At 39.6% G+C, this 242,500-nt stretch overlaps 6 protein-coding genes across 15 annotated transcripts in view; 4 read left to right on the forward strand and 2 right to left on the reverse strand.

Annotated features, from left to right (window-relative positions):
- Positions 1 to 20,176: 20,176 nt before the first annotated feature.
- Positions 20,177 to 23,885, forward strand: tlx1 (T cell leukemia homeobox 1). Its single transcript, XM_053621380.1, has 3 exons — positions 20,177 to 21,145; positions 22,279 to 22,480; positions 23,659 to 23,885. The coding sequence occupies exons 1-3, from the start codon at positions 20,674 to 20,676 to the stop codon at positions 23,867 to 23,869; spliced, it is 885 nt and encodes a 294-aa protein (XP_053477355.1). The 5' UTR covers positions 20,177 to 20,673; the 3' UTR covers positions 23,870 to 23,885.
- An 8,838-nt stretch (positions 23,886 to 32,723) lies between these two features.
- On the forward strand, positions 32,724 to 158,549 carry smap1 (small ArfGAP 1). Of its 5 annotated transcripts, none has more exons than XM_053621382.1 (11): positions 32,724 to 33,305; positions 70,647 to 70,780; positions 74,436 to 74,521; positions 80,482 to 80,557; positions 90,540 to 90,611; positions 98,826 to 98,903; positions 128,431 to 128,509; positions 131,359 to 131,486; positions 152,949 to 153,171; positions 155,161 to 155,492; positions 157,393 to 158,549. In XM_053621382.1, exons 1-11 carry the CDS (start codon positions 33,188 to 33,190, stop codon positions 157,519 to 157,521), a joined length of 1,455 nt encoding a protein of 484 aa, XP_053477357.1. In that variant the 5' UTR covers positions 32,724 to 33,187; the 3' UTR covers positions 157,522 to 158,549. The 5 variants fall into 5 exon arrangements, with proteins under 5 accessions (XP_053477357.1, XP_053477356.1, XP_053477359.1 ...); XM_053621381.1 differs by having other exon boundaries at positions 32,727 to 33,305; positions 98,823 to 98,903; XM_053621384.1 differs by lacking the exon at positions 90,540 to 90,611 and having other exon boundaries at positions 32,728 to 33,305.
- Positions 158,550 to 159,250: 701 nt separating this feature from the next.
- On the reverse strand, positions 159,251 to 174,334 carry b3gat2 (beta-1,3-glucuronyltransferase 2 (glucuronosyltransferase S)). The gene is made up of 4 exons (XM_053621387.1): positions 173,204 to 174,334; positions 168,121 to 168,265; positions 162,992 to 163,140; positions 159,251 to 159,493 (listed from the first exon to the last, which is right to left on the reverse strand). The coding sequence occupies exons 1-4, from the start codon at positions 173,741 to 173,743 to the stop codon at positions 159,407 to 159,409; spliced, it is 921 nt and encodes a 306-aa protein (XP_053477362.1). The 5' UTR covers positions 173,744 to 174,334; the 3' UTR covers positions 159,251 to 159,406.
- A 15,443-nt stretch (positions 174,335 to 189,777) lies between these two features.
- ogfrl1 (opioid growth factor receptor-like 1) lies at positions 189,778 to 200,035 on the forward strand. The gene is made up of 7 exons (XM_053621388.1): positions 189,778 to 190,180; positions 191,665 to 191,751; positions 192,156 to 192,234; positions 194,089 to 194,167; positions 195,440 to 195,506; positions 195,667 to 195,812; positions 197,963 to 200,035. Exons 1-7 carry the CDS (start codon positions 190,010 to 190,012, stop codon positions 198,441 to 198,443), a joined length of 1,110 nt encoding a protein of 369 aa, XP_053477363.1. The 5' UTR covers positions 189,778 to 190,009; the 3' UTR covers positions 198,444 to 200,035.
- A 23,906-nt stretch (positions 200,036 to 223,941) lies between these two features.
- Positions 223,942 to 237,190, reverse strand: asrgl1 (asparaginase and isoaspartyl peptidase 1). 6 transcript variants are annotated; one of them, XM_053621391.1, is made up of 9 exons: positions 237,055 to 237,144; positions 234,597 to 234,637; positions 233,001 to 233,071; positions 232,577 to 232,778; positions 231,756 to 231,898; positions 228,027 to 228,181; positions 227,101 to 227,222; positions 225,667 to 225,777; positions 223,942 to 225,000 (listed from the first exon to the last, which is right to left on the reverse strand). In XM_053621391.1, the coding sequence occupies exons 4-9, from the start codon at positions 232,761 to 232,763 to the stop codon at positions 224,798 to 224,800; spliced, it is 921 nt and encodes a 306-aa protein (XP_053477366.1). In that variant the 5' UTR covers positions 232,764 to 232,778; positions 233,001 to 233,071; positions 234,597 to 234,637; positions 237,055 to 237,144; the 3' UTR covers positions 223,942 to 224,797. The 6 variants fall into 6 exon arrangements, with proteins under 6 accessions (XP_053477366.1, XP_053477369.1, XP_053477365.1 ...); XM_053621394.1 differs by lacking the exons at positions 233,001 to 233,071; positions 234,597 to 234,637 and adding an exon at positions 225,533 to 225,584 and having other exon boundaries at positions 237,055 to 237,190; XM_053621390.1 differs by lacking the exon at positions 233,001 to 233,071 and having other exon boundaries at positions 237,055 to 237,157.
- Positions 237,191 to 237,649: 459 nt separating this feature from the next.
- Positions 237,650 to 242,500, forward strand: part of LOC128605700 (regulating synaptic membrane exocytosis protein 1-like) — an 82,382-nt gene continuing 77,531 nt past the window's right edge. Inside the window, exons 1-2 of the mRNA XM_053621395.1 lie at positions 237,650 to 237,951; positions 239,554 to 239,628. Coding sequence (XP_053477370.1) covers positions 237,782 to 237,951; positions 239,554 to 239,628 — 245 coding nt within the window. The 5' untranslated portion in view covers positions 237,650 to 237,781. The remainder of the gene's footprint in view (positions 237,952 to 239,553; positions 239,629 to 242,500) is intronic.

Raw genomic sequence — 242,500 nt, forward strand, 5'->3', positions numbered from 1 at the left:
TTCATGGGTTATTCTATGAGACTGAATTCAGAGAGAAACAAAAACAGTTTTTATTTGTTCTGAAATGGAGATAATAGCGCATGTCTTGAAGCACATTGAAGTGAAACATAGATACTGCCTCTAAATTCTGTTTTCTTGACTTTTGCACATACACCACAGGGGGCGCTAGCTATCCTGAGAAATATCCTGCTGTAGCAATCCTTCTTGAATTCAGTCCCTATGTTAATATGAATGCAAAAAAAATAATAGCATTCCCTAGTAAGAGTCTAATCAACCTTACACCAATAATAATCCAATTAGCAGTCTAAACAACTACCCAAAGGACACTTTTTGTCCTACTGGCGATGTCGCATTCCTAACTTTAAGACATCAGACACTGTCCATTAACCATCTCAATGTCTATGTTCCATTACAGCTGCATAAACAAACACAACACTTTCATTACGTTATTAGTTCTGCCATAAGTAAACTATGTGACATAATTGTAATAGTTATAGTACAAGCCACACATCATGTTGCACTCACAATATAAAACATGAATCTCTCTTTTTATTTTCCTAGCCACTTCTGTTTTGTCTCGTGTTATGGAAAAGCACAATTTTACCTTCTTAAATTACATGCTTCTAATTGAGATCACTTTGAATTTTCTACTACAATACTGAGAGATCGCTGTTACAATAATGACATGTATCATTCTTTATGTATTTTATGTCTGGAGAGTAGAAATGAGATAAGATGAGCCTTATGCTTCCTTACATGCAGATCAAATTCAGGCAGGATTGAATAGCATTTGCAGATGCTTTACTCATTGTTGCCTTGTAGCACAGAGTGGCAGAATGAGATCAGAGTGATTTCAGGAGAAGCACTCGACAAAGACCAAAGGAAAAGGATAAGGGTTGCAGCCACTACTACCAGGCCTATGGATTTGAATTTGTACTTCTTAATGTTAAACAGTGCTTTCTCACATGTAGTTCACTATCTTGTTTTGAAATAGAAGACAATGAAGTTCTAAATAACAGTGACTGGTTAACAAATAATAATTGTCACACGTTCTTTATCATAGGTTAAAAATACAATGGAAAACATTTCAGCCTAAATTTAGCATGACAGTTGCTTATAGTGGATTCATGTGAAAGCAAACAGGGAAAAAAACTAGCCCTAGAGAATGTCCTGGGTATGTTTAGGCCATGTCCACAAATGCAAACTACTGTACTAATTGGCATTAATGTATAGTCAATACTGTTACACATCTACTTTATTCAGTACTACTGTTACTGGTTTCAGTCTATCTGTACTACTGCAACATTTGCACATACTCTTCTGCTAATTTTGTACTCAGTATAAATGTACACTTCTAGCACCTTTTTTGTCTTGCGCTTGTTTATTGTGCATTGTTAATTGTTGAGCTTTACCAAATTCAATTGCCACCAACACAAGTGTGTGGCAGTAAGATAAGTCTGAATCTTGAATGTCAGAATGGTAAATGGATTTGAACATAGCTATTGATATACACACAGAGATGCTTGACTTTGTGCTGCACTGCTAGTTAGATGTGTAAACAAATGATACAGTCCAATAATGAATTACGTGAATTAATCAGGACAATCAGCATAATGTTAGTTTCCCAAATGATATTAGCTTGTGCTCTAGACTGAGGGACACATAAAGATAGGAGTGTAGAGTTTCAGGTCAGACAAATGTCGAGGTTGCCACCTTGTGGAGGATATTTCTGTCTGCTTTTGGAGTGCTCTCACTTTCAGTCAGGGCAGCACTGTGCCCAGTGATCATGGGCTTCCATCGCCATCTAGTGGAGGATTCAATCAAATGCATCTGAAAATACACGTACTACAGTAAACCAGTGGTCTTCAATCTTATCCACAAAGGGCCGGTGTGGCTGCAGGCTTTCATTACAGCCACATTGGAAGCACACTTGATAGGTGATTGGAGACCAAATCCGATTTTATACTATACGATTCCAGCGGTCTTTTACGATTATTAGGCATACTTGCCACACTGTACGAGATGATCCCAGTAAGAATTCTGTAAGAGACTGCAATAACGTGTACTTCATGTCAGATTTAACGACGAAGATATGTTACTGTGTCGCGCCATACCGAGTGCACAGCAACGCAGCACAGGTTTGTAGCTCTGGAAGGCTCTGGAAAGCAAAATAAAATAGTTTCATAATAGTAAATAAACTAAAAAACAAAAATGAACAGAGCATTTGTGTGCTAACTAGCTAGCCACACCCCTGGAAGCTGTAATTCATCCTCTATTTCTTTTCTTTTTGTCTTATAATGTTAAGATGAGACTTTCAACAACATGCTCTTGTTTTTAATCTTATATGTATTTGTTTACGTTTCGCCATTGCCACTACCATGTTTGTTCGTCCGTGAGGTTACTGTTGTTGTTGTTAGTAGTAGTAATAGTAATAGTAGTAGTATACAATAGTAGTATACCCACAACCCTATAATATTACTACTTAAAAATATAGCATACGCCTACTGTTTAACATGATATGTACTGTATAATTCCATGGACCCCACCCCCTGGTGGATGTAGAATGAATGCAAGTCGGTTGTTCAATTCTAGTCAATCAAAGAGAAGTAAGTAAGTGGATTCGCTGGAATTGCCCTTCGCCTAGGGGGCGTGGTTAGAGGATGGCTGTTACAACCCATCAAACATCACAGAGGATGCCTGTCCAATTGACTACACCCATCAGCCATACCACCTGCCTAATATTGTGTAGGTCCCACTTGAACTACGAAAACAGCTCTGCCCCCTCGAGGCATGAACTCCACTAGACCTCTGAAGGTGTGCTGTGGTATCTAGACGTTAATATCAGATCCTGTAAATTGTGACTTGGGCCTCCATGGAGTGGATTAGTTTGTCCAGCACATCCCACAGATGTTCGATCGGATTGAGATCTGGGGAATTTGGAGGCCAAGTCAACACCTTAATCTCTTTGTCATGTTCCTCATACCATTCCTGAGCAATTTTTGCAGTGTGGCAGGGTGAATTATCCTGCTGAATATCTGCAACAATGTTTAGGTAGGTGGTACATGTCAAAGTAACATCCCCATGAAAGCCAGGACACAAGGTTTCCCAGAAGAACATTGCCCAGAGCATCACACTACCGCCGCCAGATTGCCTTCCTCCCATAGTGCATCCTGGTGTCATCTCTTCCCCAGGTAAGTGATGCACATGCACCCAGCCTTCCACAAGGTGTAAAAGAAAACATGATTCATCAGACCAGGCCACCTTCTTCCATTGTTCCATGGTCCAGTTCTGATGTTTAGGTGCCCATTGTAGGTGCTTTTGTTGGTAGACAGGGGTCAGCATGGGCACTCTGACCAGTCTATTCAATTCAATTTCAATTCAATTTTATTTGTATAGCGCTTTTTACAATAGACATTGTCTCAAAGCAGCTTTACAGAAATATCAACATGGTATACAGATATTAAAGGTGTGAATTTATCCCAACTGAGCAAGCCACTGAGTGGCGACGGTGGCAAGGAAAAACTCCCTAAGATGTTTAAAGAGGAAGAAACCTTGAGAGGAACCCGACTCAGAAGGGAACCCATCCTCATCTGGGTAACCACAGATAGTGTGAAAAAGTTCATTATGGATTTATATGAAGTCTGTATGGCCTTAGGAGCAGCCGTAGTCCCAGCAGTCTGGAATTAGAGAAGATTTGAGCTCCATCCAGAGGCAGAAAGGATCTGGATCTCTAGTATCTCCATAAATTCGTGTGGGGCTCGGCGAAAGGAGAGAGGGAGAAAAAAGATTAGACAGTCTGCATCTATGCAGCCCCATACGCAGCAAGCTGCCATGCACTGTATGTTCTGACACCTTTCTATCATTGTCAGCATTAACATTTTCAGCAATTTATGCTACAGTAGCTCTTCTGTGGTATGGGACCAGACAGGCTAGCCTTCACTCCCCACGCATATCAGTGAGCCTTGAGTGCCCATGACCCTATGACCGGTTCCCCAGTTGTCTTTCCTTGGAGCACTTTTGGTAGGTAATAACCACTGCATAACAGGAACATCCCACAAGACCTGCTGTTTTGGAGATGCTCTGACCCAGTTGTCTAGCCAACACAATTTGGCCTTTGTCGAAATCCCTCAGATCCTTACACTTGCCCATTTTTCCTGCTTACAACACATCAATTTAGAGATCTGACTGTTCACTTGCTGCCTAATATATCCTACCACTTGACAGGTGCCATTGTAATGAGATAATCAACGTTATTCACGTCACCTGTTAGTGGTTTTAATGTTATGACTGATTGGTGTATAAACTATCTCATCTGTGTTTAATGGTCAAGCAGTTCAGCTTCAACCTTCAAAAAAGCCTAAGTAAACCTACTACAAAAAAATCAGGCTGAATAATGAACTGAAAGATGTCTAGATACATTAAATTATGTGATTCCATGACTGAGTGCCATTTGTGTCCCACTGATGCTACATTTACAAATATGTATGTAAAGTAAAAGGCATTTTACATTTACATTAACATTTTATGGCATTTGGCAGATGCCAGATCCCAATATTATCATTTTATAATTATATAATATTACAGCATGCATATGCATATATATATATATAGAGAGAGAGACAGAGAGAGAGAGAGAGAGAGAGAGAGAGAGAGAGAGAGAGAAATTATTGCACCCAAAACCCAATAATGGCTCCCAAATCATGAAATCGCCTAAATATGATGATGATGATGATGATGATTATTATTATTATTATTATTATTATTGACTGTAGGCTTTTACTACATTAGTTAGCTTGCTATATTTTCTATATGTGCTATATTTTAGCTTGCTTGTTCATATTGGTTTTACCCATAGGCTACAGTGCTGTGTTTTGTACACTTTCATGTATTTCATGCACATAAATCAACAGTCTGAAATCAACAGTCAAATTAACAGTCTACACATATTAATGTAAAGAAGTCAAATTTACAGCTAAAAAGCAGGGCCAAAATACAACTTCAACCACAACACAAACGAGAATATTCTGTGTTCACTGTATGTTTGTTTGGAAATTATCTGGACACACTGGTGAATGGCTTTTTTGCTTGCCTTTTATTTACGGGTTAAGAGTCTCAAATTATCACTTATAGCCTTATGAGTATTTCACAGAGTAAACATTGTAGAGTTAAACATTAAAGTGTACTTAATTTACATATAGGCTATATTCCATTAAAAAACAAAATAAACAGTTTCTAATAAAAAGAGATTGTAATACAAATGCTTTTAAGAAAAGAAAAAAGAAAACCTATTTGCTATTTACCACAGAGTATAAGATATATATTTAGACATTACACTGTTGTAATGCAATAGATCATAAAATAAAGTAAGGACATTTTTTATATTAATATATGTTAAATTGACACCTAGGTACTATGTTTTCTGCATACACACACACACACACACACACACATACACACACACACACATACCGATCACCCATAACATTTAAATCACTGACATGTGAAGTGAATAACATTGATTATCTCATTACAGTGGCATCTGTCAAGGGGTGGGATATATTAGGCAGCAAGTGAAGAGTCAGTTCTCGAAGTTGATGTGTTGGAAGCAGGAAAAATGGACAAGTGTAAGGATCTGAGCAACTTTGACAAGGGCCAAATTGTGATGGGTAGATGACAGGCCTTGTGGTGTGGCAGGTCTTGTGCAGTGTTCCCGGTATGTAGTGGTTAGTATCTACCAAAAGTGGTCCCAGGAAGAACAACCAGTGAACCGGTGACAGGGTCATGGGTGCCCAAGGCTCACTGATGCATGTGGGGAGCAATTTTTAACCCATCTGGTCTGATCTCACAGAGGAGCTACTGTAGCACAAATTGCTGAAAAATTTAATGTTGGCTATGATAGAACGGTGTCAGAACACACAGTGCATGGCAGCTTGCTGTGTATGGGGCTGCGTAGCCACAGACAGGCCAGTGTTCCCATGCTGACCCCTGTTTACCACTGAAAGCACCTACAATGGGCACCTGAGCATCAGATCTGGAGCAATGGAAGAAGGTGGCCTGGTCTGATGAATCACATTTTCTTTTACATCATGTGGACGGCTGGGTGCGTGTGTGTTGCTTACCTGGGGAAGAGATGGCACCAGGATACACTATGGGAGGAAAGCAATCTGGTGGAGGCAGTGTGATACTCTGGGTAATGTTCTGCTGGGAAAAATTGGGTCCTGGCATTCATGTGGATGTTACTTTGACACGTAGCAGCTACCTAAACATTGTTGCACATAAAAAATTCAAAAAACAACTAAAATGGTCTAGGAACATCTCTACACCTTAACCTTGCACAGTTCTATGTGTAGCCACATGAATATTTAAACTGAAAACATCCTCATATTCTCCTGCTATCACAATCCCACCCCACAGTACAGTAGTTTGCTATTACTGTACAACTTCAGGTAACATTCAGTCATAGTTTGTTAATTGATAACCTAGCTCATTTGTCACAGGTGGGTTGGGAGGGTTACTTTAATAATGTATTCTGTTACAGTTACAAATTACTTCATAAAAAATGTCATCAGTAACGTCATCCAAGTATCACAATATGAAAGTAATGTAATCTAATTCATTTTGGATTACTTCAAGGTCACATATGTAAATAAAGTCAAGAGAAAAGCAATATAATCTAAAATATTTTCATTTAGAGCTTACTTTAGAGCTTAAAACATGTTCAGTGTTTGGATTTGTTTTAAGAAAATAAATAAATAAAGGATCCCTGTCCCTGAGGTGGATAACGTTACATCACAAACATTAGGGTGACCATATTCTGGATTTCCAAAAAGGGGACACCTTTTTTTCGTGTCTTAATAGTGTTCAAAGCAGTGTTACTGAATGCAGACTTTGATACTCTGAAAAAGACACACTATTAGAATCACATAAATATATATAAATTACATTCTTTTGAATGGAATAAAATAAAATATTAGATGCCACCTTCTGCCATCATTTACACATTTGAATGGCCGTGTAATACGAAGCGATGTGATAACATGAAATTAAAAATGACTTTATGTGGCCATGGGCAGTGTTTCGACTCAGGAAACCTTCATTTGCTGCTATTGTCCAGTAAGTGTTTGACGTTGTACACAACAGCGCTTCACCTTCACGCATTCGCTGAGAGTAGGCTAATGGTTGAGAGGCAGAATTTGGCCAATAGTTGCTGCAAGCCTTTTATAATCGACCAATTTGTGTGCGAGAAGGCGGGAATTACAGAGAGGGGTTTAAGCAATGCAAATATGCACACACATGATGCAGATTAGACCATAAGCACATCATAATGAAACTAAAGCTGAATCCCAGAAATTTTCTCAAATTTAGAAATCTTGTCCTTTTTTTATGGTCCGAAAAAGAGGATCTGTCCGGGAAAAAGAGCATGTATGGTCACCCTAACAAAAGCATTTCAGAGAACAATTTGTGTTAATTTCTTCCAAATTAACTTTGCGCAAAATTTATTTGCGCATACAGCAGGAGGTTGCTCATGTGAGCCAAGACTGGCAAGAGAGAACCAGAACTATAATCAAGCAGCTCTGTTATGTTGTGTATTCTGTCAAAAGATTCATTTCTTTGGTTTTAAATGAAAAAAAAAATGTAATCCTGATAGTATTCCTGTTTTTGACAAAATGTAACTGTAATCTGATTACTTTTTTTTTACTAAGTTTTTTACTAAGTATTTACTGTTTTTTGATGTAACAGATTACAGTTTATTGTATCCTGATTACGTAACACTGTTACATGTATTCCGTTACCTCCCAAGCCTGTTTATAGATATAAATGGGATGTCAATATTGAGGTTTCACTCTGCATGTACAGTAGCCATACATGTCAAAATATTCTATAAAGCCATCATTTTATTAATTAATAAGATTAGCTAAATTAGTAACATGATGTCCTGTAATAATTTGCTTATCAGACCATTGAGCCTATTGTGTGAAATCAGCTTATATGCAACACTTTCTGTTTTCAATGGAAAAATATTTGAGTCTGTGATCCAAATATCAATTTACATTGATATATAACAATCAGCCATCTAAAAAAACTGACTATTTATTTCATCCACTGTGTGTGAGATGTGGAATGAAATGAATGAATGACCTACCACTTTCATAAAAGAAGGTATCATCTAGCACCCTAAAAGGTTCATTGGTTAGTTGCACTGCAGGAAACCTTCAGGGATTTGATGTAGAGCCCTACAGTAAAGTGTTTCCAATTCAGAAATGGTTCCAAGTACAACCGATTTAGAAAGCTAAATACTTTGACAATCCACAAAACTAATGATGAGTGCTTACAGATGTGCACCTTGAAGGGAATCATCTGTCCAGCGGTTATTGTATAGTTACTCAGTATAGTAGATCTACATTTGCCTCATGTTTGTATATGGAGGAAGTATACACACTATAACTGAATTATAATCTAAACAGCCTTCATAAATAAAATGCTGAAGATCATTTGTGTGGAAGAACACATTTTATATAGGCTATAATATCCTCCATTAGAAATGAGAAGGCCTTTAGAATACAGTCTCTCTCCACTCCAAGTATAGTTCAGATTACACTTAGAATTGGACTCTTTGTAACCATATCCTCAGTGTGTAAAAATATGTGCTTCAAGTTTTGACTAAGGAGTGTGTAAGCAGTGAGAGTGGAGACGACTGAACTGCTCTCTGGCAGTTGACTGAGTGTAAAGAGATCCTGTATGGTGTGTGACCTCTGACCCTGTGTTATCATTGCTGACTGACCCCGGGCTGTGTGGAAGTGCTGCTCAGCGCCCACTGGGACAGGCCTGCACACTGTCTCAACCTGCTGAGAGCCACACACACACACACACACACACACACACACACACACACACACACACACACACACACACACACAGAGCACCAAACTGAGCTGCACTTGCAGGTGCTGAGAGAATGAGACAGAGACTGAGAGATATATTATCCATAACCATATATATGTTCAGTGAACACAGCCTAGGCCTGTTATTCCCATCCTGCTCTGTTTTTTCCTACTCTACACACCCGTCATTACTTATCAGCTAATCATCAAACTGTTCATGAGCTGAATTGTGATTTAGAGCAGAGAAAATTGCAAAGCTCTTCTAAACCTCGGGTTTTCCAGGACTGGGAATTGGAAACCATGGGTCTAATAAGAGAACAGAGCAGCTCTAAAAATCACTGGTTGTCGAAAAGTAGAGAGATAGAATAATAATATAAGAATTGGGAGCCTGAAATATGCTTTTTCTCTTTTACTCTGGAAAACATAGCAACACTAAAAAATCGGGTTTAATCCAGATTTTTTCATTTACTTTAATAACATTACCTTTGTTTGTTTTGTTTTTTACATTGGGATCAGTTGTTTTGGTGTCATTTGTGTAATGTTCGAGTAACACACATTGTGATGAGTAGAACTGGGGAGGTTGCACAAGATCTGCCATTAAACTTGGAGAGATGAGTAGGAGAAGTGGATTTTGGAAGAAAAGCGCAGTACACATTTTGCCAGGAAATGGGAAGTTGAGGCACTGCGAGTGAGAGAAACAGAGAGCAGGGGCCAAAAGCCACACAGGCACAGTACTTAAGTTGTCAACATTGAGGATCCGTGGCATGGCAGTGCTAACTGCATGGTTTTATGCTGAAACACACACACACACACACACAAACACACACACACTTTCTTGCTCTTTGCCTTTCTTTCTCTGAGGCTGTGTCAACAGCAGCACTTATCAGGGTGAGTTATGGGCCTGTCTGCAGTAATGGTCTGTCAGACACCGTGACTGTCGGCCTATCCCTTTCGCTCTTCTCCTGCTTTCTCATACCAGACCAGCACTGCTGTTGCTGACCATTGTCAAAATAACACAGAGATTGAGAAAAAGAGTCAAATAGAGCATTGTTTCAGTCAGCGTGTGTTCGTGTGTGCATGCATGTGTATTTTTTTTTCTGGTCGTTTAAATGGTGTTCTGTTTTGGAAATGATGCATTATACTCCACCTGCTGAATTCACTGGCCTGTTCTTACAGTTCTGATTTTTTAGTCTTTCAGCAGTATGAACGTTTGCCAATTTCACATCCTCAGCCACTAGAGGGCAGAGCTGGAATTATGGAAACTTGACTGAGCTAACTGATTTGCATTGAGCAATAGCTCATACTCAAGAACAGAAACCCAAACTAATACATTATAAAATCTAATAGAAATGAATAAGGCTATTGATTCATATCCCTATTTAAATGCAAATGTTTTTTTGTATTTTTTTTTTTTGCAATGCTATACATTTCATTTTGTTGTGACTTCATTAGTCTTTATACATTTTCCTATTCATCTTATCAATTATTTACACGTAAAGTTCTCTGAGCTTTCCGTTGTATTAGGTAGGCAAATATGAGCCATGAATATATGCAGTAACTCTGTGACATTATTGTTGGGTACTTTTAGTGGGAAAATATTATATAAAAATAAATAAATAAATAAATAAAACCCATACCGATGTCAGAGGATGATGTCTGAATAAAATCATCACTCTCACTAATATAATATGGACATTCTGAGCTTTGTCGCCTGTCACAAAAGAATGAATAAATCTGAGAATGTGACCACAACATTGTTTGTTATTAAATGTACTGAACTTGCGCCTTAGCACACAAAGTGATGCAACATATGAATGTTCTCTGAATAGCAATAGGTGTAAAATTGTAGTGTGCTGTGAATTCTGAACCTTTTATTTATTTATTAGAGTCTTAGATATTTGTATATTATTCCAGTCCCTGTAGCAGTGCAGTAGTGATACCATCAACAGGAAAAATAATCAGCATTAGAATAGTCTTCAACTTATTGAAATTGAGTGAACGTGAATTTCCGAGTTCCCATTTAATGATTAACAAAATTCTTTATGTGTTGCATAATAACAAGCATGAAAGCTAAAATGCATGCAGACTGATTATAACCGAATCAGTTTATGTGCTATTCTAGTAATTTTGTAATTCCAGAGTACCTTAAAAGCAGCCTAAAAGCAATTTCATTCTAAAACAAATATATTATGACTTAAACAATTTTAAGTGGTATTTATACAGAATAGTATCTTTTTGTATTTAATTATTCAGTTCTATTTGTAATGTGATTGTTTCTTCTTCACAATAAATAAAACATGTCTACATCTCTGGTTGAATTCTACAAAACTGCTTCCAGTTGGGGGTAGTTGGGGAGTGTTTTTATTGTGTGTAGTGTGAATAGTGTATGTCCCAATACCTGTACTCTATCTCCATTTGTCAACTGCCTTGACAGTGAAATCTATCTTTCTTTCTTAGACTGCACCAGGCAACAAGAGACAATAATTAAACCTTCTTTTGGACAGAGTTTGGCACAAGCCTGTCTGTCTGTGTGCATGTTTTTGCATGTATGTTTGTGTGAGAGAGAAAGTGTGTGTGCACAAGTCTGACACTTTTATTGTTAGCACAGATGCAATATCCTGTTTGAGTCTCTTGATGGTAGGTCCTATTTTATCTGGAAGCAAGAGGCGTGCGCATATAAACACACCACTGATATTTACAATACCAAAATTCAGGTGAAATGTTTGAATCATTTAATCATTAGTGTTTATATTGTGCTAATTTATACAAATTTTTTAAAAATCCATGGCTAAAGTGATATAATTGTATTTGTTAGCAATGAAATGTACTTTCAGTGAACATCTCTGAAATATTTACTATACATTAAGAAATATATATATATATATATATATATATATATATATATATATATATATATATATATATACACACACACACACACACACACACACACACACACACACACACGGAACATGTGTTTAATTTCTGTAAAATTTATGATAGACAGTAGTATTTTACTAAACACTTTGCTCTGTTGTGCTTAATGTACATTATATGTGAATAATAATGCCATTCCAGCAGTTATTCTTGTTCAGCTAAAAAATGCACTGCAAACATTAGCCTTATTTTTTTTTTATTCTTTTGTTCATGCATATTAAAGTATATCACATCATTATCTACTAGTTTGTATGTTTTGTTGTAGTTTTTACCTTTGCTTAAGTGATAAATTTGATAAAAATAGAATCTTTCTTATAAATATTTTTTTATGTTTAAGATAACTGTTCTCCGACTCTTCATTCCATAGTAGGATAAAAATAACTTTTCATGGTCACTAACTTTTTGCTCCAGTTCTGTGCTTTTTCTGGGTCTGAGCTGCACTGGATCCCTCACTCTCTCTGTTACGCTGTCTGAGAGATCCAATGCCAGAGACCAGCTTGGAGAGGGTAATCCATCTCCATCACTTAAATGATTATCCCCATTAATCTGGTGTAAACTAATAAAGTCAACAATGCCAGTGCTTGCCTGAACTTCATTAAGTCTTTAGTACGTTTAATATGGCTTAATGTCCTCAGCTCGGTGGCTGCTGCTGTCTCACCTGGCTCGCTGCTCCCGAGAGAACTAGCAGAGCGATTGAGGCCATTTATGTCGTGTTTTATTGCCTTTTTCCCCCAGACTTCTTTTCTGAGAAAGACAGTATCTATTGGTATGATATGCGCAGAGAGGTGGAGGAGAATGAACAGTAGAGAACGACAGCAGTGCTGGAGATTTAATTTGCCCAGCCAGGCCTCAGATGGGCCCCCACAGTCAAGGGTTTAATTTGGCTTATCGCATTATAAAGACGACCCGGGCTGGGTAATCAATCATCAGCCTGTCAGAGGGACAGGCAGTTGTCGTAAGCAGGCACGACTTCCCAACGTGAGGCCATTTTAATTGCCAGCAAATTGACTGCTTTATTGTTTTTGTGAATGTCTTACTCAAGTTTGCTAAATTAAAGCCAATAAAAGATGTCGACTGCCAGCGCATCCTGCTCACCCCCCACTCTCTCTGTGTCCTCAGTGGGGGAAGGCTTATCGGTGGCTGTTACGGTGCCATCATGGGTCGTGTTGACACTTGACTGCTGAGTGTGTTTCCCCTGTAAGCAAGTGGAGGGGCGTCTGTGCAGTGTTAGGAAGTGACACTGTTTACTAGGCTGAGTGATGCCGTGCTGACTCCAGCTAAACAGAATATAACTCTCCCTCTCGCCCACTGTAAAATCCTCCATTGACAAAATAAGTGCTCCAAAAAACAAAAAGAACAAGACAAATGTATATGCTTCAAAGATAGATATTCATATGCCTTAGTGAATCATGACAACATAATTGTCATGTGAAAGGATTAAGTATGCTGGGAGAAAAAGTTTTTTTTCTATTTTAGGTGTTTTGCTCATTTCCATTTTCGACATATCTCAGACAGCTTCTCGGATTTTGCGCTGGACGAGAAAGAAATGATTTTCCAGAATCCCACGAGACTTATGGCAGCTCATGACTCCAGCTTCCTGTCCTGGCTTAACTTTTGCTGTCAATATGACTCTCACTGGTTGCCTGATGTATATTTATGGCCCTGGTGCAGTGAGGTTAATCCCCTGCTTCTGTTTGGCCAGTTTCCGAGTGGCGGCTGTCTCCTCTCTACTTTCTTTATCTACAGAATCTTATTCTTATAATATTGTCTTGTCTGGAAAAGAAAAATGAACTTAACCACTTTATGTTAAGCTGACCAAGAAGACACCAATATTGTACGATTTCTTCAATAAATGCATAGTTGAACCTGTAATGGTTTAGGGATGCAGTAAAGATAATGACTCATGATCCATTACTCCATGAGCTTTTGTTAAAGGCTTAATCCCTTGTGTATGATTCTTCTCCATTGCTATCAGATCAACCAACCAAAAATGTTTTCTGTTCCATTAATCCAACTTGCGATAACCTTCGACCTCTCAGTGAGCTGAGATTCTGGCCATGCTATAGTGCTTAAGGTGTAAAAAATTTCAGTCTTGTTTTTAAAGCAGAGCACATGCATTGAACTTACTTCATTGAACTTATTGTGATTAAGGTTGCAGCACAGAAAAGTAATGGACACTTGTGTTTGTGTTATAAATGCATATTTTAAAGCCTGGTTCAGAATGGTGTATAAGCTGAACCTTTATACCTTGGTGCTGGAATGGATTTGGCTTGTCAGAGTAGACACTAAGCCCTGGCCCACAGCCTCTGTCCATCAGAGCAGATCATTAAGTGTGAGCTGAGGTCCCTGAGGCCAGTGAAGGCACCAGCCAGTCTGTGCTGGTGTTTCTGTGTTGTACGTTTGGGCTAGAGTATCTGTTTGTTATGGTGTAGTAGACTGCATAATTGGGACGAGGGCAGGGGGAACAAGGCCAAACGAAAAAAAACACACACACACACACACACACAAAAAAAAAGCCTCCTACCTGTTGAAGGCACTGTGTGATGACAGATTGTACTGTCTCCTGTTGCTCAGCACATAGTCAGGACCTACGAACAGGAAGTGATGATTTGATTCAGCTGTAGTCTTTGAAGTTACTGGTTTGTAGTCAGGAGTTTAATGAGAAATAATCTGCTCTGTTTGCAGCAATGCCATTACAAATATAGTGTCAGTGGAAAACTGTTTAAACATTTAGTAGTGATGGTACTTTATTAGAAATATGGCCGTGGGGGATTTAAACAAAAAGAATAATTAGGTTGAAATTAATGCATAGTGTAGTTCTGATTAATATCACCCTCTTTGTTTTCACCAAAGATGTTCATATACTGTAACTTGAAGAAGCTGATACACAGAATTCTAAATACCACACACATTTTTACCAAGGCAGTCTTTCAGTGTCTAGCTAATCCTCTCTTGCAAACGTCTGTACAGAGAGGCTGATCATAATCATTGGAAGAATACTCAAAATGCGAACTAGCATTCCCTACATGTGCATGCAAATAAGCTGTATAAAAGTATACAGGATACTATAGTTTCTGACAGTAAAAAAACCCCAAAAAAACAATAAAATCAACATTCTGTGTACTGTCTTTTATTCAGGCACAGCAGATAAACGCAGCAGGAAGAAGGAGAAAGTCAATGCGCAGTGACAGTGATGGCGATGTGAAGGCCCGAGTCAATGACACCCAGGGGAATGGAAGGGGTGCTTGCATGTAATGACCAGTAGCTGGTGGGATGAATTGGCTGAATCCATCTATCTCTAAGAAGTAAACAGGTCCCAGCTGGGGTACAGCGCTCAGGATGGGAAAGGGAAGTGGGACTGGCCATCGAGCCTCCCCCAAATAAACCAGGCGACAGGATGCGCCTGCACTTGAGAGCACGGACACACCATCAGCAGCGGGGAGGACCAGCTTCCGCTGTGATGGGTGTCAAGTCCCCTATCAGGCCAGGAGTAAGTCCACATGGTGCTGGGAGGAAAAGATGAGACTTCCCATGTGTTCGTGCGAGATGGGAGTTGGACTTCAGGCAATAAATATGTGCTTTAATTCATCTAGTGAGTCATCTGTCTCTCATATGCATTACAAACATGACACACAACCTCTGGAAATGCATATCCTTCAAAGAGGGACTGCGAAGGGAGTTGACGCTTTTAGCTATGTGGAAACGGTGCTACAAAGCAATGTAAAAGGAAAGCGAACTTATTGATAACAGTTTGGTAATCAGGAAACTCTCCTTACCACATCTGTCATTCCTGCCACACTCCATGTCAAAATATTGCAGAGATCCAGTTCTGAACAGGTCAATTCTTCAAGCACACGTGACCTGCTCACAGATGAGAATCAGCATCAATACCCTGAGCTGAACAGTCTAGACTTAAACAGCATCTGTAGCAAATGAAATAGTTTAACTGTAACAATTCAGGGTTATATTTTGAGAAAAAAAATTCCTGAATATGCTGGTAAACATTTTGGTGACAGACCTATATGTTTGAAATTGTAAGCTTGAATTGTTTTTTATTTGAACCTTGCTCTCATTTTTGTCTAAAATTGCAGTCATTATGTTGTAATATTCTGTGTAGCAGTATTGTCTTTACGTGCTGCCTCACTTAACAGATACCACATATTAATGAATTACATTTAAAAACCTATACAGCCCAGACCAAAAAAATCTATTTTTCATGTGTTAGAGATATTGTACATTCATTACCAAATCTGAAAATCTGACATATAATATTATAAAATAAAAATTTATCATTCATTATATTTACTATACAGTATATTCATAAGGGTAGACCTACAGAAGTAGGTTATGTCTTGGTCTACAAGGATACCAGAGGAAATCTCCATTTACAAAGTTTTCGATTTACATTGAAATTCTGTTAACACATAGCACAAGACCTCTGGCTAGAGATTTTTATATGCTCAGGAATTGTTCTGTCTTTCCATTTGTAAAATACTAGAAACAACCAAACAGTCTTTTCTCATTTAACTTACATTTAACCAGCATTAATGTATACCAAACATGTATCTATCATATCCAAAATAATGGTATCTATCAGCATATCAAGCAATAAAATCTAATTTGATAATGACATTGTCATACCAGCTATATTTTGACTGACATGTTGTCAAGTAAAAGACTCATTTGAAAGAAAGACACAACTAGTTAATGGAGAATGTGTCACTCAGCACTCAACTAATCACAACACTTAACTATGAGCAATTGTCTAATTCTTTTGGTCTTTTTTGCTCAGTTACAGATTTATTTTTGTTTGCTGCTAGACTAATGAGTTATCACTGGTTCATATTTGATCAATCAGGTCTGTAAATGTGTTTAAAATAATTAAAACATACTTGTACAAACATTCTACAATTTTTTATCAAGCAGCCTTTCAAAGAAATTACTGTACAGCAAGATCCAAATGTACAGGTTAATCCATTCTTTAATAAAATTGTAATGTGAATTATATTACTATATGTTTCTTAGTCATTTTCTCCAGTAGAAGGAATTTTAATTATGTAATTTCAGGCCCAAACTGCGCTGGTTTACTGTGCAGGAGTGGAGATGGAAATACCTGGTCTCTTCCACTCTGACCTGCATAATTAAGACTCTGTACTTTCTAATTTATTACTTAGTGTGAATATGGGACTCTTGGTTCCATTTACAGTCAATCCAAAGAGATGGCTTATTCTGTGTATCAACCCCATCACTAAATAGCACAAGCTGTTGGAGTATTTTAAACAAGATTATATGGCATATCTAAATCTACCAATTTAGACATTCCAGTTTTCAAATATATATACCTTAAGGACAATTTATTAATTATTTAATGTGCACACTCTATATTTACATTGGAATACTAACAAGGTAACACAGCTGCACTGTAGTGTAAAATCCAACATTTGGCAAATTTAAAGTGCATGATTGGGTTTGAGGTTTATACTCTAAATCGAGTACATGCGGTGGGGGAAAAAAGACAAAAGACTATGTGTTAAATATATATATATATATATATATATATATATATATATATATATATATATATATATATATATATATATACAAACCTACAAACCTGAAGTTGCACTCAGAGCTCTGTATATATGAATGTAAAATATATAGGCAGTATATCTCCAAACCCTTATAAGATTGGTTTATTATTCCAAAAACACTTAGCTATCTAATTTGTGGCTTTGTTGAGATTCATTCATTCTTTCATTTATATTCAGTAGCAACTTCATCCTTTTCAGGGTCATGGTGGATCCAGAACCTATCAAGGAAATACTGGGCATGAAGCAGGAGAATGTCACACTAGTCCATCACAGGGTAAAGAGGTGAGGCTATTCACTATTATAGGCTATCATAACAAATCATTAAGTATTATTGTATTTAGAATCTTATTATGTCCCCACCAAACGGCTCCTAACCTTTTCCATGCTAATTAAACTTATAGATCTATATACCTCCCTCACACACACACACACACACACACACACAGTAAGATCCAGATCAGCCCTTTGGACTAACTTTTTGCCGCTGCTGTTTTGGAAAGAGCACGTTTTTAATGTAGTCTTCTTTGAACTTAAGACACATTACTTTACAACCGCATCTACACATTTACACAAGTCTATCCTATAATAAATAATACACTTTAACTTTATTAATACTACTCACAGGAAGAAGATCTTCCATGAAGAATCCACAGTGCTTAGTTAGTCTACCAAATTGTACACACAAGGTTTAAGACATAGTTTAAATGATGAATTTCACATAAATTATGTAAAAATGACAAATTGTGGTTTTATCAGAACGCAGATAACCTATAAAGAGTCACTAATCGCCAAGTTGCAAAAAATCTACCTATATTTTTCAACCCCCAGTCCATTTCTCATTATAACAGAGATGAAACAATACTAAGAATCAATAGCAGTCAGCGCATATAAGGACTTCTGAACAGACACGCAAACTAAGCCACAAGAAGCAATTTATTACACATAACTTTTAGACTAGAAAGTCTAAATATGAGAGTATTTTTATGTTGTTTGTGAACGTTGTTTTATTTCCTTGACCAAACCAAAACTTCTCCACAGGACTTCGACTTTAATCGGAAGAACGTATTTGCAGTAAGCGCCTTTAAGCGGCTGAACTGAAGTTCAGGAAGGAAATAGACGCTGATATACCTGAATAACCGCGTCATCACCTCGGCCGCGTGTCTTCCAAGTTTCTCGTCAGCAGAGCGTGCACGCGCACTGGAGACCTGAAGCGGGTGGAAGCGGCGGCGGCGGCGCGCCCAGACACCTCAGAGCTGGAAACGCTTTAAATAAAAGTAGAGAACCAACATAGAAATAGAGAACGGTTCCTCAGCAGGTACAGAAATGTTCGAATAAATCTTAAAACGACATCGAAAGAAAATCCCACAATTTGTTTCCTGACGAGGATCCTAATATTCTGTTGGGCTTCATTTCAGGTTTAGGGCAGCACCCATTCAGCTCATTAATAACTGGGATTGATTAGATGCCCCTGTCCCTTTTTAAGTGGTTTTTAGTGCGCATAATTATAATAATGATCATAATTAAACTTATAAACAACTAATCAGTTTTTCATTATTTGTACCAATTTTCACCAAAGGCAAATTAATCCTACTACTGTTGTTTTAAAGCTCATTTGAGAGTGTAGATACACTTATAGTAAAATAACCCATGTGATGAATGTTTCGTTGGTTAATTGGACAGTCTGAATCGAGAGACTCATCTAATATGAATCGGCTACTCTAATGAACCTCGTGTTAAAATAATAATCTTCTCTAAAGCTTTATCCATAGGCTAGGGCAGCAAGCTAGAGGTTATTCTTCACAATTCAAAATGTATTAAAAATGTATTTAGTGTATGCATCGTTTATGCAAGGTTATTCTTCCCACTTTAAATATGTATTTAGGCTAGTTGATATCCGCTTTCTAAATAGTTTATTTATAATGGTTATAATAATCTATTAATATTACAATTAATAGGCTTAATATTTCATTGGATTTGACGGCTCCATGTATCCTCTTTTGAGGAAAGCATCGTCTTTTAATATAAAGTCATTGTAAAATTGGTGATTAAGATTACGACTTTGCTAAAATAGTAGGCTAATCTATATCACTCATAGCTTGATGTCTATACTGGCTTGAACTGCACTGTGTAAAAACAAATCATAACTTTACTCGTAGCTTAACGCATAGCCAAGGTGTTTTAACGTTTGTTTAACTCGATTTAAAACATCTAGATTAACAGGGGCGGAAAACAGAGTATTTTCCTATCTGTATGGTTCTATATGCTTGGGAGCAAATTAGAAAGAAAAGTTATGCTAACCAAAATATGAGTATGATATGATATGATAACATGCATTTTAACAAGAGGATGTTATTTAGATACTAAACTGCTGTTACTGCATTACTTCATTGCACACATCAATATGACCTGATATATAGCCTTTGCACTAGTCGAGTCAGACTTTCATCCACAGTCAGATGCTGAAAGGGTGAACAGCAAAAGTTACAATAAAATGAAATTCGTGCAAAGTTGTTGCAGTGATCTTATAGGCTATCGAAGCACTGGATTGCCGTAAAATCATATGAAAGTCGAAAATGTGGGCTTCTTTGGTATGTTTAGTAAATTTTAATTATGAAAAATCTACTTTAGGTTTTTAACATTTAATTCTTTCACATTCGAGGCAACGAAAAAAAGCAGAAAAGTAGAATTTAGAAGAATCCTATCCAAATTCTCTAAAACGTAAAGTAAAGCTTAGGCTTCATCTGAGGAACTACTTGATACTAAATTACTGCTGTTATTCATACTTTTAATATTAGTATATGGACTTATTTGATAACGTGTCATATTTCAGTGTTTTATTTATTGATTATTGGTGATGCCAGAGAATGCGGCTATATTGTATTGCTTATAAAATAGGTTACAAATGCGCTATGTAGCCGCCTCAGTGAGAGAGAGAGGGGATTAGTGGCCTTTGTTATGTCTTCTGTATAATGGAATCGTCGTTATTTCTTTAGCCAATTGGGTGCCGAAGCCTGAAAGCTCTGGTTTAAGCTTACCCGGCCTATTTGGCATTTTGATTGATGCTCCTGTGGCTCCCTCCATCCGGCAAGCCAAAAAGGAGGAAGGGGGAAAACGACAAACGGCTGAAGTTCAGTGTTTCTCACACATGCTCACGCACTCGTGGTTCTGAGACAGCGAGGATCCGAGCATTAAGCCGCGCTCCTGTAGCTGCGTGATCAGGCGCGGCGCGAAGGAGCTCTGGGAGCGCGCGCCTCTTCGGGACCATGGATCATAACATAGGAGCACATCTCCACCACACACACGTAGACTCCATCAGCTTCGGCATCGATCAGATTCTCAACAATGCAGAGCAAGGGAGCTGTATGATCTCTAACCCCAGGATGCAGGATTTGGACTACGGGCTGGGGAGCATTGTGAGCAATGCCTACAACACCATGACGGGCAACTTCAACGGCAATAACACCGGCGGATACAACAGCAACGCGTGCAGCGCTGCACCACTCGGTGGCTCCTACAACATGAACATTGGCATGAACGGGAACGGAAACGGCCTGAACGCGTCCGGGGTGATCCGTGTACCCGCACACCGGCCACTCAACAGCATGCACTCCTCCATTCAAACAAGCGGGGCCACGGTGCACAACATGGCAGCCATGGGCACTCTGAACAACCTCACCGGATTAACATTTCCGTGGATGGAGAGTAACAGGAGGTATACCAAAGACAGGTTTACAGGTAATATGACACAACACCTGGTTCATATTCTAACATAATATATACTGTATTATTATTATTATTATTATTATTATTATTAACTAATATACTATAAGTATATAATAAGAATATAATACACGCATATTCTAATGTAGATATTGTGTAAAGCATAATTAATCTGTTGTCTTTATGTTTAAAATATCGAAAATTCGTTTAATATGATAGTCTGTTATCATTTCTATTTTTATTTTCTATTTTTAATACTGATGATGTGTACTGAAACGACAAAACTGTTATGGACCTTTTAACGTCATAATTCCTAGGACATTTATATTTTATTTTTTAAAGCATTTTATGTTGTTGTTTTACTGCATTTGAACCGTTTTTTATAGGCCTACGTTATTTTAAATTTTATGCCAAACCAAACAAAACAAACCCAAAAGCCAAATTTCCTAGCCAGATAATAGGACATATTTGTTCAGTTGGCCTGTAAACTACACAACTTGGTAACAGTAGCTAGTTAACATTGCCCTACTAATGCTCCAGTAAAACTTAAATAAACATACATACTCGAACTACATTTATTTCCTTATCACTAAACAACCCACGTTAAATATAAATATCTTTTAATAGTTTTTTTTGTATTGAGGTAGCAAATATAGAGCAGATTTTCTAAAGCGATAAATTCACCGTTGTGATAAATTATTAAGAAGATATGGGATTATTATTAAGATAAGGGATTATTATTAAAATATGGGATTATTGTGACGCCTGTTGGAAACTAGGCCTATGTGAATGAACGTTGTAGACTAATCAGAAGATCATCGACCAGCCTTAAAATGTGCTTTTACAGACTTCATTTAGGATTCATCCTTTAAGAATCCTACAAAAATATATATTTCAATTTATGGTCTACATACAAATACCGCTTTGTGCTTAGCCTAATGTAACCCTGATGCTATGGCTATTTGTTGCATTGTGTTTATTTTTCTTGTCACCTTAATGCTGCTATCATGTGCTACATGCTGTAGTTCGAAATCCCGCTCTCTTCACTGCTTCGCTTTGTCATGTTGCTGATTTTTCCTTGCCTGCTTTCGCCCTATTTTTCCCCAATCCAGTGGCCCTCTCACCCTTCACTGTAACACGCCGTATAGGTCACCCGTACCAGAACCGCACACCACCGAAGAAGAAGAAGCCGAGGACGTCGTTCACGCGCCTGCAGATCTGCGAGCTGGAGAAGCGCTTTCACCGCCAGAAGTACCTGGCTTCAGCAGAGAGAGCCGCTCTGGCAAAAGCACTTAAAATGACTGATGCACAAGTCAAAACATGGTTCCAGAACAGAAGAACAAAATGGAGGTGAGCTTTAATGCCCTGCATTTTCTGTCTTTAAAGTCAACATGTGCATTCATAAAGAGACTGTAAGCACTGATTTGTCTTGACCCTGTTGGTTCGGTTCCTTTGCAACAAAACGATCATTTGACATTCATGTAGGAAGCTCTAGAAATATATCTGTAACTGGGTCAATGCTTGAATGCAGTATTTTCACCTTTGCAAACTTTATTTGACAGAAAACGCATAGATCTAATCCAGCTACTTAAATACAGCGGCTTTGTATTTAATAAACAGTTTATATAAAAAGATGGAACCATAAATGTTTCAGGATTTAAAAAAAGTATTAAGTATATTGTATTTATAATGATATACTTTATTAAAAGACAAACATTATGTTTACATAAAAATGGAAGTTTCTACAGAAGGCACAAGATATTAAACTTAAACAGTAAAAAACAGACAAATTAATGCATTTGTCTTAAGATGAAAGTCGCTCTTATCTGTCTAGCCATCTAGCTATTGACGTTTTGGACCATTAATCACTGAATACATGTTTATATAACAACAGTTTACATAAATTTAACGTTAAATAAATAACGTTAAATAGGCTAAATTGGTAGGCTAGTAAAGTAACGTTAAATAAATTAGATAATAAAGCAATAATGTTCTCTGAATTTTCGAATCGAGGAGAAACCCATTCTTTAAGCAGATACATGGTTTATCATTTATTTATTTATTTAGGCTATTTAGGCTATTCGTGTGTTTGTGGGTTTTTCATTGATCTATCTATCTATCTATCTATCTATCTATCTATCTCTTATTGCACAACTCATCACTGAATAATTATTTAAATACTTAAATAGGTTAAACCTACTTTCTATCATTTATTTATTTATTCATTCATTTATCTATTTATTTATTTTATTTTCTATTTGAGTATTATACTTTTATTTTTTTCTGAGTTATTACATAGTAAGTCACTGAATAAATGTTTGCATAATTAAATAGGTTGAATACATGGCGCCAGGGTTATTATTAAAAACTTTCCAATCTGGGACTTCTGATCCCCTGGCATTATTGTTCCTCCTCCTCCTCCTCCTCCTCCACCTTCTTCTTCTTCTTCTTCTTCTTCTGTTGCTGATTATTATTATTATTATTATTATTATTATTATTATTATTATTATTATCTGCTGTGTGTCCAGGAGGCAGACGGCGGAGGAAAGAGAGGCCGAACGGCAGCAGGCAAACCGCTTATTAATGCAGCTACAACAAGAAGCTTTTCAAAAGACTCTAAACCAGCCTGTAACTCCGGACCCGATCTGCCTGCACAACAGCTCCCTGTTCGCCCTGCACAACCTGCAGCCATGGACTGATAATACCAACAAGATCAGCAGCGTCTCCACCTGCGACTAGCAACACCAACTCTTCTCTTTTGTAGGCTCATCTATGTAGATCTAGCTCTATATTATTTAATAATCCCGGCGTCACTTTTCCACCAACTGTTACTCTTATTGTGTGTTAGCCTGCAGGAGAACAGATTTTTATTTCTTTACGGCTTCTTCTTGTCTCCAGTCTGAACGAAAACTGTACGAATTATTCTAAATACCAGGTGTTTGTAAGATAAGGGTTTTATTGGCGTACTCACACGTGTAGTAGGCTATATTTTTATATATACAGCATTTTTGCACTTTTACTCTCCACTGCATTTTAGATTAAATTACACAAAGTCCTGGGGTTAAGTTGCAACAACATTAAAAAATAAATAATAATAATAAAAAAAATAATAAAAAAAAGGTAAACAGAAAATGGACTTCAAGAAGGTTTCAAGAAGGTTTCAAGCACTTATTCTGGAGGTACTTCCTACCAAACAAATCCGGTAATTCTGTATAGTTTTGATAGAACATGGTCTTAATGTTATGGTTTTAATTTTTTATATACATTGACAAAGCAAGCTACAACAGCAATCACGTACTTTAAATTTATTTAGCACGCTACGCTTAATTACATACTTTCCTCAACATAGGTTTCATATGAAATAAATCAGAGATAGTTATCTGAAACCAACCCTATTTTAATACCAAGAGTCTTCTCTTCGTTGTTCTTCACGTTAATTACAGCTGGATATATTATTTTGCAGTAAAACAGCTGTATATTATTGTGTCAAATACATTTTTCATTCAACTACTTTGTTCAGATAAAGTTTTAAACACTGAACTCAACTTTTATTCCTTTTTTTTTTACTCAAAGAAACATCTTTTTATACTGACACACTGTAGCAACACAAATTTTAGATAGATATTGGATTTCATTTCAGAGTGAATGACTGTTTTGGTTGCATGATAAATGTATGTTCTCCTCGTTGTATGGGGACTGTAACAGTGTGTTTGTAATATTAAATATATGCAGATGTGAGAGTGTGTCTGAAACTTTCCATGGCCATACTAGAGGAGTATCGTGTTAAGGTCCATCAGCACATTCCAAATGGTCCAGTGCATTAAATGTATCCTTTAAAAATGACAAAATATTAAGACATGGGAAACGAGGAAAACCAACAGCAACCCGTAGTCATGGTGAGATGTCCATAAATAAGCAAACAAAGACTGGTTCAACCCTATTTTATAGACTTTAATTTAGTGAAGAGTTCAATATTCCAGCATAACTGGTTTATGTCTGCTTTAATAAATATTTAACATTTCAGCTCTCCATTTTTCCACAAGGGTAAGCTGTAATGCAGTTATACAGGAAACAAGCATTACAAATAGCTGCATTCCAACTTTCCATGAAACTATGGATGATGTACATAGGTAGTAACAATTACAACATGCACCAAGTTTTCAGACAAACAGGACGTTTTGGACAAAAGTCCTTCATCGGCTGTGCAAAAAAATAAAAATAAAAAAAATAAATAAAGAACAAAAAGCCTCTGAAGCTGTAAGGGTTAAAACCAGTTGATATTTTTGATTTGTTTTCAGTGGAAACGTAATGTACTATTATACAATGTTTATTACCTCTACATTTTCTTTAAGTACACTGCAGTACAGTATATGGTGGTCAGAGATCATGACATATGTGAATAAAATACTTGAACACTGAACAAAATGAGTAGTAGGCTATATATTCCCTTTACATAAAAGTTCATAGTGATACTGTTTCACCCAAACAAATTAAGCATATTGTGGCATATTCTTCAAAGAATACTGTAATTTTGTCTATTAACAGTTATTAATAGAATTTCCTATTTCCTATTGTAAAGAGGCTGTGGTAAATATTATTGCTTAGTAATTATCCTCATCTGTAATTCTGAGGAAAAACAAGATGGGACCCATAAAAACCATGTGACAAATATCTAAGAAAAAAAAGAACACTCTAAGGCTTCTTCAGGAGTTATTTAGATATTAGATTCATAAAATACTTGGAAAGCTTTCTGAAACACTCAATTGTAAGGTTCTTCTTTTTTGAAAATCTTCTACACTGTAAAACCGGATAAGTTCATTTAAGTTCATTTTGAGGAAACTAATTACCTCAAAATTTTTAAGTTTATAAATCAATTTCTTTAAGCCAAATACACTTAAATATAACAAAAAATAATTTTAAATTACAAGGTTTGAGTTAAATTTTTGTTATATTTAAGTGTATTTGGCTTAAAGAAATTGATTTTTCAACTTAAGAATTTTGAGGTAATTAGTTTCCTCAATTTTTTTTCTGAGTTAAATGAACTATCCAGTTTTACAGCGTACAGAGTTCCCCTGAGGGTCAACATGGACCACTATTAAAATTTTAAATTATTCTGAGCGTGTACTCAAATGGGCATATAGCTCTTTTGCATTTATGTTTTCATGCAGGTCAAAAAAAAAATCTGTTTGGTCAAAAAAATGTTCTCTCTTAAGTTATACTGCAGGAGGCTAATTGTTGTTGGACATTTAATTACATAAAAGTGTGAAAATAATGTGTTACAATATTCACAACTAATAAACATGCATATTGTTTGTTTGGTCATTTCCATAACCTAATTTATTATATAATGCTTTTGGTTTTAAATAAGTTATTTGTTTTTACTGGAATAGACTACTGATATTGTCCCCAAATTACTATGCACTCGCAGCAAAAGAGATACTTAACATAAAATTGTCTCTGTTGTGGTATCATTAAGGGTACACCTTTCAAATAGAAATGTGAATATAGTGTATCTTGATTCAAAATGATTTGTGGCATATTATTGGGCCATAAATATCATTACTGTACTTCTAATTAGCGTTAAATAAATGATTTAAAGGTGAGCTACATGCACATATTTAGGTGTTAAAAATACAATAAAAGGTACAAAACAATCACTACATGCATAAAGTGGTTACTGAAAATAAAACAGTGACTAAATGAGAGAAAACTGAGGTACTGCCAAATGAAACACATCAGTAGCTAGTACTGCTAAAACACACACTAATTTAAAATTTATATAATGGCGTCATTTAACCATTAAAATCGTTAGCTCAAAAATGGTTAATGGAAACCATTAGGACAGCTCTTACTGTAGCTATTTTTATCACAAAGTGGACGGCCTCTGCATTTGCATAAAGTGTCTAATATCTCATTACATTTCCTGTCAGTTTAAATATAGTTAAAATCCAGAAACTGATAAATTAACCGAGTTAAACAGACTCATTCTGCCCCCTGCGCATATTACGCCTGCGCATAAATTGCGCTGCTTTACCACCCTTGAATACATTGCTGGTCTTTAGTTGATGGCGAACAATTACGTCATTTTAGTGCGCCAAAACATTGGGGCAGTTGTGTAATGTGCTGAATGTCAGTGTTTCACCTGAGCATAATGTCCCTTTTACGTTTCTGTTCTTTTAACAACAAATGTTTGATAAAAAATGGATTATTATTAGAGTCGATGATTACAGGTAACTGAAGCATCCATCTTGACTTAGCTATATTTCCGGAGATGTTTGCACCAGTTACTTAGCTAGCTCTAGTTAACGTTAACACCTGAACTAGTGTAACTGGACTAGCGTCTATGCGTTTTGTCCTTTCTGTGTTGCAGCTTGCTCAAGGACAGCAGGCTACACAACCAAAGAGGATAAGAAGCCCCTCCGCAAGGCAAAGACGCCTCTGGGGAAGTTCGACACGGATGATAAGGACACAAAAACTACAGACGCCTTTAAAAGTAGGCCACTGATGCACCATTATAAGTTTCTAGATGCATTTACCATCAATCTAGCTGCATGCCATGAGAGTGATTAGACCAGGGCTGCGCGATATGATTACGTAATATCATTATTGTGATAAACTCATGAGATATTGAAAAATTAGATGGCAATAGATGGAAATGCATTTTCATCAGGATTTTGACCCCCCCCCCCCCCCCAGTGTTGAGCTAATTATCTGAGCATACACCGTGTCTAATCATGAAACCATGACACTGTAACAATCCTATACAAGAGATTCCACAGGGTTTAGGGTGTAAGGTTTTTTTTTCTTCCTTAAGTCATAGAATAAATTTGTCAGTATACACTATCAGAGATTTCTGTATCATAAATGGCAAAAGACTGGATTAATTCAGTGTGAACGCTATTTGAAAAGATGCTGTCAGCTGGCTTTACATGCCTCTGAGGACTCGCATGAAGCCAGCTGACAGTATCTTTTCGAACTGCTGCTCATGCAACATCTGGGGGCACATTTGGAAATCACTATCTTCCCACTTCCACATGCATGAGCTCACAGATGCCCATGACTGGCTAGTGTCGCTGTGATCGATAGGGGAGGGAGAGCACAGTGGAATTCACAACATATCATTATCAAAGTTAATACATATATTGAGTTAAGTAGTTATCATTCTGTTTGACTGGTCACCTGAATGGATTTAATCAAAACCTCAGTAAATCAATGCTAATGTAAATGTGTTCTGGGAGTGGAAAGTATACAAACAAAAAGCTCTATGGTGCCAATAAATTGCCCAAAGCTTTTGAATATATTTTAAGAAGTTGGATTAAATAGTCTGATTATGTTCATAAAATAAATCTGTATTGAGGGGGTCAGTGAGAATAATTTTCCAGGCTGCAAAACATTTATGAATTAACACATATAAAAGAGGCTGTTTGACTGACTCGGCAGATGACCATACGTAGACCTTCTCCCATAGACGTTGAACATACACGATTACTTAACTCTAAGTACTACACGCACTGATATCTGTGAATTTATTATTTTTTTAAAAGTCCAGTGACTTCTTGCAGAGAGCCAGACAGATTCTACTCTTCAATATCCTACGTTTTCTGGCCAGAAAAGTGTACAAGACATATCAGGTGTACTACATCACATGGTTGTTGCGTATATGAGGCTGAGATTATTTCAGACCTGACACAGCACTGATTTTGAATTACTATTACAGGATTGTCAGGCGGACTCACAAGCAGCTCAGAGTCAGCGTTATAGAGTATGCTTGACTATTGTATATATTTTTTTAAAAATCCTGCACATTGTAGCTCTAAATGAAAGGTTATTGTTATCTTGTTTTTAATGGCCACGTCACTTTGTTGCTGACACTTTGTTAGTAAACCTGCACTGCATTTAGAATGTTTTCAACCACTTTCACCTTTTTCTCATTTTGTTATATTACAGCCTTACTCTAAATCATAAGCGTAATCAGGTTTTCACAAACCCTGCAATATTGCACAAGTATTCAGACCCTTTATTCAGTACTTAGTTGAAGCAGAGTGACAGCCTTGAGGGTTTTTTTTGGGGGGGGGGGGGGGGGGGGTTGGGGGTGTGAAGCTCGGCACACCTGGATTTGTGGATCTTTTCCCAATCCTATCCATAGAACCTCTTAAGCACTGGATAGGTAAAGTCGATGTACTGCTGTTTTATTTTGTGCAATCACTGCTCTGTGGTCTTGGCTGCATGTTTTGCCCCATTTGTATTTTCGAAGCTGAACTTTTGCCCCACTCTTCCTAAAAATGTCTCTACTTTGACCAGTTCATTTTTCCCTTGATTCTGACAAGCCTTCCGTTCGTCACTGCTGAAAAGCACAGCACATTACCTTAGGAATGGGATTGACCTTGTAATGAGCAGTGCATAGTTTCCTCCAGATGTAATTGTCTTGTCTCTCATGCACTGAGAGTCCTTCAGGCATTTTTTTTTTTGTCAAACTGATCTGTGTGCCTTTTACTGAGGAATGGATTCCATCTTGGCCGCTCTATGTTAAAAGTCTGATTGGTGGAGTGATGTGGAGAAAAACGTTTGCTAGCTCTATTGTTTGATCCTTTTGGCTGGACAGTTAGCTCTAAGAAGAATTGCAGTGGTTCTGAACATCTAGTCCCTCCAGGATATTTGCGATCACAGAAATGACCGCAAAATCAATCAAAACTCTGCAATATTCGGAGGAGTTTACAATCATTCAGAATTACCGCGGGTTTTCCGCAGATTTGAGCCACACATCATGCGACATCATCACAACATGGATTCAGTCAAAGCCCTCTTCGATTCATGTGCATTGAATATGAGTAAAGCTAAAAGGTCTCATTTACCAATAAACATCACTGTGAAAGACTACCAACTCAAGTAGTTTTCCACAAAATAGCAAAGAAATCTATTAAAGTTGAATCGCAAGTTTTGACAAAAGCCGCAGCAAAATCAAAAGTTTTTGGCCTCAACAATAACAAAAAATGCAGAGAAATCCAGTACTGACTGAACATCTGCCGTTTCAGAGTAATGGAAATCGCTGTACTTTTTTTTTTTTTTTTTTTTTTTTTTTAGGACCTGCAAAGCTGCAGAAAATGTTTGTTTCTCTTCCCCATAAATAATCTGTCTCAGAGTTCTGCGAGTTCCTGTGAACTCGTTTGTGGCCTGTGGCTTGGTTTTTTTTTTTTTTGCTGATTTTCACTGTCAGCTTCCAGGCGTCATGTTGACAGAGATTTCAAGATTAGGTTCAATCAGCTGAATTTATTAAATGTGAACTTTGATCAAGTTTCAGAAACTTCTCACATATGATCAGTGCAAATGGGATGTATCTAAGCTCAATTTTCAAGCATCTCAGCATAGTGTCTGGACACACATGCCAGTGTGCTAGTTACTTTTTTATTGTTTATGCATTTACAAAATTATTATTTTTTTAATTTATGCATTATATTTGCAAGACTAATAAGAAAGAAATTTATTGAATTCACCTTAGAATAAAGCAAAATCAGAGAAAACGGAAGAGGCCTGAACACTTCCTGAATGCACTGTAGTGTATCATGTAACATGAGATAACTAAGTATGCTGAAGACATCTTTTCCCAGCCCTAGGCAAAATAAAGTGTAGAAACCTTTTGTGTAACAGCGATAAAGAGTGCAAAGACTGAAAGATATAAATAATAACATACATTATGTGAAATCTTAGTCTGTTTGTTTACCTTACAGAATTTCCAGATGATGTGAATCCATACACAAAAGAAAAAGGTGGCCCGACAGGTCCTGAGCCAACACGATATGGAGACTGGGAGAGAAAGGGTCGCTGTATTGACTTTTAGTTGAATGTTAACATGTATGCATCCCACAAGTGTATTGATATCATTGGATGCGTGTTGTTATGTAGACGAACCATGTAATACATTTTTGGGAAAGTGACCGAATTTATTTATTATGGTAGATGCTGCATTTACTGGTGTAACTTGTGTTCTAGCACTTGAATTACTGTTGGTTAATTTGTGTTCAAAAAAGTATTTTTGCTTAAAAAGTGTGTGGACAAACCTATTGCATCAGTGTAAAACATGAATGTTGAAAATATACCTGAATAAAGCTGAATGGCTTTTGACTTTCTTTGTCTATAATATTTGTAAATGTTCTAACTTCAAAAAAAATATTTATATGTTAATTCCTTTACTTTTGCATGATTCTCTGTGATGGACTGATATCCCAGCTATGGGACAGGACATAAGGATAGGCTCTGGGTTAACTACTATTCTGACCAAGATAAAAAAGCATTTTCTGAAGATGAATGAATGGATTGTTGTCCTTGCTGAATTGCAAAGAATTAAAAACTTCCTCATTGATCTCAATTAATCCAAATATACAGTACAATATACAAAAGAACAAACAAAAATGCCAACATGACATTTGGCATTGACACAGAATTCTTCATGAGCTGATTCAATAACACACAAGGTAACTATAAATAAGTATAATTGTCTCAGAGTCCCTGTATTTATACTAAGGTGCCTGTAGTGGACCTCATTCATCACCTATATTGCTGAAAGCAAATTTCCAGTACTTTTCTACTAACCAAAAACTTTTTTTTTTATTATTATTTTTTTTATTATTATTATTATTTTTTTTATATACATGCTTTGTTGGCAAAATATTTGATGTTTAATGTTTCTCTCTGAATCAAATAAGTTCCTGTTCTCTTTACCTATTGCACAATGACAGTGAGTACACTATACGTACAGCATAGTATCACTATCAGGAGATGAAATTGTCACGTAAGTAAGCAGATGTTGTCTCAAAATTACATTTTACCATTTTGTTCTTGTCAGAATCTCAAAATTTATCATGATAATTCACCAGTCCTCCTTACCTCCTTTTTTCCCCATAATATTATACAACCCCAATTCCAGAAAAGTTGGGAACTGTGTAAAATGTAAATAAAAACAGAATGCAATGATTTGAAAATCTAATAAATCCATATGTTATTCACAATAGAACATAGAATACATATCAAATGTTTAAACTAAGTAAATGTACCATTTTAAGAAAAAAAAAGATGTAATTTTGAACTTGATGGCCGCAACACATCTCAAAAAATTTGCAACGTGGGCAACAAAATGCTGGATAAGTAAGTGTTACTGAAAAGAAACAGCTGGAGGTTAATTGGCAGCAGGTCAGTAACATGATTGGGTATAAAAAGGAGCGTCTTAGAGAGGCAGAGTCTTTGCCTCAAAATTACCTTTTTTTACATAGTAATTTCCAGGAGAAATGTTTATAAATGGGTTTAAAAGATTTTATTTATTTGTTTATTTGTGATTAAATATTTGAGGTAATTTCCCAATTTTAATCCACATCAGTCTATCAACACAGTCATTTCAAAAAGTTGCACTAGCAGGCCTAGAGACAATATCCCTTTGAAAAAGAGCCTGAATACACGGATTATTCTTATTAATGAGAAAAGTAATAAATTCAACCAACTAAACTTTTTCAAAACCATTTTCATCCCACCACATTCTTTAGGAATCACCATCACCATCCTTACTAGTTTCTTTACGTCAGAACGAACTACCAATCACTGAGAAGCATACATGATGACGTAAAACAATTTTAATATTTCTTGTAGTTATTATGTAATCAAGCCTCGTTACATATTTAGGTAAAATCTCTTCGTGAAACACAAGACAAACGCGATACACAAACAACAAACCGAATTGTTTAGAACGAGTTCTACGCTGTAAAAACAAAAAACAAAACCAAAAAAAAAACCCTGACATTCATTCATAGGACGAACATTTCCGCTTCCGGGTTGTCGATTCCATCTGCCATATTCCACTGATTCTAGACACCCCGCGCTTCACAGCTGGAAATTGGGTCTGTTTAAACGTGGTTCATTTTTTTTTTTCCTCTCTCTCTCTCTCTCTCTCTCTCTTTCTCTCTCCAGGGGATGGTCTTCAATTTAGTGTCGATAAATTAGACTGAGAGAGAGAGATCCTGGGGAAAGGTTGCGGATTGTGAAACGAAACGTCAGGAAGAAAGCAGGGAGAAAATGACGACGCGCTCGGAGAGAGAGAAGGCTCAGAAACTGAATGAGCAGCATCAGGCCATCCTGTCCAAAATGCTCCGGGAGGATGACAACAAATACTGCGCCGACTGCGAGGCTAAAGGTGAGTGCTGCTGGTGGGGAAAGCACCGAGATCTTCCCCAACATCCACACGGACATCTTTCCGCATTTCTAGGAATGACTCTCGAGTTTATTCCGAGGCGATATTAGTCACTGACTAGGTTTAAACCTCTATACTAAATCATGCTTCATACTGTTCACATAGTAGCAGGAGAGTATGCGGCTTTGAGCCATACACAGCCGTGTCTGTGTATAATATAATAGCGACGCTACACTTGTAGCTGTCATTGATCCAGCGTTGTTCCGGCTAACTGCGGAGAGCTAACACTATCTCGCCGGGGCTGGAATGGAGAGGAGCCGCTGGTGCACCCTACAACAAACAGCTTTTATTATTTTAGCATGACGTGTCTGTAAGTAATTGTTTCTCTTTCATCCCAGGTAAATTATCTGGGTGTGGATTTAAAGTTTAAAAGAAAAATAAATAATTAAAATCCCTGAAGTAATGCGTCATCATTGCGTAAGCGAGGTTTACCACGTCATCTCGTCTCACTTATGAACTGATGGGTGAATAAGAGCTGAAGAAAAGTGTAGAAACTGTTAATGTGTGTGGAAAATCAGCAGTGGTCTGATATCAGTGTTTGGGATCTTCTGTGCACTGCTGGGTTATTTAAAGGGAGAGTAAGATGAGCCTGTGATGCGCCTTTACGCCTGAGCTTCAGCTCAGAGATCTTGATGGATCTTGGGTATCATGGGATTTCATGAATATTTCAATACGGAACACAGATTAGTTGGGGTTTTATTGTGTGGGTGTGGGGGTGTGTGTTTATAAAAAAAAAAAAAAAAAAAGTATACTCGTTTCTGTATTTCATTCCGTGGTGTGTGTTTGTTGTCAGTTGTGGGACACCAAGGAGCGAGAGCTAGTGCTTATTATTATTATTATTATTATTATTATTATTATTATTAATAATAATAATAATAATAATAATAATAATAATAGTAACACCTCCTCATGTGTGTTTGCATACCGTGCACGAAAAAGGCAGATAGCCTCAAACTTAACAAGGAAATCCACCCTGAACGACACACATTTAGCATTATGATCTTCAATGACCTCCAAGATGTTATTTTCTAGATTTAACATCCATTTTCACTTGAAGTCCCCATGAAATCTAAACGGAAGTTTTGTAGCTTTTAGCATTAATAATGATTAGCCTCCAGGTTCTCTATAAGCGAGTGTGCTCCAAAAACAGTGATCAAATTCGCATTTAGAAGATGTATGCATTCAAGACATACAGACTCTCTCTCTCTCTCTCTCTCTCTCTCTCTCTCTCTCTCTCTACCGCCGTTACGGGTGAACAATTTTGCTGACATCATTCTGCACTTCAGCTTGTCATCAAAGTTTCTGTCCGGTCAAATGCTCTCTAGAATCGGAAATGTCTCTCGCGCAATGTTATAAACGTCGCCTTGCTAAAGTTGGCGTTGTTGAGGAATCTCATCAGAAAAACATGGGTCTTTGACTGTTCGAGCACATGCGTTTTTATTGAGTTTCCCTATCTGTAAGTCGGTTAAGAATGTAATGGCTTGAATTCATTCACTTTATCGTTCTGGCTTGCATCCATTGTACTAACAGTCAAGCACGGCTTAGCTGTTTAAAAATTGGGAAGAGCCACTTGATATGTCCCGCCCTGACTTCCTGTTTCAATAGAAATTACTTCAAAACATCGAAGAACGCTGCTCGTTTCAAGGCACTTCACAGGGAATTTTAACTGATTCCTACGTGTGCCGTTTTGATAGTGGTGTAGCGGTTGCTTCGTGTCTGTCTAAAGAGAATGGTGCAGCACAGCTTTAGTCCTTTAGTCTGTACACTCTGCTCAAATACATCAGCATCCAACTTTAATGCTAATACTCTGAGTCCAGTGTTTATCTCCACTACTTCTATATTGTATTTCTTATTAATATGACGGTGAGAAAAGAAGCTCTTGCTCTTTTGTTTAAGCAAAATCTGACTGTTATCCATGGCGTCAAATCTTATTTTCTCCTATTTAACCCCGTTGTCCTCCTGTGACAGAGAATTAGACCATTGCTAACTTCTAACGAAGACACCGCACCAGCACATCACAGACATTTCAGTATAAACATATTTAACGTGTTCCTGGACGGAGTTTTACTTCAAGTTCCATGGATGCACTGAAGTCTTTAACTGACATGTTGTCATATACGTTCAGAGTCTGAGACAATGAAAAGGACACAGTCACTTCCTTACTTCCTAATACTTCCTCTTAATGTGTTGTCCATTTTCATATCATAACATCTGTCAGTTGTTGTGAGGAGTTATCTGTTAATTCACACTCTCAGACTGCAGAGTCTGGATATTGTGTACAGGTTCCTCTGTAAAAGCTCTTTCGGTGTTTCGGGTGAATAGCCGGGCCAATAGTGTTGCGGTGGCACGGTCGTTATAACTCCCGTAATCTCTTTAAGGATTGAGAACATTCTTGGCTGATAATTCTTAATGCGACCGTTCAGATATCTCACTTTTCCACACGTTCCACAATCATCAGGAACAGTTTTTGAGAACACTCTCAAGTTCATTGAAGAACCTGGAAAATTCGGTTTAGTCAGCTACAATAACATCAAACATAGTGTAAACATTGTTGTGCGTTAGACGTTGATGTGCGTCTATTGTTGCAACGGTTGTTGGTGTTTACTAGAGATGCACCGATGTATCGGCCAATAAAGGTAATTTATCACTCTATGGGCCATCAGCCGATAGTTTCGAAACATCCGATGATCAGAGCAGATTATATCCTGTCAATCAAAAGAGGGCGGGAAAACACGTCGTTTTCATGCTGTGTAAAGATGTCTCTTGTGTGGAATGACGACAAAACTGCAAGTTGTAAACTCTGTAATCTCTGCCCTGCTAAAATTTTACACCGGACGCTGCAACAGTGAAGCGGGAGTTTCGGCGTCGGGTCTAAATTTTTTATTTTTTTTGCCGAGCTGCTCGTGCTGAATTAAAGCGCCAGTATACATTGAAAGATTTAAATGAAGATGAGTTGACAACAAAGTATATATTGCACAGAAAACTATATATATTTGTAGAGTAGTATATTTCATATCCAGTTAATGTTTAATATATAAAAAAATTTATATTATATATTACCAGTTTGATGTCAGTGATGAAGTGGAAATGATTTTGTTTGTGGTGAGTGAATGTGAGACTAACAGGAGGATTTTTAGAATTCAGTCAATTAATTCTGTTAATATGAATTAATAACATACAATAAGTTAATTAAACTTAATTTAATCTTCAGAATTTAGTTCATGTGTTAATGTTAATTTGAGTCACTTGATTTGTTTGAGACCAGTTACTGTGAAACAACTTGTTGAAATGGAGAGAATAAAGTTCGAATATCGGCCGATATCAATTTAGTATCCGTGCATCTCTAGTGTTTACTCTTAATATTAGGGTCATGTTTTAAATTGCTCCAGAGAACTACTTCCTATTTTCACAGGTAATTTCCAGTGCGAATTATTTTCGCACATGAAAATAGTAAAGTCTGACTAGTAACTAGTTTTACTTATATTTTCATCAGTGTTCTCACATAGCATTACATCCTTATATTGAAAATATTTCAGCTTTGGTGCATGCTGTTTAATCTGCGTTATGTTTAATTATTCATACTAATGTTCGATAAGAAGTATGCTTTATTTTCATTCTCTGGTTGTTGAACTAGGTAACTATGAATAAAAATTGAATAACCCAGACATAAAACGTGCTTGTTCTGAGTGCCCGGGTCAGTGGCTGGTGTCGTACTGCGACAAACATAAAAAATGTTGTGTTTAAAATAGAGAAAGACTGCAGTCTCAATCCTGTGCCATTTCGAACACGTGTTTGGCTTTTTGTTCTTTGGTGTGTTCTTGTATTGTGTTTTTATTTGTTGGTGGAGTGAGAGGTTTCCTCAGTTTACCCACTCTGTCCCTACCTTCTAGCTCTGGTTTCTGTCTCACCCAGTTTCCATCTTGACACAAATGAGCTCTCGGGTATCTGTAGCACAGACATGCCTCACTGCTTATATTGTCTCGTTCTGTCCTTCCTGTATATGTTCTGAATTGTGTAATAGTGCTCCGTGGCTGCACTGTATCAGTGACATTAGAAGTTCTGTGTGCTTTTTAGACCTGAAGGAGTAATTACAGTATTTTCAGTCCTGAAATGTTTGGTGGGTAGGCATTAATATCTCTCTCTCTCTCTCTCTCTCTCTAGTAGTTAGCATATCATGTGGGAACAGCTGAGATGGGGCTGTCTGTGTGCTGTGCTGATTACTGCTGTTTAATATGAAGGACAGGATGATGCGTTGCTGTCTGCCAGATAAAGGATAAAGGAAGGGGCGTACTGTGTTGGGTGGAGTGCATGCCATGTGTATTTCATATTTGCAAACTAACACAATGTTCAGCAGGATATAACCGAGCATTGACGATCTACAGGGTTTCTACCTAGCCAGCATTCTTGCACTCTTGCCCCTGGCTCCTCCCTTTTGTACACACTTGTTTGCTCTGGGTTTTGCTTTGTCCTTTTGGGTGCTGGAGGTGGTTTTGAAGGTGTGTGTATGCGCCTGTACCAAGTTACATCATCGATGATCATTGCTTTAGGCTTACATTCCTCACGCAATTCCTGTTGCCTAGCAATTAGCATAAACCCCGTGGTACTGCAGGGCAGATGCGTTCATGCTGTAAGGTGCTGACTGATTTCACCTTAGAAAGAACCAACTCACTGAACACCACCAGTCTATATGCTGCTTAGTGCCACTGCTAGCCAGGGTTCAGTAATGAATTGTAGCTTATCCATGGGGATGATTTTTGTATTCTTTAGTTAAAGAAACATAATTGTTTGTGCGTTATTGGTGATCTTGTTTGTTTTTCACCATTGTGAAGTGACGTCACTGACGGGGTTTTCCTTAGTGATGCCACAGACCCAACTAATCCATAATGAAATTCGTCATCGATTATTTTAATTATCGATTTTGTCGTTGGTTGTTGCAACCCTAGTTAATCCATAATTCAAATCTGCAAAATGGACCAAATTTTACAGAACTATGTGGTTCTAGATGAAACCAGGCAAACCAAATTTTCCTCTGAATACTTTTATTAATGAGAATGAATAACAAGCTGTTGGAAAAACTCAAGAATAATCATGTAATCGGCAAGCAGCTAATTCAGTGTCACATATTTCATCTATTGTTTCCTAGAGCAATGAAATCACTGCAAATGTAAATTGTCCTCGGAGTTCTACTGTTAGAATGAGCACAACGTTAGGAATAAATAACTGAATTTGGAAATGAACTCGGAAAAAAAACATGAAATTGGGAACGTTACCTTGCTTACTAGCAAACACGGCTAATTTTAATATTTACAAACAGCGGTTTGCAAAGCGTTCGTTCGCTTACCAGCAAACACAGCTAATATTAGTATTTACACAGTGGTTAGAGTAACGTTAGTTCGCTTACTAGCGCATACGGCTAGTTTCATTATTTACACACAGCAGTTAGCGTAACGTTAGTTCGCTTATTAGCAAACAGGAAATCTTTAAAGATTAAGGTCTAGAATTTAGGAGTTATGATTATCGTCTGTTTCTAAGCCTAATGAGTACATTTTGGAGAGTAAATGGTAAAAACTACTTTTTAGACCGAGTGTGTTGGACAGGCGTGTGTTGATTGGTAAATTGAATTCTATCTGTGTTTTACATATCAGATTTTTATCTAGTTACTTTTATGATAATTCAGTGAAAGTTAAAATATCAATATAGGGTTCTAAAGTAGATTTTTTTTTTTTTCCACGTAAATGATATGAGTTTCAGTGTAACCATGAGTATGTTCAAATCCACATACTGCTATGTGTCAAAATAGTACAACAGTACAGTAGTATGTGGCGGTACTATTTTAGCATTCTACTTTGGTGAGGAAGTATGTGGATGAGGATGTAGCCAGTGATCATGTCTAATTTACATGTGCCCTTTTGAGAATTTATGCATAGCATTACTTGATGAAAACAAAGATTTGCTTGCTCGTTTTTATAGGGAAACCTGAAGGGTTTTTTTCTTTTGTTTTTTTAAAACACTGTGAGACCTGAATTCACTGCATGTGGGTCTTTGAATACATTCACCCTTTTTGACATTGACCGAGATTGCATTCAGAGTATGTACTCGACCTGAAAATGCCTGGCATTCCTTCATCCTCTTTGCTATAGAGCACTTCTACCATTCCTGTACACTGTGCACACACTGGTAGTGATTAGTCAACAGGTTCTAACCTTAAGTGGATGGAACAGAGAGCAGACACGCCTGCTCAGCCTGAAGGACTTCTCTGAATAGCTGAACATTGACAGCTTTCTCATTTCTAGCCGCACTTTTTTTTTTTTTAGATCAGTGTAAGCAGCTCTTTGTTGTTTTGATTAATAACACTAAGCAAATATGACAAGTTTGCTAGGGATTTTTTTTTTAATTTAAAAAAGGTGTTTTTCTGCTGTTTGTGATTGCTGAACACGCTCACATTTTTGTCAGTCTGAATACATTCATTACAATTGGCAATTCTGAGTGAACTGTTGACAGAGCTGCTAACATCTACAGTTTATCTGTTTATCATGAGACACTGGACAACTTTCTGTTTTTAAAGTTAAAGCAGTGAATAAACTTTACCCCAGTGGTGGAAAAGCCAGTTCACTGGAGGGAAGTGCATTTTGCTCCAATTAGTGATTATTTTGCTTCATGTGACTTCATCCAGGTGAACTTTGCCCTGTTAATTCATAAATCTCAGTTTTGTGCACCAATAGAAAACAAAACAGCGAGATCATGGTCTCTGGTTGGTAAAAACGCAGGGTAGAATATCAATCCATTCATTTTCTGTAACGATTATCTTACACAGGGTTGCGGGGAGCCTGGGGCCTATCTAAAGCTTAACCAAATATATGTGTATGGTTAACAGGATGCTGTGTCCATGATCCCAGAATAATGAGGAGCGTGCGAGTCCTCTCGGAGACCCTGTTTACACTCGTGTATATATCCAGATATGGATTATCCATATAACAATGCAGACATATAGGCACCCAAGACTTTAGTACAGTCCCTTCAGGAAGTCAGATGTATTTTGTTATAGACTGACAAAACTCCTCCCAAAACATTACATCAAGCGTGGGTGGGGTGTGTAAAGTGATTCAAATGCCGGTTAACCATTCGAATACAGAAAGCATGATTTATTATGCACCTTTTGCACCATGTCTTGGATGATTCTGTATCGTCTCCATATACAGGTGCATCTCAAAAATTTCTAGATTAGTTACACAAAGTGAAATAGTTCAAGCCTTTTATTGTTTTAATCTTAATGCTTACGGCTTACAGCTCATAGAAATCAAAACCCAGTATCTCAAAATATTAGAATAAAGAGTTTATAATACAGAAATGTCGACCTTCTGAAAAGTGTGTCCATTTATGCACTCAATACTACTGTAGGTCGGGGCTCCTTTTGCACGAATTACTGCATCAATGCAGTGTGGCATAGAAGAGTCCAAATCTTTCTCTGTTCAGATTTTGTTTAATGAATCAAATCGAATCATGACCAGAGTATATCGTTACACCCCTAATGTTTAATAACTAGGGATGAGTATTCAGTCCACAGCTCTTCATCACAGAATTAAACATGCGCCTATGTATCCCTACAATTGAGGAGAAAATCACAGGTTAATAACACGTACACTGCGTATCAGTGAATGAGTACGGGAACATTTTTTCAAGGTTCTGAGTAGGACATGTATTTCTGTAGTGCTGTGGTTATAACTAGAGTCATTTCTTCATAATTTTGAGCAAGCATTAGTGGGTTTAAGCCTCAACCTGGTGTGGGTGTGTGGGAGGGTAGCAGTGTATGCACTTCTCGGTTGTTAAATAACAGTATAAGAGTTGATGTGCATCGTGTTCTACTGCCTGCCTATAATCATCTTCCATCAGCAAAGAAACATACACACACACACACACACACACACACCAGGTGCAGATGGGGAAATGGATTATAAAGGAGTTAAAAATGTCACTGTGTGTGTGTGTGTGTGTGTGTGTGTGTGTGTGTGGTTTTTTGCTGTGATCATTGTGTATGCTGACATGGCTAAAGTCAAGCCTCTTTTTCACTGTAGGGCCCAATGCTTCTGCGGAAGCAGAGTTTTTTCACATTACAGTTAAGCACGTGATGCTGTGCACATTTTATTTTTGCTATGGTTTTAATACTGAGCAGGACAAATCTATGCAGGTTAGATGGCCAGGGGCGTTAGCTGGACTGTTAATCATCCAGTGCTGATCCCAGATCCTTCTCCATCAAAAACCCTTTTTAAAAATAGTTCAAATAGACGGTTTCCATGTATTTTGGGAATGTGGGTGCTAATTGTTTAAAAATGTGAATAATAGTTGGATTTATCATAATACTTGCCTCAGGTGTTATCACTGTGTGCAGGACTACCAGACGGATAAAATATAAAACTTTTTGGCTAGCTAACGCGAGACTAGGCTAGTTTGGTGTCGCTAGCCAATGAGAGGCAAAACTAAGCTATTACTGTATGGGTTTAGCTGCTACAGTGCCATGCAGAGTATGTTAGCTGTCCTTATGCTCTGCTCTTATCATGTTCACATAACTTCTAACTCGTATAGACATTTACACACCTAGTTTTCCTGCCCCAGAGTAAGAGGATGTTAGTCTTTCAATTTCAACCCTTTTACTGGTACAAAAAATAGTGTATATCCATTTTCCCCCCTCACACTGTGTGAGCTAGTGTTTTGCAGAATGGAGACCTGTTAGCCAATAAGACACGAGTATTTCCACGTATTTTCCTGTAAATACTGGGGCAGTGGTAGCTCAGTGGTTAAGACGTTGGGCTACTGATCAGAAAGTCGTGAGTTCAAATCCCTGCCACTGTTGGGCCGTTGAGCAAGGCCGTTAACCCTTAACTGCTCAGTTGTGTAAATGAGATAAATGTACTTTGCTCTGGATAAGGGTGTCTGCCAAATGCCATAAATGTAAATGTAAAATGGTGTCTGATTGGTCTTGCCTCTGTTTTCTGTGGATAAAATAGAATGCTCCGTTCAGTGAAGATACAAAATGACAACACCACCGTCTTCTTTTACTGACGTTCGATGATCTAGTGACAAACCGCTCCAAGTGGAGAATTATTCAGGGCTAAGGAAAAAAAAATCTTCGGGCCTACACCCCCCAATGCCCAAGCCAGGTTACGCCCCTGTGGATGGCTTGATGTAGGTGTTCACCCTTTCTCTTTCTGCATGTTGTGAAAATGGAGGCACTTAATGCTAATTAATGTAACATAAAATTCAAGTGCAATTAGAAGAAAAAAGATGAAAAACTGACACTGTATTCTTTGCAGTAAATCATTTAGTTTTCACTGTGAACGGTGACACGGATCATTTAGCCATTCAAATGAATACTGCTTCAAAATGAAGCCCACATTTTGCCAGACCTTTAAAGTGAACCGTGCTAATTGCCTTACGAATAGTCAGGAACAGGACAAGTACACGACAACGTGCTGTTTTATCTTTATGGTAGTTTGGTACATGGTAAAATTCATAAAATGACTAAACAAATCCGATGAACATTACTGCCTAAGTAAACATGATCACTGTGCTTTCAGCTGAAGCGTAAAATCATGCACTGCACCTGAGCTCACATTGGTTGGTAAAAGTTAGTGAATATGCAGTCATCTGCATACAGCACAGTACATCCTGTCCTTCAGTTTAAAAAGATGCAATGCAATGTGGCAAAATAAAGAAAAAACTAACACTGTGTCGTAGTAAGGTGTTGGGCCCCCACAAGCTGTCAGAAAATGTCTCTGTATGTAGGAAATGTACTGGAGGGATGAGCACCATTCCTCCAAAAATATATTCCCTTGGTTTGATGATGGTGGTGAAGAGTGCTGTCTAACACGTTACTCCAGAACCTCCAATAGTGCTCAATTCAGTTGAGATCTGGTGCTGCAAAAGTTCTACCATGTGATTTACATCATTTACATGCTCCAACCATTCAGTGTGTCCTCACACCCTGTGGCTGGGGGCGGGGTCACCTGGAGGAGACCATTCCCATCAGGATAGAAATGTTTCATCATAGATTTGGAGTTATTTGGAGTTATCCTACCTTCTCAGGAGACAAGTGGATCTAAACCTTGCAGAATACTTCTCCCTCAGTTCGGTGCACTCGTTGCATCACATTAAATTTGTGGCATTTGGCATACGCCCTTATCTAGAACGATTTATGTTCATCTCATTTTATATAACTGAGCAGTTGAGGGTTAAGGGCCTTACTCAAGGGCCTAGCATTGGGATTTGAGCTCAAGAACGTCCGATCAGAAGTCCAACATCTTAACTGAGCCGTCGCCACTGCCTCCACTGAGCCGTCGCCACTGCCTCCACTGAGCCGCCACTGCTACCACTGAGCCACCAATGAGCTACCACTGAGTCGCTACTACACGTAGATGAGAAGAAAAATTAGAACAGTCAGTAGTCAGAACATACAGGTTTGAGAAATGAGTCTGAGGGAACCAAAATTCTCACACTCCGCTATACGGTGCTGGACATGAAAGAACACACAGAGTAGGGATTTACATGAGTGGTAGCTCATTGGCGGTTAATAGCTTAAAATCACGCAGCCTTTGTAGCCGCTGCTTCAGTGTGTCTGATGAAAGTGATTCTTTTCAAGGTAATTAGCTGCCCTGGCAAAGAAGCTTGAAATGTTTCGCAGCTTTAGCATCATGCCTTTTAATGTAAACCCTACTCTCTGTGTGTCCTTTCATGTCCAGCGCGGTATAGCGGTGTGTGAGAATATTGGTTCCCTCGGACTCATTTCTCAAACCTGTATGTTCTGAGTACTGACACTTCTAATTTTTCTTCTCGTCTATTTCCAAAGGCTTCCTCTCGTCCTTCATTATTATGGAGTGAGTGAAAAGATGTTTTCAGTAAACATGCTTATATTGGAGTGTACGGATCTTCACGCTCAGTCAGTTGTGATCTCATTAGACTGGTGGATGTTTTTTGGTTTAGATGTGTTGCAAGTGACATCTTTTTAATGTAAAATAAATGAGATACAATGTGGATGAAATGCTATAATGTGGTTTCCTGCTGATATTGAAGTGTGACGGTGTGCAGTATGGGAATACATTATATTAGATCTGCGTGCAACTTGTATACGATTGCACAACCATCCACAAAGTTATAAACGTATGTTAGACTGGATGTGTGCCTAGATTTCATTAGAAACCTTTGCCAGTGGTATTTAAAAAAAACAAGAACCTGGTTGTAAATAAAATATTTCATGTCATGTCAGAGCCCTGCTGTTTCAGCACATTCGGTTCATGGTTTTCTTGACAAAACAGATGGTTAAATGCTTTCAGTTTTGCTTTCAAAACTAAAACCTTTGTGTTTGCCTCTGCAGTTTCCTTTACTCCTTCCGCGTATAAGCTATTCAATGTGAAGTCAGCACATAATGAGATCACATACTGTTTCAGCTACTAAAGCCAGTGTTGTTTTGCTGCGACTCTATCGTGGCACTGTGTTGGAAGCTTGTTTGGTATTATTGAGAACCAGCTCAATTAGGATCGGTGCAGATTTGTCTGTCACTCACTCGCATGGTTTTGTGGTTTAGGCTGCACATTTACTGACTGACTTTTCAATGCCACTTCGGAGGCCAATAACGTGCCAACAATGGAGCCAATATTGCTCTGCTTATTGTGTCTGTGGAAGAACATTCACATTGCCAGGTTATTTTTGGTTACACGGGTTGTACTCTTGTTTAGAGAAATGTGGAACTCGGGAAATGAATGATGTCAGCTGACAGAATGTGACTGCTCCATGAACGTTCACTCAGGTCTGAGCAATGATGTACAGAACGTACACATCACTGTTACAGGTAAGTTTATTCAGATTAATTTGCCATTAATATTGGAACAACACAGTCCTTGGGATACAACCGTGCTGTCGTTCAGCATAATATTAAGCAGTCCTTCCACGATTTAGATTTTTGCGATCGCAGAAATGTACGCAAAACCAAGGAAACGTCGCGATATTCGGAGGAGCTTGCAATTTTTTTAAATTACTGCAGATGTTTGGGTCAAGACGCGTCCTGTGAAGTCATCACAACGCGGTCAGTCCTTGAAGGTCTCTTCGATTCACGTGCGTCGAACATGAGTACAGCTATAAGGTCATTTACCAACAAACATCACTGTGAAAGACCGTGCAAAACAATCTCGTGCCGTTGCAATTTTGACAATTTATGTTGTTTTCTGAAGGGGGAAAAAAGCTGAAAAAATTGTTTCGCAAATTTTGAAAAAAGCAAAATCAAGCATTTTTGGCCGCTACGATCACAAACCAACTGTGAAATTCTGTATGGACGGAGTAGAAAGTAATTTGGCAACAATTTTTAAAAAAAATAAATAAAATAAATTAAAAAAAAAAAAAAGGATTAGACTGTTTATTGTAGCAGCCTCCATAACTATTGCCATCCTTGGTAAAAGATAAAAATGAGCTTGAGTTTGCACTGAGAAATGACGAATTTTGGCTCTTACATGAAGCAAAATGTTAGATAACTGAAAAGAAGGAAAATCACAGTGCTCACAAAACATAGTAATACTTTTAATGACTAAAAATGATATCGGTGGAACTTTTGCACAGATAAACACTACTAACGCTTCACGCAAAATCTTTCCTGAAAATGTAGAGATCGTGGGCATTGCTTGTGGATTATTCTCTACAGTCTAAAGTAGGGTGGAGGTCATGGTGGAGGTCATTCTGATGAACAGCGAATCGGTTTTAAAAATATTTTATATTTGTCCTTCTGGATTCACTGTTGATCCAGTCTTAGCATCATGACAGGCAGTCAGATTTAGAGGTAAACTTCTTTTTATTTATTTATTTATTTATTTATTTATTTATTTTTCTGGCTGTATGATTGAGTTTCTGACGCCATGTAGCCTGACAGGATTCCCACAGCTTTTTTTTGGGGGGGGGGCTCTAAATCTGCCACCATACTTCACATTAAGGAGTTGGTTCTTTTTGCTTGATCTTGACTCAGTGTTGCATAAAAGCTCCGTTTGTGTCGTCTCTGATGATTAAAAACTGCCTCCAATCAAAATTCCAGTGATGTTTAGCAAACTCCAGAAGCTGCCGTTGGTGTTTTGAGAACAACACGCAGGCTTTCTTTCGGCACACCCTCTGAATAGACAGTTGGCCTGGGGGTGGCTAACAGCTATTTTAATCAAAAACGTTTTGTCTCCGTTACTGAATGTGTACTCTGATCTTCTCCATGTTGATGATTAAGGCTGTTTGGCCTGATGTGTCCTCTTGTATTTATATCCCACTGAAACAGGAAGTTCTTAACAACTACTCAAGCTGCTAAAGTCTCAGATGTGCTGGAGAAATGTTAAATTTTAATGTGGATCGCTCCATTTTATAATGGCTTAAAAATGTGATTTTGCACAAGGGCTTGATTTTTTTTTTTTTTTTTTTTTTTCCCCCCCTTTTCTTTTTCCTTCTTTTTATCTATTAAAAAATAATTGTACACCTCCCAAGAGGTTAATTTGTCTCATTGATGGTGCAACATCATGCTGATTTTTCCCTTTCTCATCTTTACCAAGGGTACCACTTGTTCTGGAGGGCCCTGTGTATGTACACTTCCTAATAATATAATGTACTTATATTAGCTGTTAGAAACTTTCACACGGTGTCTACCAAGTGAGCTTTTATCAGTGCCACGCTGCTTTTGATTGTTTGCCAGCTTTAGACCAACCTCAATAAATTTCCAGACAGCCCTGCTATTATTAGACTGATCAATATCAGCAAACAGGGGTGATTTGGAGATTCTTGTAGCAGAAAGCTGAAGCCAGTTGCCAACAAGACGAACAAACTCACTGTAGATTTCAACGCGACGGCTGAAAGACAGACCTGTTTATTGTTAATGACATTATCCAGCCATCAGCATCAGGTTCCTTGCCTGCAGATCTCTGACCTGTCGAGCTTCACGACACTGTAGCCGTACTGAACGCAGAAAAGACGTCTGCACTTTCTGCATGTGTCTGTGGTATCTGGCTCTGTCCATTGTACCGTGTCAGTGCTAAGAAGTAGTCAAGTACGCACACCTCGGTTCGGTGCTGTTTCTGCATTTGGACGCAGCAGAAATGCGCCATCATGATGTCTGCTAGCGTTTAGAAATACTGTATAATCTCCCTGAGGAGAACGAGAATGGATGTGGGAGCAGTTTCTGGGGAGGAGAACGGAACAGAGTGCTAAAATGTTTCTCACCAGGCCCCCACCCCCCCTTTATAAAATGCATTAACCTTTAAGCAGTTCAGCTCTTATTGATGTAACAGTCGCAAGAATATTAGGAAAGACCAAATGTTTATGAATGTTATTCTGTTTCAGAGTATTTCCTCACAAAAATCTGTTCACTGGATCCCATAGCTTTCCTGTTGGCGTCACCACTAGGAGGCAGCAGAGGACTGCCACAGTTAAAGACCGGTACAGTGACCCTGGTATTGTTTAACGTGTCTTTTGTTGCGTTGCCCTGGCAATTGTCATCTGAGGGGTCTTCCTGACACTGTCAGGAGTGTTTACAATATCAGCTCCAGTGTATCTTGTTAAATGGGCCCTTGAAAGACATAGGGGTCGAGTAAATATCTCTCTAGATTTCATGAGCAGCAGGCAATGCAGTTAATGTAAATGTCTTTAAAAGGCCATCGTCCTTCTTTGGAGCACTTTTTGTAGGTACTAACCACTGCATATGGGGAACATCGCACAAGACCTGCTGTTTTGGAGATGCTCTGACCCACTGTCTAGCAAACACAATTTGGCCCATGTCAAAGTCACTCAGATCCTTACGCGTGCCCATTTTTCCTGCTTCGAACACATCAACTTCGAGAACTGACTGTTCACTTGCTGCCTAATTTAACCTACCCCTTCACAGGTTGACAGGTGCCGTTGTAAGGAGATAATCAATGTCAATCACTTCACCTGTCAGTGGTTTTAATGCACAGGCTGATCTGCCTGTGTGTGTCTGTACGTGTATGTCACTCATGCTTTATTAACAAGTTACCAAGTGCATGTTTCTTTACCACCAGCTGCTCTCTAGCTTGGGTTAATGGTAGTGTGGTGTTGTTTTTTTGTGTAGTGCCGGAAGAAACGGATATTGATTAATCTAATGACTTTAATCTAATGATTAATCTAAATAACTGTTCACTGGAAAACTAAATGCTTCTAGTGTGTTTGCTATCAAGGGCAAGTGTGTTTCTATAAACTCAAATCTCTTTTCTGCAAGTAGCTACTCGTGGGAAGTAGGTGATGGGTCGTCATGATAGGGATGTAGATGCGTGCATGGTGAAAACCGTAATGACGGAAATAGGCATGAATTGGAATAACAGGGGCAGTCCTCCAGCTCCCAGTTTCCCAGTCTCTCCCTCCTGCCCTTTTGCTTCAGCTTATCAGTAAGTGCCGTATGGGTCTGAGGCTGTTTTCTGTCTGAGGCTGAGAAGGACACAGGATCACATCTCTCTGCTGCATAATTTGCTTTTATTGACCTGTCTTTCTGAGTGAGCTGCCTCAGGCTAAACTCTTTACCTCCTCCCTTCCCTCTGTCTGCTCAAAGTTCTCTGTATAATAGGATCAGTCTGATGTATATGCCATTTGCTTTTTATTGCATCGTCACTCATCGGTGCAGTGTTTTTTTTTTTTTCTTTTTTTCCCTTAATATTTAGCGTGCCAGTTTGGGCCTACTGTTCCATTAGAAACGTTCTTTTATATCCAAGTCTCATTTAAATGTGAAATTCTGTTCCTGTTAAAACATCCTTGCAGTGCATCTGTGCTTTCACATATTCTGTTAGTTAACTTTAGCCCAATAAAACTATTTACAGGGAATTTTTTGGTGAAGGTTTAATTAAAAAAATCAAATACTGGGTGTAGTTACGAGTCCATTCCGAACACTTTCTTAACACTGTCAAATTGCATTTAGCAAAATGCAATTTTAAGAGAAGACTTTCTACAATCGCTTTTTAAATCTGAATTTTAAGCATTTAAATGGGCAAAAAAAAAAAATCTGATTTCGGTTATCCAGAATAAATGCATAATAATAGACGTTGAACATTAGGAAGCTCATTGCCAGTAAAATACAGTAATAATTATTTTTATGTAGGCCACAAGGTGGCAGCACGGACAGTGACCGGTTACATGAGATCAGTCCGGGAGCTAGCCATCTCTTTTTGTCTGTCTTTTTCTCCCTGTCTTTCCCTCTCTGGCTCTAATTTCATGCTCGGCTAGTCCTCTCTCTGTGGCGCTCAACACTGCTGTCTCTCACTTGGACACCACTGCCATCTTTTTCACTCACTGAGCGTGAGGGAGGAGTTTTATCAGCACGGCTTTCCTTCTTTGTTTTGGGTTCATTCTCTCAGGGTCATTTTGGAGTTTACTTTTTAATTAGAGACTTGATTTGATGGCTTTATCCTATATAGAGCCATATCTCCCTGCAGTTCATGCCTGGTTTCCCACTGAAGCTAAGCAGGGTTGAGCCCCCCCAGTACCTGGATGGGAGACCTCCTGAGGAAAACTAAGGTTGCTGCTGGAAGTGTTATTATACTGGAAGTGGAGGCCAGTAGGCGGTGCTTACCCTGTGGTGTGTGTGGGGCCTAATGCCCCAGTATAGTGACAGATACACTATACTGTAAAAACAGCAACGTCTTTTGGATAAGACATTAAAACGAGGTCCTGACTCTGTGTGATCATTAAAAATCCCAGGACACGTATCGTGAAAGAGTAGTGGTATACCCCGGTGTCCTGGTGAAATTCCCCCATTGGACCTAATCTATCATGGCCCCCTATTAATCCCCATCTCTGAATTGGCTACATCACTCTCTCCTCTCCACTATTATGTAAAGCGCTTTGAGTGTCTAGAAAAATGCTATATAATTGTAACTGTAACTGCCTTGGCAATAATAATCCCCTTATGTGTTTTAAAATAAAAATTACAGGTTGGAACTAAAAGTCAGTCTGGACAGGATTTCACAGAATTATTTTTTGTGAATGTTGTAATCAAGCAAAAATGCTTGATTACGACTTTTGCTGTTTTTTTTTTTTTTTTTTTTTTGCGGAAAACTACTTGAATTGGCAATCTTTCACACTAATGTTTGTTGGTAAATGAGACTTTTTATTTTTTAAAATTATTTTTTAGCTGTACTCCTGTTCGACGCACTTGACTCAAAGAGGGCTTTGACTGAGTGCACATTGTGATGTCACATGTCACATGCAATAAATCTGCAGTAATTTAAAAAGATGTGCGAGTTCCTTCGTATACTGTGGCGTTTACTTGATTTTTGCGTTCATTTCTGCGGTCGCAAAATCAGGGATGGACTGAAAAGTTGTGACCGCATCACATTCGAGTCAGTCTTTTATTTTAGATTTGTCACGTCACCATGTCATATCTAGGCTAATTTGCATAGAACTGAGAAAAATGTAGGGTAAGCACTTCTTGGTTACACTTAGTGAAGAAAAGTACCAAACACAATCTAGTGAAAGCTAAAAGCCTGGCTCACAAAAACAAAAAGAAACAAACAAAAAAAAAGTGTTTGCTATAGAGACAGGTCCACTTTGTGTAGTAGGCGTGTGTGTTTCTCCTGAACCCATTTGCGTAGATGAAACTGAATCCATTTGCGTCATTATAGTTTAATGCTTCATCAATATGATCACACTGTTTTATGATGGAGGCTTGTTTAGTTATGCAAGAAGAGGGAAAAATATCCAGCCTTGAAATGTCAGAAGTGTCAGGAGCCAAAGCTTTGCAACTATTTATTATTAGAATATCGTAGGAGGGGAAATATTGTACTAGTTAAATAAGTTTAGAAACAAAATGCATGTTTGTTTTGAGCAAATGGCAGAATAGGGAGACTCTGGAGAAGGGCATTGAGCTGCATCATATTTCAACCACCTTCCCACTGGACTGTTTTTCTTATGTAGGTTGCTATACATTGCTGTGTATTGATTCATACTGCATGTCTTCTTCATCCACAATACAATGAGAATCATTAGGCATGGAAATATATAGCTGTGCTGTTAATTACAGTGGGTAGAGAGTAATCTATCAGCTTCTGCATGATGCTATTGGAAGGTTTTTCTGTATTTATTATACTGCTCTTTCATTTTTATGAGTCACTCAACATGATGTGTTCATAACGATTGACGAAGCTACTACAAAAAAAAGTGTTAATAGGGAATAAACTTGTAGATGATGAAATATGCTGTTTGGATGTCCTGAAATAGCCGGATCTCCAGTTTTTTATGTCTTTCTATTACAGAGCATAGGGCAGACATGAAAATATTGTTAATAGCTCGCTCACTGTGTGTTATTCAATAATCACAGGGATGCACTAATATGAAAATGATGGGATGGTGAAAATGCTTCATTAATTGTTCATTACAGGGTTTACCCCCCACCTGCCCCCCCCCCCTTTTTTCCATGAATGGCGTTATTCCGGTTGACGTTTAGTGCTCGCATTTGTGTTCTGCTTCTAATTGACCTGGGTATTTTGTAGTCACGTGGCGTTTTGTAGTATAAACAGCGTATATAGAGGCAGCGTTGAGTACCACTGCAGGTCTGTTTGTGGCCTTTAGAGCGGAGCTGCTCCTGTGTTCTTGCTGCTGTCTGCTTAACTCTGACTCATATCCCCCAGCATGGCATGCAGTGGGCGGCTCGAGGTGGCGGCTGCTTTTACTGGCCCTGTGCTGGGGCCTCTGCTGAAAACAGCTAATCAATAAGCGCTGGCAGAATGCACTTTAAAGCCGGGTTTCAGTGCGGGCCTCAGCAGAAGGAGAGACAGACGGCTGCCCCAGGGAGAGCGATTTATGACTGAGCTATTCAGAGAACATTGAGACCTTCCTCCATGTCTCACATCTGAGGTGTGGAAGGAGTCTTAACAGTGTGGCCAGGGCAGACAGAAATATGAGAACGCAAGAGACATGGGAGTGTTCAAGCTCTGCTGTTTTTAATTGCGGCAAACAATCTAGATTCAGCCACAACTAGAATTGGCTAACCCCCCCCACCTTCACATATGCAATTTATGTTCGGCTCATTAGTTTGTTTGCCCGTTCTGCTTAGTGGTTAACACGTTTGTTTGCGTGTGTAGAGTTTGCATGTTCTCCCCCGTGCTTTGGAGGTTTCCTCCACCAGTCCAAAGACGTGTCTAAAGGCTGATTGTCATCTCGAAATCGTCTGTATTTAGTGTGTGAGCAATGGTGTCCTGCGATGTGTTTGCACCCTGTCCAGGGTGTCCCCCCGCCTTGTGCCCCAAACCCCCTGGGATAGGCTCGAGGCTCATCACGACCATGTGTAGGATAAGCGGTACAGAAAATGGATGGATGGCTGGATGGAAAATATCAGATGTTATCAGTTGTTCAGATAGGTATCATGGATGCATGATGCACGCTCCCGTGCGTCGGGTCTTTTCTGATCGAGTGCTATCCAAAATGTGCAACACTTTATCATCACTTAAAGCTACTGTCAGTTTGACAGTTGATGTATGGAGCGCTGATACGAGTCCAGTGTTGATGCTCAATTGAGTTGCTGCTCATTAGATTGATGTTGACTTTGACAGTGGGGTATGAGCACCCAAAGAAAAATGAGTGCGTAGGAGTACACAGTAGTGCTATCTATAATACATTAGTTATCTATGACTTTTCTTTTCTAAGTTAAGCAATGTCACATGAGCAGGAGTGCTGGTATAGGGAATATCGCTACAGCTGTAAATGAAGTAAATGACTGAACTGTTGAGAGTCTTTTCCTTAATCGTGTAATATTAGATGTCTGATAATTTGGCTTTTGCATCCGTTTTGATCAGTCCTACATGTCATGTTCGTGTTTGCATCGAGGAAATTTCTGCTTACGTTGTGCACTCACAAAATGATAACTCTTGCTACTTTTTTCCTTAGCATCTTCACTGCGAGCTAGGGCTGAGCAACGCATCTCATAGAATATCAGTGTCACGGTAAATGATTACGTGATACACTTTTCATACTACTGCACGCCCATTAGATAGAAAATGCGACTCGGAGTCAAAACAAAAGTCGATCCTGCAATCTGATCTTAATGCCCTACAACATTAAGAGATACAGGTAGCATGCGTAATCTACTCGAAAGTCTCACCTTCCTGCTTCAGTGGATAATCGTATCAAGAGACCATAACGTGTGTCTACAGCAGCAGTTCTTAGGAGGTGCACGTCTAATCATAAAACATGTCCTGAGCTCACAGTGTGCTTAAACGGAACATTCCTTATCCTTGCAACACATTTAATACCATCAGTCTTTTCTCTCTATGAATGTCTAGTGGAATGATTTATAATCCCTCTCTCTCGTATCACCAAGCGGAGGATGGCTTCCCTTTGGTTTTTTTCCTTATTACATCTCAATGTGGTGGTTTTTTTTTTTTTGTTTTTGTTTTTTTTACCCCCCCCTCGCCACTGTCGCCTCTGGCTTGCTCATTAAAGGTCCACGTCTACATCTGAATTTCTGCAAAGCTTCTTTGTGATGATGTAGAGCTGTAAAAAATTAAATTGAATGAATATGAATGCAGGAATGAGGACACGCATTGCAAATATTTCATTACTGATGTCCCTTTGAGAAACAAATAACATCCCGATAGTGCTTTAAGTCCATTTAGAAGAAGGGACTATGGCAAAACTGTTAGTCTGTTCTGTTACTTTGTAAAGCTACTTAATTTAATATGTTCTCGTGAGTGGCGAAGGCATTTCTATAGAATTTGCAGAATTGAGAAATGATTTTCTCAGTAATTTCTCGCATCTCAGAAGTACAATATCTACTTTTTCCATTTTAAGAGATCAGACAGCACACAGTAAAATGTTCCGTGATTTGTAGGAAAGCTCATTAGCTGATTGAAGCCTTCTACATTATTCACATTGCGAGGACCAATATTGCAGTATTGACTAACAGATATAGCACACAGACTTGCTTGCAGGCTGGAGATGGGCAGCCCTGCCGTATGCACATCTTTATCTGCCCCAAGGTGGTGCTGTTAGAATCTGTGAGTGAACAATGTGTATGTTCTGAAACCTCCCCAAGCATATGGGGCATGCGCACTAGATATTACTCACTCCACATGCAGTATCCTTCACCACAATTTTCAGATGGAAAAAAAAAAAAAGCGAAAAGACATAAAAAGCTTGAATAGAAATTAGTGCGTCAAGAAGAGAAAAATAATAAAACCAAAACACAATAAGATTTGACACAATAATGACAGACAATAAGATAATATGGTAGATGTGAACGGAGCCTAATTTCATTACAGTGTTGAGCAAGTATAGTAGGGCTTGAGTTTCTGTTTTTCAGGAAGAGAATTCTTTATTATGCCAAGCTGATTATTTTATTTACAGTGTGTAACTGTATTTCACTCTCTATGTCTGAAAGGAAAACCGCAGAGCTGACGGGATGGATATTCTGGGTCGTATAAAGTGTCACTTAGGAAAGTAGGCTTTATTGTCATTCCACTTCACAGACAGGTGCATCATTAGGAACCCAATATAGTTCCTCCGTAGTCACAGTGCTGTGTTTAACATAAGATCGTGACAAACGAGGATTAGTAACACGGTAACAGAGACGGTGCGAAGTCAGTAATTACAATTGGATATCAACAAGAACACAATGAACACTATATGCTAGCCATGTCACGAACACGCTGACACATTCTGTGCATGGCATTTTTGAAGATGCTCTTTTTCAGTTGTGCCTTTCCAGCAGCATTGCACTGATTATCATATGGTGCCACATGGGATCTGAAGGCAAAATACAGACTCGCATTAAATAGAACCATGGTCTTTACTGTTTTTATGCAAAAAAAAAAAACAAAAACGCTGAGGCACACACAACTTGGCACATATATATATATATATATATATATATATATATATATATATATATATATATATATATATATATATATGAGTGCCCTCCACTAATATTGGCACCCTTGGTAAATAGCAAAGAGGCTGTGAAAAATTGTCTTTATTGTTTAACCTTTTGATCTTTTGTTAAAAAAAAATCACAAAAATACTCTGCTCTCATGAATATCAAACAATTGCAAATACAGCACAAGTTTATCCAAAAATATATCTTTGTTAAATACAGATGTGCAACAATTTTTGGCACCCCCTATGAATTCATATGAGAAATATATTTGAAGTAAATTCCCATTGATACCCCCCCCATTATTTATTTATTTATTTACGTACACCTGGGTGACTAGGAACAGGAAATTGGAAATTGTTCAACCATGTATTCCTGTTTCACATGGGTATAAATATGAGGTAACAGACAGGCCAAATTCCCTTAGTCCTTCATAACAATGGGTAAGACCAAGAAATACAGCTGTGATGTGCAGCAAAAGGTTGTTGAGCTTCACAAAATGGGAAGCGGCTATAAGAAAATAGCACAATAATTAAGAAGTTCCAGTCAACTGGAAATGTTATGAATCAACCTCGAATCGGACATGCGTCTATATTGTCTCAATGCACTGTGAAGAGGATGGGTCGAGTAGCCATATGGAGAAGTACCTCATGTCCACTGTTAAATATGGTGGTGGCTCTTTTAATGTTTTATACATTAATGTTTAATGCGTACATGCATGCATACATACTAGGGATGTCACGATACCAAAAATCTAGTAGTCGGTACCGATACCACCAAAAGTACACGATACTCGATACCAAAGTCTATACCACGGTGTGGTATAAAAATAATTTTTTTTTTAAATTAAATTAAAAACTCTCCTGGAGGACATCCTCCTCTGGCTGATACTGGCAGAGAGAGAGAGAGATTTTAGTTATCAAACACTGTCTGACAATGAGTGGAGGTGCAGCACTCCTAGACGTGTACGCACGCACGCACACACACCCCTTATACTCTGAATGCAAGCATTAGTTTAAATTCACTGATATGGTGGCAGACCAAAAAGATTTATTAAAAGCATGAACATTTGAATAATTATTAGTGACATTGGGCTACATTTAGCTGACAGGACATGGGCTGAATGGCGATGTATGGTGGCCCATTAGGAGGTAGTTTATAACATTGCAGTGTGTTAGCGTCTTTAACAAATAACTGTCTATCACTAACATTACATGGAGCATAAGGTTAGCTGGTTTCACGACCACAATGCCAGCTGCCTCAAACAAACATAATATGGGGACAGTCTTTCAGGTGCTTCGCCAAATTCCAGGTGTTTCCTCACTTTGTTTGAAATGAACGATAGCATCGGCTGCACACCGGCTTCAGAGCATCAATTATATGTTTGTTGTCATCCGCTTCGATTGCGAAGTATTTGCATATTCCATACCACATTTCCTCTCAACGAGTCGGGGCGGAGCTAAACTTGTTAAACTAGGCTAATCTTCTGTAGTTTTTTCCGTGTGATTGTAGGCGTTCCTCTTCTTCTTTACCACTTGTGGGCCGACTAAAACACTTGCACGTATTTGCTGCCCCCTACATTTCCGGAAGAATTGCAACCCCGGTACCTCCATTAGAAACGGTTCCAATGCTATTCCAGAAAAACAAGTACAGTCACGTTTTAAGAATGTTGGTACCAACTTGGTACCGAAGTATTGGTTCTCGTGATATCCCTAATACACACACTGCAGTGTCACTTCTGGTGGAGAAAATTGTTCTGCAAACTGCAGTATCTTGTGTCCATTTTAGTTGGAGTTATAATGGAGTCGTACTGAACATTTGTTCCACAGCCTTCAGATTTGACTGCCTGCTCCAGCCTCCATAAGAGTAAAAACAGCTCACTACGGAAATGTTTTTTAATCCCGATGCACACATCAAACTTGTACACAATGGCAATGTTGCTGTCTGGATCATAATATTTCCAGAAGTGACCCCCCCCAAATATTTTGTTATTGCCTGGATGTGGATATGGGGCATAATGAACATGTGAACAGAGATTTCCACCACTCAGACACTGGCACCTCAAAGAGTTAAAGTCCCCATGAAATCAGTTGTATGAATATGTTAGTCTTAAGGTTATCTATAATCTAGTGTGCTCCAAAATAATGACAATTCACATTTAGTGGCTATATGCATTCAAAATTTACAATCTCTCTCTGCCACCGTTACGAATCAACAATTTTGATGACCTCATTCCGCACTTTGGCTTCTCCTCAGATTTCCTGCCCCCAACATTATAAAAATCCATGGCACTAACTGTCAAGCACAGCTTAGCCCAGGCTTGAGTTAAACTAAGTGCTACTGGCTATTTAAAAAGCGGGAGGAGCCACTAGATGCACCTCGCCCTGACTTCCCGTTTCAGTGGAAATTAGTCGGCACATCGAATAACGCTGCACGTTTCAAGGCACTTCACAGGGACTTTAACCATGTTTGAACAAACTTACACATCCCTAGTGACTCAACAACTCTACAGTGTCAAATGTGAAATGCCATTTAGCTGTATTAATGCTCTGGCCGCGCTTATGCTTTCTCATGCACGTTCCACCCTTTCTGAAGAACAGCATATTGAACTTCACAGTGATTTGCTCCTAAAGCTTGGCCTTGTGCTCTTCCTGTGATATACCAGAAGACCTGTGCCACAATCCTTTTCTCTCTCTGTCAAACACTTTTGCAGCATTGGCACTGATACTAACTGAGCATTTGATCAGCCGAAAATGGACATATTAAGGCAAGTGCATGCGCACAAACTTTTTTTTTTTTTTTTTTTTTTTTTAAACCCTCATAATCTGGAAAACAAACAGAAGCTTTAAGGAAATGCAGCACTTGAAAATGAAATACTCAGTTGGTGAACAGATGCTGTGTGTGTGTGCACGCGTATATACCTGTACTTTCAGTACTGTATTGGTCCCGCTGACTGTTTCGACAATGCAAGTTAAGGCCACATCAGAAAGCTCTTCTGCCTCTCTTCCTGTTCACGGCCACATTGGGGGTTCCAAATGTGCTCTCAAATGAACAGTACTAGCAAGACTTGAATTGATCGAGACAGACATGCTTCCTTCTTTTGTCTCCTTCTTCCATGGAGGCATAACAACGTATAGATATTTTGTTCTATATTTCATTTATACTGATATTTCCTGCTAAGTAACCATGCGTTATATCACAGGAATGATTGCGCGCAGATTGATAATAGCCAAGCAGGGCTGGAATTTTACTGCAGTAAAATTGGTATTATGGTGCTAGTAAAGGCTGCAGCGATTTGCTTTCAACACGGTTGTGCTCCAGGCGCATCAAGCTTAGTTCCACGCATTTTCTAGGCTGTGCTGAAAGCTAACCAATTTCACATGTTTCCATAATCCCTATGAGTGTTCACCAAGGACAAATTAGACACTCATGCACCCTGACAAATCTGTAATTAGAACTGTCCAGTTCATGCCATTTTAACACATCACATAGAATTATCCTATACACATTTTCAATCATTTCATATTTGACGTAATGTTTTTGCAGCAACGCTGCGTAATCGTAAGGTCTATTCTCCTTCTCGGCAAATAGCTATATAATATATCGGGATTTGCATTCACAACACAGGAAGAAATAAGCCTACAGACCACATTATCATGTCTGTTCCTAAGCTCTCCTAATTGCCCTTTCTAAGCAGACATATCCAGTCCTCAGTATGAGTTATTGCACTACTTGACTCTGTCCGTAAGTTTCACATTGAACGATGTGGCAGCAGCACAGTGTGTAAAATCATGCTGATACAAATCAGGATCTTCAATTAATGTTCACATCAAACATCAGAATGGGGGGAAAAAATGTGATTTTTGTGATGTCTATAGTTGAAGATTGGAAAAACAGTACGTGGGTTTTTTTCTTTCTTTCATTTTTCTTTTTTTTCTCTGATCTTCAACTGTCTAGTTTTAATGAGTCTGTGCCCACTGTATCCTCAGATCTTCTTGGCTGACGGGAGTGGATCCCAGTGTGGTCTTCAGCTCAAGGATCGACGTGTTTAGTTCAGAGATGCTTTTCTATTCACCACGGTTGTAAAACGTGATTGTGTTACCATAGTCCTCCTGTCAGCTTGAACCAACGTTCTCATCTGACCTCTCTGATCTACAAGGTGTTTCTACCTGCATAACTGCTACTCACACCATAGTTTTGTTGTACCGTTCTGTGTAAACTGTACAGACCGTGTGGAAAAAGTTTCTGAAACACTCAAACCTGGCTCCAACAACCATGCCACAATCAACATCACTGAGATCACATCCCCCCCCCCCACTTCTGATGTTTGTTGTGAACATTAACTGAAGCACTTGACCTGTATTTTCTTGATGTTGTGGCAGGTCGGATAATCTCTGAAATGGTGACCAATGACTTGACATCTTGAAACAGAAGTTGTGTCCCAAATAACATGGTATGCACTATGTACTCTGCCATCTAGTGTATGGATTCTTAGAAGGGAAAAATCGTCTCAAATGGAACACTGTTTTTTTTTTTTTTCTTTTGTTTTGTTTTTTAAACTAACCGGAAGTATTAGTCGTTTCCCAGTCGATGGAAAACGAAGACTAACGCACATAATGCGATGCCGCTAGCTTTAGCAGAATACCCAGGGTCAACAAAAATGAATTATTTACAGATGTCTTGTCCACTGGAGTGTCGTCGGCCATCTCGAAATTTTTTATCGTCCAGCGTCGGCACCTGATAGCCCCTCCCCTCCTCCGCTACGTAAGCAATGCTGCAAGCATTGAGTACATGAAGTGTTCAACATTCCACACTACATTTTTGCATTTCAATAAGTGCATCATCCGGGTACTCGGATGCTACACTTTATGCTACAAAATGGCGTAGAAACAGTGCATAAGTATGCGATTTGGGACGCACCTAGACTTCCTCCTAGCATAAACAATGTAATGTCCATTGGCGACTACTGGAGATTCCTATTAGCCTCAATTATTAGTCATTTATCTCAAGCCTATTATCTCATGGTCTGTTTAGTTCAGCTTGTCGATTTCAGTCTGAGGTACCCGTTAATTCTCTCATATAGAAAAACAGCCCAAAAGAAAAATACAGAATAACAGTTCCTCAAACATTCATTCACACCTCATACATTCTCATGACACATTACACACACACACACACACACACACACACACACACACACACACACACACACACACACCTGCATTCTCATTACACATTACCTGAGGCCCAGATCTCCAACACGTCTTGACAGGCACAAATTATCTTTAGCGCACTGTTCTCTTGGTTTTTAATATTTATCGTCTCTCTTTAAAAAAAAAAAAAAATCACATTTTTTTTGTTCTGCTTTTGTTGTTGTGTGATTGCATGATTATGCATAGTGTAATCAGCTTAAACCTTGTACCGCCATGAATTATTGATGAACTGAGCTTGTTTGTGAGTTTCACATTTACATGTGCAGATGGTGAGAGCAAGAAAAGAGGAGAGAAGGGGAGTGGAAACATACAATACGTATGGGCTCTTTTCTGCTGTGCTGTGATTAGGAGTTTGGGTCCTTAATCAGTTTTTAGTATAGTGTCACGTGGTGAGGAGGGAAGCTGGAAGTTGTATTGGCAGCCTTCCAGTGAACTTCGAACAGCCTGGCAGAATCGGGGGGGGGGACAAACAAACCCTGCAATACCATTCTATACATGTCAACTTTACTGAGGTCTTTTCTGGATTTTTTTTTCCCTCTCTGTCCCTCTGTCCTTTGCAGTCTCCAGCCTTCACTCTACCTCATTTGAACCTTTTTTTTATGATTGATGATCTCTATTTCTCTTTTTCTGTCTTCTCTCTCTTTATATATATTATCTCCTTTGCTGCAGGGTGTAGGGTAGTAGAGGGGAAAAAAAAGAGCTGCTGTCCCTGAATAGCATGGCTTCAGAAATTTGAGCGATGGAGTAGATAAGGCAACTGTTGCTTATGTTGACAAATGCATTCTGGTAGCCTTGGGGTGACATTGACAAAACGGTGCGGGCGTCTCATTTTTGTACATGTAAAAACAGAGGGGTGTGTGTTGAGTTTGTGTAGCCGGTAGTCAGCAGGATGAATATTTGTTCACAGCAGTTATTAGACATGTATTGTATGTGGTTATTTGGATATGCAAATTCTTGAATGGTCCAAATTGGTTACTCAGTTAAAGCATATCCAGTTTGGAATACGAAATGAAATTTTATTTTAATATATATATGCTAACAAACTGCTGCATTTGACAAAACCTATTTGTCTAGAGAAACAAATGATGCTTTAAAAAATTGTGAAAAACTAAAAATAAAACTTGTCACATTATTGATATTACCCTGACTTATTGCCCAGTCCTGTGCTATAAATGGAAATACATTGTGTAGTTCATGAACTTATCTTATGCCAGACCAAGAGGACATGCTTGTACTTGTAAATAGTGTAGTATTAAACAGAGTTTTGCAACACTGTGGAAGAAGTGAGGCTACTATTTTGGTGTTTTGACTATTTGCCATTAATGTGTGTGTAGAGCGTGTCTGTTGTGAGTCATGGAAAGGGTCATGGAGAATGAGCTGGTAAGGAGTGAGTGTCTGCACTTGTGTGTACTGTGTCTGCTCTCTGTGTTGCAGTGGGAGGGGGAATCTGAGCAAGAACAATGCTTCATGGAACTGAAAATGGAGATAAGAATGTGTCTGGTTGTCTGTATGAACATTACATTGAGTTTCTATTTATTGTTTTTTGTTCATGCTGAAACAAGTGCTGAAAAGTACCATTTTTAGCTAAAATGAAGTGCAACACTGTTCTTTTGGACAAAAACAAGTCTTCCTCCAGTGTCCTCATTTGTTATAAACAAGTTCTTTGTACTTGCAAGGCATAAAGTAAAACAAAATATACCAATGATTTTTTTTTTGTTTATTTGTAGCAATGAAAAATACTTTACTAATTGACCACTGCAAGCAGGTATATGGTGGAAATCAAAATTATTCAACCCCCATTGCAAATCAGGTTTATTGTCAAAACACTTTCAGCTGTTTGCAATGAACAAATCAAACAAATGCAATTGAAGTAGTTCAACAAAACGAATGCTTCAAGTGGTTTCCCCAAATTCAACTGAAAATGCAACTTATAATGATTTCTCCAGTTTCAAAATTATTCAACCCCTTCATGGCAACATCTTTAGTACTTAGTAGAGCACTCTTTTGCAGTTATGACCTGCTGCAAATAACATGCATAGCCAGACACCATGCTTGACTGTGGACAGAGTATTATTTCTTCGTTCTTCTTCCTTCAGACAGACCGCTGATCCATCGTGCCGAAAAGTTCCAGTTTTGTTTCATCGCTCCACAGAACAGAATCCCAAACCTTGTGTAGCTTATTTATATGATTATGAGCCGACTTTTCTTGTGCTGTTGGGTCAGTAGAAGTGTACGTCTTGGATATCTAGCATGGAAACCTTCTGCGTTTAGTACACGCCTTACTGTGCTCACTGAAACCTCAGTGCCTGTTGCCACCAAGTCTTGCTGCAGGTCTTTTGCAGTCACTCGAGGGTTTTTCACAACCTGCCTTCTCAGAAATCTGGTTACCAGCCATTGATAGCTTCCTTTTTCTGCCCCGTCCAGGTATTTCATACATTTTCTACCCCTAGCCAGTTCAGGTTGATTAGTTGCATCAAGCGTGCTTGAGACCACACCTGTTTTGCAAACTGGAGAAATCATTATAAGTTGTGTTTTCAGTTGAATTTGGGGAAACCACTTGAAGCATTCGTTGTGTTGAACTATTTCAATTGCTTTTGTTTGATTTGTTCATTGCAAACACCTCTAAGTCTGTACATTTTGACATTAAACCTGATTTGCAGTAGGGGTTGAATCATTTTGATTGTGACTGTACTAGCTCCTGGCTTAAGGATTAAGTATGCACAGAGGCCAGAGTGGTGTAGAACCAGCTGCAAACCTTGTTTACACACACTCTTTGCCTCATACACACAGAGAACCGTGGACCATGCCAGTGCAATCGGGCTAAATTTAAAAACAGTGAAGAATTAGTTTAGGTTGCCTTTTTAATTGCATTTTAAGGTAGCACCACCCAGCTCAGGGACTTGGCTATAATCCAGGTACTGCAGACTCTCCCAGATGTTCATAATGTTATCTCCCTTTCCAGCTGTTCATTACAGCCTTGTGGGCTTTCTTAATGCCTCAGTGTAGCAGGGCTCAGGCATTCCAAAATGATTTCATATACCCTGCCTTTCTTTTCACCTCTCTCTCTCTCTGTCTGTCTGTCTGTCTGTCTGTCTGTCTGTCTGTGTCTGTATTTGTGGGTGTGTGTATAAAGGGGTTGAGGTTCTATGCTAGCTCAGACTCTGTACTTGTAGTGTATGCAGGCATCATGTTCATCTATGAATTGTTCCCATGTAGTTAGACAGTCCTTGCTAGTGCAGAGCGATTGCAGCATTGGCCTCTGTCTCTCTGGATCTGCTGCAGCCAGCTGTGCAGAAGATAGTAAGAACAAGAACAACAACAACAACAGAAAAACACAGTAAGAAACTGTACGTGCATGTCCTGTCTGAAAGCAGCAATCTCCTCGCCAGACAATTGAGGCTGGCTTTGGTCCAGAGAGGCAGTCACAAATAGGACAGGCTTAGTTAAGCTTGTCTTAGCTTTGAGCCCCTGCTCTCCTCTGCTCTGCTGCTCTCAGCTCACCTAGTTCAGAAAGTCTGAAAGTGAAAGAGGAGGAGAGACTGGCAGACAGATAAGGGCTGAAACAAGAACGACTAAAGATCTAGGCTGCCTTGTATTATAGGAAGTAAAGAGGGACCTTTCTTCACATTGGCCTCTAGGGTGGAGGTCCAAGACTCGCTCATGCCTTCTTGAAGATTTACAAAGAAGTTATGACTTCCAACTTTGGCTTGTTTTTATAGTGATTTGTGCCATGGACACAATTGTTTGTTCCAGTTTGGTGGAGTGTGTTTCAGGCTGATAAGTGTGTTTAATGCAGGTACTGTATATGTGGGTGGATGTCATAAGGGAGTGGTGAAAAAGCGAAGCCAAAATGTCTATGATGCCCTCTAGTGGCTGGCTGCACTGCAGTTTTTAACCCTGCCTGTTCCCATGTAAGGTGGTTTGCACACTGGGTATGTTTGCTGCAGTCCGAATCTGAGTGCGATTATTCCCGGCGCCCCGGCACTGTTGGTCTGGTTTCAGAACGCTTGTTTGCGTTCATCTTACATCATCACTAACATGCATGGAGAACACAACGAGACTCACCATATTTTTTTGTTTGGAAAAAAAAATTATTTTGGTGCTGTTATGCACACAATTGGACCTCTTCTGTATCCCACAAAATCCCCTGCCACTCATGGTACACATGTGTTGTGGAAACTTATGGTGTCGTCATCGGCTAAAGCACATGTGCAGGTTATTTTACTTCCCGAACAAGTGCAGGCCCGAGTACGAGTTGTGTTCACATTCATGGGAGTTTTCCAGTGCAACTGAAGTCAGACCACCGCCTACAGGTAGTCTCGGGTTCGATACCACGGTGTGCTTCCCGGTCCACATGACAGCTTTCATATTACCGATATCATAAAACTGTTTTGGACTAAACTGCCAGTGTGAAAGCCCCTTAGTGAATGAAGGCTGACAGACAAAGTTCCATTTTAGGTTATAGCTCCACAAATTATTTTCAGGAATAGTGTTCCGTCACGTTGTCAAGTTCAGTTGTCCTTGATATCTCCAATATTTGTCCATATGATAAATGTCTTTTATTTGAGGTATTTATGATAAATAAAAGGGCGTGGTTGATGAAGTAACTGACCGCTTTGGACAGGACAGTTGATCCTCATGAGCACGTGCTTTCCAAGACACACCTGAAACTCTTGACAGATCTATAGCAAAGCCACATCTTTTTCAGCTGTAAGCTGTTCAAACAGACCCTCAGCAGAAAGTTTTCTTTGAAGTTTTTCCAGTATGTCGCTCATTTCGATGTCTAAGCCAGCTTGTTATACTGATATTAGTTTGCTAGTTATAATATGAGTGAACGAAGCGATGGCACAAACCAAGGCAAGCTAAATTTCATACCAAATTATTGTGTGTATGACCATAGGTAACACTCGAAAGAGCTTGGTAAGGTTTGCCAATCACTCCTTTTTAAACAATCTCCACCGACAGAATGAGCTGGGTATTAAAGAGTGCACTTCTCCATTCAGATGGGTAACTTACTGTAGGTATGAGAGCTGGATGAAAATCAAGATGAACAAGGAGCTTGTGTTCCATGTAAAAGTTGACAGCTGTTCCAGTTTATTTTTCAGTTGGTAAATTACATTATACTTAAGCTGTACTTTCATTACTTTGATTAAAATGATGGCTTGGCCAATTTCAGCTAGATTGCTAATGGTAGCTCAGTCAGTCATGACTCAGAGCTCTAAAAATCTTTTTCTCTCAGCGGTAAAAACAATATACTTGTGAAAATTACACAGCTATATTTCAGCATTTTTCATATTAATTAATTACCCTGTACTTTCCACTTAGAGTTAACCGATGTGACATCTTAAGTTACACTTCAGGTAAGATCGCACAGCGTGAGCACTACAGATATGAACAAGTAAAATGTCCATCACCAATATTGGTGGGACTCTGAGCTCTGGCTCCAAAGTCTCTACCGCACAGACAATGGATCCAATTTTTTTTTTTAAAGAATCTGAATACTAGGGATGGGCGATATGGACTTAAAACTATATCACGATGTTTTCTGGTATCTCTTGCGATAACAATATCAGTGACTATTTAAATATAGTACCATTCACCACTGTTTTTGGCTACAAGTGACAGCTGTATGCAGTCTTGAGAGCCTCAGAAACACGAACATTGATCTAAAAGTAAAACTGATAATCTGTAACCAAACCAGATCCATATTGTAGAGGAAGCTCGTCATTTAGCGATAAACCCATCCTCAGCTTCCTTTCCGCCGTACTTGTTTTCGCTCTGCACGTGAGCTGTGAATGGGTCGCACACAGAAATACGTCATCAACCAGGCTTTATCGTTATTGTCACGGGAAGACTAATTCTTTTTGTGGGGAGAATTTCTACCGGTATATCGCAAGCGATAAGATCTCGCCCATCCCTACTGACTACACAATGGAAGTACATACCACCATGTTGTCCACTCATCCGTCATTGGTTTAATGTGTTGTTTCGTGTTCTATAACATTGTGTGGGTTCGGGTTAGGCTTATGTTATCCTGCAGTCACAGAACTACCCTCAGCTGCCCTATGTGCATTGTACAATAGCTAACCCTAACTTCTGAACTCCAGCTTCGTTCAAGATAGGCTTGGGAGGATTGGCGATAGCATTGGGAATCGGCAGTAAATTCCAGCTATCGCGATAGCTGTCAAGTTGGACGCTTTAAACGTCTGTAGGAAAGTTTGATGTCTGCAGCTTTAAGATTGACACATATGATGAGATACAACACACTTTATCTTTGTTTCCTTTTAGCTTCTTTTGTATCCTATACAAACCTTAATAACCTGCCGTCTACCTTTGGAGCAGAGCAAATCCTCTTTCTCTGATGCTTCTTGGCTTCCCCTACAGAATCATGAACAGAGATTTAAATGAAGAGATTTTCACACTTTGAAATTGAAAGTGTGTTGTTTATCAGGGCTACTCTGCTATACAAAAATTCAAGAATAAGTATCTCCGCCACTGTTCAACACAGTACGTGTAGTGTATACACCATTTTATTTTTATTTTATAATGAGCTTATTTACAGCTAATAACTCATTAGGTTTGTGTACAGCCACGACTTCAGTCTTGCAAACATTCCTCCGATTGTAAAAAGCCCAATTAAAGGTTACAATAAGCCACTCGGGCCGGTTTGAAACCATTAGATCTAGCCAGAAATTTGTATGTAGTAGCTCTCAAGTATGTTGTGACTTTCAGCTCGCCACCGCACGGTTCCAACTCTGCTCTGTGACTAATGAAACACATTTAATGGTGGGTGAGTTACGTAGTGTCTGCTGCTCAGGGGTGAGACACAATCTCCCAGCCCTTTATTGGATTAATAAATGTGCGTGGGTGGCAGCGGGAACGTGTGCATTGAGCTGGATAATAGTTAGGGTGGGGGAGAGATAAGAGACTGTTCGCTCATTACTGTGTCTCCACCCGAGTTTACGCTGCATCGGGAGTCATCAGCGTGTTCGCTCCATGTACACCTCTTTTGTTCAATGGGTGGAGAAAAGTCCTGAGACACAGTCATTAATATCCTGTGTGATCATGTAGTGCCATGCTTATGAGCATGCTGAAAAAAAATGAACCCTTACCGCACTATTTGTTATGCAAATAAGTCTTCGTGTATGCATATGCATGTGTGGATACTATGAGTCACTCTACCAGGAGGCCGGTAAGGAGTGGTAACAGTGCCAGGGACGTTGGGACCTTCCTTCCTGTTGTCCAGTGGGCATGATGGCTAATGCCAAGCACTCTAAAGGAAGTCTGAATCACATGCACAGTGTGTTTCTGTACAAGAGAGTGGGAGCAGGCTTTGTTGAGGCCTACAATGTGTGAAGGGAGTCACAAAAATGTCATTTTAGAGCAAGGGTTGTTATTTATCACCCATCATATTTGGCACCCTGTTCAACCTGATATCTGCATACACATGCAGTGCTTGTATATATCGTGTATCTCTTCCAGTTTTGGACTGTTCAGAGTTGCTCGTTTTACTAGACTGAGCAGGGACTGTTTCTTGAACTAGTCCTTATGGCAAAATTAACTGCATTATATATTTTTTGTATCCATTAGTCATTTGAACCTGACCTACATAAGATTTCAATATAGGCCTTTTTCCACCACAGAAGTAGATACCCAATACCAGAATTTGGTAGTCCCCAGTTTTGTTTTGTTATTTTGTTGTTTTTTTTTGTTTAGTTTTGCTGTGAACCCCCCGCGACACTATTAATTGCTGATTTGTTATAAATACCATACTTTCTCATGGCTGATCTTTTAAGGTACTTTCACATTTGCAGCATTTAGTCCATTTTGAGGGGGCACGGTGGCTTAATGGTTAACACATTGGCCTCGCACCTCCGGGGTTGGGGGTTCAAATCCTGGCGTTTCCACGGTCTCCCTATGATTCGGGGATTTCCTCTGGGTACTCCGGTTTTCTCCCCCATGATTGCCATTTGCAAATTGTCTTTAGTTTGTGAATGGGTATGCTATTGTGCCCTGCAATGGTTTGGCACCCCATCCCCTGCCTTGTGCTCAGAGTTCCCGTGACCCTGTGTAGGATAAGTGGTATGGAAAATGGATGGATGACTAGTCCATTTGAATTAAACCCTTGATTTGTTGAGAACACACTATTCACACGGATCAAATCTTTCACTCTGAAGGCATCGGAGTCAGGTCGTCTTGTCCTGGTGATATTGTACTAGTTCCACTCCAACACTAGCACAATTTCATTGCAGTGGAAAAAATGGTTTGGTCACTGAATCAGCCCAACTGCAGTAAGTGAACCCAACATGCAAACATGTACTGTAGATGTGAACTGTTCAACAGAGCCTCAAGGTGCAAACTCAGCAGAGCACAGTACTGTTGTAGGACTGCAAAAATGTAATGCATTGTGGATGTTCGGACCAATAAAAAAAAAATGCTGAATGCGATACATAAACTATTTGAAACTAGTTATTTATATAATTGTGTAGTCATTTGTTGAGACGTACTGTGTCACACAACAGATTGCTCCATAGGCATGTCCACGCACAGAATTTCCAAACACACAAGCACACACAATGGTCTGGTTTGTTGCTGCTGACTGTCTGTCAAAAGGAATATTCAACTATTTTATTCCTTCAGGGTATGATAAGTGCAAACACAGCACAAGCAAAAAAATATTTCTGTATTCTGATCATAGTGGTTGTGAGTTTTAGTGCATTGATAACGTTCCTGCATTGAGCTGCTTTCTTCAAAATATAGCAGATTTAAATGAAAATGGTACAGATTTTTTTTTTTTTTGGTTTGTGTGCCAGTAATCCTCATTAGACAAATGATTTAACAGACAAATAAATAGTAGTTATTCAAGCACTTCTCCATGTCATCCGCACTCCAATATGATACAAGGTTTCCATGGATCCTTAAAAAGTCTTAAATTCCTTAATGTAAAAATGAGGCCTTAATTAGCATTAAAATGTCTTAAATTCACGTTTCAAAGGTCTTAAAAATACAACCGAACCGACACGGTCAATTTAGATTAGATGAGATTTAGATTTTATTTTGGCTCGTTGCTGTTTGAGATGTTAAAGCCGTGTGACTGTGTTGGACTCTGTGTGTTAAACTGAGGTCTTCCTGCGGTTTTCCGCCAAAATAAAAGCCACAAGGTCTAATGCGTAAAAGTGAATTACATCAGAAATGTATTACTATTGTTCTATGACTATTTGTACCCCAAATAAAAATTTCTTTTTATTATTAAGTATTGTTCAGTGCAGTAGTAACATGACAAAAAGCAAAGTTTGTTTTTTTTAATTAATATATTATGTTTTTTTTTTTTGTTCTATACAAATATGTATGTATATTTATAGCACTACTTATTACATTACCCTTGAATTAAATGACAAAACACTAGTGAACACTGCCGCGAGGGGGTTTCTAATACAGCTGCTGAGGGAGTGATGGCAAATTTGACATCTTTTTCTCTTCTGACTGCCGTAATCCATCTCTCTATACGTTTTTTCCTCTCTTGGAAAGTCATGGGAAGAAAATACTGGGGTTTTTTTCTTTCATCGTTGGAGCAAATGGTAATGCAAAAAGGATATTTGCGCTGGTCTCCCATATCCCTCTATAGAAGTTTACCCTGCTATAGTTTACTTAAACCCAGAAATGGATGTATATGCACGAACACAATTCATTACAGCTGATGTATCCTGTCGCATCTATTGAAGTGACGTCTTAAAATATTTTGGAAATGTCTTGAATATGGTATTAAAAAGTATTAAATTGGAAGTGCTGATACCTGCTGATACCCTGTGATAACACATCCCCGTTACTGTTCTCATTGAGCCTCCTACAGTGATCTCTCTCTATTTGGTCAAAAATAAACTAGAAATACATCCCAGAATTAAATTCTTGTGTGGTCCGGTGGATGGTATTATGGCTGCAGTGCTGTGTAGTGTGTTTGCTGAAGTACATTATCACCTGTAGGTTAAGGACTATGTATTTCAAGGTCAGTAGCAGTGATTGTGTGAGAGAATTTGTCAGCAGCAGCTTTCTGACAAACACAAACTCCGCTTTTGCTATTTGTTTGTACGTTCTCATTACATTCAATGTGCAAACCTAAGATAACAATGGAAAGGCAGGGCGTAGATGGACATTAAGAGATTTGTGTTCTAAGAGATGCTTCTTCTCTTCATGCAGGACCTCGATGGGCTTCCTGGAACCTGGGTGTGTTTATCTGTATCAGGTGTGCTGGAATCCACCGGAACCTGGGAGTGCACATATCCCGTGTCAAATCAGTCAACCTGGACCAATGGACTCCCGAGCAGATCCAGGTAAAGTGAATAAGTAATGCTTAGATTGACACTTTAATATTGTCACTGTCTGCTCTTTGTGGAGCTTTTTCTACTCTGGGTTTAATTTTAAAATCCATTATAATATTTATATTCAACACTTAGAAAGAATGCTACAGGTATGAGTGTCTAAAGTGACACTGCAATTTTATGATTAAAAAAAAAAAGTTATCCAAACCTATCACCCATGTGAAAAACTAATTGCACCATTGAAATTAAAATCTGGTTGAGCCACCTTTAACAGCAATAACTGGAACCAAATGCTTACGATGACTGGAGATCAGTCTTTCACTTACTTCTAGGACTTACTCCTATACTTCGGATGATTGTCTTGCTGCATAATCCAGTTGTGCTTGAGTTTCAACTTACGGACTTACAACCTGAAGACTGGACTGAAGACCAGACATTCTCCTTTAGGATTTTCTGGTAGAAAGCAGAATTCATTTTTCCCTCAATTATTGCAAGTTGCCCAGGCCCTAAGGCAGCAAAGCATCCCCACACCATCACACTTCCACCACCATGCTTGACTGTAGGTATGATGATCTTTTTGGAATTCTGTGTTTGGTTTACGCTAGATGTAACGGGACCCTGTCTTCCAAACAGTTCCACTTTCAACTCGTCCATCCACATAACAGTCTCCCAAAAAGGTTTGAGGATCATCAAAGTGTTTTGGCAAAATTTGGTTTTTGCCCAGCGTCTTTCTGATAGAGGAGTCATGAAAAGTGACCTTTATTGATGCATGAGAGTCCTGTAGGTCCTTTGATGTTGTCCTTGACACTTTTGTGACTTCCTGGATGAGTAGTTGCTGTGCTCCTTGGAGGAAATTTGGAAGGTCGGCCTCTTCTGGGAAGGTCCCCTACTGTGCTCTGTTTTTCCATTTGGAGATAATGTCTCTCACTGTGGTTCTTTTCAGTCCAAGAGCCTTTGAAATAGCTTTGTAACCCTTCCCAGACTGATGCATGTATATGTATACATCACCTTCTTCCTCATCATTTCTGGAATTTCTTTCAATTTCGGCATAGTGTGTTACTGGGCAAGACCTTTTAACCAACTTCATGCTGTTGAAAAAGTTCTATTTCAGTGTTGATTTGATTGAACAGGGTTTGCAGTAATCAGGCCTGGTTGCGTCTAGTCCAGCTGAACCCCATTATGAAAGTAGTTTCATCAATTTGGGGAATTAGTAACTACGGGGGCAAATACATTTTCCCAGTTGGTATTTGATAACATTTTTGCTTCAATAAATAACATTATCATTTAAAAACTGTATTTTGTGTTTACTCAGGTTGCCTGTGTTTGATTAATTTCTGAAACAATTTAGTATGAGATGAGACAAAAACAGAAGAAATCAGGATGGGGGCAAAAACTTTTTCGCAGCACCGTGCCATGAGAGATACATGGAATTACTATGGATGGTACCATTTTAGAAACCCACATAAGGTTAAAGGATAGTTGTGCTCAAATGCGTGCCCTCAGGTGTGTGAAGCAAGAAAATGTTGAAAATCCAAGGCAGAGGCAATCTGCACACTGAAGGAAAACCAGACTACAGAGGTCTACTAAAATATATATTTATTATTTTAAACTTGCATAGTGAAAAAAGAGCAAAGATCAGTGAGAAGAAGTTTCAGCCCAAAGCTTTAGTGCTCGCCTAACAAACAACAGTTCATCTCTTTTAAAGACAAATAATTGAAGCTTGAGACCAGCTGAGCTGACCACTTAGAAACCATGAAGCTTTGGACTGCAATTGAGACCAACAGTTTTGCACTCAAGCCTCCATCAGTGAAAAGTTGATAACGTCAACAAAATAGATCTCATGTGAAAACTGTAATGAATTTCCTCTATATATAATTGCCCTTTTTGACCGTGTAGTACACAGTTACAGAAGGGAGTTATTTATATATTAATTTATATTGCACCCAGATGATAATGGGTTCCCTGTTGAGTCTGGTTCCTCATATCGTCTTGGAGAGTTTTTCCTTGTCACGTCACCTCTGGTTTGCTCATTAGGGATCAATTTATGAATTTAAAATGTATATCCTGAATAATTAATATATTTCTATAAAGCCGCTTTGGGACAACGTCCCTTGTTAAAAGCGCTATTCAAATTGAATTGAATCATACCAAACTACAAAGAATTAGCTAACTGCTCATTGTCCCTAGCCACGGAAACCAAATTGACTTCTATCTGCTCACTGCAGTCTTTTTGTGCCTGGGCGTGAACGAAACAGCATTTAGTTTAGTTAATTTAGCATAATTGTTTGTGTGTTAATGGCGAGGAGTTTCAGCATTTCAGTGTGAGAATTAGATTAGCTGCGCTATGATTGAGATCATCATAATCTACACCTAGTCCTGTAAAATGGTAGACAACATGTATTTTCACTCTAATTAATTATTTTTTTTAAACAATTCTCATTGTTAATAACACATTGTTAATAATGATCTTCAGTTAATCTGATCTTACTGGCAATGCTCAGTTCTAAACGGTTAATAAAACCCTTGCCACTGTTATATTAGGCAGTTAAATGAGAGGGACTGTAAAGCTCGATTGAATCCATTTTATTAAACAACACGCGTGCTGCTTCTGCGTTTTGCAGTGCCATGCTCTGAAAGCTGTAGCCGTTTAAACTAGCCAAAAGTGAGGAAGTAATAGTGAAGACCAACTGCTATTTTACATTGTTGTTTGTTTGTTTGTTTTTTTCCACGAGAACTTTGCTGCTAGAAATATGTACGATATACACCAACACACCACTCAATGTCTATGACTCATGTAAAAACAAAAGCGCTGTGGAAGCTGCGCTCCTCTTAGCTGCAGTTCTAGCACTAGCACTGTTCAGGAGGTGTTTGCATTGCTGGGAAGATCTCAATTACATTTATGGCATTTGGTAGAAGCCCCTTATCCAGAGCGACTTACATTTCTCTAGTTTATACAATTGAGCATTTGAGGCTCAAGGGCTTGCCAGTGCTGGGATTTGAACTCACGATCAGAAGTCCAACGTCTTAACCACTGAGCTACCACTGACCCACCACTGAAGATGCTACTGCCAGTCAGTATGTGCTCTGACATGCTCTAAAAAATTATTTATTATTATTTCCCAAATGTACCATACGGTAAATGCTTATTAAGTGACAGACCTTTAGTGTGTCAAACTATTTTTTTTTCCTTTTTTTTTTTTTTTAACATTCAAAACCATGTGTCCAGGGGTTTGAACTCTCACAGGGCTTTCCACTACTGATTTGTTCACATAATGAGCTCCAGACGCTCAAAACTCTAGCTTTGTATTTCAAATGAAATATTTTAGGCTCATTACCAGGTCATGAACCAATGTTTTAAAGCCAGTGCCCTACACAGCCGTTATTAAAAACAGCATGAATGATTTATTCTCCTTCTGTCAAAATGAGCAGCACAAAGAGAGCATCTCCTCTCTGAATACTAACTGGAGCTTTAATGGTTGATTAATTCTTGATGAGTAATTGCGTGACATTTTTTTTCCCCTCCTCACTCGCTCTTCGATGAGCTCCATCAAACCCATAGTAATTTGCCTCTCACAAAATTAAGAATGTGCATTGCTTACGTTTAGTCGTTCATCATCAGTGATTATCTATCTGTTCCCATCTCTTCTCTCCTTGTGTCTGTTTGCAGAGTGTGCAGAGCATGGGCAACACCAAGGCCAGACAGCTGTATGAAGCCCATCTGCCAGATAACTTCAGACGGCCACAAACTGACCAGTATCTTTTTGTGTTTGTGTGTGTGTGTGTGTGTGTGTGTGTGTGTGTGTGTGTGTGTTGTATATCTGGTATGGTGCAAGAAGCCTTTGTAATGTGTGTTTTAAGATGCCATGGATGTTCAGCTACAGTCCTGTATATCCAGAGTCCAGCATGGTTATGTGATTCATTGCTTGAACATTTCTGCTGAACCCAGTAATATACCTATGAGCTAATTCAGGTGTACTTGAGCAGTATCACTATTAGATTTAAATGCAAATTTTTGCCTTTAGATATTCAGTGAAATGTGTTGTTTTTTACATATACAAGTTCATCATAACATGACATCATTTTAGCACGATGACCTTGTTACTTGATTTAAAACAATGGGAAGAATAAACTGCATACCTTATTTGTGCATGTTTATAGATATTTGGTAAATTGTTCGTATCAATGTCCCACAGACACGTATGACAATAGTGTCCTATTTTCTAGGTTTTAACATTGCAATATAGACAAAAGTATGTGGACATCTGACCATCAAACCCATATGTGCTTTTTGAACATCCCACTCCAAATGTAGTTCCTTCCCTTTGCTGTTATAATAACCTCCACTCTTTTTGAAAAGGCTTTTCGCTAGATTTTGGAATGAGGCTGTGGGAATTTTTGACCTTTCAGCGATTAGAGCATTAGTAAAATCAGGCACTCAAGTTAGGTGAGGAGCTCTGGGGCACGATCGCCATTCCAGTTCATCCTAAAGGTGTTCAGTGGGGTTGAGGTCAGGGCTCTCAATTCTGTATGGACCTCACGATGTGCACAGGGGACACGGTCATGCTGGAAAAGGTTTGGGCCGCTTCGTTTCCAGTGAAATTGTAATGCTACAGCATATAAAGACGTCCTATACAATTGTGCGCTTCCAAATTTTTGGTAACTGTTTGAGGAAAACCTACTTTTGGCCACAATGATCCATCCATCCATTTCCCATACTGCTTATTCTACACAGGGTCGCGGGGAGCCTGAAGCCTATCCCAGAGAACTCTGGGCACAAGGTGGTGGACACCCTGGACGGTGTCTCACACACACATCCATTCACACACTATGGACAATATAGAGATGCCAGTCAGCCTACAATGCATGCCTTTGGACTGGTGGCGAAAAACGGGGTACCTGGAGGAAGCCCCCCGAAGCACGGGGAGAACATGCAAACTCCACGCACACAGGACGGAGGTGGGAATCAAACCCCCAACTCTTGTGGTTAATATGTATATATAATAGTAGTCAAATTAGTTAAAATTCAAGTGCAAACATGAGCATTCCATGTCTTACCAAAATCATGTGCGACACCAAAAGCATACCGCGAATCAGTGTAAATAGTAACAAGTATTAAAGGACATTGACTGCCATATTGCTGTCCATTTAATTTTAGGTTCATTACTGCTTTATAAATATATAATCAGATTGCTTTGGCTGTATCATTACAATGCAATCGTTCCAGTAATGTTCTGAGCTCAGAGTCCAGTATCCACACTGTACTTTTTTTTTTTTTTTTTTTTTTAAATAATGTACAGGAGAACTTCAGTGCCCTTGGGTATGCACTAGAGTCTCTAGTGACTCCCCACTCCTCACTTAGATTTAGTGCTCGGATACAAAGGCCTTACACGGGATTTTACAGTATTTTAATGCATCGCGACATACAGCTTTCACAGCTAACACGCACACCTTGAGTTGGACCTGCATACTATTAGGGAAGGTGAAACACACACACACGCCTGGAATAGCAACAACTCTTCCCTTTGTTTGTTTCTTTTGTCTCTTCTTGGCTATTGCTTTTCCCTCCTGCAGCCTGTCACACACAGCTGGTCTAATTGGGTGTGTATGGCAGTCCAGCTAATTCCATATTCTCCTCTTTGGAGCCTTTGCACACTTTAATTGAATTTCCTTGGCAGGCACCCTGCTTATCTGCGCTCTAGTGGTTGGTGTGGGTGTGGAAATCGTTTCATTTCTATGCTGACCGCTGCAGTACAATATTCTTAACTGTCGAAATGGATTAATCTGGATAGGAAAGGTGAAGCTTCTTCCAGGAAAAAAAAGCCTTTGATAGAACTCGCTTCATTCGGAGGCAGAGATTTTCTGAATGGAGATTTGCATCTGGTGTCGTAGACCTTTTTCTCTCTGCCAGATGTTGTCACGCTCTGTGCCTCTGCTCCTTGTCTCATGTTTTTAATGAGCCCGCTAATAGACGACTTGCCCCATTTATGTAAGCGTTACGAATGGTCAAGAAAAGATATGCAATGAAAAGCAGCCTTTCTGTCAGAATCACTCTGCAGCACTCTTCAGCATTTTCTCTTCCTCTCTGCTATTCGTTTTTCCCTAGGTTCCTCCTTCCAGTTTGGTCTCTTTTCTCATTCCTTTTTTCCTTTATCTGTGTTATTTTAGTCTGTCTCTTGGGCTCACTCTCTCACTCCCACCCTGTTTTATGCAGTTCTTGGCCTTTGACTCTTCATTTAAATTGTATCAGAAAAATAGATGTGCTCACTATGGAAAGCAGGAGACTAATGAATAAAATTGAAGATCAGTCTACCTCTATCCCACTGTTCTTCTCTCTCGATTTCTCGCTCTCTCTATCTCTATCGCTCTGTCGCTTTCCGTTTATTGTGAACTGCTGACAAAATAATTATACTATCCTTTTTTGAAGGTATAGCTTAGATTAGCTTCAGTATTAGAATTCAATTAAATAAAAAAATAATGTAATATAATAAACGATTTGGGGCGGTTTTCAGACTTAAAATCCCCATGAAATCAAAATAGAAGTTTTGTGACTTTTGGTATGAATATGTTCGTCTTAAGGTTATCTATAAGCTAGTGTGCTCCAAAACAATGACAAAAAAAAAAACCAACAATTTTGATGACATCATTCTGCACTTCAGGTTTTCATCAGAGTTTCTGTCTGTTCAAATGCTCTCTAGAATCTAGAAAGTGTCCCGCCCACAACATTATAAAAATGGGTCATAAATGGGTGTTTGGCTGTTCGAAGGCGTGCGTTTTATTCAGTTTCCCAACTGTAAGTTGGTTAAGAATGTAATTTATTGATTTCGTTCACTTTATCGCTCTGGCTTGCATCCATGGTATTAACCGTCAAGCACGTGAGGTAAGCTAAATGCTGTTGGCTGTTTAAAAATTGGGAGGAGCCGCTCAATATGTCCCGCCCTGACTTCCTGTTTCAGTGGAAATGACATCGAATAACGCTGCTCGTTTCAAGGCACTTCACAGGGACTTTAAGCTCAAAAGTTACATCAATATTTATGCTAATATTCTCCGTCTTCTCAGCAGCCCTTATGTCAAATTTCTGGGCAGACTGTTCGGATTAATAAAATTAATATTAGCATGTTGTTCACACTAATGCCTTAATTTGCGTTATTTTTTTCTTAAGTAGTCTGAGATGGTTTTATAAAATAACATAAAAACACCACCTTCTCACTAAAGAAACCGCTCACTAATAGGTGACATGTAATAGTAGAGGAGTATATTGCCAATATTTTGTTTCATGTATAGTCCTAATTGTAATTATCACATGCATTAAACTTAAATTTGGTTTATTTTAACAGTCCTAGAGATAAATAATTTCTTTTAAATACGTCCTCTGCCTGGGAAAAACTCGTGGACTTTAAATCAGTTGAATTTAAAAAAATAAAAATTGAATTAAATTCAAGTCCAGAATCATGCATGTCTGTTTTCAGCAAACTCTCTGAGAATATAATGGCACAGAACACGCAATTTTTTTTTTCTCCACTCAATTAATTCAGTGCAATATCGAAATTTTGTATTAAGGTAGTTTTTAGATAATTGCAGTCATAGTAAAGGGATTGCTACTTGTTTGATGACTCACTATCTCTCCGTTTACAGTGTTAAGGCTAAGCAGCTTGGAGCTCCTAATTTCTTTTGTCCTCCCTCCATTACAAAGAGTAGTAATTTTCTGCCAATCTTTTTCAGGAATGTCGGGTGCTTTACATTTCCCTATTTTGCAGTTTTATTCTTTCCTTTTTTCCACTGTTTCTGGAAAAAAAAAAACTAAAAAATTAAAAACTCCTCTGGCTGATACTGGCATAGAGAGCGAGGGGGGGATATTTTAGTTATCAAACACTGTCTGACAATGACTAATAAAACAGTGGAGGCTACTAGTGCTAAGATGCACTCCTAAAAACTCCTAAGCACACACACACACCCCTTATACTCTGAATGCAAGCATTATTTTAAATTCACTGATATGGTGGCAGGCCAAAAAGATTTATTAAAAGCATGAACATTTGAATAATTATTAGTGACATTAGGCTACATTTAGCTGACAGGACATGGGCTGAATGGAAATGTAGGGTGGCCCATTAGGAGGTAGTTTATAACACTGCAATTGATTAGCATCGTTAACAAATAACTGGCTATCGCAAACATTACATGGAGCATAAGGTTAGCTGGTTTCACGACCACAATGCCAGCTGCCTCAAACAAACATAATATAGGACCATCTTTCAGGTGCTTCGCCAAATTCCAGGTGTTTCCTCGCTTTGTTTGAAATGAACACTAGCATCGGTTGCACACCGGCTTCAGAGCATCAATTATATGTTTGTTGTCATCCGCCTCGATTGCGAAGTATTTCCATATTTGACTCCTACCACCTTTCCTCTCGGCGAGTCAGGGCAGAGCTAAACTTGTTGCCGTTTTCTGTAGTTTTCCCCGTGTGCTTGTAGGCGTTGTTCTTATTCTTTACCACTTGTGGACCGACTAAAACACTTGCGTGTATTTGATGCCCCCTTCAGTTCTGGAAGAATTACAACTAGGTACTTTCATTACTAACGGTACCCACGTTACTGCAGAAAAACAAGTACCGTCACGTTTCTCGTGACATCCCCACTTCCTGTACTTTTTTGTTTCTTTGTTTCTTACTTTTGTTTCTTTCTCGTCTTACTTGACTTCCTTTTCATTCTCCCGGGTCCTCTGTCACTGTGATGACCCCGATCCATTATTTTTTATCAGATGTACAATTGTGTCATAATCAAAGATTCATGAACGTGCAAATCCAATAATGCCAAAGGAGCTTTTGCCCTTAACACTTTGTTTGCTGCCAAGCTGCATGATGGCAGTGCTGCTTTTTGGCGTGTGTGTGTGTGTGTGTGTGTGTGTGTGTGTGTGTGTGAGAGTGTGTGTATTGTATGATCAGTGTGCCTGTCTATTTGTTTTGCGATCTCTCAGCAGTGTCAGGGATCAGTGAGGCATCAGAGACCCGCAGCATTTTCTGCCTTTATACTCCATATATAATATAAAATTTCTTCTATAATTGAGTACATCTTAGTATAGAATCTTTCTTCTACCCATCTCTTTGTTCTTCCCGTTACTGTTTTTTTTTTCTCTCTCTCACTCCCTCTCTCATGGAGACCAGTAGCAGCATTAGAAGTCTTGACTTTGGTGCAGCTGATGATGTGAAGAAAGAGCAAAGACTCAGAAGAGAGGCCAGACCTGCAGGAGCTTACATACTAACAAGTGTAAGATGCCAATTAAAGCTTGCTAGCAGCAGCAAGTATACTACCCAAAGACAAAATGGACCTTTAAACTAAGATTTTAATCAGCTTTGATACATGGAGGTGAGGATGAGAGGCTTTGAGGCAGCTGCTAACTGTTCATGGAGAATGAGAGAGAGAGTATAATGGTTAGGTGATGGTGTGCTAACTGACCGTCTCACAGGCATGGTTATACACTTCTACTATATGGATGCATGAGGAATCGGAATTTACCATGATACCATTTCAGCATTATAATATAGATCAGTGCTGCATTTTTAATAGGCCAACTGTATGTAGTATTTCGCTAGTATTAGTTAGTGATGTAGTATTTCGCCTGTAGGGGGGATGGGGATGGGGGGAGCACATGTTTTAACTTTGTATGCATTGCAGGCGAGTTGTCCCCAGAGTTTTCTTCCTTAACAACCTTCTCAGAGCTGTAGAGTTCTTCATCAGGGACAAATATGAGAAGAAGAAGTACTATGACAAAAACGCAGTCACTGACTCTTTTGTAAGTACGGCCTGATCATCTACGCATCACTTTTGGCAAGCTGCAGTAATGTCCTTCAGTGCATTGTTGTGAATATGTTTTGTTTTACTGATGAATCGTTTTAAATGCATTATTAATGTAAAAGATTCACATAGGTTCTTATGAAAATGTCCGGTGTGTCCTATTTTACTAGTCAAATGATGGTGCTGTGTCTAATATGAATTTCAGTGAGGTGTTTGCTCAAGGCAAAACATAAGTAGGTAATATGTATGCTGCTCAGGCTGTAGATCACTAGAGGCCTCAGACATCATACAGCTGTTCAGAGTTCTGGGCAGAAGGTCACACCAAGGTGTCTGTTTCTAGTATGTGCTAGAAAAACTGGAGCTTAGCAAATGTTGTTAAATTGTCATGCATGCTAATTAGTTGGTTTAAAAAAAATAAAAAGTCGTCCTACATACATATCCCTCAGTGGTCACACTGAGCAGAAGATGGCAGAAGAAAGTGGTTTTCCTTCAGTTTTTCCATCAATAAAACTATAATAAATGGAGTATTTTTCTAGTACAAAATAAACATGCAATGCCTTAAAGGAGCAGTAGTCATTTAAAAAAAAAAAAATCTTACTGGTATAAAAAGTAGAATAGGATTAAAATAAATAAATAAATAAATGTTTAAGCAGTTGCATCAGCACACGTATATTATTTGACTGAGAAAACCCATTCAAACCCAAACTGTATTATGGGCTGGAATGCTTGGCTGTGTTTACCTGAGCCTCCTGTCAGTCTTTTTATAGACACTCCCCATCTCCCCTTCACTCCACCCTAACTCAGTCTGTTCAGGAAGAAAAGCATGGTAGAATACAGTAAGTATTCAGTGCCACAAGATACTTTTATAGTGAAAATACACCAAACTTGCAAAAAAAAAAAAAAAAAACCTTAATGACAAGATACATGCAAAAAGTGGAATAAACATGTAACGCTTTTCCAAGATGTATAAAATTATTACTGGCAAAGGGCCTTGAAGTTTGACCTGAAATTAGCAACGCTGCCATGTAAGGTAATTCTTTGGATGAACCACCTCCATTGAATATTTGTAAAGCTAGCGAGCGCCTTTGCAGCTAGAAATGCTAACTAACTAACACCGGTAGTAACTATCAGCTGAAAAGCTCATAAGAGCAAAGAAAACCAGGACTGTGTAGACCCTCTTGACCATTCTATGAGCTCTCATGTTAACACCTGAAGACACAGGAGTTTGATACCTGCTCTGGCAAAAGCATTAACTAAACCAGTAGACACCTAATCTGGACTAATTTTGTCTAATCTTGATTAGCATACCAGGAGCAATACTCGAGATATCAGTATGTGAAGAGTTTTATTCCAGAATTCAGTAGATCCAATTAAACATTTGGAATTTTCACTACAGGGCACCCACAAGTATGTTAAATGGAAAAATACTCTTCAATTAAAAAGAATCTTTTTATATACAGAATAGTCAACAGTAGCAATGCTGTTAGAATATTAAACAAACAAATGGATGAAAAGGTGCCCTTAGTGCATAGGTTATGAGGCCTTCACAGCTCACTGAACTCCTCTTGAGAGCAGAAAACCATGGAAAGGCGAGATCCGTGGCTACGTTCAATAGTTCATGCAGCCTTGGCCTGCACCAGGAACAGACCTTAGCTGCCCCTTGATGGAAGAGTTTTAAAAAGAGTAAATAAGTGTATAATAAGTAAATAAGAGTAATTGTGTGTTCCTCAGTAGGACTGGAGTGCTGCCTTTAGTCAGTGTGATTTCAAGTCTGCCTCATGCACCTATGCTGCAGCGTCTTTTCTATGCAAATGAATTGCTTTAAACGTCTCTGTGTCGGTTAAAGGGGCTTTACACTGTGGTTGATATGGAAAAGAGAGCGAGAGAGAACTGGGAAGGATGAAAAGCAGAACGTAAGTGACGGGGCTGCATCTGTTCGAAATGGGTGATCATTGACTCTAAACATCTGTGGGCTTTCTCATTTGAAACGTCGTTGAAGTGTTTGACGCGTGCAAGTGACATTTTCATGGTTTTTTTTAATGACTCTTACGCCTGTTTATTCATGGAGATGAATTAGGTGTTTAATTTGATTATTTTCGTTTATGACATTAAAAAAAGACTGGCGAAGATTGCATTTTAAGAAAGAACTGGAAACTTTTTGCATCGTTCAGTTCTTCTTATTATTATTATTACTATTATTATTACAAACAACTTGTGCTGTCAAGTGGTGCAACAGAAAATCGTTCAAATACCAACAATGCCACAGCCATCTCTCTCTCTATCTATCTCTCACTCTCTCTCACTCACTCACTCACTCTCTCACTCTCACTCTCTCCTGTTAATCACAGTGATTCTCGCTAATCATGAGTGTCTATGAGCTCATGTATGCAGAAGAAAACAGTTACTGTAGCGTTTTTTTTTCCCCCTCAAAGTGTTACGCTGTCCTGTGACACAACACGAGCAGCAGTTTGAAAAGATGCGGCTGGCTGGCTCTGGGTGTTTTGGAGGAAGTACTCGTTAACCTTCCTCTTCCTGGTTGGTAGTTGTCGTATGATTGGGATGGCTTGCCGGTGGGTGGAAATTGGCAGGTGGCCAGAATTGGGGGGAAGGGGGGGGTATATCTTATTTATGCTTTATGAATAATTTTGGAGATTTAGAGTTTAGAGTGTAAATTCAATTCAGTTAATTTTTTATTTGTGTAGTGCTTTTAACAATGGACACTGACGCAGAGCAGCTTTACAGAAATATATAAATCCAGGATATAAATTTTACATTAGTAAGTTTATCCCTAATGAACAAGCCAGAGGTGACAGTGGCAAGGATAAACTCCCTGAGATGATATGAGGAAGAAATCTTGAAAGGTTCAAAATGGAACCCATCCTCATCTGGGCAGGATTATAAATAATTCTCTTCTGTAACTGTGTACTACATGGTCAAAACATGCAGGTGTGTAACCAGGAAATTCATTATAGTTTTCACATGAAGTCTATTTTGTTAAAGATATCAACAGTTCACTGATGGAGACTTGAGTGCAAAACTGTTCGTGACAGTTGAAGTCCTAAAGCTATCATAGCAATTGTAGTTCTGTGCCAAAATAGTTTGAATCTTTGTTGGATTACAGAAAGTCTGTATGAAGGACCTTGTTCAGCTGTTGGTGATGGTTTATAGTTAATCTTGTGTAGAGATGCACCGATGTACCGGCCAATAATCTGTATCGGCCTATAGTTTAAAAACATCCAATGATCACGGCTGATTTATATCCTGTCAATAAAAAGAGGGCGGGAAAATCCGTGCTTTGTGTATAGATGATGTCTCTTGTGTGGAATGGCGACAAAACTACAGTTTTTAAGCTCTGCACTGCTAAAATTTTACACCGCGTGCTGCAGCAGAGCAGAAGCAGTGCATATTTATTTCGGCGTGCATGTTAACAAACTGTGCTTTTACACCGGATGCTGCAGCAGTGAAACGGGAGTTTCGGCGTCGACTCTATGTATTGCCACAATGTTCGTGCTGAATTAAAGTGCCAGTACACTGTCGAAAGATTTAAATGAAGATGAGTTGACAAAAAAAGTAGTATATATTGCACAGAAAAATATATTTGTAGAGTAGTATATTTCATATCCAGTTAATATTAATATATAAAAAAGTTGATGATATATATTACCAGTGTGATGTCAGTGATGAAGTAGAAATGCTTTTGTTTGTGGTGAGTGAATGTGAGACTAACAGGAGGTTTTTTTTAGAATTCAGTCAATGTTAATATGAATTAATAACATTCAATAAGTTAAGCAATCTTACTTTAATCTTCAGTATTTAGTTCATGTATTAATGTTAATTAGAGTAAAGTGTTTTCTGTTTATGAGACCAGTTACTATGAAACAACTTGTTGAAATGGAGAGAATAAAGTTTTTATTATTTCTTTCAGAATTGTGGAATCAATTATTAATAATTTAAAAGAAGGCAGATTATAATATTATTAGTAGCAATTTAAAAGGTATAAAAGGCAGAACCACCAAATTATCTTTATCGGTATCTGCCAATATCACTCTGAATAAAAATTTTGTATCGGTGCATCTCTAATCTTATGTGAATTCATTCAGCCGTATCAGTCTGTATCTGTCCTCTGTATCAGTCCTAAACACCTTTACACACACTCGTTACCGATCTTAAGCTTCACAGCTTGTTTGGTAGAGAGTAGTTGGCTTCTGGTCGTTAGTTGGTTGCACCCCAAGCTCTCTCTTAGTTCCCTCTATCATGTTGCAGTGCTGTTGTGATTAGAACAAGAAAACCAGGCGTGAAATGAAGTCTCAGGTGAGGCAGCCTCTGTTTTTTGGGGCAGAAAAACAAAACCCCTGCTCAGTGTTGTCCTGAATGTCCGCGTCTTACAAGAGATGGAGCGCAGTCATGCAGCACTGCCAGGAGCTCTTACTTTACTGTCCCAGTCTCTGTTCTGTTCACCTCCATTTAAACCCACTCCATCCTCCAGTATGCCAATATCAGTAGGAAATAAATATCGAGCTTTGTAGAGGAATAACTAGCATTTTATATTAAAAGCCACTGCAATGATGTTATGTTCTTGCCATTCTGGTTCGCTGAAATTAAATGATTGTGTGTACAGCCCACGAGTAAAGCCTTGGAAAATAAATGTACCAGGATATTAACCATCATCCCCCTTCCTTGTTTTCATAACATGGCTTTTACTTTTTATCTTTTGCTTCCTTTTGTAGTAGGTATTTTTTCATTACTTTGATCGAATTGAACATCACAAAATAATGAGTCTCAGGAGGTTATTTGTCATACTGATACGAAACCTTTTGTTAATCTAGCTTGAGCTTTACAAAACAGGAGTTTCAAAAAGAAGAAGCTTCCAGACCTTGTGAAGGAAACTTCCGCATTCCTCGTACTAGAGCTGGACGATGTTCATGATAATTTGAATTAATTTGAAGGATTTTTTTTTTTACATGCTTTTCAAATGTTGTAATCGAGATTATACACGTGCGCATGTTTAAATTTTTTTTAAAAACATCTGTACATGCAACCAGCATCTTCTTAACTTGATAAATGCCTCCTACAGCCTGCACTACTCCCTGCGTGCTTAGATTTAAAAAAAAATTTTTTAAAAACCCCACAATAATATAAACAGTCAGCTCTTTGCCGAAGACTGAGCTTGTAGCAAAGAGAGGTGCAAATATCATTTCAGAGATATGGAAAATATCATGTGAAATATAATGCTGCATTACATCCTAAATGGTAATTTGCCAGTTTTAATTGTGCCATTCTCGACCTCGGCACATTCGACATACAAAGTTTTCTTTCTCAAACAGCGAACTGTAGTCAGTATTTTAGATTTAACAAACAAATATGTCTGTAAGTTGATTAAATTAAAGCTAATACTAAAGTGCACCTATTGTGGTTTTGAAACCTGCCAAATTTAGTTTTAAAGCTCTCATACAATAGATTTCCATGCATCCAAGGTTAGAAAACACTTTAATGTGCTCATAATTTAAATTACAGCATTAACCCCCCCGTCCCAGCCCCAGAGTCAAAGGATTTGTTCAACGATCCGTTATAAAGGATTCATTCTAACCTCCTGACCAATCAGAGCAGAGGCAGAATATGCTCTCTGAAAGGAGATGTCCCAGTCTGTTGTGATTGGTCAAGGCTGTCAGCGTGTTTCAAAAAGGAAACGGCCACTACCATAACGAGTTTCAGCTCCGTCTGTTCGTGAACAGCCAATGAAGACCAGAGGTTTTTTGTTACAGACCTACATAGGTTTGTACAGGAAGTAAATCTGGAGTTTCTAACGACTTGTTTCAGCTGTTCAGAATCGGTTCCTTCTTCTGGGAGTCAATAACTCCGTTTGTCTTGCGTTTATTTTTTTTTTAATTTTGCAGACTTTTTTGCATTCGAAAAACGGCTCTGTAACGCACTACATGAGAGGTAATATTTGAAAATCCATAATAATTGCACTTTAAAGGTAAGATGTTTTATTTCTGATGCTGTGCACATCCAAGTTGATTTGACATCGCTCTTTAAACTGGGAAGTAACTCGAATTTGAGAAGAATACCCCAAGGACATTTCAGCTGCGGTGGCATTTCATCTCACAAAGTTTACTCTGTTAAGAAAGAAGGGTTCACGAAGTTGTGCAAAAATGGTAATGGCACCATCTATAGCAAATAGTGCAAACAATGTTTTTATTTATTTCCATCCATCCATCTTCTATACCGCTTGTCCTTCTTCAGGGTCATGGGGGAACCTGGAGCCTATTCCAGGGAGCATCGGGCACAAGGCGGGGAACACCCTGGACAGGGTGCCAATCCATCGCAGGGCACACTCACATAGACATTCACCCACCCATTCATATACTACGGACACTTTGGACATGCCAATCAGCCTACCATGCATGTCTTTGGACTGGGGGAGGAAACCCCCGCAGCACAGGGAGTACATGCAAACTCCACACACACAGGGCCATGTTTGGAATCGAACCCCGACCCTGTAGGTGTAAGGTGAACGTGCTAACCACTAAGGCACCGTGTACCCTGTTTTACCCTGTTTGCTCTAGATGTTACTGTTTTTCATATTCAAATTTATCTACCTTTTCACAGTCGATTCTAATAAATTAAAAACCTTTTATAAATAAATTGTGTAATTTTTCAGTTGCATTATGTAAGAACAAAAAAAAAAAATCTTAATTAAGAATTGCTCATAAAGCTGAAAAAAAAAAAAAATCAAGATTTAAAAAAATTATATATTTTTTTGCAATATCACCCAGCCCTACCTCATACATGACTGTGGAATTACTGATGACTTTAAAAATATATAGAGAAAAATGATTAAAAATTGATTTCTATAAGAAGTCAAGATAAAGACTTCGTATGTTATTGGGTTTAGCTTGAGATTGCTTTATGTGTGAGATCTGAACACATATAATAAGATTATAGATTTGCTCTTCACTCTTCTATTCTTCACTTAGTAATTGGGTTTCTTACTGATGGACTGGCTGGTGGCTCCACTGACCCTGTCATCGTCGGGTTCTTATCCAGTTGGGTTCTTATCCAGCATTGACTAGCCTGTATTGTCTAGCATTGATATGTATGCTCTCTATTACTCGCCCTAGCATAGAGTTAGACACCTCTGGCCCCTCGCGGCTTTGCTCAGCTCTTCTCAGAAAATGGGAGCCCAATTACGTGAGTCCTTTTTGCTGCTTCCCAGATTGCATTAAGATCGAGATGGTGATATGCTTCGCCCTCGGCGCTTCTCCAATGATAGCTGTCCCTGCATATTGACTGGTCTGCCTCCATCTTCTCTAGTGGGCACTTTGCTGTTTATTTCCCTGGATAGAGGCCTTGCTGAAAGGTGTATTGGTAAGGGGAGAAGTTTTGCAGCATATCTGTTATCGGATCTTTAATGCTGCAGCATAGCATAGTGCTGATGCTAACCCAATAAGGGTGGATTATGAGCAGGATCCATCAGCAAGTAATGGCCCGGTCTGGACAGCTACACACTAACAAGGGTCATAATCGACCTGCTTGTTTTACTCCGTCTCTGTGGACCCACGCTTCTGACAGCGCCACTTCACTGTTGAAATGAAGAAGAATGGGTCATCTTTCTTTGTTTCTCACTTCCCCTATGGAATTTGTTTCTTCTTGCTTTCTTTTCTCATTTTTCTGGCTTCCTTGTCTTTTTTCTTTTTTTTTCTCCTCTCAGCCTGTTGTACTGTAACAGGAATTGATTAAATGCTGGAGAGCTGATCACCAGTAGACTTCAGGAAGCTCCTCAGATGAGTGGTAAAATGTTCATTTGCCTTGACTTGACTCCACAGTTTTAAACACAAGGGTGCCAGAAGGGGTTCTTTTGGCTTCCCAAACAACATTTTGATTGGTGGCTCTTTACCCATTGTTTTTGTTTGTTTGTTTATTTGTTTGTTTTCTGTAGCATCAGCACAAATGGTGATTGGACAGATGGACAGACAGACAGATAGATGGATGGATAGATGTATGGACAGATGAACCTATTAATTAATTCTTATTTAAAGAGCCAAAAATGTTTTTTTTACAAAATAAAACATAAATGTTTCCCTTATGACCTCTGATCTAGAGAACTTCTCTGACATGGCATCCCATCTCAAGTCTTCCAATAATTGGTTGCTTTAATTAAAAATTATTTTTATTTATTTATTTGCATGATTTCTTCTATGTATTGACATTGCAAAACCACCAGATTTGGGAAAAAAAAAATATTTTTTTATTTTCTATGACGGATATCCTTGTGTCATGGCACACAACAAAATTTGGTTATACAGCTGTTTACGGAAACCTCAATATCTCGGCTCAGGATGGGCCTTGTTCCTTGGAACAAATATTGACCCCTGGAGCACATTACAAGGTGTGTGTGTGTGTATATGTGTGTGTATATGTGTGTATGTATGTATATATGTATGTGTGTGTATATATATATATATATATATATATATATATATATATATATATATATATATATATATATATATATATATATATATATTAGATAGATAGATATAGATATAGATATATATAGATATATATATATAGAGAGAGAGAGAGAGATATATATAGATATATATATAGAGAGAGATATATATAGATATAGATATAGATAGATAGATATATATATATATATATATATATATATATATATATATATATATATATATATATATCTCTCTCTCTCTCTCTCTCTCTCTCTCTATATATATATATATATATATATATATATATATATATATATATATATATATATATATATATATATATAATTATATTTAATTGTTTTGAGGAGTACCTGGGTAAGTGTAGTGTGCATGTAGAACATTTCAGGTTTGAGACTTTTAGACTTTATTTTAGTTATTAATTTTTTTTATGGGAGCAAGAAAGAGCAAGTAAAGATTTCCCTCACTTTCGGGTTGAATATCTTTGCTGGGGGACCAGATACAAACCTGAAATTTTCACAGAAAGAGATCAGTTTTTGTTCTAAGGAGCTAGGCCCATCCTGAGCCAAGATATTGAAGTTTCCGTAAACAGCTGTATAACCAAAATTTATGTGCCATGACACACAGAGATAGCCCTCGTAATTAAACCAAGTAAAATAAAAAAAAAAGCCAATACATAGAGGTATTCACTCAAAAATAAAAGCACCAGGGTGCAATTTTATTTATTTATATTTAAGAGTGCATTAGATGCTCACAAACAACCCGGGATGACTACAAACCTACGTAGGCTGTCTTGTCTTTTCTTTTCTGGCCCATGTTCTTTCTGTGGAACCTCTTCTTTTTTCATTCCCCTTTGTTCCATCACCTGGGTGAACATATGGAGGTACGGTGAAACTGCTGACGCTAATCCAACCCCGCTTATTTCCTCACGTAATGGAAAGAGACTCTTTGTGGGGCTTGGTGCAAGGAACTGACTGTTTATCTGGCCGTAGAACAGTACAGGAAGACACCCTAAACAAACAGGAAGAGAGAGATACCAGTGTGCATAGCAGCTCGCTGATTCTAGATAACAGTCTAATGGATTTTTTTTCCAAAAGACTCTTTTATCTGTAAGATACTCTAGGGAGGAAGATCTATACAGCATAAAGGCTTTTTATATAAAAATTGCTGGATTATTTATCAACCAGTTGTGTGTTTAATTATAGTTTTAATGATCGTTTTATTTTTGCATTGATTCCATAGATAGTCCTTGTCTTTGTGTGAGCATGTTGAATTGTATGGACCAAGCAATTAAATAGTACATGTATATGTATTGCTGTGTCCTTCCTGCTCAATAAATGCAATTACTCAACTGCTTGTGCTCTTCTCTCTTCATGTCTTTCACCTTTTTTTTTTTTTCTTCCCTATTATCTCGGTTTCAAACTCCCACACATTTTATTGACCCCTGCCCACCCCTTTAATTTTGTCTTCCTCTTTGTGTCCTTCTTTCTCCTTCTTGGCTCTCTGCAGAAGTCTTCTGATGCTGCTTTGCCCTCGGCATCTTCTCCCTCTTCACAAGCAGCCGAGAAAAACAAACTGGAGGTACTGTAGAGCGCTCGCTGGGTGTGGTGTGCTGTGCTTTTGCTATGTGTGCTGTTGAGTCTCATATCATGTTAAATGCTGAGGATCGCAAGCCCAAGGTTTGTAATTTGTTATTGTAAAAGGAAACCGGATGCCATAATACCGTCTCCGTCAGGGTGCAGGGGGACCGGACGAGTCAATATTCAGTCTCTTAGCTTTTGCAGTCTGTTTACAGTGTTTGGTTCTCAGGACCCTATAGCCAGTCGTTATTTCATATCCCCCCCCCCCAAATACAGCTGTTGTTAAGAGTCTGAGCCTTTCTTATGCTTGAACTATTGCATAACGCTTTTCAGTCATTTACTGAAAAAGAACTTTTTGCAGAATGCAGAAGCAAGAGCACTGAACTGAATATTCATGTCTAACTGCATATTCCCCACGGCGATGTCTAAAAACCAAAATAGCACTACTCTCCAAAAATAACACAAAAGTAGTCGCAGCTCTTGCTTTAGCATGTATGTGTCAAAGCTCCAAGCGATGTCAGTTAGCAGTTTAAAAAAATAAATAAATATATAAATATATATATATAATATATATATATATATAAAATATATATATAATGCATGTATGTGTGTGTGTATGTGTATATGTATGTGTATATATATATATATATATATATTAGTGTATATATATGTGTATATGTGTATATATATGTGTATATATATATATATATATATATATATATATATATATATATATATATATATATATGTGTGTGTGTGTGTGTGTGTGTATATATATATATATATATATATGTATGTGTATATATATATATATATATATATATATATATATATATATATATATATGTATGTATATATATATATATATGTATGTATATATATATATGTGTGTGTGTGTGTGTGTGTGTATATATATATATATATATATATGTATGTGTATATATATATATATATATATATATATATATATATATATATATATGTATGTATATATATATATGTATGTATATATATATATATATGTATGTATATATATATATGTGTATGTATATATATATATATATATGTATGTATATATATATATATATGTATGTATATATATATATATATATGTATGTGTATATATATATATATATATACATATACATACATATATATATATATATATACAGTGAGGGAAAAAAGTATTTGATCCCCTGCTGATTTTGTATGTTTACCCACTGACAAAGAAATGATCAGTCTATAACTTTAATGGTAGATTTATTTGAACAGTGAGAGACAGAATAACAACAAAAAAATCCAGAAAAACGCACATAAAAAATGTTATAAATTGATTTGCATTTTAATGAGGGAAATAAGTATTTGACCCCTCTGCAAAACATGACTTAGTACTTGGTTTAAAAACCCTTGTTGGCAATCACAGAGGTCAGACGTTTCTTGTAGTTGGCCACCAGGTTTGCACACATCTCAGGAGGGATTTTGTCCCACTCCTCTTTGCAGATCTTCTCCAAATCATTAAGGTTTCGAGGCTGACGTTTGGCAACTCGAACCTTCAGCTCTCTCCACAGATTTTCTATGGGATTAAGGTCTGGAGACTGTCTAGGTCACTCCAGGACCTTAATGTGCTTCTTCTTGAGCCACTCCTTTGTTGCCTTGGCCATGTGTTTTGGGTCATTGTCATGCTGGAATATCCATCCACGACCCATTTTCAATGCCCTGGCTGAGGGAAGGAGGTTTTCACCCAAGATTTGACGGTACATGGCCCCGTCCATCGTCCCTTTGATGCGGTGAAGTTGTCCTGTCCCCTTAGCAGAAAAAAAACCCCAAAGCATAATGTTTCCACCTCCATGTTTGACGGTGGGGATGGTCTTCCAGGGGTCATAGGTAGCATTCCTCCTCCTCCAAACACGGCGAGTTGAGTTGATGCCAAAGAGCTCCATTTTGGTATCATCTGACCTCAACGCTTTCACCCAGTTGTCCTCAGAATCATTCAGATGTTCATTGGCAAACTTCAGACGGGCATGTATATGTGTTTTCTTGAGCAGCGGACCTTGCGCGCGCTGCAGGATTTCAGTCCTTCACGGCGTAGTGTGTTACCAATTGTTTTCTTGGTGACTATGGTCCCAGCTGCCTTGAGATCATTGACAAGATCCTCCCGTGTAGTTCTGGGCTGATTCCTCACTGTTCTCATGATCAATGCAACTCCACGAGGTGAGATCTTGCATGGAGCCCCAGGCCGAGGGAGATTGACAGTTCTTTTGTGCTTCTTCCATTTGCGAATAATCGCACCAACTGTTGTCCCCTTCTCACCAAGCTGCTTGGCAATGGTCTTGTAGCCCATTCCAGACTTGTGTAGGTCTACAGTCTTGTCCCTGACATCCTTGGAGAGCTCTTTGGTCTTGGCCATGGTGGAGAGTTTGGAATATGACTGATTGATTGCTTCTGTGGACAGGTGTCTTTTATACAGGTAACAAACTGATATTAGGAGCACTCCCTTTAAGAGTGTGCTCCTAATCTCAGCTCGTTACCTGTATAAAAGACACCTGGGAGCCAGAAATCTTTCTGATTGAGAGGGGGTCAAATACTTTTTTCCCTCATTAAAATGCAAATTAATTTATAAAATTTTTGACATGCGTTTTTCTGGATTTTTTTGTTGTTATTCTGTCTCTCACTGTTCAAATACAACTACCATTAAAATTATAGACTGATCATTTCTTTGTCAGTGGGCAAACGTACAAAATCAGCAGGGGATCAAATACTTTTTTCCCTCACTGTATGTATATGTATATATATATATATATGTATATGTATATATATATATATATATGTATGTATATGTATATATATATATATATATATATATATATATATATATATATATATATATATATATATATATATATATATATATGTATGTATATATATATATGTATGTATATGTGTGTGTGTGTGTGTGTGTGTGTGTGTGTATATATGTATGTATATACAAACATATATATGTATATATCTATTTCTCTATTACTTGTCTATTCCCGGTTCTGATAAGATTAGAGATGCACCGATACTAAATTTCTCAGCCAATACGATAACCGATTCAGAGTGATATCGGCCGATACCGATAGTTCTGCCTTCTTTTAAATTAATAATTGATTCCACAATTCTGAAAGAAATGCAAATAAAAACTTTATTCTCTCCATTTCAACAAGTTGTTTCACAGTAACTGGTCTCATAAACAGAAAACACTTTACTCTAATTAACATTAACACATGAACTAAACTCTGAAGATAAATTAAGATTTCTTAACTTATTGAATGTTATTAATTCATATTAACAGAATTAATTGACTGAATTCTAAAAAAAACTCCTGTTAGTCTCACATTCACTCACCACAAACAAAATCATTTCCACTTCATCACTGACATCAAACTGGTCATATATAATATCAACTTTTTTATATATTAAACATTAACTGGATATGAAATATACTACTCTACAAATATATTTTTCTGTGCATTATATACTTTTTTTTGTCAACTCATCTTCATTTAAATCTTTCAACTGGCGCTTTAATTCAGCACGAGCAGCTCAACAAAAAAAAATTGACTCGACGCCGAAACTCCCGCTTCACTGCTGCAGCGTCCGGTGTAAAATTTTAGCAGTGTAGAGCTTACAGAGATTACAAACTGCAGTTTTGTCGTCATTCCACACAAGAGACATCATCTTTACACACAGCATGAAATCAATGTGTTTCCCCGCCCTCTTTTGTTTGACAGTATATAATCTGCCCTGGTCATCAGATGTTTTTAAACTATAGGCCGATACCGTGAAAAATGGCCTTTATCGGTCGATACCGATTATTGGCCGATACATCGGTGCATCTCTACATAAGATAAATCACAGGTTTACTGTATGTTAATGCCTCTCATTCTAATACATTACCATTTCCATAGCTCGTTCACAGGTATTTGTCTGGCAGATGCTCCATGTAATCTAAGCACAATAATAAATAGACCTCAGATGTGCTGTTATCTAACAAAGGAAAATGTGATTTATATGGTGAAATTTTCCTGTAAGGAGAAGTTTATTCAGCGTTTATGGAAGGAGAGTGCCGTGTCAGCGCTTTGTAACAATCATGTTTTCTGCCACTAGAAAGTCTAAAGAGGCGAACGTTGCATTTCCTTAGTACCAAGCTGCGCTCTTACTCTCATTAACTTCAAGTGAAAATGAGAGAACAAATGTACTATAATGTATTGTATGTACTGTGAATGTAACTGTACTGTATATAGGTAACAAGTACATGTCGTTCCTTAATAACTAAACAGTTGAAATCATTACCAAATCCCAGTGATATGAGAGATTATTCGTTTTTTTTTTTTACTTTTAGTTAGCGTGAATTAAATATTCTTGTTACTTTTAGAGTTATCTATTTCTTTAATCTTTAATATTGTCTTTTATATTGCTTCATCTCACTGTAAGCTACAACATGTAGGTTAGTATTCAGTCATTTATTTCCTGTAGAATGTTAGCTGTCAGCTTTTCAGAAAGAAAAGAATGTGCTGCAGTGTCCTGAGACTTAAATAGACAATCTCTGATTGACGATTCTTCTTCTAATAATTACACCCCACACGTCATCAAGCCATTAATCAGTCAATCCATATTTGTGTATAACACAACGTGTTACTGACAGCGTATCCGTCAACCATTTGAAGTTCAGTGAGTACACGATCAATGTGAATAAACAACCCATGTCACAGCCACTCACTCTGTCCTGCCTGAAGAGGCTCTTAATATAGAGAGAGAGAGAGAGAGAGAGAGAGAAAGAGAGAGAGAGAGAGAGAGAGAGAAAGAAAGAAAGAAAGAGAAAGAAACACAATGAGAGAGTTCGTATAAATGCCAGAGCTAAGCAGGCCAGAAGATGATCAGGGACAGTCTGGTCCTGTCCTGTCACTCTTGAACACACTCTCACACACATCTTGGGCGAGAGGAGGATAGACACCGCACTGCAGACTCGTCACACACTGCATTGTTTTGTATGTAATGATGCTGCAGCAATTCAATCAATCACAATTTCTTAGCATTGCTGACAGCTCGGAAGGGGTGGATTTTTTTAAAAAATTTATTTATTTTTTACAGTTATAGCTGTACGTGACATCATACGAAATGTGACGTTGTCTTATTGTGTATCTTCCATTCTTTTAATTGCAATACATTTGTAGGACTGAAAGCAAAATTGTCCAGAATTGCTTGTTTAGCTGCTTTCAGTACTGAGAAGAGGTGGGGCCCAGAACACCTGTTTCTCTTGTAAGTCAAAGGGCACTTGTGGAATCTGGTCACTAAAATGTGTAAATACATATGCTGAATCAAATTTACAAATGCTGAAGTGTAGCAACTTTTTTTTTTTTTTTAAATCGACATTTTTTTAAAAGCCAGACCAAACCTGTATAAAACATCTCTGCCCTAGGATCAGTTTTGCCCTCTAAATAAACAGGAGGATGCTGATCCTATTTCAGAACACAGACAAAGGCCTCAGAGCAGCACTAAACCAAAATGTTCATCCACAAGCTGAAGAAAAAAAAAAAAAAACCTCCACTCTAAGGACCGCTGACTCCATTTTTTTCTTTTGAGGAGCATGGATAGGCAACCTCATACTTTGTTCTCATGGGTCCTGGGTCAAAGGCAAGGACCTCAAATCTCAAATGCAAACTAGACTTATGTGATTAATTAAACATATACATAAAATTTGCATCCTTAATCAAACCAAAAATCTAGGCTTTTGATGTTAGGAAAACAAAGTATTTTAATTCTATGAAGATGTTCTCGAGAAAGAATTTTACAGAAAAGTTGGAATTTGTCATTTCTTTATTGCTTAATCAACAAAATAGCACACACTGTTATAAGGGAAATATTTTATAGCCATTATCCAGCTTAAAATCTAACGGAAATCCACCAATAATTAACGTTTAGGGAAATTCCTCTGTAATATGACTATATCTAATAATAAGTGATGGTAATAAGCATGTAAAATGTCATGGATGCAGATAATCAAGAAATAGATTGGTTCTCAATATGGACAAATAGGGGGGGAAAAAAAGCAGATTTAGGGGGAAATAGTTTTCAGAATACAATGTGGTTTCACGTGTTTCCATTGTAAAAGTGTGGTTTCTAAAGGAAATTGACACATACAGTATTGAGCAAAATTATTAGGCACTCTTTCATAGATGTTTATGGCTTTTGCTTTATTGAGTCAGTTAAAAAAACATTTTAGATTTAGATACGGTTACTTTTCCAATTAAACAATTTAATATTGCTGAAAAAAAGTTTGTCAGTAAAGAAGGTAACTAATTATGTAATAAACCACTTTTCAGGCAAAAAAACATAATGAAGGCTGTCATTTTACTTCCAAAAACCTAAGCAAGTGTGACTTTCAAAACCTCCAGGTGAGCTGTGGCAGATTCTCCAAGATGCTTCAAAACACTTAGCAGCCAACTTCCTTATAAAACTGCACAAACTGTACCCGAGAGTTTTGATGCATTTTTAGGAAGCAAAGGGTTGCAAGACCAAATATTGACTTTTTTATTTATTTTAAGTTTAATACAGTTTATTAATGTAAATTTATTTATTTATTTTTCATTTTTTGAAGGCATCTTTGCATTACAGCGTTTCATTTTTGTACTGACTTTTGCACAGTACTCTAGCCCCAAATGACAAACTATACACTATGCACTTACATTATGCACTATGTACTCTACCGTTTAGTGTAGAAATTTTAGAAGGGTAGTGTCATCTCAAATGGAACACTAGTGCTTTATTATAAGCCATTTCCCAGTCAATGGCACTTGGGGTCAAATGCACGTAATGCACCACCGCTAGTTTTAGCAGAATACCCAGAGTCGACGAAAAATAATTTCTTCATTTTACTGTTTGTCAGCGTTACCTTTTATGCTCAGCGTGACCTTTTTTGATTCCGAGTGAATTTGAGCCAGCGTCAGCACCTCGTAGCCACGCCCCTCTTCTGCTACGTAAGCAAAGCTGCGACCACTGAGTGCATAGCAGTGTCCGACGTTCCACACTTCATTTCTTTCAGTTGAATAAGTGCATCATTCAGGTACTACTTCTTGTTGGAATCTTGTTGGAACATTACTCACACTATTTATACTGCAAAATTTCGTAGAATAGTGTGTAAATATGCGATTTGGGATGCACCTTGTCTATCACAAGGACACATGAAATTGGCATTTATATTTATTTGGAAACAACCCTCTTTTTTTGCAGATAATGAGGTAATTGTTTATGGATGAAAGCAGTGAAATTCGTCTTTCTTTTCTGTTTTTCTTTTTTTTTACTACGGTGTAAGTGAAGACATGTTCGATGTAATTCCATGCATAAATCTGAAAAATCATTGACATGACCAAAATAGTTGTTTCTACATGGGATGTCTTAACAGATTAATAGATTATCAAAGGAGTAGTACACTGCAGGTCTGTGGTTGGAAATGTGTGCATTTGGAGCCGTGGCTATAGCGAGGGTTGGATTGTGCGTGAGTGCTCTGTGTAGAGGCAATCGATAGTGCAGCTCTGTCAGCATGCATGGGGAAATGGAGTAATCGAAGTGCTCATAATGTGCTTCAAGTGGCTGATCCAGGGTTCTAGTCTTTGTCTAGTGACGCATTACAGCCTTCCAGCTATCTCATGATGTCGGACCACTTTCTGGCATTTTTTGGAAGGTTTTGTCTCATTTAGAGAATTCACTGGGAGTCTGTGTAGTTCAGTGGCAATGGGAGTTCTTTATAAGCCTGATGTTAGTCATAATAACTCTGCTGGACAGCCCTATTTATGTGCCCATTCAACTCCCATTAGAGCAACAGACTTTAATGACCATCTACCAAAAAAAAAAAAAAAACACTTCTCTTTAAAAGTGGAGAACAGTCCTGCACTCAAGCTGTCAAAGCTTTAATAAGGTTTAATTTAGTCTGAAATTAGTTTGGGCTTTATCTGACCCAGTCTTTTATCCCCTATGGACACCTGTAAAAAGTAAAAAAAAAAAAAAAAAAAAATTAAATTACAGCATTTTCAACATGATTTTGTGTGTGTGTGTGTGTGTGTGTGAGAGAGAGAGAGAGAGAGAGAGAGAGAGAGAGAGATAGTATGATCTGATGAAGGTCTAAATGCATCTAGCCCTGCTGACACCCATCTCTATCCCTTTGTCATGACAGAAGGAGAGAGAGAAGAAGAAGGAAGAGAAGAAGAAAGAAAAGGAAACGGATAAAGGGAACAAGCCCACAGTCTTTGACAAGGTAATTCATCACTCATTTGCTGACTTTAAGGCTCTGTCATGTGCCGTTGTAGTTTAAACGACAACAAAAAGCACACGGCAAGTGTGCTAAAGTGAAATGGGATGGATGATGATGATAATGCTTTTTTCTAGAGTGTAATGGGCTGGGGGGGGGGGGGCGGAGGGGGGCGGAAGCACAGGCTTGCAGTCTTACTCTGACCAAGTCTCTCTTGTTGGGTTGCATCAGTTACTCAGGGCCGTATAAAAGCTAAAATGTACGCACAACTCTGGCATGAAATATTTAGAAATATCATTATCTACAGTGGTGGACAAATCATAAATTCATGGGTGGGATACTGTAGTTGGCTAGTTCAGTGCAATAATAATATGTTCAATATCGAGTAACTGACATATGGACAAAAATAAACACGATATTGATTTCTTGTTTATAGAACTGATGTATAAAATCAGTGTCACACTCGCAGTCGTGATGTTGTACTGAATATCAGAATAGCTGTGATTCGGCCGCAGGTAGTTATAGCCACGCTGATATTCAGTACAACAGCATGACTGTGAGTGCAATATTGCTTTTATGCATCAGTTTTTATAAATAAGAAATCGATATCGAGTAACTGACACATGGACAATAATTTTGTTCATTTGTGTGCCGTCGGTGAAAGTATTCCCAATGAAGCCTCCTACAACACTGAATAGAGCGTTGTATGTTGCCATGCGATGTACAGACTGACTGACAGCGTGTAGTAAGTGTTAGTAAGGGTTTCAGTGTAAAGAACTTTTGCTAGAGTTGGGATTTTATGCAGTGAACACAGACAAGTGGAGTGATGGGCAGTGAAATGAACCAGTGATGCTATACTACATATACTTACGGATCTAACTGATGTATGATGCAGTTTATGAATTCCCGCTGAGGGAACGAGTCTGTGTAGTCGGTCATTACACTCTTTTTACTTTTCTAATGTAGCATGTTGTGTTTGAACCCTTGACAAAAATCAGGAAGATTTGTCCAGTAGAGTTGTCAATCGTAGGGTTGGCGGTTCGATTCCTGGCCCACATGACTCCACATACCGAAGTATCCTTGGGCAAGACACTGAACTCCAAGTTGCTCCCGATGGCAAGCTAGCACCTTGCATGACTCTGCTACTATTGGTGTGTGTGTGTATGGGACACGGTGTAAAGCACTTTGTGGAACTGCTAACGTTAAAGCGCTATATAAGTGCAGACCATTTACCATTTTCTGTAGGAGCATGTCCCAAGGAGTTTATTTTAGCATCGTTTTATCACATAAAAGTGAGAAAAACAACATATTCGACTTTCTTACTCTCTCGATACACTGCTTCTCAGCAAGAAGCCTTAGCAATTTCTGAATCCAGAATGACATTACATGAGTTTCCTATAACTTCCAGCATGATGCGAGTGCTGCGTGTAAAAATAAATAAATAAATAAATAAATAAATAAATAAAAATTTCAAAGCTACTGGGCATAAGACACGGAACAGGTTTACTTTTAGAGGAAAAACGTACCATTATAAACCTATATTTAACAATCAGCAGCAGATTTTGATGGCTAGAATTAGCCTCACTGATTTGAGCCGTTATTTAAATGTGTTCTGTCAAAGCATTAGTAAAAGCCTGTCAGTGTTGCCTGCAGGCTCCCTTTCACCTCTCTAACACATGTGCAGTGAGAGCGAGAGGGAGAGGTGAGGAGAGGATTTCAAGTGGTTGTCAGGGTGCACTTTGGTGGTGACTGACAGGTAGGAGGTAAGGGTCCAGCGACCAGAGAATAAAACAAAAGCCATATATTTCACAACACTGCAGAATTATTTACTGTTTTTTGTGGTGGTGGTGATTTTTTATTTTTTTTAAATTTATCTCTTGTATGTGAGAGGGGGGAATACATCTATAATTTAGAGATATTTCACTTTGACAGTGCTAAAGCCTGTTCTCCGAAGATCCACGTCTCATTCTGTTTACTGGCAGTGGATATGGCCATCACAGTTTGTTACTTGTGGATGCTGCATAGGGTTTGTCCAATCACAGGGTGTCCCAAACGTCTCCATGTGCTTCCCGTGTTACCTGTTAAAGGCCATCTCAACCTTGCGACAGCTTCCTGGTCCAGCCATGAGAATGATTTCAACATGGTCTTCTTTTGTCAAAGACGTTCTTACAGTCTGTCCTGGGGGGAATTTATATATATATATATATGTGTGTGTGTGTGTGTGTGTGTGTGTGTGTGTGTGTGTGTGTGTGTGTGTGTGTGTGTTAATTTCCTTCATGTAAGGAGACTTTTGGGACACCCTGTAGTTTTGCAGTGTTCGGCGAGTTGTAGCATCGTAGCTTCAGATGGTGTCTTTGTATTCTTTTCTGTTTCTATCTAACTTTTGTCTTTGTGAATCCTGTATTTTTTTGCAGCAGCACCAGTGTTATAAATTACTAACATTGCCTGGAGAGCTGAAGGACTCAAATCTGAGCTTTGACTCAGGTCTGGGCTGGATTTGTACTTGGATTTGTCTCAGTCTTAGGCATTGATCTCACTAACTATGGTCTCGACTGAGGGTTTGAAAAGATCATGTTTGTGTCGCCATTTCTTTTCATATGCACAATGATTAGTCTATGTTTCTTCTACAAGAACAGTGACCCAATGTATGAATGAAGCCGTTTGGTTAAAGTAAAAGCGTTAAAAATGGTTTGATGGTTTTCTCTAATCCAACAGTTTCCCATTCTTTTTGGGCACACAACCCCAAATGGACATTCATGAATTTTCAAAAAAAAAAAAAAGACAAGTAATAGCCCTAATAAAAATTCTGCTCGTCACAAGTGCCTGGGTTACTGATTTGTTCCCCTTAGTGTTATGTCATCTATATAAACAGTGCAGTGTTCTAGCCATAGGAATTGAAATAGATTAACTGATTAAAAATAATAGAAGCATCACAGGTCTCTCTCTTTAAAGATTCTCCATCGAGGTACAAAATGTCACTGACTTTTACGCATCATGCTGTTTTTGGAAAATATAAAATGTCAGCTTTACCCACATCTGATGAAAAAGAAATGCATTAAGCCTTGTGTGATGAAAACGATATTATGTTTTAAAAGCAGCAAGTGGTCATGCTGTTAAAAAGAGACACATAATGTATGCTGGAAAAAAAGGAATAAAGAATAGTTTTTCCTGATCATATTTTGGCACCGAGAATGGAAATCAAATCGTGAGGAGTCTAGAGATTCGCACCTCTATCTGCCAGTGTGCTACAAAGCAAAAAAGAAAAATGTTTGTGATTGGTGAATCCGGCACTGTTGTGGATTTTATATCAAAGGCACTTAATACAGGCATGAAATTACAGTATGATGCAACACAGCGTTAAAGTGCTTCTGTTATTATGGATGTTTCTCTTTGCTGCATTTGATGTATTCGTTCTTCCTCAACTTTCATTTGCTTGTCGGTGGGATTTAATCTCCATAAATATTTCAGAGATGGGCAGTGTTGGACTCACGTACGTGCAAACCCCCCCCCCCCCCCCGTGTGGGTGTTCTTCCTCACTTGAGGTTATAATCGTTCCCTGCCCGATCTCAGACTGGAGGCTGTGTGAATGCATTGTGTGTTGTACTGACCCCGGGTCAGTGTGTGAATTGATTAAAATGGCACTCCGCCTGTCCGTGTGCGCTGGAAGCCGTGCTGATCCAGTGACAGCAGTGAATAGAGTAGCATAAAAGACAGAGAATGTAGGATGGTCGTGAAGAAATAGTCGGCTTTTGTAGAAAGCTAAAAGCCAACAGTAGCGATGGATAAGAATCTCTCGCCTGCAGCATGTGTGTTAAATGGGCAACACACTTTCTTGGAAGTAGCTGCTTTTGCTCACAGAGAAGAACAGGAAGACACAATGTGTGAAGGAGGTGTTTTATTTGCTTCAGATACTGCCGTGATGTGTAGAAGCCATGCTTGTGTGGATTGAGTGTTGTTTGTGTTGGAGCCAGTCCCAGTTGATCTTGAACAGACTCAATGTAATTTGCTGCAGCGCTCCATTTATCTGATCTGTGCTTTCAATCAAGCTTAGACTGCAACCTGTCACTTTGATTCCCACAATTGTTATCCTATTTTCAGGTACGAGACATGTGTTATCAGCCAAAATGACATTCATGCCAATGGATTGGATCAGAAAATGCGTTTTCAGTCCCAATACCAGTTCCATGCTTCAGACAAATCTGATACTCGATATCGCACTGGTGCATCCCTGATGTCCAGTCCTCATTGGTGACGCACAGGATGCTTCAATCCCTGACACATTTCCATCTAAGAAATTGAAATTGTGCAGTACACCGTACTGAAGAGCTCATGCGATATAACGGCTTGTTGATTTAGATCTAAACCAAGATTTGAGTTTCTAATTCCAGTCCGTTCCTGCACTGAATCAAGTTGAACCTATTTCCAAGTGCACCTTATCCAGAACCCGAGGCTCTTGATAATCAGCTGGAAGTTGGATCTCTCAGTTTCGGCATGTCGCTTAAACAGAACAACGTGAGCGAGCGCACGCCAGTTTTACTGACTAGATTTACTCATTTCAAACCCTTTAATTCAGTTCTTTGGCTGTGCGTGCAGAGTTGATTAGAATACCTGGATTGAGTTGTCTGAGAGAATTATGCGATCTTGTATTAATTGGAATGGGCAGATATATGAAGACTCAAAACCATGTCTAGCAAAGCAATAATTGGCTAATCAGAGCAGCACAGAACCCTGGAGTGACGCCTCACAATTATTTATTTATTTTTTTGTGGAGTGCTCAAAATGTAGTATGATGTGCCTATAATTAAAAATGTAACCAATATTTCCTTTATTAGTTTTATAATGTACTATCTTGCATACTTGTTAAATTAAAGTGCACCCAACGTGTGTACTCTCATCTAGAGCAAATGTGCTATGTGATGTAATGGATCAAAAGATTTTAAGTATGTGCAGTTCATGAAAGAACAGCATCCAGATATACCGTATGTAGTCCTATTCGAATAATCCATCGCCACCTACTTAAACCAAGCTATAACCTATTTGTTTATTTTCCACTTTATATTATGACTGTCCATTTAAATGAACCAAATAATTCAACAACTTCCAATAGCGAAGTGATAAAGCGAAGCATATACTGTTTATATAATGTGTCTTTAATGCTTCTAAATGTGTGATCTAATCTTTGTTATGGACTCGGCAACAGTTAGAACAAATCGGTGCTTTTAAAATGGTCAGCAATCCAATCTAGAGAACACAGTACTCCATGTACTAAAAAAACAGGGTCTGGGTAAATAAAGAGCAGGGGAAATCTGAGACTAGCCAGTGTCTGGAGCAAGCAACAAAGTGCATCATGGGTGCATCATTCGGACATGGCCCTGTTGCTGTGCATTAGTAAACCTGGAATGTCCTACACTGGATATCCTACACATCAGGTCGATAAATAGTGGAATGCAGTCCAGGTGTGGACACAGCAAAGTATCCAAGTACTTGGCTAAATGTTTTAGTTAATAAATGTATTTATTTAAAAATAAATAAATAAATAAAACATTTTCTGAACAGGAACCATTGTGACTTCTGTGGTAGATCCTGTGTTCCAGCTTATCCAATCAAATGACATTACATTTACGGCATTTGGCAGACGCACTTATCCAGAGCAGCTTACATTTATCTCGTTTATACAACTGAGCAATTTTATGGTTAAGGGCCTTGCACAAGGGCCCAACAGTTGTAGCTTGGCAGTGCTGGGGCTTGAACTCCTGACCTTCTCATCAGTAACCCGGAGTCTTTAACCATAAAGCCACCACTGTACCAATCACCTGTATTTGGCAAGTTATTTAGCTGAAGACAGCTCATTAGACCAGAGACTAGCTACAGGGCAAGAGAGGTTAGGTCAGAAAGGGGAGAGTTACTGGGGGGGGAAAAAAATTAATGATGCAGACAATGTTTAAAAATAATTGGATAAATAAGTATGTGGTTATTCTCCCCATTTCAGATTCTGTGGTGGTAAGAGGTAATGTGAAGCACCACTACAAAACAAAAAAATAAAAGTTTAAGCTTGTGCCTTATTTATATACCTATAAATTCAGCAAAAAAAGAAATATCCCCTTTTCAGGAGACTGTATTTTGTAAAATCCAAATAAGCTCTTCAGTTATTTATCGGAAAGGGTTTAAACAATGTTCTTCATGCTTGTTCAAAGAACCATAAACAATTATTGCACATGCACCTCTGGAACAGTCCTTAAGACACGAACAGTTTACAAGCGGTAGGCAATTAAAGTCAGTTACACTAACTTGGACACTAAAGAGACCTTTCTACTGACTCTGAAAGAACACCAGAAGAAAGATACCTAGGGTGCCTGCTCACCTGCGTGAACATGCCATAGGCCTGCTGTAGGGAGGCATGAGGACTACAGAGCAATAAACTGCAATGTCTGTAATGTAAGACGCCTAAGACAGTGCTACAGAGAGACAGGAAGGACAGCTGATCGTCCTTGCAGTGGAAAATGACATGTAAACCCCCCCCCCCCCCCCCCCTTTGTTCAGGGACTCATTCCATTTCTGTTTGTCAAATATCTGTGAAACTTGTTCAGTTTATGTCTCAGTTGCTGAATATTTTTATGTTGATACAAATAATTTTAAGAAATTTGCTAGAAATAAAAGCAGTTGAATGTGAGAGGATGTTTCTGTTTTTCCTGAATATATTAATAATTAAGGACTAAACATTAAAAGTTAACTTTTTGCCATTCAGGCAGGCTAGTTTCTTATTTGGACCTTAGGAATTTTACCGTCCCCTCAGAATCTATTTGCATGGCAAGGCCAGTTGTTTGTTTTTGCTGAACACTTTGGGGTTTTAGATCAAGCGATGAATATGATAAGAGAGTTTAGAATTTCAGCGTTAAATTCCTGGTATTTATATGCAGATGATTGAAGCCCAGTTCACACTGCACATTTGTTTTCAACCACTGAACATGTTTAATCGGCGTTTGTCAGGTCATTTAATATCTGAGCAGTGTGGTATGATTTTCTAACATACTCTGACCTGGGCAAGAACCGTTGCCATGACAATGAGGCAAGCGTCCCTGCAACCTCCATAGAAACAAAAGCTTGTGCGCTAGGTGCTAGGCGCACATACTTTTAAATAGACTGTTTCCATTTTTTTTTTCTTGCATGTGAGGGCTAATTGTGTGCCCAATATTCAAATTTTTTTAAACAAAGTTGGATTTATGATAAAAACTTGCCTCAGGTGTTCTGAATGTTTGCAGGACTACTAGACAGATAAAATATAAGACATTTTAGCTATCTAACATGAGACTAGGCTAGTTTTGTGTCGCTAGCCAAGGAGACGCACAACTAAGCTATTACTGTATGGGTTTAATTCAATTCAATTTTATTTGTATAGCGCGTTTAATAATGGACATTGTCTCAATGCAGCTTTACAGAAATAAACACGGGATTCAGATTTTAAGTGTGAATTTATCCCTATTGACCTCGCCGGTGGCAAGGAAAAAATCAAGATGATATGAGGAAGGAACCTTGAGAGAACCCATCCTCATCTGGGTAACAACGGATAGTGTAAAAGAAAGTTCGTTATGGTTTATATATGAAGTCTGTTTTGTTGAACTAGTCCACTGTTCATTAAAGGAGTCTTGAGTGCAAAATTGTATGTGGTAATTGCAGTCCTAAGGCCATAGTAGTGCTGGCTCAAATTTTGCCTATTACCTGAAGACACTTAACATAGAAACAGATACTCACATATTCAGTTGGAGCAAGAAAAATAAGACACCAACCGTGAGTGAGAAGAAGCAAGGGTCCAGGTTTATTCGTTCCGTTCCACCACACGAGATCCCCACGGTTTGAGACGTCCCAAAATGCGATCTCAAAAACCATAGCTGAAGCTCTTCTATTTATACGGTTTTCTTAGGATGACCCTAACACCAATATGTTTAGAGTTAGCTGTCCCAGAACACCATTACGTATGTTAACCCTTATCTTTCAGGTGCAGCTTGGCTCCAAAATATATTTTGTTTTGTTTCACTCTTTAACAATAACCTGACCTTGTCTGTGTCACTGTGACTGGATTTTCGTCGAGAACGGGCACTTTCAAACACACCATCTCAACATTGAGTAAATTTTATGTTTGTTCTACATTTCTTTTTTTGTTTATAGTGCTTGCATGTACATTACCCTATAAGAGTTTTTCATGAAACAGAATATGAAACAGATTAATTTCTGTTTTCTGCATACACACCAGGCTTCTGTGTGTGTGTGTCTTAGGTGATCATCTGTTCATACAGTCCACCAGCCCAGTGAATTCTCAATAAGATTACATATTACTCATACTAGGTCTCCCTCGTGTTTATTTCATGTATATTTTATATACAACAGTAGCAACCGTAGTCCCAGCAACCACAGCGAAAATGTCCATGTGAAATTGAGGTCCAAAACCATTTCCACGGACCTTCACCATCCTCAGTAATCTCCAGGCCGCACTGCTTGGAGACTTAAGCAGTGGCAGAATGTAGCCTCCAGTTTAGGAGCGCTCCATCCAGAGGTAGGGCATCAGGATGGATCAGGCAGGTCCGGAGAGCAGAAAGTGTCAGGATCACTGGCATCTCCAGAAAATCATGTGTGGCTTAGCTGCTACAGTGCCAGGCCAGGCTACGCCCCTGGACAAACTGAGCAAAATTTTGAAAGCGCATATCCTATGTCTGCAGTTCTCTGTATAAATGTAAGTGCCCTATCTCTCACATCACAACAACCAAGGCTTCACCCACAACCTCTTTCATTTCTCTCTTCGTCTTTTCAGGTGAAGTACGACACGTACAAACAATCAGTTTGTGGTAAATATGATGTGATCATCTATTTTAAAACCATTCTGACCGTCTATAAAAAGTTTTAGTGTCTACTGGGGCAATATGAACATTACATTTGTGTTTCCCAACATTCTAAATCCAATGGCCATCTTTTAAAAGTTGGTGATCGTCAACATCTGTTGGTGCAGTGTGAACTTGGCTTTAAACGACACAACGTTTCACCTCCTGAAAAGGAGACTGAAGAGAGAAACCCTCCAAAACAAACAACAACTGAAGGACGCTACAGTAAAAGCTTGGAAAAGCAACACAAAAGAAGAACCCAACAATTTAGTGATGTCAGAGATTCGCAGGCTTGATGCAGTTATTTCCAGCAAGGAATATGCAACCAAATATTAAGTGTTATTTATGTTAATTTCCTTCAAGACATATCTGTCCCTATACTTTTGCTCGCCTCAAATCTGGCTGGTCTGTTGAAAAAGGTTCTATGTTTTGTTTAACACAGCAAGAAAATAAAAGCTGAGATCCTAAACTCTTGTCTCATATCCATCTTTTGATCTCAAACCCAAATGTCTTTGGTGTATAGCACAAATAAAATGAATTCGCCTTTCCGTTCCAATAGATTCAGAGAGGACTGTATGGAACTGGACTTTTAGAAATTGTAGTTGAATACCCCTGTTCTACACGCCAAAACTCCCTAACCGGTGCACTGTATAATGATGTACTGTAGGGTGTGGTTTTGGACATACTGCTGGACTGGAACTGAGATCGCTAGCTACAGGTCCATCCTAAGCCTCTGCTCTGCTGTTCCTGAAGTCTGTGAGCTACTGTATGCTGCTGAAGGAATGAGAGTGCAGTCATGGCAACATGTTTATCATCAGCCTCCTTCACTTTCTGCTCTTAGTATCCCACTGCTGCCGGCACTGCCTGAATGTCAAGGAGAAATCATCATCTTGGCATTCAGGTTGTGTGCGCAAGTCCTAGAGTGTGCACGCATGTCAATTGTTTTGATTTCTCTGCCGTTTGTGTTAAAGGGGAAAGCCCAGTTTAACCTGCGGATTTTGCATAATGCAGCTCTGAAGTCTGTTACGAACAAACATGACTTTGGAATGCGTAATTAGATCCAGAACGGCGTGCTTGGGTTTGGCGTGACGTTCACGTGCTCTCAGCGTGGCAGCATGGATGTGCAGCACCTTTTCCTGAAAAAATGGCTAATAGGGTTTAGAAAAATGAAGGAAATGTGACGATCGCTTGTGGTTTTTAAGCCGGTAATGGAGCAGTGGGACGATTACAGAGAGCTTTCTTCCTGGACCTAGATACAAGCTACACACACTCAAGCATCCACACGCACCTGCAATCATGTTCAACAGCACCTGAGCCAGGTCTGGCTTTTACTGAAATTACTTTCTGTGAATGGCAGGCAGCATAAAGGCCCTGTGCCTAAAGACCCTTCTTCCTCCCTCCATCCCTCCCTCCAGGCTTTCTACTCTCTTGAATGCTATCATCAGTCAGCGGCATAATAGGCGAGGCTTTGAGATGTGGACAGATGACTCAAGGGAGCAAAGAGTTTTGCACATGCAGCTTTGAAATGATCACACTTTGTTTTCAGTTGCTATACTTGATGCTTTTGGTTTGCAAATTTAATTGGAGCATAAATAATTCCTCATTTTAAAATCCTTGAAAATGAATTGATTTCTTTTGTTTTTTCTCTGAATTTTTATTTTTTTTTTTCCTGTTCATATCATTACAAGAATATTCTTTGTGCGTGTTTGCCTTCACATCTGACCAGAGTGACCAGCCCTGCTCTCAGTCTCTCATTAGCCCACTGTGTGTTACTTATTATGCTTTAAGTAGAAATACTGTAGCATTAAAGGCCCCTTCCTCATTAATGAAGGCTGCTGCAGTATAATTGTTAAAACTAGCAATTTCCATAAATACTTTTCTCTTTGTGTCTTTCAGCACCCTTTTTTTTTTAAAAAAAAACCACAACAGAGATTGCATGGGTTCAGGGTAGAACGGCTTCCTTTTTTTAGTCCCCGAGCTGATTTAAACATCTCTCATTCCTTTTGACAGTGGAGTTTTTTTTTTGTTTTGTTTTGTTTTGTTGTTTTTTTTTTTTTTAACATTTATTATCCTCCAGGAAAAATGCAATAAACACCAACTTTCAACTGGATGTCTTTTAAAAAATAAAATAACAATAAACCCAGTTCTGTTTCCATCCTTGATTTACAGTACAGTTAGTGTACAACTGGCGAATAATAAACGCATGATGGTATCTCATATTTCTTTCCTGACACTCAAATCTTCTTTTTATAACCCGCTTTGATAAAAATGTTGAGTGTTGCAATGTTTTCTTTATGGAAAGAGATGGAATGTTATTTTATTTTTGTGGCTTTCTGAATACATGTTCTACTTGTTGACTTATGTAAACATATTGAAATTCGCAATGCATCATTGCTTGAATAAATGCAAGCCATTTATGTTGTACTTTAATTATAACCTTGATGGGAAAAATCAAAAATTAATCAATTTAACAAAGTAAATCCTAAAAGTGATCTTATACATAAGATGTTAATTTCTGACCCTTGAATGACCTAGTATTGCATGTCATTTACTTTGTCGGTTATGTTATACCCTACAATGCTTTGTGGATTTTCTATATTTCAGCATAAATATGACAAAACATCATCAGCTTTTCACACAATTATTAAAAGTAGATAAAGAGAACCCAATTAAACAAATAAGACAAAAAAAAAATATGATACTTGGTCACTTATCGGGGCAGTGGTGGCTTGACGTTAAGGCTCTGGGTTAGTGATCGGAAGGTCGGCTCTGGGTGAGTGATCGGAAGGTCAGCTCTGGGTTACTGATCGGAAGTTCGGGGGTTCAAGCCCCAGCACTGCCAAGCTGCCACTGTTGGGCCTTGAGCAAGGCCCTTAACCCTTTCTGCTCCAGGGGCGCTGCACTTTGATCCCAACTTCCTAACATGCTGGGGTATGCGAAGAAAAGAATTTCACTGTGCTGTAATGTATATGTGATTAATATTGAGGGAAAATATTCAATATTACATATCTGCGAATGGTAAAAGTATATGAACCTTTGCTTTCAGTATCTGGTGTGACCCTCGTGTGCAGCAGTAACTGTTGATCAGTCCTGCACATCGGCTTGGAAGCATTTTAGCCCATTCCTCAGTACAGAACAGCTTCAACTCTGGGATGTTGGTGGGTTTCCTCACATTAACTGCTTGCTGCAGGATCTTTCCACAGCATTTCTATTGGTTTAAGGTCATAAATGACCAGGTGTAATATATTTGTCTCAGTTGCTTGATTGTGTGAAAATCTGATGTTTTAGGTCATATTTATGTAGATTTATAAAAAAAATTCTAAATGGTTCATGCATGCACACACATTCACATCAGAATCCAAATATGGCAGCAGCAGCCTGCTCTGTGCTTTTTGCCATGTATGGGGTTTTTTGGTTTTTATTTTTTTGTGTGTGTGTGTGTGTGTGTGTGTGTGTGTGTGTGTTTTTGTTTGTTTTTTAAATCCATCGAGTCACAATTTCAGTCACTTCCTCACTTAATTTCTTCCTCACTCATCATTTCTTGTTTACTTTTTGAAGAAGAAGCTTATGTGTCTCTATATATTATTGCTCAAGCCATGAATAAATTATCAAAGCACCACATGCGATATTCACTAGACTGTAAATGGTGTCATCCTTGTTTTTTTCTTTTTGTGCGTGTGCTATTTTGTGTGGTGTGAGATTTGTTTGTGTGTGTGTGTGTGTGTGTGTGTGTATATATATATATATATATATATATATATATATATATATATATATATATATATATATATATATATATATATATATATATAATATAAAATTTTTTTTTTTGTGTGTGTGTGTGGATAGCTCTTCTTAATGGTATATCTTCTCTGTCTGTGTTAGTGCGAGTATGTGCATGTGTACGAGTGCTGCCCTTGCTTAGATCTTTCTGTGTCCCTGCTGTGCTAGTGACAGCAGGCTGGCAAGGGACTTTGTTCAGAGGACAGGTTCTGGACACTTTTTTTTTGCTTATGCACACCACACACATGGTGGTATGAATTTCTGGTGGCAGGGTCCAGATGGTTTTTGTTGCTGCTGTTATGTCTCTAGAGGTGCAGTCTAATGGGAGAGCACTACAAAAATCCTGTCATATGCCTCTATATGGTACTGCAGAGTCCTGTCATATAAATCCATACAGCAGTACATAAATGCAGTCGCATGCCTCTATGCTGCATAATGTATATTCTGGCTAGTGTAGTTTAATGGCATTTTGTATCTGAAAAACAAGTGATATTTAGAACCAAAGTTAATTGAATTAATTATCTTAATAGTGGACGTGGCTGTGCTCTAATTAACCATGAGGGAAATTGCAAACAAAATGCATTGTTCGTTTATTAATTAACTGAGCCACTGAGACTGGTGTATTTGATTATTAGTATCCATATTTGTGCATGCATTTAATAAGGAAGGAACAAAATACGATAGAGCATGTTATGTGAAATAATCTTCAAGCGTGTTGTGTGATGTGACCCAACCTGAAGCGGGGTTACTACTTCCAAGACTGTTTTTCACAGCCGTCTTTGCTCATATGTTTATCAAGGGTGCCGATATCAGTTGAGGGTACTGTAGATTGGTAGATGGATGCTGTAGATAGATGGATGGATACTGTAGATATATAGATACTATAGCTAGAAAGATGGATGGATAGATACTGTAGCTAGATGGATACTGTAGGTAGATACTGTTGATAGATAGATGGATAGATGCTGTAGATAGATGGATGCTGTAGATGGATAGATGGATACTATAGATAGATGGATGGATGGATGGTTGGATACTGTAGATAGATACTGTAAACAAATGGATACTATGGATGGGTAGATAATGTAGATGGATGGATGGATAAATACTGTAGATAGATAATGTAGATGGATGGATAAATAATGTAGATAGATGGATAGTGTAGGTGGATGGGTGGATATATATTTATCCACAGCAGCATGGCTTACACATACAAACAGAAATACATTGCACTAGACATTGAGTGATAAATGAATGAATAAATAAACCTGTAGTAAATGGTAATAAAAAGAAATAGTCCGTCTAAGAGCATGTAAAACCATATATTACATGGAGGAATATCCTTGTGCACGGTGTTAAAGTGGTTTTGTATACTTGGAGTGCAGATGTTTGTGGTGGTTTCCTGATGTACTGACACTGGAGACTCCATCCATAAATGTTAAGCAAATTTCCTTACAGAAATCCATTTTATAAATAAATACATTTTACTTTATTAAATATCCGCACATTTTTAAAAAAAATACGTTTATTATTGTTCTTGGATTATGTGGAGCATCGAACACAAACATCCCTGTGAACAAGTTGTTAATTTAGAAACGACACTGCATTAGAACAAGCGCATTAATATTCACATTTATTCAGTGTGCTTTATTACAATAATATCATGCTGTGATCAAATCCACAGTCTCACTTTATACAGTAGGCTTCTGTTTTTTTAAGCACAACCTCCTGAAGGCTCCATGTTTCAGGGTTCTGACCTGAATTATTTTCCAATCAAATGTGAGTTTTAAAGCTTAGGGGGTGTGAACGAGAAGGTGGGGGGAAAGTTGTTGAAAGTAGGTTTTTTCAAGTGCATATATTTGGCCTTTACATGATGTCCTGAGGCCTGGTGCTTGTATGTAGTACATCAGTGGATTTTTCTGTTACTTAAGGTTACCCTGTATGTATTTTATAGCTGTGTGCGTGCGCCGGAGGGTGCTGTGCCCTGCTGGTGTGTGTGTGTGGTGCTGCCAGGTGATGGTTTCCCTTTGAAGTCTTGATGAGGTGAAATACATAATTAATGCTGATGAGATATTTCAGGATCAAGCCCTGGCAATAATCAGTCTCTCACACAGACACACACTGCTGGCCCATTTCTCTACCTCTCTACTTGAACACATTCAACTCAGTGTTGGGAAACACATAATTCTTATATACGGTCAAACGTTGGCATCCTTCAGGACAATGGGCGAAAATAATTTTTTATAAACATTTCACTCAATTCCTGAAATTTTCCAATAAATTCTAGTAATATTTCCTTAATTACTTAGCCAATAATTTTCACACGTAAAATTTCTGTATTGTCCATCATCGTAGGAGGAAATGACCTTCACAAATTAGCTAATGGATTTTTACACTCACTGGCCACTTTTATAGGAACACCAGTGCACCTGCTCATTCATGCAGTTATCCAATCAGCCGATCATGTGGCTGGAGCATAATGCATAAAATGCGTTCGTTTTTTTCCTGTTGGGTTCCTAATAGGTTTTCTGAGTGACTCTGTCAGTGGCATGTCATGCCAGATGGGCTGGTTTGAGTATTTCAGAAGCTGCTGATCTCATGGGCTTTTCACATCAGTCTCTTGAGTTTACACAGAATGGTGTGAGGGGATGGTAGGCGCGGGGGGGGCGTCATTCAGTGATGTTTTGAAGTTACTGAAATACTCAAACCAACAACCAAGTCAAAGTCAGTGATATCTGATTTTGTTCCCCATTTTGTTCTGAAGTTTGATGTGAACATTACCTGCATGATTGTATGCATTGCTCTGCTGCCACATGATTGGTTGATTGGATAACTAAATATAAACTTCAGAGGTGCTGATAAATTTGATAGTAGTGCTGTGAGGGAAGGGGAAAAAATCACACAATTAGAGTCTTTTATGTTTGGGGGTTTAAATTGTGTGTTAAAACTGTTCATATTTATACTTTTCATGACAGTTGAAATATTCTGTAATTCTGTATCAGGTCAGTGCACAAGGACCCTTCTTTAGTCTTATTCCTTTAGATAATGATATTGGCCCTCCTGCACCCCGTTTGCAAATTTATGACAACTTTGTTCTCCAGCCATAGGACACTAAGCAATAAGGAATTCGGTTACTTGATAATGACCACTTGTGCTTCTAATCATTCCCAACAGTGACCTTGGATCTCGGTCCACACCCTATTAAGACACACACATACATACATCACACACACACACACATTTATGTATGTGTGTATGTATGTGTGTGTGTGTGTGTGTGTGTGTGTGTGTGTGTGTGTGTGTATATATATGTATATAGAGAGAGAGCAGCCGAAAGAGAGATCTAGGCAGGGGCTTGTGGGTGAGAGGAATGTTAAGGAAAACGGTGTTAAATTATAAAAAATAAAATAAAAATGTTACCATGAGGAATGAAGGGAGACCGATAAGAAGCCTTAGAGGTAGGCAGAGGTAAGCAAGCAAATTAGAGGGAAATGACTGTCAAGGGAAAAAAAGCGATGGAAAAGAAGTGAAGTTCTGGGAGAAAAGGATTGGGAGAAAATGGGTACAGAGAAGGATGTGATGAGGTCGACGAGAGAGCGCACTGGAGGATGGAAGCTAGTAAAGAAAGAGATGAAAAACAAGGATGAGGGGTAGTGAGCGAGATAGGCTTGTGTGTGTTTGTGTGTGGTGTTGACTGATGTTAAAAGGTGATGCTGAATCTTTCACTGTGTCATTCATGCAGGGAATGGGATTTCAAGGTCCAGTGTCCACTCTTCCTTAAGGCCGGCAGCCACTGTGTCACACACACACACACACACACACACACACACACACACACACACAGTCCAGATTAAAAAGCACTTCTTTCCACCTCCATTCTGCCGGAGCCGCAAATCTGCTGAAGCCTGTGGCGGCAGATACCACAGTCAGTGACTACATCTGCTTCTTCCGTGACATTTGCTTGAAATGAGATTTGTCTGGACTGCACATGATGATTCAGGCCACTCCTGAGCTGGCGAGTCTCCTGCTCTGGCTACTGGCTGGAAGCAGAGCTGCTCTCATCTTCTGTTTTTCATGGCCAGTTCTCAGATCCTGCTCTGATACGGCTTTATTCTCTAGCGCTGACCCAGAACATCTCACCTGCTCCATTTCGTTTAGGCTACATGTTACTGGGGTGAAGATTCGGTCATGCATTCTCCTGCATGGTGTAAGATGATCTAAAATATGAGGAAATGTGAGCGCACTAGTTGAGGACAATAAAGTCGTCTCAATAAAATGATTGTCTCTGGAACATCACAGGAAAAATTTCCTTCATGGTTATGGAAATGACTTACTTAATTACAACATAACGTACGAATATCATTCGTCCGCTTACGTTATAGTTTGTATTTTGATGATTATTATTACAGTCTAGACCAGCTTCTAATTTCATATAATAATCCATAATCAGCCATTATATTGTAAAATCCATTTCTAATTGTCTGATCATGCCAACTAGCATTATGGCATAATGGAACAGACTTTCCTATTTGTTTAATTGGCTTATCAGCACAGCATGTCTGCAGCGATGGCTGTGCTTACTAGATTAGAAATCTGTTTGATTTTTATTTATAGTGAAGATAAAAATGTTACTTGAACTTCAGTTACATTAAAACTTTCTTTACATTTTTATATATTCAAGATATTTTTTTCCCACTGCATCTGACTCTGCAAGCTTATGCATTCTTTGCAGATTTGTCCAGGTTTAAGCCGCGTGTGTGACATGATGGCGTACCGGCTTTGCAAGATGTCCTGAAAACACACTCGAGTAGACTTCTTGAACAGTATGTGTGTATATGTACAGATTGCAGTAAGGGTTGTTTGTTTGTATGTATGTATGTATGTATGTATGTATATATACCTGTACTTGTGGATGACTTTTATTCATGTTTATTTCAGCAGAAGCTTGCTGCTCTTCCCAGACAGGCACCAGATTTGGTTTCTTTATGAGAAAATCGCCGCTTAGTGATATTCCCATTGGTGGATTCTCTGGTTTTCTTTGACCTCATTTGGATGTGTGTTGGTCATTGAGCTTTCCACATATTTGCTAAAGATTCTTTGTGTCATTTGCTGATTTCCCCAACATTCTTAACCAAACCATTAATGTACATTATAGTCTTGTTATTAATGAAAGTTGTGTTATTGTGGTTAATTAGTTTATGATGATCTGGGCAAGTAAAAGCTCTAATATGCTTGCACAGTCCATTGTTTTGTTTGCCTGGAAACCTAATTGACAAAAAGTGGTAGCTAAAGTAATGTAATAACACATAGAGAGCTAGTGAAAGAAATGAATACAGTCACAGATAACTGAAAAGCGTTTATGATTATTATACTGTTATTACAAGGTTTCTAATGTAGCACATCATGCTTGGGACCTTGACAAGAAGTCAGTAAGTTGTTGACCGATATCCGTCATTTACTGTCTGTACGTTTACCTGTGAGGTGACTGCATGTAGTAAGCAGTAGAGTTGTTTAACAGCCTTGTGCTTGACTTCATTTTGCTTGGTTTCTTTATTGTTTCTACCTGATTCTGAAATGAAGATCTAAATTCCATTTTACGCTAATCAATTCGCCTAGTAATAACCAGATCGTGCCTCAGCCGATATGTGTGTGGTGCAGCAGCTGGTGGGATTGGGAATGAGTAGCTTGTGCTATCATTTAGTTATTTATAGTTGTTGTTTTTTAAACATACTCCTGTTAGAGGTCACCACAGCGGATCGTCCGTCTCCATGATGGAAATCTGGTTTATGATATGCATATTTAATATGGCAGAGCTTTACACTGGATACCTTTCTTGATGCAACCCTTGCATTTTTATCCAGACTTGGGCACAGAGAACGCACTAGCTTGTGCAACCAGAGTGGCTGGGTTTGGTGCCCAACATGGGGCTCAAACCCACGACCCTGAGCTGTACCGACAAGTTGTAGTGTCTTCACAGGTTGTAAAATAACTGTTCTTTGCATTGCACAGCATCAATTATTAGTGAAAGTCTAGTGTGCAGTATAGCGAGCACAGCTTCTTCCAGCATCAGTAAGGTTTGCATTCCATTGAAGCCACGGATTCATAACAAAACCCTGATGGAAAGATGTGAAATAACTGACTGGGTATGAAATGATGTGTAAGATTTAGTGTGTGAATAGTGAAAACAGTCTCAGAGTGAGATATGGATGTGAGGAACGGGCTAAAGAGAGATATAGAGCGTCTTGCTGGGAGAAGCATGTTGAAGGGAAGGGAAGAGAAATGCGAAGGAAGGATGGAGTCCCTTCGGCTACCTGCGGATAGAGTCGACGTCCTTTCAGGAGTGCTGTAATGAGTTATTGAACACCCTCAGCTTTCTAAAGGATGCTGACAGAGGTCTTCTACATGTCCTTGTCCTAAAGAACACCTTAACAGTTTGCACACACCACACACACTGATGCTTGTAAACACACAGCTTAAAAGCTTAAAAAGCAGCTTTGATAACTTGTTTGTTCAATTACTGTAGCAGTGCTTGTGTCCTTGCAGTGTGTTTATGAATGTCTTTGAACAGAGGGTTTGATCCTTGTGTGGAATTGAGTGCGGAAGTATAGAAGATATTGTGTTGGAGAGAACAATAGGGTGGAAAAGCGAGCATGTCTTATGGAGCTCACCCTTGCTCCTGTGTGTATGAAGGAGTTGTTTCCCTAAGGCTGAGTTGGCAGAGTAATGTGAAGAAGAGCATCTGATCTCAGTCCTACTCGGGAAATGCCATTGCTAGCCGGTAAACGTGTGGATAAGTGTCTGCATGCAGGATCTTTACTGTAGCATTGGCATTAATGTGAGAGACAGGAATTCAGTAGGCATGATACAGACAGGTGACAAATCTGAGTTTCCAGACCGGTGTACAGTATGATACGGTTACCAGAGCTGCCAATCTAAACACAGTTTTGCGTAGGAGCTCAGTATTTTAACTTTGAGGTATTCCAGTACAAGTTTTCTATCAAAAATACAGCAAAAGTTTTATTTCCCATAACCCAACCCACCCCACCACCCTGCCTTTAAAAACAGCAGATAAGCCAATGGACATATGCATTGGGAACGATTGGCAATCGCGTAGGTGTTTTGAACTCGCTAATATTCACCGGCACCCCTGGAAGCCCATTGTTTATTTTATAAATAAACTGAATAGTAATGATGAGCAGAAAATGATTGGAAAAGAAACCCTGTTTCCATTGCTGTCCTTCACCTGTCAGTGCAAAGACGTTCAAATAGTTTGCGCACATCAACAGTGAAAAATGTCAGCCATGTGGAACCATGCCATCGTTTCTTTGAGCTACTTTAAACATGCAATCTGTAAAAGGACTATATTGAAAACATTCTAATTTTTTTATTTTTTATACTGCTTTCAAGGCCACTTGTCCCATTAGACGGAGGAGTAATTGCATTGAAGAGTCATCTGAATTTATCCTGTAATTAAATATTTCTCTCTGATTGGAGTGGACTATTGCAGGACGATGGTGTCCTCATCCACAGTGCACAAAGGCTCACGGAATGGTTTGAGTATGAAAATGATGTCATTTATATGCTATCGCCTTCACAGTCACCAGATCTTGACTCAACTGGACACTTGGAAGAATTTTAAGTTGACGTGTCAGACCATTCCCTATCGTCAAAACGCCACAAGAGGGAGTACCTTTTGGAAGAACGGTGTCCATCGGCGCAGTAGAGAAAGAGAGACGTGTAGAAACTGTGAATCCAGTGACTCGTAGTGGCCCTGTGTTGACCATTTGTTCCATGCCGGAGAAACGTGGAAACCTGGCTGGATTAATGCACACTCCTCGCATACCTTTGGTATGAAATTATTTATTTTGTCTTTACAGAAACAAAAGGATGAATGAAAAGTTGTTGATAATTAAACCTTGCCATTAAACTACTTGTTCTGGAATAAAACTACTTGTTCTGAATTGGCGTGCAAGAGCGTGGTCAAAAAAGGTGCGTTTCCCAGCTCCCCGTTTCCTCCCCCCCCCCCCCCCCCCCCCACAAGGTTAACCTACGTCACATATACCTTTATCCTATTACACGTGACCTATGACATCAGAGCAAACACAACATTAAATACAACAAAACGTAATATAATACTAAATAATAAATCGTAATTGTTCATTGTCATACCAAAAAACCCTCAATTTCAATTTTGCAAATAAAATAACAGATATGGCTATAACAGGCCCAGTAACCTTACTAAATCACTTTGCTGTTTTTTCTTTTAATTTGTCCACCCGTCTGTGAGTCTGTATACTGTGTGTGCTGTACTTGTGGTTGTGCATCGTGGAATACACGAGCAGCTCGACCGTTTAATGATATGATTGATCTTTGCTGGTGGAACAAATTGCTGTTACAACCTTTTCTTCTTTCACACCTCCTACACACACAAACAGCAATATGTAACTGTCTCAGTCCTGTTCTCGCCTGTGCGTGCGTGCGCATGCGTGTGCGTGTGTAAACATGCTTTAATCTAATCCAAATGAACATTGTGCTCTGACAAACAACAATCTTCATCTTAACTAGACCCGCTGTTAACCACCTCCCACACACACCCCTCTCCTCACACAGTGGGGTTTTGCTTAGCTTCATGCCTAGACGCACACACGGTTGATCAATAGTGTTTCCACGGGGAGCCTGATCAATACTCGCTGGGTTTAGAGCAGCAGAAAAGGAGAGATTTACTTGAATCCATTTCCCGAGCAGCTTTAAGAGGGCACACATCTCTCATCGTTTTTGAATGTGTGTTCCATCTCTGCTTAAAGAAACATTTAATCCACAGGGTGTTTGTGTTGAGCGGTGTTGATATTTGCCGAGAACTTTTCTTAACCTATTCATGCTTTTAAAAAAAAATCTTTTTCTAAGCATCCACTTATTGTTGACTTACTGATTGTCCACTTCAACTGGGGGACGCAAGCCTGAAGTGGACACTTTGTACCGTTTGTCTTTTTTTACAGCTACAGCAACCAATCTGCTGCTCTCTTTATGCGCGTTATCAGGTGAGGAGGGAAGGCTGTGCATTTCGATTACAACAACTCGGCTTACGAATTTTAATGAGATCAACCTTCAGCCTTCAGATAAATGAACGAGAGCTGAAGTTCTTCCAGTTTAGTGAAGATAACGGTTTATGCAAAGTCTTAATTAAAAGTTTATCAGATTGCAGCTCCAGCTGTGACGCTGGCCTTTGTACGCTCAGGATGTGCCAGGGAAAAAGACAAATATCTGATCTTCTGTGGCTAGTGAGATCTGAGAGGCCACACGTTTAATGTGGATTTTGGGTGATATGTGATTTTAAATATTAGCAGTAATCAATTCTTATTTTGTTTGCTGCTATGAACGACGTACGTAAAGATCAAGTGAGCCATGACGACTTGCTGCCTGCCGGTGAGGTGAATAGTTTGCGTGCAAATGTAGCAAGAAGACTCGCGCACACAAAAAAAAATCCCAATAAGAGGTTAAAAGACTGGCGCCTCCACCCCACCCACACCCCACTCATCATCCACCTGCCTTACTCCTGTTCATTTCTACTTTCCCATTACACCATTCTTCAAGGAAAGCAATCTTTTTAAACAGTATCACAGTTTGCAAATTTATTTTGCATTGATCTTCGCAGTGCACACGCATTTCTTTCGTACTTTACTTTTATCACTTTTTGTTGGAGGCTATTTCCAAGACTGGAGATGATGAAATTTGCTCTCTGGCTGCCCTGTGGGCCTAATGGGAGTGCAGCGTCTTAGTTTTCGGCACCTCCTGGATATTATAGACTATTGAACTGGCACTGGGCCTGATAGCATCTTGTATTAAAATTTCAACGTGTAGTTAATATCTCTAGGTTCGTTTTATAATGAAATACAAGTGTAATTTATTACAGGTTATTATTTTTTTTTTTTCACTCTTAAGAGGCAGTCCAGAGTAAAATATGCTGGAGACACTCTTCTCACTTGACAATAACGATTGTCTAGCCATGATCGTGTTGCCCTACTGAGTCACAATAGCAGGCCATGGGTAGCTGAACACTGCATCTGACCTTTGCAAAAAACAAATTAGATATGAGCTGAGGAGCTCATATAGCTGCAAGGTTAAGAGCTTTGTCTAGCTCAAGTGTCACCTGTACGCTCATAGTAGAAGAAGGGATGTTTCAAATTTGCGGCGTTTCATATATCCGTTCGGTCGTGATCTAAAAATCAATAAGCAGACATTATAGTATGATGCTAGACTCCTCCAGATTGGACAGTGATGTCTGATTTAGTTTCTTGCTGACATGCCCCTATTTGTTTATATTCCACACTGCTTGTGTCAGATTGTGGAATTCCGGATGGCTGCAATCAGCACCAGTGATGAAGTGCTAATCCAAAAGAATGGCCGAATGTCCGGGAGACTGAGAGCTTAGTGGATAATAATGCTTTGGAATGAAATAAAGGTGGGAGAGGAAAGATGGGTAAGGGAGGGTTGCGGGATACAACAGCAGTGATTGTGAGAGAAATGGACAGATGCAGAGATGAGCCTAGTTTCTTGATTGAACTCGTGCCAGTATATCTAAAGCTTCCACGCAAGTGACGAGATCTTGCAGAGTTGTGTATCGTGTGTGACTGCACAATTGAGATTTCACTCCTGTTGTCCTCAAACTGTGGTTATGCATCCTAGAGATGAAGGCCACGGTCGGCTTTCTTGCCCTGAATTTTCTTCCCTCTCTGTTCTTCTCTCTGCTGTGGGTTTTTCTTGACTGTCAAAAGAATTAGATACAGCTGCTATGAAAAAACATTGCACTCTGGCAGCCCAGAGTTTTTCATAAAAGCCTCCTGACTTGCTTTCTAGGTAGTAATAAAAGCTGTGTATGAGAACTGCATTGCTCAATGCATTGTCCAGGTAGGTACGAAAATGGATCAGTTGCACAATTTGTAAAGAAATGCAGTTTCCTAAAAGACTGTACACAATACAGTTTCCGGATATAACCTGCATGCAGTATAGTTTGAAAATGTACTGCTTTTTTTTTTTTTCCTGGACAAAAACACTCCAGGTATTGTAGTTGTATGTGTATTTAAAAGCATATTTGTACACTAACCAGCCAGGAGATTCAGTTTACATCAAACATTAGGGCAGTGGAGGCTGAATGGTTAAGGCTAGGTTACTGATCAGAAGGTCAAGGATTCAAGCTCCAGCACCGCCATACTGCCAATGTTGGGCCCTTGCACAAGGCCTTTAACCCTCTCTGTATCATGGCTGACCCTGCACTCTGATCCCATCTTCCTGGCAAGCTGGGATATATGGGGGAAAACGTTTGTGATAAATTTATATATGTTACAAATAAAGGCTTCTTCTTCTCTTCTTCTAAACATCAGAATGGGGAAAACTGTGAACTCTGACTGTGCCAGTCGTGCTGATGAGTATTTCATAAACCACTCGTCTTCCAGGATTTACTCACACAACAATCTGAAGTTTGCACAGAATGTTCAGAGAGCCTGCTCCATTAATGCCTCGTTGATGAGAGAGGTCAAAGATGAATGGCCAGAATCTTGAGGTGGATGGGCTACAACATCAGAAGACCGCATCGGGTTCCACTCATGTTAACCAAGAACAGGGATCTGATGTTACAATGTGCACAGCTTCACTGAAGGGATATAGAAAAACATCGGTTGGTCTTTTTCCAATCTTCACCTGTCCAGTTTCTGTGAGTTTATGCCCACTGTTTTAAAAAAAAAAAAATAAATAAATAAAAATCTGCCGTATAAAGCCATTAGATTGATGTCTGCTGAATTTTGTTACCTGTTGAAGTGTGCACAAGAACAAAATCAAAAGGTGCCTTGTTCAGTCCATGCTGTATTACTGCAGTCTGGATCAGATAATGCGTTGTTTATCTAAAAGTCTGTTCATTATAAATTCACTGATGCGCTAGTTGGAATATTTAAGTATTTTTTGATGCAATATGTTGTCATAATTTAAAAAAAAAAAAAAAGAAACCGAACATTTTTATACATGCTGTTATCATGTGTTACTGGCACAGTGCAGAGGACTCTTTATATATTCATTGAGCGCTGCTTATAGACTGTAGTAGCTGCAGTTAAGGGCTCATTAAAGGAGAAGCAGACTGAAGGAAGCAGTGCTGTAAGTACCTGAGATGATGAGGGGCCGCACACTCCTTGGTCTGGCTCGGGTTTTGATCGCTCAGAAGCCGGACGAGGGAACGTAATGAATGATAAGTACATTAAATAATAACCGTGCCCCATTTTCCCCACGTTCAGCATTTTCGGTGCCTAGAGAAGAGTACAGTTGCCAGAGATCATTAAAACTTGGCTGTGTTATCTGTAGCCTGGGAAGTAGTAGCAAAGAGTTTAATTGAGCATGTTTTTGTTATGATTATGTAATTAAGAGTTTTTGCTACAACAAACATGGTGCAGGCTGAACATATTTTCTGTCCAGGATGTTAAGTGATACAGCGCCACATGACACTTAAAGTAAATAAATAAATATAAGAAATAAATATTTTATGTTCTCCTCACTGTTGTTCTCTGGGTGTTTATTAATTCATTACTTTTTATTACACTTACATTGATGGGTTTTTTTTTTATTTTTTTATTTATTTTTTTTTTTTTTTTAAAAGTCATGTGGGTTTTTGTTTTGCTTGTATATGTTGTGTTTTGTGTTCATCTTGCTTCTTATGCATTAGTTTGACCTTTCTTTTTGTGCTGTTCACTCTTCTTATACCTGGGCCACACTAGAGGATAACGAGAGGTCTATTCACTCCTAATGACTGCAAAAGGTGTCGTGATTTTAGGCTAGAATTTACTGATTATCTTCCCAGATTATCTTTTGTTGAGAGGTAAGCACACAAAATCCAATTGTAGCCCCTCCCATATACACAGTCCAGTTCTTGAAACCTGTACTAAATACTATTAGTAAATACTAAACCTGTTAAATATTTACTGGATACTTAGTATCATGTTCCTCTAGTTTACCCACACATGTTGGATGCTTACTTTGAAGGTTTGGATGGCTTCATTGACTCGTTGGCCAAAACCTCACCACACTCGACACACTGTGGATTTTCCACTATAACAGTAAAACCGTACTCAGTATAGTATGTGTTGTACTTGCGAACGCATTTTGCTGCCTTCGAAATAGGAGTTTCTGAATCGACCGCATGCTTTCTTGGGGGGGGAGAGGATCGATGCATTTTTCCAGATGTTTTGAATTGATGATGAATTGTGTTATATAGACAAGCATGGTACATGGAGCTAGCGCATACGTAAGAGCAAAGCTAAATAAAGAGAACTTGATTGAGGTCTATGATTGGACAGCTAATAAGTGACATCAGCGGTTACGTTTGACCGTTTACATAAACCTGGAGATATTAACACGATTTGATAATGGGGGTCACTGTTTGCGTAAACATTGCAAATATACAGTTCTAATTGGTCATTTGTACTCGGGACAGAAAAGATCTTGCGACCCAGCAGGCAATGATCCGCAACCCAAAAATGGTAGAGAAGCGCTGCTGTAGTGTGCCGGTTTTCTTATCAAGCCCGACATCATTTGTGTGCTGGCTTGGGAGATTTTGATGCTCTCTACTATGTAGTTCAGAAAACTCCAGGATTTCCTGTACGCAAAAATTTCTCCTTTGCATGTATCTCAACCGCAAGTAAAATTATCGCAGCCTGGTTATCCGCATACGTGAAACAGGAGTAAATCGCATTAAAAGATTCCGAGCATTTACAGATTCCAGTCCCACAGTGGTGCAGGTGCACGGAGGACAGTTTGACAGCTGGTATCTGATTACAAACTAAACTGATTAGGCTTATTTCCATTTTGGCATGGCACATTGCCTTCCAACAACAAAGCCTGACATTCACTGAGTGAGGAAATCAAACTTGGCCAGCAAGGATTTAGACAACTTTAGGCAGGAAGATAGCCTGAGCACGATTAAAAAGCGAACGAAAAACCTTTCCACTTAGTTCCGGTGAAATATTTTTACGGTTTCTTAAACTAAAGGGGAAACATGAGCGTGCCGTTTTCAGAAATCAGCCAACCGGCTCAGCCGACAGATTTTCCCAGACCACCACACATTTTTGATAGCTGAGCTGATCTGTTGTCCGCCATGTGTGTTTTGATATGAGGTCATGATTGTTGTTTGTTGAAATTCTGCGTTCCCAGATCGGAAGTGTACGGTGTGTGATTCTAGGCAGTCCTGTAGTGTGAGGGGGTTTGATGACAGAGTGATCGAAAAAATCTTATATATGGTCTTGTATTTTCAAATTAAGATTGTATGAAGGGATTTGGCATTTAGTGGTGTATGCACGTATTCAGACATATTTTAGTGGAAAGATGCTGTTTGTAATTCTCTTACTGGTGGTTAATATCCCCTACTTGCCTGATTCTCACTGTGACACATCACAAGAGCTGTTACAGTTCAGACCACTATCCATTAACAGGACTGTGTTTGCTTTGTTAGCCAGATATAGGCAACTGAAATGGGTGTCAAGTGCCCTAGTGAGGTTGGCCTCATTCTGCTTTGATGTGATACAAGTGGCCCTCAGTGTAGTGTCTGAGCACCAGTGAGTCTCTCTCTCTCTCTCTCTCTCTCTCTCTCTCTCTCTCTCTCTCTCTCACTCTCTCTCTGGGTGATCGTGTTTGCATAGCGATGCTGACCCAAATGGAATTACTGTGCCATCAAAGGGAAGTGTTCATGAATTAGGAATGACCTTGATATGAGAGGCCCATGAGACACAGCACAGAGTTCAACTCATTTCACACCCATTCACTCAACAGTCTTGGAAAAACGACATCGCAAGCGCCGGAGAGGTGGAACGAGATGACTGGGGAAGCACAGAGAATCGATAGGTTGGACAAATAGAGAAGAAAGTAGAGCTAAGGCAGCACTAGTAATTCATGGGGCCTTTTTATGATTGTCTGTCTTATGAAGGTGTTCGTGTTTCTCCGTCCAGGTGCTGTTATTTCCTTTTATCTGAACCACAAAATTTTGCTGCTGATGAATGCGCCGTCTAAAAGCATTAGTGGTTTTTTAATCTGCGTTGCGCGAGTTCCTATCTTGTCACCGCAAAATAGAAAAGAAGTCGAGCTCCTGGCTTCATGAATAATTCAAGCAAAGCTAACCACTTCACTGCTACACGTTTCAATCACGGTGCTGAATGAGGGCTATTCCCCTGCTTATAAAGGCCAGTTTGTACCTCACGTCGCAGTCCTGGCTCTGCTCCGACATGTGAAAATGAAAAGGTCGCCAAAAGGCTTAATACAGAACCGTCTAACTCTGGTTAAGCTTTTCAGTGCTATAGAAAGATTAAAAGTGGCAGTTTCAGCATTTTGGTAATTAATGCTTTCAGAGTCTGATGAATTCTCTCTGTGTGCAATTTGAGGGTGGTGTCAGAATTAGCTTAGCGTAATTAATGAAAGGCTATGAGTGCAGCTAGCGCTACCAGGGGGAAACTGTTGTCTCTATAACAAATGTTTTTATTTCTTTAATAAACTTGCAGATGTTGGCTAATAATAGAATCTTTTTTTTCCTGGTTTAGAAGTTCATCTAAGGACCACGTTGCGATGCAACAGAAAAGAAACATGACGACGATCAGTCATGAATAATAAGCACTTTAGTGTGCAAATGAGCTTAAAATGACTCAAATTACTTTGCTTTCAGAGCACCTAGCTAAATAAACCCACACACTTACTCTCAGTATGTGCCACAGCTCCAGCCAGGTATTCTGTTTAAATAAAGGTATCTGTATATCTTAGGTGAATGTTTGAGAAGATTTATAAGGTATAACAGGAATTGTAATTACGCTGTTTGTTGCCAGTATAACACTGATATTTTTAATCATTAATAATAGTAATAACAGTCATTTTTAGTGTTTGTTTTTTTTGGCGGGGGGGTTATATCGTGCTGTTAAATACAATTTCTAACTTGGTTTCATTCGTCTACCAATAATTCCAATAATGTCAGAACCATCAGCTGTTCATCAGAGACCTTCTTTCATATGCCCTTTCTTTTCATCACTCTCTCAAACTACATTTTCATTGTGTAGGTGTGGGTATGTGATGAAGCCGACAAAGTAAGATTTATTATTCTCTTTTATTGTGCCAATAAAGCTTATGACACATGCTGAAGTTTTGATTCAGATGTGACGATAAAGGCTAAAAAAAATAAATAAAAAAAAACACACAAGCTGGAAACACACAGCTCTTGTGGTATTTTTCTTCCTCTTCATTCGTTCTTATACAAAGGCAGAAAATGTGCAACTGTCCATTCCAGTCTCCTTTTGTGTGTGTAATGGTTTTAAGAGGCTTTGATCCATCATCTCCTGCCGCACTCATCGATCAGCAGTTCAGCCTGGATTAGAGTTTTACTTCTCACCTAGAAACGGCCCTCACAGCCAATCACAGAGAAGAGCCTCCTTTAGCCAGTCACAAATCAGAGAGTACTAAAAGTGCCTCGGACATTGAGCAGAATTTATATGCTTATACTTTTCAGGAGTGTGTGTGTGTGTGTGTGTGTGTGTGTGTGTGTGTGTGTACACAGTGAATATAAAAAGTCCACTGTTTAATTTTCCACAGGTTCTGGCATGGTTTATCTTGCGTTCATTCTTTTACATGGACAAAATCCTGCCATTTTAACAGAGGTGTGTCGACTTTTTTAAATCCACTGTATACAGTGAATCTCGAGAGGCATTTCTTTCTTTCATCTTGAACCAGACACTATTGATCATCCACTATACAGTTGACCTTTTAAAGTGCAAAAAGCTATGTAGTATATTGAAAAAACCTTCAACATACTGAATGATTTCTGAAGTTTGCTCAACTCTCATTTGTAACCTCTCCTTTTCTGTCTTTCGCAGAAGAGAGAGGACATTCAGATAGACTCCAGAGCCAGCCCTAAGAAGAGCGCTGAACCTGCCATCGACCTTCTAGGCCTGGGTAAGACCCAAGTAATCAATCCCCTCCTCATCCTCCACCATCTTCCTCCGCCATGTCTGAGTGAAGCTGCTCTGTTTGTGCACCACCGAGCTGCATAGCTGCCTGCGCTGGTTAGGATCTGGATGCAGGAAAAGAGCTGAGGTTATGGTAGGGTTGATGGATGAGGGGGAAAAAAATATTTTTTTTAAAGTCATTTTACGCAGAAAAGAGAATACATTTCCAGAGTGCACATCTTAACCAGACCTGTAGGATAGCCTACTTGTACTTGCAGGTTGACTCTGTTTTTTGCTGAAATGTACTGCAGTAGGCATTTTTTCCTGCTTTTGGATTCTTTTTTTTTTAGTAGATTTGGATTCTTTTTTTTTTGTTTGTTTAGTGTGTGCCAGGAAAGAGAAAATAAAAAGCTATTTTCTTGTTTTCCTGTTTTCATTTCGAAATGGAAAAGGAATGAACACAACCTCCACAGACTGATCAGTGTTACTTTGAGTAACAATGGAGTTGGTCAGTATTCTCAGAGAAGCGTATTGTGATAGAATTTATTGTTCCAGTGGGGGAATTTACTATTTTTTTCTTCTGCAGCTGGGTTATCATGATATTGATCCCATCCCATCTCAGCTCAGCTCGTCACCCAGCCCTAGATTATGGATAATAGTCCTGTTTGCTGCTTTCTGGCTCTTTGTGGTGGTTAGATGAGACAGAAAGAAGCCAGCTGACCAAATCATCCCTGCATTGATCAGAGAAGTGGCGCGAGACCCTCCGGATGACCAAAGCGAACAGACACTCCATTATGTTCTCGACAATGAAAACTATAGAGCCCTAACAAAACATTGCACTAGTGTCTGTATTTTTCATCTCCACCCCCACCCCCTTCTCTCTGTGTGTGTGTGGCTCATATGGTAGTAAAGAGGGAAGAGGAAATGATAGAAATGAGGGGTTGGAAGAGGAAAACAAGATGGATTAGTTGGTGTGCGCCCATGCCACTGGGGGCACAGTGTGTGTTTGTGTATGGGAGAATTTATGGCATGCTCCAGGGCTGAGGGAGCTGATGATGAGCCATGAGTGATGATGGAATCGTGTCTTGCCTTTGTGTGTTTCCTCTCTCCCCTCAGCAGCACGAAGCAGCACAGTGGGTTATAAAAACAGAGAGAAAATTTACATCACATGCTACCTTTCCACCCCGTAGATCTCTTCTTCATGTTCCAGTACATGCTCTTTCTCTCCAGCGTCCCCAAGCATATTTGGGTGTCCTTATAAGGGAAAGAAACGGTCATTAATACAGATATTGTTCTCCAGGGGCTGTTGTGTGTGAAGCACGGATACCAGCTAGGACTTGAATAAAAAGACAAAGTGTGAATATCCCAGTAGAGTGAGCCTCTAGCAGCTGTGGTTCCCACCCCTGGCACAGTTGCTGGTTGAGTGTGATTTGATTTCTTCCCTTTTTTGGATGCTGTCAATAAGCAGCATGGAGACGCAGGGACAGAAAGAAACTCCTTTGTTTAAACAGTCAACACCAGAATTTTTGGGACCGTTCATGAACACACACAAAAATGAATAACAAGCATCTTCTGTAACTGCTTTATCTGAGTAAAGGTCTCTGCAGTTTAAATAACTAATTTCTTTATATTTTGGGAAGTAGAACCAAATACATTCGTAAGAAAAAATTGCAGGTAAGAAAATATTGTAGGTATAAATAACTACAGGAGATGTATTGGTCAGAATCTGTTTTGTGGGGATCTGCACCGGCACAATTAGAATTTGGAGATGCCTCAGCTAGCAAGAATAAACAGCACTAAAACTCCTGTGGTAATGTCTAACAAGGTTGGAGACCCTTGCACTCCTCCAGTTAGAACATTGCAGGCTTCTTTATACTGTTAGGTTTGTGTATGTGGACTGCTCTCTTCAATTCAGACCATGATAGGGTTCAAATCTGGAACCTGAGATGGCCATTTCAAAACACTGATTTTGTGTTTCAGCATTTCATTGTTGATTTGAAGTTATCATCTTGACAAAGTCCATCTATAGCTAATCTAAACTTCTGGGGTAATTTTACATTGAAATATCCTGATGCTTAGCGGAATCATAATGCGCAAGCCACCTGCTACAAAACAGCTGCAAAGCATCAGTGATGCACCACCATATTTTACAGAGAATCATATGTTTTTCCCCTGTGCGTTCTCCATTTATTTATTTTATTGTTTTTGCCAAACATACCAATGATGTGCATGACCGGAAAAAAAAAACGGTTTCAATTTGGTCTCATGTGACCACAGCATGATTCTTGCCATAGATGATTTTAAAACTTGACAACACCGTTAAGTAACTGAACTGTAAAATTCAGAAACTGTGATGATTGACGATGTCTCCACCTCCTTCATCAACTTCCTGCAGCTGATTTTTTTTTCTCGTAGTTGATCGAGTCGACATGTGGATGTTTGTGTGTAATGTTTATTTTATTTGCCAGTTCTTTTTAAAGAATGGTAATAATTCTGGAGTTGACTGTCTGCCAAGACAACACAATCTACTGCTTTAATGACACTTATATAATGCACTTGAGAGAGCCTAACTATTCCAGTTTCAAGTTGAAATATGTGGATTTTTAAAAATGGACAATGGCAAAAGGCATACTGTGTGCTTGATGCCCTTAGGCAGGACATGAAGCCATGACTCTGACATTCACAGTGATCGTGAGACCTTAAACTAGCTTGCACAGGGGAGTTAGAGGTCAGACAGCCTGAACCCACTGCCCTTTGAGACCGTCAGCCTTGACCTGTCATTTCCCCTTCTCTGGAACACCTTCGATTCTCACTTTCTCTTTCTCTCATTCTGTTCTTTCTCATTCTTCGTTTCAGATGCCCCTGCAGTCAATGCATCCAGCAGTGGTGCGGGATCTGGAAGTGCAGCTCCAATAAGTGATGATTTGGATATTTTTGGACCAATGGTGTCCAACCCTTTGCCATCAAGCACCAACACAAACCAGGTATGCTGTGACCTTTTCTTGACCCTACTTCTTTTACCCACCCAATCCTGTTGTCCTATGTTCAGAAGGCTAAAAAAGTATTTTTCACATCGAATCCTTATTCCTAATTCTGTGCTTGTATAACACTTGGCTCAGACTGGCGCTGAATTATATTTAAGAAGTTGACCTTCTGAAGTCAAGCATAAATCTGTACATAAGAGTCTGATACAGTAACTGCAAAGCTTTTGGCACCAAGATCTCTTTTAATTGCATTACCACAAATACTGAACCTATTAATTTATGTTCCAGTATTGAGTTGATAGTGTTATAATTTTTTAATAGAAAAAAAAAAAAGTATTGGGATTGTTTTCTTTTATTAGACAATCAGCAGAGTAGCTAATAATAATAAACAGTATATTTCATTTTCATACATTTCATACACAATATATTTTAATCCATTAGATTAGTAGTATTTCTTGTTGGTTGGAAGCTCATTTGACTCAAGGTAACTTAAAGCTGTTGAGGTTTATCTTGAATCTCTATACAAGCTCTGTAGTTCTTCTCAGTTGGTTAGTATGGGTCATAGATGGCACTTGCTCTACACCAAAGAGAGTAGAAGCAGTCTATCTGTTTTAAAACCACTTTGAAAGGGAGACAAAGAAATGGTCAAATTAGGTTGTTTTAACCCCCCCCCCCCCCCCCCCCCACCGAAACACAATAGTTACATTTACCTTTCTGGTCACAGCTGACAGGATTGATTTGTAAGGTCTTCCAGACATAAGGATGCTCAGCAACTAACATAAAAGAATTAGCATTGAGCTTGCCCTTCCAGAGAGATGGGAAAAGAGACTATTAGAAAAGACTGATGTTTTCGTCTGTTCTCCTTTACCGATGGGATGCGTTCTTAATAATGCATTAATGCTGGCTGGCCTGGACTTCAGCCTGGATCTATAGGGTCTCTTTATGGTTGACATCAAAGGATTACCACCAACCAGGGCTTACTGAGCATCGTCTGCTGTCGATTCACATCTGTGAAAAGTTGCACTTGAACACACTGCCAAGTATACAGCTGATGGGCACATGCCTTCTCTTCCTGCACGAGAGGAAATAACTCGAAATACCAGGAGGTGGCAGTAAATCGAAAAAGAAGAATCCTGAACTTGACACAATTAACCCGTCTTATAATGGCTGCTTTCCGCATGATTATGCGCCATGTCGTAAAGCACAAGTCTCTCAAACTGGTTCCATGAACATGACAATGTATGTACTCTGTGTACTGTACATTGGCATTGTTCTCATCACTTGGAAATCACTCACTGTTGCTGAGGGTGGTCCCACACAGACAGCCCAAAGATCAGTGGGATTGCTGAGGATGGTATCACTTAAAAACCGTGAAGATGGCTTTGAAGTACAACTGATATGAACAGTTTTACTATGATAGCTTTAGGACTGCAATTACCATGAACAGTTCTGCACACAAGTCTCCTGGTTATGAATTTCCTGGTTACACATTTGCTCTATTTTGACCATGTAGTACACAGTTATAGAAAGGAATTATTTATAATCACACTATCCGATATCACCCAGATGAGGATGGGTTCCTTTTTCAGTCTGGTTCCTCTCAAGGTTTCTTCCTCATATCGTCTCAGGGAGTTTTTCCTTGCCACCATCACCTCTGGCTTACTCATTAGGGATAAACTTATAAAAATTTATGTACTGAATTTCTATATTTCTGTGAAGCTGCTTTGTGGTAATGTCTATTGTTAAAAGTGCTACACAAATAAATTGAATTGAATTGAATGTGGTAGAATGGCAGCATGAATGAGCAGGTGACAAATCTGCAGCAATTATGTGATGCAATCATGTCAAAATGGAAAAGGAGCATTTCCAACACCTTGTAGAATCCATGCCAGAAACAATTGGGTCCTATCCATTATTGGTATGATGTTCCTAATAAAAAAGTATATTCCACTTCTATTGTCCTTCATAGTATGCCACCTACCAATATCAATTCCTGCAGTACATTAACATTTTGACATATTTAGTATGATTTATAGTGCACCTAAACAAACTACTTAGATACCATTTTCACAGCAGTGAAGGAATTTCACCAGATTTTAGAATCTCAAAAGCCGTTTCATTGGGAAAATATTACTATTTTCACCATAGGAGATAAAAAAATGGCGTTCTGTTTGTTCCCGCTTGAGCATTGCTTACTTAATTTCCTTCTATTGCACTGACTTGCTGGGAATAAATCTCCCACTGGCCTGTGATGGAAGTTAAACCGGATTGGCCGGTTTGCACAAGGGTGTGGGGGTCCCCAAGAATATTGCAGGTGAAGGTCAGCCACCAATACTTGATTATGTATGACAGACAATAGTCTTGCTCTTGTGGTTGCAGAACCTATAGGCCGCTCCACAAATATATGTCCTTGCTGTGCAGTGTATCTCCTAGGCTGTGGTCCTGGAATATAAAGGATGCTTTCTATTTGCACACTCGCGCCTGGCTTGGACACAAGGGATTCTAGCATAAAGAGTCATTTGTTTTTGATCGGAGAAGATTGGTACACTGCTGGGACTCTCCTCGTCTCCCTTCCCTGTCCCCACCTAGGGAAGCGAGAGAAACGGAGAAAGCAAGCTTGTGGTCTCGCAGGTCCTCAGGCCAGGAACTGACAGAGGTAACGGAAAGCAGGCCAACATATCTACCAAAAACTTCTCCCACATAATCCACTGTTTTATTAAGAAGTTTAGAAACAGGCACACCAGCATCCTCCACTGCAAGAGCTCATTCAATATGTACACACAACACAATACACATCCATTAGACATAACTCAATTTACTGCCTCTGAATACCCAAGAGAAGGAATTAAGATTGTCTCAAATGGGATATGTAACTGGAACGTTAAAGATAAAACATTCGTCAATGCAAGTAGTAGTATGCAAATGCATGTTAGTGTATGCAGCGGTGCGAGTTGAAACAATATACTCTCCTCTGTTACATTCGTCTTTGTTCTTTGACAACGCGCTGAGCTTCATTGAGAGTCTGCTCTGGGATCCTGGCAGATTTGTTCTTTCTCACCTTGTTTGTCATTTCTTCAAAATGCGCCTGTGTGAAGGACGTGTCAGCTTGACACAAGCTGTTATAATGGATTTGTCATTTTGGATACCATAAGTGATGTCCGTTGCAACAATTGACCCAGCTTCAGTGAATTCGGATCGGGTGTAGAGGAGAGAACACACGGAGAGAACACGGAGGCGAGAAGTGAAAGAGCAGGAATGAGAGAACAAGCCTCCACTCCACCCCTCCATTGAGCCTTACTGTTCCTTGGGACCAAGCAATTGCATGGCAAAATTGTCGAACATGCGGAACAAAGCTGATTGGTTGGCTCAAGGTTTGTATCACAGCTCTCACTTCTGGCAGCTCCTCCAGCCTCAAACGAAGTGAGAGGTGGGGGAGGTGCATTAATTTGCTTCTCCTCAAGCCTTCGTAAGAGACCACCAGGGTGCCTGTTTTCCATTCCTTTAGTGTGGCTGTAGACAACTGCATGTTAATCCGGTCTCTGGCTCGCCTCCTTTCACATCTGATTTGCCTCCTGCTCCCATTTCTCTCAGCTCTCTCAAGAGACACACACACACATGTATGCAGCAGTTTCCTTCCTAGAGCTCTGCAATGTTGCTGTCTGATTGCACCGTTTTGTTTATACCTCTTAACATTAAAGCATCAAATGATTGTTTTTCCCAGCTTTATTAAAAATCCTAACCAATTCTGCTTTGGCTCATCTATCTAAATGAAAAACAATTGTGTTAGTCAAGTTAGCTCTGTAATATTTTAATGACAGTCAAGTCTCTTCTCATAGCCGCATATGTTATGATGTATGAGGAGTATTCTTAATCTTTTAGGGTTTTTCACAGTTATTAGTCTGTTGGCCTAGTCTGAGTGGATCAGGAACATCTGGGAAGAGGCATTGATGGAAAGTCTTTAATTCATTGGTCGAAATATGTTGATGGAAAATGGATATAAACCTTTTGCGTGTAAAGTGTGTATTAAAATCATGGAAAACATGCATGCACTGACAACATGGAGCTGGTGCTAAATAATAAATGGATACGTAAATGATTTAAAAACATTTATTTTGTGAACTGTATATAGCATTTCTGTTGTTTTTCAACCCATATTAGAAGAATGCAGCGTACCATCGCCCTCAAATTAGTTAATTCAGCTCTCATTTTATAAAAAAAAAAATACTAGCCTCTACCTGGAATACACAGCATGTTTAGTGAAATTCATTAGATATTCAGTAGAATTTTGTTTAAATGATGTTCTCACTGCAGTCGAATCTCACCATTTTGCTTTGAAGCAGACTGAGATCGCTTCTTGCAAGAGGTCTCTGATGGAGCTTTTAACGGTAACAAGTTCTTTTTTTTTTTTTTTTTCAGTAATGTAGGCTCAGCACAGTCACTCTTCTGCTCCTGTGCATTAGTTATAGTGTGAAGGTTAAGAAAACAGACAGGATATATAGGGCGCTGATATTACTTTCCAGCAGCCTGCATCATTCTACGCTGTACTCAGCATTACAACCGAGAGACGTAGCTATTCTCTTAAAGAGCTCAGCCATCGAGCCTACTCAACCCTTTGTTATATGGGCATTTATTGATTTGACGGACATGTTTATCTAAAACGACTTGCAAATGCGACAGGATATAATTCAAACATACAGCTGGGCATATGAAACACATTAAATATGTTTATGTTGATGTACACTCACCATCTACTTTATGTACACGTGCACATTCGTGCAGTTATCTAATCAGACAATCGTGTGGCAGCAGCACAATGCGTAAAATCATGCAGATACAGGTCAGGAGTTTCAGTTCATGTTCATATCAAACATAAGAATGAGGAAAAATTGTGATGCCTGCGACTTTAATCATTCTGTATAAACTCTAAAGATTGTTGTGTGTGAAATTCCCAGGAGATCAGCAGTTTCTGAAATACTCAAACTGGCCCATCTGGTACCAACAACCATGCCACAATCAAAGTCACAGAGATCACACTTTTTCTTCATTCTGATGTTTGATGTGAACATTAACTGAAGCGCTTGACCTGTCTCTGCATGATTTTATGCATTGCACTGCTGCTCCATGATTAACTGATTAGATAACTGCATGAATGTATTTGTTATTCTGGAGCTAATTTGTTGGGCAGTACTGTTTGTTATTCCTGTGAGAAGTTAGTGGTTGTATAAGGTGCCATCACGGACACAGTTAATGTTGTGTTCATGGCCAAATGGGAACTAGGAAGTTTACATTTCTTGCAGGAAAGATCCATTGCAATGGCTTTCCAACTCGTAATTCCTACTCGCAGAGTCAGATTTGATTAACTTCTCCGAGTTGTGATTCCATGCCGTCACTTGAACATGGTGGTGCTTGTAGTATAAAGTGAGAATAATACGCAGTCTATTCAGCAGTCGGTTTCTGTTTATATTTGAAATCACTAAGTACTGGATGGCAAGTTGAATGTTTTCATTTAAATGTTGATTTGCTTTCTGTGAGATGTTTTGATCAAACTGCTCTTTCATGTCATTTTTGGTGCTCTTTACAGCAAATTCTCACATCCACTTTAAAAGCAAATTAAGCACTAACTCTTCAATTCCTGTTTTTGTAGACCGCTTACAGCGAGCATTTATTTTATTTATGACTTCAGACAGCTGAGTTCACGTGAACGCACTGTGGGAAGTCAGAGTTCGTTTAGGAACATTCCAATTTCCCAGTTGTCGTGATTCATTACAGCAGAGGCTTGAGATCCTACAATGACGAGCACGCTGACATCAACACCGGTATTAGCATGCAAGTTGAAAAGTTTGGAAAGCTTGAGCAGAGTTTACAGATGAGAAGGTGAGAAAACGGGACAGACCGAAGGATTAAAATGCTGCTGCAGCGGTCTCTAGAGAGAGGTGATGCAAGGTATAAATCCCTACAATCTTACTGTCAGCAAGTGTGTCGTGTTCAACTCTGTCAATTAAAGTAGTTTAAACTGCGGGGGGAAAAAAATCAGGTCAGAATTTCAATGCAAAATAAATCTTGGATTCCACTGAACATTGCATGTTAATTATAAAGGTCAAGATGCAAGGCGTTCAGGGCCTGGCACCAGTTTTCTGGCAGGTCTCACTACTCACACAACATATGGTTAATACATTATATATCCACTTAAAGCTGTGAATGTGTACAAATGAGACTCTGAACGTGCACACAGCACAGTTGGAGATTTTATATATAAACAGGTGCATCTACATACACACAGCATTGCGTAGAGAAAGCATATGGTCTAGCTGGCACTACCTAGCAGTGATCTCGCCAGTGTGCAGTCACTAAAGTATATTTATATTATACATGTTTCATAAGAACTGGATGTACACACATTAACACATGCGTCCAACAAAACCACACAGGGAATGATATACCTGTGGAAGAAAGAAATCCAACACACTATGCTGGACTGAAATTCCAACCTTCATGCTTTGTGCTCTGTGGAGTTAAAGGTTAGGAGAAAGCGACCAGATCATGGAGGCTCATCTGTCCTGCCATGTTGCTGAAACCTGGTACGCAGTCAAGACAAAGTAGTGCTGTTTAATCCAAGGTGTATGGCAGCACGGGCACAGGACTTGTCTGCCTACAGTATGTCAACAGCCCTATTTTTCGTATGTGACACTCCGTTTAAGGGATTTTTTTATGGAGATTTATTTGCACCAAACACATTTTGCAGGGAAAAAATACATGCACAGTGAGATTTTAAATCAAACGCATGTAAATACAGACTCCTGCACATTAAGACCCGCACTGCTGTACTGTAATGATGCATGTTTGTTTTTTTTCTTCACTCTCTTAATTTCTGCATTTTGTGGATGCTTGACTTCTAAATTCATTCTGCACAAGCCATGGCACTATCCTCACAATGCTTGACCTATGAGCTTGTATGTTTTGAATCATGAGAATCATGATCTTTTCTTTCTCCACTCGCTGGCCTTTCCTTCACTTTGGATGAGCTTAATCTCGGTTCATTTCTGTATTCCTTTGCTCATTCCACTCTGGCCTTCAACTTCTTACTGCTGATGAGTGGTTTGCATCTTGTGGTATAGCCTCTATATTTCTGCTCTGCCCTGTGGAGGTTATTGGTGATGTCACACACTGTTGTTTTTGGGTTTTTCTTAACAGCTCTCACCATGTCTGTCATCAGCTGCTGCTGTTTTCCATGGCCAACGTGATGCTCGTGTAATGGCTGTGGTGATTTTCCCTCTTTTCTTGGCTTCACAATTGCGTGCTTTTCTCTCTGGTCTTCATGTTGGTTTATCAATTTTATTTTATTTATTTATTTATTTTTTAAACAGAAAATGCAGTAGAACAACCAAGAGTAGATATTCCGATCTAGTAACTGTTTAAACAATCAATCTAACAGGGCACACCTGGGCAACAAGAAATACCTGTCAGTCGCATGTTCGAATATTTTACATCACTTGAAAACAGGTGTGTTTCAACAAAAGGTGCCAAGTTGTTTGTATGAGGGGATTGTATGTCATAGTGGGAAAAACCAATGCATAGGGTTCACTTTGCCCCCATTATTTATTAAATAGAGAAGAATGATTTTTTTTTATTATTCATTGACAGTACTAGCACTTGCAGAAGCACTTTGAACTCACATGGTCATTCTGAATTCATGAGGATAGTCTGTCTGCAGAGAGGATATAGCTTCCAGCCCAAAGACAAAACAAAATGTTCTAGAGTGGCGCAGTATTGCATTGGATAGCAGTGCCATCTTACAGCTCCTGGATCCCTGGTTCAATTTTGAGCTTACTCTCTGTGTGGTGCTTATGTACATATTCTCCCCATGTACATGTGAGTTTCTTCTGAGTTCTCTAGTTTCCGCTCATAGAAAACTCCGCTGTTTTCTCCACTCAAATCAAGCGCTTCCTACACTTACAGCCAATTTACATAGAGCGGCGCAGGGATGACGTCATTTTGTAGCGCCAATGCACGGAAACGGGTTTAGCATTTTATCGCTCGAGCTGCCAGTTTATCTGCGAGCTCCAGCGCTTGCGAGAGGGGAAATCATGACGCTAGCACGATGCTATATAGCACTACAGAGGTTGTCATTAAAACTCATCACGTCGAACGGGAAAAAACTTTGCAGATATACTCAGGGCTCTACAGTGTGACCATTTCAGTCGCATGTGAGTGAAGTACTTTGTGCGACTGTGAAAAAATATTCATTCGCACCGGTGCGAGTGACCTGTTCGGAGTTGTATAATACAATCGGAATAAAAACTACAGGAAGTCCAAAATGCATTTACACCGAGCAACAGTTACTTTCACACTGCTTTTCATCACCTCAGTCAACCGAATAAGTGTGGAAATACTGCAGAGAAGCCATTATGATGACAAGTAACATTGAACATCATTTGCTTCTCTCAACTCTCTGATGTCACAACTGCCATCTTTTATTGATCACGCACTATGTTCCTAAATTCTGTCATAATTGACAAGCTCAAGTTTTCTCATGCCTACGTGTGTGTTATATTGTGGCACATTAACGCTACCATCTCTTTAAAAAAACAAACAAAAAAAAAACTTCAACTGTGATCCTAAAAGAAATTGTCTTGCGTCTCTCCTCCTGTAAACACTGTTATTGCCTTTTCTGCATACGCCTGAATTGTTTTCATTTAGCTGCATATTGTTATATTTGATTCATATTTTTATTTGGTTGACGGCATTTGTACTTATCCTATATTTTGGGTACAATTTTATTCATATTTTGCTTCTACGAGATGATGCACTTTAAGGACCAATCTAATTTGATGCAAAGATTTGTACATTAGCAGGAATGTAGCACAACATGGGGGTGAAAGGAGAGGTCTGTTTATTTAAATGTGAAAGTACAATAAAAAATATGTTGTCCCTAAAATCAATGAATAATCGTGAAAATTAATCGAGATCTCAATATTTATCAAAATAATCGGGATTATCATCTTGGCCATAATCGTGCAGCCCTATTTGCTATATAATATATATATATATAATATAAAATTTATTGTAGAATATTTATGCATAATTTTTATGGATGCACAAAAAGCACCCAATTAAACTACAGTCCTAAATTAATAATATATATTCTGGTGTGTGTGTTGGGTTCTTTTTTGTTTTGGAGAAACAGTTGTGTAAAGTTTTATTCTGAAGTTTATATTTGTAACAGTTTGTGGATTTTATTTTAAATAAACAAAAAAGGGTACTGAAAGCTTGCCCCGCCCCCATCCAATTAATCGATTAATCCAAAAATAAATAAATAAATAAAAATATTTGGCCAACTAATCAATTATGAAAATAATCGTTGTTTGCAGCCCTAATACACACACACACACACATATAATGTGTGTGTGCATTACATGGCTCTGATCTTGCCCTTTTTCTTGGTTTTTCTGCCTCTTGGTGCAGATGGTCTCTCAGTAGGACTAATGTGTAATGAAAGCAGAGTTGTTTTGCTTTCTTTCCGCTACACTGCAGCTCATGTGGAAGCTGGCATTGTGGAGAACGACTGTCACCATCACTCACTGCTGTTCTTCCTGCCGGACTCTTTCACTGCAGTATGTTAAGCACTTGAATGTCATGCAGCATAGCACTGTTTTATTTATCAGGTCATTTACCATAGCCCTGCTTTTCACTGCCTGTTGGTTTTATTGCTGCCTTTTTTTTTTTTTTTTTTTTTTTTTTAAACTTGGATCTTTGGTGGGCTGGTTTTGTTCTAGTAGATCGCATTTCTCTTTGGCAGGGTTGTCCTGTAGTGCCTCTGCTGTAATGACTGTTGTCTGGAAACTGACTCACAGGCAGACGTATGAACTGGGCTGAGGGCCATTTACTGCTACTGCAAAGTGCTGTCCACGGTTCTGTTAGAGAATGTGTTTTAAGTTGTTTGAGGCAACTTTGCTTCATCTGGACAAGAGAATGGGGCTGTTTGCAGTGTTCCAAACTGCTGTTGACATTCATCTGTTCATGTCCTGCAAAATTATTAAAGTCACTGCAATTTTGGGGTTCTCTCTCTCACCTGTAAATGTGTATATCTATAAATTGGTTCGATATCATATTTCTTGATATTGCTGTTTGCTTTTTATCAACAAGATAATTCATTTACTAACAAATAAACCACATTGATAATTCCCTGACATTTATAATGTTATATATTTTTTGTTTTATATTAATTATTTTATTCTGTTTATTTGATTATGTTTTCTAAATTATGTGTTAAACGAGATTAAACATGTATGAAAGAAACAAAAACAAGTTGTAAATGCAGTAGTTAATATAAGTTCATGTTGTCATCTTTGCAAAACAGAAACTTTATTGGTAATTGGGCAGTTAGCAATAAAATAACCATCCAAAGGAAAAGGTTGTTTTTTTTTCCTTCAGAAATTTTAATAGCCAGTTGAGAAAGAGTCCTCCCAGCTGTCTCTAGTCATCCACCTACCTATTAGTGTGTATTAGGACAGAAACCCCCTGGAGGTTTAATTTTTCATCCTTCAGCTCACTATACTGTAGTGAGGCTGGTTTATACTTCTATATCAGCATATTTGTGAGCATGTCAGTTTGTCCTGTCGCATAGATGTCTGACTTCATACTCGCATGTAATGTGAGCATGTTCACTAGGGGCCAGAAAGTGAATAACTAAGTCAAGTGATATAATGTTAAATATTTAGATTTTCTCCACAGAAAAAGATGAATCGAAGGCAAGTGTGAATTAAAGAGACTATATAATAAGCCTTGCGTACCACCTCTCACTTGCATGGTTTATTTTTTAAACTTTTACCTAAATGTTTGATTAACTACCCCAAGACTTTAACTAACTGATACACTATATGCAGTATCTCACAAAAGTGAGTACACCCCTCACATTTTTGTAAATATTTGATTATATCTTTTCATGTGACAACACTGAAGAAATGACACTTTGCTACAATGTTAAGTAGTGAGTGTACAGCTTGTGTAACAGTGTAAATTTGCTGTCCCCTCAAAATAACTCAACACACAGCCATTAATGTTTAAACCGCTGGCAACAAAAGTGAGTACACCCCTAAGTGAAAATGTCCAAATTGGCCCCAAAGTGTCAATATTTTGTGAGGCCACCATTATTTTCCAGCACTGCCTTAACCCTCTTGGGCATGGAGTTCACCAGAGCTTCACAGGTTGCCACTGGAGTCCTCTTCCACTCCTCCATGACAACATCACGGAACTGGTGGATGTTAGAGACCTTGTGCTCCTCCACCTTCCATTTGAGGATGCCCCACAGATGCTCAATAGGGTTTGGGTCTGGAGACATGCTTGGCCGGTCCATCACCTTCATCCTCAGCTTCTTCAGCAAGGCAGTGGTCATCTTGGAGTTGTATTTGGGGTCGTTATCATGCTGGAATACATGCTGGGATCATGCTCTGCTTCAGTATGTCACAGTGCATGTTGGCATTCATGGTTTCCTCAATGAACTGTAGCTCCCCAGTGCCGGCAGCACTCATGCAGCCCCAGACCATGACACTCCCACCACCATGCTTGACTGTAGGCAAGACACACTTGTCTTTGTACTCCTCACCTGGTTGCCGCCACACACGTTTGACACTATCTGAACCAAATAAGTTTATCTTGGTCTCATCAGACCACAGGACATGGTTCCAGTAATCCATGTCCTTAGTCTGCTTGTCTTCAGCAAACTGTTTGTGGGCTTTCTTGTGCATCATCTTTAGAAGAGGCTTCCTTCTGGGACGACAGCCATGCAGACTAATTTGATGCAGTGTGCGGAGTATGGTATGAGCACTGACAGGCTGACTCCCCACCCCTTCAACCTCTGCAGCAATGCTGGCAGCACTCATGCATCTATTTTCCAAAGACAACCTCTGGATAGGATGCTGAGCACGTGCACTCAACTTATTTGGTCGACCATGGCGAGGCCTGTTCTGAGTGGAACTTGTCCTGTTAAACCGCTGTATGGTCTTGGCCACCGTGCTGTAGCTCAGTGTCAGGGTCTTGGCAATCTTCTTATAGCCTAGGCCATCTCTTTGTAGAGCAACAATTCTTTTTATCAGATCCTCAGAGAGTTCTTTGCCATGAGGTGCCATGTTGAACTTCCAGTGACCAGTATGAGGGAGTGTGAGAGCGATGACACCAAATTTAACACACCTGCTCCCCATTCACACCTGAGACCTTGTAACACTAACAAGTCACATGACACCGGGGAGGGAAAATGGCTAATTGGGCCCAATTTGGACATTTTCACTTATTGGTGTACTCACTTTTGTCGCCAGCGGTTTAGACATTAATGGCTGTGTGTTGAGTTATTTTGAGGGGACAGCAAATTTACACTGTTATACAAGCTGTACACTCACTACATTGTAGCAAAGTGTCATTTCTTCAGTGTTGTCACATTAAAAGATATAATCAGATATTTACAAAAATGTGAGGGGTGTACTCACTTTTGTGAGATACTGTATACTGTGTATAAATATGTACACGCACTGTATAGTAACCCTGCATAAATATAATAAAGTTGTGAACTTGCATTTCATGCCCACATTGACTAGAGGAGCTGCAGCTCATCACCTCTCTCTCTCTCTCTCTTTCTCTCTCTATCTCTCTGAGCCCTGATCTCACTGCACATCAGCACATTTCTGACTTCTGAAGAAGTTGTGATCATTAACATAAACGCCCTCTGTGTTGTGATGCAAATACACTTCAATGCAGAAGTATAAAAAATTAACAAAAGAGGTACTTGCTCTTTCTTCACTGGAACATATTAAGCTTGAAAATAGATAACCAGTGATCTAATGATACAGTACATGTATGGTGAAGTTTTATTGTGATTTTGTCCACATGATATCCTTTTATAGCATTTGTATAACATTTTTAAAAATATATATAATTAAGTAGAAGCAGCTGATCTGATGTTAAATTTTTTTTTACCTTTTTTTTCAGATTTTTAAAAACTTTTTAAACAAATAATGTAGCTTACATATTAAAAAATAATCCATATATTTATTATTTGTAACAACTGTGATATACACTATATGGCCAAAAGTATGTGGACACCTGACTATAAGCCCCATATGTGCTTTTTGAACATCCCATTCCAGATTTAGTCCTTTTGCTGTTATAATATCCTCCACTCTTCTGGGAAGACTTACCACTAGATTTTGGAATGTGGTTGTGGGGATTTGTGCTCATTCAGCCACAAGAGCATTAGTGAGGTCAGGCACTGACTGATGGGTGAGGTCACACAGTCGGCGTTCCCGTTCACCCCTAAGGTGTTGAGGTCAGGGCTCTGTGCAGGCCACTCGAGTTCTTCCACTCCAACTTTGGCAAGCCATGTCTTTATGGACATCACTTTGTGCACAGGGGAATTATCATAGTGGAACATATTTGCCTCAGTTCCAGGGAAGAGAAATTGTAATGCTACAGCACACAGAGACATTGTATACAATTGTGTGCATCCAACTTTGCGGCGGGTTTTGTCAAGAACCACATACAGGTGTGATCGTCAGGTATTCACAAGCATTTGGCTATATAGTGCATCATGTATCAGAGAAATGCATTTGACAATCATAATATGGTATTTTTATCATATCACCCACCCCAGTTGCGAACTTTTCTAAATGCTTAGCATGCCACAGATTTTCAAAAAGCATTGTGAGCAACTCTTATAATGTGGAAACAGTACCACCATAGCAAATTTTTTTAATCAGAATCATAAATAAATCTTTGTCTACTGCATCTGTAGCATATATGAGCTTATCAGAGACCATTTCAGCATATCTGCTGGTTCCTGAGAACAGAAACACTGTTTACTCAAACTCGCTTATAGGGACAGAGAACAAGGCAGACAATCATTCTTTACACAAAACATATTTTTGTAAAATACTTTCATGATTCTTTTTCAGTCAGTTATGTGAAAATGAAGATTCAAATCTTTTCAGAGATACAGGTACTTTTCAGAGAGGAAAGATATTGTGCTTGTGTGTTACCGGTGCAGTTGTCTGGGTCTGACTGCACAGTAACCCGGCAAACCATTCATGAAAGTAATTAACAGGGACTTCTATTTTTATAGTATTGCTCCACTGTTGGAAAGATGCGTAAAATTATGTACAACTTGCGCTGGTGCGAATTTCTCTAATTTCTCTTTCATTCTAAGATATAAATATAAATGCATATTCTAAACATTTATTGATGTCACTGATCAACTTGTCCTTACGCTTCCATTATAAGTACGATTCCAGTGAACGTGTTTTCTGTTCTTTCCTCAGTATAGAGAAATGTGAGTTATTGTGTGAGGTAATATCTTATAGGTTAGGAGTGGATGGAAAATAGGATGGAAAAGCACTTATTTATAGAGCATGCAGCATGGCAGTTCAAGGAGTTGTAGAGTTCCAGGTTAGGGTTAATGGAAGTCCGGTTCTGTGGAGAGAAGGCTTCAGGTCAGATACAGTTCTTCATTCTCACGCATTTCTCAGATTTATTTATTTTTTTGTATTTATGCTATTACCGCTGTTTAATAATATTCTTTAGAGCACTCGTTAAAAACACCCACTCCCAACAACAACCAGATGTATGAATTATGACTATACTTTTGCACAATTGTATTTTATTGTCCTCTTTCTTGCTGCAGTCCTCAGTCTCACAGCATCAGTGGTCCAAAATGGCTTGCCATTAATGCCGTTGATGCTGATTTCTCTTAAAGAGCCTCAGTCAGTCAGCCTGCTGGTGTGAACCGGCATCTTTACTACCTCCAAGCACACATTTGTCATTTGAGAACTCTTTTGTTTGGTCTTTTCTTTCGTTGGCTCTCCTTTCTCAGCAAGTCTTTCTCTGGTTTCCCAGGCAGATGGAGGTTGCTGAGGGGAACTGGATTAGCCCAACCCAGCCCTGTACACCAGCAGAGTGCTAATTATCTGTGTACGGCTGCTGATCACACAAAGCCTTTTCTGTTTCACAGGAAGCCGCTGTGTGTGTGTGTGAGAGAGAGAGAGAGAGAGAGAGAGAGAGTGTGTGTGTGTGTGTGTGTGTGTGTGTGTGTGTGTGTGTGCACGCCAGTGTAACTTTGGTTAGTTGGGGGTAGTTAGAACTGGAATATTTATGGCCTTCCCTGAATGTCAGGGATATACTACACAGTGTTGTGTAGTGCCTCTGTGTGTGTGTGTGTGTGTGTGTGTGTGTGTGTGTGTGTGTGTGTGTGTGAGAATATTCATTGGTGTGTGATGTGTTGCGTTAGTTGCACAGCTTTAAGATCACAGGAATATTTATAGCCCTCCTTCTGTAATCAAGCAAACTTTCAGTAATGTGTATAGAGGATTGCAATAATGGCCTCCTCATACACATAGAAATGCAGAAAAACACAGCAGAGAGTAGAAGAATACGAATTATAGAGCAGTGGTCTTAGCATCATCCATTATTAATCCTAATAGCTTTTGCCCTCTTCCCCTGTGGATGCCTTTGAGTGATTCGCTTGTCATGTGATGAGTAGTGGAGGAGGGCTTGCGTAATCCTTTTTTTTTTTTTTTCCTTTTCCCCCATTATCCCTGTTTCACTCTTACAGAAAATGATGAGCTTTATGGTCACAAGTCTTGCATGTCACAACACAAATGTGTGCATATATATTGGTTGTTCCCCATGTGTGTATGTATGTTCCTTCTGACGGACCTTTAATCTCATATTTGGCTTCTCACACAGTGCTGCTCTTCAGTACTGTTCTCTTCTCAGTAACATCAGTCAGAGGTGAGTCCTTGCATCCCATCAATGCAGCACTGCGCTTACACTTCCACGTTAATGGATTTGTGGGCAGCTGTGGCTCCGGTGGTAGAGCAGGTAGGGTTGGCAGTTTGATTCCTGGCACATGACTCCACATGCTGAAGTGTCCTTGGGCAAGACACTGAACCCTAAGTTGCTCCCGATGGCAACTTAGCGCCTTGCATGGCAGCTCTGCTATCATTGGGGTGTGTGTGTGTGTGTGTGTGTGTGTGTTTGTGTGTGTGTGAATGGGTGAATGAGAACCAGTGTTTGGAACCGCTAAGGTTAAAAAAAAAGTGCCATATAATTGCAGACCATTTGCCATTTAGCAGTGGCCACCTCTTGTAGTGTCACCCACCAACCAAGCTTTGCTCTACCTGTGCTGTATTACCCAGGTATCACATATGGGTGGAGATAAAAATAGCTCATCCCATCAGTTTGGTCAAAAGCAGAATGTTCCTGATAATACCTCTTTTTTACTGGAATAGCAATCTTCAGTAGTCCATTAACTGTCTATTACCTGTCCATCAAAGCTTCCTTGTCAATTTAAATTTCATTTTCTTATGGACCTCACTCTTACTGGAGATCCAAGAATAATCCAGCATCTGCTATCCCAAATAGCTTTGTACTCACCTAATTTATTACCTCACATAATGGAGTTGCACACACTACCCAAGTGTACTGTGCACTTAGTAGATCACACTACATGCACAATAGAATACTATTTGAGATACAACTACAGAAACTGCATGATTCTCGTGCTTTTGTTGTATTAAAATGTATATTGATAAACTTTTTACTTAAGCCTCTTTGTATTTTCACTAAGGATTAAATTATTGGCACACTTAAGTGTTCGGCTCACTCTGAAAGGGAGTTGTCAAGAATATCAAATAAGATACACTGCTCTTTTTTTTTTGGTAAGAATCTTAAAGCCTCAAGAGGGCATGTGTTGCAGTGATTTTATCATGTGTAAAGGCGCCTTAAACAAGACGTGAAGCAATAAACAATTCTTAAAATACCATGCAATATATAATTGGTTAACATTAAGCTTTGGTTTCTAAGCAACGTAATGGATAAAGATTGGTATTTTATGCACAGAAAAATGGCCCGTGTTATTGGTGTAAACTTGCTGCATTAAGACAGAATTCAATTGTTATGATGGGGTCACAGGTGTGCATACAATGGATATAAAAATTCTACACACCCCTGTTAAAATGGCAGGTTTTTTTTAATACAAAGACACGAAAATAAGAACATTATTATTTCCACCTTTAATTATATAATGCAACCTATAAAAAAAATTTAAAACAATTTTAGGGGAAAAAATAAAATTAATAAACTTATGGTTACCTGGTTGCATAAGTGTGCACACCCCTAAACTAATACTTTGTTGAAGTACCGTTTGATTTTATTACAGCAGTCAGTCTTTTTGGGGTAAGAGTCTATCAGCTTGGAACATCTTGACTTGCCAATATGTTTGCATTCTTTATTGCAAAAGCATTCTAGATCTGTCAGAGTGCGAGGGCATCTCCTGTGCACAGCCCTCTTCCGGTCACCCCACAGATTTTCAGTTGGATTCAGGTCTGGGCTCTGGCTGGAACTTTCCAAAATGATGATCTTTGGTGAAGCTCTGTTGATTTGAATGTATGCTTTTGGTTGTTGTCATGCCCCAAAGGTGCAAGTTCTCTTCTTCAGCTTTCTACTAGACGCCTGAAGGTTTTGCACCCAAATGCTGCCACCACCATGCTTTACCACGGGTATTTGTTGTTGTTTTTTTTTTGTTGTTTTTTTTGTTTTTGTTTTTCATTTTATTTTATTTTTGCACCAAATATACATTTTGGAATTATAGCCAAAATGTTCAACCTTGGTCTCCTCATATACTAGCACATTTTGCCATGAGGCTTTGGTGATCGTGTATATGTTTTGGTAAAATATGCACGTTTTGGCTTCCATCTAGCTACCCTACTTTATAACCCAGAGATTTGAAGAATAAAGAATATCGTCATTGCATGTAGGGAACAAAGTCCTGCAGCACCTTTAATGCTGCTCTAGGCCTCTGAGCAGCATTCCTGGGCAATTTTCTCCTGGTTTTCTCATCAGTGTTTGAGGGATATCCTCTTCTTGGTAATGTCTGTGTTGTGCCATGTTTTCTCTACTTGTCGATGATTGTCACCACTATGTTCCATGGTACATCTAGTGCCTTGGAAATTCTTTTGTACATCTTGTAAACGGTACCTTTCAACAATGAGGTCCCAGTCATGCTTTGTAATCTCATTGTGGACCATTGCTTTTGAAATAAGATGCAACCAAGATGATGTCAGCAAAAGGTATGTCAGGTATGTGGACTTATATGCACTGTATATCAAGGATTTTACAATGGCTTTAAACGTGGCTCAGTCAGTCAGATTTTAGATCTCCGTATCATTTGACAACTTGTGCATATCACTAGTTAGCACCTGATCCCCCAGAATGTTCACGAGATGCATCATGCACAGTCCCGAGTTTGGATTTGTTACCAAGACATGCCGTGCTGCGCTCTTCACTGGAAAAGTGCTAATATTCTGACTGTGCTTTCACCCCAGTCCTTCATACCCTGTCCTCAGAGACATCATTGCTTCTTCAGCCTTCTGAACAACACAGTGCCCGTTCAGCCCTGTGGCTTTGGAGCTCTGACACAAAGGCAACGGGAGAGCTGAGGTGTGACCGAGTGTCTGAGTCTGTGCCCTTTCACTCTTCCTGTTTTTCGTTTTTTCAAGTTACTTCTGTTCATCAGTCGTCTTTTACGGGGCCTCTAGCAGTGGAGCTGAGCCATTCTTCTTTGTTTTTGCTCAGTTCATTTGCATCCAAATGATATGTAGCCTCCCTTTTTCCTCATCACTCTTGGTGTCATGCCTTTGAGTGATGAGCTTGTGGGAAAGCGATAGAGGGTGAAAGGTATAGTAATTAGCTACGTAGTGTAGCCTCAAAGCTGCAGCGCAGCTCTTGACAGGCCTTGCTTTACACCTGTCTTTACAGAGAAGTAAATTGCTTTCACATAAATGACAACAGAGATGGAGGAGAAACCATAGGCTGTGCAAACACAGAAAAAGGGCCCCATACATTTGTGTTAAGACTAATGTCTGGCTTTTTAGTTTCTAGGTAAAGACATCACTGGGTCTTCTATCTAGGAGGCAGAGATACTAAGGAGAGATAGAAGAACTCAAAGCCTTGGTGTATACCGTTTGTAGCTAGATGTCTTCCATCTTTAAATGACTTTTAAGGGGCTTGACTGGTTATTAATTTGCTCATTTGGCAAGATCAGCCTGAATCCCTTTTTTTCCTTTTTTTTTTTTTTAAAAAAAAGGACAAGAATGAACAAAAATGGAGTGGGGATGTACAGTAGTTAGCTTGTATAGGCATGGTGGAGTATAAATGTAAGTATAAATATAAGTAACAGCTGTTACATTGTGGTAGATGCTGCGTTCAAATTCAAATGAGTTTTTATCAGTAGAGGGGGATTGATGATGACTTACAGCCAGCACTTAGCTGGATATCATTCACCAGAAATGGCTAATATTCCACCTTCAGAAGGAATTTTAAGAAATGGCAAGCAAGAGAGCACCATCCTGGGGGGCCGGGAGTGGGTGGGGGGGGGCAGTGGAGGGGGGGCAGGGGAGGGAGGGGAGGCTAAGGCCTCTAAGGCTCTAGGTTACCTAAGGCTCTAGGTTACTGATCGGAAGGTCAGGGGTTCAAGCTCCAGCACTGCCAAGCTGCCACTGTTGGGCGCTTGAGCAAGGCCCTTAACCCTCTCTGCTCCAGGGGCGCTGTATCATGGCTGACCCTGCGCTCTGATCCCATCCTCCTAACATGCTGGGATATGCAAAGAAAAAAGAATTTCACTGTGCTGTAATGTATATATGACCAATAAAGACTCATCATCCCATCATCAAAACATATATCTCAGCAGGACTAAACACACCTTTTACTTTAGGGATTGGCCACACTATGTGGCTTCGTAGGCTTCAGTCCTGCTAGTAGCAGCAGTGATCGTACCTTTATAAATAAGTTTAATGGCTGTACACACTATAATGCTGTAAGCTTGCTCCATCCATAGAGATTCAAGTTTGTACACATGAGCACTGTGCACATGAAGTGTCATCAATTATAAATAAGCAAGTCCAGGTATTACATATCAAGTTGCAAGTCCTGCAAGTATTTTCCACCATCCTAATGTCCTTTTTGTTACATGCAAATGAATTAATATCAACTCCATGTTGTTCTTTAACTTTTAGACACTGGTCTAATGAAAATGTGAAAAAAATAAATAAATAAAAATCTTATCTGACTGTATTGATTTACCATAGCTGTCTTTATGCATTTTGTGCCTCTGCATTACTATTCTCTTTATAAAAAACACAGTGCTGAAATGGAAAAGCAGCACACCAAACTGCAAAGAGAGTAGTCTAGTGATATAAATTCTCATTAAACCTATATTAAGCTATTATATTAGACATGTTTATGTGCGTAGACAGCATTCTTAGCACATTTGCATAGTCATTGAACCGTACAGCCACTAAATGATTTTACAGACCTTTACGGACTGGCAATAACTACAGATTGCATAATGTATAAACTCACCATCCACTTTATTAGGAACACCTCTACATCTACTGCTTATTTATGCAATTCTCCAATGCATAAAAATCATGCAGATACAGGTCAAGATCTTCAGTTAATGGTCATATCAAATAACAAAACGGGGGGAAATGTGGTCTCAGTGACTTTAACCATGGCATGTTTTTATGGTGCCAGACACACTGCTTTCAGTATTTTAGAAACTGCTGATCTCCTGGGATTTTCACACACAACAGTCTCTAGAGTTTACACAGAATGGTATGGAAAAGCAAACTGGGGTAAAAAAAAAAAAAACATCCAGTCAGTGTCAGTTCTGTAGGTGGAAATGCCTTGTTGATGAGAGATCCGAGGAGAATGACCAGACTGGTTTGAGCTGACAGGAAGTCTGCAGTAACTCAAATAACCAATCCTTACAGCCGTGGTGAGCAGAAAAGCATCTCAGAATGCACAACATTTCGAACCTTGAGGTGGATGGGCTACAGCAGCAGAAGAGCACATCAGGTTCCACTCCTGTCAGCCAAGAAAAGTGGTTTGAGGCGTCTGTAGGCACTGGTTCACCAAAACTGGACAGTTGACCTGGACTAGGCAATCTTTTTTTTTCTCTCTTTTCCAATACTCAACTGTCCAATTTTGGTGAATACTGATGAATATACTGATGAGCTCTGTATAAGCCTCATGTTTGCTGGTGCATTGTGTGATCTGTGTATATATATTTCAGTTTAACAGCCAACATAATGAGTCACATTCTACACACCAGTATCACCAAATTAAGAATTACTAATTAATTCTGCAATAGTATAATATATGTTACAAGTCAGGTTTTTTTTTTTTTTTGTTTGCTTGTTTTTTTTTTTGTTCTAGTAACTGTTGGACAAGGTATAGACATTAGCTATTTTCTTATCATTTTCTGATGTGCGGCAACAGGGTACTAAGCTTATATTAATGAGAGTTATAGTGATGGTATTACAACTCAAGTTGCATACAAAGTGCTTCTTGAAATTGCTACATCTTGTGCAGTATTCTACGTGGAATCACTGAGGTGATCATGTCCCCTGATCTGTGCAGGTCAATTCCACTAAAGCAGCTGGGAGCACACCTGCAGGCCCTGGTGTGGGAGCTACCTCGGGCACTGTGGGCACAGCAGGAGCAGCTCCTGTCCAGTCTGATCTGGACCTGTTCAGTGAGAACAGCAGCAACAAAGCAGAGGAATCCACCAAGAAACCTCTCTCCAAGGACTCTATCCTCTCCCTGTATGGGTCCAGCACTGTCCCACAACAACCTGCACCAGGTAAACACCACACCACACCACACTTGCAGATATGGACTTAAGAGACCTGTGCATATTATGAACCGCCGGTGTGTCTCAGAGAAGAGAAAGAAGGGCCATGAAAAAGGGGATTTGGTAGATGTTTAAGTAAAGTAAATCCGTCTGTGTATGTCTCTCTGTGCATATCTGTCTGTCCGTATATGAATGGATCATTGAGTCAGTCTGTTACAGTGGTTTTGTGTGTGTGTGGTTTGTCAGAACCACCCAAAGCAAACTTCTGAAGGCCTAAAACACAAATGTCCAGGCTCTTGTCATATCAAAACTGGGTGCAGCAGCACGCCTCGCCTTCAACCAGCCCAAAAGGACCCGTCACACCCCTTTTCATCTCCCTCCACTGGCTTCCTGTAGCCGCCCATATCAAATTCAAGGCCTTGATGCTCACGTACAAGACCTTGTCTGGAACAGCACCCCATACCTCATCTCTCTCCTACGTTCCCTCACACAATCTGCGATCGATTAATGGCCAACGCTTAGTAGTGCCTACTCAGCCTGGCTCAAGGTGCCTTTCCAAACCTTCACACTAACTGTCCCTCAGTGGTAGAATGAACTTCCAACCTCAATCCGGACCACAGAATCTCTCACCATCTTCAAAAAACAAATAAAAACCCATCTCTTCTGTGAACACATAACCAACCCCTAAAATGCCAACCACACATTATCCATTTTTTTAAAAAAACAACAAAAACCCAACTTTCTCTGGCACTAACACCTCTACTCTATGCACCTTGCTTTTCTAGAACTAAATTAAAAATCTTGTATGGTAGCACTACTTGTATTGTTCTCCGCTTGATATATCGCTTTGCTTGTATTTCCTCATTTGTAAGTCGCTTTGGATATAAGCGTCTGCTAAATGAATATTCAATTCAATTTTATTTGTATAGCGCTTTTTACAACGGTCATTGTCTCAAAGCAGCTTTACAGAAATATATAAACATGGGATACAGCTTTTAAATGTGTGAATTTATCCCAGTTGAGCAAGCCGGTGGCGACGGTGGCAAGGAAAAACTCCCTAAGATATACATGTAGTAAATGAATAAATATACATGTAATGTTTGTTTTTTAAGAACATTAGGAGGTTTGTAGCTGTTGTAGGCTGTCCTTCAAACAGTGCAGCAGTGTAGTAAACATCAAGTAATAATCTGTGAAAGCACATGTCATTTTGTCTGTTTTAAATAAAATGGTGTCCAGCTTTAGACTGAGATGTCGCACCGCATCTAAGAAAGACTACAGTGCATGCAATCATCACATCTCTGCAGTGTTGGGAAGGAAAGGTTAAAAAAAAAAAAAAAAGGAAAAAGAAACAATGTAGCATTTATCAGTGCTGCTCTGGTACGTTTGATAAAATAGTTTAACTCTGCTACAACACTTCCACCGGACTACTACTTTAAACAAGTAGCTTCGGTATACCAATACTACTGACTTTCCTCGAAGACCTTCATCCTGCTACAGCAGCTGCCTTTCTGTTTCCAACCTGCTGAAAAGAAAACATAAAAGAGCGTTTAGCCCATGATTGAATGTGAGTATCAATTATTTAGCTATTGAATGGTTCCATGATTCAGCACAGTGATGCTGCTGAACACAGTTTAAAGCTCCTGCCTGGCTCACACCTGGCGTGTAGCACTCTTTAACAGCACATTTCTGCAAAAGTTCAGCCTCCAAATGAAGGCTTTGCCATTTCTCCACTGTCGAGTCACCTCTTAATAAGCCCTTTCAGCTGGTGCACCTCCTTCTTCCTCTCTCATCTCAAAGATCACTTGAGGTGAATTGGCCTGGCACTGCACATTAGTGCACGCTTCATTTTGGGTCTGTCTCTGGGCATTTGTGTACTCCTTTCTCCCGTCATTTATTTCTTGGTGTTTGTGTGCTGACTGATCTTTGTTGTTGTTTGTGTGTATGCCGTTGTAAGGGTGTTTACCAAGGTTTTTCATTTTGTTTTCTCTCTCCCTCTAGCTGCTATGTTCATTGGTACGTCTCAGATGCCGTTTCCTGCACAGCCTCAAGCTAACTTCCAGGCCTTCCCAGCTATGGGCGGCCCCATGCCGCCCACCACCATGATGGGCGCAGTTATGGGCCAGGGCGGGGCTATGATGGGCCAGAATACTGGGATGATGGTTGGCATGACTATGCCCAATGGCTTTATGGGAAACGCCCCAGCGGGAGTAATGGGGGTGGCGCCTGGCATCATGGGAGCGCAGGCTGGAGCAATGCCAGCAGGCGTTGTGCCCCCACAGAACATGTACACCATGCAGCCTGGCCAACAGACCCAGTGGAGCGTGGGACAGGTAAAAGACTCGACCTGCCGTATTCATAATATTGTCAGACACAAAGATACTGAATCTGCTGATGGCATCATGTGGACGCATTTGCTGGAGATTCAGTGTGCCAAACACTTAACGCAGCATTTTGTCAGCCCACAGTGGTCTTAGCTAATGCACTGTATCTCATCTCAGAGGGCTGAGCTTTCACTCTTATGATCGCCACATCAGCAAATCCGTATGATGCCGAACTAGTGCTGGTGGTGGGTGGATCATCAATCTAATGCCTGCCAGGCTGTATAGAGATGTCCAAAAGCATAGATATTATTATACTCAGTTTGAGTAAAAAGTAAATTGATATGCCACCATAATCCAGCAGGATGTTTGCCAAACTAATAAAAATGCATGTATAAATAAAACCTTTTAGGTATTTGAAGGCTGCTTCATCCCAGACGTTTACAGGATTTGATACTACAAATTAGACAGTGATATTTTTGATCAATTACAGTGAAGCCTTCATCTAAAGAGGCTGTCGTATTCTCCCATCAGAATTAGAAAGATCATTTAACAGCATCTAATCTTCAGTCACCGCCTGTTTAAAGGTGCTCATTCAAAACGAGACCCTTGTTAATTAGGACTGTCACAGTTTTGCCACACAGAAAATGACTGCAGTATCTTGGGAACATGCTAGTAGAACTCATGATAAGTTACTCTGATAAATCCCACCTCCTGCCCTATGATTGGCTAATAGTTCACATCACTTCAACCATACCACAGCAGTTGAACTTAAGAAACAGCACACTTTATTTGGCCCACTTGTCTTTCAGCAGAGACCTTTAACTGGATATTTGTCTCACCTTGTTCTCATTTTGTTGGTAAATTAGGTTTACTTTGTGTTTGTATGCAATCATATTGTATTTTACATCCTGCTACATGTACTCTTTGATTCTCCGGATAGTTAAAAGCTCTTATAATCCTGCAGGGCGGTCTAATGAGGAAACTCTGTGTAATAGGGTTCTACATAAACTATTTAAGGGTCCCCAAAGGGAGAAACCGTTTTTCAAAGAGTGTGTTCAGAATATTTATAGAAAATAATAAATGTAAAACGTACCACAAGAAATATTTTTGTGTTATGTATACTGTATTTACCAAAATAACCTCTCATAACTGACAGCAGTGCAGTGACCATGACAGCCACACTTGGCATGTATCGACACTCGGTCCTCATTGCATATTGCATACAAATACGTACACACCATCTCGAACCTCTCACTCTACAAGGTTAAATATGTATTATAAATCCAGCATGCGTCTCACATAAGTGCAACCCGAATTAAAGTCCCCTCACTGCAGTGTCCCTTTGCATCTGCAGGTGTCCTGGAATAAAAGGCATGCAATAGAACGTTCAAAAAGCCACTGCTACAGTACAGACATTGTTGGCTGTTCTGGTTAAAGCAACTATATCTGGGGTAACAGGTCTCCGATGAAAGCAGTAGTCTTTTGTGCCTGGTGTGAACTTCAGTTAGATTTGTGGCGGAGTTATACAATGCTCTTGAGAACCTAAAGGTCATGGAAGGTGTAGAATAGGAAGAATAGGGATTTTCAGTGTACACCTTTGAATAAAAGCTGTTTTTTTTGGACAATGAGGTGTTTGACTAGCTCAATCAGACGCTCTAATTTCATTGCCTTTCTTTCTTAATGCATAAGAGATTTTGTAAGGATAAGAATTTTTTGTTTATTTTTTTTTTCTAAAGAGAGATGGGCTGGAGGTGAAGCACTGCTGGAAAATAAAATCATTGATAGATTGCTAGACTGAGAAGAGGATTAGAAGTGCGGGACGTTGGCTGCTAACTCAGTAATACATGGTTTCTGTCTTTGTCATTTTTAAGTTGATTATGTCTCTCTTCTCATTCTTTTTTTTGACTAGATGAACCAGCAGATGTCTGGGCTGAACCTGAACGGTGCCCCCATGGCCTTTGGGCAGCCTGGGACCGCTATGGGGGGCTGGGTGGGACCTCCTTCTGGTCAGACCCTCAGTACCCAGCTCTGGAAGTGAGTGAGTGAGCGAGCAAGGGAGGGTGGAGGACAATAAAGGGTACAGCATCCCTCCAACCCTCCATCTTCCCTCCCTTGACCATCCGCCAGAGCACACGAAGAGTTTTATCCACGTACTGCTCTTTTTTTTTCCCCCTCCCACTTCTTTCCAACCATAACTCTTCTACTGGAGATTGTCAGTTCAACCTCGCCACCTGTGAGTCAACCGAGCGATCGAGAGTGTGAAGAGTTGAAGAGACTGGCAGCTTTGTCCGTCTTATTTGCAGTTTTTTTCTTCTTCTTCTACTTCTTGTTCTTCTTCTATATATTTTTTGGGTTGAAAAAAAAATTACATATCAGCGAAGAAAGCTGCTGGACCAATATACAAGCGTCTAATATATCATTACCAAATCAATAGTGAGTACTAGTATTTAAATGGCAGAGATATGGCTATCATGTTTGTGACCGCTGCCCCCCTCCCTCCCCCACCAGTGTATATGCCACATATCCTGAAGCCCTGTAGCAGCTATCGTATGATCCAATGTACTGTATGTAAGCATAAGATAGAGAAGCAGTCAATCCTCCTCTCACCTCTCCCTCCTTGTACAAGTCCATCAGCTCCATCACCCTCGTCCATCTTTTACTGTGACGTTTTAATGTGTGCATTACAGAGAAGCACAGTTAGCAACAGGCAAATAAACCTGGACGACTCAACAGCAGTGTAACGGCCAATGGGAGAAAGGGGGTGGAATTATTAATTGAGCTATGGGGAGCAAAATCGAGAGTGGGGGTGTCTACAGAAAGGATTTGTGAGCGAATAGGAAATTTTATCTGATTTTTAGAATCAAACAAACGTGCACATATGAACATGCTGGTCCCATGACTGTGGCAGAGTGAAAGTCCACTCAGACAGGGTCCCTCTGCTGTGCAATAACGTGAGTATCCACACCTCGTCATCCAGGTTTATTTCTATAATGTGTTTACATTTTTCTGGTGCCTAGTACAGAGGGGAAAAAAAATGTTATTTCCGTGCATTAAACAGTGAGTAGCCATGAACTATTGTGTGATCCTTTTTTTTCCTTAATGCTTCATTTTATTGTAAAGTTCCCCTTTTTTTTATGATTTATGTATATATTTTTTTCTTCTCTACTTTACTTTTAAAAGAGGGTCATTTGGAATAAAGACCGTTGTAATCCAAAGGTTTGTTCCTGTAGTGCTGGGTTCAGGCTGTTGGCATTGCCCTGGATCTTTCTTCATGTCCATATTCTCAGGCTCATAACACATTCATGGCAATAAGATCTTTTTTACAGAAAGCTTTATCTAATAACTGCTTATATACAACAAACTTGTATAGTTACAGTTACATACGTCCAGTGAAAGTACATTTAAGCCACGTTATTTCTCCAACAGCTGGCTCTCCTTCAGATGCTTCCAGCTTCATAAACAGTCTAGCAATCTATCTACTGGTCCCAAGTATATATTAAGTTCTCCAGGTTCTAAGAGACTGTGAATTATTGTTGTGAGTTTATCACTTGCTTTTGCTCCAGATTGTCTTTTCAATCTTAAGGTAAAAGTTCCTACTAGCAGCCACTGAAGTCAGCTGTATCATAATGATACGGGTTTAAAAGTTGAGTTCTTTACTAGTAACCCAGTATGCTTCGTCAGTGTGATGGGAAATTCTTATTAACAAAATGAAGCCCAGCCAATTTATGCAGCCAGAAATATGTTCACTATATTGGATGGTCCAGAGTGTTGAGTTGGGTGACACAGACGTCAGAGTTCACACAGAGCTTCCAGCATGAATCAGCAGGCTATCAGTGCAGAGGTTGACGCTAATTGGGAAAATACCAGGGATTGTGGCAACTTGGTGCAATATGCTATGAGGCCTCCCACGCCAGTCCTGTGCTCTAGACCTCAATCAGAACAGAGTCCTGGTGCCGTTTGGGTTCGTTGCCAAGGTTGACCTTCTCTGTGCGGGTGTGCCAAACCAGGACCTGAAATAGAAAATCATATGTTCAGAATGGAGATATCAACATAACTGGTTTTTCTCAGTAAGAGTAAGGTGCTTTGGAGGAAAATTAGGTCAGATTCAGAGAGCATCTACAGCAGTAACCCCTCAGTGGTGCTGTTTCATGCTGTTTGTGCTCAAGGTCGATGCTGTCGAGCATGTAGGCTCCCTGGCCTATTGTAGCAATTTCTCTTAATTATAAGTGAGAGTGGAGTGCGAGCAGTCGTGTGTGTGCTGTTAATGCAACCTCGCCCAGGTGTGACGCGTCACTTCCAAAGCACATGGTACTGATAATTGGCTTGTTTTTCATATCTAACCAGGCTAATTCGGCAGCCGGTGATGCGACACCTTGAAGTTGATGAGGAGCTCATACCAACGGGAGATGATCCAACACAGAATATTTTAGTTATCCTACACCTCTTTTTTCATCTAGTGCATCTAGTTTAGGCCTTAGAGACTCAGCCAATTACCGTGTCCGCACTTGTGTTATTGGTATCTGAATTGTTACAATTACTACCTACTCTAGCTGTCTTTGGCAAGAGGAAGGCATCAAATCGTGTTCGAATCTAATGTTTACGTACATGGCTTCTGATATCCGTTCATCTGACTGAAGGTGGCATACATCTATTCTTTGTTGTCCTGCATATCCCATAATCTTATGCATCAACGTTGGCACAACATCTAGCCCTTAAAAATGGTGATGGAAAATCCAGAGGAGATGTGTAATTGTTTAGTTTTTTATTTAAGAATTTCTAGTTAAAAATAGTTGGGGTATTCATTCTTTTGTCTCAACCAGCACTTTATTCCAGTTAACCTGAAGCTGCATGTCAATATCTTGGCTGAGGTGTAACATTTCTGAGGCTGTCTCTAAAATTGTTCATTTGTACCTTTTGTAGCTGTCCACTATGACAGTTTTTATTTATATATAAATAAATATCAACTGTATGTGCAGCTCTAGTTACTGAGTCTAATGAGGCTTTAGACTGAAATATTTCTTCAAGGCTGAGTGCATTGCAGAGAGGAGGAATCATCTGATTGATTGTGTTGTGGGCTAAGCTGGCAGGTTCTAGACATTGAGAGTGAGATGCATATTGACATTAATAAGCAGAATCGGGACTGAGAACGGCTTCAAACTTTTTCACTCTCTAGCTCCCTGCCCTCCTTCAACCTCCATCTTGCCACATCTGTCACGCTGTCCTTCATTTGCCCATTCTATTTCACTGTCAATCTCCGCCTCTGCCTCCCTCTTTCTCTTTTCCTGCTCTCCCACCCCCATCCACCATCTCCCGATTGCTCAGTTGAGTCTGAACTAGGCCAATCAGTCCAACATCACAACCCTTCCTGTTGAGATGCATGCTGGGAGCTGCCCACATTGCCCTGTCTGTGGTACAGCTTGTTCACTGTTGTCCCCAGAGATGATTTTTAAAACACTTCTAGATGTTTGACCTTTTCTTAAGACGTGTATAAAGCTTTGCTCGGATGCACAAACTCGTACACTGCTATGACGATGAGCGAGCTGAACCATGAATGTCAAGACAAAGTCGCCTTGCCTTTTATTTTTTTTCTTGATGAGTGTTTAATTGAATGTCATCTATTAAAATAAGCGTGTTATAATCCATATTCATTGGAATCCATTTCATTTCTTTAATATAATCAGTCACTTGCAGCATTCTTTGAGGTGTTCTGCTGAGTCCAGAATTCACTTTATGAAGTGCTACGGTGTAATGTAGAGTTATGCTTTTAGATCTACGCTAGGTTGAATATGGAGCCTTTATGCTATGACTGATAATGATGGCAGTGTAAGACACTGCTGTACGACGTGTGTCCTCCACTGGCTGGCGCTGGTGATTAGTGGTAATGTCAGCTCTGCTAATAGTCACTATTAATAATCCCAGCACTGCTGCCATTAGGATAATTGGGTGATAATGATGATGGCACTAGCTGTGACATGCAGGGCCTGGGAAGAGAAGCTACTCTGACATAAGGTGCGGTGAGAGACCTACACCCAAAGTAAGGAGATGTTACCAGCTCAGGCGTATGTTCCGTGTGTTGATCCTTCAATACTCTAACCTGCCATGCTCACTTTTAAATATGAAACATATAAGATATAGAAAGACATTTATTGTAAGTATACACAAGTAATACATGTGAAGTTCTAAACTATGAAAGCTTGAAGGAATTGCTGATCTTATAAAGCCTGGGATTAGTCAAGGTTGGATTAGGGTACAATTGAGGCAGAAAATTGTGACTCACCACTATTTACACAGGAATGTTTCAGACACTGATTCAATTATGATTAAAGGTACACTGTTTGACCAAAAGTATGTGGACACTTCACCATCACACCCATATGTGCTTGCTGAACAGCCTGTAATCATGGGCATTAATGTGGAGTTATAATATAACAGCCTCCACTCTTTTAGTAAGGCTTTGCAAAACAGTTTTTGAACTTCGTTGTGGAGATTTGTGCCCAATCCGCCACAAGAGCATTACTGAAGTTGGTCACGCAGTCTGCATTTCAATTCATCCCAAAGGTGTTCAGTGAGGTTGAGGTCATGGCTCTGTTCAGGCCACTCGAGTTCTTCCGCACCAACCTTGACAAGTCACGTCTTTAAGTCAAGTCAAGTCATTCATCTCTATAGCATGTATTCCTTAGAACGAAACGTCGCTTCTCCAGGACTATGGTGCAACACACAACAGTATGCAAGACTACTAAAGTGCAAATACACAACAGTGTGAGATGAGTGCAGGACAAAGAATACGCTGAACAGAAAAATAAATGCACAGGACAATAAATACACAGTACATGGGCTGTAAACTATTTAATAGTGTAGCAGCAATAAGTATAGTGTTCCATAAAGTGACTGATACAACTTTGTAAAGTGCAGTGGTACTGAGTCGTACTGGGTTAGGTGTTTGACTAGGCCAGTTGATCATTGGGAGGCAGGAGGGTGTTGAGTAATCTGATTGCCTCTGGAAAGAAACTGTTGCCGAGTCTGCTGGTGATGGCACGGATGCTCCTGTACCTTCTGCCAGATGGCAGGAGGGTGGAGTGTCCATGGGATGGGTGAGGGGATCGTCCACAATGCTGGTGGCTTTGCAGATGCAGCAGTTGTTCTAAGAGACCCTGATGATCTTTTCCGCTGTTCTCACAATCTAGAAGTCGGTGATTGTGCAGTTCCCATACCACATGATGAGACAGCTGGTCAGGACACTCTCTATTGTCCCTCTGTATATGGTGGTGAGAAGGTGTGTGCCTTGTGCACAGGGGTATTGTCATGCTGGAATAGGTTTGGGCCCCTTAGTTCAAGTAAAGGGAAATTGTAATTCTACAGCATACAAAGCCATTCTATATAATTGTGTGCTTCTAACTTTGTGGCCACAGTTTGAGGAAGGCCTACATATGAATGTAATGGTCAGGTGTCCACATAGGTTTGGCCATATTGTGTATTTTATGTTGTATACTGTAGCTCACGTTACTGACCTGGGTGCAGTTGCGAGCCTTTGGCTCCAGATCCTCCAGCTTGGTTATTTGTTTGAGGAAGTCAGACTCCTGCATACCTGGCTTGGCTCCTCTCCTCTTGAAGAGAGCTCGTGGGTTATCTAGGATCACCTGGAGGTTCACGGCAAAGCCTAAGCCATGGAGAAGAGGAGAGAAGTTAATGTAGTGCCATGGATGAGAAGATTGAGCTGCTTCTTAACTGTGTTTACTATTGGGATTCTTGATTTTTCCTCATTCAATTCTTCATGTGACAGTCTTATTGTAGCCTCAGCAACTTTTGTACACATACTGTATCTATTCACCAGCTTCAGCACGTTGAAGGGTGCAATCGGATTGGCTATTCGCACTTACATACACTGACTTCCAACAGAGACGATGAACTTTTAAACACCGTGATGCAATGAGCTTTTCAGAGCACTATATTCTCACTTGATTGAAAAAAAGCTTCCAGTATCCCATCTTTAAAAGTTATACATTTTGTCCTCATAACTTATAAACACTTAGTGGTGAGTAATGTCAGTAATGCCCTTTGTAATAACAGTGAAATAGCTTCTTCCTGTGGAAGTAGGCAGTTCTTGGCTACTTCTAGAAACCAAAAATACTACACTCTGTTTTGTGAAAGGTGACCGCCTGTCTTGCTGTCAACGCTTAACATTTAGATTCCAATTTGCCATCATTTTAAATTTAATTGCATGCCTCTCTCCTGTCCTGCTGATGTTTAAAACTGGAAATATGTCCTTTGTTGATCATTATAATGAGGACTTATTTTGCACTTATGTGTTGTTATACTCAAAATTTAAACCTGTCTCACTCCTACCATCAGCTTTGCTGTTGCACACACAATTGATTTTTCACTCAAAAGTCCCCCTTAAGTCTCCACAGAAAATGCTTTTTTTAATACTGTCTCCAACCTAGAAATGGGCTCATATCTTATTTACCACTTCAGTGTCTGCAACACAAAATCTGAACAGGAACAGGAGCTGACTGACATGTGGTATAACGGAGCATTGGGAAAAGTAAACTCCTCATCTGCAGCTTCAGTCAGCATGGGATAGTAAGATCAGCACTAGGACGGTGCTTAGAGCTCATGTTACTAACTTAAAAACCTGAGCAGTGCAGCAGCCAATCTTCCCCTTACACTCTTGTCCTTCAGGAAAGTCAGAGGGCTCTGCTGTGCATTATTTGAAATATTAAATATTTTAGTTTTACACTTAGCCCTTGCCCACTGCTGCCAATTATCAGAATGCCAGTAGATCCTATCATCTACAGGACTCATGAAACTACCATGGTTACCTTTACCTTGCCTTTCACTAGGTGGAGATGCTTTGGTTTGTTTATCCCTCCTTTATATTCTACCTGGCAGAAAGTTGTGATGACTTTCCTTGATCTTTCAAAGATATAGATATTCATTTAGAGGATATAACAATTTTTTTATTTTTTAAAAAAAATATATATATTTATTAAAAGTTGCCGTTTTTATTCGTGCCTTACTGTAATAGTCCTTCAAATCAAAACATCGATTTAACTAAACATCTAGGACTCTATGTTGTGAAGGGTGACTTGATTATCTTGGGTTTTTATGTCAGCTTATTATTAGAGGTATTTATTGTGAGTATTTACTACATGCATTTCTTCTGGGACATTCCCGCCTTTTCATTTCAGTCAGTTCCTCAATACAAGCTCATACGCATCCACACACAGTCTTCCATAATTTGTTGCCCTACTGATTACCCTTATCCTTCCATTATGGCTTGTGTTCATTTGCCTTCTTCACGTTTCTTTGGAGTAATTTTAATACTCTATAATAATCCATATAAGTCGCTAACAAAGACTCCACGGTCCTGTGTAAGAGTTGTGTGGTGGTGGGTTACATAGAAACAGCCTCAGTCTAAGAAAGAAAGGAAAAAATCCAGAGGGAAATATAGCCCTCAGTTGTGTTTTTTATCGCAGGTACAGGCTGATTTTTCTAGGACGCCTGTGCTTTAGCTAAAGCCACCTGGGTTTCTGCCACCCCCACAGTGACAGTCACTTCACTGCAGCAGAGACGCTGAGATTCAGCCGAGCTTCGCAACTGTGTCCCTGCTCTATAAGTAGCGCTTCGAAGTATGTTCTATCATGAGCCTTACTACGGTTTATTAATAAATGATGGTCAGTCAATTTATCTCTAATTCTCTTAGCCTTTTTAACTACGTTCCGTTCCGATATCGCTCGTGTAACTGTGCGTCATTACGCATTACACATTACGCATCAGAGACACTTTGATAGAGCTCAAAAGGAAAGGATTTATTATATTTTAATAATCCTTTGCTCTATTTTGCTCTCCGTACACTCAGCTATGTTCAAGGGCTCTCCAGATTTAATGTTCTAGGCACAGGCGCTGCGTGCACCCTTTGCTTGGCTGCAGCTATGAGCAATCAAAAAAATCACATTGTGTTAATGCAGCCCACTCATTGCCTTAGACACAGACAGGTTGGGTGAGTCACATGGGCTAAACCTTGTGTAGCTGCAATGCAGACTTTCTTTTTTTTTTTTTTTTTTTTAACTTGCATAAGTAAAGCTAGATGGCAAATAGCAGGGTTATATTAGAAAGTCTTCTGGGTTAGGACAAACACTTGAGCCCCTCTTCAGGTGAGAGCTGCACTTGAACGTAGTGAGAGCTGAGGAGGGACCTCTTTACCCTGCTATTGTTTGTTCTATGCAGGATCCAGACAGCACTAATACTAAATTCATCTCATTGTCCTCTGCTTTTGTTCTGATGCAAGCTTAATAGATCGGGCTCATGAAGCTTACATGGTTTTGGGAATTTTATATTATACAGAATTTTATACTGATGCTGATGTTACAGGTGGCTGATCCAGAGATAAGACCAGGAGCAAGCTGGGGAGGGGTAGAGCGAAAGAATCGAAATGCGGACCGGGAGCAAGAAGAAAGGCGAGGATAATGTAGTATCCTGTTATCAGCCATTAATTAACAGCACAACATCCAGAGGCACTGCAGGAGCCTGGAGAGTACTCCGCTGCATTCTGCTTTGCTCTGCATTGCTGCTCTTGCTGTATATAACTGGAGCTCTGCCATTCTCTTTATCCTCCTCAGTTTGCATTATGTGAAGTCTGGCACTCTGCGTGTTTCAGACGTGTCAGCACCTTCCTGCCACAACGATGTTAATACACTGCCTTAGAGTACACTGCTGTTATTCCAATAGAAATGCAGTAAATCAGCAGAATGCAGTGACTTGTAACAGAAACAGGGTGACTCACTTTAATATGCTGCAACGGAAATCTCGACGTTGTGTTATTACTGTTATAATAGGTAAATTATAGGTAAATATGTTTTTGGAAGGAAAGTCATTAAGGGGCATTAATTAAGAGCACCCAGAGAGTTCTCAGAGAGTCAGCATCCCGTCAGCTATGATTGATCTGCGTCTCGGAGCCATTATTCCCAAATGCATTTGGAGCGTAATATATCGTTTGATATCCTTTGATAAATTTGGATTGTTCTGCACCGTAACCGACAAACTGCACCGAGGAACATGAAATGTGATGGTGTTCTGAGCATAGACTTAGATGTTGCCTGCATACAAAAAAATGAGAAGAACTTGTTAACCTACTTAAGTTGTGATCATCTTTGTATGTGGCACAAGCACGTACAGCGTGAAAAAACACAAAACACTGTCAGTCTTTTGCATGAACAGTCAAAAATCAACTCGAATGATCTAAAACATGTTCTTTAATGTTAGTGAACTCTGTACAGCATGATTTAATCCTTTTGTGAAGTTCGACTAGTGAAAGTGTAATAAATGGCAGTGCAGCTCTTTTGCATTCTTTAGAGAAACGGGAGCTTAGTACTGAACACAGGATGAGCAAGTGTTATTGTGTCATATAATATATAATAGCCAATCGTCTTCCAATATGCAAATGCATGCCAGACAACACTGGTTTATCAGAACAAGGGGATGGGCATGTAGTTTTTTTTTTTGTTTGTTTTGTTTTTTTTCCCTCATGAAGGAAAAGGTGTATATACATTTAAGCAGTTAAGCAGTGTCTTATTTAATATAGGCAAATCTACAAACCAGGTTGTGAGTGATTTTACGTGCTACTATAGTGTCTTTATTCCATGTTCTTTGAGTATCTCACCCACCCCATGCTCTCTTAGTAACGCTTTGCTGTCAAGTTTTAGTGACCTTATATCTCTGCAGACATCTTGAGTGAAGTTTGGTTTGGGATCTTCTGCAGAGTGGCATTCTGTGTCCCGTCATGTGAGCTACTGCAGCTACAGCCAGTCCAGCTGTCCATCGCACATGTCACTGTGCAAATGACAAGCTTTTACAACAGACACAGAAGCGAATGACATTCTTACTCCTCGCAATTTGAATGAGAGCGAGACACATTGTCCTTCTGAGGGATGTTCTGCTGTGTCTTAAAGCTGTGCTGTACTAGTCAAACGTGTAAATCATGTATGTATTCAATGGCGTGACTGATAAAAGAATTACTAAAGTACTAAACACATTAAAGCGCACCTATTATGGTTTTGAAACGTGCCTAGTATTGTTTTAAAGGTCTCATACAATAGATTTCCATGCATCCGAGATCAAAAAACACTTTGTGCTCATAATTTAAACTGCAGCATTACCTTTTTTTCCCCCCAAGTGTCACAAACGACTCGTTAAATGATCCGTTCTAAAGGATCCGTTCTAAACTCCTCCTTTCAGAAAGCATACTCTGCTCTGATTGGTCAGATGTCACAGTCTTTTGTGATTGGTCTACCACTGTCAGTGTGTATCAAAAAGGAAATGCCCACTACCATAACGAGTTTCAGCTCTGTCTGTTCGTGAGTAGCCAATGAAGACCAAACCTAAGTAGGTTAGTGCAGGAAGTAAGTCTGAAATTACTGACGACTCGTTTCAGGCATTCAGAATCGGTTCCTTCTTCTGGGAGTCAATAACTCAGTTTGTCGTGTGCTTTGATTTTTTTAACTTTGCAGACTTTTTACATTCACAAACAGCTCTATAACACACTACATGAAAGGTAATATTTGAAAAACCATAATAGGTGCACTTTAAATGTTGGCCATAGCTACTGTTTAATGGGTTTTTAAGTATGGACAAGTCTTACCTGCCATGTCGATGGCAAAAGGTCGGTCAGCCTTCCAGCCTGTGTACCAGCCCACCACTTTGCCCTTTTCTACGATGGGGCGCTCATACCTGCGGCCCCCTACGAGTCCTACCGGCCATACTGATACTCCTTTAGTCGACCGCATCTGAGAGGAAAAAAATAATAAAATGCGTTCAATATGTGTGCTAAGAATATGACACAATTTATGTTTAATAAAAAGCTTCAGCAAACACACACTTCACCTGTCTTTCCTCTAGGGACTGCAAAATTCATTTCTAGATATAAAATGTTCGTATATGGTTTGTGTTGATCTACTGGTGCTTGTTGTGAGGCCATCTATTTTTATTGAATTTCAGTAGATGAGAGAGGATTTCTGTGGGATTGTATTACAGCGTGTTGGCTCATTTTCAGTTTGAATAACCTCATCCATCTGCAGCCACTGTGAAGCTGGAAAAGCAATAAGATCATTCGCACCTGATGCAGCACATTGTTTATATTGCAGATGTTCTTTTTGATGGTAGCTTTCTGCTGGTGCAAATTAAAACAACCTAAAGCTAAATGATCTTTTTGTTCTTTTCACTAGAGGAGTAACGGAACTATAAAGTGTGGATAGAGTTCAAGGAGAGTGTGAATAAGCCATTTTGATTTTTTTCCCCCCTCAAAAAAGTCAGAGTAGGCTTTAAATATTTAATGGCTGTGCTATTCATGTAAGCATGGTACGTGGCATTGTGAAGTGTCAGACGACGATGCCTGTAGGCTGAAGGAAGCTTTGAAGCTCGTGCTTGGAGTGTTGCTGTATCTGAGCTGCTCGACTCTAATACCGTCCCTTCACCACCCCCTTCCCATCTGCTCCTAGGGACTTTTCAAAGGCTTCTCCTCCTTAATGGAGCTCTTTAAATGGGAGTCTAAATCAAAGCCAGAGAGCCGGAGAACTCTCCAGTGTAGTCAGGACATCAAGGCCTGCAGCTGCACAATCATCCCTCTGAGTCATCAACTACAGCAGCACCGACATGCATCAAATACCGCTAGATTCATTGCTGTCAGAGTGCAGAGACATTCTGGTTAAGCAAGCAGTGGCATCATAGAGCGTCTTCCGAGGTCAGACCTAAGAACACATAACCCTGCCATAGCAAGAGCAAAAGATATTAGAGCCTGCTAAAGAATAATCTTTAATCTCTGGAGGTAAGAAACCATTTATACAAAAAGAACGAAACATCAGTTTTATATGAGCATACAAAATGCAAGGCAGTGTGTAGCTGTATTCATGAAGAAAGTAAATTTCTTGATTCATTTTCAGCAACTGCTTTATCAGTCCCTCCAGGATTGAGCAGAAATAAACCCGGAATCAAGCAAACTCCGCAATATTCGGAGGAGCTTGCAATTTTTCAAAATTACCACAGATTTTCTGCAGATTTGGGCAAAGACACATCATGTGACATCATCACACCATGCATTCTACCAAAGGCCTCTTTGATTCACGTGTCGAACACTCAAAGACCGTGCAAAACAATTTTGTGCAATTGCAGTCTCACCAATTCAAGTAGTTTTCCTAAAAACAAGCACAAAAAAATAACCTCCTCAAATTTTGTAAAAAGCCACAGCAAAATTAAGCATTTTTGGCCACAACAATCACAAAAAAAAACTCAGCAAAATCCTGTACGGACTACTTTATTCTGGTTAGGCTCGTGATGAGACCAGACAGGAGTACACCCTGGTATGCCAGTCCATTGCAACTCCACCTTAGAGTAGACAGTCCACCTAGTGGCAAATTTTTGGGAGGTGGGATGAAACCAGAGAACCCAGAAGAAACCCACACAGACATGGGATGAGAGTGAAAAGCTCCACACAGACAGTACCTTGGACTCTGGAAATGCAAGGCACCAACACAACTTGCAGCAGCATCATACCACCAAATGTCAAGTTAAAAAAAAATGTAAATTATGTTTGTCACCACAGGATAGAAAAGACCCACATATATAATATAATGAGGCAGTACTATCAGAAAGAAGGAGCTGCCTCTTGTTATGAATGTGACTGATTTGAGCAGTGATAATAAGGCACTTAGACTACTGTGCTCCAAATCAAGCCTGAGGTGTTTTCTGTGCTCGTGTTGAGCAGGGCTGCATTCATCAGCACAACTGCATTATGTTTTGCCCTTTATGGTCTATTCCATGTGCTCAACTCCGTGTCCAGCTGTGCTGAGAAACTGAATTGAAAGAGAGGAGGCGGGGGAGAAAGAGAGGAACTCTGAAGACAAAGCCAATGCTGATGATGTAAAGAGAGTCTTTCACTCTCACAAGGCCTGTGGCATGAAAACAGCTGATCTGGAAGGTAATGCATATAGCAGTGAGATATGTGAAGAGAACACAGAATGGAGAGAATAAAGACTAAAGCAGGAAAAGAGGAATGTGCAGTTGCTATCGAGATATTAAAACATCTAACAAGAGATAGGAGAATATGAGTTATGAGATAAAGGTCTACAGCCTAGAGTGGGGTGCGGTAATAGAACACAAGGGTGGGAAGATGGAAATAAACAGGACTGTGATCAAAGTGAAAGGCAGGGAAAAAAAACTGAGCCTGAGCAAGAGATGTTGCAAAGATGAAGCAATACAAGAGAAATTCCACTATCAGCTGTTTATGTATGGACTATAGTATTTTCTACTTTCATGCTCTGCGGAAATTCAGACAGACATTTAAATATATTAAATATATTTAATTTAAAAATCAAACATGCTCACTACACTTTCCTTATTTATTCAATTTGTTAAAAGGTGTTAAAGCTTTGCCTTTGCTTTTGACTCCTTTGCGCATTTGTCTGAGGTTAGTGCACCTTATATTAAGGCATACACCTTAAATGTCTTATTGGTTGACTGGAATTTTGAGCAGCATGTCCTCTAGCCCTTAGCCACAGACACTCAATGAACCGTGGCATTTCACGCAACATGGCAGAACGATCTGAACTGAGGAGTCTGAAGCAGCTTTCATTATTCCAGAACTGTAGCTGCCTACCAGTGTAGTCACACAGCCCTACATTAATACAGCTAACAGAAAATATCAAAAGTTTCTTATGATTATCTGCTGGTATTGTGTGAATAGTGAATTATTGAACAATTTTAAGCTAGATGCTTTTTTCTAGTATTAAGGCTATATTAACTTTTGTTACCCATTTATTTTCCTTTGAAAGAGAGAGACGTGACTTAGTTCACACGCAAAAAGATAAACAAAATATTGTGGAGTTGAAAAATGCAAGTTTCCTCAATCAAGGCTATGTGAATTGTCACTCAGGTCAGTGATTGTGTTTCTTCAATAATAGTGCACTGAACCTGAATTTAAGCTCTAACTAATTAATTGATTGGCTGGGGATGAACATGAACCTAAGACTGAAGGCTCTGGCCATGCTATCTTTATTTAATGTAGAGACATTTGATTCAGCTTTATTCTAGCACACATTGTATATGTGATTTATGCAAACTTGTGCGCAGGAAGTGATTCGCATTTTGTTTGCAGCAATAATCTGCTGCAGGAAGTTATTGACTTGCACATGCATTAAAAGCAAACCGATGTGTTTCTGCAGCTCCTAGATCCCTGAAATACCTGTACAGTATGTGTTTTACAGTGCTAATCCCACAGGTTAATGATTATTAGGCTGCTCGCTCATACTTCTGAAGCTGGCAGTGAAATTAAGCTAATGTTATTTCCAGGATCATACAATTGCCCAATTTCCCTCAAGGTATCAAATATGCATCAAACAAGTGCAAGTCTCTCTAGCCCATCAAACCATAGCCTGATTAATTTTAAATGATAACAGTCATCTAATAAAGTCTTGCTCAGATTTACTGTACTTTGTGAGACAGGCGCTTTTAAAACCTTTCTCAGTAAAGGTCATTTTGATTGAACATCTAAAACTAAGTCAAGGTGGGCTAATATTGGAGTTAAACTGGCAGGACCACAGGGGAGCTCTAGCACCTTTGTTTCATGTGAAATTCTCCACTCTGAGAACGTATTGTAAATTGGTTTGAATCGTTTATTCACTCACTCATTCATTAATTCTCATTAAGCACTTTATCCTGATCTTACAATTTTCATGAAATCCATTTAACTATTCTGTGTGACAAATCACACCAACACATATACACAGCCCATACACATATACACATATAGCTGCACTAACACCCCTGACCTTTCTCTTATTGTTTTGGCAATGCATGTTTACGGTGAAGTCCTGTTTGCCCTGCTGATGTTCATAATCATGCAACACTTCCTGTTATTTTATAGTACTTCAAACTGTTACATAAATTACTGAATGATGCCTCAACCTTTAGGTTGCCTGGACTGTTTTTTTCCCTGCTATTACTAAAGCCAATCCAAAGCTTTCAGTGTCTAATCTATTTTGTATAGCTAGATGAAACCGTCCCTATTGAGCTTGCCAGCTAAATCAAATACGCTTACATCTTTACACTGTAGGCTTTTTTAATGGGATTGATCTTTTAATTCAATTTCAGAGGCAGTTTGTGCAACCTATAATTGTCTCAAAAACCGTTTAGATTAGACTTCAGTTAAGAGCTGAGTGAACTATTGATGGACAGAGGAAAGGATTATTATAACGAAAAAATTATACTGCTTTTCATTCTGCTAGGCTGAAATCTGACATCTTTCTTCATTTAATCAGAAGATATTTAGATAGCCTACAAAGGTGTATGCCAAGACTGACAAGGAATCGGCTATTGATTTTTTATTTTTAAGTCTGATCATGCAATTGTAGCTTGGTAAATTGCGCAATAGGGCGGAAACTAGAGCTTGTACTGAAAACCTGTTTTAATCCCAGAAAAATGATGGCAGTTTTCCCACGTCGTTGAAACACATCAAGGAAATGATGTTCCACCTCTGAAAGCCATCTTAACCCCTGATCAGAATTTAAATGATGTTTGAACTCGTTTGAGGGGTTTCGACAGTTTGAAGAATTAAGCCGCTCGGATGTGATTTTAAAAATAACAACAACAAAAAAATTGGAACTAAGCACGAGCCCGACTGGCGCAATCACGACTAACTTTTGCTATTTCTGTTTGTTTTAATGCAAGTCTACCTCTTCAAAAAGCTCCAGGCTGTACGTGTTATCATCGTCGGCGAAGAACACAACTCCGGAGTCGGTGGCTGTGCGGTGCGCGCGGAGCCACGAGAGCGCTGCATTCCTCTGCTCGGTGGCGCGCGGCATGCCTGCCCGTTTAAAGCGGCGCGGAGTGAGCACGTGCAGGTGCGTGTACGGGACGCGGCCGCGCGCCAAGAAGCGCGACACAAGCTCGGTGCGACTTGCGGAGTCCTCCACCACGATCCAGTGGAAGTGCGGGACCTGGCGGAAAGTGTTGGCCAAGCGCGTGAGCTCGGCTTTCTGCACGGCGCGGCTGTACGTGGGTGTGATGGCGTAGATGAGCGGCGGCGGCGGCGCGGTGCGGTTGGGCGCATGGACAGCTGCGTCCCGCCGCGGCGCGCTGCTCAGCCGGGACAGGTACGAGTGCGCCGTGTTGCGCACGGTGGACCTCTTCGTGTCGATGTCTATCACGATGATGACGATCAGCACCCATGGAAGCAGGATGAAAAAGCGGCTGTAAAAGATGGACTTCATCATGGCAAAGTTAGGACGCTGCCGGAGATGCGGGATCACCAATCCATCTCAGTCAGGCGGGATAGACTGCTTTAACACGAGTATCCTCAAGGATGCGGAGTTAACAAGAACTTAAAGCTATATCCATCTAACATAATCTACTCGCTCACTATCTATTTAAATACATCTTTAAACCATAGACTGGACTGACTTTTTTATGCTCTCACAGTCCACCAATGTTCAAACTTACGCAGTTCTTACAGCGGCTCTTTCTGAGCCATCCTCTGTCCGTTCCTCCGTTGTCTCCTCTAAAAAATAACAAAAATAAAAAGGCTAAAGGCGAGACAAAAACGAGCTATTCCTTTACTGATCAGCATTGAAAGCGATGGCAGGAATAACAATCAGCAGGTACAGTTATTGCACTGGGTCCTCAGAAAGCAGTCCCTGAACGCATTGCTGGCTTTGCCTCCATCTGTCCTCTGAGATGCGCTTCTGAGCTCTGAAGCTGAGCTGAGAAACAGTGCGCAGGTCCAGCTCTGATGCTGCTACTGCCTCAGATATAACAGTGCTGTCATGTGAGGGACTGAGACTTCACTCTCTTCGTTTGTGTGTGTGTGTGTGTGTGTTTGTGTGTGTGTGTGTGTGTGTGTGTGTGTGTGTGTGACTTGAATACTAAACGATCTGACTGAAATGCTAAGGAATTAAACACTCACTAAATTGCCACTGTTACTATATTTCTGAAAAAATAACAAAGATGCAGCTAGACTTACAGTAATTACAGCATCAAACTCATCCCTGAACCTTGCACTGTGATTCTAATATCATTCATATGGCTGCACAGGATAATAGATGCATTATTAAGTGCGTGGGCACAGGGCACACCTTGGAAATAAGTCTTGCCAACTAAATCACAATAGAGATGTACTTTTTTAAATTTCTTTTACAGTATTTGGCAGATGCTCTTATCCAGAGCAACTTACATTAATCTCATTTATACAACTGAGCAATTTTAGGGTTAAGGGCCTTGCCCAAGGGCCCAACAGTGGTAGCTGTTGGCAGTGCTGGGGTTTGAACTCCTGACCACCACCGAGCCACCACTACCCTATGAATTTATGCAATTCATGCCGACCATAAATCATCCAGCACGTGTGTAGGTGTTTTGACCGAACCTGTTGTGTATTAGGAACACTGTATTTATCTTCAATGTATCTTGTTTTCACTGATCTTTCAATATAGATGACCACATAGGTCATTGTGGTGCATTCCACAAAGATTTTTAAAATCTCTCTTTGATTAGTTACTTAATATGGGAAATTTAAGAATATTGGTAACTTGTATCAAGATGGAGCAGCATGGTAGCACTGTGGGCAGTGTTGCCTTCTCACATCTCCACAGTTTCTGGTTTGATCCTGAGCTCTGGTTACTGTCTGTGCAGAGCTTCTATGCCTGTTCTCTCCATTTCCATGTAGGTTACGTCTGGGTTCTCGGGCTTCCCCCCACCTCCCAAAAACATCCCAATAGGTCGACTGACCAAGCTAAATTGCTTTAGGTTTGAAAGAGTGTATGAATACGTGTGTGCATGTTGATTTAGATCGACTCTTGACCCAGCAAGGATGTATTCATGTCTTATGCCTATTATTTCCAAGATAGGCTTGGATTCCACCGTGACCCTGACCAGGTTAGATCCGTTGTTGAATTTGAATGAACGCATGTATCAAGGGGCATGGTGGCTTAGTGGTTAGCATGTTTGTCTCACATCTCTGGGGTTGGGGGTTTAATTCCCACCTCTGTCCTATGTTTGCATTTTCTCCCCAAGATTCAGGGGTTTCCGCTGGGTACTCTAGTTTCCTCCCCAGTCCAAAAACATGCAACGTAGGCTGATCGGCATTTCCAAATTGTTTGGTGTGTGTGATTGTGCCCTGTGATGGGTTGGCACCCCGCTCATCTTTTCCCCCACCTTGTGTGCCAAGTCCCCTGGGATAGGCTCCAGGCTCCCTGCGACTCTGTGTAGGATAAGTGGAACAGAAAATGAATGGATGTATCATGGGCTGATTTAAAGCATGTATAGTATTTCTTGTGCCTATCATGAATTTTTACTATTCAGTGCCGATGTTCTCTTCATGCCACCGTAATTTCTCACTTTATCTGTATCCATATAAATGGTGTGATTGACCGTGCTGTCTGTATCTCTCTTTCTTCTTTTGGGCTGTCTTGCAGAGACTGAAAGCTCCATCTGTTGGCCTTCATTACATAAAAGCGTATCGCAATTTCTGTTTGATAGATAACCCCAGTGGCAAGCATCTAATCTTCTGATGCATGACTAATGTCAACTGAGAAGAAACATAGTAATTAAGTTATTCATAATGTTTTAGAAAGACAATGTGGCTGAAATGGCTGCCGTATTTACCCCAAAGCAATATGTTGTTCATGTCGGCACTGCTGTGTCGTACGTTCCCATCTCTCCTTCTTGAGCACTGTGACAGCTACCTGTTGTGACATCTAGTCTTGCCCTCCTTTCCCTTGATACATAAGCCACTGTCAGCTCGGAAAATGTCAATCAAGTGGAGGATGAGAGGGAAGGATGGAGGCTGCTGTCACAGGCCACTGTCTCATTGTGGAGATGCTTTTGTTCAAGATGGTGAAAATGTGACAGCTCTGTCACCTAGAATGAAATGAAAGAAAAATAGAGCAAAAGAACAGAAGCCAATGAAAGAGGCTCAAGAAAGACACAGAAAGCTTTAGATAGCATTCATTTGTGGCGTGAAATGAGTGTCACATGGATTGACTAGTGTGAAATGGGAAGGAAGAAGCTGATGGAATAAGAAGGATGTGTTCCATGGACCCATCTGAATCATAATTCACCAGCAAGCATAAAAGAGCAATAGCATTTTCTTTTTACACTCTATCCCTCCATCCATGTTGACAGCAGAGGAGGGACTGGAGTGTGATGTTTCTGAAACATGGAGGAAGGGATGAGATGAAGAGAGGAGGGACAGGGAGGAGACTGAAGAAAGTGGTTTATTGATGGAGAAATATTTCTTCAATACTGCAAGTCAAGCATCCGATGTGCAATAACAACAAATTAAAGCCCTGCCCCATGAAAATAGATCACAGCTCAACTAGATTAAGTGATCATTTAGATCTCAATTCAATAAGTGTGTGGCAAAGCAATTTAGATCCTCATAATGAATGGGAAATATAGCCCATGCATGCCAACACTATTTGCATAGAAATGGCTTTTCATCACTTTTCTTTATTGTGTGAACTTGACTCAAGCTAATACATTTTCTCAGTGTAACCCAATCTAAATGGGTTTACGTTTTACTAGATTTGGTTTCTATCTTACAGACTGTGGCAAGGTAATGCTACAGAGTCTACTTTAAACTAATCACAGCCATTTGCAAATTGTTTCAATTTTTGTTTCTGGTCGGATTTAATTTCAGGATAAAGCATTCATATCTTTTCAACCTGATTGCTGCTTATTAATAGAAATGTTTCTTATAGTTTGCCACAATAACTGTTCTAGAGTAAAATGATTTTAAGCTACAAAACAAATAATATTGATCAAATAGTAGCTTATTTCTGCAATTCAGGAAATTGCAGAGCTTCCTTTTAAATGTTCAGGGAATTTTAATAAAGGGCAATATTTCCCAATTTTTATTTACAGAAATACTTATGAAAAATTAATTTCAGCCAACGATTCTCCCCAAGACACATACAAATAAATTGGACGTGATATTGCAACATTTCTAATGCCACATTAAGAGAGGAAACAGTTCAACACTGCAATAACATAAATTTCCAGCACAGCTATAAGATCAGTTGTGTTGAAACAACCTTGAGTCCCTGGCATGATATCTGTTATGGGATTGATTTGCATAACAAAAGTAAGTGTCTTTCACAGCACACACTCTGGTAAACAGAGGAGAAAGGATGTGACATGAGAGCTGATGAATATTAAGACTGCACCAATACAGCATAATGATGTTTCTAAAATCCTAGCCTACCCTAGAGATATGAGATCCACATAAGCATGTATTAGCATGTGATGCCAGGTTACACTCTGTGTTTGATTTGACCAATTATCTGCTATATCCTTTAAGATGCATCTAGCATAGTAATTCTAATCTAGTGCCAGTGAATCATTGCACTCCATGAGTGATGATTCATGTGTTGGCTGTGGATGATTGCTATAAAACAGCACTTGTTCATACATCTGGCTCTGGGCCATGGAAGCTGTAAAAGACCAGTTCCATACTTAATGAATTTGTGGAGAGATTATATTAGTCTGCCATGGGCACACGTGAGACAAGACAAACGGAGAGAGAGAGAGATAGAGAGAGAGAAAGAGAGAGAGAGAGAGAGAGAGAGAGAGAGAGAGAGAGAATTAATGTGCATTGTTAATGAAGTCTGCCTTTAGAAATGCAAGGCAATATCTTTGTCTTGTGAATGCTGTTGTGCCTAATTCTGGCTCTTACCAAATAGCCACTTTGTACAACTGTGGTGAAGAAAAGTATCTCAGAATGCACAACATGTGAAACATTGAGGTGAATGGCAGAAGACCAAATCAGGTTCCACTCCTGTCTGCCAAGAACAGGAATCTGCGGCTACAGTCTCACCAAAACTGAACAAAGACTGATGATCAGATTCTGATATCTAATGGGAATATTAACAGATGCTCGTAACCTGTTGTGCTGCATTGCACAGCTGCCACATGATTGGCTCATTGGATAATTACATGAATGAGCAGGGGTAAAGATGTTCCTATTAAAGTGTCCAGTGGTTGTATATCTTTAGATGCTCTAGTATATGAGAGATCGTGTAAGAGAGTTGGCATTTGGATTGGCATTTCAAAGCACTACCTGGAAAGAAAACGGTTTGCAATTGCAATTTGGCCCAGAAAACTTGGCATGCCACATGCCCATCAGAATTAATTGGTCTCATCTCTCAACAATCTAATTTGTTAGCATGACAAGTTGCTGTTAACAATAAAGAGCAGTGGCAGGCTGATCAATTAGGCTAGTCTCTGTGGTCCATGTTGTGGGATGGTGTAGGTTCACAGGGACCTGGGGCTGGTTAAAGTGAGTTTAAAGCATGCAGGCTTGTTTCCACACTGTCCCTGCTGAGCTGCACTGTCCGTCTGTTCATACAGCCCCCTGACTCTGTGTCCCTAAAGCTGATGAATGGCTGTGCCCTTGGTTCTGCTTCTCTCCTTGGGAAAAGGACACTCATTAAGCTCTCGGTCTCATCAGTGTAAAGCAGGACATGACTAATAGACCTCACTCTCTATCTATTTTTCTCAATCTTAGTATCTCTTTTATTTACTAAAAAGAGGACTTGATTAAATCATCTGATTATCAAATGTTGAGAAATGACAGATTTCTAACATAAGTGTTTTCTGAAATTGTCTTTAAAATGACTGTCAAATTCATGTGTGATTGGGTTTCTAGATCAACTCATTGTATGTGATGCTGCAACGTTACTTGCCAGTCACTTCCACAATGGATTTCCAACCCGGCTCTAAGATCAATTATGATGAAACAACCTTGAATCCCTGGCATGATACCTGATATCTGTTCTATCTTTCTCTTTCTATCTTAGCATCACATGATTAAGAAACACTGAGACTTCTGCAATTCCCTCTAAAAGGACTCTCAAATTAATGTAATTTTTGTATGCTCCACACATAGCTTCCTCCGCGTTGCATAAAAATAGCTTGCACGTAATGGCTAAAAGCCTTTAACAGACTCTGAAAAAAGGCATGGACTAAAATGCTGCATCATTATCCATTTCACTTGCCATAATTTCTCGCATTACACTTTAGCATTGCTATCTCCAGAATGGTTCTTTGTAGAAGGTTATTTGCAGGTTCTCTTGATAGGGTGCTAGCTCAGTGCTGGTAATTAAGCCAACTCCCAAACACTCAGCACTGCCTGGCAGCTTGTTACATTTATAACTTCAATAAGGTGGTGTGTACCATGTACCATGCATATGAACAAACACCACAGCAAACCCAAATCAGTCTTTCCTCAGAAACACTACATAATTGGACCATTCCCTAAGCGTGGAGCTGTTAAGTATGCCCCTTGTTGAATTATGGATGGCCGGCAAAATGGGCAATAAAATATGAATGGCCGGTTTTTGTAGCCTTTGCTGCCCTTATGGGCACAGATGTTAGATGTGCAGCTTGTGAGGTTTAATAAAAAAAAAATGCTGCATTGGAAAGAGCATCCAGCTGTTATTGGGCCATCCTTAAAAACATATGGCTATAGATGATCATCTAAAGTCCCCATGTCTACCTTTCTTTCAGGCATCTGTCTGTGTAGCATATTAAGTGTGGGTGTGCGATATGTTTTTTAGAGTGCTAAAGCCAACATATTTTAATGACTCGCTGTGTTCAATTTTTTGACCATTTCTCAAATCCGCACTCCAGCAAACGAACCAATTTGCTTTTGTAGGTATGCCTCTTTTTTTTCAGGTCATTGTCTTGAGCATTTCTGTCCCCTGTGCATCATGATGACGAGACAGACCATAAGACAGACAGACAGACAGCTGAAGGAGAAGCAGGGGAGCAGTCTATTGGCTGTTTCACTGTGCTGGGAGTGAAGCATGTGGTGTCCCTGCACATGGTGCTCCATAGGATGTAATTTAGCAGCTATGGCCAAGCAGAAGCCAATGTGTTACACATCCACAACAGCCAGGCACACATTTGAGGTGGGATTTCAGTATAGAGAGAGAGAGAGAGAGAGTGAAAGTGAGAAGGAGAGCGTGTGTGTGTGCGTGTGTGTGTGAGGAATAGCAGGATGTAGGGTGGAAAAAGAATTACAACAACACAGAATTGCTAAGGACAGAATTCATATTCCAGTATCATGCCAGCAGGTTAATAATGTTGTCCCAGTGCCCTCTATAACTCTTATCAGGACCCAGCTCAGAACTGCCTCATGCTATGCCCGAGATGCATGTTAAATTATTTTTCTCTGCAGATACTGTCAGGGCATAATGCTACATATATTGCAAACACAAGCTCGTGATGAAAAGAGTCACCTTTAGATGCTTATGCTCAATAATGTAAATGAGTAACAAATATGTGTTTTATTGATTGCACAGACAAACTCACTCTGCCTCATATATGAAAACTGCAGTGTGGCTTCAGTGTGTATCATTGTAACCATTATTACAACTTTTTATTTTTATTTATTATTATTATTATTATTATTATTATTATTATTATTATTATTATTAAAATCTATAGAGGTTCCTCAAATGTTTCTTAAATTAATTCAAACATATTTTATGCTGCTCAGTAAGCATACTGTATACTGTTTTCAGAGGTAATGCAAATACCAAAAGTAGTACTACAAGAGACTTTGTGTGTGTGTGTGGGGGGGGGGGTTATAATGCAGATCTGTCTCTGCCTCTAAGCTTCATTCTGCAGAGCTCATTAGCAGGTACTGGATGGGTAAATGTGCACAGAGGAATGAGGAGACTTGGAGGTGAGCAACATGGTGTAAAGTGTGCTGTGTGGGTATGGGCAAACACAGAGCATTAGGCAGTTTGGCGTTATTTAGAGAGATGTGATATTAATGAAGCAGGGGCCACTGTGCTTTCACTACACCACTAAAGCCACTGTAATGGACTGATAAAGTACTCTGGACCTCAGGGCTACTAGTGTGTGTGTTGGACTGTAAAGTAAATAGCTGTGTGAGTGGTTTGGACAAGGGGAAGTTGGTTAGTAGCGTAGGTGTGGAATAATAAAAAGCGAGAGGTGAGATTTGGGTTTTGTTGCTGCTTTGCTTTTAGATGTAAGAGTGTGAGAAAGGAAATAATGGATATATAATGGTGTTCGTGTTTAAGCAGGGGGATTTCTGGAATGGTGGTATTTTCTTGGCTGTAATGGAAGGCAAAATCCTCAGGCCTGGCTCTACATAGTTTGTCATACACATTCAGATAATGACCCATCTGCTACTGCCTGATGATCAAACAGCTTGATGCATAAGGGGGAGTGGGTGTTGAGAACATTGTTGAAATATGAGTTTAACAAGGCCATGGTGCCATTACAGGAGACCTACTGCTCTCTAGAGGTGGTTTTTAGTATTACCCAGCAGTATGATTGCTTTCGATTAATGATAACCACTTAAATATCTATGTAATCTTTACATTGTATGACATTATGGATACAGATCTTTATTTGTTGTGTTTGTGTTGTTTGACCTTTAGGAAGCATCACCACTTTGAGCTTTTCATATAGCCATGACTGAAAGGGAGATAAAGCAGTTCTGGAGTGCATTTGTAAACCATGCCATCAACATGGCCCTGCAGTTTTCCATTTTTAGACTTAACACCATGATCTTTGACCTACTCAGACAGTTCTGTGTTCTGCATCTCAGACCCCGTAGCACTTGTGCTCCGCTGACCTGTGTGCTCTCTCCCACAGTATATACTCCCCTGTCATGACTGTAAATTGACAGTAAGCTGACTGTTTTACTCTGACCACATGCAGTGTCATGTAAAGTTCAAATAGTTACTAGCAAATCTCTGTGTGTTGGGATGGGTAGTTTGCCCATGAGGGATTGGAAAATGAATAAAATGCATTTTCCAATCCCTCCACTCTCCCTCCTCAGAGCGACACACATTTTTTGCAGCGTTCATGATTTAATTAAATTCAAATTTGATTTGTATAGTGCTTTAGACATTAAGACAAAGCAGCTTTAGATGAATATCCAGATTTTGCTCTTGATCCCTAATGAGGCGATAGTGGTAAGAAAAACAACCCTGAGAAAAGGGGTGCTGGGTGGCACCGGACTCTGAGATTATGTTTATTACAGTGAACAATCAAATACTGAAAGGTGAAAGAAGCAAACAGTGTGAATCTGTAAAGTTGTCCAGGTTAGTAGATGACATTAACTTGTTTGGGCTCGTTTCAAATACTGATGCTTCCACATGCTAGAAGGAAGCAAAACATCATGTTATAGCTCATAATCTGGAGTGTGTGACACAAAACCTGTGGTGATAATCACTGTAGTCACTCATTGTAAAAACAGAAGTGGAGTGGGATTCATAACTTCACAGTCAGGAGAGTACAATCATCTAGAATCCTACAGAAACTTAAATGGGACCACCACAATTACAACATTGCATAAACTCCTGGTGTCAATTTAAGAAATTAATGTTGTCAAAAGTTCGGCTGTTCTAATTCTTTATACCCATAACTGAATCAGTCATCACATCTATTATTTCCATCAGATTTAGATCTGCTTCATCACACTTTTACACCACATGACACCACATTGAGTGTTGTGCAGATTCAATAATTTGCTACAGCCTCCCACCCTTCACAGACCTGAATTCTGAATTGTGGAAGATTCCTCACACACTAATACGTTCTCTTCCAGGATTTTCCCCTCTTAGCAAGACTAAGTGCACTTAAGACTGAAACTGACCCATTCCACATCCCTCCTCTAAAACCAGGAGACATTTAACTATGCATAAATCTGATATGTGTGTATGTGTATATATATATATATATATATATATATATATTTATATATATACACAACACTCTATACATAATTTGACTATACATATCTTGGAGCAATGAAGTGATGAAGCTACAGGGGGAAAAAACGGAATCTTTGTAACCCTATGGAATGAATGCCATGTTTTGACAACAACTATTACATCATCAACCACTGGAAAAAATCAGGAAAGTGTGAGAACAGCTTTTGTAGTGCAAGTCTCTACTTATGCTAGATAGTATCTGTAAATAAACTACATGACAGCACAGATTAAATACAGAAACTAAATTTAACAAAATGTGAAGAATCACAAAATACAACACATATGCAAAACAATTGCAGTCTTAATAATAGATATGTTTAAGACCATTGTCCAGTATCCAGCTGTACCCAGAGACTTGGTGGGTTTAATGACATGGCTGTGGTGTTTCACATGCTGGCAGATCCACTCTATATAGTAATGTACATCAATCAGAGCCTCCAGGCAGACTGCCATGGAAATGCCATATGCTATCATGCCCAGTTTAAATGAGCTCTGGATGCCCACCAAGACTCTGGAGTATTGTGCTGCTGGCAGCTCTAGTCACTGAGCTCTGGGACTGTGAAGGACAGCTCATCAGTATTTAGTGTTCATCCTGTCCCTTTTCAGGACTTTTTCCTTGAATCTAATTTTACTCCTTTGCTGATTCCCTTTCCGGGGCCTCAGTTTGAATTCATCCACCCGTTCTCCCTATTTGAACACTACCATTATGTGCTCTATTGATTAAGTGAGTGGTTAGATAGCTAGCAGGTTTCTTAGTAACGTTTCTTGATTTCCTATCTAAATCAAAAAGTCATTCTTAATTACTTTGTCAAGTAGCCAAGCAGTGCAGACTTCAAAAATCTAACTGCCAATAGCACACAGGTTTTGTGAGTCATCTGTTTTAAGACTGGGCCAGACTCCATGACGGATGCAGGCTTTTACAAGCCTCAAAATGGTGCAATGTAATTGCTGATAGCGTTCCCTCAGGATTCTGTTTTATAGAATACAGTTTGCAGCTGTTATACAGAATACAGTGCACTACTCGTAAAAGGAATGCATGCTTTTTTTTAAAAAAAAAAAAAAAACAACGATTATTCAGAGTGATATCGGCCGATACAGATAACTGATAGTTCTACCTTTTATGTCTTCTTATAAATTAATAATAATTAATTTAAAAGAATTTTGAAGGAAATGCAAATAAAAACTTTATTCGATCCATTTCAACAAGTTGTTTCACAGTAACTGGTCTCAGTTACCGTGGTAAAAAAATTCCCGCTTCACTGCAGCAGCGTCCGGTGTAAAATTTTATCAGTGCAGAGATTACAGAGATTACAACTGCAGTTTTGACATCATTCCACACAAGAGACGTCATCTTTACACACAGCACGAAATCAGTGTGTTTTCCCTAACTCTCTTGATTGACAGGATATAATCGGCCCTGATCATCAGATGTTTTTAAAGTATGAAAAATTGCCTTTATCGGCTGATACCGATTATTGGCCGATACATCGGTGCATCTCTAATTTTTATTTCTGTAAGATTAAAGCTTAATAATCTGCACTAAATTGTTTGCCTTGATGATCTGTGACAATATTTAACCCTTGTGCTTTTCACAAGGTCAGTCACCTAGGGCTAGTCTTTGACTACTGTTATCATTTATTTGGAATGTAAATGCAGGCTTATTCTTCTCATTCTGACATTTTCCGTCAGGCCCATTTTCACTGGGACAGCATGAGTGTTCAGAAAATAAACCTTCCTGAAACCTTCCTGACAAATTATTTTATGTATTTTTTATACCAGTCAGAAAATAAATGAAGATGATCATCACTCTCCTACTAACCATGCTATCACAAAACACACTGAGTTTAGCTAAAAAAAAGAGCAACACAGTATTTCTCTCTACATCAGCAAGTCGCAAAGCACTGCCACTGATGAAAGACAACCATTAAGGAAATTAAATTACTCTATCTCTCTCTATCTCTCTCTCTCTCTCTCTCTCTCGCTCTCTCGCTCTCTCTCTTGTTTTTTCTTTCTCAGTAAACAGGAATTTGAGAAGAAGCCTAGAAGAAATGGGGGGAGAAAAACATTACTTATACACCATAATTTTTAGAATGAGAAAGCATACAGAATATTGAAGTGGACCAGCTGGGAATTTTGATTAACTGAAAAATGCGAACCAAATATAAACATTGGCCATATAGGTTAAATATGCAGTTCTTTACAATCTGTTGAATCATTTTCTATAACACACTTTAGTGCTCATTTTAAGTCTTAGTTAACAGTATTTGCATTTAAAGTGTTCAAAAAATAACATTACTATAATCTACAGTAATTATTCTTCCCTTTAATGAAGTACTATGATGCACTACAGTTTAGAATTATCCATCCATCCATTTTCCATACCACGTATCCTACATAGGGTCGCAGGGAGCCTGGAGCCTATCCCAGTGGACCCGGGGCACAAGGCGGGGGACACCCCGAACATGGTGCCATCACAAGTCACAATCGCACACACAGAACATTGATTTTACAGATATGGCTCTAAAGTTCTTTCTTCAATTCTTCTGTTTAGTTCAGACCCAAACTTTACTTAGTTTTAGGTTATAATGGACTGATTGGATTCTATGTTTGATACTCTAATAATTTTGTTTATTAAGTCACAATTTATTCATTTATTTTAGATGCAGTTTAATCTAAATTTGGCACTTTGTAAGCTTAGGGTAAGATAACTAGGGTAAGTTACAGTAACAAGAAGAATATACTTAGATTTTGATTAAGTAATCAAATAAAACATGAAATAAAAACAAAAAATCATTTGTACTTACAGTCTATATTAATTACATCTCGGGACTCAGGACTCCTCTTAAATCTTACAACAACAAATAAAAAATATACATATCTTAACAACAATAAACTTTTCCTATCAACAGGTATGCATTTACACATTTCACATGCACTTTTACTACAATGCTACAAATGTTTCTGTACATAGTGCATATGAATGTTGAAAAATCAACATATTTTTTAAAATAGATTTTAACACTCCTCATTACATCACAAGGACAACCAAAATAAAAAGATTGGACTAGATCTGGACTAAATCTGCAGCTTGGTTCTGTTTGTTGGCTCTGTTTAACTGCCTACGAGTAAACCAAAAATATTTTTTTCACTTAATACCAATGTTGGATTAAACTGGGATAAAATCATACCTTTCGACTGTTAATCAGTCATTCATGGATTTCCCTCAAGTTTTATGTTGTATTATGACGTTTTATTTTGTATTATGAAGTTTTATTTTGTATTATGAAGTTGTATGTTGTATTACTAAGTTGTATTATGAAGACCTCTCTGTTTTCAGCTCCAAGATATTTATAGCCTAGACTTTTCTAACCAGCTTTTCTCACTGCTGCACTCTAGTGATGTTACATTGGCAAAAGTGTCGACTCTTTGAGCATGTTATTTTGGATGAACGTTGAAGCACAGCCAGCAGGCATTATGCTATAATTATTATGCAGGGATTTTTACTCATTTGTAGTACACTACTGGCACTACAAATACCTTACTACAAGTACCTTACTGGTACTACAAATAAATTAAACACATACTTGATGCAACAAATTCTATAGTAATGTTATTTTGTTATTTAGAAGGTAGTGTAATATTTTATTAAGTAATTTCTGCTAAAGTTAGGCTAGGAAGAACAATCACTGCTCAAAATATCATATACTTTTCCTGGTTTATAAAGAGAAATGGTAAAGAGTCTGCTCTTTAAACAATCAGCTGACTCACTGAAAAGAGCCGAAATTCCCCTGCCCCCTTAACATGGCAGCTGAGCAGACCCTTCTCCAACTGAGTGGGAGAGAGCTTTAAGGTTTTCTTCTGATTGGCTGCAGAATAGCAACGTCAGTTTCATTCAATCAATCGTAACTCCTTCACTGCTGGAAGATTTTAGGACTCACTGTGTGCCTTGGCAGAAATCAAAATTCATCAGATCACGCTACATTTTTCCAGTCTTTAACTGTCCAGTTTTGGTGAGCCTGTGCCCACTGCAGCCTCAGCTTTCTGTTCTTGGCTGAGAGACGTGGAACCCGATGTGGCCTTCTGTTGTTGTAGTCCATAGATGTCAAGGTTCGCCATGTTGCGCATTCTAAGATGCTTTTTCAGCTCACCACAGTTGTACAAAGTGATAGAGTTACTGTAGCCTTTCTGTCAGCTTGACCTCTTTCATCAACAAGGAGCTTCCGTCTACAGACCTGCTACTCACTGGGTGTTTTTTTTTCTTTATTGCACCATTCTGAGTGAACTCTAGAGTGCATGAAAATCACAGGAGACGAGCAGTTATAGAAATACTCAAACCAGCCTGTCTGTCACCAACAATCATGCCACAGTCCAAATCACTGAGATCACAATCCCCCCCATTCTAATGGTTGATGTGAGCACTACCTGAAGCTTCTTGCCTGTATCGGCATGATTTTATGCATTGCACATCTGCCACATGACTGGCTGATTAGATAATTGCATGAATGAGTAGGTGTACTGGTGTTCCTAATGAAATGCTCAGTGGGTGTAATTCTGACTCTTGGGATCAATATTAGCAATACTTCCCCTGAACGAGGCTTTATCTGACCATTGTCTATTTTGGATTTCAGATGAATACAAATTCTAACACCACGTCCTGCCTACATAAGAAATGTGTACTTACACCATTCAGCTGCAACGCTCACTATGAACTATGCAGTGTGATATATTCCAGCTTGTGTGGTTAAATATATCCCTAAGATGTGCCTTGAAATGTAGCACCTTTCACGTGAGAAAAACAATAATTAGAAGATCCATCCCTTGGTACAGTGAACAACTGCACATCCTCCACTAAATCTACTGACAAGAAGATAACAGAAAAATTAGCTGGTCTTCGGAAAAAGAATTGTGGGAGTCACTAAATGACAAATTCTGCGGCACTGTTATGCAAAATAACAGCCTGTGTAAGATACATGAAATATTGAATGAATATCTCTTCCTTTTTCTAAATTCTGGCTAAACAAAAATACTGAGGTTAGGTCTTGAAAGAAGTTTAGAATGCAGCAGCCTCCATCTTTACCAGTAAAAGAACATTACAATTTTCTGCCTATTAAGTTCAGTACTAACTACAAAATCCTGATCATGACATTTAAATCTCTGAATGGTTTCAGAGAGCTACTGTTAATCCCAAGGATCAGTTGGAGCTCATCTGGTGAAAGATGTTTTTCTTATACTGCCTTGTAAATTCTGGAACAGTGCTCCAGTTCAATAACTGTTTTTAAATTCTAGCTGGATTTAAAAACAATCTAACTGGATGTTGGTGTTCCACATAACTTTGCCTCTTGTTTATGGAGCAAAGCAAAGAAGACAGTCCATTTTATATGAGTCTTTGCTTAGCTACTGAAACATTTTACAGAGGCAGGGCCAGGCACGCTCATCCTGAAATTCAGCACTGCAGTCTAGTGGCTTATTCATATCCAAACGCACACAGATAGCTATAACTCTAACTCCTTTGTGTAGTGTGAAAAGGTGCAAATGGTGAACGGACATGATTCTTGGAATGTTTTTGACATGTTTTTTGAACTTGCTTGGATGATAAACTGAAATGATTTGATGCAAAACTGAGTCCATTTGATTGTGATAAACTGAATAGTGTAGGCCTACAGCCATTGGCTGGATGAGAGAAGAACCCTTCATGCTTTGTAATGATTAACATATATAACTATATTTTTAAATGAAGGAGAAAAAATAGTGCAAATACTATTCAATCTCAATAATACTTAAGTATGAATATGTCAAAATAATACTTAAGTATAGTAACAGAGTACAAACGTGAACAGCTGTCGGAACATCACCAAATATCGCGATATACCTTCAGTGCCTCACCATGTCAGTATTATCCTAAATACCCAGAGTTTCATAGAGGAATCAGAAAACCAGTTAACTGGTAGGCCTAGCTAACTGTCGTACCTGGATTTATTATTATTATTATTATTATTATTATTATTATTATTATTATTATTATTATTGTTGTTGCTGTTAATGAGTCTTTATTGAGCATATATACATTACAGCACAGTGAAATTATTTTCTTTGCATATCCCAGCATGTTAGGAAGCTGGGGTCAGAGCGCAGGGTCAGCATTGATACAGCGCCCCTGGAGCAGAGAGGGTTAAGGGCCTTGCTCAAGGGCCCAACAGTGGCAGCCTGGCAGTGCTGGGGCTTGACCTTCAGATCAGTAAACCAGAGCCTTAACCACTAAGCCGTAGTTGTTGTTGTTGTTGTTAATAATAATGATGATGATATTATTATTATTATTATTATTATTATTATTATTATATTATAATCATCATCATCATAATCACTATTATTATTATTATTATTATTAATAACAACAGGAAATGACTATGGCTGATGTTGCATGAAGTGCTCATGACTAGTGGTTCGAGGGTTCGAGCAGGGTTCAGTGAAAGTTTAATGAGGAAGTAAAGCAGCTGGTTGAAGAGAGTATTTTTGGCGCTGGGCGGTGATCTTCACTAACAGCACAGTGATTGCGAGCTAAAGGGCTTGTGTTCACGTCGCTGGAAAGTCCTGCTTCCTGTCCAATAGAAACACCGCAAGAGCATCGCACGGCTTGTTTATAAAGCGCTGTGTGGTGACAGCGGGAGTAATGTAGCAGCGAGGGAGGCGGTTTGAACGCGGTGGCGGCGGACAGAAACCGGCGCGGTGGTGTAAATGGGAAATCTGATGGGCGCTCTGAGGTACAAGGAGCCGAGCACCGTGGAGGAATGCGACTCGACATGGGGGACGGACTCGGAGAGCGACGAGCAGGACAGCGGGGTGTCCGAGTCCACCGGTACTTCAGACTCAGGGCACTGTGGAGACGATCAAGACGGCTTTCCTCAGGTAAACCGCTCAAGAACAGCACACACAAACTGTCCGTCTGACAGAAAGGCAACAAAGAAGCACCGAGAACAGCGGGGCTCTTCACCTTCATCCCTGACAGGCTGGGAAATGGAGCTCTGTGTGGAAGTGGACACGATTACTGCTACTAGAATATAATGTTCCTAACGTGGCCTCATTTCGTATTGTGCCAGGCCGTGTTTAAAATGCGACATGAAAGAGGAAAGACGAGGGAAAACGCTGTGCCCCTTGTAGGGTAGCCTCTTACATACAAGCGAGGGCAGTGTAGCCATTTGTTCAATAAAACCTCTACAGGAGAGGGGATCTATTACCAGGACACTTTATTTTGATCATATAATAGATTATAATCTGTGTGTCCTGTTGTTGTGGGGATTAAAAACAGCTCGCGCTATTTATAGCATCTCCATATCCATATGATCTGATATCAGTGTTTACTACAATGTTGTTTATTTCGACTCTGTTCATTACAGCCTCTTTTCTTGCTGGGATGTGGGCGCTGTGATGCTAAAACCTGGAGCTTTTCCTGGTTTTAGAAACTGACATTGTAAACTATTAAATCTGACCCAATTTCTCCTCATGTCTCCGAGATGTCTTGGATTTTTTTTTTTCTTCCATATTATAAACAGGACCAAACTGCTTACCTGCTATTGCAGTCTAAAGACCCATGGACTAATCCAACAATGCTTTACCATGGTCTCACTGGGATTTTTGTACTTAATGACTCTTTTGTCTATAATTAAATATGGACAAAATCCACAAAAAGTGTACATGTGGTTCATGTGCAGGTGCAGCACTAGTCTGTTCTATTGTAAACAAACTATAATATAATATCTGAAGTGTACTTTTTTTATTGGCCATAGATCACTTACTATTGTAAGTAGTTTTGCATAATAACTTGATTCATTCATATTTTAAAGCAAATTTATATTTTAATTATTTGAATTAGTCAGTTGAATAAATGATTGAAGGTGGGCCAAGGTCTATTAAATGAATGAGTCATGAGTCTTCAGTCTCTCTCTCTCTCTCTCACACACACACACACACACACACACACACACACGACCAACATTACCATCCTGACATGGTACAAAATATATTTTAGTTGACAGAACAAGGATCCCAACATTTACAAGTTTGATTTTAAGTTCAAGAGTAAAAGGGTGTGATCCAACATAAAGTAAAGTTAAGAAAGTGAACAACAAAAATGTTACAGCTACCTGCTTTTCTTTCTGTCCAACTATAATCCAGTCCTTTTTGGCCACATGCTGCTGTCTGCAATATACTAACAATCAGGTTAGATTGTTGCGTTTTGAGCTAGAGAGTGAGTGAGGATAAAGAAAGGGTCAAACCTAAAAATGTACAGAAATGCATACGTGGAATCATGCACTAATAGTTCAACTCATGAGCAGACTCATTCATACATTCTTTATGCCTATTTTACTTTTTTTCCTTTCTCTCCTACACAGTTTAATCACACGGCTGAGTCATCCACTAAGATGAAAAGAAGCTTTTATGCTGCCAAGGACCTGTACAAGTACCGCCATAGTTATCCGGTAAAATGTTCACCCACTCTCTTCGCTGTTTTTCCAAGCCATAGCACTGTACTCAGAAACGGATGCTCTTTTAATGGCTTTTTGCTTTTTTTGAGTGCCATATTTTTTCATATACTGTAACCTGTTTGATGTATTACAGCAGAAAAAATGGAGTGAAAGTCACTAGATTAATGCATCTTCAAATCCAGTTTTGGGTGTTTTGCATGTTTTGTGTCAGGTTTTTAAAAAAGGAAAAATAACTTTGGTGTCCAAATGAAAAATGCATAACTACCTCTCTCCGAGCAAGTTCATCATGAGTTCAACATGAGTTCTTCTTAGCCTCAGGACAATTTATTTATCACTTAGAGACACTTTCTTTATCACTCCTCTTCTCTCCTCCTTTCCATGTGTTTCTCTGCACCTAGAATTACAAGGAGCCTCGGCTGAGAAACGAGTACCGCAATCTGAGATTCTATCTGAATAAGATTCCTCTGATTCCAGATGGTAAGTGTCTGTGTATGCTTCTGTAATCTGCTGAATCTGTTGAATGCTGTAAATGTAAAGTGCATGCACTTAGGTCTTTCTGTGCATTACCATAACTAAGCTTTAACACACTTTTTAATGTTCATTTAATGGATCATTATGTGAAAGAGTTAGCTGTAGGAGAGTCAGTGTGTTTGCTGTTAGAAGAAGGAAATACAGCAGGTAGTGTTAAAAGGTGGATTAATATGTTTTGAGGCACCTGTAAAGGTTTATTCTTCAGCTTTAACTTTGGCATTTTATCTTATGTCACCCTTCTGTGTGAAAATTCCTGTGTGAGTTCCATGAAAATTATATAGGTATTCAGTTTTAAATCCCACGGGGAACTGGCACTTGAATATGGGATGTTAATGGTAGTTCATAGTACCTTAGTGCATTATTGTTTTTGTGGTACCCATTTGAATATGATCAATGGGTGTGATCTATGGGGCTCCTTTTGGGTTTTTATTTTTTATCACTTAGACATTAATGTCAAATATATAGACAAATTAAAAGACAAGCTGATATAGGTTCTTAGTAAGGTGTTAGGCCACGAGCCACCACACCAACTTCAAAGTGCCATGGAATGGATTCTACAAGTCTCTGAAACTGTACCGGCAGGATAGAAAACCGTTCTTTCAAAAGATATATCCTCAGTTGGTGTTTTGATGATGGTGATATAGAGCGCTTTTTATATAACACCATATACAGTATATCCTATGAGTTCCTATGAATGCATGACAGCATCTCATGGGGGAACCCGTGAGTTTGAATGGTGTTCCCTCAGTGACCCATGAACCCTAATGGTAACCCCTGTATTCCACTGAAAATCCCATAGGAATTTCCATAAGAACAGTGACATTCCTGTAACCTTTAATCAGCACATTTGAGTATAATTTTCCAAGAAGGTTGCCTGTGTCATGATGATAACCTCTCACAAATCATTTCTATTGTAGTTTATGACAAATGCATTCGCAGTTGTGGTGAGAAAATTACTGTTCAGTGTTCTGTGCACTGTGTATGTAATGTTTCTTTGAAAGCCTTGTTGAATCACAAACTCTGAACCTGTGGTATAGATCTATCACACAGTGCGAACAGTAATGTAGCAGTACATAAAACCACATCAGTTGCACATCAGAGTGAGTGATGAAACAGCCTGAGTTGAGCACTCTCAGGAGGCCCATCTCATGCACAGTCACAAACAATGCACTTGGCATTCTCCTTCTTCCTTAATGTCTTTAGGAAGAATTTGTCTCTGCGAGGTGGTTTTCAGATTAGACATCAGTGATCATAAAGTGGATTGAAAACTGAACCACATAGGAACTGGGGAAAAGAGTGGACACAAACACATCCACACAGACATGGTCATAAACAAACTGAGATCGTTAATATTTTTAGACAGCTATACTTGCATGATTAGGTCTCCATTGTCTTTTCATGGCATTACTTGGCATCGTTTATTGCATTTCAATTCTCATTACGTGCATGAAGAACTGGTTTGACATTTAGGCAGTGTACCTTTGCACAGCACAGCAGGTAGCATCCAGGGTCCCATGTTCAATCCTGAGTTTTGGGTAACCGTCTTTACGGAGCGTCACGTGTGGGTTTTCTCTGGATTTTCCATTTTTCTCCCAACTTTACAAAAATAACAGAATCCCATCCAGGGTTTATTTTGTACCCAGTGTTCCTGGCATCGGCTCGGGATCCATCATGACCCTGACCATGATAAAGCAGTTACTGGAGAAGAATGAATGCTTGTGATTTGAAGTATGCTGCCCACTTGTGTATTATGTTTCTTTTGACACATGATACAGTAAAGGTTTGTATCTGTCCCTGCAGGAATCTATGTTGAAGAGATCCTCACCAAATGGAAGGGTGACTATGACAAGCTTGAGCACAATCACACATATATACAATGGTAAAGTCAAGCCTCCAGTATTTTTTCCTGTCTCATACGGCAAGTAACAGTGACTTTCTGTTTGATATTGGCTGGCAGTGGTCCCTGGTTCAATCCTGAGCTCAGATTACTCTCTGTTGGTGTTTTGCTCATTTCCCTATATCTATGTGGCTTTCCTCTGGGTTCTCGGGTTTCCTCCTGCTTCCCAAAAACATGCCAGTAGGTGGATTGGCTAAGCTAAGGTGTATTCCTGCCTCACACAAAATGTTCCTGGGATAATTTGCAGATTCACCGTGGTTACTCAGTGTATGACTGTTTGATACTTGAGAAAGTTGTATCCAAAATGCAAGTTTTAAATTTGTTCAACTAAATAACACTGCTGAGAAAATTTGCCTATGAGTAGAAAGACAACAGGATAAAGAGATTCATTTTTAGGATTAATTAAAGTGTGTGTTCCAGTCGACATTTTCACTTTACTGACTTTTGCCGAGATTTACTTACAATGTCTAATAAACCTTAGGATAAATGTTCAGTGTGAGCTGAGGCCTACTGCATGACATGTTTGGTTGGTGTAAGCTCGGTGGCCCTGCAGGAATCAGCAGAACGAAATCAGACCTCACACATATGCCAGCAGCTTTACCACCACTACCTTCACTCTCTCACACACTTTCACATTCTCACACTTTGAACTGACAAAACTAAGGACTATTTGCATAATGTCAATTAGCGAGTTCAAAAACACAAATGTAGATGAGTTGCTAGTATTGAATTAATAAGAAATGGCAGCCTAGTGAAGCAGGCAGCCAGCCAGAACTGCTTGGTCTGTTTGGGAGAAAAGAGTGACAGAAGTAGAAGGGTGGCAAGACAGAGCAGAAATGAGCCTAGGGCTGAGTTTGCCCATTTTCTGTTTAATGGCAGCAGCGCAGGGCATCAAGTAGCTGACAGAGAGGCAGTTTGCCCTTTCTATATGTCTTATCTCTCATTTTCTCCTTGTAAAAGTCATTCATAGCCATTCCAGCAGGATTTATTAGAGCTGAGAGCGATCTTATCAATGCTTTCATCACCTAGAAACAGACAAAAGAAACAGAATAAGTTTTGCAGCTGTAGTCTCTGTATGTTTGTACCTATGCATTAACGTGTTGTTGTGCATGTATTAAAATGATTAAAAGTCTGGGATCATTACACTGTGATTGTAATTTTGTAGAATTGCTGAAACGATTCTTTTTTACTCTATTCTATTGTAGTCTTCTTTACACATGAAGATAATGCAGTAACTTCTGTCCATTCCTGCAGGCTTTTCCCACTCAGGGAACAAGGCCTCAATTTCTATGCCCATGAACTCACTCAGGATGAGATTAAGGTAAAGGCTAAAGTTGAAAACTTTTTGATCTCTCTGATCATGAGATCAAGGCTTTAAAATGTTACATTCAGTGTATAATTCTTGAGATGTACTGTAGTTGTTTTTTGGTGTATTAGGTGAGACGATGCTTGATCAATAACAGAATGATTCTCATGAACAGGAATTCCAGAACACTCAAGAAGCCAAGCAGCGCTTCGTGCTGGCGTACGCCATCATGTTGGACTTCTTTGGGATCAAGCTCCTAGATAAGAATGGAAACGTAGCACGTGCTGCAAACTGGAAAGATCGTTTCCAACACCTGAATGAGTGAGATCTGGATCTAGACTCTTTTTCTACAAACTTTGGTTGCATTTCCTCCAAAGTTCTTGAATATTTTGAGGAACTTGAAATATTCCTTAAAATAACCGGGGGATTGGGTGTTCTCGGGTTCTGGAATTTTTCCTGAATAGGAACAATAGTTCCTAGACAAATTTGTACCTTGATGTTCCTCCACACTGCAGGGACAGTGACCATTATACAGTTAGGTCCATAAGTATTTGGACAGTGATTTTTGTAATTTTGCCTCTTTACACCACCACAATGGATTTGAAATGAAGAAATCAATATGTAACAGAAGTTTAGACATTCAGCTTTAATTCAAGGTGTTTAACAAAAATATTGCATTAACTGTTTAGGAATCACAGCCATTACATAGTCCCTCCATTTTCACAAACTAACAATTATAATTATCATTTTTAATATTTGGATGTGAATCCATTGCGGTCAATTACTGCCTGAAGTCTGGAACCCATGGACATCACCAAATGTAGAGTTTCCTCCCTTGAGATGCTTTGCCAGGCCATTACTGCAGCCGCCTTCAGTTGTGGGTCTTTCTGCCTTCAGTTTTGTCTTCTGAAAGTGAAAAGCATGCTCAGTTGGATTGAGGTTGGGTGACTGATTCGGGCATTTAAGAACATTGAATTTCTTTGCCTTAAGAAGCCCTTGGGTTGCTTTTGCAGTATATTTTGGGTCATTACCATCTGTACTGTGAAGCACTGTTCTATCAGCATATGACTGAATCTGAGCAGAAAGTATCAATCTATACATTTCAGAATTCATCCTGCTACTTCTATCAGCAGCCACATCATCAATAAACACCAGTGACCCAGTTCCATTGGCAGCCATACATTCTCATGCCATAACACTACCTCTACCATGTTTGACAGATGATGTGTTATGCTTTGGATCATGAGCCCTTCCTTTCCTTCTTCATACTCTTCTCGTCCTTGGTTTCATCTGTCCAAAGAATCTTGCTCCAGAACTGTAATTCCTAAATGGTTAATGCAAAGCTGAAAGTCTACACTTCAATCTTGCTTCATTTCAAATCCATTGTGGTGGTTTACAGAGGCAAAATTACAAAAAAAAAAAAATGTTGCACTACCCAAGTACTTATGTACCCAACTGTATAGTGCAGTTTGCTGTGAGATGTACACCAGATGTGTTTGACTCCTTACTCGTGTGAAAACAGCCACTGATCTAAAACCAGTTTGATTAAATACTAGCTTTTAAAAATACAAAATGAGAGAGAATTCCTTCTGTAACAAACACACATGATCAGGAATGATCAGTACAGAGCTCAAATTAAAGAGGTTCTAGACACTAACATTATTCTTGGTTCCTAAAGTTACTGAGTTCCTGAAAAACATCATGTATTCCTGTAAAGGTCTCATGGTGGAAACACTTTCTGTGCAGGGTCTGACTTCCACTCTACTTCACTCACATTTTCTTGGCTCCTCCCCTTTCTTTTATTAAATCTTTCCTTCCATCACTACATGGTACTCTGTGTATCTTGCACCACCCCCATCCCACCCCGAAGCCTCACTCATTTTCTCACTATTCTTGCTGACAAAGCTGAGAGGAGCATTTGCATAATATCAATTAGCAAGTTTAAAAACATGAGCATGTGTAGATGGATCATTGCTTTTGTTAACTGAGTTGAAAATGCAAATGAGTGTACAGTGTGTGCAGTTCTCCACTCGACCTTCCTGTCCAGACCTTGACTTAGCATTCCTGCTATTCCTGTCCCACAGTTAGCTTTGTTCTATATTGTTCTACATGTACGTATGTAGTCTTTCTCCTGCTATGTTTTGCAGTGTTTTATACGCTTAGAATCTGTGAGTGCAGAATTGCAGAGCATCAGCCACTTGCGCTTGCTTATCCTAAGTGTCATTGAGACCGACTCTATACCATTAATATCCCATTTCTTTCGCACTCAGTGTGCAGAGAAGTGGGTCAGACACTCAGAGTGGAATCCCTATCCCTTGACAATGACTTTACAGAGATCTCAGAGTTATGTGGTCTGTTATCATAGCCCTTACCCATGCAAAGTTCATGAGCTGCCTACATTTGATAAGGTCCAAATCTTATTAAGTTTAAAAATGCCCATCAACCAAAGGGTTCTTGATTCTCACACACAGGTCTCAGCACAACTATCTGCGGATCACGCGCATTCTGAAGAGCCTGGGCGAGCTGGGCTTTGAGAACTACAAGCTGCCTCTGGTGCACCTGCTTCTGGAGGAGGCTCTGGTGCAGGGAACGCTGGCTAACATGCGGCACAGTGCGCTCGAGTACTTTGTCTACACACTGCGAAAGCACAGCCAGAGACGTGCACTGCTGCGCTTCGCCCAGCGCCACTACCAACCTCCGGAGAATTTCATCTGGGGGCCTCCAAAGAGGAGAGGCTCCCCTGGGTCAAGACCGAACAGAATCGTGTCCCCACTGGACAGGAGTGTAAGAATAACTAGAGCTCTAAAGCAGGGGAGTCCAAACAGGCCCGACGAAGAAAGAGAAGGGGTGGACGGGAGGGAAGTAGGAGAGTGGAAAACAACAAAGTTATCTAGGAGAAATCAGCAGGGTAGGGGGGACATAGAGGAATACATTGAAACTGTACCTCTTTGAGAATTTTGGAATGGGGGATTGAGAAAACGAGCCTGATAATAGGACCGACAGGGTTGGGGATTAGTAGCGGGTGTGGCTCAAAGCAATATTATTCCCTGTCTTGGCCTTCAGTGAATAGCAATGAGAGATTTGTTACTCTTTGGCTTTTTTGTAAATCCGTAACTAAATACCAATTTTCATTTTGTTAATTTCACTTAGAGGCTTAGAATATCAGCTGATGATTTTCTACTGTATTGCTAATCCTGCCTCAATCTGTTACACTTCTTGAACACACAAAGTGTAGGTGTGAATTATTACCTAACTTGATTGTGTGTGTGTGTGTTGCAACTTTGCCTATCAAGTCTTCCTCTGTGACATATTGTGGAGTTTAGATGGACTCCAGGCTTCAACTGAGCCTTTTGAGCCTTAGCCTTAGAGCTGAGTGAAGTTTATTTGTATAGAAACATAAGAACTAGGGCTGTCAAAGTTAACATGGCTAGAATTCGGTAGTACAATACATTTGATAAAATCATCCTATTTTGTATTTAAAAAATTTTAAAAAAAAAGCTTTTAATGCATTTTCCTGGTGCCATCCTTTGCCTTGTTAGATTTGAATACTGATGTACACAATTTTTTAAAATATAAATTGAAACAGTGTCTCTACATACCAGTATGTTTTGGTTCCAGCCAGTTGTTGAAATATTCTTAGTCTAGTTGCTGAACTAGAAAAGCATGATGTTGAAATGTGGAAATTATTTATGGAAGTAATTGCAACCAGCTACAAAAATGAGACTAATTGTGATTATTTTATTAATTTGACAGCCCTATTATGAACATATCACTTTAATGAGTAGCATATTTAAAATATCACTATTTGTTAGCACTATTTTGTGTGTGTGTGAGATCCAGAGTTTGTGCAGTGTCTTATATCAAGTGCCTCAAATTTTTAGTCTATGTGTGGCTGAGTTAACCCACATCAGTAAGGACAATCAGAAATGAGGTCACTGGCCTCTGAGAGAGAAGGAATTGTGCTTTGATATGTGAAATGTTGAATATACGAATTCTCTTATTTAACTACACATATACAAAAGCTGTGCTGTGCTCCAGTGTATACTCACTAGATTATGGGCTAAAATGAAAGTATGTGCATGTGTGTATGTTTGAATTTCTGCCTGCACTTTCTATTACTATGTTTCTATGAAAGCACACATAGGAGTAAGGAAGGATTACAGCTTGTATACTCTTCTCTTTCTCAATCTCTTCTCTCTTTGTGTGTGTATGCATGTCTTGTTGGTACATATTTCCTACTGCATCCTCTCACACAGGTAGTGGGGAGAACATAGCCATCTGTTTCCTGGACTCCCTCTGCAGCAACTCAAATTCAAAAGGACTGTAGCATGAGCAGTGCAAACACTTCTCAGTGCAACACTAGGATTCTTATTTTTTTTTATGTTTTCTGTAAGTTACTTATGTGGATTGAGTGCTGACTGATCTCTGTTTATGTGAGGCACTATACATGTGTTTTATAATGTTTTGTACAAGATCATGTGAGATTATGGAGGGCTCTTCTTGTGACTTATTGTATTAAAGTTGCAGCTATTTCTGGAAAATTATTTACTATGTGTTGTTTGAAGATTTCACTCTTGTATTTAAATTCAGGATCTGATCAACATTTTTTTTTACTGGGAGTCTAAGCACGTTGAGAACAGTATTGTTTTAACAATCTGGTTTTCTGTGTACAACATAAAAGGACTAAAATAATATAATTTAGCAGTGGCAGTCTTTTCCCTGCTACTCAGTCCAGTGAGGAAGTCCCCATTGAAAATAGTGTTTTATCTTCTGGTCCTTATCTCAAATTCGTATCTCTTATTTTTGGGCTGTTGTCATTCAACTGGGAATACCTTGATCTAATTTGCATAACATGCCAATCCTACAGTTTCAAACTAGTCCTAGGTTGTTGTTTTTTTTCCGCATGATCCTCACAAAGTTGGTGATTTAAGCTCAGTAATTATTCAAAACATTGCTGCAACTGATCAGATATGTTTCAGCAGAGAAAGCTTTGATCTGATTGTGACCAAACATGAACATATTATTTTTGATGAAGTGCCTAGAAGCACTTGGTATAAGCATTAATCCTGCCTTTACTGCAGTCTTTGTACATTTCAACTTTGTAGACGTTCAGTCTCCTCAACATTGTTATGTATGGGTTTCATTCCTGACTCCAGTGTACATTATGGGATTGTGAAAAGCTAGTTAATACATCATTCAGGGGTAATATGACTTCTCTACCACTTGAAATTTATCTGATGATGTTGAGAATTCTTTGGGGAACATGGTATTCTACAGTAAGCACGGTCTGTGAAGTATTGAGTTAAGTGAATTAGGTAAACCCGAGTGCTCCTGCTGGGTAGAGTGCGCACTTGGGTGTGCTAAGCAGTAAAATGAGCTGAATGGGAGTGACAGAATGAGGCGGCGGCCTTTCGTTCTAATGGTCTCGGGTGTAGAACGGACGCGCTGATTCCTGTTGAATCGCTGTCTAGGTGAATGTGTGTTTATGAATCTCACTGTGTGGTAGTCTCTTTCACTTAAGTCCACAAGTAGCTCATGCTCGCAGTACACCACTTAGCTGACAACTTGGACTGAGAATACATAAATACAGCTCTGTGTTTTAAAGCTTAAGTGTTAGACCACCAGACAGCACACATGAACATAAGGTATTTGAATGACCTCATAAGAGACACATTAGTAGAAGAAACAGCACTCTTTAACTGCATCTGGTGTAGAGAAGAATCCCAAAGCACTTACTTTACTGCTGTTTTCTGACAAATAATGCACATTTCCCAAGTCTTCATTCTCATAAAAGGAAATGTGGATAATATAGAAACTGCATCCTGCAAAAGTGGCTTAACTGGTATGGCCATACCCAGACAGTATTTCCAAAAGATGCAGATGACTCCCTATCTTAGACTTATATATTACAATGTACCTGTTTAATTGTACACTATATGGCCAAAGGTTTGTGGACACCTGACCATCACACCCATATGTGGGCTTTCCCCAAAGTGTTGCCACAAAGTTGGACACAATTGTATATGATATCCTTGTATGTTGTAGCATTACAGTTTCCCTTTATTGGAACTAAGAAGCCCAAACGTGTTCCAGCATGACAATGCCCCTTTGCACAAAGAGATGGCTTGCCAATGTTTGAGTGGAACAACTCAAGTGGTCTGCACAGAGCCCTGACCTCAACCCCACTGAACCCATTTGGGATGAACTGGAATGCCGACTGCTCCCTAGGCCTCCTTGCCCAACTTCTGTGCCTGACCTAATGCTCTTGTGGCTGAATGAGCAAATCCACACAGCCACATTCCAAACCCTAGTGGAAAACATTTGGCCATACAGTGTTGACAATGTTTACAATAGAACAGAAGGTTGCTGGAGTGATTCCCACCATCCTGAGGTCTACAAGCCATAGCTCCAATACTTGATTGACAAGCCTCTGTTCCTTTCTGGATCCTACTACTACCACCACCATCATGAGGTATGTAAGCCTTTGCTCCTGTTTTAATCCTACTTCTACCAGCCTGAGGTATACTATATGTGCCTTTGCTTCAAAATCCAACTCCAACCAACCTGAGGTTTCCAAGCTCCTACTTCTGTCCAAATCTATATGTCCTCAGTCCCATCTGGATATTAATTCTACCCGTCTGAGGCCTACAAGCCCCTACCAGCCCATTACAGGATTTCACAGAGTTTTTTTGTGATTGCTGCAGACAAAAATGTTTGATTTGCGATGCTATTTGCAGGGCTTTTTTGTAGAGAACTTCTTTTTACACAAAATTGTTTTGCATGGTCTTTCATAATGATGTTTGTTGGTAAATGAAACCTTTAAGCTGTACTCGTGTTCGACATATGTGAATTGAAGGGGGCTTTGGCTGAACGTGCATTGTGATGCACATGGCGTGTCCTGGCCCAAATCTGCGAAAAATTCCTTGATTTTGTGTTAATTTCTGCAATCACGAAATCCAGGACAGACTGCCATACTTCCTTTTGGATCCTACTCCTACCACTGTGAGGTCTACAAGCCACTGAAAAACCCTGCTGCCGAGTCTTGGTTTCTTTGCTCCATCTGAGAGAGATGTTCCTTGCCAAGTTGTCCTTGCTTGTCCACTGGAGGTTAAAGCAGTGATGTCTGTAATGCTGCCATGAGGTAATCTGTACTGGAAACAGTGCTGCAAAAATGTAAGAATGTGACTGATATAAAAGGTGGTATTTTCACATCTAAACACAAAAGTACTGAATGCTGATAGAAACTCCAGTGTGGTGCATTGCTTCACCAAGCAGAGTAGCAAAGGCTTTCAGACACTCAGTTTTAACATTTCTCTCTGTTTGGGTGGTTAACTCTGGCCTACTGACTGAAAGCAGAGATAGAAGCCCAGTGCAGGTGCAGGATGTGCACAGGGCAGGCCCTAGGGCCCATCACTATCACGCCAATCATTCTAGAAGAGATGGAGATTTTTTCTTTTTTGTGCTTCCTTTCATCTCTTTCATTCGAACACACTCAACTTCATCCCTCTCATCCCTCAACTGGGAGCAGCAGTTCAAACATTTTTGGCAGGCTGTTATGGTATGCCAGTCACAGGGCAGGAGAAGAATGTTCCAGAAACAGAATGTGATAGAGAGACTGGAGGGTGTTTGGAGAAGATAATACACATCAGTTTAATTTCCACAGTACAGTCAGTGCTCTGGCACCCTGCTGCGTGATAAAGGAAAAGGTGCCGTTTGTTTTTCACCGGCATAAAGTGTTCAGTGCAAGGTCTTGACAAAGCTCTAGGAAGGTATTAGAGAGTGACTGTTCTTGTGTGGGAATGAGCCAGTATTTGCCTAGTACATGCGATTGTCTGTGAATGTCTCATTTTAAGGCATCTGATTTCCATGTATAATATATGAATGTACGTATCAGATATGAAACATTCGGCATTGTGCGATGTAACAATGTTCTTAATCTTACCTTTAGACGATTAATACCAGCTGCAAAAGGACCGTGGCAATTCACACGGAAATACTAATAACATTAGAATAGTGAGACATAAGAAACCCCAATGAATTTCCTTTTCCTAAAGGGCAAAAAGTTCATGTACTGTATGTACATACACAAAGGGAAGTTCAGAACTTGCCAACCAAGAGGCCTCTCTCAGTAACACTGGGCATGAAGCAGGAAGACACCTAGAATGTCCATCACAGGGGACCATGCACATGCACACACAAAAAGAAGAGATGGAAAACCCAGAGGAAACCAATGCATTCACAGGGAGACCATGTGAAACTCAGGATTGAACCAGGGACCTGAAGCTGTGATTAATATCCTACATTGCAAAGTTATTTGTGTACAATATGCAGATGTCTTTCTGCTGTGAATTTAAAGATATCTGCAGTGGTTTCTTAGACAGATGAAATGAAATGCTTGTATGTGCTTGCCTAATCACACTGAAAGCTCTTTATACTTTCTGCTGTTAACGAGACTAACATATGCATGCCCTTGGTGTTGACATCACTATTTATAGCCTGTGTAAATGAGTATATAAGCATGAATTAGAGCAGAAGACCAGAGGTTCAGCTATGTTTTAGCCTCATGACCTGTGAGCAACCTGTGGTATCTTAGCTCATTTTAGTATTACACATGTGAACGTGCATATTATTGCGAGTGCCACAGCAGCAGCTCAAAACAACTGAAAAATGTTCTGCAAAAGTAGAGCATGGTTTCAGTTCCTCATGTGGTTGAAAGTTTGGACATCCCCGAAACTAAAACACAGTTGTTACGGTATCGGAGCTTCAGCGGACTTTCCAAATCAAGATATTATCAAAATCAACAGGTGGTTAGTAAAACCTGTTAGTAGGACCTGTAAAGTTACCACACAACAAGCAGTATGGTTGATTTTTTTTTAAAAATGATTTATTAAACAAGATATACATTACATTACAGCACATAACATTTAAATTAAATACTAGTACTATAACGGTACACTGTATATTCAACAATAACCTTGCATAAGTAATCAAGGTGCTGTTTCAGGTTATTGCAAACTCCCCCACAGGAAAACAGTGAACTGTTAACCAGTAAACAATTGCTGCAAAGATTTTAAAATGACCTTTTTGAATTAGCATTTCAATTTCATTATGTGGTTCTTGTTTTTACATCCAAACTGCTTACCAGTTACTCAGCAGTACAATGTGTGTCAAATGCACTGCCCAGGATCTTCATTGGCATTACAGGAATTTACAAACTACTATTATGGTTCACTAAATGTAGGGTCAGGGAATGTCTGAATTAAAAACAATAATAAAAAAAATCTTAGGATTCAATGCACAACAGTGATGCCACTTAGCTTCAGGGACACTCAGTATGTCTTACATGAATTTCCTCTTGCCGTAATGTTTTCATTTCTCTCCATGTAAACATCACTTCTTCACTCCAGTTCCCCAAATGCTGTTCATCTGCAGAGGACAGATACAACAGTGAGAAACACACAGCAATCCTGACTCGAGTGTCACAACAGTTAAGACCTACTTCATCTTTTCCTCTTTATACTTGACATAGTAATGCAACTGAAATCAAACAGTAAAATAAATGCTGATTTCTTGTAGCTTGTTCGCTTTTGGAGTTCAGTTTTTGGCTGAATTTTAAAGCCACCCATATCAAACAAATTTTCTGTTAAAAAGTGTTTGCACAACCGATTCTATAAATGCATTTCCCAGGCCATCTTTAGCGACAGTCTGCCACCTTGTGGATTAAGAAGGAGCAGCTGCTGTAATGAGGTCACAGAATAAAAGTAGACTGAAATAATTGCAGTGGGAGAGGGTGGGAACACAAACCAGCAGGCATGCATCCCGAGTGTCACTGTGGGACAGAAGGGTGAGCGTAAACAAACCAACAAGACATCACATACAACAAGACACTGCATTTGGAGAGTGAGCCCAGTAATATCTCAGAGATCAGAAGTTGCTTGAGTGTTTGTGTGTCCATGTGTGGGGCCAGGAAAGAACAACCATGGCATGGTTTAAATCACTGCAAGATGGTAGCAGAAGTATCTCTCTCTCTCTCTCTTTTTTTTTTTAATATATACACTGGATGACATGAGAAAGTGGGTACATGCAAAGGCCCAAACTCAGATTGCTGGAGGATGTGAGTCAAATGCCGCCCATTGGAAGGGTGCCTCTCTTTCTGCACTTGGTGGGTATAAATAGCCATTTCCTCTTGGGCCACTCTGTCGCCGTGACAACAGCTTAGTCTGGACAGGAGTGCTTGGAAACATTTGGAGTTGTCCCACCCTGCTGGGTTAGAGCGCTTCAAAAAGAGCCTTCAGCCTCACCTCCTGACCCAACAGCAATTCTCACAATGGAGCTCTACTTCCTCAGAGTTCTACAAACCACACCCACCCACACTGGCCTCTAGACACACAGAGAGAACAGACTCCTCTTGTTGTCTATGAAGGTTTTCAGTCATCAAGGCTATTTTAAATGTCTAGTAGAAGTATCTCAATGCAATGTTACAATCTTGAAGATGTTTCACAATTCACAAGTGATGAAGCCACACAAAAATGGAGAAACATCAAGATTATAGCACTGCGTTGACGTACCAGACGTTGAAAGCCTCCGGATGTATCCAATGAGCTCAACTGATATGATGGCAGACAAGCCGGTTTCCTTTGTGGTGCTGTTTCCATTTCCTTTGTGCTGCCACGGCATCCGTAAGCCAGAGAGCGCAAACACCCCACTCCCGGCCTTGTCTTGGCTCCAGCTGAGAGTGTAGGATGTTTACATTCCCTGAAGCTCACAGGGCACAAGGCTCCTGGGTTAAGCTGAGACGGCCTGGCCTGGTGTTTAAAAACTAACCGACTTTACCCGACTGCTCCATGGTCATGCTCGGCTCCGAAATAACTGTATTAAGCTTTTGATGCTTCACGACATCAATTAAGGAGTGAAACTAAAGTGGGTGAGGGCATATCTTTTTCAGACCTGTGAGAAATGTGCTCAGTGTTTGTCATTCACCTCTGAGATAAGCAGAACTTTCTATTAATAGAGCTACATTCATCAGCAGACTAGCCACCTGAGCTCTGTTCTTAGGGGCCTGAGGGAGGCACAAGCTGCATATATTTTTTATTGGTGGGGTGGGTGGGGGTACATAAAGGGCAATATCACTATAGAAATAGAAGGGGGGGGGGGCGCTTTGGGTGTTCACACAGACGTACGTCATCTGCCTGGCCAGCACAGCTCTCATGGCTCCAGTCCAAGATCCCCCCTCTCTTGAGGATGTGGCCACTCCCAGACCCTGTGAACCCGCCTGAATTGGAGCTTTTCACATTCTTGAGGCCTATTTCCTCTTACTGGACAAGCGCTTTCTCTTGCTTTCGGTCTCCTCTCTTAATGCATGCAATGATTGTTGTGGGAAAGGTCAGGCGTGGAACAGGCTATGGGCATGGACAGGAAAGGAAGGTGATATAGAGAGAGGCAGTATATGGTAAACTGTAAATGAGGAAAGATACAAAGAGGTTGGAGTGAATCTGTAAAACATAAGGAAGCAGCATTCATTAAGGGAAAAGGATGTAGACAGAACCAGAGCTCAAGAGCAATGGGAAAAACGGTAACAGCAATATGGTAGTTGCTTTTATAGTTCTTAGGTGTTCCAGCTCTTCTTTTATGATCGGCACAATGTGTGGAGAAATGACACTCTGGTAAGCCCACAACAGTATACTGACTTTAATATGGGAAATACACAATCTCCACCAATGTTCTTCAGCTCCCATTCATCCAGCTTTTACTGACAATTAGTTCCTTTCAAATGCTCCCCTGAACTTCTTAACACCCTTCCCAGGGCAAACAGGAACTGCTGGTACATTATGGCAGATTACAATCATACAGCTATGCTTATCATTAGTCTGCTTTTAAGCGAGTTTGTTGAACTGTACAAATATTGTATCGGTTCTCCCATTAGTACCTTTCCTTCTTATCACTTTGTAAATGTTTGTGTCACTTACAGTTAAAAAACTGAGTTCAGTTGGTGGAATACATGAGAAAGTCACAAATCAGTAAAAAGGCTGAGGAGTTCTTGAGGAGAGAATGAATGGGGGGTACTGCCCATCAGTCAGCCAACTTCCCTGAGGACTCACTCTCTCCCCTGGGACTGGGTGACTCCACTGTCATACCCCAAAAGAGCTGTCCAGAGTGCTGAAACTGGACGCTCATTAAAAAAATGAATAATCATTTTATTAATTTAATTGTAGCATGTATAGTAAACAAGGCTGGTTTAAACAGGAAAGAAAAAAAGCACAGTATTTTAACTTCAAATACAACATTATATGCAACTATGCTAGGAAACTATTCACTAAATTGTACTACTGGGAGAAACTGGAACGGAGTACTAAACAAGAAGTGACTATCTACTGCAATCAAGAGTCACGTAGACCCTAAATTCAGTAAAATCTACCAGCTTTACCAAGTTATCAGTAACCAACAACTGCAAATTATACATTAGATTCATGCCGAACCAGTAATAAAGGCACATTATTGACAAAACTGTATGAAAAGGAGTTGAAACATCACCCCATCGTAACTCGTTTCTCTACAAACAATTTCCTATTGCCAGGCAGAGCTACAAGTGCTACAAGATCACGTTTCTGTGAGCGTCATTGTGCTTCCCGTGGGAGACTTCATGCAGAAGGTGGGAAAAAGAGATTGTGATACTCAACTCCATGTTACAGGCCTTTGAAACAGTGAGAAGGGGAGAGTAAGCACAGAAGCAACGGCACTAATCTGGGTTTTAGCTCTCCACAGGTGCCAGGCCGGAATGTGTTTTACAGGCCTTGAGGTGCTAATCTGACACAAATGGTGTGCCCCAGCCCCTCAGGTTGACGTTCAGCCTCTGGAGTCAGCACTCCAGTCATATCCAGGACCAACTGCTATATCTCACTGGCACTATTCTTTCCATTTCAACCTGCCTGAGGCCATACCATTCACATAGCTCCCAATCTGAAGATCCACTTGTGCTGCCAAAGTAACAGCTCTAAATCTTGTTTGCCAATTTACATGTGTTTCTATTAATAATGAGAATACGAATTCAATATTTATTTGACTAGCTTAAGAGCTTAAGCTAACAAAATCCCTCCTCTTTTACATACAACATAAAATTCTCATAGACACAAGAACACATGCTCCGACATCAGTTTTGACGGGTTAATATTAGACACTGGCATAAGTATGTCTCCATCTTGATGAGAATAAATGAATGCACCTTTACATCACCTGAAGACAGTGAGAAAGTATGTTCTGTATGTCACTCATTCCACACTTTATCAAGCATTATGAGAAGAGGTAATGGCAGTTGGCTGCTGCAAACATCCGACTGAAAGCTCCATCTTAAGCACCAGCTTCCAGTCAAGGATGTTTACAGTAGCCCATACTGCCAGCCAGGCATGGTTTGATCTTTCTTGTTGCCATACAGTCCACACATCTTTACCGGTCACCCTTTCGTGTAACTTTTAACCCAGAGCAACATGTACAATGATTAATAGTTATAAATGACTACAGGGGAAAAGGTCAGCTTGTGTGAAGGTAGGCAGTACTTGTGTCAGAGACTGTCCTTGTGGAAGCATTTAGTGAACCTGCATATCTGATGCTGTTTTTCCATCAGAACTTGTGAGGGCTGCTTACCATGGGGAGCAGAAATGCTGTATTTACATTGAAAACATAAAAGGAGGGAGTCAGTGGAAGCCGTTTGTTTTGCTATGACACTACCAGAAAGGTCAAATCTGCAGAAGCTTCACACGCAAGATGTCCCTAAGGTCAGAATCGTCACCATCTCACAACAAACACCTTTGTGAGTACCAACCATAAAGCACACATCTTGTTTACCGTCTAAATGGCAATGTTATGTCCCCTATGTTCAAGGAGCTTAGCTTGCATTTTCAGACTCCCTGCGTGTTTTTTTTTTTGGACTCCATTCGATGCTGTGAATGCGACTTCTGTGAGGTCACTGCGTACCATCCAGCCACCTCCAGCCTCCATTTTGTCCTCTGTACATGCAGGACACCCATCACACTGGTGATGTGTGCATTTCAACATAGTAATCTGAGACTCATGGGCAGTCTGAGGTTTCTCATGTTTCATGAGTATTTTCTTTGTCATCAATTCTTCGCTTACAGAAGAAACCTCAAATTCCTGTAGAAGAGGAAAATAATCACAGAAAATATTCTCACACTGTTTCTCATAATTCAATACAGTCACAATAGCGTAGATAATGAGTCTGTGGGAAAATTTATAGACGTAATTAAGGAATTTTTCAGGGTAAAAGGTTAGACCCAAGACGGGGATTAAAAAAAAACAAACAAAAAAACAAACAAAAAAAAAACATGGGTCCTTGTGTCCAAGGTTACTGGTCATTTTTATAGCACCGTATATACAGTATGTCTGACAGGACTCCAGCTGTTCTTCTACTGTGCGCCGTGTCTCCAGTCTACAAGTCAAGTGAATGAGGCACACACGAGAATAAGCTTTTGGATATATTCTGTAGGGATGCAGGTCTGTGTGTTACAGTGCTTCAGTGAAACTCCCAGGGTCTCATATCCCTCCTAGTGTTCAGGGCACGGCGGGAACAAAGCAAACTTTATCAGAACACTGCAATCCCACATTCCACAGATTCTTAGCACTTGGCAACCGTATAGCACACAGTACAGCAGAGGGGGAGGGGTAAAGGAGAGAAACCCACTGCTTCCTCAAGTGCGCGCTTACTTTGATTGGTCCCACAGTTAACTGACAATGTCAGTTGTGTTACTGACTAACTCTACTGTATTGTATTCTTGCTTCAGTCTCAACTTGCTCTGCTCTTCTCCATTCCTTGATCGTCCTAGTTCACGGTCCATCACAGGACAGGTTTCCAAAAGAACACTTCATTAAGGCCATTCAAACATAAAGCTTTTAGACATTGAACTGAAAGATGATGATGTTCCTCAACTGCAGCAAAGTCACATCAAGGTCAAAGAGATCCAACTCTGTGTGTGCGCAACAGTTCAACACCCTCTGGCCTGAATCTACTTTTCTTACTCCTTTTGTCTGTTTCTTTTTCTATCCCTATAACCTTAGCAATATCAAACAGATGCACAGATCAGAGAAAGCAAGGAACGTGTTGTAAAAGTGAAGAACCATAAATAGTGCCAGGTTATGAGACCTGATGTTCCAGCTCCTGTGATCTCCCTGTACTTTCTGATTTGTGTGGACCACTTTTATTGATCCTTGCCTCATCATCAAAGCATTCTTCCTTAAATCACTCTCAAACCACATTTCTCATGATGGCATTTCTCCGCTTTAATTTCTTGAAATTTGTGCTCATTCTGGCATCACTTATTAAAAGGCAAAGGTTATAAATTTGACTTTTGTGACAACAGACCAAGTTTAATCTGTAGCTATATACATGTACCAACTAACTACCAAGTATGTTAATGAATAACAAACACAAACGCTGAATTTTTGCCCTCTCTCTCTTTTATATAAATAAGACACACATACACATTTCTACTCACTTATTTGTTCTCTCCGCTTCATCTCCTTCCCACAAGAAACAACACATGCCTGAAGCAAAGATCAGATGAGCGAAAGGCTTTCTGACCTTGTGAGAGGTCACACTTTCGTACTCTCATTCTCTCGCTTAAACACAGAGGCCATATTCCAGGCACGAAATGTGCAGGAACAGAACAAGTCATCCATGTCACCCATACACTGATTAACAGAGCTGACTAACTTCCAGAGATCGTTCGCTGTATTCATTGAAGAGTACTTTGTCCCAAGACACAAGAAAAGTACCGTTTCATTTATTGCAAGTGGAAGGCCGGGTTTCGGGTGCTGCAACAACATAAGCCTTCATCATGAGTGACCAAAACGTGCACCTAATAACTCCTGATTGTAGCGTTAATAGATCACTCCCCCATATGTAGCCTCAACTAAAATAATTAAAGAGCACGAGAGAGAGAAAAAAAAGTTAGAGTAAGCAGTTCTGAAAAGCTAGACTCCCTCATTCCTAAGCTGAGACAGGAAGTGTGCCTATCTCCATGGGAACACTCCCAAGAAAGCCAACTTTCCATACTCAGAGGGAGCCCACTATTTGACTTACAATAACAAATGACACACAGTCCCACTCCTTCTCTTCTCACAAGCTATTAAAAAAAAAAAAGCTATACTACTGTTAACATGCAAACTACTGCAAATCAAAACGCTTACAGTAGTACATCTTTCTTTCCTCTGCAGTAGACTAATCTCCAAATTTCTAACTCTACTTGGAATAACTTAAGATCCATTGCTTCATTTGTAAATGAAGAACACCCTGTCCTCTCAGTCAGAAGAAAACCAGAGCAAAAGGGCACATAGCGGGGCAGATAATGCAACTGCAGAACATCTGCAGGCCTACAGACATTACTGACTTCCGGTTACGTTCAGAAGAGAGGTAGCAGAAGCTACAAAATGAACTCATTTGTAAGCGTTCCCTACATGAAGGAAGAAATAAACAGGTTATGCAAATTTCTCATATATAGAATCAAATGTGATATATTTACATTTTCCACACTCACAAGGAACTTCCCAGTTCGACCAGAGACTGTAGATATAACTGAGAAGCTAAGTGATAAAAACATTGAACATGTATGATCTAGTGAAATAGTCCGGTCGTTCTAATGAGGTCATTTCCGGGTAACCCGGCGCAGACTTGAAAACACTTTTAAACTGAACATTTCCGGTAGATAAATTCGGAGATAAAACCGTCATGGTGAACGTGCAGTATTGTATCATAAATATTACACACTCACCGGAGTTTTCGCATCGTGGTCAGCTTTGCTTTCAGCGAATTTCTCTGAAGACTTGAACTCGGTCGTCAGTGGCTTTTTCCGCTCGCTGCCTCTTTCCTGTTCACGTCGCGGTGTTTACCGGCTCGCCTCGGAGTTTTATGCGCTCTTTTCGAGCAGGTAATTAAGACGCCGTTCTCTAAACCGACCCTCGCCATGTTCTTCAGTCTTGTACACAGTTTTCGACCTGCCTCCAACTTTCAGTACCGACGCGCTTCCCGTTTCAAACGGCTGTGTGTTTGTTTGTTTTTGACCGGGCTCGAACTTTAAGCGAGCGTTAAATCACTACCCGTCGAAACAGTACGCACAAAACTACGCCTCGTACGGTATTTAGTGCGGTAGTATGTGGTTTTTTGGCGTAGCCCGGTCATTCGTATAACTGTATAATTACGTAACGCTGTTAGTATGCAAAGCGCTGGAAAAGATGGCAACTCAAAGTGAGGTGGATTCATGGCTCATCTCGCTCCGGCCGAGCCGTAGCTGAGAATAAGACAGACATCACCCTCCCGCTCTGGACACTGTCTCTGTCCTCACTTTTTCTAGGCGGACTCACGCGTTTGGACATGCCCCTTTTCTGTCCGAGCTGACCAATAAGGAGGCGCCTGGCTTTCAGCTGTACTCTACGGCCTTCACTTTCTGCACTCTGTGACCTCAGGCGCAACCTGCATATCCTCCCATCAACTGTTTTCCACTTCATTCACGCAGCACGTTACTGTTTTAGCCATTTTACAGCAAACCTTACTGCAAAGTAATTGCACATAATTGCGTCAATATATTAATTTTTTTGCATATTTATCTAATCTCTCTCTCTGTACAGAGAAGATAAACCACAGGAAGCTACACATACACTGTAGCCTACTGTAACATCTGGCAACATGATGCACTGACATAAGTTGTTCTTTCTTCCTTAGGCTTTTTTTATTTATTTATTTTTTTAAAAAAACAAAACAAAACAACCAAACAAAAAAAAACCTGCCCTGCCCTTGAACATGGAGTATATGCATTGTAACGACACATCAAGGATTTCTAAGGCATGACCTTAGAAATTAGTTCTGTGCTTTTGTGAAAGGCAATAGTAAAGTGTGTTTCAGCCACCCTCATAAGCAGTGTAATATTTTGAACACAAACTGAAAGAGAGGGCAGGGAGTAGAGAGACTGGATTTGGGGTATTAGCTGTGTCATATATCACATCTGAAAGCACTAAGCAAGCTGGTTGTTGTTGACACAACAAGCACGGGCCTGTATTACTACACTGTTCTAGAGATCAGATGAGGGTCGGCTGACTTACTGTACTGCCTGAGACTAATAGAACACTGGTGAAACAGCTTGTCTCTCAATTGTTTTGTTTTTATTTTTATTTGTTTGCTCGCTTATTTGGAATATTAAAAGGATTAAAGGGATTTTGATTATTAGCAGCAACAATCAAAAAAGTAAACAGATACAGAAAAGAACATACTTATAAGTAATTCTAATAAATATAAGCAATTAAATCATTAGACAACTATTAGTTGATTTGTTCAATATGGACAACTGTTTGTTCCTTAGTACTGTTTTTCATTAATATACTGACTGTAGTATGTTATACTTACACTGTCATAGTCTTACAATTAGAAATAATGTGTAAATATATTGAGAGTATGATGGAAAATAGTTGTTGAGGTAATGTGATCAAATCAAGTGTACCAGAGGGAAACTGTTTGTACAAACAGAGGTCTGTGACAGACTCCTTGGTAGTGTTTACATGTTCCTTTCATCAGTCATTGTTATAGACACTCCTGTATGGCCTTTTCAATCAATCTTTAGTTCCCAGAAAGTTGAACATGATGTTATCCAGTGCAGAGCACCCAGCCAGATAATCATGGTCATAAAAAAAAACATCATTTACTTTTTTTGAATACATTTACTTCAATCAAAGGTTTGTAAAAAAGAAAACAAAACATGTGGAAGTGCAAGGGTATTAAGAAGGTATCACTCAATCCCTAAACACACATGCATTGTGGCATGGTTGTTTGTGACAGATTAATGTCAGCTTTTATATTATATCAGATTATCAGTGAGTCAGAAGTCTACATCCACTTTGTTAGTACACTACAGTCATGTGAAAAAATAAGTACACCCTGTTTTTTTTGACATATTTGGACAAGCAAACATTTGATCCTCTTTGAAACAGTGCCTATTAATAAAGTTGATATACTATAAAATGACACAAAACTGACATTTTTTAGTAATTTTCACAATTTAATTTAACCAAAAAAAATAGATGTCACATGGAAAAAGTACACCCCTACATTTATCACACCTTCAAATCCATAAAATTAGAATCAGGTGTTTAAGATTGGGTGATTAGAACCTGCTTAGGGAGTGAAGGTGGAACCTGTTTTATTTATACCCATGTCATATCTAGTGTCTGGTGTTATCTTTGTTATTAAGGTGTGTGGTGTAATCATGCCAAGATCTAAATAGTTCTGTAAGGCCTTCAGAAAATAGGTTGTGGATGCCTGAATCTGGCAAGGGATTTAAAAAGATCTCCATATTGGCCTTCCCAGCGAATTTAACCCAAGAGCAGACCATCTGATGCAAAAAGGAGTCTCCAAGGACCCCAAAGTTTCATCACAGGATCTGCTAGTAAGTCTTGCAACTGTTGGTGTCAAAGTTCATGCTTCTACAATCAGAAAGAGATTGCACAGATTTGATCTGCATGGGAGGTGTGCCAGGAAAAAAGCCTTTGCTGTCTAAAAAGAAAATTAGAGCAAGACTGCAGTTTGTCAGTGAGCATATAGGCAAAGACCAGGCCTTTTGGAATAATGTGCTCTTGACAGACGAATCAAAGACAGAGTTGTTTGGCCACAGTAACAGCAGGCATGTTCGGCACGGAGTAAAGACAGCTTTTCAGGAGAAGCACCTCATACCAACTGTGAAGCATGGTGGTGGAAATGTTATGGGTTGGGGTTGCTTAGCTGCCTCAGGGACTAGACTACTTGCATTCATTGATTCTACTATGAATTCTGCATTACATTAATTGAAGACAATGTGAGGCCATCTGTCTGAAAGTTGAAGTTGAACTGAAAGTGGACCTTTCAACAGGATAATGATTCTCAGCACACTAGCAAATCCACCAAGGAATGGCTCAAAAAGAAGAAATGGGTTATGGAATGGTCTAGTCAAAGCTTGGATTTGAATCCCATTGAAATATTGTGGGGGGATTTGAAATAGGCAGTACATGCAAGAAAACCCTCATCTTGCAACTGAAAGAATATTGCATGGAAGAGTGGTCAAAAATTCCAGCAAGCCTGGTGGACAATTATATAAATGCCTACAAGAAGTTATTTCTGCTAAAGGTGCAATACTAGCTTCTGAGGCCAAGGGTATACTTACTTTTTCCACAGAAGAATCACACATGTATTGATATTTCTGTTGAATAAATGATTGAAAAAGCTAATTTTCCTTGTGGTTTTGTTCAAGTATATCAGCTTTGTCAATAGGCACTGTTTCAAAGATGATCAAATGTTTGCTTGTTGAAATATGTAAAATAAATAAATAAATAAATGATCATGGGGTGTACTTATTTTTTTACATGACTGAAAATGCCCAAAGAATTGTAGACACCTCACCATCACACCCATATGTGCTTGTTGAACATCCCATTCTAGATGTAGTCCCCCTTTGCTGTTATAATAACCTCTACTCTTCTGGGAAGAGTCCACCAGATTTTGGAACATAGCTGTGGGGATTTGTGCTCATTCAGTCACAAGAGTGTTAGTAAGGTCAACCATTGATGTCAGGTGAAGAGGTCTGTGTCACGATTCTCCCTTTTAAGCAGCGTGCTCTAAGCGCGAATGCGCGAGCACCTGCTTTTCCGTTGTTGATCGTAATGACATCTGGACACGTGTGTTTTGTTTATGTTTCTGTCATGTCTCCTCCCTGTTCTGTCATTGGCTGGGATTTCACGTGGGTCTGTATTGCTCTCAGCTGCTAGCAGTTTAGACGCTGATTATGTCCTCATATATATCGCGCGCCTCCCAGCACACAACGCGGAAGATTAAATGTTTGGAGTTGGTTTAGCTCGTATCATAGTCATAGTTACGGTCCATGTTTAGAGTTAATTCGCGCTGGATTATCCGCTTCCAGTCCCTCGTCATAGTTCGTTTCTTGTTTTGTTTATTGACCTAGATTCCTGCCTTGCCCTGTGTATGCCTGACCTCTTGCATGTTTGTGGATTACGTTTTGGATCACGTTTTGGATTTGTCTGCCTGTCTCTCTTTCTAATAAACAACTGTTCATCCTGCACTTGTATCCGTCCTATCTCTGCACCGTCACGATTCGTGACAGAATCTTCCGCCCAAACATGGATGCAGCAGGAGAACGGAGGAGACGCAGAACCCGGAAGTTGACGCCAACCGTCCCCGCTATGGACTCCGTCCACTTCCCACAATGGACATTTATGGAGCTTCCTGATCCATTTGATGGATTTTTCGGTGCCCCTGAATATTTTCTGGTAGACTGTCAATACTATTTCGCCAGCCTGTTAGACCCTAAGCCAGAGGAGAAGCAATGGCTCCGATTCATGTGGTCCCGGTTCTTTGGACCGGCCCGTCAATGGGTGCAGCTCAAACTGGATAAGCACTGTAGGAACCTGGACAGTGTAGAACAGTTTGTGGTGGAATTCATGATGCGATTCGGGAGTCCAGAGGCGAAGGACGAGCTAGAACAACTTCTCAGGGGGGTAAGTCTGGCAGGCGAACCTGCCCTGCCGTTTACCCACTACTATAGGCAACTTCATGCAGAGCTCAACTATGAAACCCAAGTTAAGTCTCAAGTCCCTAAGGTCCAAGTCCAAGTCAAGCCTCCAGTCTCTGAAGTCCAAGTCAAGCCTCTAGTCTCTGAAATCCAAGTCAAGTCTCAAGTCCCTAAGGTCCAAGTCCAAGTCAAGCCTCCAGTCCCTGAGATCCAAGTCAAGCCTCCAGTCCCTGAGATCCAAGTCAAGCCTCCAGTCCCTGAGGTCCAAGTCAAGCCTCCAGTCCCTGAGATCCAAGTCAAGCCTCCAGTCCCTGAGGTCCAAGTCCAAGTCAAGCCTCCAGTCTCTGAGATCCAAGTCAAGCCTCCAGTCCCTGAGGTCCAGGTCCAAGTCAAGCCTCCAGGCTCTGACGTCCAGGCCAAGCCTCCCGTCCCTGAGCTCACGTCCAAGCCTGCTGATCCAGTTGACCAAGCTCTGCTAATATCTCAGCCTAATGACCAAATGCTGCTCACGCCCAAGTCTACCGACCCGGTCGCCCAAGTTCAACCCACGCCCAAGACTACTGACACGCACAGCCAAGTTCTGCTCGCGCCCCAGTCTGCCGACACGCACAGCCAACTTCCGCTCGCGCCCCAGTCTGCCGACACGCACAGCCAAGTTCCGCTCGCGCCCCAGTCTGCCGACACGCACAGCCAAGTTCCGCACGCGCCCCAGTCTGCCGACACGCACAGCCAAGTTCCGCCCGCGCCCCAGTCTGCCGACACGCACAGCCAAGTTCCGCCCGCGCCCCAGTCTGCCGACACGGCCAGCCAAGCTCCGCCCGCGCCCCAGTCGGCCGACACGGCCAGCCAAGCTCCGCCCGCGCCCGAGTCGGCCGGCACGGCCAGCCAAGCTCCGCCCGCGCCCGAGTCGGCCGACACGGCCAGCCAAGCTCCGCCCATGCCCAAGGTTCACCTGGTGACCTCAGAGCCTCAGCCTCCCTGTTCAGCTGTGGACGTCGCTCAGCCTCCCTGTTCAGCTGTGGACGTCGCTCAGCCCGCCTGTTCTGCTGAGGTCGTCGCTCAGCCCGCCTGTTCTGCTGAGGTCGTCGCTCAGCCCGCCTGTTCTGCTGAGGTCGTCGCTCAGCCCGCCTGTTCTGCTGAGGTCGTCGCTCAGCCCGCCTGTTCTGCTGAGGTCGTCGCTCAGCCCGCCTGTTCAGCTGAGGTCGTCGCTCAGCCCGCCTGTTCAGCTGAGGTCGTCGCTCAGCCCCCCTGTTCAGCTGAGGTCGTCGCTCAGCCCCCCTGTTCAGCTGAGGTCGACGCTCAGCCCCCCTGTTCAGCTGAGGTCGTCGCTCAGCCCGCCTGTTCTGCTGAGGTCGTCGCTCAGCCCGCCTGTTCAGCTGAGGTCGTCGCTCAGCCCGCCTGTTCAGCTGAGGTCGTCGCTCAGCCTTCCTGCTCCATGGCAAATATCGTTCCCCCCTTCTGCTTCGAGGAGACCCACGCTCCTCTCCCTGGCCGCACGGAGACCCACGCTCCTCTCCCTGGCCGCACGGAGACCCACGCTCCTCTCCCTGGCCGCACGGAGACCCACGCTCCTCTCCCCGGCCGCACGGAGACCCACGCTCCTCTCCCTGGCCTTACAAGGGACTTCGCTCTGCCTTCCAGTTCAGCTGGGGACGTCGCTCAGGCCTCCATGCTCCGCCGAGGACGTCGCTCTGCCTCCATGCTCCGCCGAGGACGTCGCTCTGCCTCCATGCTCCGCCGAGGACGTCGCTCAGCCTGCCTGCCCGGCTGTGGAGGTCGCGCTGCCTTCATGCTCCGCCGAGGACGTCACTCTGCCTTCATGCTCCGCCGAGGACTTTGCTCAGCCTGGCTGTGGATGTCGCTCTGCTTCCCTGCTACACTGAGGACGTCGCTCCGCTTCCCTGCGCCGCCAAGAACACCGTGCAGTTTCCTGGCTCTGCCTCGGACATTCAGTCCAGGGGGCCGGGTCCGCCAATTAAATGGGATGACTCATGGCACTCCGGGAGGAGTGCCTTTGGGGGGGGAGGGGGTTCTGTCACGATTCCCCCTTTTAAGCAACGTGCTCTAAGCGCGAATGCGCGAGCACCTGCTTTTCCGTTGTTGATCGTAATGACATCTGGACACGTGTGTTTTGTTTATGTTTCTGTCATGTCTCCTCCCTGTTCTGTCATTGGCTGGGATTTCACGTGGGTCTGTATTGCTCTCAGCTGCTAGCAGTTTAGATGCTGATTATGTCCGCATATATAACGCGCGCCTCCCAGCACACAACGCGGAAGATTAAATGTTTGGAGTTGGTTTAGCTCGTATCATAGTCATAGTTCCGGTCCATGTTTAGAGTTAGTTCACGCTGGATTATCCGCTTCCAGTCCCTCGTCATAGTTCGTTTCTTGTTTTGTTTATTGACCTAGATTCCTGCCTTGCCCCGTGTATGCCTGTTTGCCAATTGCTTGACCTCTTGCATGTTTGTGGATTACGTTTTGGATCACGTTTTGGATTTGTCTGCCTGTCTCTCTTTCTAATAAACAACTGTTCATCCTGCACTTGTATCCGTCCTATCTCTGCACCGTCACAATTCGTGACAGTCTGGGGCACATTTAGCATTCCAGTTTATCCCAAAGGTATTCAGTGGGGTTCATTGGCTATAGCACTCCAAAGTGAGCTCAGATGCATCCTGTTTGCTTTGATTATTTTGAGATGTCTATAGAATATGATTGGAGTCCACCTGTGATTGCCCACGGTATAGAAAGCCACAATTCACATTGCTTGTCCAACCAAAATTCAAGCTATAAATTCCAAGGGATGCTCTGTAGACCTCCACAATCAAATTGTGTCAAGACAGATCTGGGCAAGGGTATAAAATCATTTCTAAAGCTTTGAATATTATTCCCAGGAGCACAGTGGGCTACATTATTGTGAAAGGGAAGAAGTTTGGAACTACCAGGATTCTTCCTGGAGCTCAGTAAATGGCTAGAAGGTCTTCAGTCAGGGAGGTGACTAAGAACCCAGTTAACACTCTAATAGAGCTTCAGAAATCCTTCATAGAGATGGGAGAACCTGCTGGAAGGACAACCATCTCAGAAATTCACCATCAATCAATCCTTTATGGAAGCCACTCCTGGATAAAAGGCATATAGCAGGCACTTAAAGGACTCTGACAGCATAAAGAAAAGGATTCTCTGGACTGATGAGACAGAATATGAACTTTTTTGGGCTGAAGTCCAAGAGATATGTATTGAAAAAACATGTATTGCTCATTAACTGGTAATAAAGTCCTATAGTGAAGCATGTTGGTGGCAGCATCATGCTATGGGGTGCTTTTCAGTGGGAGGGATGGGAAAATGGGTCATAATCGAGAGAAGGATGAATAAAGCCAAATATAAAGAGGTCCTTGACAAAAACCTGCTCTAGAGTGCATGTGACATTGGACTAAGGTGAAGATTCAGCTTTCAGAATGACAATGACCCAATCATACAGCCAAGACAATGCTGGAGTGACTTTGGGACAAGTTTCTTACTGTCCTTGAATGGATCAGCAAATCCAAGATTTTAACCCAATAGAACATCTGTGGAAAGACTTCCCACACATGTTGACACAGATGCGAAAAATGGGAGAAACTGCCAAATACAGGTGTGAAACCCTTGTTGAGACTTACCCAAGAATACTAGAAGATGTAACTGCAGCCAAAGGTACTTCTACAAAATACTGAATAAAGGGTCTGAATAGTTATCCAAGTGATTTTTAATAAATTTGCTAGACATTAGCAAAAACCTGTTTCTGCTTTGCCTTTATGGGTTATTGTGTGTAGACCGAGGACTAAAATGTAAATATAATCCATTTAAGCAACCTTTTTATGATGCTGTAATACACTCCGCAGTGTTTGACAGCTACTATACATCAAAAGACTATGCACATCCTTTCTAGACATAAATGATTCTTCAGACATCCTGACAAGAGTACTATGGGAAGCAAAAGACAGTACTAAAGGGGAAAGTAAGGAAAAAAGAAAGTGACCTAAAAGCAAAGCTTCAAAGAATTCAAACTAAAAGAATGTATAAATAAAAAGACTTCTATTACAGAAACTTAGGCATGAGAATTTAGTAATAAATTTGGAAAAGTTATAGGTGATATGATTAAATGAAATAAAGAAAAAAAAGCAACAATCACAGCTAAGATGCAACTGGAAATACTACAGAGTCCTTTGATGACCTTTGAAGAAATTAAATAAGACCTTTTGAAATCTCTTCACAAGATGTAGAATGTACATTTCAGAATGTGATCCAAGCATGGACGGTATTAGCACCTTTCATAACAATACTGAATAATAATGATTAACAAAGGAACAAACCAACATATATACTGTAAGTTCTCATTAACATTACAAAAAAAAACCCTCCAGGATGCCCTTAATCATATACCTGATAATAACCCTTCAAGGACTGTTGGCTACCCTGTTGAATTTTACAAGCATTTTGGACAATCTTAATACTAGTCTTTAATAGGTTAACAGTTGAAATTAATGAAAGATCAAGACTTCCTTTACACATGAATATTTCACTTCACTTAATGGCACCTAAAGCCCCATGCTACCATCTAGCTACTGCACTGTCACTAATTAACACAAATATAAATATTTTAAAAAGTAAAACACTAGCTGCCAGAATCAATGCAGCAATCCTGATCAAACTGGCTTCATCAAGAACAGACACTTATCCACTAACATGCAGTTATTAATGTTGACTGTTCAATTTAATACATTACTCATCTCAAGTTAGACAACTAACATTAGATTATAGGCTTACTCAATGCAGAGAAAATTTCTGACAAATTCAACTGAACATTCTTTGCAACGTTAGAACATTTTGGTCTAGTAAAATAATTTATCAACTGAATCAGAACTTTATACACCTCACCTATGGCCAGAGTCTGTACTAACAGGTTAATACAGTTGAGGCCAAAAGTTTACATACACCTAGGTTAAAGACATTCAGACTCAATTTTCAAAAAAAATTTGTAGACACCTGAACTTCACACGTATCCATGTGTTTGTTGAAAATCTTATTCCAGATATAGTCTCCTTATGTGCTCTTATAATAAACTCCACTCTTCTGGGAAGGCTTGCCACTAGATTTTTGGAGTGTAGCTGTGAGTATTTGCACTCATTCAGCCACAAGAGTATTAGCGATGTCAGGCACTGATGTTGGGCAAAGTACAGTCCAGCGGTGTGCACAGAACTCCTCTGGGGCAAGGGCGGAAGGACCAAAAATGGCACTAAAAAAACATTATTACTTCAGTTAACATAACCAAATGTATTTCTTTCTCTCTCTCTCTTTTTTTTTAAACAACAACAACAACAACAGATTTTAAATGTAATTATTTATTAACTAAATTACCGGTGGTTTAGTGGTTAGCACACTCACGTTCACCTCACACCGCCAGGGTCGGGGGTTCGATTCCCGCTGTGGCCCTGTGTGTGCGGAGTTTGCATGTTCTCCCCGTGCTGTGGGGGTTTCCTCCGAGTACTCCGGTTTCCTCCCCCAGTCCAAAGACATGCATGCTAGGCTGACTGGCATGTCTAAAGTGACTGTAGTGTATGAATGGGTGTGTGATTGTGCCCTGCGATGGATTGGCACCCAGTCCAGGGTATACCCCACCTTGTGCCCGATGCTCCCTGGGATAGGCTCCAGGTTCCCCCGCGACCCTGAAAAGGATTAAGTGGTATAGAAGATGGATGGACAAATTACCTGTATTTAAATCAGTACTCGTCTGTCTGTTGTGTTTTTAAATATTTTTATATTTTTAAATATTTTAATGAGAGGGATGCTGCCTTTGGCGACATCAGAGAATTTCTTATGGTTTTTTTTCTTTTTATCCTTTCTTTCCTTGACATTCTATGAAAAGACGTTGATACAAACAGAATAGAATGAATAACACATCAAACGAAAATAGGGAAATGATGATAATATTACTAAATATTATTTACTTTTACTGTACCAAACAAAACGGCGAGAATCAAGAAGGTAATTATGATGAATTCCTGTTAGTTTTGTTGATGTTGTAAACTTTATGTTTGTATTATATGGATGAAAGTGCTAGCTACCATGAAATCAAAGATGAAAATTCCTTACAATTTAAAGAGTTGGACATGGACTTCGATTTCATTTCACTAGTTGTTTTTTCCCCAAGCTTCCCCAAACATGAGGACGTGCTAAACTGTGCTAATGTCGGTGAATGGCCTTGGATAAAAACATATTGAATGTCATTGTCAGAAATGTGGCTGAAATCGAGTTATACTTTTATTATAATTAAGTATAACTTGCATGCTGCTGCATTCACTATGTTTACAGTAGCATGGTAGCATAAATGTACATTTATCTGCTCGTGTATTTTGAAGACTCGCGGCTAAGAAACTGCTGCGTGGCTGCACAGGAAACTCCGCCTTCCGCTCCACCTCCGCATACTTCTGCCAAAACATTCTTTATTTATTTTATTTTCTATTATTATAATTGTTAGTGGAAATGGTATAGAAGCATACTGTTACTTATAATAATAATAATAATAATAATAATGATTATTATTATTATTATTATTATTATTATTATTATTTACTATGACCAGAGAGGGGCACATTTACATTTTGAGACAAAAGGGTCAAAGTTGTGGCAATAGTTTGGAGGAGACCCACATATAGGTGTGACCACAAACGTTTAACCATATACAGGTACATCTCAAAAAATTAGAATATCGTGGAAAATTATTTTCCATAATTTACTTCAGAAAGTGGAACTTTCATATATTCTAGATTCATTACACAAAGTGAAATATTTCAAGATTTTCTTGTTTTAATCTTTATGTTTACAGCTTACAGCTCATGGAAATCAAAAATCCAGTATCTCAAAATATTAGAATAAAGAGTTTATAATACAGAAATGTCAACCTGAGTAGAACTCTAATCAGCTAATTAACTCAAAACATTGCTAATGAAGGCAATAAACATCACCGGTGTAAATATGAACTAGAGGTTTAGTCTGCTTTTCTTAGTGTAAATGTTATACAGCAATTTTAAGATGGGTTTCCAGTTAGTTAGTGGATGTAAAAGTTAGCTACCTCACAACTGTGGATGAACTGTAGTCACCAGGGAGGTATGGATGGGAGGTGAGGGGGTCAAGGAGTAAAGACATTTACTGGTATTGTTGTTTTAGTATTTTACTCCAGTTCTACCCAAAGTCCCTTTAAAAATGGCAGGTAATTTCAAAACTGTTGTGATGATTCCTAACAAAAAGTTAGGAAGTAAAAATTATTTGAGCAGAAATGATCATTTATATAGTTACAGACCCAGATCCTAAACATTACAGTTTTGGTGCTGCAGATTTTTAGAAAATTGTGAATGAAAAAAAGTTTGTTTTGTGAATAACAGTGGATTGCATTTTGTAAGTTTGCCAAGAGTTTATAGAAGACAAGCCAGACAGAGCAGTAAAAACCAGCAGTATGCATATAGGTAATATATTTTCTCTTGAAATGATGGGTTATTCAATAGTATTTTATGATTAAATTAAAATCATACTGATTTCACATTAATCGCTATTGAATATGTACCCTTAATGGTTTGTATGTATAAACAAGCAACCACCTCAAGTGACCTATGTAATAAATCACTATGAACAAAAATGGCATCTGTTGGCCATATTGTCTTAAATTGTAATTTGCACTATGTACATGTGTCGTGGAAACAAGCTCGTTTGGTGAGCATGCTGGAAACTATAGAGGCTCAGTAAAGTCCTCTCCAAGAGAAAAGCCATAGTGGAGCTGCTCCTGATGTGCTGCAGCCCATGCCATGTATTTGGTGTTGAAGCGAGCTGCCCAGGTACCTTTAGGGTCCACAACCACCACTCCACCCAGACCACTGACTCGCTCCATCATGTAGGCCAGGGCCATGTCACTTGCCTCCTCAGGGCTTTTTCCTGCAAAACAGTTTTTTCTTTACATTACACCATTTTCAAGTCAAGTCAAATGAGTTTTTATTGTCATTCCTCTATATAGCTTGTACACATTGTAACAAAATGTTTATTCAGGACTATGGTGCAACACAGAACAGTATGCAGACTACATAAATTGCTTAATGCAGCCCTGCAGTCTCTTAGAAGCTCCTTCCAAAAATGCCTAATGTCTCCCAAGAGAAAACTTGCATCAAAATATCAATATCAATCTTATCAATGATCATGCTTTTTAATGTATTTTTTTTTAAACTCGGTTTATATAGAGCTTCTGCTATACATGCCTCTGTGGAATTTGTTACTGCAGAAACGATAACATATTAGAACAAGTGCGTAAGTATAAACATGTGACTTGTATAAAATATGAACCTGAGCCACGTGTTGTTACAGAAATTAAGCATCATCTTTGGATTTGAGAAGAAGCCAGAATTAAAAAAAGTGCAGTGGTATAAATCAACTTTAAAACCTTCAACATACCAACATTTTGCCTTGTACATACCTTTTCACTGGCTTCACTTGGTTATGGAAGCTTGACATTTTGTTGTGTGGTCCTATGAGTATTTTAAAATCAGAAGATAACTACTGTTTTCATGTTAAAGTAAAATATAGTTTGGTGGTACAGTGACACAGTACCTTGCTCCATGTAGAAGAGAATAAGCCTGGGCAGAGTGATTTTCATGATGGCTTCTCCATGACCAGTAGTTGATACAGCCCCAGTCTTGTTATCTGCATAACCTCCACACCCTGAAACACAGAAACAAACACACACACACACACACACACACACACACACACACGTAATTATTTTGACAAAATATGGCCAAATTGATCTTGATGAATGTTTTGTGGTTAGTTCTGCTAGTGAAAGATTTGAAGGATATTTGTGCTGAATATTGTGCGTGTGTGATATTGCCAGTCATGTACTTTGGACTACATCTATTCCAAAGTAAAACTGAATCCAGACCTTTAATCTAACTACAGCAAATAATCAATTTAGTGATTTCACTTTGTTTGACCACAAGATGGCAGTAGCACACCTATGTAGATATACAAAACTTTCCTATATTGAATATATAGTTGAGTAAAAGAATTTAAATAAATGTTGCAACTGGGTAAAATAAATAGGTTTTATATAGAGTTGTTTAATGACTAACAAATAAAACCATCTGATTGTCTATTTTAAACTTGAGTGTAGAAGCCAGAAATCTATGTGTGCGTCAGCGAGGTGATCTAGAATGTTGATTAACTCCGCAAGGCATGGCAGGATGATATGCACTCTTGCAAGTCCAAAGGTAAAAGGTCTACGGTGATCAAAACAACTGCAGGCTTTTCACTAGTCTGTACCTTATACTCACACAGTATTTGTCAGTTTCCTTCTTACTGGACATGTAATGCAGTGAGCCTATACATCAGGACTGAGAACTGTGATTGTGAATATTAGACATGGGATGAGACAGACCTATCTTATTAGCCTGTTCGACCTACCCCAAAATACAAAAATATATAAAAATAAATAAATAAATAAAATCCCAAATGGTAGACCACACTATTACTTTAAGCAAATAAGCGTATAGTTACTACTACATGACATAAATAATCTATTGATAAATTGGTTCATAATTTGATTATTTTATTAATAAATAAATAAATTATTAATAAAGTTAAATTCTGAATAAATGCATTAATAAATAAAATAACCTATTTTATTAATAAATAAAATAACCTAGCTGATATTGCCATTATACAAATATGAATCTCCTGATTCTATTTCTGTTGTGATTTGCATTTCCTAAATACAAGCTTCATGGGCAAGAGCAAAGAAAAATCAAGAAGACAAAATCAGACTATTTCAGCTACAATGTGCTGGCTAGTTCTGCATCACTGTAATGTGCTGTTGACAGACGGTTATCTTGACAGGTACATCACAATTTTAAGTTTGCAAAATGAACGTTACTACCAATAATAAATTTCTCACAGTTTGCTAATGAGGTACCATTTTATCGATGCAGTCATGATCAGTGATTACACTATTGCACTATGCTTTAACGATAGATGTTTCTAACTCACCAATGCATGGAGTGTCTCCCACACGACCCTCCATCTTGTTCAGCATGCCACCCGTAGAGGTAGCACAAGCAAGGTTTCCCTGCACATCCACAGCTACTGCCCCAACTGTACCCATTTTACCTCTAGAAGACACAAGTAAAAACGCTTACAGGGGTGTTGCAGCATTAAAGTGTGAGAGAAATTGTCTTTTATTTCATGCTGTATGTTGTGTTCTATGCCTGCACAAGGACACACACCTAAGGTGGTCATGTCATGTAATTTATATTAGTACAGAATGTTTATCTGCTTACAGAGACATAAACATGTTTATCTGTTAAGGGTTCATCTGCACCCTTGCTAAGACCCTGAGACAAAGCCTGTTTGAACTGCCTCAAACTGCTCCTTACACAGCAAAATCACCAGTGTTGATTTAACACCCACAGTGTTGAATTCACACCCTTCAGTGTTTATATAAGTCAACTGGACTCATATAAACACTCTGGGTGTTAATGCAACACTAGGGATTTTACTGTGCATAATGGCCTATGCTTCATATATAGAGTACATGTTCAGCACGAGCGCCCCAGAGCACTCTCATCTTCTATCCTGTATTCATCCTTCTGTAATAAACTTCTTCATCTGAGAGGACGAGTCTGAGTGTTTGTCTAATTTCTAGTTTGAAGTTGTACATATGTCAGTTTTTATGTCTTTTTTTTCAGATTTGTGTTGGTCCATAATTGACTTGTGTACTTAATACCTTTCAGTTACACTCACACACAATAATTGATTAGTAACAAGGTGATTAACAACAGTGTCTTCACTAGGATAGTAGAAATACTGCCATGTTGAACTTCTGTACATTGTTTACAAACTTAACAGCAATTACATTTTCACAAATCTTAAGCATTCGTTTGCAGGGAGAAACAAAACCAACAACAAACTCCTACATCTGGTACTGCACAGGGTTGGCGTCTGGACGTTGGTTGTCCTTCCAGCACTTCCTGGCATAGTCTGTGATCAGAGACTCCTCAGGCACTTCAGGGATCCCCATGGCCCTGGCAAACTTGGAAGCCCCTTCAGCAGTCAGATACACATGACTAGTCTGCATAAAGTAAATGTAAGGAGATTACACGTCATCAAATGTAACATGAATGGAGAATATAATCTCGTTGGCTAAAAAAATTAATTTTGGGACAAGATGGACATTTCAACAAGACATTAAGCCAGAATAACTCAAGAAAGCCTTGCATGGCCTAGCCAATTTCCTGACTTAAATTCCATTGAAAAATTATTTTGAAATTGTGAGTCCAACAGACTCTTGTAACCTTGGGGAGTTGAAAATGATTTGCCAAGAGGAATGGGCCAAAACTGTTGCAAAAAGAAAAAAATAATCATTCTTACTGTAGAGGTCTCAAAGCTGTAACTGCCAACAACGTCTTTGTTGCAAAGTACTAATGCTGTTCATTTGTGGTGTCTGAAAGCTTTAGTTTTTTTTAACCATATTTGTTTATACTTATGAGGGCACAAAGTACACAAGACGTGTGTAAATCTGAAGTGGATATATATACTAGAAGTAAATCGATCAGCTCTAACATTTAAACCACCTGCCTGATATTCTGTAGGTCCCCCTTGTGCTGCTAAAACAGCTATGACCGACTAATGCATGGACTCCACAAGACATCTGAAGATGTGCTGTGGTATCTGGCACCAAGATGTTTGCAGCAGATCCTTTAAGTTTTGTAAGTTGTGAGGTGGGGCCTCCATGGATCAGACTTGTTGGTCCAGCCCATTTCACAGATGCTCAATCAGATCAAGATCTGGGGAATTTAGAGCACCTTGAAGACTTTGTCATGTTCAAGCCATTCCATTTTTTGCAGTGTGGCAGAGTGCATTATCCTTCTGAAAGAGGCCACGGTCATTAGGGATGATCTCTAGAAGGACAGAGATGGCGTCAGTGTGCTCGGTAGGCCAATGCTTCCTGTCGGTGATCAGTATGGTCGTGTTGTTTGCATGACTAAGTTTTCCTGCACCTACCGCCTCATCTATCCAAATTTATGACCAGCAAACTCTCCTTAATATACAGATCTCTGTTGCGGATGTGTGCAGCCTGAACTTTTCGGGACAGGGTCTCTAATCCTTGGTTCTTTCTCCCGTTACCTGCTGGTGTTTGTAGCCTATGCCGTTGCACCCTCCACCAAAGGAAACACCACAGGCAACGCGGTAAGCGAGGAGAAGTTCGGGCAAGGATTAGGAGAGTTCTGGCGACTTCCACAGTGTTTAAGAGTGCATTCCCTGATTACAGCCTGGGAAATGGCCGCTTCATTTCTTTCCGTTCCATGGAGCTCAGACACACAGGACTCCTCCATATATTCTTGGACCCCTTGCCAGATCCCTGCGTACCAACAGTGAGACGCACTTCCGCAGTGGGGGGATTAATCATCAGAATCTCCAATCATTGGAGTTTTAACCCTCATCAGAACCCGAGTTTACTGTACCTCAGTGAAGACGGCTCTTATTAATGCACGACCAATTTCAAATAAGACTTTTGTTTTAAACAATTTCATTACATCATATGGCACACTTTTGTAGGCACACCTACACTTTTTATTTGTGACTGAAACTTTACTTACACCTGGGGAGTCAACCCCGCATTCTGAACTTTCTCCTTCGGGTTTTAAATTTTTTGGCTCACCGAGGGCAGTTGGAAGGGGTGAAGGATTGGCGACCGCTTTCAGCTGTCATTTTAAATGCCGGTTATTTTACTGGTGGGAAAGTATCTGAGCATTGAGGTCCAATTATTTAAAGTGGCAGCCCAGTAATTGTTTTTTGTTCTAGAAAGAAACTAAATTGAATTTAAAAGGGAATACCATTGCCATGGGTGTACTTGACTGCAACAATGTTTAGGAAGGTGGTATGTAGTTTGGTGGTAAGGTGGTAACATTCGCATGAATGGCTGGACCCGAGGATTCCTAGCAGAACACTGCCCAGAGTATCACATTCCCTCCACTTAACATCTTTCCACAGTGTATCCTGGTGCCATCTCTTCAACGGGTAAGGAACACATGCACCCGGCCATCTACAAAAGAAACTGTGATTCATCAGACCAGACCACCTTCTTCCATTGCTCCTTGGTCCAGTTCTGATGCTCACGTGCCTATTGTAGGTGCTCTCGGCAGTGGACAGGGAACTCACTGTCACCAAGCTTTGATGCACTGTGTGTTGTGACACTTTTCTAGAAAGTGTCCAGAAAGTTTTGTCCAGGACAGATAGTTCAGTTTTGTTCCATCTATAATCAACAATTAAGTATAACATCTCTGCTGAACTCTGACAATGTTTGTGTGATCCTCTGCTCAATCTGTTTCTTCTTGAAATTCTAAATCTGTCATGTAAGGAATGAAAAACTTTGGGGTGTGCTGTCACCACCCCAAACTAGATTATTTTTCTAATATAGCCCATCCCAAAGTGTTTTATACCTCTTGTACAACAGCAATTTGCCAACAATTGCTATTTGTATTTATTAATTGAACAACGTGTTGTGTTTTTAGTTATTAGTTATATTTAATATTGTGGAATATGCACAGGACAAGTAATTCCTGTTACACTATATGGCCAAACGTTTGTGGATACCTGACCATCACAACCGTATGTGCCTTTTGAACATCCCATTCTGGATTTAGTCCCCTTTTGCTGTTATAATATCCTCCACTCGTCTGGGAAGGCTTTCCACTAGATTGTGGAGTGTAGCTGTGGGGATTTGCTCATTCACCCACAAAAGAATTAGTGAGGCCAGAAACTGATGTTGGAGGGGGGCTCCAGTGCAGTCTGCGTTACAGTTCATCCCAAAGGTGTTGAGTGGGGTTGAGGTCGGGGCTCTGTGCAGTCCACTCGAGATCTTCAACTCCAACCTTGTCAAACCATGTCTTCATGGACCTCGCTTTGTACACAGGGGTAGTCATGCTAAAACACGTTTGGGCCTCTTAGTTCCAGTGAAGAGAAATTGTAGGATCACAAATGTATTCGTGTGCTTCCAACGTTGTGGCAACACATACTTTTGACCATATAGTGTACTTATAAATAGTCACTCCCATCATCAGCCTCCTTTTTTCCTCTCTTGAAGTGAAGGTTCTCCGTCCTGAAGACTCTCTTGTGGCAGAAAACCTACTGAATGTTGCAAAGCACCGACACCCTAGATTTCCTAACAGAAAGCATCACAATATCAATAACTACATTTTTCTTAGTTTTAAAAAAAATCCATTTATTATTAACCTTAGATTATGTAGCGCATCCACCGTACAAGTATCTGTGAATGAGCTGTTACAATAGAACTGATAATGTATTAGATACAGCACATCAGTATAAACCTACAATAAATAACTTCTGTCAGAGCTGCGCTGTTACAGCACATTAATCACCATACTTTTCCCCCATTTCTTCAATCCGTTTACATTTATTGTCTTGCATTAACTGAATTGAAGTGAAAAACATTTTTGTTTAAGCCTAAAATATGAATTGGTCCTGGATTTCACTGAAAATTGACTTCACTTAATTATATAATTAGTAAGTGTCCCTGTCTAAAAACCGTGTTAACTGAACTGTCTAATAACTGAGTAAAGAGCTAGATATTCAGAAGGGGGGTGTTTGTGTATAATGGTAGATGTAAACTCTCACAAATGTACCTTCTCCATGACCAGCCTGGCCAGGTGAATTGGGTTAGCCAATCTCCTGACTGCAGACACAGCACCACAGGCCAATGTGCGCCCCTCCATTACCAGAGCATCCATCTCCACTTCTCCCTTCGCATTCAACACTGAGCCTCGACCTGAAATCACACAAATACAAACACATCCACACTTTCCCAAAATCGACCTCGATCACCAGCGCACCCAAGTTGTTCAACAGAAAAAAAAAGTGTTTACCCTATCATCAGGAGATTTTGAATATTGATGATGTCGCAGCCAACCTTAGCCGGGAGTCCTAGTGGCAAATCTGCCATGTTCACTGTATGTGATGTCATTACTCATTCCCTATCAACCAGTGTGACACTAGCGATTGGTGTGCATCTATGAGCTCATGTATGCACAAGAGAGCAGATAGCCCTTTCCTTCGAGTGTGTTATGTCACCCTGTGACACAGCATGAACAGCAGGCCAAAAAGATGCATTAGTTGGCTTCACATGTGAGTGAGTGAGTACCAGGAAACTGGCAGATGACCAAATTTGGAGAATTTTTTTTTTTTTTTTTAAAGGATGACTGCCAGGCCTTTTAAGAATGTTTGATTTGCTGAGGCTGTGACATTTTATTTGTATTATTATTAATTTAGTCTTATTTGTCTTCTCCATTCTAACTGTAAAAAGAAAATTAATAAAAGGAAGCTTGAAAGTCAATATTTTTGAACAGAAATTAAACACTTTCCACAGTAGACTAGTTTGTATATTTTGGCTAAATTAAATAACATGGTCAAGGCTTAATTCAATACTCTTCCTGTACGACAGTGCTACCTGCATTATATGTTGGGTTATTTTCCAGGATGGCAACGGTTTCTACCACAGCATCCAGGGCACTCCCTCCAGACTTCAGAATGGCATATCCCTTCCTTGCTGCTTCCCGCACACCGGCAGTGGAGGCCTCAAATTGCTGCTTGGCAACATAACCTGCACCACCATGGACTACCACAACAGGCAACATTGGAGTCCTCAAAATCTGTCAGAGGTAGAAATATACCACACACTATAACAATCAAATAATTTAATCAAAGCTTTATTTAGTATTTCATTTGGGATGGGGATTTGCTTATAGATGATGACTTTATTTTTATTATGCATTACTATATATTCACTCATACATAGACTGCTTCTGATGAGTGATAAACTTTGAGTATAGTATTTTAATTAAATAATCTTGGACTATTTCATTCTGACTTACTTTGTTACTGCAGCTCTGCCATAAGTAAAGAATACTCAGCCTTTACAGGCAGCCAGGTTGCTCACAATTCACTTAACAGCAAAACAAAAAAAAAAAAAAAAAAAAAAAAAAAAAAACAAACAAAAAAACACCTGCTTAATTATATTGTTCATTAAAAAATTATTTTAAAAATATTTGTGCAGTCAGACTGCACTCTACCAGTCAACAGTTATTTGACATTAGCCATCTGTCCACTGAGGAACTTTAACCTAGGAGTTTATCCCTGGAGGAACTCTTAGTCTGGAACTGAAATGCTAGGACAGAAAAGACAGCACAGTTTAAAGTCTGTAACCCAAAATATTTCTTCAGAAAAGGAGCTGGTTTGCTTTGCTGCTTATTACTATATAAAAGCAGAAAAAAGAGCAGATTCTTTTACAGGAATTAAAAAGTGGTATATGTCAGATAGGGTGACGAGTACTGTTCAGTCACAGGGTGACCAGTGCTGTTCAGTCACCTGCTTTTGCAGGACACACAAGATAGCAAATGAATGATGGTTCAGTTCTGGCCCACTTCCGGCCAGTGTAATGAAATGGAATGGCGGCATGCACCAACAAATATTAATGTTTTAAAAGACAGCATGTGTAGCGCATTTTGTTTAACTTGCTATAAATCACCAGCAACATAAATGAAAAGTACAGTGCTTATGAATTAAGAAATATTCTGTAAACAAGCTGCCTGCAGTTTAGCAGTGAGCATAAGATGCTCACTGAAGGATATTCTGTTACATTTTTAACCTTTACTTTGGAAAAACGCTTATAATTAAATTTATGAGTGAAACATTTAGATCTCCAGTTACCCCATTAAATTAATAAAATACTTACTTTCTCTCCCAATACTTTATACCCTATGAACTGAGTCTTTTTCATATTTCATTTACTATCCACTTTGACTCCATCAACAGTTTTTAATTAAGTGAATGGGTATGATCATTGGAGTGTCCAGTTAAGAAAATATATAATACTTATAGGTTTGAAAATCAGGACAGGTCATATTTGTGTTTGTAAGTGACCCACATCTGTCATTTGTGTGAACAGATTTCAGTAATGTCAAATCAATACCATGTGCATTTGCTCTGTGGGTCAGCTAATAGCTTATCATTATGATCTGAGCGCTAACAGGAGCAATGTGTGACTAGCTTAGCTAGGCAGTTTATGTTCATTCAGCTTGCCCTTGTCAATATGGGAGTCCATAGATTAATTCTGCAATGGAGTTAATCCAGTTAAAAAAAAATACAATTCAAAATCAATCTCTTGGCCAAGGTTTAAACATTAACATATCAGCCATCCTATTTTTAAAAAAAATCAATTATTTACATTACATTTATGGTATTTGGCAGACGCCCTTATACAGAGGGACTTACATTTACCTCATTCATACATCTGAGCAACTGAGGGTTAAGGGACTTGCTCAAGGGCCCAAAAGTGGTAGCTTGAACTCATGACCTTCTGAGCAGAAGGCCAACACCTTAACCACCGAGCTACCACTGCCCAAATATCACAAACTCAGCCAGGCATTTTCAGCAGCATTTACACTAAATAGTGACGAATGCTAACTTACCGGCGGTCATTTGGTTTCCTTGCCTCAGGACTCCAACTCCACTGTCACAATCAAAATGTCAAAGCAATGAACATTCACTTTGTTCGTACCAATATCAATTATTTATGTCTACAACAATCGATTTACATTTTTTAAAATTATATTTAAATATGTCGTTTTTAATACAGGAAAAATAAAACATCGAAAAGAATAAAGAATACTGTCCAATAATAAAGATTAAGTACAAGATTTTAACACCAAAGCTGCTGCTCCCAGTCAGTTTCTACACTCTCAGAAAGGATGTGTTAATATGCACTTTTGTTATTACTATTTCAACATGTTGTGCTAATTATCCAATAAATGTGTTTAAAAAAAAGAACTGTATGGACTGTGCTGTCGACGTCATCATTCAACTTTAAACTCGGCCCAAAGTGAATTTTCGTTGCTTTGACCTTTTGTGACCTTTTGTGACAGTGGAGTTGGAGTTCTGAGGCGAGGAAACCAAATGACCACCGGTCAGTTAACGTTCATCACTATTTAGTGTAAATGCTGCTGAAAATGCCTGGCTGAGTTTGTGATATTTAGGCAGGGAGCTCTCGAAAATGCATTCATGGGAAAACAGTAACTCAGCAAGTGATAATTAACTTTTCCACAGTCAATGACTAATGGAACTCAGTAAAATTCTTCATAAGGTTGAAGTGTTGAAAAGAGAGGATGATGTTACAGTAGGTTGTAATGTTTTTCACTATCACTGTAATTTCAGAACAGAAAAAATAAAATTTGTATTTGCAAAAACAGTATTCAACTGTACATTTCAGCAACAGCAAGACACCGGTATTTTACAATAACTTGCTGGCAAGCGTGCTGCCAGTTCTTTACTGTTTTTCTAACAGGAAAATTTAACAATGTGTATCAAAAGGTCACAGCATTTCAGGCACGTCCTCAATGTGAAAACTTGCTGAGGACAGCGAGCTTCAATTAGAGATGCATCGATACTAAATTTCTCAGCTGATACCGATAACCGATTATTCAGAGTGATATCGGCCGATACCAACCTGCAATTTGTCATCATTCCACACAAGAGACATCATCTTTACACACAGCATGAAATCGATGTGTTTTCCCGCCCTCTATTGATTGACAGGATATAATCAGCCCTGATCATTGGATGTTTCTAAACTATAGGCTGATGGCCGATAGCGGGAAAAATTGCCTTTATCGGCCAATACCGATTATTGGCTGCTACATCGGTGCATCTCTAGTTTCAATAGTTTATTTTTCTTCCTCACGCAGCATTATCTAGTCAAAGCATCGGTTATATTGGGCTGTATTATAAACGAAGAAAATGAAATAGAAGAGCTAATATACAGAACTGACTCACAAACAGCAATTATTTCCTTTCACGGAACTATTTCCTGATCCTGAGCACGATTTAACCGGTTGGACTAAACATGACAATAGGATTAAGTTATTTCGCACGTAAAGGGATTGTCAACATCATCTACCGCACAGCACGCGCTGAGACACCAGTTACTAGGCTGCATGCAGAGCTGTTTAACACGCGCACAGCAAAATGGCCAATTAATTATAAAAACATCCTCACGTGACACAGTGACCACATCAATCCTACACAATACTGTCAGATATGACATTAAAGCCAAACGAGTTATTTTCCTACCTCTATACCTCAGAACGTGTTTATCCGATATTGACCAATGGCTAGAGGCTGCGTCACATCATCGCTAGCGCAGGTCGACAAATTAAAAGTTTATGGGTTTCAAATTTAGGCGAAATTGATAGATTTTTGCATTTAATATTCATCATTCATCTTTTGAAGGAGTTTACATTCTAAAAAGACAAAACGTCTAAGCCGCAACAGCGCGTGCTGAAGGTAGCACTGTTTTTGAAACATTCTGCCGAATGTTGTTTTGAATGAACCTGGGGCTGCAGCCTAGTCTTCACGATACGACGCACGGTGTCACGAGTTTACAATGAAGGAAATGATCTGTGAGAAACGTGTAGTTTGTATTGCAGTTTTCCCCTGTGAACTGAGTACAAGGAAAACACTCTCTCTCTCTCTCTCTCTCTCTCTCTCTCTCTCTCTCTCTCTCTATATATATATAAAATTAAAAAAAGTTATGTGTTTGGAAGAAGCATTGAGATAAATAAAGTGCATGTTTATTTATGCATGAACGTTTTTATTTGGACCTTTATAATGAAAAAGTGAAGCAATTCAACTTTTCGGAAGAGGTCTGTATCTTTATAATTAAATGAATGTTAATTTATTCAGAAGGCTATACATATATTTATAGGCCTGTCTGTACGCACGGTCCTGAAAGGTGTATTCACCTCTTCTTTCAGCAAAGATGTATTGATTAGGATACTTTTAGTTACTATTTTCAGATCTAATTAACATTCATACCTGTATTCTATTAAACACAATGTCACAAAAGTGAATAAATGTACCACTGTCATCTACCTTGTTCAGTAGAGGTAAAAATGTCCAGAATGCTGTTCTCACTAATGTGAGACACCAAAGCTTTTCTTTTGTCGGTGTGAATTTGTCCACTCGGGCGCCTGTAAGTTCACGGATGACGCTTGTCGCTACTTATAGACCGGTGCCGCTCTCGTGCACGCGGGCTGAGAGGAGAGGTGGCTGACGGATAGGAGGCGCGTCACTGGCGCGCTCTGATTGGACACCCGAGATGAGAGGCGGCGCGCGCGCTGCGAGCCCCATTCTCAAATGAGTGTGCGCGCGTCTCCGTGCGGAGGATGCGCGCGCCCGAGGGGCTGCGGTCCCATTGACTGTTCCGTTTCCCTGACAGCGGCGGCATCGGCGCCTCAGCCAACCGAGAGAGCCGCGCGGATTCGACGCCTCACCGTCAGCATCATCACGAGCCGGACAATAAAGACAACAGTCCTGTTATCAAGTAGCATCCTCCGGAGGAGACATGGGCTACCGATAACTGGAAATAGGGGATAGAGGGGGTAAAGGCAGGCGGGAGGGCGGGCAGAGGGTGGTGGGAGACCGAGAGGAGAGAATAAACTATTTTAGGAAGGGTAGCACCAACGGCGGCCGCCCCGCCACCATGAAAGGGTTGCAACGCTTGCGTGAGCCGCCGATGCACCCGTGGACCATGTCGTGATTCGCGGGCTTTAGCAGCTTTCGCAACGGAAACACGAGTCCGCCAAGGAACGGGGAAAACATGTCGGCCTCGGTGGGGCCCCGAGGCGGCCCTCGCCCCCCCACTGCGCCGCCCTCGATGCCCGAGCTGCCGGACCTCAGCCACCTCACAGAGGAGGAGAGGAAGATTATCATGGCTGTGATGGTTCGGCAACGGGAGGAGGAGGCCAAGGAGCAGCAGGCCATACTCAAGTAAGACAGCGTGATCGTTTGTTCCCATCCATTGCAGAGAGAAACCTAGAAGCTCTCATATGTTTAGAAGAAGGAACGACCCGATTCATTCCTGTGTTTATCATTTGCCATACACACCCGATAAAAGGCACATGCACCTGCGCTGCACCGTGTGTATACGGGTGTGTGGGTGGATGTGTGCGCGCGCGCGCCTGAGGAGAGCCGCTGTTTGCTTTACCGTCCCTCTTTAAGCATAGCCACCTCTGTGTGTGTGTGTGTGTGTGTGTGTGTGTGTGTAAGGAAGCCTGGGAGCTCACAGTACTCCCTGCTCTTGGTTTCAGTAGCTGTAACATCTGAGCAATACTCAAGGCTCGATCATCTGTCTCACTGTCGTGTTTTCACCATACTGCCTTATGTTTGTAGATATTATACAGGTATGGCGCTCGGACAGGAGCTCGGACTCTTTTGGCTCCTTGTGAATGCGGGTACATGTGCACGACGGTTCAAAGCTGGTTGAGACCAAAACATCACCAGTGGTTGTGGCAAAAATAAGCTGTTTAACTCGCCTCTCACTGAGGTGATATTACCGCACCCTCAATTTACAACAATCCTAGTCTCACACAGTTTCGGATACTTGAGTCTGTAACAGATTGCAACATTTATACTTCTGATCTCGCGCTCTGAGATAGGCTTCACTTGGCTTAAATTCTTAAATAAGAATGGAGTAATCTGAGGTACAGACACTGCAAAGTACAGCTTTGAGTACGTCTGTGTGTTCTTTTCACACCGCAGACCCTTTACCGGACATGAATGAACAGAGCCAAGGCTGGTTAAAGCGGGTGTTGGGAAGGACTTCCGTTTTTTTTTTGTTTTTTTTTTAACGAATCAACATTATCACGTCCAGACGTGATGAAACGGCTGAAAGGTGTGAAAGATTTAGGTCTCCTCGTTTTGTCACGACTAAACTCCCCGTGCCTCGTCATCGTGACGGTCGGTCTGTTTTTAACCCATTCACTGACCTGCTCCTTTTAGCAGTACTAGCAAAACAGTGGCACTACTCCAGTGCCCTTTATTCAGATATGCATACTTAATATCACCGACTTTACACAGGACAACAATGAATTGGTCGACATTCTTTATTTGTGTTAATGTAACATGATGGAGGAAGGGATGGAGGTTGCTTTTTTGAGACATTTATATCCATGTCCCATAAATGACAACACAAATGGCATGTTCTCATTCAGTGCTGCTCTCTATTTCTAGAGGCACTACTCCAAAGATTTGCAAATGTATGAATGAATACCTATCTGGAAGATTTGTCGGAGCACAGCACTTTTCTAAAAAATGCTACTACAATAAAACTATAATTGGAATAAAGTTGCAGGTCTGTAATAATAATAATAATAATAATAATAATAATAATAATAATAATGTAGTGTCGTTTACGTAAACGCTTGGCAAGTTGAATTGTTTAGTCAGGTAAGATCTGTCCAAACAACTCTGAAGAAGGGTTAATGTTTGGGCATGATTTAATGTAAATAATAATAAACATGTCCAAACATGATTTCCAATCAATTGGACAGCTTTATTATGACTGTCTGTACACTCTTTTCTATTTTTCAGAGAGGAGAAGCCCATACAAGCAAAAACAGTGAACCTGGTTGGGAACAAGAAACCTCCACAGCAGAATGACATCAGGTAAACACAACGTCATCCAGACTTATTTTACTGGTAAATAAAGCGTTCAGTCTGAAGGTGTCTGATGCACTTATAAAAAGCTGGTTATGTTTCTCAGTTACATAGGGGCAGTGATCTCTCCTCTGCTATGTTTGCTCTTGTTCAAGAAGTTTATTGATGTGAAGATATTCTTTTGGTTTGATCATCTGATTTTCACTGTAGGAATTTCAGTAAAAGGCTTGCTTCTAATTCTTTCCAAGTGCATGCTTGATTTCAGTGGCATAATCTGGGTAAGCTGTTCTGGACCGTATACGAGATATCTGTATATCTACAGTTTATATTGTTCCAGTTGGAAGAAATCTAGCTAAGCTTGAAATTTTGAGATATGGGTGCCATCTTAAGTTGTCATCTTGTGCCAGCAGGAATGGCTGCTTATGGAGTGTCAGTGCTCTTATGCATCATGCCTGCTGGAATTCCTCTCAAGATCTTGTTCAAATATTATTCATCACTCAAAGTGACTCAGCTTGTGCGTACTTCACATTTCCGCTTTCGTTTTTAAAGTTGAAGTCTCTGTCCTGCTATAATCTTGTGAACACAGGGTCTGTGCTGTGATTAAGAAGACTGTCACATTTACATTCTTCTGTCCTGCAAACACACACACACACAAAAAATGATTACAAGTTCCTGCAGCTGTGCTATAGAAGCCCATGAGAGTAATATTTATGCCACATTAAAATATTTATGTGTGCCAGCATTGCCCTGGTTTCCCGTTCACCAGATTGAGAGAGCTGCAGCACGGTACAGATAAAGACCATCAATATCGTTCTGTCTCTCTGTAAGTGTCTCTTTGTAAGGATTAGAGGACAAATGCATCCACATGAAGCCCCTGGATGTGGTCATATCAAGTTTCACTAACCAACCACCAGAGATGCATCAATGTGTGTTTGAGTGATATTTACTTATATATTTGTGTAACTCACCATCAGGTTTAGTGTCAGTATTGCCGTCAGTACAGTTGGAAAGGACAGAGACCTGAGCTGATTATCCGGTTATGAGTCATATTGAATACAGATTTCATTGACTATACTGTTTTCTCTGTAGATGTTTTTTTTTTTTTTTTTTTTTTTGCCATTTGGTGTTTAGATCCTGAGTGAGTCAGATGCTTTCTGTCAAAGATCAGACCACAGAGCTGGGCTTAATATAATTCACATCTCAGATCTCTATTCTTCTTCTGGTGTGTGCCAGAGCAGCACTGACACAAATCCAGCAAAAAAGGGAGGAATACATGAATAGAGAAATAGATAAAGCAACAAGCAAATCATGCAGTGGAGGCTTTCAATAGCTTCACACTCCATACATTAGCACCCACTGGAGGATGAGCCTCAGGAAGCCATTTGTTCCCACACACCAGCAGGGCCTACAGCTCTGAGTGTGAGCTCTTGGTTTGGCATTGGCTACAGTCAGAGTCCTAATGCTCCAGCTGCAAAGGCTCACTCTCTGGCTATCTCTTGCGCATCGTTACATCGGGAAGGCTCTAACTTGGATGGAGAAAAAGTCAGATAACACCATATAATGCAGCTCAAGACATCAGCCAGTTTAGGTGGGTCTTGGGTAAACCACTGCAATGAGTGCATTGCATTTGGCTACATTCCCACTGACTAGTGGTTCAGAATATTGCTGGAACATGTCATATAAATCAGAGAAAGTGTTCACAATGTTGTTAATGTAAGTGTCTCTAATTTAAAGATATAACTGAGGGCACAGAAGGAAACTGGCTATACCAGGTGAATGGGAAATAGGAGCTATTGCATGCTGATACTTTTTTTGTGTGTGCGTAAAACCCTGGTAAGTGCTGAGCTACACGAAAAGCACAAAATACTACACTACTAAAGGAGCAGTCAGTACAGGTAACAGCAGTTTCCTTCCTTCTGGCTGAGTTCAATTTCTTATTAGCTACAGTGCAGAGTCGAAATCAGAAGTCCATAAAGCTGTTTTAACTTAACAAGATGTTGTTAAGTTACACAAGATACAGTGGCCGCAAAAAGCATATGGACACTTAGGCCACACTTACAAATGTATGGATTTCACTGCATTAGGAAACATGTCAAAACCATGTGGCATTTATTTTAAAGAAAGTTGCCATAAGCACACTTGCACATAAAAACAGATTATGTTTAAAAACATAAAAGTAATAGATAACAGAAACATAAAAATATTAGATGATATAATAGATAACAGAATGTTCAAAATTAGACAGAAAGTGTGTGTGTGTGTGTGTGTGTGTGTGTGTATAAATATATATATATATATATATATATATATATATATATATATATATAAAATAAAGCAAAAACGGCACATTTCATGGTCTGGGAAGTATTAGATGGTAAGTAAACAGACGGTTCTCATAGTCGACGTGTTGGATATGGGAGAAATGTGCAGGCATGAAAACCTGAATGACTTTGACAAAGGCTAAATTGTTATGACTGCATGACTGGGTCGGCGCACCTCTGAAACAACAGGGTTTGTGGGGTGCTCTCGGTCAGAAGTGGCGAGTACCTACCTACAGTGGTCCAAGTAGGAATAAACAATGAACCAGCGACAAGTTCTGTCCAGAGTGACAGAAGGGATACTGTGGCACAAGTTATAGAAACCTTTAAAGACTGTTACAGGAGGAATATCACACAACACACAGTGCATTTTGCCTACAATGTGAATGCAAGCATCAGAACTGAACCTTGAAGCAATGGAAGAATGTCACCTGGTTTTCTTTTACATCATGGGACAGCTGGGTACATGTGCGTTGTTTACCTGGGGAAGAGATGGCGACAGGATGCACTCTGGGAAGAAGACAAGCCATCGGAGGTAGTGTGATCCGATTGGAAATGTTCTA

The sequence above is a fragment of the Ictalurus furcatus genome, chromosome 3 (assembly GCF_023375685.1).
Source record: "Ictalurus furcatus strain D&B chromosome 3, Billie_1.0, whole genome shotgun sequence".
NCBI lineage: Eukaryota > Metazoa > Chordata > Actinopteri > Siluriformes > Ictaluridae > Ictalurus > Ictalurus furcatus.

Excerpts from the sequence above, each read along its gene's own strand:
- tlx1 (XM_053621380.1), top strand. The coding sequence starts at position 20,674 with ATGGATCATAACATAGGAGCACATCTCCACCACACACACGTAGACTCC. Across the intron at positions 21,146-22,278 it reads TACCAAAGACAGGTTTACAG|GTCACCCGTACCAGAACCGC; the intron begins GTAATATGACAC and ends CACGCCGTATAG. Across the intron at positions 22,481-23,658 it reads AACAGAAGAACAAAATGGAG|GAGGCAGACGGCGGAGGAAA; the intron begins GTGAGCTTTAAT and ends CTGTGTGTCCAG.
- smap1 (XM_053621381.1), top strand. The coding sequence starts at position 33,188 with ATGACGACGCGCTCGGAGAGAGAGAAGGCTCAGAAACTGAATGAGCAG. Across the intron at positions 33,306-70,646 it reads CGCCGACTGCGAGGCTAAAG|GACCTCGATGGGCTTCCTGG; the intron begins GTGAGTGCTGCT and ends CTCTTCATGCAG. Across the intron at positions 131,487-152,948 it reads CAAGCACCAACACAAACCAG|GTCAATTCCACTAAAGCAGC; the intron begins GTATGCTGTGAC and ends TGATCTGTGCAG.
- b3gat2 (XM_053621387.1), bottom strand. The coding sequence starts at position 173,743 with ATGATGAAGTCCATCTTTTACAGCCGCTTTTTCATCCTGCTTCCATGG. Across the intron at positions 168,266-173,203 it reads GCCTGGAGCTTTTTGAAGAG|ATGCGGTCGACTAAAGGAGT; the intron begins GTAGACTTGCAT and ends TTTTCCTCTCAG. Across the intron at positions 163,141-168,120 it reads TTTTGCCATCGACATGGCAG|GCTTTGCCGTGAACCTCCAG; the intron begins GTAAGACTTGTC and ends TCCATGGCTTAG.
- ogfrl1 (XM_053621388.1), top strand. The coding sequence starts at position 190,010 with ATGGGAAATCTGATGGGCGCTCTGAGGTACAAGGAGCCGAGCACCGTG. Across the intron at positions 192,235-194,088 it reads GATTCCTCTGATTCCAGATG|GAATCTATGTTGAAGAGATC; the intron begins GTAAGTGTCTGT and ends CTGTCCCTGCAG. Across the intron at positions 194,168-195,439 it reads AATCACACATATATACAATG|GCTTTTCCCACTCAGGGAAC; the intron begins GTAAAGTCAAGC and ends CCATTCCTGCAG.
- asrgl1 (XM_053621389.1), bottom strand. The coding sequence starts at position 232,763 with ATGTTGCCTGTTGTGGTAGTCCATGGTGGTGCAGGTTATGTTGCCAAG. Across the intron at positions 228,182-231,755 it reads CCAGGCTGGTCATGGAGAAG|ACTAGTCATGTGTATCTGAC; the intron begins GTACATTTGTGA and ends TACTTTATGCAG. Across the intron at positions 225,001-225,666 it reads TCTCTTCTACATGGAGCAAG|GAAAAAGCCCTGAGGAGGCA; the intron begins GTACTGTGTCAC and ends ACTGTTTTGCAG.